This window comes from Salvia miltiorrhiza, chromosome 1 (assembly GCF_028751815.1).
Source record: "Salvia miltiorrhiza cultivar Shanhuang (shh) chromosome 1, IMPLAD_Smil_shh, whole genome shotgun sequence".
NCBI classification, from domain to species: Eukaryota; Viridiplantae; Streptophyta; class Magnoliopsida; order Lamiales; family Lamiaceae; genus Salvia; species Salvia miltiorrhiza.
The window spans coordinates 49328390-49573650 of record NC_080387.1 but is presented as its reverse complement, the minus strand read 5'-3'; the positions used below and the strand labels follow the sequence as shown (position 1 = coordinate 49573650).

The following is a 245261-nucleotide window of genomic DNA, read 5'->3' as shown; positions in this document are numbered from 1 at the left end:
TTTTATAAATAACATAAAAACCAAAGTCTAATTTGTTCTTTTTATTAATTATTTGAAGTTAAAGGGAATATGAACAAATCGAACTTTAATTTTTTATTATTTATAAAATTAATGATCCTAATAACAATTTATGAAGTATTAAAATAAAAATAAATATCTAAAACAAAAAAGATAATGCTAACAAGGGCTAAAGGTGAGTGGTACTCACGTAAGGTGCCCACATAAAGCATGTAGCATAACATTCATTTCTAAAAACATAGGGACACATTAAATGTATGATGTAGTAAAGGTAAATACTTTTAATTTACATTTTATTGGTGTTTTTCTCTTTTTGTAATTTTAACATCTTCTCCAACAAAATAAAGTAAATCCTTCGTGCTCGAATAATGCGACCAATGCCGTCAAAAATAGTAAATCAAGAAAATGAATAAATTTATTCGTTTTACCTTTAAATAATTGCATGAAAATCAAACAACTAAAAAATTTGCACTTAAAACAACAGCACCTAGAATAATCACAGAATTCTAAAATAGGACACTTATTAGATGACGAGTTTTAATACATAGTTGGGCTATTAGTATCTCCCAAATTAATGATTCATTCACAAAAAACAAAAAGAAAAAAAAAAACACCGAGAAAAGAGGCAGAGCAAAACCCCATATATTATGTTACAAGATTATATCCACTATAAACTCAAAGAGCATCTGATACAACAATCACATGTAGAAATACAAAAGAAAAAAGCATTCTCTTTGGAAAAACTTGACCTTGTCTGAAACCCACTTCACCTATTACATAAAAACAGCTGAAGCTAGGCTAGTTACATATGTCATTTCTATTAGTGCTACAGAGCTAAACGAATCGATCATCACGACGAATCATTGCTGTTTCCGGTGGCGCTCAGAACCATTTCTTCAGCCTCAAAGTTCCCATTCTGCCACAAGAGGCGGAGGACAAATGTGTCGTTAGATTAGCAAGAATCGATCAGGAGACTAGCTGAGGGTTCTTAAGGTTTTGAGAAATCGTACCTCCTCACTTCTGTTGCGCGGAGGGTTGGCTCCCAGTGGGGCTGCCTTTGATAGGTCCCTCAAAGTTCCCTGAAACGTCGAAAGTTTCGGTGAAGTGACCCAAAATTAGGGTGTTTTGATTCAGAACATGATTTTACTTTGTAACAACCTTGAGCAAGTCAGCAACAGCTAATACACCTACTACTAAAACATTTCAACTCTAAATCAAGATTATTCCATTTAAACTCATCGTTGAGAGGAGGATGCATCTGCAGTTCACTGTACTACATATAGTCGGTGCAAATAAGGAGCACGTTATTGGGGTTTGGTAGATTAGCAGCACGATGATAACAATTGCAAAGTAGAAGATATCTCCAAAACAATATCAGTGAGAAAGACGGGATATGGAGTTTTACAGGTAATATGGTAGACATGAGTATAATGTAATTTCTGGACCCCCTAACTTACCTTGTTTGCCCACATGAGTCCACAGGCATTGCAAAGGGTCCTTGGTCCTTCTGGGCCACGGCGCATCATCGGAGTAGACTTCTCACTGATACCACAGTGCCGGCAACTGACACATCAATGTAGAAAAAGGAGCTAGCTCAAGGTCAGATGTGAGATTGGATCCTTAGGTGATTAAAGTGCAATGTCTAGTTTAAAACATACTCATGCCACATCTGATAGATGCCCAAATTGGTGCTCGAATTCTTATTTCCGACACAGAAGATAATATTCTTAATAAAGAGAAAAAAAGAACCGGTCAACTTTTTAACAATTTGCAAAATGTTTCTCTTTCAAAGTCAACATTTTGCTCATTTAGACATCAATCTCCACAGATAAGTATCCCTTATTCTACCTGTTTTCATGTTTTGGTTTAGCAAGAGTAGTAGCTTCCATGAAATAGCAGCACGATAAAATTCATAGTCTCAAAAAATGGTAACCAAGTCCGCACAAAGTATCTATATGGAGAAAATCTGGAATATAGTTGAAAAATGACACCCCAATCTCTTGTTTATCATATTTATATATCATTAGACTTAGCAGAGAAAGTTTTATATAAGCTTTACAAGTCATCAAACATCCCTACACACATCAAATAGTGGAAAGTGGAAACAGAAGGCAAAATGTCAAGATACATGAAAATGGAGTCAATATTTCAAACCAACTGCACATCCTTAAAAACAAAATGTAAGAAGACAAGTTGATCAGGAAGGACGAGAGCAGGAACAAAAAAGATGATACAACATATTATCAGCACTATAGAAAGTGAAGCACAAATATGTCCAATTTAAACTCACGAAATATTTTGAGCATGTGATCCATCGCCATCAGCTCCCCAGCTTGGGTCCCAGTTTGCCACTGCTGATGGACTATCATCTTGATTCGGTTTCGAGGATGTGAATTGGCCTTTGTTCCGTTGCATCCTTTAATTAAGCAGAAATATTTAATAAAACAAATATATTGGAAAAGTTCCAAGTTCGAGCTAAAAACTTTATTGATATATACTACAAGGGAATTACCATACCTTAGAGCAACTTCTTTCCGAACTGTATATCGTATTTTCTTCTCAAAATTCCGCTCTTTCCGCTTTTCGCGGAATCTTATGAGTGAAGCCAGTCTCTGGGGAACATTGAACTTCTGTGGAGTACTGGATAAACCCTATCAACAAGAGAAGGAAGATACCAAGTGATAAGGGTCCCAAATTCCAATAAAATAGAAACAAGCAAAATAGTAAATGCCAATCGGATATATAACATACCCTGTTATTTGGAGAAGATATTGGAACACTAGGAAGGTTAGGAGGCATTTCACGTCCTCCCAGTAGAAGAAGTACGGCTTGAACCTGAAAGGATATCCAAAGAATTTAATACATGAGGTGAGGGTGATGTCACCTTAAAGTTATTACGTAATGCTAGAGATGCCTCTCATATGAAATAGATCAGAAAAAGACTCATTGTATGACATGAAGGCAAGTACATTAATTTTCATAGATAGTCTGCACTAAATATGTCTTATATACATGTAATGTAATGCACAAAAGTTTAGAAACACAGAATTTATAGGTGGATACCGACAACAGAACATTTGTCCGGTTTATAACCGCTAACATTAATAAATTTTTATCTTTTGCAAATTGCAAGTAATCGCCGTTCACTTAAAATGTGGTGCACAAATAGAGAAACAAATTGGATTATTATGTACTTGGAACCACACGCATCTACTGGCAGTGATATATTACACCACATAAATACAGCAGACAATAACAGAAATCTTTATCTTATGCATGAAATCACCTTTCACATGAAAGCAAGCTGCCACGCACAAATATATAAAGAAGCCAGATCATTTTATACATGGAAACGCACAAGCACCGGCAGATAAGCATCACACCAACATCAAGCATATGTTTCGTACTTTATTATTCAAAACTATTATATTTATAACACCAATAAGTTAAAGCCTAAAAAAATATAGCACCTTCTCAGGTGATACGGAGTCGAACACATAAACTTGACCCTGGAAGGAAAGACTGAGCTGATTACTATTCTCGCTGTCCCCCACGTGCGGAATCATTGTGCCATTATCAGGTTGGGTTCCCATATTGGCTCCAACTTCCCCATCCATGACTTCATTTACCCCTCCAGTTGTTACAATGTTGCTCTCTTCGCCATGCTCGTCTTGATCAATGGTGTTACCATTACTCATATGGTGATGATGCAGGCCATGATGATTTTGATCTTGCAAGTAATGCATCATCCCCGGTTCCTCTCCATGAATTCCGTCCATTCTCACTGAAATTTTAGAACATTAAGGAGCTTCACTTCCACAAGCTGAAACAATCAGTTCTTAAAATTTTACAGGGAAACAAAAAGAGAGAGATAAGCAGCTAACAAACAGGAATGCAGTTAATTTCTCAATCAAGATTCAACTTTATAACAAGAATTCGAGTAAAAACAGCTAACCTATCATAAAAAGTTCATGAACTGTAAAATTTATAGCTCGATTCGAGATAATGACAAGAAACGAAAAAGATTGATACTTGTCCAACTCCCTCGATGTAGTATACACCAACTTCAATGAAAAATAACAGCTAATAACAAGAAACGCAATTAATAAAATAATTGAATTTGGTAAGAGTGAGCATGGAGAAATCACGAGACCATTAATCGAGAGGTTATAGATAATTCAGTGAAAAGACATCGAAGGCTCGTCGGCCGGCAATCGAATCGAGGCGGAGGCGGTGGATGGCGACGGAGATCAGGAGTGCGGGAAAATGAACGGTGGAGATTGGAGGAAGATTTGGGGAAAGATGATGATTTGTGATCTGTGGAGAGATGAATGAAGCGGGCGTTTTTGTAATTCTAGGGTTTGTGAGGGCTTTGTGCTGTAACCAATTTATTTTGTTTACTGAAATTTGTGTATATAATTTTGGTGCGTTTGATAGATGATGATATTCGAAATGTTTATTTGTTCGTTTTATGACTAGTGACTAGAAATATTAATTAACATTCACAGATATTGTATTACTATTTTTGAATGAGCTTTTCAGGTGAATTTATAATTGTTATATTACATACTATGTCTATAGTATATAACTAGTTTGTTATATATAAATTTTGTTAATATTTTTAACTTTTAAGTTTAAATTTGATAAATTATACAATCTGTGAACTATGAAATTCGTTTATATACTCGTATTCGTCTCAAATCCAATTAAAAGTGATTTTACTATTTGTTCTTATTTCAAATTCATAATAGTAATATTCGCTAATTATTTAATTATATTTAAATTTATAAAATTCTAAATAATTAAATATAAGTTGTTACAATAATTAGTTATCCATCTCAATAAAAACTCAGAATATTTCAAAATAAACATTAATAATAGTAAATACAGTAAATATTAATTAATAGAAAAAAATTCACATAAACATGTATATAATCTTTTATTTAGATTTTACAATTATTGAAGTCTCCCGAAAAAAAAATGTGGATTTATGAACATCTATATGTATGTTAATAATAGATAGTATGGTGTACGTGTTTTGGCCGAGTAGTAATTGGTTAATGCTTAAGGCCAAAGATCTTGTATTCGAGTTCCATGTGGTGCGGCCTTTAAATTTCTTTATTTAATACGGTTAGTTTTTTAAAAAAAATGGTAAATATCATATTAAACCTTGAACTATTTCCGCTTTATCAAAAATATCATGGAAGTTTCAAAATGCTCTTTAAACCTTCAAAGTATCATGATTTTATCAAATATATTCCGCATCTATTTTCCGGTCACCAGAAACGTGACGCGGCTCACTGGATGACACAATGAAATTTAAATTCTATTTTGTTAATCAATGAATTTAACTATTACTTTACGAGCCAACAATTATTACTTTCAATTGAAAGTAATAATTTAATACCTGTGCAGTCTGAGCTACCAAGTATTCCCTGCACAATGCAACTGAATTTATTTAGAAATAAAAATAAATGTTTGTGCTCTAACACATGCTATGTCACTTCATATAAACTTTATAATATAAAAAAGGGTTAATAGCCGGAAAATACACGAACTATTTTGAGATTTGCATATTGCACATGACCTTCAAAATTAGCCCCATAATACATGACCTTTCAATTTAATCGCAATTTGCACCCGGCGAAAGTTCCGACCACTCTTATGTTTGACCGGCGATGACGTGGAAATTTTTTTAAACTACGTGGCATTACACTTGGCATTTTTTACACAGTGGAATGCCACGCTTTTAAAACGACGTCGTTAGGCGTTTTAATTAGAAGACATATCTGATTTCCCAATTAAAATGCCCTAACTGATAAATTAATTTCCCACAGACGAAGGAATATAGAACACCATCGAAGACGAGCTTCGATTCCGGTAGAACGCCTCAGACGAAAGGAGAGGGATTTAGCCGAAAGGAAAACACGACGTTTGGATAGCACATCTGAGAAACTAAAGTTGGAGACACGGGTGACAAGTAAGTTATTTCAATCGATGATTTTTGTTCGTCTGATTGCTTTTTTCTTTCAATAATATTTTTTTTTCAGTTGCAATTTCACCCTCTTTATACATCACGGTGGAAGCTTTAAGGAAGTACATGGCCTTAATGCCTATTCTGGGGGGGAAAAGGTAGTGTTTTCTGACCTAGATGAAGACAAGTTTGGGTTTTTTTATTTGAAAGATTAGTCGAGGGTTTAGGTTGCTCGGAATGGGGTAAGTTACTATATGTAGAACCTAAGTCATATGTCAAAAAGGTAATCAAAACTGATAAAGAGGTTATGGAGATGTTGAGCTTCCTAAGTAGTTCATACAGGTTTTTAAATGTTTTTGTGGAGGGTGGGATTAGGTCAAATGTTGGGGTAGATGATGGGGTTGGTTCGGGGGCAGATGATGGGTTAGAGTCTGGGGCATATGATGGTGATGGTTCTGGGGCAGTGTTTGGGGCAGATGATGTGGATTATCAGCCTTCTCTTAAAGAGATACTGGACAACGCTGATGTACCTACATATGATCTTAGTGGAACATATTGGGGGCTTCAAAGGTGGGATAGAACAGTAGACAATGGTGACTCTGAGACTGAATACAATCCTTCTAATGAGGAAGAAACTGATGTGGATGATGATCCACATGGGGAAGGTGTTGATGATGAAGAATATTTGGATGTTAGACAGAAAAAGAAGGAAAGTGGGGAGGGTTCTTGGGTTGGGGAGTTATTGGAGAAGTGTCAGCCTGAAAGGGAGGAAGAAAATTTATCAGAGTATGGGGAATCTGATGATAATGTTAATAGTAGTGAGAGTGAGGGTGAAGGGGAGATGGTTAGATCTAAGAAGAAAAAGAGTAGGTATGATCCAAAATCTGATGAGAAAGAGCTTGATATCAAGTTAGGGCTAAGATTTGCATATGGGCATGAGTGTAAGGAAGCATTAACAAGCTGGACAATAGCAAATGGGAGGTTTATTCGGTTTAGGAGAGTATCAAAAGACCAGTGTGATGCTATTTGTAAGCCTCCATGTACCTGGAGAGTTTATGCATTTGTTTGTCAAAAGGATAAGTCTTTCATGGTGAAGTCTTTAGGTGGGGAGTGTACATGTAAGAGGGCTACAAGGAACAAATTACTTAGCTCCAAATGGATAGCCAAAAGATATCTGCCTGTTTTCAGAGTGAAACCAGATTGGAACATAAGTGAATTGAGGAGGGATATAGCTAACAAGTTTGCTACTGATTGTAGTAGAGACATGCTCTATAAGGCAAGGAAAATTGCTTTAACAATGGTCAGGGGGTCAGTTGAGGATCACTATGCCTCTCTGAGGAGATACATAGCTGAGTTGAAGAGGGTAGATGCAGAGGGTACATATGAGGTTGTGGTTGGCAGTGAGTGTGTATTCAAGTGTCTTTATATAGGTCACAGTGCTTTGAGGAAGGGTTTTAAAGAGAGCTGTAGACCTTTGATTGGGTTGGATGGGTGCTTTTTAAAGACCTATCTAGGGGGTATACTTATGTGTGCTGTTGGGAAGGACGGGAACAATCAAATGTTCCCTATAGCATGGGGAGCAGTGAGTGTTGAGAATGAGGTTAACTGGGGTTGGCTTGTGAGGTTGCTTGTGCAAGATTTGGATATAGGAAGTGGAGAAAACTACACATTCATAAGTGATCAACAAAAAGTAAGTTTGTATTTCTTGTTAATTTCACATTGTGTTTCATTTATGTTAAGGTATTCTAATGAGTTATAATACTTCATAATAGGGACTTATGAATGTTGTCAGTACTTATGCTCCGAGGGCCGAGCACAGGAATTGTGCTCGGCACGTATACATGAACTGGAAGAAGGAAAACAAATGAGCAACACTGAAGAATTTATTTTGGAATGCTGTGAGATCAACTACGGTGCCGCAGTACAGCAAGGTCCTTGAAGAGATGAAGAGTGAAAGTATTGGAGCTTATCAAGATTTCATTGGGAGGGAGGTGGCTAAATTCTGTAAGCCTTTCTTATCATGCATTACTAAGTCTGATATGGTAGATAATAATATAAGTGAAACGTTCAACGGATGGATACTTAGTGCTAGAGGTAGACATTCGATACATATGATGGAAGAGATTAGGACATCACTGATGGTAAGACAAGTGAAGAAACTACATAATATGGCTGAGTATACTGATAGGATTTGCCCTATGATAAACAAAAAGCTTGAGACACTAAAGTATGAGGCTAGAAATATGAACCCCCTACCTGCACTTCATGATAAATTCGAAGTTGGTGATTCTGGGGAGAAGTATGTGGTGAACATACCTAAAAAGACATGTTCATGTAGGATGTGGGAGCTCACGGGTATACCATGTAAGCATGCTGTTTGTGCTATTAGGTATTTGAAAGAGTAACCATCAACCTATGTCTGTGATTACTACACAGTTGATAGGTATTTGCAGGCATATAAATATGCTTTGGAGCCTCTGAATGGGGAGATGTTGTGGCCACAGTGCGAGGATGACAAAATAAAGCCTCCACTTGTGAAAAAATATGCCCGGGAGACCCAAGAAGAATAGGGTTAGGGATCCTCTTGAAGTTGATCCAAAAAACCCTAACAGACTGAAAAGGAAAGGGCTTGTGATGACTTGTGGGAATTGTGGTGAAAAGGGCCATAATAATAGGAAGTGCAAGAAGGAAAAGGTTGAGAAGACTACAACTGAAAAGGGGAAAAGAGGAAGACCAAGGAATCCTACTGCTCCAATAGTTGACAAGGGGAAAAGGCTCATGCTTTCGAAGGCAGATAAGAAGCAACTTGCAGTGGAGAAGGCAATTGCAATGACTGGCTGTGGAGTTTATATCAATGAAGGCAATGGCAATCACTACTTTCGGGTAAGTGTGACATTACTGAACTACAATTTTTGTGTAATTATATTGTTTTACTATAACAAAAAAGCGGATGAATTCATTCATTAATGCAGGCATCACTTCAAATGGGTGTTACACCCTTAAATGATGGAGCAGTTGGAATGACAAGGGGCAGACCTCGGGGTGGTGCATGAGGCAGACCTCGGGGAAGTGCAAGGTGCAAGGCTCCTGGAGGTGAAAGTGGCCAAGGGTCGGGGAGTTCAGTGATAGAAGGGCAGGCAACACAAGAGAGTTGCAACAAATGAATTAAGCAAGAAGAATTTCAAGTTTTTGTTTTTTGAAAGTGATGTAAATGCATGTTAAATACTGTGATTAGCTTCTGGAATTTAAAGTTTTTGTCTTTTGGAAGTGATGTAGATTCAGGGATAAACAAGTTTATAATCCCCCATTTTGTCTTAGCTTTTGCCGAACATAACTGTGATTATTACTTCTGTATGCTTCCCAAGATCAATGAAGGTTATGGTTTTGGCAAATTTGTGCACTCTTTCATTTCAATGCAATTCTGAATACAGGAACAAAATGCCATACTTCATTGACATCCAAAGAGTAGTCTACAATTTCGATTAAAGGAACAAAGTGTCATACTTCATTGACATCCAAAGAGTAGTCTACAATTTCGAATACAGGAACAAAATGATGACCAAAATCAAAGCAAAAGTAAGAGCCCTAATTCTACTTTCCATTCTTTGCAACTTAACATCAACTGCGCCATCTTCGTTCTTCACCATGGAAGATTCAACTCCATCACCTTCAAGGCCTTCAAATCCACTGTAATTGTTCAATGCAGCATCCCTTTCGTTTCTCATTTTGTTAAAACAACGCTTGTAATAGGGTGTGAGTTCAGGATCGACCCAATCCCAAAAAGTACAATCATTGACAGCTCTCCATCGACATTCAACGTACCTTCTCTCCGGATTCTTCTCAATGTGAGACGTCTTCATAATCGCAGGAATTTTATGATAACATCTCCTTTCCACGCCATTAATCGACCTTTCCACTGACGATGAGCTTCGAGAATAACTCATGCTTCTCCGTATCAACTCGCCTCAGTTTTGGCTTCAACTCTCTTCACACCTTTCTTCTTCCTTTACTCGCTGCGATTTGGCCTTCAAGTCAACGCCATTCCTATCAAATTTCTGGGACAGCCGCAAAACTAAGAACCCTAATTAAAATGGGTGTCGACGAGGTGATTTCAAAATTTAAGTCGACGAAACAACGTCGTTTTTGGTGTTGTAATGTAATACCAAAATGACGTCGATTCATACACCGGAAAATCATCCACGTCAACAAAATCCGACGGCCACATCACCACCGATCAAAGTGTTAGTCAACGCGGGTGCAAATTGCGATTAAATTGAAAGGTCATGTATTCTGGGGCTAATTTTGAAGGTCATGTGCAATATGCAAATCTCAAAATAGTTCGTGTATTTTCCGGCTATTAACCCTATAAAAAATATATATTGTACTGAATAAAGGTAACTATTGTAGAACTATACTTTCAATGAATTTAACTATTACTTTACGAGACAACAATTATTACTTTCAGTTGAAAGTAATAATTAAATACCTGTGCAGTCTGAGCTACCAAGTATTCCCTGCACAATGCAACTGAATTTATTTAGAAACAAAACCAAACGTTTAAAAAACATATATAATGAAATTTAAATACATTTACCTAAAATAAATGTGGATTTCGTGTTTTTGTTCCAAACTCATTTGGTTGATGTGAGCTTGATTCACCAACAGTCTTACTTCTCTTCTTTTTATTTTTCTCCAAGTGTCATTTAATTAATCCTTTGCTTCCGCCCCTTTGTGACTAATTTGTTAGGACCTTTCACACTTATACTAGATTCAGAGCATGTGTCAACATCTTGAGCTTCATTCTGCTCTAACACTTCACTCTTCAATTCTTCGAGTGCAGCTATTCTTATAGATTCTAACCCATCTTCAACAAGTCTTTTTGCATTTTCATTTCCTTGAACTTGTAGAGCTAGATTGAAGCATTTTCTAACAAATTGATGACTCCAAGGTGTAACACCCTTACTTTGTTGCTCAAAAGTTTTATCTCACAGTGTTTGTTTTGCAAGCTTTGTCCACCTTCTTTTTATATAGCATTCTGGTATTTTGTCTATTGAATGGGTGAGTAATATCCTCAAACAATGACTACATAACAGCCCACACTCATCAAACATGTTGTAGGTGCAACTCACTAAAGGATTCATCCCGAAATAAAAACTTACCTTGTAAGTTTTCTCATCATCCTTCAGTACTTGATATAACTTGAAGTCATCTTCATCACTTAAAAGTGTAAAATTAATAGAAAGACATTTCATAAACTGTTTCTCAAAGTCTTTAAAAACTGCATGGGTATATATCTCTGAAGCGTGTTTCACAATTCCACCCATATGAAATGTTGACATTGGTTGAGCTACTATGCATTGGAATTCATCTTTAAATTCAGTCGATCTCCAACGATTGATTGTTTCTTTCCAAATTCCATAAGATTCAACCAAATTTGTTGTCTTTCTTGACTTGAAGCCTAATGCATGGTTAGTGCTTTCACTTATTTGGGACGAAAGAATTCCAGCAGAAAAGTATTTCTTGTTGAAGGCATTAGACCATTTCTCCCTTAACTCTTTTAATCCAAGAATTGTTTTCCAACTCAAACTTTTCAACCATTCATTTCCATTTTTCCTCAAATGCATATGCATCAGTGCAACATGTTATGCATGTTTGGAAGGCATCAACAAAAGTTTTATTACTTTTTAGTTTACCCAAATGAGCTTGAGCATTTTGATGAAGATGCCAAATACACAACCTATGTCTTATCTGAGGGAAAACCTTCTCAATTGCCTTAGTCATAGCTAAATCTTGATCTGTAAACAATGATGTAGGACTTCTACCCCCCATGCATTTCTTAAAGGTTTCAAATAACCATACAAATGTTTCAATCTTTTCATTTGATAAGAATGCACAGCCAAACATGACATTTCTCTTATGGTTATCTAATCCAACAAATGGTGCACAAATTAAGTTGTATTTGTTGGTTCTATAGGTAGTATCAAACACCAAAACATCTCCAAATATCATGTAGTCATCTCTCATCATCGAATCCCTCCAAAAGACATCACATAATCTCTCATCATTATCTAATCGCACTCTAAAGAAGAAGCCATCCTGTTCACTAGATTGATATTCTAAAATGTTCCAAAAGACATCACATAATCTCCCATCAATATACAAAATTACATATTCTAACAAGTAAAAATAACATTACTTTTATACTTTTATTTAGCTTAAGATATACATTTATTTGCATAAATGTATACTTATGTCAATATAAGTATATATTTCCTATCATTCAATATTTTGAAAACACTGAATAATAAACCTTAAACATTGAATACTAAACCCTAACCTTAGAATACTAAATCCTAATGAGAATATTTACTTTTATTTAACCTAATATATACATTTCTTTGCACAAATGTATATTTATGTCAATATAAGTATTTCATATAATTCAATATAAAGTATTATATTTTCTAAACTCTAAACCCTGAAAACTAAACCCTAAACCATGAACATTAAACCCTAAAATCATGAACACTAGACACTGAATACTAAATCGTGATACAAATATTATTAAAAAAGTGCAAAATACTAAGAAATTTGAAATTTAATTAAAGAAAATAACATTACTTTTCTTTACATCAATAACTACTTTTACTTACAAAATACTTATTTGAACAAATAACTAAATGTACAAATTCTCATAAATAAAAGTAACAATTATCGTGAACAAATGTAATAATACAGAAATATTACATTACATCATATCAATAGTTACTTTTTCTGACGACAATGATTACTTGAATAAAAGTAAGAATTATCGTGAACAAATGTAATTATCTAGAAACGTTGCATTTCATTGTAATAATAATTATACTTTTTATGACGACAATAAATACTTGGCCAAATAGTTAAAAATATAAGTACAATCGAGTGAAAATAATATTATTTTTCTTCACATCAATAATTACTTTTATTTACAAAGCTTATTACTTAAGCAAATAACTAAAAGTAAAAGTCCGTATAATAAAAACAAACACTGTTGTGAGTTTCTTCATAATAATAATTACTTTTTATTACAAAAATAGTAATTACTTTTCATTAGAACAATAAGCATAACAAATATAATATTTTTGAAATATTACATTTGTACATATCAATTATTACTTTTCATTATGATAATATTTACTTGACTAAACTATATATAAAATAATGTAAAAGAAAAATAGTAAAATAAAAAAAATACAATAGAAAAACAGTTTAAAAAAAAGAAAATATATAAAAAATGAAAAAAAAATAATAATAAGAAAAAGAAAACAGAAAAAATGAAAAAAAAAGTATAAAAAAAAACAAAAGCACAAAAATAAAATCCAAAAAGTGTAAAAAAAGGAAAGAAAAAAAAAACAAAAAACAAAAAATTTGAAAAAATAGGGGGCAAGGGTTTCAAACTTGAGACCTCAAAGGAAGTGGGGTATTATGAGAGTATTGCCACTGCACCACCGTGTCATTATGCTTATTTTCTCTTACAATATATATATCGACGTGTAGTTGGCGGGTGACCGTATACCATGCCGTCACCCGCACACAAGTTTTTGCGTAGAAGATAAGGTATGATGTCATGGTTCAAAGATGAAAATGAGATCCATTTTCAAAGAAACAGGAAAAAAAAAATATAAGCGGAGTATAATTCTTTTTTGTGGACCTTTTTATAGAACTAAAAAAAAATGAAAAAGTAAATATAACTTTCTTTGGCGAATAAGGGAAGTATATTATAGTAAAGAGTCAAATATTAAAATAACCATTTTGCTTAACTAAAAGTTAATTATTGCCACAAAAATAATACTCCCACCGTCCATGAAAGAACTTCCTAGGAGGGAGTGGCACCAGTTTTAAGAAAAAATATTGTTGAGTGTATTGAGAATGAATAAAAGGTAATTGAGTGTATTGAGGGTGATGAAAATGTGTTATAATTAATATTGAGAGTTGTGAAAATTGAAAAGTAAGAAGATTATAAGTGGTGGGGTATAGTCCAAAAATAAATAGGAAGTTCTTTTGTGGACGTACAAAAAATGAAAGATAGGAAGTTTTTTCATGGATGGAGGGAGTAATATATTAATTATAAACACTCTTATCAAAATACCCTTTTATTATTTCATTTTAAAATTATTAAAAATTAAAAAATTGAATTTTAAGTTATAACCCCAAAACAAATTCCCGTCGCTCCCCACCCAATCCTCCACCTCCGCCAACCAAATTCCCCCGCCTGCCTCTCTCGACTAAATCGAGTTCACGCTGTCTGTATCTCCATCGTCGTCGGCGCCCATCGCCTGTATCATCAATTTTTACGTATGTCTCTCTCTCTGGTACAATTAATCATGCTGATTTTTAGAAAAACAATGGAGAATCATGTAATCAGTCCGACGAAGAAGCTTCCGATGACGGTGAGAGAGTGAGACAAAAGACAGCACTCAAGCACATTGTGAAGAAAAATTGTATGGCCCGCACGAATGTAATACAGAGAAACAAATTTGGGGGAAATGGGATTTTAGGGGAAGGGGAAAGGGGTAGGCGCCGCGGTAGGTGGGGTTAGGTAGTTTAATTTCTTATTTTTTCCTTTTCATTCGAACTTTTAATTATGTTTTCTATTACTTCTATTTTTTTTATTTTTTATTAAGGGTAAAGTATGTAGTGATTAGAATTAATATATTTTTATTTGTATGGTTAATATTAACTTTTTGTTAATCAAAATGGTTATTTAGAGATATTAAATCCAATAGAGACCCAAAGTCCGTAAATCTAAATAACACAGAATGATAATCTTGTTGAATAAGCTTGAGCCAAATAATAGAATTATATTTATTCAATTCCTAATGCTTAGTTATTGCTCAACTAAACACGGATTAGCGCTAAGCAAAATCCATTAATAATATTCTTAAAAAAAAAATCCATTAATAATTAATAACATCATAAACCCCTTAAAATCCTCCAGCCTCCAAAATCCCGGGGTTTATCAACCATGCGACTCTCGACCATAACTAAATTCCGCCGCGCTCGGCCGCCGGCGGCGGCGCTCCGCCGCTTCTTGTGCTACTACTCTTCCTCTTACTCTTCGCATTCGCTGATTAATAGCTCAGACCACCACCACCGTGACGGTCGGCGTAATTACAGTCCTCGACGATCGTCGGTGCTATACTGGCACTCATCTCTCGATTGCAGTTCCTCTCCTCGACGATTCTCAGCTCAGTCCGGCGCCTTTGAACCGGGCGAGCGGTTTCTTCCGGTTCAAACGCTCATCTACTTACTCGATTCTTATCACGATGTTACTGGCTTGCCCTGGTAGGAACGATGAATTCATGTCGATTTGTGTTTCTTTGCGTGGATTGAAGCTCCGTTTTGTTTGAATTAGCTTGCAGTACTAGAAGTGTGGAAAAGATCAAGTCTCAAAAATTGAATTTATTTGAATGATTTTATTTGTGGAATTATCAATTGCTGTTTTAGATGTTTCCTAGCTCAAGCTTATGAACCTTGTGTGTGTGTGTGTGTTTCGTAGTATATAGATGGAACTTTTTTTTGGGCTTTGCTGTTTAGGTTGTGTTGATAAAGATACTTTTTCCAATATTATTGGTTATGATTTTTCATACAGTTCCTTTTACTAGCTCGATGCTTTTGTGTTTAATTGATACTGGTAATTTATCGCGTGGATAAAACAAAACCAGAGCATGAAAAAGCAATGCAGTTTGAGGCGCTGCTGGATACATGAATGAAAATTGAAGCCCTGGAATTGGAAAATGAGATATTTTTATGAATGCTTGAATGTATGTGTGTGTGTGTGTATTTTGTGATATTGTCATCTTCCCTCCACCAAATCCATTTAGGGAGTCCAATTTTATGGGTTAGTAGATTTTCTTACTACTGTACGAGTATACGACTTCTAGCTAGATTTTGTAAACCTAATCATATTTCTTTGTACGTATAGGATGCATGTAAGATTCGCATTGCTTGGTTTTCAATAACCATTCTTATGATTTTTCTCGAGTACCTGTTATTAATTGCATTTTCTAACCTGCAGAGGACTTTCTGCTTGATTGATTTCTGTTATTAGGGTTATAGTGACTGAAAACTGACCGAATCAAGTGGAACTTTGTAGGTGGGTAGTGATCTCAACATCTACCTTGGCAATGAGACTTGCATTGTTTCCTATAAGTGTGGTGCAACTTAAAAAAATGAGGAGGTTAGGAATGCTGCTACCTAGATGTGAGTTTTCATAGCCCATTGTCATTAATCTAAATTTAAGTCTGAGAAAAATTCATTTTCCCTTTTAATTCTTCCTTTAGAACTATAATGGATTTTTGTAGGTGAAACTATGTCTTCCTTATTTTGGCTTGGGATAGGTCAGCTCGAGCTTAGGATGCAAAAAATGAAAATAGAGGGATGATATCTCCGAGCAATTTATATTTAAGTTTCTTAGCTTCCAAAGTGGAAATAATTGCTTCCATATTTGATCTAGCAGTTTTGTTATAAACACCGGAAATGAAACTACCAAGTTATAATAAATAGGAGGTAATGCTTTATGCTTGTATTTTAACTTGTATCTTACGCAAGCAAATTATATTAGAAAGCAACTGTCTGTGTAGTTTTGCAGTTATCGTGTTTTTTCCTTTCCGCGGTCTGTGTGTGAGTTACATTAGTGTGATATGTGTATGCATCATAGAGTTATACTTGGATATGTTACTACACGGATTTCTGTAAACTGTAACATATTATTTTTGTTTTTTGTGTTCTCAATAGTACCTCGACCATTTCCACCGCCTCAGTCAAGACGAAGTTACAGGGACCAATTCGCCCTTTTCTTGAAGGAGAAGAAGGCAGCTAGGTGTCCTTCATTGTTTTGGTTCATCTCATCATTTACTTTCCAGGTTATGTTTCTTGTTTATTGGACGTATTCTTTGGGTCCTAGCCAAAGGATTCTTCGTCTTGCAGAATGGTATGATTGTGCAACCAGATGTTTATTACATTTCATGTGACTGCTGCCATCCAGAAGTACTTCTTTCAACTTATTAAGTATGCAAATATTATGTTCTTGAGTTCTTCTTATCTTCATGGCAAATTTGCTTGAGGAGCTACTTCTGCATTAGAGAAGCAAAATTAGAAAAACTTACAAGCTAGTCAATTATTAGGAAATATTTGAATGTAAAGTTATGTGGATATGATTTGCTTTCTATCTTTCTGGTATATTTCAGCTTTTGTTGTTTAATTGCCATCTTTTATGAATCGAATTATATATCATAATGAGATCCACCTGTAAATGCTTTTATTATATTTGATTTACCTGACCCAACTGAGCTAGGACTCTGTCTATAACGTTTATTCAGACTTTTATTCTACCAGAGATGGGACTTCATGCTTCGTTCTCTCGTTCATTTTAATTCTTGGCATGTTGGGAGTGATGAAGAAATAACTGAGCGTATTCATTTTATGTGCATGTCACTTTCTTTTCATTCATGCTATAATAACAGATGAATCAACAATTTTATGCAGTTGCCTTGCTTTTTCTTGTGGATTGCTACTATCAGGAGAATGTGCTCGGATCATCACCCTGGTTTTGATAGTGTAAGGCGCTTCATATTAAATTCATATGATTTTCAGATAAAATACAAGTGCATTTAAGTCATTTTGCTTCAAAGTGTTAAGCTGAATGCCTCTCATGTTGGTTTTGAAAACCATGCATATAGCATTGAACTATACTCTTGGCCGTATATAGGAAATCTAACAGACTCAAACCAAGTTCCCATTTTATTGTTTACCCTTTCCGTTGTTTTGATCTGTTGGTAAATTGACTAGGTGAACTTATTCTGAATGTTACAGGGAGGTATTTTATGGTTCCAGAACTTGACTGTATATCCACACGGTGTGTTGGGACTTATTCTCCCATTCTGCATTGCAGGCTTGCATTTCACTAATGTTCAGGTTGAGGGCACTACCCTTAGCACACACTTAGATCATGATACTTTATTTTTCTTTGGTATTCTAGAACTGATTTTGTAGATGTGTATCTTAAATGTTTTATATTCCAATGCTTATTCTTTTCACTTTTCAGTTGTCCTTTGCGAGGTCACCACTTCAGCATTTACCAGATTCCTTAGGATCCTTAGCAAAGGTAAGCTTGAAGAAGTTAATAGAGTGTTGGGTAAAAGGGTTCCAATAAACTGTTAAATTAATAGAGTAATGTTGATATATTTTGTGGAGTTCTTCGTGAACTAATTTAACTAGTCCTGAGAATGTGATCCATTGCAGGGATACAAGAGTTATTTGTTGATTTTGATTCTGCCTATATTGCTTACTACATTTAATGTTCCCCAGGTAAATTGGAAGTCTACACTTTTCCTGATTCTTGCATTTCAAATCTTATAATATGATATGTTCATTATGATATGTTGTGTCTTTTGCATTTCTTTGTTGTAGTGGTAGCATGTGGGTGATGATTTAAACGTATATTCTTAACTCTTATACTTCCCAAGAACTTGTTACTGCAGCCTAGTTAAATGGATTTATTAAATCAATTACATGAACTAAATTTGAGCAATTATGTATTGATACTGTAAATTGCTTTTAGTTGTATTGATACTGTAAATTGCTTTTTGTTATTTATTTGAATTTGAATGCTCTCTCTTTTCACATCTTGCAGGGCTGCTTAGTTTATTGGCTTTCAAATAGTACATTGACCTTGATACAGGTTGGTGCTGTTACTCTAAAGTTAGTACATGTATGCTTAAAATTCACTGATCCCATCTGAAAGAATCGGATGCTAGCTATTCGGTTTATGAAAATGTACAACTCCGCAAGGCTTGCAAAGAGCAACAATTTGTGCATGGTGTGAGCCATTCTCATGCTTCTTCTTCCCCTCTCCCTTAAAAAAAATGAGGATCAATAATGGTTCCCTGTTCCCCCGTGATGACTCGAATCCCCGACCAAATGGTTGGAGGGGAAGCATCTCACTAACTGAGTTGTGCTTTGTTGTCATACACTATCATGGGATGGACATGGATGCTAAATTTGTTATGGCTTTTAATTCATTGCTTTCGCATTTGTTCTTTTTCTTTTGCTCATTTGTTCGTTCCCTTGATTTTCAGCAATCATGCCTTCGCAATCCCACTTTACTCAATTATTTGGGGGCTCCTAAAGTGAGTGCTCCAGTAGAAGCACTGACTGTTAAAAAAAATGACAGTGCCGGAGTAGCAGATATCGTTTTAATGACTAAGGAAGGAGAAGTACATGCCCAAACCTTATCACCTGTCGAACTGGTCAATGTCAGTGATCTTGTAGCATGCTCTTTAAAATGCTTTTATACTCCATTGATGTTTCTTAATCCACCTCAGTACTTTTTCTACAGTACTCAATCAAAGTTTTATCTGCTGGCCGCAAAGATACTGCAATCATGTGTCTAAGGTAATGGAGCCGTCGGGCTTAAGAGTCTTGGGTTTCTCTTCTATATTTATGTTGCTTTTGTGTTGAAATATGAACTGCAGAATTGCCCTTGGAAAGGACCCTGGGTTTGTCAGAGCCATGCTTATTATGGGGCAGACACTGATACAGAACAAACAACTCGGTGAGGCTACTGAGTGCTTAGAAACTGCAGTTTCAAAGGTCCGATTCAGTTAAAATCTGCACGAAACCACTTCATTTTTCTCCTTCCTCATTTTCATGATAATCATATGTCAGACTTTTTACTATCACATAAACTGTACTTGACCGGAGGGATTTACTCTTCGATTCAGCTCCTTGTTGATGGCTATCCTACAGAAGCTGAAGATGTCGATCTATTGATTCTTTCGTCTCAATGGGCGGGTATTGCTAATGTGCAGCAGGTATATCTGAACTACCTAAACTTGTTAGTTTTAGTAACCAACCCACTCCTTTTGCACACTACGTATAACAAATCATCATAGCTTTAACACCTATACCATGCTTTGATCTTATTGAAGCCTCTCGATTCACTGAATGCATCAACACTGTTCCATTTCAACAAATCTTGTGCAGGGGAAGATGGAAAAGGGTCTTGTGCACCTAGAAAGAATAGCTCAACTCAAAGAACCCGAGGATTCAAAGAGCAAGGCCCACTACTACGACGGTTTACTCGTTCTTTCAAGGTACGGTGACAGATGCCCACAGCTCACATTTTCTCCAAGCATCCATTTGAGCATATGCTAGTTATCTCTTCAATTTTGATGCATCCTTGAAAAACTGAAGCTGTCGTCTCTGTAACTACATGCTCACTCGTCATGTTTTTCTAGTGCTCTAGCGAATGTAGACCGCGAAGACGAGGCGCTGAAGTACTTGCAGATGGCTGCTGCATATGACCCTTCTTACAGTGTGTACATTGAGCATTTGAAAAATGATTCGAAGAAGCTTAGCAGCGATCCATCTAACAGCGGCAAGTAGTATACATATATATACTATTTTCACTACTTGTTTTCTCTTTTGTATTTTGTTGCTCAATCTTAATTTTTCATGACATTTTTTTAAACGAGTAGCGATTAGAATAGATTGTATTCTCTCCTATTATGTTGTTTTGGGACTTCATTGTCTTCTGAAATGGCAGTATTCACTATAATATCTACTGTGTATTTATACATGTACACACTATGAATAAACAAAAAATAGATTAAAATGTGCGTGGGTTGGCCAAGTGATAAGGGCTTAATGCCTAAGAGCATTGGCAACGCCCTTACTCGAGTGCCTACTCGAGTAGGGCGTTGTAGGGGGCACCTACTCGAGGGATACTCGAGTCTTCGAGTATGCACGATGGGGGAGAGGGAAGGCGCGTTGCACGCGCCTTAATTTAATAATAAAAAAAATAAATAGAGAAATTCAAATTTTAAATAAAATTTTGACTGCTTTTCCTCGATCTCCGAGCTTTGACCGACCGTTTCCATTTATTTTTTTTCTTCTTCTTCTCCTCTTTAAAAAACCTCATCTCCTCCATTTTTCTTCACATTTCTTCTTCTCCAATTTTCTTCTCCTATATTTCTCTTCTAATTTTATTCCTTCATGAATCCACACAACCCTTTCTATAATCCTAATTGGTGCCCCGATCTCTCCGCCGATTATCACCCCGATATGGGAGGAATCAACTTGGAGGAGACCCCAGCCGAGGAGGAACCAGTCAGTGCAGAGCAGAGTGCCTCCAAACCAAAGAAGGGCGACCGGAGGAAGGAAATGGCCAACAAAATCAAGCACGACAAGGAAGTAAGGATCCGTCATACTTACCTTTCCGAGCATACGGATCTCATCGTCCAAGTATGGGCGGAGGAGACGAACGACGCCATCCGTGGGACGGATCAGAAGGGGGAGGCGTATTGGGGACAGATCCGCGCACGTGTCAACCCCATCATCGACGTCGACCTTAAGATCCGGCAACTTCAAGGCCGCTGGGCCCGAGTGAGGGCGGATGTGCATCTCTGGGAAGCTATTTGGGTGGAGACGCGCAACAATTGGCCTTCCGGTCATTCTGACGATATGCTTCGTGACAAGGCCCAAATCCTCTTCAAGGCTCGAAGCCCACAAAAGGCCGCATTCAATTTTTGGAACGCGTGGAAAGTTCTCCGGAACAATTTCAAGTTCAAGTCGATGTACCTCGTTGGAGACTTGCATGCCTCCAAGAGGACAAAGACTACAGAAGAGGGCGGCTTTACCACCTCGGCGTCGGGCGAGTAAATCACTTCTTCCCGGCCCATTGGCAACAAGGCGGCGAAGGCGGCGGCAAAGGGGAAAGGGAAGGCGTCAGCGTCGCAGATGAGCTCGGAGCCTCCACCCGAAATAGTGGAGAGGTTGGATAGGTCCGACCAACAGATGAGGGCATTCACCGCCCAGTACACGCGGAGGAACGATATCAAGAAGAGGGAGCTCGATATGCAGCTCCTGAACGCGGATACGACGCACATGACGGACGCACAAAGGGCATTGCACGCGTCCATGGTCGCCGACGTGCTCAGGCGTCGTGGTCTAGACTAGGATTTTAATTATGTAATTTTAATGATGGTTTTTTATGATGTTTTAGGTGTTTTTAATTTTTATATAATTTTTTATGATGTTTTAGGTGTTTTTAAATTTTATGTTTAATGGCGTATTTAACTATTAGAAAAATATGTTATTTAGATTTGAGCAATTAAATTTAAATGAAAAACATAAAAATCAAAACTAATGTTATCAAGTAGGCTATCAAGTAACCCCAATGCAGCACTACTTACTCAATAACACAACCTACTATCAAGTAAGCTCATTGCGGATGCTCTAAGGCCAAAGGTCTTGGGATCGAGTTTTCTGTGCCGCGACCTTTAAATTTTTTTATTTAATACTGTTAATTTATTTAAAAAAAATAGATTAAAATTACTCTCTCTGTCCATAAAAAAAGAGTCTCATTTGACAGTGGACACAAGTTTTAATAAAGTTGTTAAAATTATTATAAATAAAATAACAATACAATTTGTAGGGTAATGATAATACAAAAAAGTAAAATACATGTACATTATTAGTTAGAAAATAGAATAAAAGTATAATTTATAATTAAATATAGCAGATAAGGTATGATGTGATGGTTCAAAGAGGAAAATGAGATCCATTTTCGTAGAAATAGGAAAAAAAAAAAAAAAAAGGTAAGCAGAAGCATTCCCAGCAGATCACCTAAATGCATCACTAACTCTAAATTTAGGCTAAAACAATTGAATATGAGATAAAAAATGCATCCAGCAGATCTCCTAAATTAGATGGGGCTCACAAAAAAATTTACACCTACCTAAATTCAATCTTAAATTTACACCCACCCTAAATTTATTTTAAGCATATAATTAGTAGGGCTCACACATAATTATTATTTTTATGTAGAAAATAAGAGATCTGATATATGCATTTATAAAATCGAGATCCTAAAATTAAATAGGGAAGCTTTAGAGAGGAATATAGGAGCATAATTTTGGGATTTCTGCTGGGAGTGCTCTAATTCGTTTTCGTGGACCTTTTTATAGAGTTAAAAAAAATGAAAAAGTAAATATAACTTTTTTTGGCCAACGAATAAGGGAAGTATATTATAGTAAATCCAATAATGACACAAAGTCCGTAAATCCAAATAACACAGAATGATAATCTTGTTGAATAAGCTTGAGCCAAATAATAGAATTATGTTTTATTCAATTCCTAATGCTTAGTTATTGCTCAACTAAACACGGATTAGCGCTAAGCAAAATCCATTAATAATATTCTCAAAAAAAAAAATCCATTAATAATTAATAACATCATAAACCCCTTAAAATCCTCCAGCCTCCAAAATCCCGGGGTTTATCAACCATGCGACTCTCGACCATAACTAAATTCCGCCGCGCTCGGCCGGCGGCGGCGGAGCGCCGCCACTTCTTGTGCTACTACTCTTCCTCTTACTCTTCGCATTCGCTGATTAATAGCTCACACCACCACCACCGTGACGATCGGCGTAATTACAGTCCTCGACGATCGTCGGTGCTATACTGGCACTCATCTCTCGATTGCAGTTCCTCTCCTCGACGATTCTCAGCTCAGTCCGGCGCCTTTGAACCGGGCGAGCGGTTTCTTCCGGTTCAAACGCTCATCTACTTGCTCGATTCTTATCACGATGTTACTGGCTTGCCCTGGTAGGAACGATGAATTCATGTCGATTTGTGTTTCTTTGCGTGGATTGAAGCTCCGTTTTGTTTGAATTAGCTTGCAGTACTAGAAGTGTGGAAAAGATCAAGTCTCAAAAATTGAATTTATTTGAATGATTTTATTTGTGGAATTATCAATTGCTGTTTTAGATGTTTCCTAGCTCAAGCTTATGAACCTTGTGTGTGTGTGTTTCGTAGTATATAGATGGAACTTTTTTTGGGCTTTGCTGTTAAGGTTGTGTTGATAAAGATACTTTTTCCAATATTATTGGTTATGATTTTTCATACAGTTCCTTTTACTAGCTCGATGCTTTTGTGTTTAATTGATACTGGTAATTTAGTCGTTGGAAACTAACTGAGTAAGTTGAATTCTGTAGGTGGATCATAATCTGTTCATCTACTGTGGCTATGAGGCTTGCAATATTTCCTTTGATTGTGTTGCAACTTAAAAAATTGAGGATGATAGGAGAGCTGCTGCCTAAATGTGAGTAATCATTTGTATGGATGTGTATGAAAGTAGGATATATAGTGAAGGGAAATTATTTTTAGAATTGTGATTTTTCTTTTCTTTTGTATTCCTAATAGTACCTCCGCCTATTCCACCACCTCTGTCAGGACGAAGTTTCAGAGACCAATTTGCCCTTTTCTGGATGGAAAAGGAGGCAGCTCGGTGCCCTTCAGTGCTTTGGTTCTTCTCCTCGGTTGCTGTTCAGGTTATTTTCCTTGTATTATACTCACCAGTTTATTCAGCCCCTAGCCAAAAATTTCATCATCTTGCAAAATGATACGGCATGAGGTCAAATGTGTTCAGAATCATGTTTCACCTACTGATGACCATCATTTATGAATCCATCTTATTTTTCATTATGATTTCCAGTTGCAATTCTCCACGCGGCTTCTTTTATCCAATTGTATATTAGATGGAGTTTCATACTTCTTTCTCTTGTTCTTCTAATTAATATGCAGGTGCCTTGCTTTTTCTTGTGGCTCATGACTATTCGTAAAATGTCACTGGATCATCACCCTGGTTTCGATATGGTATGTTACTTCTAAACCAGACGCATATGTTGTGCTTTCTTTTTTCTGAGTAGCTCAGTTACTGGCAACATAAATTTCATCCTAAAATATTGCAGGGGGGGATATTATGGTCATTGAACTTGACTGAATATCCACATGGAGCATTGGGGCCTATTTTCCCTCTGTGCATTGCAGGCTTGCATTTCGCTAATGTTCAGGTTAGGGATAATACTTTAGTGCACTTAGATCTTCATCCTATGTCATTGTTTTCTGGTGTTGTGGAAGTGGAACTGATTATTAGATTCAAGTGTATCTATAGACAAGGTGCTTGTCCTTCATAGAGGTGATTTGTCAGCATTTTATGATGTGTGAACCATGAAACGGAACTTCTTTGTTGCTTCAATGATGCATGCTGCAATGACGATCAGGGCTGAGAGCTTATTTTCTCTATTTTCAGCTGTCTCTTCGAAATTCATCACTTCAACACGTTCCAGGCACCTTAAAATTATTAGCAAAGGTGAGCTTTAAATCCTTTGAAGTGGGAGCATTTGTGAGCTAATAACCGGAGATCTTATGGAAAGTCTTCCCAACACCATCCATTAATATTTATATCATATATAGAAAAAGAACGACTATAAAATAGAGGATGCAGGAGGTGTCGGAGATCGGGAGGGTGGCATTCCTAAAGGAGTGGATTCAAGAGGAGACCGGAAGGAGGAAGAAGGGGAATGGGGGTGGTGCTGCTGATGAGATTCCGGTGTGCGTAGCCGTCGGGGGCAAAGCGATTTCAGGGAAAAAAAAATATTGGGGATTTAGGGATCAGTAGATTATTTGTGATTTTAGGGGTTAATTAGATTATATTGAATCTATATCAGTGTTACGTGTAAAATTAAATTCACATCAGTGTCACGTCAATTTTACAGTCACCAGAGATGAAAATGGTGGGAAAATTGAACAAATGTAAAAGTTTGTGATAAAAATTGGAATTTTCTAAGTTCGTGGGCACATCGTATTTCGACCAAAGTTTGTGATTTACATGCATTTAACCCTTAGGGTGTGTTTGCTTTTTATCCCTCTAAATGGAGGGATAACAAAAATTTATGCCTTTAAATGTCTTCTTTCTTATCCCACATTTTACACAAAAGAGAAGTTCACCATTTTTTCTTCCTTGTTTTCACTTCAAGGAGGGATAATATTATCATATAATATTATCCCTCCTTAAAGTGAAAATAAGGAAGAAAAAATGGTGAACTTCGATTTGGGTGCGTTCTCTTTGGTTGTAAATTTATCATGGGAAAAGAAGGGATAAACAAAATTTCACCCTTTAAATCTTTCATTTCTTTTTCCACATTTCCTACTTAACCCTTACTCATTCCTCATTTACACTACAAATGATGGATAATATTATCCCTCCAAAAATGGTGTGATTATTATTCCTCCTTTGTAGTGTACATGAGGAATGAGTAATGGTCAAGTAGGAAATGAGGGAAAAGAAAGGAATGATTTAAAGGATGAAATTTTGTTTATCCTTCATTTTCTCATGATAAATTTACAACCAAAGAGAACGCACCCTTTGTGTAAAATGTGGGATAAGAAAGGAGACATTTAAAGGTATAAATTTTTATTATCCCTCATTTTCCCATCCATCAAAGTGAACGCACCCTTATAGAATAAGAATGGTTTATACCTGAACCCATCCTTATTTATATCTAGATATATATCTATATATATATATATATATATATATATATATATATTCTATGATGTTATATGTTTGTGAGGGTGTTAGAGTAGCACTGACGATCTGATTTTTCTCTTTGCTATATAGATATACAAGGTTTATTTGCAACTGCTGACACTGCCTATATTGATTGCTACTTTCTATGTTCCCCAGGTAATAGACTGCCAAATTTTTTGGATGTGACATTCTTGTATAATGTTGTGACATGTAGATATTTATATATACCTTAATTTGAATGCTAACTCCCGCTTATATCTTACAGGGATCCTTAATATATTGGTTTACCAATAGTACATTCAGTCTCATACAGGTTGGTACTATTGTTCTGAAAATTACGACATATATGCTGCATGATCTTTAAACTTCATATTTCCTGTGAGAAGAATTTAACTTTAATGATCGATGATTCGAAAAAGAACTTTTGCTTACTCATATTGGTGTTAGTGTGTAAAAAGTTTCCAGTTTAGACTATGATCGTCAATGTTTACTACCTTAGATATCTCCGAGGGCCGGTGTGGGCATATGGGGAAAAAATTAGCTGCTTTTATTGTTTGTGAAATGATAATCTTATTTTTATTTTTTTTAAATGATGATAATTTCAAGATCCTTGCATAAAACAAATGTTGTATTTGTTATGAAGCAGCACCATGTCGATTTCTTTGCTCCTCTTGTTTGCCTTTCAGCTATTATGTCTCCACAATCCTAATGTTCGCGAGTATTTGGGGCTTTCTGAAATGAATGCTTCAGCGGTATCTCCAACTGTCATTCAAAGAGAACACAGCTCTTTAGCAGCATATACAGTTATACGGACCAAAGAGGGAGAAATGTCTGCAGAAACCCTATCACCTGAAGACTTAGTTTCCGTAAGCGATGTTTTGGCATTCTCTTAAAGGTCTAATGTACATATTCGAATTTATTCCTATTAATTAATTTGAGCACGTGTAAACAGCTTTCGATCCAAGTCTTAAGTGGTGGCCAAAAAGATGGTGCAATTGCATTACTTAGGTAACAAAACCTTTGCTCATTTAGAAGATTGGCTTTTTCCTTTATTTTAATGTTCGATTTCTGGTATGTGAACTGTAGAGTTGCGCTCGACAAGGATCCTGGGCATGTAAGAGCTTGGCTTATTATGGGGCAAACGCTGTTACAAAAAGAACATTATGCTGAAGCTGCTGAGTGCCTAGACAAGGCTATTTCAATGGTTTGATTCAATCTTGTATTAAAGTTCATATCTTTTCTAAATTTAGAAAATCATCCAACAGATGTTATGATCTCAGTTGCTTGTGTCAATAACATGTCCATTCGATGTATTATCTGTTAAAAACTGAAATATTATGATGAACACCACTTTCTTTTTAGTAATCCTATAACGGTCCTGAAGGTTTGCACTATAACTTCGATTCAGCTACTTGTCGCCGGGAATCCTACAGGAGTTGAAGAAGTTGATCTTTTGATTCTTTCGTCTCAATGGGCGGGTACTGCAAACATGCTTCAGGTACTATCTAAACTCCCATGTTACTGTGGATCCGGAAAGATTTCGTATTTTCATGACATGGTATCCAAAAAGAATACATTAGTTATTATGCTATAAATCTTTGCCAGTGTGTGCCAATCATCACTGGCTAGGTTGTCGAACGCCTTATAAACTATGTTATCCCGTTTCAGGGAAAGACAGAAGAGGGTCTTGTGCACCTAGAAAGAATAGCTCAGATGAAAGAGCCCCAAGATTCAAAGAGCAAAGCCCACTACTACGACGGTTTAATCATCCTCTCAAGGTACGAACCCACCCCGTTCCAAGTCCTTTGCCATTTTAGCATATCTACTAGTTGTTCTTATGTTTTCTTTGATGGCACTCTAGCGCTTTAGTGAGTGTGAACCGCAGAGCTGAGGCGTTCAAGTACTTGCACAAGGCTGCTGCTTACAATCCTGCCTTCTATGGGTATATCGAACAATTGGAAGCCGAAGTAAGGGGGTTCGCCAGCGATCTATCTAACAGCAACAGATATCTATAATTCAGTTCACACCATCTCAGGTCCACCTCTCTTTCCTCCTCGTGTATATAAACTTAAAACAAGGCAATGGGACGGGCCTCCAAAAACGGAGTTCATCCTTTATGACAGACAGCAAGTGCTCTAGTTATACAAACTCCTTGTGCCTATCCTTCTCCACACAATCTGATCGTCCATTACCAAAGATTTAAGGTGTCATGTTGAAAGCCACATAAATCTCGTGGATCGAGACGAGCGGACACGCAGCAGTGGAGGAGCTTCTGTTGGAGTAAGGTGAGCATGTTTCATGTTTGAAAAATAAATGAATTGTGAATGGCTGAGAATTGAGGAATCTTTTGTGGTTGCATTGCCTGCAAATCCAATGCTTACACGACTCTGAGTTTCTTTATTCTGCCAGACCGTATAACGACTTTAAGCATTCTCTTTTTGTCTTTGATATATCTCTCTATCAATTCAGTTTTACGATTCATGTTTATATGTTTTTAATTTCACTGTTAGATAGTTCTACCTGAGACTCATCAAGATCTGAGTATTTGTGATTCCGAATATGCCTTTTTTATTTATATTAGTTCCGTCTCATGCAAGACTATTTCTTTTTTGGTATGTCCCTTAAATAATGTAATTTCTATTTTTGAACAATTTTACCCTTATGATTTACATTTATTTACAATTTTTTACTCTCAATGTAAGATTATTTCTCCACTATCAAATACGCTCAACAATCTTTAAAATATGTGTCGAAAGAGTCCTTACATAATTGTAGAGAACGAAGAGAGTATCATCTCAATCACCAATGTTAATAAATTGTACTATTATGATTTATCGAGTTCATGTAATTTTAATCGTGTTGTCTTTTTGTACTCGATGTTTATTTGAATTTTTCGACCAAATAAATGGATCAACAAGTCCTTGCATATAGATCAAAACATGGAATTTCATCTCTTTTGGGAGCAACAACAGGAAACAAGTAATCAAGAATTGTGACAGTGAAGGAAAATATATTTGAAGAATTAAGCAATGAGATCACTATAAAGAATCAGGCAGCTAGGTTTTCCCAAGTAGTATGTAATTGAGTGGTTAAAGAAAGGTTTAAATATAGAAATGTGGTTATATGTTGAGAATTTGTGGCTCCCAATTGTCTGCACAATTAAGTACTTCTACTGTAATAAGCTACAACCAGTAGTATCATACTACCATACCCCACTCATCATCATTATCATTCACCGTCACCCTATTATACAAAAATAAAAAAATGGAACGGCCCATATCTAAATTCAGATTTGATTTTGTATTTGTACTTTTTCGTATACGTGATAATTTTGGTGGTGTTGAGGTACATTTTGTATTTGGTTTGAGGTTTTGAAAACTAAAATTATGAATTATTTTTAAATTGTAATTTTAATGTGATTTTTAAAGTGTGGTGAATTAAATCATAATATTTTTAATTTTTGTAATTTCGTTTTTTTTTTTAAATTGATCATTGAAGTGTTGAGTTGGGGCTTGTGAGGCCTAAATAATACAGTTTCATACATTTTCAATTTTTTTTTCCAAATTATAAATGAACTGTATTCTACATTTACACTCTAATTTTCAATATTCAACAATTTTATTGCAAACGATGTTGTAATATTAATATTTTGTGGCGAATTAATCTACGTGAGCTTCAATTCAACGATCGGAAATAATTAAGGGGCGAAATTACATAAATTGAAAAGATGATGATTTAATTACCCACACTTTAAAAATCACGTTAAAATTATAATTTCAAAATAGTTCGTGATTTTACTTGCCAAAATCCTTTTGCTTGAAGAAAATAGATGTAAAACTGCAATAAGTCTTTAAGTCATGATCTCGATAAAATAAACTTCATACAAAAAATAATTAGTAAATAAGTTGATATAATATCCATAGATATATATAATTGATAATATTATACTCCCCTCATTTCATTACAAATGTCTCAATTTTCATAATGGGATGTCCTATATTACAAATGTCTCATTCTTTTTTCGACAATATATTCTTTCTCTATACTTAATATATAAATAATTTCCACCAATTCACTTTTATCTGATTTCTACATATTTTTTAATCTTCGTGCTAAAAAATAATTGGACATTTGTAACGAGACAGATGAAGTACTGATTATTTACTCGGATAGGTTGATTGTCGATTTTTTTTCTATATATAAAAGCCAAAACCGAACATGAACTTACACTCTCAATTAATTTTCCAAAATCGGAAAAACAAACCGAAGCAATCAATCTGGTTATCATATTTTTGCTACTTGAATTTTTTTTAGGGTGTGTTATCTTTGGTTGTAAAATTATCATGGAAATATGAGGGATAATCAAAATTTCACCATTTAAATTTTTTCTTTCTTTTCTCTCATTTCCTACTTGACCATTACTTATTCCTCATTTTCACTATAAAGGAGGGATAATATTATCCCTCCAAAAATGGTGTGATCCCTCATTTATAATGAAAATGAGGAACGATTAAGGGTGATATAGAAAATGAGGGAAAAGATTGAAAGGATTTAAAGAGTGAAATTTTATTCATTCCTTATTTTTCGATGATAAATTTACCATTAAAGAGAACGCCTCTAATTCTTATCTAATTCGAATTATTGAAAGCATACAAAATTCATATCGGCAGCATGTGGCTTAAAGGGAAATGGAAAAGCGTGAGAAATGATCGGATATTTTGGAGGAACCGTGGGGCTAAAAATAATTTATAAATCGGTGCAGTAAACTATTTTCAAATTATCTAATTATAACAATAATAACATAATTACGTCCGAAAATGAGAGGCAAGATTAGTCTAGAGACTCTTTAAACAATGCTATATAATAACTAATGATTAAATTTTTCTTTTTCTCCACAAGAATTATAGAGAGAGATGGTAGAGAATTTGATGGTATGGAGACAACACAACGCAACAGCAGTAATAGTAAGTCACAGAAATCCTGTGTCCAACAACCACAGAAAAGCTTCGTGGACTCCCTTAAGCCGCCAGCATTCACCACCCTCGCTTGCGCCACGTGGCTGATGGTGAGATTAATGAGGTGTGGTGATTCTAATGGTTGCGTGATGGCCCAATCGGAAGCCGGCACGTCTCCATTTTTACTGTAGGGAGTGGGGCAGAGTATAAATTTTTGGTGATTATTTCACGCAAGTAATCTCCTCCGATAAAAATGAATCTGATGCTGCCATGCATTTGCCAACCAATCATTTTCAACCCCTTTTTTCCTCTCTTTTTCTTTGAATTTTCAATTTTTGAATTTTTGAACTACCTCATCATTTACATTTACAAGATATAATAATAACCTAGGGAGTAATACGCAATTCGTCCACAAAAAATAATACTCCCTCGTTGAGTGGAGAAAAAGAATAACATAAATTTTAATAAAAATAATTAAATATATTGTAAGTGAAACAAACATCTCGATCACTTACAAAATAAAATTAATAATAATAATTAATTATATTGTAAGTGAAGGAAAAGATTCATCGAAATTATTTAAAAATAGAAATAAATTAATTTTTGTGAACATTTCAAATTAATAAAAATAAATTATTTATATTCCTACTGATCAATTGAAGCTTTTCTAACAAGATGACATAGGTAATGAGCTAACTTAGAAAAAATAATTTTATGCATGATTAGCTCATGTTTTAAAAATATATATTGTGATGTGAATACTTTTTTTTTCTTTGTTTCTTTTAATTTGAATGATGTGTTTATTCTAGGGCTAATTGCCTGTAAATTCCTAATGTTTACACGAAATTAGTTTTTGCTCCTATTTTTATTTTTCTACTTTTAAATACCTAACCTTTCGTTTTTGTCTCAAATTTATCCGGTGACTAGTTTTTTCTTACACCGGCGCTAGAAATATAGGGGTGAGCATCGATTCGGTTCGGTGCAAAACCGAACCAAAAACTCAAAACCGAAAATTGAACCGATGGTTAAAATTGGAACCAAACCGCACCAATTGGGGGTCCGAAACTGAACCAAAACCGAATCGATAAAACCATCGGTTTCGGTTCGGTGCCGAACCGAACGATGCATTTTTTTATTTTATTTTTTTCAAAAATACCAATTAAAAATTGTAAAATACACAAATTTCAAATGTCAAATCCCCACAACATGAACCTGATAAATAATTATATATTATAATTGTGAATTAGGGTTTTAGTTTTAGGTTAAAAAATTAGAAAAATAATTATATATTATAAAATAATTATATATAATAAAATATTAATATGTATCGGTTCGGTTTGCAACCGAACCAAAAAATAAAAACCGACACCGAATCGAAAATTTTTGATTTTTACTTTTCAAAATCGAACCGAAAACCGAACCAATAGAATTGGGACCGAACCGTACCAATCCAGTTCGGTTCGATTCGATTTTCAGTGTTGGTTCGGTTTCTGCTCACCCCTACGGAAATGCCACTGTGGCAGCTGGAATTGATGAGGTGGCAGCCATAATTGACACCTAAACATATTTTTTACATGTGGCAAAAAAATAAGAAATAAAAACAAAAAAAATTCCAAATCATCATCATCTTCCTCAAACCCTTATCCCCACTCCACCAACCCGCCGCCGCCTTCCCCTACAAGCACCACCGGCGCCGCCCCCTTCCCTCCCCCAACCCGCCACCGCCTCCCCCCTGCAACCACCACCACCGTTCGCAGAATTCCGCCATGGAAGAGATGGATTTCAAAGTAGAAGAAGCCACCATCAAATCAATCCAACATCCACTGTCGTGCCCAGATCGAACGCCTCAATCCCGTCCTCATTCGCCTCCACCAAGATCCTCAACAACCACCGCTGCGCCCCTCGATCTCCATCCTCCTTCGCTTCTATCAAGATCCTCAACAACCAACTGCAACCACCGAATTCGAACAGAACAACCAAATCGAACATAACAACCAAATCGAATTCCCCACCCCGGCGCCCGCCTCCCCTTCCCCACCTCTGGCAATAGTGTTCTTAGAACAAGTCGACGGCGCGGCGGTTGAGAGACGGAGACGACCTCGCCGAAGGTCGAACCAGGGTGGTTCACGGAGCCAAGCAAACACGCGGCGGCGTTGAACCTATTCACGAAATTTCAAACGAGGGAGAGAAGCTTCGTTCTGGGTTTTACTCGGAGGAGCTCGTCGATTGACTATTGTCGTGAGCTGACAACACTGCGCCGACAGTGGTGGAGGTGGCAGGGGGCGGCGCCGGGTGGGGGGAGGGGAAGTTAGGGTTTGGGATGGGGGAAGGGGGAAAAGACGATTGGGGAGGGGGAAGATTTCTTTTTTTTTTTTTCTTTTTTTCCACATGTTTTTTTATTTTAATTTTTTTTAGATATTTTTTCTGCATGTCACAAAAGTGCCACCATGTTAATTTTCGACTGCTACCTCATCAATTCCGGTTGCCATAGTGGCATTTTCGGCGCCGGCGTAAGAAAAAACCGGTCACCGGATAAATTTGAGACAAAAATAAAATGTTAGGTATTTAAAAGTAGAAAAATAAAAATAGGTGCAAAACCCAATTCCGTGTAAACGTTAGGGATTTACAGGCAATTAACCCTTTATTCTATAATTTTAGGGAGCAAAAGAAAGTTTTCCATCAAATAGGTGGAAAATTAAAAATGATACTTTTGAAAATTATAAATAAAATTAAGGATCTTTACTGAGTAATTGATGTAGACTATTTTAATTTTTAAGAAAAAATAATTTACATTTACTTATATTCTAACTATATTTGATATTTATTTTTTTATTCATTTGATACATCATTTAATTTTTTTTAATAAATTAATATGATTAAATAAAGAAATTTAAAGGTCGCGCCACAGGGGGCTCGAACCCAAGACCTTCGGTTTTAGACATTAACCCTTAATCACTTAGCCGATACACACACTACATCGTTTAATTTTGATGCAAAGCTATATTCATCGTGCATCGCACGGGCCAGTGTACTAGTTGTAAGTGAAGGAAGAGATTCATCGAAATTTTTTAAAAATAGAAAGAAATTAATTTTTGTGAACATTTCAAACTAATAAAAATAAATTGTTTTTTGTAAACAGAAGGAGCACGATAAATGATAATTAATGCGGCTTCCTGTATATGTGGCTAAACTTTTACGAGCATTGCGTACAATTTAATTTACGTCAACATTCTTTTATATATTTATTTTAGTTTCAATAATTTATAAATTACATTGCGAGATACAATAAGAAATTTTACTCCTATGTTTCTTGATCATAAGCAAAACTGCAATTAGGATATAAATTTCTTAATTGTGGCAACAAAATCCACATTTATATTTTTCAACAATTACAAAATATACCAACTCGTTATTTCGACTATTCGACAGTATTGATGTATTTTAATTGGATCGAAGGGGGCAAAATAATGTTATTGCTCCCACGTTTCAAGATCACTAGTATACTCGCCCGTGCGATGCACGGAAACATCAAAATCAAGTAACATTTTTTAATAAATAAATATTACTAATATTAATCATAATCTATAAGTAAAAGATCAAATAACCAATTATTCAAAAAACGTTTAATAAGTAGGTGTAAAGATTATATAATTTATTTTAGATTTGCTGCCTTTTCTGCATTTCTATTATGTGTTATATATTTTAAATTCATTTGTAATATTTGATGATGCTATTGAATGCAGATTTCAATAAAGTTTCACTCGAATTAAATGTGCATGTGAGCCAACAAATGCTATATCCAATATAATCTATAGATTGCAAACATATTTATGTTTATTTTTGTATATTGTTCATGATAAACTTCTTTTTTATGAATTGGATATACAATTACTACTTAAATAATTTGAACCTTTTCATACTTCAAGCTAAATTGTACAAATGTGAAGGGTGAAAAGGATATACTCCTTATTAATTTGAACCTTTTCATACTCCAAGCTAAATTGGAGCATATAGAATATTGTTAATTTATCAAAAGAAAAAAGATATAATACAGAATAATAGACAAATTAATTAAAATACTATTGGATTAATATAAAATGTGTAGGACTTATATATTATCATAGGTTGCTTTCGTCCAAGAATTCTTATAGCAAGATTTTGAAAATTTTGAAGTAAATATAATTAATCATTTGATCTTCTCCACTCTTGTTGAAATTTGGGCTGAGAATCTGAGTTGAGACGAAATCAAGCACTTGTAAGAAAATGAAACCTTACCATCCAAATTGCCATTTAATTTGGTAGCACACAACACTTGATATGCTTTCTCTGTAATTTCAACACTAAGCTTATAAATATCATCAGTTGACACACTTTTAATTTTATGTTCAACTCTTAAGCACGTCATCTAGGAAGGTGGTTGGCCAAAACCAAAATTTTTCATGTTTTATTATCCACAACATCTATCTCTAAATGACACAAATCTCATCAATGTTGTCTTAAATTAAAATGATCAAACCTTACCATCAAACGGGAGTTTCACTATAAATTTCTTTCCATCATAAACAAAAATTTGGTTTTTATTCCCAGTGCAAAGGACACAGAATCAACATCAGTAAATGCTTCTTCTGATGGGAACATATATACATATTAAGAAGTGAAAATTTTTAGATTACTTAAATACATGCAAATGATTAATCATTTACAACATATGAACTTCAGAGTTAAAGTTATAAGACCACCATATATTATATCATAAAGGAAGAACTCACAAAATAAATAACAATTTGGATAACCAAATAAACTTATGTAATTGAGTCCTAGAAAAGTATATATATACCCAATGAAAGTTTTCCACACACACACACAAACACATATAATGACAAATAAAAACTGAATTGAAGCAATTTAACTTTATATGAATGAAACCACATTGAGAAAAGTATATAGGTTTCATGAAAATATGGAAATTGAAATGCCAAAAGTTCAAGCATACCAATTAAGAAAAAACTAAGCATATCGCAGGAGTAACAAATCCTAATAGAAGTGAATATCCCCATTCAACAGTCAACACTAAGCACACTCTGTTTGTTCACCTGCGCTGTAAAACGTGTCCGCACAAGATCAAAGGATAGGTAGATGAAACGGCAGTTACTGCAACCAGACCACCACCTAAATCTGTACTGATATTTTCTCCTTGGCCTTCAACTCCTAAAGTAACTTGTAATAAAGTAACATCTATTAAACAAACAAACAAAAAGTGCAAAAGATTAGTCAATAACACACACGAAACACTTGATACGTGAATAATTTACTAAAAAACATAAGTTCTTTACAGAACAACTGTAACAACATTCTTGTAGCGTTCAAATGCATAAAAGCTTATGGAAGAATAGGAAAGATGGTGCGCGATCGTGACCAAATTTCATTTCCAAAACGCTCTCATGCCTTCTTCTCTAGCAATCATTGATGCTTCACGATATATACTGCCCTTCTCTAACCTAAACACATCGGAATGCATTCCCTGAATCTACAGAATTGATGCAAAATTTCAAGGTCATCTTCGGGTACTGCCCCTCAATCACCGCAGGGAGGATTTCTTCACTGTTTTGTGATGACGCAATCCATTGCGGCAGAAGATACTGAAAGCCTCAGAGTAGCGGAGATTTTGCTAAATACATCACATAAATGATCAAATTACACATAAATTGTTGTAACCGTGATTGTTGGGAGAACGTGTGAGAGAGTGGAAGAGTGTGAGAGAAAATTGCTAGAATAACCGTGTTTTTAAAAAATTGCCGGGAAAAAATAACTGTTCTAAACTGTGTTTTTATATAATATATAGATAAGCAAAATTGCAGCTAGGAATTAGGATATAAATTTCTTAATTGTGGCAATAAAAACCCACAATTTTCTTTTTCAGCCATAGCAAAATATACCATATAATTATTTTCTACAGTATTGGCGTACTCCCTCCGTCCACAAAGATTGTGTGTTTATTACTATTTTCGTCTGTCCATAAAGATTGTGTGTTTTCCTTTTTTGGAAACTTACTTTATACTTTAAATCTCATTCACATTCAATATTTACTCAATACCCACTCTTTACTTCAATTTGGTGAACCTCATACTACCATTTAATACTAAAATCACATCTACCAATTTTTTCATTAGAGCTCGTGTCCTACACTCCACCACACACTCTTTATACCACATACTCTTTATAGATTGAGGGAGGGAGTATTTTAATTTGATCGAAGGGGACAAAATAATGTTATTGCTCAGAAGCTGGCTTCTTAGGCTAAAGGTTTGAATACATTATATCTTTGGGATGAATCTTTGTCTAATGTGAAAAAAATTTCTCAAGTTCTTATATTTGTGTCCGTAAAAAAGTTACCCCTTGAATAAAAAAAATTGAGTATCATTTTCATAGTAAATGCAGAAACACTTGCACTTAAATTCACTAAAAACATTAGTATTATAATTCAAAATGAATAAGTTTCCTTTTGTAATATCTTAATCACCGTTTTTTAAGGAATAATATGTTAAAAATTCATTAATGAAGCAAAGTAGCAAACAACATAAAATATTTATACGATTTTGAGGTGCGAAAAGTTGGCGAGGCTTAAGGGTAGAATTGGAAGATGTGGAAAAGAAAAGGACAATAATGCTGCGTAGCCATATACGTTTAGAAGATACATTTGCGCCACGTGTCGCCCACTCCATCATCATAATAAACAAAAACCTCTAGATATTTTCTACACACTCTCACTATTCACACTTCACTACCCCAACTCTCCAATATTTCGTTTCTCATGCCCTATATTAGCTTCTAATTCCCTCTTGAGTCTTTTTTTTTTAACCGAAACAATATATTATATCAAATCACGATGAGCAACACCTGTGAGCCAGATTGAAAAATTCGACTTCCATATCTTTGAATCATCCGACAAAGCAGCGAAATTTGCTAAAACATGAGCGGCACGATTGTCCTCTCTACGAACATGAAAGAACTCAAAAAAACACTCTCTTTAATTCGACAAAAAGCCTCAAAGAGCCCATCATTCAACGAATCCATGCCACGGTGATGTTCCTGGAGAACATGAAACTCTAGGAGTGAATCCAAGAACACCTCAATCGGACCCAGATCGTTCTCCATGTAGAAACCAACTCCAAGCAACAAAGCATGAAGCTTTCCCATCAAAATAGTCTCAGTCCTCCCCACCCGACGTGCCATAGCTGCACAGATCGAACCATCAGAATCTCTGACCAGGAAATCGACCCCATCGCTCCACTATCTTCTTGGATTGAGACATCCACATCTAAACGAAGCAGACCCCTTCGCGGGGGGATCCAGCGCTAGTCACCCTCCTTCGGCAAGAGATGCATCTGGACCATCACCTTGCCTCTAGCTTTCTTGAAAGCCTTAAGAAACAGAATTTTACATAGAAAATAGAGGAAAAAAGAAAAAGAAAGCATGGGAATTGAGATTCAGATCTCTCATTTTATAAAAGAAGAAATATCACTGAGAATTTGACAATCTACTATGAATCTATAATTGAGTTTATTAAAAAATAATTTTGCATATTAATTTACAACAATTTTATCAATAAAATAATCCCTGAAAGAGTTTAGTGCCTCAAATTACCAACAAAGTAAAATTGTGTAAAGAAAAGAGTAATGTTGGAAGAAATGTTATCAACAGAATGTTAATAACATTATAACCAACATGCAGAGGAAAGTATAAACACACAGGAATACTTTTTTCACGGATTATAAATAACCCGTGAGTGCCTCAAGGCTAAATCCACTATGTTGAATCAACAATACAAAGTACAAATTTGGATCTTCTTGGAGATCTATCTTTACAGAATATCTGCCTAAAATAAACCAACCTATCTACTTTCAGTACTACAATGTTGATACAACACAGATGACAGAACCCAAACACAGCCGAATAACAAAAGTTAATCGGACAAAGCAAACAACATGCTACGCTCCAATGGCCTTGCACTTCAAATCTTGCCCTCGACGTCCCGTCGATACAAAGATAGACTTTACAGATTGACTGCCTAAGTCTACTTCGTCAAAGCAATCCTTGAAGAACCGGTGACACGTTTGCAGCAGGAAAATGACGAAATGGCTGTGAGCGAATGTTAGGTCGGTGAAAACTCACTCCCAAAACGTCAGGATGAATGAGGCTTCTTGCTGCTTTTATAGACCTTCATGTCGTGGTTAGTTTCCTCCACTTCCCACTTCCAGAAGCTTCCTATAACCGCCGCAATCCACCTCCGAAAACTGTCAGTCGACCAGTCTGGAATGTTGGTTGAGAGATCATGGGTCCTGAAAAATAGGAACTAACAGCCCACTACTTTGGACCATGATAAACCACCTTTCCACTTATTAAAAACGTGGTCAACAAGCATAAAACCTTTATTCCACAACCAAAGAATAAGAAAACGTGAAAGGAAGGTAAAGATTAAATATATACAAATACCAATGGAGAGTCAAAATATGGAGTCAAGGCAGACTCCGGAATGTTGGTTGAAAACCCAGAAATGTTGACACCATGAATGTTATCAACATTCCACCCAACATTGAAAACACGTATGTTATCAACATTGGTCCCAACATTGTCGGAGACAACATTGACTCTAACAATTCCAAATAAGGCATTACTTTTTTTTAAAATCCAAGATTATGTTATACCTTGCCAATTAAAGTGTACACAGTGGCTGAAGCCCCCTGCCATTTCTTGAGGTTTATATATATATAAATAAGAAATAGAAGAAAAATATACTCAACCATCCATATTAATTGCCTGACATTGTACATTTATTTGTTACGTTTATGTTATTTTTATCCTATTTTTTTTATTAAATTTTAATGTTGAATTTGAGTCAATTCTAAAGTTAAAAGTAACATTACTAATTATTAACAAAGAAAATTAGTTTATTTGTTTAGAAAATGATTTTTTTTAAATGCCTAAAAGTATGTTTTATATGCTTTCAATCTACGTAGAATTAATTGAATTGCAAACAATTATCTATTATATTAAGTGATTGTTAAAAAAATACATGAAAATGAAGTGTACGGAATGCTAAAAAAAAATTATTTCGGGGGCTTCCGTCTCGTGTTGTTAAAGTGTCCCACATTGGTTGGAGATAGTTGCATGAGCCACTTTATATGGTTAGACAACCATCTCCTTTATAAGACCTTTTAAGAGAGGAATGAGCCCAATATCAATTTCTAATACGTGTAAATGTCTTCAGACGTAAATCAACAAATTCAGTCCCCCTGACCTCAAATCCTGGATCCGCCCCTGCTCTGTGTCTTGTTTTTTGTAAGCTGTGGTTACGTTCGTCGCATCATATGGCCATTTTAAATTATCAATTAACTAATTACATGTGGTAATATATATCATCAAAGTTAATATCTTTTATTCATACCATTTTATTCACGTAAATTGTAGATAAATCCCATTGTAAAAGTATGTGGCCATAGTATTTTGTAAAATAAATTTAAATCTTTCCTATGGTTATATAATATGCCAATTAATGGATGATATTAATACCCATAACTTTATTCGGACTAAGTTCTCAAAAAAAAAAACTTTATTCGGACTAAATATAATAACAGTGGTGTGAAAGAAAAGAGAAGAAAAAGAAAAGGGCGTAAGTGCAAAAGAGAAAAAGAAAATGACTAGGAAGAGTTGTTGTTCGAGTGTAACGAGGTTTTTGTGGACAGGGATTGATGAAGAAAAAGAAATATTTAAAAGATTGTGTGTATTGTGTGTGTCATGTTTGTGTGTAAGATGTGTGTGTGGTGGACTTCCAAGAGAGAGAGAGAATAAAATAAGTACACATGTTTGTATGTGGTGGGATTTGCTTTCTTTCATTTTCTTCCGCGATTCAATTCCACAAAACTCAATTTTTCTTCCAACTAAATAATTCCACCCACACACTTAATGTGTGTGAAAATAAACACACATACGATACTATATATATGTGGTGTATTTATCGTATCCCATTTTTCTTAATGTGTTGATTACTCATTCTCCGCCTCTCTCTCTCTCTCTGCATTGCCATCTCTCTCTCTCTCTCTCTCTATATATATATATATATGAATCTCCCACTCTCTCACACACACAAACACTGAGCCTCAGATTCTTTCATCGCTGCCTTAATTCTCGTCTCTCTCTCCTATCCACTTTCACTCGTTAAGCCCTCATCTCAAAAAAAGAAAAAGAAAAAAAAAAGTAATTGAAATCAGTGATCTCGACGATGAAGGTGCGGCTGTGCGAGCTCTGCAATGCGAAGGCTGCCGTCTTCTGCCCCTCCGACGCCGCATTCCTCTGCTGGACATGCGACGCCAAGGTCCATGAGGCGAACTTCCTCGTCGCGCGCCACGTCCGCCTCGGCGTCTGCTCCAATTGCAGGAGCTTCACCGCCGATTTGGTCGCCGGCGTAGGCCCCCGCCCCTCCGCCAACTGCCGCTCCTGCCCGCCAGAGTCGGCAGAGGAGGACGACCTCGGCTCGATCTCGTCAACCAGCTCCTCCGCGTGCGCCTCCAGCACCACCACCTCGCCGCCGGAGAAGGTTTACTCCGGCGACTCGTCCTCCTCCTCGCGGCGGCGGACGTCGTCGAGGCCGCGGGTGGGTCGTCTCAAAGCGGCGGAGGGTGTTTTCGCCGATTGGTGCGGCAAGCTCGGGATGGAGACCGGCTCGGCTGCACGGACGGCTTGCAGAGCGTTGAATTCGTGCGGCGATCGGTGGACGGCCCTGCCGTTCCGCGTGTGCTTGGCGGCTGCGATGTGGCTCGGGCTGCGGCTCAGCCTTGAGAGGTCGGTGCTGACGTGGAGGGTTCTGAAACGGTTGGAGGAGATCTCCGGCGTGCCGGCGAAGATTATAGTAGCCGCCGTGTCGAAATTGGAGCGAGGTGTGAGAGGAGGTGAAGTGGACAACCGGCGCCGGCCTCAACTGGAAGAGGGATGGGCTGAGTGCTAGGTTCATGGCGCTCTCTTTCTGTATTTTCTTTTTTCTGGATGGAAATTAATGGTTTAAGAAAATATTTTTAATTTTATCTAAGCTTTCGTTTTATTTGCTTTTTCAAGTTTAATTCTTGAATTAGTTTTTTTTGTTTTAGTAGTATCTACAAGTTAGGATTAATTCCATCCATTGTGATGTGCAAGTAATTATGGAGTATTTGACAATTTGTCTTGAGATTAATTCATTCGACATAATGAAGCAATAGAACTAGAAGCACAAAATTGCAGAACATTTTTTGAATTATAATCGACACATATCAACATTTATGTGAATATTAATTAAAGAGGAAACGTTTTATTAACTGAAATGTATTCCATTGCTATAAATTGCACAACTTTAATGAACAAAATGTATTTGTACATGAATAACATGATCCACCTTATGATTGATGAAATTCTATTTGCTATGTGTAATTTATCCAAAAAAAATTCCATTTGCAATGTACATACTAGATTGGTTCGACTTAAAAAAGTCATTAGTAAGTTTCCAAACTATATACTAATATAAACGATAGTAATTAAAATACTTTGCAAATAATGCTTGTAACATTAATATATATGTGTGTGCATTACCTCCAAATTGAACATACTCCTATAATCCTTTTTAACCAACTATAGCATTCACAAATGCTTATAAGAATTACTTCAACAAAATATAGTAATTAATTGTGTTGGTAAAACGAGTGTGAAATTGGCCCTCCCACAATATCGTTGAATTATTATAGTCAAATATATTAATATGATTACTAATAGGGTTAATGGCGCCTAAATTACTTAACTATAGTCAAATTCTGATTTGGATACCAAACTTCAAAGTGTGTCATAGAAATTCCTACACTATCAATTTAATCTGATTTAGAGATTCCGGCCAATTTCCGACGAGGGTAATTTGGGAATTTTGCATACATGTCAAATTAATGTTGCATTAGCATCCATGTGTCGTCCAAGAATTACACGCAGCACACATGTGTCAAATTAATATCCCTTTTCTTCTTCAACATTACATACACATTCACACATACCACCCATTTTCTCTCCCTTCTCATCTGGCGGCAGTAGCGGACGCCGGACACCGGCCGCCAACTGCTGCCGAATCTCCCTCTGACCTTCCTTCTCTATCTCTCTCTCTGTATATCATCTCTTCCCTGCTCCAGATGAAACGATGACAGAGCCGCCGTTGAGCCCTAGATCCCCAACCCAATCAATCACCACAGCCTTGGGTCGCGTCATTCTGCCTCCGGTCACCTTTGTCTGCGCCACCTTGCTCCGACTCCATCTGTCTTGACCGTGAGTAGTCAGCGGCTGCGGGCACACATAGAGCGCCGGCAACCGCGGCCTCATCAGCCCGAGTCGAAGCTCCGATAGCCTTCCCCTCCCCTAATTATTTTCTCGACCCTCACACTCACCGAAGGTAACATAAAGAATTTCACAGATGTAAAGAGATTTTTGATTTGGGTGTTCTGTGTTTCTGAAATTTTTAATCAAATATATGCGATTGTTTTTGTTTTGAACTGTTCTTTCTTCCCTCATTCTTTGGCTTAAAGAAGAATTGGTCAGTGAGTCCTCGTTTGGGGAAATGGCTTCTGGACAGTTGGAGAGACGGCGGGGCGGAGTCGTCTGATAACGCCGTCGGGCGCTACTGCGCCACGGCGGCCAGCGAAGAGACGACGATAGCATCGCCAGATCTGGAGAAAGAGAAGAGCAGCACCAGCAGTGGCCGTTAGGCTGCTTTCCGACCGAAGGAGAAGAGAAGCTGTTTTTGTTCAAAACAACGACGTATCACAATTAACGAAACGACTGTGTTTCATTTAAGCGTCAGCGAGTCCACATCGGATTTTCGTCATCCACGTAATCACTTAAGTCCCCGGAAATTGGACGAAGTTGCTATCGCAGATTAAATTGAAAGTTTAGTACTATTTTCCTTTATAGACATTGAAGTATGGTATCCAAACCAGAATTTAAAAATAGTTGAGCAATTTAGGTGTCATTAACCCTTAATAATATTGTTTTGGATAAAATAACAAATAGGAGTATTAATTAATAAAATAAAGTGTGGGTAATTCGAACTTACTTGAGATCTTAACTTCAAATATTAATTATTTTATTATTACGTCAACACACACATGTAATTAAGATTCATATAATTAATGACTTGATATCATTTTTATTTTGACATGTAATTAAAATTTTTATAATGACTTAACATTATTTTTATTTATATAATTTGCATCATGATATATATATAATGTGTATATAAAAAATGAATTATAAATGCTACAACAAAAAAAATAGTATAGAATTTGCGTTGCGTGGTGAATGAAAATTGGTAGTATGAAATGTTGAGTGTTGGATAGTTATTTAAATTGGGACAAAATAGGAGCGTAGTAACTGCACAAGAATTGGCCACACAATGTAATTGTGGTTCAAAATGCCATGCTTTTTTTAAGTAGTTGAGAGGTCATCACTCACTTTAATATATTTATTCAAAAATGGAATCAAAATTTACTATTATTTTTTTGGCTTGTGGTTACAATATTCTTCCTTTTTTCAATCTCAAGTTATTCACGGCCAAAAATTATGCATACCATTCTCAATAGTTCAATTTAAAAGTCTAGTAATTTTTCTGTCCCACTTATTATATTATATGGTTAGATATTTATGGTTAGGACAACTTAATACTTAATAGTAATATATACGTTTCTATAGTCTATAACCTAACACGTGGAGCCAGGATATTAACAATGTGATTAGATTTTTTCCCACTTGTATGAGAGAGAGAAATTGTTTTTTGCAATTTACTTTTTATACATATACATTAATATCAAAATCAGATAACGTTGAAATGAATATCATGATGCTATAAGCATACTTTGGTTTGGTAAAATATAGTTAATCTATTCTATTGTGCTTAGACTAGATAGGTTTCTTTTTATTTGTGTTAACGTGCTTCCTCGTAAAGAGGTTTTCTTTATTTTCACGGTTTATGGAGTATAATTTTTTCTAAACTCTTTATATCAACATGTGAAAAATACATATATTTTCAGATAAAGTATAATATTAGACGATACATAAACACGATGAAAGAGGGACTCCAAAGTGATGGTTGTAGAAGGGCTTCACTTAATTATATGTCTACTTGAACCTAACAAAGAGAGCATATCACCTTTATAGCATGTGGTTAATAACTTGAAACAGCTATAAGTTTGCCACATTATACCATTTTTTATTATTAGCTAAAAATTGTGCCCCTACTTTAGGGAAGTTAGGTAAATGTTGGTGGCAATGATATAATTACTTGTACCAAACTAACTGCCTTAAGCCAATGAATTCCACACATGTTAAATGTGATCCACCAAATGTCATGTGCATGCTACTCCTCAAGAAAATATCTTGTATCCTATTTTGGAATTTTGGTATCATGGATGATAATATCTGAATGCTTTATTTCGTTCGATATAATATCTGAATGCTATATTGCAAATAGATATGAATATAGGGGCATATTGAACATTGCATTAAGTAGTTCTCATTTTATTGCACATTTTATGTATGCAACAAAATATGGATGAATCATGTGGTGAACAATTTACTTACACTTGGTGGAATACAACTCATTGTTCCTCTTTTGGAATCAAATTGGTTGGCTATAAAGTTGAGTATTGCTAAAAATTATTATGAATTAAGTATAATTATGATTTCATATGACAAAGGAATGATTGTTTGTAGATAAAACGAATACAAAATTGTGTTCGATTTTATGGAATAACATATGTTCATATTTCATATGCTTCATATTTATTAATCTAACTCCACGAAATATTAGCTATCCTTGCCCCTCATATCAATCTAACTCTTTTAATAAATGATCAAATAACCTGATGACCGATTCTCTAAAAATCGATTATATTTTTTTGTATGATATTGGCCTCTCGAAGAGCATGCGCTTTCGGGCCGGACCCCATCTATAAACTTTTTGTGACGAGTTGGCCCGGCCCAACATAATTTTTTATTTCGAGTTATGAAAACTTGGTCCAAGTCTGTATAAAATTTGGTTGAGATCATGATTGACAATTCTACTATTATCATTTGAAATAGAATTGACTAATTCTAAACAATCTTGCATACTACTGCAAGAAGTTAGGCCCTCAAATTAAATCTCAATTTTTTTAAAAAAAAAATATGCTGCAAACTATCTTAAACTATTGACAAAACCATCATTATGTTACATTAAATCTTTGTAGCTTCATGCATGACATAGCTTGTGCACTGGCTACTTGCCATATTCTTCTCTCCCACACCTCTCAAAAAGAAGTCTTTCAACTCAATCCCTTTAACACTTGGCTGCACAGCATCAATATCTCCCCAAATTGAACACAAATATTGACCACTTCTCACTGCACTAGTGTGATTCACTAGCCCTGTTTGATTGCACCATTTCCCGGGCACAAACTTGCCACGGCCGCGATTGAGAAGCTTCTCATCGATCTCTTGCATCCGAGGGTCGTCTTTTCTGAATGGCGTCGCGAAGATTGCTGCTGGTGAAGGATGGGTGTGTGACAAGTGTGCCTCAGTATGCCTTAAGTCATTGTTCACCAAGATGTTGTTTTGGAAGTGGGGAGTGTTGCATAGGACAGTTTGGAAGTAGGATTGAAGTGGGAAGACAACATTGTTGAAGTACATTAGTAACTTCCTAGGAAGGTTGTCCAATCCATTCACACAATGCTCCAAGAAGCCTCTTGTTAGCACCATCCAAGGTGAACCTGCACCAATCAAGAAATTGATTTTGGATGGTTTTTTGTAGATGTTTGAAGATGAATGAAACCAAACTAACCTCCAAATATCTCAAATGCATCTGGCTTTTCTCTAGTTTCTACAGCATAGAAAATGGAAGCCTTCTTTGTGAGGTATAGACTTGGATCCACAACAATCTGCCTAGCACTTTGCCTCCTACAAATATCATTTACTCAAGTGTGATCAAATAAGCAAAATCAAAGAGAGAGAGAGAGAGAGAGAGTTAACTTGTGCTTACTTTTGAAAGGAAGTAGCATTGTTGTATCCCATAAAAATGACATCTTTAGGCAGTGAACTAAAAGCATAGAGAATATCTGCAGCAAACATACACAATTAATTCATACTAAACCACTCAACACTTGAGATCATAAACAGGGAAGAAAAAAGATACCATCTTGAGGCAAGATTGGATAATCTGAGGTGCTCAACGGCACGAACCAATCCCAATCCTCGCGCAGCCTGAGGATCAAGGCCGCGGCATGGAGCACTGCAGCCAATCCTGATGCAGCCATTGGGTTCACAGCATAGCTCTTCCCAACAACATCAACATTCCCAAACTGTTCAAACACCATCTCAGAATGAGCCCAAATGGATAGCTCCAATCTCTCATGATGAGAAGCAGATGAATCAAGCTGCAGAAGGTAGTGGTTTCTTGGATGGTAGATGGCCTTCAAAAGCCTCATCATCCTCCGGTTTTCGCCCTTCGTTCCGAGGATCCAGTAGGCCAAGATTGGAGGTGCATTAGGCCCCTTTGAAGGTGCCCTCCTAGGCTGCAAATGTGTGTGACTAATTGTGGTGTATTTGGATGATAATCTCTTGGTTTGATCACAGAGATGTGACAGTGTCACTACTAGCACCATTAGAGCCACTACAGAGCTCAGAAAGCATGATTTATTGGAACAAGGGATCATTGGCAATAACTTCAACTTATTCATCTTCATCTTGGTAATTACCACTTATGAATTCATGATCATTTTCTTGAATTTTTTTGATTGAGAAAATGGGGAAATGCAAAATTTTGAAGAATCTAATCTGGTTGGGGAAGTTATGATTAGGCTTTTAGGTGTCTGGCTGGATGACAGGCCAACAAATTAATCATCAACATCATGGTTTGAAAAATCTTGAGATGGAAGCAAACAAAGGGAAAAATATAAAGAAATTAATCAAAGAAAAAGGTGGTGGTTGTGAAGAATAATCAAAGTCCATGCAGTTGAATAATGGATACTAGTCTATCATAGTAGACAGGTGGATCTATGTTATAGAGTGAACCTAAAATAATTGTTTTTCTGGTGTGATTAATCATGAAGTACAGCCCCTTTTTAATTAAGATTATTAAATGCATTTACTTCAAAGTGAAATTGTCATAAATTCAGGCGGATTTTTTTTTTATATTATTGTTTGGATTTCAGAAATTTCTTGCTATTATTTTAGAATTTGATTTTATTTGATTAGTTTTTTTTAGATACGATTGTTTTGTGTATTTACTTTTTATGCATGAAGAAGAGGACATTATCCATTTTACTGCATGAATATGCTATTTTAATAAATTCTTGTGAATCTGGTCAAAATTTCTCTCAATTGCTACAAAATTATTCGAAATTGGACTCAATTACTATACATAACCTATACCAACTTTTAACGAATTGGTTAGTTATAAATTCACCCAAGGAATTGGATTTTTTATTTTATTTTTTTTGTTAGACACCTAAAACCCATTTCTGAAATTATGAATTGGGCCAGTTTTAAATATATTATAGAAGCTTTTTAGGCCAAACTCCAAAATCAAATGCAAGAGATAACGTTACATAGTTTCATAAAAGTATATACATGATTTTCACTAAAAGATATAAATATGTTTTTTTTTTTGGATCAAACTAATACTACTAGTTTTGTTGGATTGAGATGCTTTTTTTTCATTTTGTGAAACCTATAGGCTATAGCGATATGTTTATTCGACTAAACTAGTATTATACCCGTGCTTCGCACGGTCCGATTATTCATACGTATTATAAAAATTTATAAATGTATTTAAGTGATACAAAAAAAATACAGAGTAATCAAATCAAATTGAAAATTTAATAAAATATATAATATAAACGAATAAATCTAATATATTATATTATGACAAAAAATTAAACACAAATATTAAGTGAAAATATTTGATTTCGTGTACGTACTGTACGCGGACATATATATATATATATATATATATATATATAGAGAGAGAGAGAGAGAGAGAGAGAGAGAGAGAGAGAGAAAATATTAAATGAGATTGGACAAATGTGGTGAGAATGATTGCATAATCCAATATATGTGTGACACCCAAATCCATTTTAAATTTAAATGAATACGCACGCGGAAAAATCATGACTATAAATAAATATTTAATGTGAAAATAAAGAAATAAATATCTTATTTAAAAATACTTTACTAAACATAATATTTTTAAGTGAAACTAAACTCAAAACATTTGATTCGCCATTCGACCTTCCACGCGCCTCCGGCCTTTAAAACCTGAAAATATTAAGTATGGGATGAGCATACAGAGTACACTCAGTGTGGGAACATGCAATTATTGTCCAAGATAATAACACAGTAAACACATACGGTCACTTCATATATATCCTCAATATTCGCACTGTGGCAATCCAAGGACTATTAAAGTCCCGGACCCTATTTACGGGCCCCTGGCGACATCCTCAAAATCTACCTCAAATCGCATTGTGGCAACCCAAGGACGGTGAAGTCCTGGACCCTATTTACGGGCCCATAGCGATATCCTCAAAATATACGTCATAACACATATGGTAAACACATATTATTAAAATGGACAAGAATTAACCACAGCATGTACTGAAATAAATCTCACACCTGAAATTTGAGCTTTGAAAATCAACTTGAGTAATTCAAATCAAAATCGACGTTTTAGTTGCCCGCACCTAATTACAATTAATAAAAGAATAGAAAAACTTAATTATTATAAATATACATACTCGTGCGTGTGTGCGTGTGTTAATATATCACTAAATTATAGTATAAGAACTAGCAAGGTAAGAAAATTACCTTAGTGTATTATCAAATATTTAGTTAGTGATGACGGAACTGTCACCCCAATTTTCGTCTATTTATACTAGTTTCAAATTTAAAATACAATGAATATAAAGTGTAGGCTTGATGAGTCATTATGTAGGCTTTGTAGGTTGGCTTAGTTATTTATTTAAGAAAACTCCACGTATACCTTATGCAATAATATAAATAGATGATATTATCTATAACTAAATACATATTTATTGTTTTCGTGTACTGATACATACAAATTTACACATTTATTAAATTATTTTATTGTTTTGTTTTTCTAGATAAATATATATATATATATGTGTGTGTAAGTTTCGTGTATATATATATATATATATTGTTTAACTTATAACTTAAAAATTCAACTTATATAATTTAAAATTTAAAATGCTATAAATCGTACAAATACATAAAATTATAATAATTTTCTGCAAATATTATAGCTTAAAATTATAATAATTTTCAAATAAATTATATAAAGAAAATAAATGGTTTTGGGCTGTGACAATATGTGTTGCATAAAATGCTTGTAACGATTGCATAACAAAATTCAATTAATTATATAAAATTTTCGCAACCTCCAGGATTCGAATCCGGATAGAAATTTTATGCAGTATTATTTTGCAACTTATGTAACACTATTACTGGCTTATAGTGTTGCCATGAGCTAATCAAAATTGGCGGTTCCGGCCTGAAACCGACCCGAGATCAATGGTTTCGGCCCGGACCGTTGACCACGGGTCGGTTCCGAAACCAGAACCGCTAATAGCCCCGGATCGGTTACGGTTTCAAAAGTTTCGACCCGCGGCCCGATGTTTCGGAATAATATGTAACCCGATAGGGCTAGCTCGAAACCTTGTGTATTGGCCCGATTGACATCCCTATTTATATTTATCTTTATGCATATTCTTTTTCAATTATATGCATACTATTATGCGATACAATCAAGTGGCTCTTGTCGCTGGTCACTTGACGAACCATACTTTCTCATATGGGTTACATAGTGATATCTATTTAAAAATAAATATTTAAACATCTTTAAATAATACTCCCTCCGTCCACGAAATGAGTACCCATATTTCCTTTTTCGTCCGTCCACGAAATGAGTACCCATTTCCCTTTTTGGCAAGTGTACCCCACACATCTTTTTAATTAATACACTCAAAAAGTGGGACCCTTAAACTATTTACACTACACTCCATACATTTCTTAAAACCCGTGCCGTCCACAAATGGGTACTCATTTCGTGGACGGAGGGAGTAGATATTTATTCTTATGAAGAATGTACTATAGCTTTTAAATTAGAAAAATAAACTAATTAATATACTAACACACACTAATATATTAATAATAGCTGATACAATTAATTAGTAATAACTAATACAAAAAAAAAATTGATGATACTTTTTTGAATGAATATTTTTTTTTATTGAAACTATTTGTAAAATGTTGGTGATTTTTAAAATATTTTTTTTCTTTATAGACACTAATTAAAGTATACTATCACAAATCAACTACTAAATAAATACTAATTAATAAATAATTATCATTAAATAAGTTTTAATTCATCACAATTCGAATTTATTAAGTTTCAAATAATTTCAATAAAAAAATATCAACCTTCAACAAATTATCATTTAAATTAATTCTTTTATAATCCCTTCATCCCATTAATAACGTCTAATTTCCTTTTCAGATTATAAATACAATAACAATAATGTGTGTGTGTGTCTGTCTATATAAAGTCTTGAAGCCAAAGTCTCTTTGCCCTAAAAAAAATTGTATTCTTAAGTCCATAAATGCAGATGTAATCTCAACAGTCAATTTACTGTTAAAATAGTTCATGTGAATAAGACAAAAAAAATCGCATTTTTACGGTTGTAGCCAACAAACGGCGGTGCAATTAAATTGTCAAATGAAGCAGAAAAGGAGTGTATGCAACTCTTTGCATGGAATGAAGGTGCCTGTGGGTTACTCATCTAATGTAGCTAGCTTGGTGTCCATAAAGGATTTGAAACTCATTGGACTCAAGTCTCATGATTACCACTATTTAATGCAACAATTGCTTCCAGTTGCCATCCGTGGTGTTTTACCAAAACATGTGAGGTATACAATAACTAGGCTTTGTTTATTCTTCAATGAGTTATGTCAGAAAGTTATTGATGTGTCAAAGTTGTGTGAGATTGAAAGAGATATTGTGACGACATTGTGCTTGCTTGAAAAGGAATTTCCTCCATCGTTTTTTGATATAATGGTTCATTTGGTGGTTCACCTTGTGTGGGAGGTTAGATTGTGTGGGCCAATTTGGTATAGATGGATGTATCCCTTTGAAAGATTTATGAAAATCCTCAAAGGATATGTGCGTAATCGTAATAGACCTGAAGGATGTATTGCGGAGTGCTATATTGCTGAAGAGGCAGTGGAATTTTGCGCATATTACTTATCCAATGTCCACACAATTGGAATCCCATCTGGTAATCTGCAAGTAAGCCAAACCAAGCCTTTATCAAGTGCTCAACACCAAATAATCAGTATTGAGGAGTGAGAGCAATCACATCGATATGTATTGAACAATGTTGTTGAGATTGATCCATACATAGAGTATGTCGTCAAACTTGATATTGTTTTTCTTTATTTTAAGACATAAGTCTTGACTACCTTCATGGTTTTATTTGCATAGGGAGCATAAGGCGTATCTGAAGAAAACGTGTCCTGCCAAAGTTAATTCTATAAAATCTTTGCAAGTTGAGCATAACAAAACCTTCATTAGTTGGTTTCGTGAACGTGTAAGTTCTATAGTTTATAAAATATTAACCACTACTTTTACAACTAAGCACTTATTAATTATAATTTCTTTTGAAGCTTGGAACTGTATCAGAACATTCCTCAAGTCGAATGAGTTCCACTTCTGAAATCTCAACGAAGTTAAAGTGGATGGCGCGTGGACCTAGCAAAGAAGTATTAAAATATCAAAGCTATTTAATTAATGGTGTTACTTATAATACAAAAAACGTGATAGTCTACGTGCTGTTCAAAATTCCGGAGTCAGCTTAGTTGCAAAGACGATGCAAGTTTCAAGTGCAAAGGACAAAAAACCAATTGTCACAGATATGGTGTTCTATGGGGTAATTCAAGAAATTTGGGAGCTAGACTACCAAGCCTTTCGAGTTGTAGTGTTCAAATGTGATTGGGTGAATAATAAAAATGGCATGAGAGTAGATGATCTTGGTTTTACCTTAGTGAACTTTAAAAGAATTGGGTTCAAACTCGATTCTTTTATTTTGGGACATCAAGCTAAACAAGTGTTCTACGTTGATGACCCTCATGATCCTCTATGGTCTGTGGTACTTTCATGTCCCCGTAAAGAGTATACTACTATCACCGATGATAGTGATTTTGAAGATATTTCTCTTTGTCATCAAGCTGTTACAAAGGGGTTTCCAAACATGAGTTTAAATGATGAACATGATGAAAATGAATTACCATATGTTCGTGAAGACTGTGATGGAATTTGGGTGAACAACCCGTAAAATTAATAAACTGGTAAATATAAAATAGTTGTGTTTTTGTGATGTTTAATTTTATCTTTTTCTGTTGATTATATTTTTATGTTGTTTGTAAATTAATTTGCATTGTTGCTTTATTAGGTTTTGTGGTAACTATGGTTACTAAAGAGAGTGATGACACCGGGGTGGATTCCAAAGACACAAAATCAAGCACGCAGAGGAAAGGTAATATTGATACCATTGGCAAAGCGAAAAGCCAAAGGGATCAAAAATTTAGTTGAATTTAACCATCGTGGACAACCATGTGGTTCTGTCGCAACAGAAATGCAAAGTTATATTGGTGTCCTTGCTCGACAAGAGGTGAAGGTATGTTATGAATCTTGGAAAATGGTGCCAACAGAAGTGAAAGACGTTATATGGGAACATGTGATGTGACTGTAAGTATGCACAAAATAATAGTCATTAATTGTTCGTTATTTTAATATGAGAATCAAATCATAACTTGTCCAAATTCCCCCTTTTTGTATATTAGATAGGATATGAGGTTGATAAGAATTGGAAGGCAGGGTGCTCGGAATCTGCAGGTGTAAAGTGGAGACAATGGAAATCAAATTTATACAAAAAATATATTGCTCCCTACAAAGGCGATCCTGCCAAGCTGAAGAATCCACCACCAGGTAGTGGTATTCTTCGTGAAGACTGGTCTCAATTTGTGATGAGTAGAATAACAGAAAAATTTGAGGTAATCCAGTTAACATATCATCCGTTAACATTATGCATTATACCAAACTAATTCTCATAATAAATATTTTTATGTCTTATTCAGTTTTTTAAATAATAATATAATTTATATTCTAAAAATGGAGTGAGGGGCAGACACAAAGAGTGAAGAAGAACATATATCCACATAGGCTTTCACGAAGAGGCTATGCAGGTTTGGCTGAAAAAATGGTATGTATTCCTACAAAATTTTACAAATACAAATTTTATTCTATTACTTGAAAAAAAAATATTACATTCATGAATGCCCCATGTGTTTGTCAAGTATTTTGTATTTGAAATCAAGAATCTGCTTTTCTGGCATGTATGTTTATTCTTGATATGTTTTGGTACTTCGTTATTGAAGAGTATCTACATGAGCACCACTCAGGTTTGGTTATCCTAGCTCTTTGCCCGTTCTCACAATGAAATTATATCTAGATTTCCTTACAATGTGTGATGGATATTTTGGACAAACTTAGGTTTTCCAGTTTTGGTTATTTACTCATGTTCATGTGATTAACTCCAGAAGCACGAATTATGCGGTGACGATGAAGTAGACAGGTGTATAATGTGGAAGAAAGTACGAGTGCCTAAGAACGGTGACATAGAAGATGAGAATTTAAATAATACCGTACAAAGAATAGTAAGTTCAACACATATACTTTTATCGTACTTGTTGCATTATAGAATTGACATTCTGATATGAACTTCACTCTGGCTAACTGATAGGATGATTTCTTACGAAAAAAAGAAGAAGGAGAATTCAAGGCACAAAGTCCGAATGAAGATTTGCTTACATGTGCACTAGAGTCTCGTGAACACGCTGGCCGCGTTAGAGCTATTGGCAGTTATGTAACTCCTACTATGTTTTTTAAGCATCCTAAGGAGAGGAGACAAAGGGAAAGAAGATGAATTAGTGGAGGCAAGAAAGCAGATAGTTGAACAAAATCAAAAGATCAATCTACTAGAGGATAGACTTGGAAAATTGGAAGCAGCAATGAAAAGGCAAACAGATGATGAAGACAAGGGAAGTTGCTCTGTTAAACAACCATGGCATTTAATGGATGAGGACTTGGAGGAAGAGAAGGAAAATGAGGAGGATGAGGACGAGGTGTTATTCGTTGACAAAGTCGATATTTTACAGGTATTGTTCTTCAATTTATACGATATTTAGTTGTAAAATTATTTAATTAAAACTTGACATCTTACAAGATTTGACTATCGTTTCTGCCAAGAATAAAAGAGTAGAAAGCCGGGTTGTTAAGGAAAGGATGGTGAAATGTTATGATTCTTTGCTTCCGTCATTGAAAGGATTGTATCTACATGCTGAGAAATCCATGAGCACAGGACAAGAAACAATTTTGATACCATTTGATAATGACACCTTTGGTAAGCCTTTTGAAGTTTTCGTAGTTTGTGAAGACATCATCCCATTTTGTGATTTGGAGCCAATCACAGGAAATTGCATAGTACTGTACATCTGGTAAGCACTTGCTTTCTCTATATTAATTTTAAAACTAACAAATCATTTCTAATGAGTTAATTTTTTTTCCACTTTTTTAGCCACTTATATAAGAGATTGAAGGACAATAGTGCTCTTCATCGATGTCGATTTGTTAATCCATTTGAAGTATCATATGTGCCCAATGCCCCACACGATGAACGGATACATGCTTTGGCAAATAGGCTTGAGAATGTGTCCTCTGATCAACTTGTCATAGTTCCATGCAATATCAGGTAAGTCTAGGTACTGTAACCTAGTAAATCAATTTTTTTTTCATGATATGTCTAATATTTTCTTTGTATGGAGTAGGAAACATTGGATTCTTACAGTTGTTGATCCTCACAAAGAAATAATATATAATTTGGACCCAATTAGTCATAAGCACATTGATGATAGTTGGAAAACTATTGTCAACACGTAAGATTTAAATATTTGTTGTTCCATATTTTTTATTGAATGGATAGCTGAGTTTTTTATTGGATGGATAACTGACTTTTAAATTTTTGTTTTTTGTTTAAAGGGCTATTTTTATATTCAATGCCAAATTGGGAAAAAGAGGTAAAAAACAACCTACTTGGGATATTATAAAGGTAATGAGAAATAAAATTATTGTATTTAATTATAATCTTTTACCTACTAATCCTTATCACTTTTATGTAGTCTCCAAGACTACCTGATTCCGTGCAATGTGGATTTTTCGTGATGCGTTACATGAAAGAAATTATTGAAGAGCTTATGAGGAATGGTCGCATTTGCCTACATCCACATGTAAGTAATTTGACTTAAATCTCCATTATACATATTTCATATTAAACAATAGTTTATCTTTTATATAGTTTGACAATCGGAGTTATACTAAAGAGGATATTGATGAAGTTCGTGTCGAGTGGGCGAATCTCATTCTTAGTTACATATAAAAAGTAGAGGTAATATTCTGCAACTTTGGTGTACTAATATGAATTTGTGTTATATATATATATATATATATATATATATATATATATATATATATAGGGATGGACTATAATAAAAACACATCTTTTTGTAAAAACTAAAAACGACTAAATTGTATGAATTCTATGTAGAACACCTATGAATTAGCTGTGTAATTGTATGAATTGCGAAATTCATACGTGTTCTACATAGAATTCATACATTTCGCAATTCATACAGTTACACAGCCAACTCATAAGTGTTCTACATAGAATTCAGCCGTTTTTAGTTTTTACAAAAAGATGTGTTTTTATTATAGCCCAACTCTCTCTATATATATATATATATATGTATACTATACTTTTATTTGGTCTATTGATTTTAATGAAAGAAATATACTTTTAAAGTAATATATGTTGTGCAATTAGTTGGAATTTTGTTTGAAGTGTAAGAAAAACTTTGTTGACATGATTGGTTTATTTGTTTTCATGACAGATGTTATTTAATTTTGTGCCAGGATATGCTGGAAGCGAAGCTAAAATATAAGAGACTTTTGCTGAATTTTCCACGAAGATTCTTGTTTTTGAAAAAAATATTGTACTTTCTTTATTTTGATATATTTAATCTCATGTCGTATATTAGCTTCATTTCAGTGTTCATTTATCAGATTATGATATATTGTGAAAGTATATATGACAATTTTAATTTTTTGGTGCATCAATATTTGTTTTTCATTTTTTGTTAATTTTTAATAAATAAAAATAATTTTAAATTACAAATTAAAAACAATAGATTTAACTACATGTTAAATTGAATAGTAGACTACATAATGACCACTGTAGTCTTTGCAACTAATTTACTACGGTGTTTTAGTGTGGTAATTGATCAATATAATCGTAGTATAAATACCGCAAAGACTATCAATCTAAATAGAATACCGTAGTCATAAATATCCATTGTTGTAGTCTATAAATACTATAGACTACCATTTCTAGTTGACAAACCGTAGTTTATTCATCCAATACACTACATTGCTGAACATAATTAACTACGGTTTCCACGTGTCGTATATGATTGCATATAGATTACATCTGATTCACGTAGTGTATGTGCGTCTAAAAGTGTGATCTCAAGTAACTATAGACTACGGTTTAATCAACGTAGTCTATATTGATGGGAATAGACTACACCATCTAGTACTACGATTGTTAAATCTCATAGACTACGACTAAAAAACGTAGTCTATGAGCTTTTTTGTAGTAGTGGAAGCAGGAGATGAGAGAAAGGGTTGTGGTGGTGGTGCTATTGTCGCCGTTGAATGGCGATGCCGTTGGCAAGAGGTTCCGGTAGAAAATTTGTAAAGTTATTGAAGAAATTTTATGAGGAAAAATGAAAGATTTTAAATACAATCTCGCCCATGAAGATTTGCAGAGATCTACTTCATGGATTGGAACAGTGAATACACTGTTCATAATTATTTATTTCACATTCATAATAAGACTAAATAATTGTTACCTTAATTGCAAATTGGCGAGAAAACGTGTGATTTAGTATGTTTTTAGGAGTTTTGGCTATTCTCTCTTGTAAGTATATAACAAAATATATTGTATAATAAGCAGATATATAATTAGAAACAAAAATGAGACAAAAATAACATAAACTTAACAAACTAATAAAACATGTCACTGTAAATTGTTAAACATTTAACGTACTAATATAATGATTATAAGCTTATCATGCTTCGCAGGGTTCGATTATTCATGCGTATTTGTAATACATGACAGGAGTATTATAGAATTGTACAAATGAATTTATAAGTGATACATAAAAAAAATACAAAGTAATCAAATCAAATTGAAAATTTACATTACATACTACAAAAAATAGGAACTGAAAAAACAAAACAGTTTCACAACATATGATTTATATTATTAAGACATTAAAACACAAATATTTCTTAAAAAAATAAAAAAAAAAAAGAATATTTCAAAAATATTTCAAGAAATATCAACATTACACTGAATAAATATTATAAAGGAAAAAAAATTCTCTAAAATTGATTGGAAAAATAGACAAATCAAACTTGATGTGTTAAATGGTAGTGTTTTGTTGTAAATATTAGCCATGAATGGATATAAAATATACTCAATCCGTCCCACGAATCTTGACACGTTTTCCTTTTTGGGTCGTCCCACGAATCTTGACACGCTTCCATTTTGGGTGATAATTATTACCTTCTTTCTCCTACTTTATCACTTTTATTACTCTCTCCCTCCTACTTTATCAATTTTATTACCTTATCTCTCCTACTTTATCACTTTTATATTTTATTAACTACACACTTAAAACACTAATATACAACTCCTTAATTCCGTGCCGAATCCAAAAGTGTCAAAATTCGTGGGACGGAAGGAGTAATTAATAGTGTTAGGTCCTGAGGGTCTCGAATAGGTGTATGGGGGGGGGGGAATACACCTATAGGCTATTTTTGGCTTAATCTACTGACCTCAATCAGAGGGATCTCAGTCAGAGATCAAAACGAAACTTTGCACGCAAACAAGGACTCCTGTTTTACTGAAATCAGTTTTGACCAACAGGGTTGACGACTGATACTGAAAGCTCTTCAGTAATGAGTTATCAGTTAAGTTGTTGGAACTTAACTGATGCAAGTAAGGGCTTCAGTCGTGTTTGCTAGGATAGAGATGATATCACTCTTCCTGACTATCAGAGGATAGTTCAGTTAGATCGATATCATACGCAGCGGAAATTAAACTTAGTTTCGTAACAGCCTCGGTGGAGCAAGTTGTTGGTTTAAGGTTTCTCTTTGTTGTTAGTCAGTGTTCAGTTTTATCAATTGAAATAGCACAAGTAAAAATGTAAAACTGAAAGCTGTAAACAACACATAGACTTTTACGGGGTTCGGAAAAACCCTTTCCTACATCCACGGTTGGTTGATCAGACCAACAATCCACTCCGCAAGTGCTTCACTGGTGCACTGCAAACCGTACCCGTGTGTTTGCCTGGTGCACACAACGTGAACTGAAGAAAACCCTTCTTCAGCACCCACACAACCTCGCGTAGGATTTCCCTGCTAAGCACACCTCGTGCTCAGACTTTTCACTCAGAGTTCAGAGTACCTTCCTGAACTCCGAACCACTCAAACACTCTTATGGGAGGGAGGTTTGAACGAGTGCCAACTATACTTACAAAGAACAAGTTCTTTGAAGCAAGTTTGACCTTTGGCTTCTGGGTAAACAGATATATGCCTAGGGTCTAAGAGAATGTATGTAATCAGCAGTGACTGATTTTGGCTTTGGAATTCTCTTCTTCGATTCAAGCTTTGGGGCGGTTAAGCTTTAGGCTGAGTAGCAATTTTGGCAGAGCTTCAGCTTATGTCGTTGAATCGGTGAAGGTTGAAGTGATCCTCGAGCGCTATTTGTAGGAGAATTCTTGAATAGATCCGTTGGCGTAAATCGTCCTCAAGATTTCTTCCGTTGGAGAGCAATTCGAATTTGGGTTGAGGCTTCAATCTTCGAGGTTCCTTGTCTGTGTGGAAACGGCTCTCTTTGATGGACAAGAGATGTGACGTCTCTGAAAAGTAACCACCAGATAGGAATGACCTCTACAGAGATAAGATATTCTGAGATCTCTGCATTTAATGCGGCTGTACTTGTGCGTACGTGGCTTCCTCTGAACGTTGGAAGATCAGTCCTAGGAAGAATGTTCAACTGATACTTGACTTTAGTATCAGTCCTTTGCGCGCATTAAATAATCAGTCTTCAACTGATTCTTCAACTGATACTTCAGTTGGTATCTGCAGTCTTCAGTCTTCAGTCTTCAGTCTTCAGTCTTCGACACCGCAAGCTAAACTATAAACGAACTCTAACACTTGAGTTCAAAACGATTCTAGTCTATTACAGTTAAGTCCTATGAATTTTGGTATCATCAAAACAAGGGTTAGGATATTCCACAAGGTTCCCAACAAATAGTTTTCAAAAAAAAAATTTGTAGACGACTGAAGTAGTATATTAAAGATAACTGCATAAAATATTCTAGAAAACTTACATATGAACAAATAGTGAGTAAAAATTGGGCTATGAATAGAATTACTCTTAAATAAATTAGGGAAATAAATTAAATACATTAAATACATCCCAATAAATTAGATATAACGATATTAAATATATACAACCCAATTAAATAAATACTACAACCCAATAAATTAAATACAGCCCATAGTGATAAAAAAAATTAAACACAACCCAATAAATTAAACAAAAAATAAAATAAATTATACACAGCTCATCTACACTTTTCAACAATAAAATACAGCTCAAATACTCATTCCTCTCATTTTAAGGTTTTAGAAAATGGATCAGCACCGCTACTCCTTTCCTCTTCTCCCATTCCAAACATTCACCCTCCTTCTTCCACATGTGCCGCTCAACATACACAAATCAGACGCTCACTCTCTCCCTCTCAATCACTCACACGACGCATACACAGCAATCGCTGCCGGCGAGAAGCCATGGTCGCTGATTCTCTCCCTCGTCTTCTCAGACTTCTCTCTCCCTCTGCCTCACCCTCTATTTCTTAACCCCCATCTCCCATCACCATCTAAGTTTGTCAATGTGAACAATTTAATTTTATATAAAAATAAAAATTAAAATCCAATTATAACAATAAATAAGATCATTAATGAACATACAATCTATGTATATTAATGGGTATTATCCAATAGATTTTTGGATGTTATTTTTGGAGGGAAATTCTTGCAATCCAAATTTTTGTGCGTGTATATATATATATATATATATATATATATATATATATATATATATATATATAAAGAGAAAGGTTCAATTGAAATTTCTAAATATTTATAGAATTGAGATTAGATCTAATCCATCTATTTTATGTAATCTAATGATTATCAATTTCGCTGAAATTTTATGGCGAACATGTATGTAATTTTAATGAACGCAACATAGTATATTATTTAATATGTTCACTTCAGGATTCGAATTCGTGTTCATCACAATTATTGATTTGTTCAACTTTTCTCAATTTCGCAAATTTACCAAGCTTACTAAGTCAATCATAAATTTAAAAAATCACAAACTCATGCAGAAAAATATGTATATATGTATAAATTTATAATAATACTGCTAGTGAGAAATATCACAATTAATTTGAGTAAACTAATATTTTATATAATTTGAAATATTACAAATAAACATAATAATTTTGTAATGGATAAAAAAGTAAACAATAGTTATAATTATATGCTTTAATGTACAAATAATGTTAAAATTAATTAAAATATCATAAAATCATATGATACATGCGCCCCCTCCCCCCCCACACACATATCTATATATAGGGATGAGATCAAGTGAGAATTACATCTTTTTGTGAGGACGAGGAACCAATCACAGCCCTTTATTTGGACATGAACAACGATTGTTCAACATTAAGTCATGAACATCGTTGTTCATGCGTCACATGAACAACGGTGTTTAGGGGTGAGCAAAACCGGACCAAAACCGACGGACCGGACCGAACCGATCGGTTTTTTCGGTCCGGGTTGGTTTTGGTCCATGTATTGGTCCGGTCCGGTCCTATTTTCTTGGACCGAAAATATTTCGGTTCGGTCCCGGTCCTGGGGAGGCCAAAACCGACAAAAACCGAACCGAACCGAATATATATATTTTAAATATATAATTAATATTTTTATTAATATTATTAATATTTATATTAATTTCTAATATTTTTATTAATATATTAATATTTTTATTAATTTCTAATATTTTTATTAATATTTTTATTAATTTATAATGTTTTTATTAATATTTTTATTAATATTATTAATATTTTTATTAATTTTTAATATTTAAAAAACGGTCGGTTCTGGACCGAACCGGACCGAGGACCGATGGCGGTTTCGGTCCGGTTTCGGTTCGGTCCTAAGGTTTCAGTTGGTCCGATTCGGTCCAATTTTTTTTGAAAATTCGATCCTCTGTTTCGTCGGTCCGGTCCGGTTCGGTCCGGTCCGGACCGACTGCTCACCCTTAATGGTGTTCATGACTTACTGTCATGAACATCGTTGTTCATGTGCTTATGTTCATGTATTTTATGTATTTGTTCATGGTTCTCCATATGAACATCGTTTTTCATGTATATTATGTATTTGTTCATTGGTTCGCACATGAACATCGTTGTTCATCAGTTCGCACATGATCCTCTCCCTATATAGGGATATATATATATATATATATATATATATATATAATGTTAATATCTCTAAACAATCATATTATTTAATAAAAGATTAATGTTGGCCACATAAATTAAATTATATTAAATATAAATTTTTTTACGTAAATATTCTTTACTTTTGATGAAAATATAAATAAATAAATAAAATTAAAAAGGTATAATTGAAAAGAATTTAAATAAGAAACCTAATAACAAAATAAAAGTTAACCCAAACCTAACCCACCACTCCACCAAAAAGAACCACACAAATTTATCTTCCCGACGTTTCCCCATCTCCCCAGGCCCCTGCCGTGCCCACAAATTTCCTTCACTTCCCATCCCACTTAGTCACAAGTCAATTTTACTAAAACATTGTTTTTGAATGATGTAAAACTACAAAAGAAACATTACTTAGCAAATTTTGTATAATTAACATATTTAAAAATTAAATATTCTATAACTAATACATACTTATATAAGAAATATAATATATATACAACTATATTACAAATTATAGATTTAGATCTTCATAAAAAAGGAACTCAAATAAACCGTCTAGAAGTTGAAATTGGTAAATATTTGTAAATAATTTAAGATGAATTATTCGAAATTGGTTATACACATCCAATAAAACATTCTAAATTATATTTAACATAGTATTACTCCAAAGTGAAATTGCAAACATATATATTTTAAATCCAGGAGTATATAATACATATTGATATTTATTACATGATATAATATTCTTTACTAAAGTGAAATTGCAAACATATATATTTTAAATCAAGTGTGTAGCTCCTTGTTTTTAAATCCAGTTGGATACATGTTCATAATTTAACTCCAAGTGTAAAATTTTAAACCAGGTAGAGTTCCCTATTATATTACAAAAATAGGTACACATTTTTTATAGTACTAATAAATTAAGGGTAATTTTAAACGCAACCCCCAATTTTCTCGCTATAACCCCTTATTTAAAAAAATAATAAAATTAATTATGATTATACTATTATACCTTTATAGCTTTTATTTTAAGGGTTAATAGCCAAAAAATACACGAACTTTCACCAAAATTGCAAATTGCACATGACCTTCAAAATTGGCCCCAGAATACATGACCTTTTAATTTAATCGCGATTTTCCCCCGACGAGATTTCCGATCAGAGCCAAGTTTGACCGGTGATTATGTGGACATTACGTGGCATAGTACGTGGCTAAGTTATACACGCTGGCAAAAAAAGAGTAGAAAACGTCGTCGTTTTTTCTAACACATGCTTTATCTCCTTTGATGCACCACTTTTACACTTACGGTTGAATTTGGAGGGAAGATAGAACGTCGAAGGGGTTTTAGGCAAATCCAAGAAAAATCGAAGCAATTTCTTCAACTATTCCGACAACGAACAAGCTACGAAGGCAAAGAGATACGTTTGAAGAGCACGTCTGAAATTGAAGGAAGATAGAAGGTGGATTTCAGAGTGTGATAACATGGGTGGAAGGTATGTTCGTAAAATCGCGAATTTCAAGTGTGATATTAGATAGTTCTTAATTGTTGTATTTCGCAATCGGTTAGGGTTTGGAAAATGATTTTTTTTCGCTTTTACATTGCAGTGATAACTTCTCACTATTCGTTCATCATGGTGGAGAGTTTCGTGAAGTTCAGGGCTTTGATGCTTATGGTGGGGGTAAAAAGGTAGGGTTTCATGACCTTGATGTAGATACGTTTGGTTTTTTTGATTTGAAGGATTTAGTGGAGAGTTTGGGTTATTCTGGATGGGCTAAGTTAGTCTATGTCGAACCTAAATCATATGTATTTAGGGTAATCAAAACCGATAAAGAGGTGATGGATATGTTGGGTTTCCTTACAGATGTTAATAGAGTTGTTAGCGTTTTTGTTGAGGGGGGTATTAGGAAGAGTGATGTTGGGGCAGTTGATGAGGGTGATGCTGGGGCAGTTGATCAGGGAGATGCTGGACTAGGGGAAGATGATAAGGGAGATGATGGGGAAGATGCTGAGGGAGATGCTGGGGAAGGGGAAGATGATCAGGGAGATGTTGGGGAAGGGGTAGATGCTGAAGAGGGGACATATGAGCCTTCTCTTAAGGACTTATTGTCAAACTTGCCTACTATAGATTTAAGTGGAGGGGATTGGGTGCTTGAAAGGTATGATGGAGGGTTAACAACTGACTCAGAGGAAGAGTATTTGCCCTCTAATGCTGAAGAAAGTGATGATGCAGATGATGATAACAGGGAGGGTTTAGATGATGATAACATGGAGGGTTTAGAGGATGAAGGCTATGTGGCTGTTAAGAAAAAGCAGAGGGAAACAGGTCCAGGTCCTAGCTCATGGGTAGGGGATTTGCTTAAGACATGTAATCCTGTTAATGAGGAAGAGAACAAGTCAGATTATGAGGAATCTGGTGATGAGATTATTTCCTCTGAGAGTGATGGTGAAGGGCAGCCTAAGCAAAAAAAAAGTAGGTATGACCCAAAGGCAGATGACAAAGACCTAGACCTTAAGCTAGGCCTTAGATTTGAAGATGGGAAGCAATGTAAGGCAGCCTTAACAAGTTGGGCAATAGCTAATGGTTGGTTCATTAGATTTAGAAGAGTGTCTAAAGACCAATGTGAGGCTATCTGCAAGCCACCATGTAAGTGGAGGGTGTATGCGTCTGTTGTGTCTAAGGATGCAGCATTCGTGATTAAGTCATACAAGGGGGAACATACCTGTAAGAGGGCTACAAAGAACAAGTTATTAAGTTCTAAATGGATAGCTAATAAGTACCTGCCAGTGTTCAGAGTAAAACCTAATTGGGATGTTAGTGAATTGAGGAGAGACATAGCTGATAGATTTGCAGTCGATGTTAGCAGGGATAGGTTATATAAAGCAAGGAAACATGCATTAAAGATTGTCAGGGGGTCGGTTGAAGAGCACTATGCATCTCTTAGGAGATACATAGCTGAACTGAAAAGAGTTGATGGAGAGGGCACATTTGATGTTGTTGTGGGCAGTGATGGGGTATTCAAGGGCCTGTACATATGTCATTCTGCATTGAGGAAAGGTTTTAAAGAGAGTTGTAGACCATTGATAGGCTTAGATGGATGTTTTTTAAAGACTTACTTGGGTGGGATTTTGATGTGTGCTGTTGGAAAGGATGGGAACAATCAAATGTTCCCAATAGCATGGGGAGTGGTCAGTGTTGAGAACGAGGTGAATTGGAGTTGGTTTGTCAAGCATCTGGTAGATGATCTCGAGATCGGCAGTGGTGAAAACTACACCTTCATCAGTGATCAACAGAAAGTAAGCAATCTTTCAACCTATTTTAACAACTTATGCATTCAACTTGTAATATACATTCACACTTGTATTTTTCAAATAACAGGGGCTGATGAATGCTGTGAGCAATTATGCTCCAAGGGCAGAGCATCGGAATTGTGCCCGCCACATCTACATGAATTGGAAGAAAGACAATAAAGGAGCAACTTTGAAGACAATCTTTTGGAAGGCTGTCAGAGCTACAACCGAACAACAATACAAGAAGGTTCTTGAGGAGATGAAGGCTGAGAGTGTTGGAGCTTACCAGAGCTTCATTGAGAGGGACACTTCGAAATTCTGTAAGGCCTTTCTATCTTGCAAACCTTGTTCGGACATGGTAGACAATAATATAAGTGAGACTTTCAATGGCTGGATACTTAGTGCTAGGGGAAAACACTTGATACACTGTATGGAAGAGATCAGGACAGCCCTTATGATGAGGCAAGTGAAAAAATTACATGATATGGCAGTGGTTTCTGATAGGCTTTGTCCTATGATCAACAAAAAACTTGAGAAAATGAAGTTTCAGTCTAGGAACATGAACACTATACCTGCACTTGGGGATAAGTTTGAGGTAGATGACGAGGGTGAGAAATATGTTGTCAATATTCCACAGAGGACATGTACATGCAGAGTCTGGGAGCTTACTGGTATACCTTGCACACATGGTCTTGCTGCCATCAAGTACTTGAATGATGATGCATCTAACTTTGTGCATGAGTATTACACAATTTCCAAGTATTTGCAGGCTTATAAATATGCATTGGAGCCACTGAATGGTCCATTGCATTGGCCACAGTGTGAGGGTAGTGTGATTAAGCCTCCAACAGTGAAGAACATGCCTGGGCGGCCTAAGAAGAATAGGATTAGGGATCCCCATGAGGTTGATCCCAAAAATCCTAATAGGCTGAAAAGAAAAGGGCTAGTAATGACTTGTGGTAACTGTGGTGAGCGTGGTCATAACACAAGGGGCTGTAAGAAGGAGAAGGTCGAGAAGCCAACAAAAGAAAAGGGAGCAAAGGGGAGGCCTAAGAAGAATGAGGCTACAACAAAGGACAAGGGGAAGATGCCTGTGATATCCAAGGCAGAGCAAAAGCAGATTGCCATGGAGAAGGCAATTGCAATGAGGGGTGCTGGACTCTACATCAGTGAGGGCAGTGGCAACCAATACTTTAGGGTATGTCATTACTCTTCAATTATTTTAGCATATGTGTATGATGATATGTTAACTCTTGCTGTCACTAATTCTTGCAGACACCTGATCAAAGGGGTGTCACCCATACCACCCACGGAGGAGAATCAGGTGGCAGAGGAAGAGGAAGACCAAGGGGTGGTGCAAGAGGAAGAGCTCGGGGTGGTGCAAGAGGAAGCGCTCGAGGTGGTGCAGCCGGCAGTGTTGCAAGCAATCTGCCGTCAGGAAGCACATTGTTGGAATGCTCAGCTACACAAGAGAGCATTAACAAGTGATTGAAGACTACAACAACTTTTGATTTGCTTTTGAATCTAGGCTTTTGAATGTCAGTGTTGGATAAACATAAAACTATTCCACCTTTCTGTACATTATAACCTTTTTTTGGCACTTTTGAATCTGAAATGATGAATGAATGGAGATGACACTTTTGGTTAAGTTTGTGTATCATTGTCAATCTTTATGTAAATTCATTGTCTTTGAATAGCTTCTGAATGGATGAATCAATGAAGAATGAAAGATAAACTACATTCAAGGGCATGCTTCTTCATTCATTAACAAAGGGAAAATTACATCTTAGAATACATAAACATAATTACCACAACAATCAAAGAAAAAGTGAGAATTCTAAGTCTACATTCCATTGCTTTGAACCTTGCTTCCACTGAACTTGGCAAATCTTTCTTTGCTTTGAACCTTGCTTCCACTGAACTTGGCATATCTTTCTTGTTTACCATGGACTCAAGGGCATCAACTCCATCACCTTCATACCCACTGTACTTTTCACACATCATACCCTCCAATTCGACGATTGCAGCATCTCTTTCATTTCTCAATTTGTTAAAACAGAGCTTGTAATATGGTGTTAGCTCCGGATCGACCCAATCCCAATAACGACAATCCTCGCCATCTCTCTGTCCACATTCAACGTACCTCCTCTCTGGATTCTTCTCAGTGTGAGAAGTTTTCATAATCGCAGGTACTTTATGAAAACATCTCCTTTCAACGCCTTTACTCGACCTCTCAATTGACGAAGAACTTCGCGAATGACTCATTATTCTTCGTCGATCTGCCTTCTTTCTTCTCGATCCGCGTTTATCCCTTCAATTCGACGCCATTTCGCAAATCGGGAGAGCTTCCATTTTAGGCGTAAGAACCCTAATTGTAGAGAGGAAGAGCTCGAACCCTAATTTCTTATATTAATTCGCATAATGTCACAATACGACGTCGTTCAGTGTGTTAAATTGTAAGTAATAAATGACGTCGTATTCTTACCATCGCCGGTCGACCACGTAGGCAAATTCCGGGAGCCACGTCAACAGTGGAGCATGTGTTGGTCAACGCGGGGGAAAATCGCGATTAAATTAAAAGGTCATGTATTCTGGGGCCAATTTTGAAGGTCATGTGCAATTTGCAATTTTGGTGAAAGTTCGTGTATTTTTTGGCTATTAACCCTTATTTTAAATAGGTAATAGATTATCAGTTAAAAAAATTAATTTTCGTAGAACACTGCGTATAACTTCAAACATTTTATAACCCCAACTCAAATATTTGTAAAACTTATAATCATAGCCTCAACTAAAAATTTAAGAACATGAATAATTTAAGAACATGAATAATAGAGTAGACAAAGACTCTTTCTCCCGCTGCAGGTCTGCCCCCTAGTCCCACCGGATCCACTCTTCATTCTCGCCATCTCCAACAATGGCTGATTTTTTCACAGATAGCGACGATGACAAGGCGGTGGAGGAGCTCTTATCCCAGGCGATGGACTCCACCGTTCTCGAGCAGGTCGCCGCCATCAACTGCGCCGGTTTCAACGACAACGGCCTCCATTCACATCTCTAAACCCTCTTTCAGAAGCTTAAATTCCGAGAGAGAATCAATTTTTTTTATTCAACAAAATAGATTAAAATATTTTTATAGTACAAATTTGTCCCTTTTCACGTTAGTTATCAATTGAATCCGCTTCTGTTTCATAGGCTAATGTAGGATATATAATCAACTAGTACGCCCTCCCGTGCGATGCACGGCGATTATCGAATTAAGAGACATAATTAAATGAATAAATATAAATATAAATGTTAAATAGAATTAAAATATAAAAAAATACAAGTATATTTTAAAAAGAGTAAAAATTTAACACTTTTACAAGTATAAAAGAATACAAGTATATTTTTAAAAGAGTAAAAGATAAAGAAGTGAGCATTTTTGCCTATTAACAATTTTAAAAATGAAATAAAATAATCGACATCAGTTACTCAATAAAAATTCGAATACGAAAACGTAAATCCTGGAGGAGGGGAGAAAACTCCTTTATATATTACTAATACGTCCACCCGTGCATCGCACGGGTCAAAGCATTTTTTATACGAAAATATTGCGATGATAATTTTTTTTTGATCAATCCATAAAATATTTATCACTTTTATTTATAATAATAGGGTGTATATTATTCCATCACAAATTCACTCACATTTTATTCGTGCCGTTCAGGATGTGGCAAAAATTTTATGAACGGAGAGAGTAATTATTTAAAATTTTAAATTATGTAGTGCCAAAAAATTATGACTTAAATTAATTAATAAGAAAAATATATATTTTATTATTCAAATATTACTTTATTTGAAGTAGTGTAAAATAATGAATATTGTCAACCCAATGAAAATAATATTAAATTTAATAAATATCATATTACCAAAAATAAATTATAAAGAAAAAAATAGAATTACTAAAGCAATAATACAATCTGACATTTATATATATATATAGGGGCGCGCTCCAGTGAGACCCCCTATTTTTCGTGTAACATGAGTACACTGAATAAGACATATAATACTAATGAACAAAACGTATATCTAATGAACAAGATGTATATACTGATGAAAAATAAAATTTAATAAATTCATAATGAATAAGACATATATACTGATGAACAGGGCCGTATATATTGATGAACAATGTAGTATATACTGATGAATAACAAAATTTAAAATATTCTGCTCCTTTCAGGATTCGAACCCTGCGAAAAAAAAATCATCCTCCAAATACAATATCAGCCATTGGATTGATAAAATAAACGCACCAGATCGTGCCCTAGATCTCATTAAAATTAGGGGGTCTCATTGGAGCGGCCCCTCTATATATATATATATATATATAAATGAATTATTGATACATATTACAATATTCAATTTATTTTTTTATGTAACTAACATTTAAATAATTATTGTACTATATCAATTAACATTAAGATTGTAAATGAGTCTGCATAAAAAAAAATGAATCAATAATTAATCGGATTTGATATTTAATGAGATATTGATGAAATATTTAAATGCGGATATATTCAAATTCTATATATATTGAAGTAAAGGCTACGATTTTTTCTAACACTCCATTATATTTAGTGGGGTTGTGGTTTGGGTTGCGCAGCTTTTAATGTATTTACCCTTGATATGTTGTTTTATTTGCTAAAATGCCACAAACTGTGTTTTCATATAATAGATAGATATAGATTTCTCATTAGAAGCTAAATCAGAAAAGAAGATGAAGTAAAATCTGATTTTGGAGATGATATATCTATATACGTGCAGAGAGAAATACAAGTATATTGTGAGATAACCGAGAGTGTCTGAAAGAGAGAGATAAAATTGTTGTGAGATAACCGTGCGTGAGAGAGAGGGAGAGAATCGTGTGAGAGCGAATCAAAAAATAGTGGGTACCGTGAGAGCTGACAATGAATTATCTTTAAACTGCCGTTAAATATTAAGAAGATTCTGTTAAAAAACTAACGGTAAATTGAATGCTGTTAAACTGGTTCTTTATAATATATAGATTAATAAATTATTACTCCAAGCATTGGTCGTGTGTAATTATTTCTCACATTTTAAAACCTTTAGTTTAATTACACATTGACCGTCATTAGTTATTAATGCAAATGCTGTATCAACAAATTTTGCTCAAAATTAAAATTCCAATCCAACATGGATATCAAAATTTTATTAAATTGCATTTTAATATGAATCGTTCTTTTTTTTTTTTGCGAATTTGGTCAGAGCACACACATTTAATATATATTTTTTTTTTACCATTTTCTTCTTTATTTTTGGTCCATCTTTTCAACTTTTTTTTACTTTCATTTTTCAAATCTTACCTTTCAAGTTTATTAAAGTTCAAATAATTCGAAAAAGGTTGACCTCAGATTGCTGATCACATCAATAGAATTCAGACGGTAATTCCAGATATATTGATATTTTTAATCATCATAGGTCTAATTGAATCTATTTATTTTTCTATTCATAAAATAAAATAAAAATCACAAAATGTAATCGCAGAAAACGGCTCCGTAAACGAACGGTGAAGATCGATTCACAGGTTCCTATCAACATGCAAAAACTTTGATTTTGGTTCAATCATGACATCGCCGATCACAGCCGTTGCTTCTGGCGACGTGGCATTGATTCGTGAGTTTCCTTCAAATTCAAAGATGATTTTGCTTAAATAGTAGATTTATAGAAACCTAAATTTATTAAGAAGTTCTTAGCAAATCCTAAATTCCTGGACCATAGATTCAATATTAAGCTATAAATCTATAGTAAACTACTATGAATTGTTTAAAATCTGATAAAAAAAGCAAAACAAATTTAGTTTAAAAAAGGTGTAAATAAAAAAGAATGAGAGCCACAACGCGGATATCCAAATCTCATAAGGAGAGAAACGACTCGAAAGACGAAAGGCGGCTCAGAATTTCTATAGCTTATGATAATGTTAAGTACTGTAAATCGAATTAAACAGCACTGGACCGTCAATAAGCACCAGAAATCATTCGTTTTAAAAAGAAATTAGTTGAAAAGGCCTCAGAATTGCAGAATTTCAGCACGGGAAACTCAGTCCCGAAAGATGGTGTTATTTGATAAGAGATTTCATCACAGGCAACTCCAAATCCAAAATCATTTTGACAAAACAAAAAACAATAAGAGAAATCGAGAATGAATGAATGTTTCTCTCATGGCCAATCCCAAGAGTTAATCGCAGCAACCCGCTACCCAAGGCGATAGGATATGAGAACGCTTACCTTCGGAAATCTCCGGCAACGCCGGAGATCTCAACAAAGGAACAGCTTAATCTGGCGACGATTCACTCCGGGTTATACGAACATCGATCAACGCTCGCCCCAATTTAATATAAATCGTCGCGAAATCACAGATAAAGGACCGAATTCGAAAACAATTCAAACCAAGTGTTTACTGTGTGTGCGATGATTAAATACATAGATACACATTCAAATACATAGACGATAGAGATTCGGCAGCTGAAACCCTAATACGATGACTGATGATAGCTACTGAGAGCTAAAGGCTATTTATAGATTCAAGTTATTCATTTGTAGCCATTGGATCTGATTCAGCGATTTATGGTATTTCTTTCTTAATAGAGCCTTAAAATTATTTGGGCTGGCCCAATAGATTAGAAGAGCCCCAAAATTCCTTTTCGATCTCAAAAAAAGAGCCCAAAATAATTGTCAAGTGTTTATAAAGATTGAGTGTTGTATCAAAATTCCTTTCTTAATTTTTACAGGATTTTCACTAAAAGATATAAATATGTTTTTTTTTTTTGGATCAAAGTAATACTACTAGTTTTGTTGGATTGAGATGCCTTTTTTTTCATTTGGTGAAACCTATAGGCTATAGCGATATGTTTATTCGACTAAATTTTGGGCTATAAATAGCCAGAAGGAAATTAAAAAAGAAAAGGAAAAATTGTTTTCTAAAACTGTTTCATAACAAAAGAATCCAATGTTTATATTTATTTGGAAACTATAAATAGAATATTTTTGGTAAGCCCGGCCCAGTTTACGCCCCTATAAAATTCCTTCGCTTAAACCTCGTCTCGAAAAGCTGAATAAAAGTAACTTTTTTTCTCGTTTTCTCTCTCTCTCTCTCGCTCGCCTAGCCATGGAAGCTCTGTCGAGTTCCGCTTTGCAAATTAAGAAGTTTTCTGATATGTCATCGGGAATTCAGACTGCTAAAACCAGCAACAAGCATTGTGCTTTTTTGAGAGTCTCTCCAAGCTCCAATAAAACGCAGTCGTTGCGACGTGTTTCTCGAGTTTCGGCGCTAGCGCGGGAAGTATCTGATGACGGTAGCGGCGGCGAGGACGACAGCCGCTTGGATAACGATAATGGCGTATTGCGTCTGGCATCCGAAGAAACTCTCTCTCTGTCTCAGGTAAGAAGAAAAAAGAAGATTCAAAGTTTGCACCTTTTCCCCTTCTATCTTCTGGTTTTCAGTCCATGAATCTTTTCTAGGGTTACGGTGAGCTGATTTTAGTGTTAGGAAAGCTGATTTTTGTAATATAAAAACAAAAATTGTTGCTTTTGTCTCGTAAACGCGATTGATACTTCCTCAGGGGCGTTTTAATTTGTCTCGACTTATTTAATCTTTTTTTGATTTCCTTTGAATTTATAGTCTTGATTTTGGTTGGGCTTTGTTCAGCTAAATAAATGTTGTTTCTTGATATTAAATACACTTACTTTCCTATAAGCTATAAAAGAATGAATGTTTTTTAAATATTCTTTTTTCTTGTCTAAGCACTATTTGCTGAATTTACAGTCAACAAGTTCGCGAGCTTTGGTTAAAATATGCTCTTGATCTATCTTCTGAGTTCATTTACATATAATAGAATGATGAATATAAAAAGCTTAGAGTTTTCTGTAATTGTTTTTGTCTGGAACATAGGGCATGAAATTGCATCTATTGCCTAAGATTGTAAATTCATATTTCTTTGAAAATGATTAATGTCATGGCTAACAATTTCATGCTGCTTTAACATGATATGTATTGGTCCCTAGAGTTTAGAAACTACAAGGAAAAAGAAAAACTTCTCTGTTTAATTCTTGATCAAATTTGAAGGTTTTGTCTTTGCATATTGTGCTCATGCTTGCTTTTGCTACCGTCGCATCATAAGTTAGACATCTCTTTCTTACGGTATAGTCCGTGAATGGATATTTCAAACGGCTTGTTCGGATTTGTTGTGATGGCCTCTCTCATATCCTGAAGGGTAATTCATCAGATCTCCAACAAAGTAGTGTACCGGATATAAATTTGACGACACCTCCTCTTATGGGCTCATATGGAACTACAAGTGGGGGAGGTACAAGAGCTGGGCTTTTCAGGACGCCTATATCTGGAGGAGTGCAAAGTGCCACCTCTGCTCATGGCTTACCAAGACCAGCCCTAGCGGTCCGAAATTTAATGGAACAGGTGAAACTTCTTTGCCCTCTAAAATTTTCAGTACATACTAGCTAAATAGCACAGCTTTTGACACGTCTCTGTACCATTTTGTTTGATTTAAATATGGGAAGGCTAGATTTGCTCACCTGTGTACTGTGATGTCACGCATGCACCACCGCCGAGAGGGTTATCCATTTGGCTCACTCGTAGATTTTGCTCCGGATCCTATGGGACGTAAGATTGTTATTCGCTCTTATCTTTGACGTAATGTGGAGTTGGAATTCTGTAGTTTCCTTTTTTCATGAGTGTCAATCTATCTAATGCTTTGGCGAAATATTAGCATTTGTTTTGAAGATAAAACGTTAGTTCATTCTTTGGCTTTGTGAGTGTTTCACTTTCATTACTAATCAGGATCGGTTAGTGTGTCTAGAGACGAATCCCTAATTAAATGTACTGTATTTGAAACAATTTGGTGAAGTACATGGTTGAGAATGTTATTAGCGACTTTCACTCATTCACAATTCTTTCATCACTTGCTAGATAAAGTAATTATTGTTCTGTGATTTGAATCACAATATTCATGTGCTTAACGTTGTGTGTCTGATAACGTGGACCTGATTTTACCAGCAAGAAACCTATCAATCCTCAGTGCTAATTATCACTAAGATTCTTCATTGCTTTGACACCATGTCTTATGATATAAAAAAAAAAAAAAAAAAAAATTAGTGGCACAATTTTGAAAACTGCAATGATATACTGCTCGTCTACTTGACAACTTTGACTTGCATGAATTTAGAGAAAGTCGGTATTGTGACTTGGGGTATGATGAGTAGCATTTTCACATTTTTCTTGCAGATCCAATATTTTCATTCTCACCGTTGGCTATACACACTAGGAACTTGCTAGCCGATCCAAAATGCACACTAGTTGTGCAGGTTAGCAGCCTTCAGAAAGTTTAATTTTTCATTATCACTTTTTGTTGCTGCATTTCTTTTACTCTGGTTATGAAGACATAAAAATTCATCAGACTCCTGGATGGAGTGGCTTGTCAAATGCACGGGTCACAATCTTTGGTGACGTATACCCTCTCCCAGAGGACCAGCAGGTGAATTCGTTCTCCAACTGAATCTGTAAATTTGTTTGAATTGTCAACCAGAACCATCTATGGAAAAGCCTGTTTTTTGTTATTGGTTAAAATATACCTCTAGTTTATAACTCTCCCGAATGCCATCTTTCTTCTGATCCTAACTCATATATTTATTAGGAAAAAAAAAACATGAATGGTGGTATCTTTCTCCTTTTGGTTTGTCAAACTCCACTTTTTGTTAAGAAAAAAAAAAATCTTAAAAAGGGATTTTTACTTGTTGGCTTGGCTTCCATGAGGCCAACATGTACAGCAAATACGATGATGGATATTAAATCATTATTGGATTGTCATTCAGAAATCAGAATATGAGATTCTGCATATTCCTGAAAATGACGGTATATCTTGTTTGATTACCAGGAATGGGCTCATAAACAATACATAGAGAAACACCTACAGGGACCTTCTCAGCAGTGGGGAAATTTCTACTATTTTCGGATGCAAAACATAAGGTTAGCTCTTACCAGTACATCTTTATGCGCTCGGACCTCCAAATCGAACTTCAAAACGACATTTCTGGTTCTCCTGGCAAAAGGAACTGGAGTGCTTGGAAACATACCATTCAGAACTTCTACGTTGATGAACAGTAGTTGATATATGCAAATAAGTTTCATATATAAAGATGTCCTATATAGGTTGATGACTCTTGGTAGCCCATAGTGCTTCAGGTTTTTTACCATCTACATCCAAAATCGAGTAAATTTTCTGTAGTGCAATTGTATGAAGAATAACTGTGAAGCTAATCGACTCTATTTTACATGGCAGTGATATATATTTCATTGGAGGCTTTGGAACTGTTGCTTGGGTCGACGTTAAAGAATACGAAGAACTTAGACCTGATAAAATTGCTGTCGATGGTGGTGAACAGAATCTAAAGGTATTCTTGCCAGCAATGTGCAACTTCACCGTTACCTCAATATACATATCTTTTGACATCTGTGTTCATCTTAGGAACTAAATGCAATCTTCTCAAAGCCCTTGAGAGAGCTTCTATCCAAAGAAACTGAGGTGGACGATGCGGCTTTCATATCGATAGACAGCAAGGGTGTCGATATTCGTGTCCGCCAAGGCGCCCAGGTGGGAAACCTTTCCTTTTTTCTTTTTTTGTTGAAAAGATAAATTTTTCAAGATTGCGTAATGGTGGACTTGAACACGTGCACACGAGAGACCTTTCTTGATCTGTCATAATGCTCCTATTATGTTTCTTGATCGACTTTACATTCAATTCCTTCTCTCGCAGTTCAACGTTCAAAGGATCTCGTTTGAAGACGGGCAGAGCGTCGAGACGCTAGAGGAGGCAAAGAAGGCACTTTGGAGACTCATGAATGGAGGCCAGATGCACAATCTGCAAAAATGATATCTGCAAAAATGATCGCTTTTATCGCGCAGTCTATGCGCACCTCGAAGAGCGACTGCGTGTGCATGGATAACCACAATAAGATTTTATTGCCTTTTTTTTTCTCTCTTTTCTATTTTTCATAACCTGACTGCTTGAGGTAAATCATGGTAGAATTAGTGGTTGAAGAAACATGAATCAAAGCAGCAGCAGCAGCAGCTAACTTATTTTGCATTTTGTTCTTCAACGAAGTGCCCACGTTGGGTGTATAGGATAAGATTCAGTCGAATAAACTAATATTTATCTCACTTGAGTTCGAATTTATAGTCTTGAATTGAAAGAATGCAACTTTTTGTTTGTACAGTGTCACAACCCCATCTGATCTATACATCATATTGACAAAGCTGCATATCCCAACTTGGAAATTCTCCATTGGCTGCTTTGATTTCATTTCGTGTCAATTTTGAAAGTCCCATTTATGCTAACAAATTAGGGTTGGAAACGAGTCGAGTCGCTCGACATGTTTAATTTTTAAAATTTTTGTATTTCTATCTTGTTGATAAACCTCGGTTCGTCACTCAACTAATCTTGAGCTAAGTTCGAGCTCAGCTCGTTGAAACCTCAAATAGCCAGCGAGTAGCCTGGTTCGTTTCTAGCGGTAGTGAAAGCACACCATTTTTGTTAATAGATAAAACAGGGAAGTTTACAAGTAATTCCAAAGTAGATAAAATCTTGAGACTATTCCAAATTAGTCACTTTCAAAAATTTTCAATCCACTACATGGCCTTTGCCAGTGGGGCTCTAACATTATGCCTATCTTCATTTAGATTGCCAAATTCCTTGAAAATATTTTATTTTATTTTCCCAAACAAACGTACGTTTCGCGGTAAAAAAATGGAGGGGATGGGCAGTGAAAAAGAGAGGCAGAGAAATCAACAAATGGAGAGGAAAAGACACAGATTTTGCCCCATGGCAGAGAGCAGCAGTAATGGATCATCTTCATCGCCTGTGACGAGAATTCCTCTAGACCATCTGTTTTCGATCCTGCTGCTTCTGCCGATTGAATCGATCCTTTCTTTCTCCATGACGTGTAGAAAGCTGAGATCTTTGGCGGATTCAGATTCGCTGTGGGAATCTGTGTGCAGGAGGGATTGGGGGAGTGCCCCGGTTGAAGCGCTTAAGCCTTCGAATGGTCTGCCATGGAAGAAGTTGTACCAGCAGGTTTATGAGTTGGACTCTGTGTTGTGCCATAGGCTGTTGGCTGAGGGAGGGGAGGGCGCCCCCACACCTAGGGCTTCCCATTCTCTCAATTTGGTTTCTGGTTGCTTGGTTCTCTTTGGTGGCGGCTGCACTGGAGGTCTCTCTCTCACTCTCTTGGAATTTGTTGATTTTTTTGTTAAACCCTAGAGGTAGAGATACAGTAGTGCTGCCTGCATTTACTGTACAACTTCAGTTGGTTTTAGGCTTGTTTTCTGCTTTAGTTTAGTAACTGTGTAAGAAGGTATATTTGAAGAACTATTGTTTAAAGAGACCTTTACTTTTGAGGATTAACTTAGATAGATGAAAATAGTATGGGCTAATCTATCGTTTATTAAGATGGATTCCAACTTTGGTATATTTCAAGGCTCTTGATAATTTGTATCATTTGAGCTAATTTTGTTTGATTCATATTCCACTGAAATTGTGGGATTTTAGGAATCCTGGTATTTGGATAAAAATAGTTAAATCATATATCTTACATTTCTGACAATCAAAACTACTTGCCTTTTAATTGTAAACGAAGCAAGAAATGCAGCTTGGGTATTGTCCTTTAATGATTCGAGTTGATGTTTAAGCCCAGATTTGTTGGAAAGAGCAGAACCGGAATTGCCCTTTTTGTTACCATTACAGAAGACAGCATCTGGTTGTGAATGTGGCAAGTCTTATGTTGTTTGTTTGTGGTATATATTTTCAGGCAGGCACCTAGATGACACATGGGCAGCATACACAGGCAATGATTTGAGAAGATCTTCACTAAAATGGCAGAAGATGAAGTCAGGCATACCAAGTGGGAGGTTTGGCCACTCCTGTGTGGTTGTTGATGACCTTCTCATCCTCTTCGGAGGGATCAACGACCAGGGCGTCCGTCAGACCGACACGTGGATCGGGCAGATGACGGTCGACTCAAGGCATGGCATCACGATGTCGTGGAGGCTGCTGGATGTGGGGTTGGTCTCCCCGCCGCCACGCGGAGCCCACGCGGCGTGCTGCATCGGCTTTCAGAGCATGCTCGTCCACGGCGGCATCGGCTTGTCCGGACGGAGGCTGGACGACGCGTGGATCCTCCGGCTCTCAGAGGATCTCTGCTGCGGGACATGGACGGAGATCGTTGCAGCTCCGGCTCAGCCGTGCCCGTCGTCAAGGTCGGGGCACACGCTAACGCATATAGGCGGGAGGCAGACCATCTTGTTCGGAGGGCGGGGCAACGGCTTCGAAGTGTTAAACGACGTGTGGCTGTTCGATGCGTCCGATGAACATCGGGAGAGATGGACGCAGCTTGTATTTGAGACGCGCAACGTGCCCCAGGGGCTCTCCCTGCCGCGCGTGGGGCACTCGGCCAGCCTCATCATCGGGCGCCGCCTGCTCATTTACGGAGGTGAGGATTCTTACAGACATAGGAAGGATGATTTCTGGGTTTTGGACATAAGCTCGATGCCTTGTGTGAGAATGCAGCGTCCAACCATTCTTAAGCAGAATAGAGTGTTTAGACGAATGTGGAAAAGGGTCGAGTCTAAAGGGGACAAACCTCAGAGTAGATCATTTCATGGGGCTTGTGTTGATGCTTCCGGCCGTTTCTTGTTCATCCACGGTGGGATGGTCGACGGCCTGATCCAGCCAGCCGACTCATCAGGACTAGGGTTCGACGGAGAGAGTTTTGTGGTGGATCTTCTGCTCCAGCCATAGATGCTCTATGAGATGATTGTGGAATGGTTCTTGTTCATAAATTAGGACATTTTGTTTGTGAATCCTAGGATTTCTTGTCTTCTGAGGTAGGAGCATGCAAGATTCAAGAACCCAATTAACTTGTACAAAGTTTTATGTCGAACGTTAGGGGCGGTTTTGCAACTTACCAGCTAAATGGAGATAGCATAGGAATAAAGATTCTGTATTTATCATTCTGTTAATGTACAAAGTCAATTCTACAAGAGCAGAAAAGAGGATATCTGTATATTAGATAATCAATATAAACATGAAAAAGAAAGAATTGGCAATTAAAATGGACAGACAATCTCTATCAATACACCACCAACAAAATTGCTCATAACAAGAGCTTTGTTCTCCACATCTCCCCAAGGACCTTCTTGGGTGCTGGATCGTCAGGGCCTCTGTCTCGTTGCCCCGATGTAAAATACAGCATCCCGTTCCAAAACCCGACTAGAGTGGTTTTGACACGGTAAGGGAGCTTTCCAATCACTGACCATTTCTGTTACAGTTCACACATTTAGATGAAACCAACTCAAGGTGTAAATAGAGTGATCTGGTAAATTTAGTACTGGTGCAACAATCTATCGCAGTTTATTAGCAGCAATATACCCAACAAGAGATCAAATAAGTAGTTCAGAGGCATGTTTGAGTATTTAGAAGTATACCTGGGTATCAAATTCAAATCTGAATACTTCTCCAACCAAAATCATCTTTTTGGTTACAGGATGCTTTTCCGTGGTACCTCCGACAATGATTAGAGAATTATTAACAATTGCCCAAGCAAACTCGATATGAGAATCTGGCTTTGGCATAGAAGGTAGCACTTTCCACTTCATATCATCATCTAGCATGTACACATCACCAAATACAACCTGCAAGAAAGTACCTAGTTCAGACAAACGGCTTAAGGAGAGTTTTGAGAGATACTTGTTACGCATTTTTAGGATTCTTAAAAAAAATATTAGATTTGCAAATCTTGGGAGCTCAATTTTAGTTTTTTCTTTTGGCAGGACAGCAAGAATAGGGCCTTATTCCCTGTTGGTAAATTCCTTTTAATAGTAGGATATAGTCTACCTTCAAAAAGTTTATCAACCCAAAATACTATGTTAACATCAGTGTACTGCTTACTTTCTCTAACAGGTCAAGAACTGGATTACCTCATTCCGACGAGAGCATTTAAAAATTGGAGATCCCGGTTTCGCCATGAAATCGCCCTCTTGGCCACCAAAAGTATACAGACAGTCATTGAACACAACACAAGCCCTACGTGGAACAAGAAGAAAAATCACACAAGCATGTTCAACAAGTAATACCTTCCAATCGAAAATCAATAGTATAATTTAGATCACAAATATGTTACTAGATAAATTGTTCACCCTGAAGGGTCCTCTCAGACTGGCTAGAAAATAATGTGTGAATGCAACTTTGGACAATATAGCAAAGGATGATTCCATACTAGTAAGTCACTAATTCATCCGTTCAGAGAGCATTTTCTTCAAATTCAAATTTCTCCAACAAATATTATTCCAACCTGGTTATGTCAAATTATGTAGAAAATTCAACAAAACTGCTTAAAGCACTTTTTGCTCGAAGTATGCATGTTTCATTGCAGTTTAAAAATTATTATGAGAATCTTTTCTCAAAACAAAATATTATGAGTAATGAGTCAGTTTGGATTTTAGGTGCAGCTCATGAAGTCAAGTTATCAAATTCTATAATCTGAGCCAAACTTGTGAAGTAACTAAAAGCTAATATAATAGATTATTCAAATAATTGATAAGAGTATTACTTCACTATAAGTTATTATACTGAGTCACAACAGGTTACTGTGAGAAAGTGTTAAACTAGAAGGAAAAGATGGAAACCTGTGAGGTCCACCACGAGGAATAGGAATTTCAGTTCGCCATTCCTTTTCTAAAACTTTGCCATCTTTGACAGCAATACTCCAATGCTCTACTCCAGGTGTACCACGGTCCTCTTTGCTGCCACCCATCACATGGAGTCGGCCTCTCCAAAGTTGGGTGGCAGGTGCATACCTAAACAAATCATGGCAATATGACTCATCAAGATATGCCTATAATCTAAGCAACGCCCTGTTTTCCCAGAAATAAGGCTATCCAAAGAGAATTGTCGATCATGGAAATGCGAACTGATGGAAGAATTTGTTATACACAAGAGAGTTAACAACCACATAAAGAGCCCATACCGTGGAACAGGTAAAGGTGGCATGTCCTGCCACTGCTTTGTCTCCGTATCCAGTACAAATGTGTGAGCAGTTGGCCCTCTACATTGAGGACCATATTGTCCGGTCACCACATAAATGTATCTTCCATCTGTAACCATCCCTAAATGTGAATGCGCCATTTCTTTTGGCATGTCAAATCTGCCCCCCCAAGTGTTATCAGTGAAATTGTATATGTCAACATGAGAATGCACCTTAAAGCAAACAGAAAAAGATCAGGTTTTGCTTGCATATATCTACAGGCATATACATAAGGACTGCAGTACAAAAGCATCAGGAATGGCTCTTCCAGATAGTAAGTTTCCATGTGCTATATTAAATCCAAAACCATAGCAGAGATAGCAGGATTTACGCAAGCAGCATAACATTCTATCATGTATTATTAATGCCTAGCGATGTTAGCCATCAATATTGTTATCTAGAAAACATGGAAAAACCAGATATATCATAAGAAGCAATTCCACAAACATTTTATTTCTTGGTATATACAATCCCATCTCAAAAGTTTAGAAATCCAAGTTTCAGAATTATATAATGGTCCAAATTCATTTGTGAGACTTCAATTAAAGTGGTCTAATAATGTGTCCTCACTCTCGCTTCCACTGACAATCTGCCCAAAGATAGTGAACAATGCTAGATATATCTAAAGTAAAGACAAAATGAAAATGAGTTTATTTAGAACAGGTTGAAATCCTCACATAATCAATGGTTCCATATCCAGCAAATACATAAAGAAGATTCTTGATCTGTATTGCCGCACCATCAAGACGAGGCACGGGTGCCGTTGCCATCTTCTCCCATTTCAACTCAGGAGCATCTAAATCAGCGAAAGTTGCTGATAAAACCCTCCCAGAGACAGCATCCTTCTTGTCTTGCTTATGCTTTTCCTGTACATGGAAATCAAGGATGTTCAATTTTCACACTTTAAAGCACGCTACTGCGAAATCATAACCATTTCGAAGCATTTGGCCAAATGCATTTGCACGGAAACAAATATACGATCTTCTACAAATTAAAAATAACATTAACGAAAATAAGAAATGTATTAGCGATTGAAACACTAATATCAAGCAAGATAACACTGATTCAAGCGGCCTATATCAGCAACGAGAGTTGAAAAACGAAAAAAAAAATGATTCGAGCAGGCATTAACCGCAAAGCGAGCTGAAAAACGAGGAGATTGAAAGAAGAGCAGTAGAAATTGGGGATTCAGCGACCTTAATCGGAGTGGAATTATTGGGGCGAACAGGTTGGGGAACGACGATATTGGCGGAATCTGGCACAATCCAATTGGAAGAAGGTGAAGAGGATGAAGCCCATAGCAGATCTACAATGAGAAAAAGGCCCAATAACCCCACCAATACGAAAACCAACTTGGTCGTTTTGTGCTTGCCCGCAGCTGCTGCTCTTGCCATCTTTCAGCATTCAAGCATTGCTCCTTCCCCTTTCTGATTTAGACTCAGTTAGTGTTGTGATGAATTCAGGAGAAGAGGAGAGAGAAAAATCAGTAATGGCGGTTGTGCAGCTGCTATGAATTATACAATTAAAAAACTATTAAAAAAAAAAAAGTCTTGACGGTGGTTCAGTCGTTCAGATACGGAGAAAATATGTTAATCCCATGTTTAAGGTAATGAAATTTCTATGATTCTACTCTTTGTAACTAAATTTTAATTGACGATGAAACACAATTTGTTGGTAAGATGCTTCCCCTCCAACTAATAGATTGGGAGTTCGAGTCACCTTAGGAGTTAGAGTGTGAGTGAGTTTTTTCCTTTTTTTGATTGTAACAATTTTTTTTTAAAAAAAAACTAAATTTTAATAATTATATATAGATATTAGATAAAATTAAAATAAAATAAAATATAGGGTAAATATCAATTTCTCTCCGACGTTGACAGTTTGACACCCCTATCGTCTTTAGCATCCTATACTCAGGGTCAGCGCTATTTACTATCTCAACGTGTCAAAATCAGATCAAATACACTGCCGCCGTTTAACAGTGCTTATCACCGTAAGATTTTTTATTTTTATTTTTACTTCTGGAGGGCCCCAGTCTGTCGTTGCTTGCATCACCGCCGCCAGCACCGACACGCACTACATCACATGAGCTCGCCCCGCCGGCAGGCATTACATCACCGTCGCTGGTACCCACAAGCTTTCTATTATCAATTTTCAATACAAAAATCAAAATGAATATTCAAAAAAGATGAGAGATGAGAGATAATTTTAATAAATTTTACATTTTAAATCTAATATTACATAAAATATATTAAATTAAAGGTATTGTCGTACTCTTTAATTTGATATGCATATTAAATATTTTATAGTTAGTTGAATTTCACAATTTTAGTAAGAAATAATAAAAAAAAATAAGTTGATAAAAAATGGAGGAAAAATAATTTATAAATAAACCTTCAAATTTATTATAATTACAAATTTACCACTCAATTTTAAAATTGATTTCAAATTAGAATTTACCTTTTTAATATATTATAAATATAGATTTGGAGGCCATCAAATTTTTTGCTTTTCTTTTAGACGAGTACTCTTTTTTCTCTTCAAGATTTTTTCCTTATGAGTTTTCCTTGAAGAGGTTTTAATGAAGTTCGGCCCTTAGTCTGTTTTTTTGTGCTTTCAAAAGTTCTTTTTAGGTTTTCTTTTTTCTCTTTTATACAAACTTTATTTAATAAAGTAATAAGATTTGGAGGCCATCAATAGAATATAAATTATATAATAGTACAATTTTTACTCAATTTTTCATGAGCAACATGATTTCAATATATTGGCATAAAAAATATACATTTACAATTGTGTGTTTTACTATGTGTTTATTTCAATCAAATTAAAGATGGCATGTGGTGTGATTTTGCATCAATTTTTAAATTGTTTCAAGTGTGGAATGGTCAATTATTGTAATGTGCTTAGTTTAGTGGATTTATTTCCCAGAATTATGGTTCAATTCAATATTCATAGTAGGTATTAATAGCCAAATCTTTACTCTTACTCCTTTATATCATTAAATTATGAAACCAATAATTCATAAACATAAATTACAATCACTATTTTACAAGTACCTTCCAAAATCCAACTCTAAAAAACTTCTTTGCAAAACAGGAATAAAATGTTGAAACAGTAAAAATAAAGGCATAAGCACAATCATATTTATATTTCTCCACTGTCACAGTCACCATTGATACACACAACTCCCTCAAAAACTATACAAAAAGAAGAAGAAAAAAGATATTGCAAAGTGTTTTGCTGCTATGCTATAAACTGCCAACCACTCTCTGTGACTGTATTGCAACACAACAAACCTGTATATAGGAATAAGAACAGCCTCTCCAAAACACACGCCATCGGGTCGATCACACCGGTATCACATCCACCTTCGATGAGTCCTCACACCTCAAGACAAGCCCATCGAAGCTTGTAGGGAAGACACACTTACTCCACTGGCATCCCGTGGTGAAGGGCTCCCCCGGAGGGACAATCATTAGCACGTTCTCGTTCCTCTGCACCACCCCCATCACACTCACCGTGCTTCCTTCCTTGATATACCTAATTCAAAATCAACAACCACCATTTCACGATTTTCATCACATTCAAGTGTTTGAGAGTGATGGAGATTTTGTGTACCCTTCTTTCAAACGTGTTAGGCGATCACTAACTGAGAGGTTCCTCTCTCCCAACCACTGGATTAGCTCTGGAGATGACTCTTTCTTGAGAGGGTCGATTTCTATAGCTATAGTTTCATCCACGTAAGGGGTGACTCGCGCCCCATACCCGGCTTTCACCAATGCCCTCAGCCCAGACTGGAAGTCGGAGATGTAGAAGTCGACAGCATGCTTCTGCATTGCAGCTATGAATAGTTTAGCTAATAAAGGCATAGGACACACGATTAGTGTGACTCTGTACAGTTTACCAAAACACAGGCCTATCTATCCAGCGCCTAAGAGTCAGCAACGTACCTCTGAAGATCTGAGGCCCCATGTGAAACGACGTTGAGTAGGATTTGCTGCCTTGGAATCCCATCCCCTGTACTCGTATAAAGTTGTGGAGGTGTACACGCATCTCGGAACCTTCTGGAAAGATGATTTCAAGGGAACGTTCCCACAGGTGACCACCTTTGCAATGAAATCAACCGTTGTTATGACATAAAGTAAGCAATGAATGATATTGAAACCAAAAGAGTAACAAACAAAACTAGCAAATTGACTGCATTTGCCTTGTGGCGTGAGGTTTCAAACGTGTCGTTTATCAGTAGAATGCGACAATAAACATATGCTAATGAATGAAAACATGTGTATATGAGCAAAAACATGCCAAATTAATAAAGTCACATACCCCAGAGACCTTCACGTATTGCCCGTTTTTAGCAGTTCTAAGTTCAGAATCTGGATAGCTCCCAATGTATCCGATGACAGCTTTTCTCCCCCAACAGGAATTCCACACGAAAAGGGCAACAACAATGCAGAACAACACAATAACTACAATGAGGAGATCAGCATTGTGGACTGCTCCAAGAATGAAACCCCCAGCAATGACTCCCATCACGAAAAGCAGAATAACTGCCCACAAGATGGGTCGAGGGATGTTCCTCTTGAAGGAGTATACGTCATCTTGGCCGAGGGTTGTAACAGCCTGGTTGTTGCCCACCGAGGAGCCATGTGCTTTGAGTGATCCAGTGGAGTCGAGAGGTCCAGAGACCTTCCTCGGGGCGCCAGATGAGTTTAGTGGGCCAGAGGTGATGGGTCCAGATGTAATGAGACCTGTCTTAGGAAGATTGGGGGGTAGAGGACCAGAGTGTTGGCGGTTTACTGGTGTGACTCCCCCGGATTGAGGGCCAGACGACTTTTTGATAGGTTCCCCGTGTTTATTCAGAGGCCCAGAATTTGATTTCTTGACTGATGAAGAACCTGCCACTCCAAACGATGACACGGGGCCTGAGGTAGAATAGCTGGACCTGGCTGCAGCGTTAGGGTTTATTGGTCCGGAATGTGAAGAAGATGCTGCAAACGATCCGGACCTCATAGAAGAATTGGTTATAGGTCCGGATTTTCTAGATTTGGAGCTGTCTACCGGAATGTCAAACATCTTGCCAAGTTCACCCGACTTCTTGATATCCCCACCAGTGTATGGCATGGCCACAGAGCTCATGGTTGGCATTTTTTCTTTTGGCTGCTCTGGACGACCTGATACGTAGAGGCCATTGCTAAGCTGATGAGACGGGAATCTAGACCCCATCGGGTTTCCTTAGGGAATAAGGTTGCAGCAGACGGAGTAGATGCTATGCAGCAATAGATGATTCAGACCTCTGAACGGAATAAATGAATGAACTCCATTAGAGAGAGGCACAGTAAGATATAGAAATAAATCATTCACATAACATTTGTAACAATCATTGAAGTAACGACAAACCAACGTGTAAATAAAGAATGCGTGGCAGATTGATTGTTCTCATTACAATGCCAAAAGAGCTATTTACTCTCACTTCAATAGCAAGAGTAGACAAAGAATCACATATTCTAGGTTTAACGAAAAATGACTGCAACAAACAAAAATAAACGATGTATAACAAGCTTTAACGAAATGCCATCAATGAAAGCAAACCACGTGTAGGTTAGCCGCAAAAAACTTCCTTCTCCCTTTCAACTTTTTGCAGACGCCACAAGTCATAAACACGTGTAAGGAAATTGAACGTGAAGAAAAGCTGCATGCAAGAAACATGATTTTCACAAATACATGAAACCATTTCTAGTTTTACATTTTTTGAAACACTAGGAAACCAAGTCTAGTTATACACTACACTCCCAACAATTTGACGTTGATCAGAATGCTGTTTCCTTTAGCATGGATGCCATGGAATATGAAACATTCTGGACGGCCAAAAAATGCAAGGAAACAAAATTCAAATGGCCAAACATGTATGAAAAAAAAATGCTCGATGTAGCTAACATATTGGACGAATTGCATCATCAAAAAAACCCAACAAGCTATTTTAGATTTAAAACTCTCAATTTGCACGTGTTTTCAAGAGGGAGATCGACAAAAACTCTTATACTGTGCTATGAAGGAGCATTTATGAATCCTTTTAGCATAATTTGAGAAGCAGATCTAAATACAAGAATCCATAGGAAGCTTACTAAAGAACTTAGCCATATCTTAAAACAATTTGGCCATGATTTTTCATAAATAAAAGCAAGAATCGTCCAAAAAATGGCAGTGAACCAATAAATATGGCCAACAGATTTTCGTCAGCTGCACATGTGATATTTTTACATGTACAGAAAAACAACCTAATTTTCATATGCCTCCATATTCAGTTGTGATGAATGTTCCATAAAGGACAAAACCTCAACCCAAATTGGCGGAAAACAAGGAGCAAAAAAAGCAGAGATTTTTAATTTTTTAATTCTAATAAAAATACATGAAATATTCATATACCTTACAAACCCCAAATCCTTGCAGAAAACCTAGTTACTTCTCTGCAAAAAACGAAACTGGTTATACACATTTTCTTTTACTAATCAAGAAAGAAATGTAAGAATAATGAATCCAACTCACAGAAAAACCAAGATTTCGTTTTTTTTCCTCTTTTTGCTGCAATAAAGAATTGACTGATTTTCCGGGACAAGCAACCCATTTTTTATGCTGTTTAAATCAACTCAACGCACAACAGTACGTGCACTACTATTCGAGCAAATAAACAAGAGATGGCCATTTTTTTCCACCCAAAAAACGATTATTAAAAGAAAACGATAACCATTTAAGTAAACGGTGTCAAGATTTTGATTTAGTTTGAGTTTGAAATCGGTGTATGAAATACTCTTTCTGGTAAAAAAAAAACCCCTCATAAAAAATTCTCCTTCCCAAATTATTCAAATGAAATACCTACAAAACAGTTATAAAATATGCAAACCCTGTCACAATCAATCCCTTTGACAAACACACAATGAAAAAACAAAACATTAACAAAAAAAAATCTTTCTTTTGAATTTCAGTACCTGAAGACTACAGCAGAAGGAGATTGGGGAACAGAACACGTAGTGGTTTTTGACAGACAAACACACACACAGAAAGATGGAATTTTGGAAAGAGGGTCGTTGTTACTTGGGATTGTGGTGCGATCCCATCACCAAACCATGAAAATTACGCAACTTTCTCTCTCTAAACTGCTTAAAAACTGAGTCTTGAGACTTGGGAGAGCCGCAACGAGTGGTGGGTTGCCCTGTAACATCCCAACACAGATTACAAAGAGAAATAACACGAAACAGCGAGAGAATAAAAAGGTTTCTACGCTCTCATATGATGGCATTGGTTATAGTGACAGCAACCATAAATTATAGTAGTGGCAATTAATTTTTAGAGAGAGAGAGAGAGAGAAGAGAAGGCGAGAGAGAAAACACACCTTCCACTGTCTCTCAGCAAACTCTGGTCTTGTCTCTCTTCAGTCCTTCACTGTGATTTTTTGTTTTTTATATATTTATTCAGTAAAGATTTACGACAAAGTCCCTAAACTTATCCTTAATTGTCTATTTGGTGGAATAATATCCGATTACACCATTATTCGAATGTATCGTAGAAAGACATATTTTCCTTATATCTACTACTAGTAACTGCTTTTCCACTAAAATTATATGAATAGTTATTCAAGTTTTCAATAGAATTTTTTTCTAGATGTAAAAAATGTGATCTTTTATTTTCATATATTCAAATAACAGCATGGCGAAAGCTCGAGATAACTTAGCTCAATACAACTAGAGAGATAAAAAAAAATGTTTATGATCGAATTACTTTACACAAAATAATATATAATTTATAATTAGTCAAAACAAGATTAATAAGTTAAACACATATTGGAGGTTTGCCTCTTAGATAGGTTTTGCAAGTCATCACTTAGAAAGGAAAATGCGTCCAAAACTATAGTGATTATGGATCTTTTCTCGATTTAAAAGAAAATATATCGTATACAACACTTATTAACAATTCAATTAACTTCAATAACATGTGGCGTACTACACAAGATTTGCAAGGAAAAATTAAAATGAAAAACTCAATAATGATATGATATTAACATTTTTCAAATGGCCAAAGAAATCAGCTAAAATGAGACTCTATATAAATGAGCTAAAATGCACGACTACATTCACAGTCACATATATTGAAAGTCATTACAATGGCAAGTGAGCGAATTCAATGAAATATTTGAAATAGCAAAATTGTTTTATATTCTTTGTCCATTTCATATCTTTCATTTATTTGCAAGTTAGGACTGGATGAATTAAAAAATCACACACTTAGCCACGGAATACGTGATTTGGTTGTTTTTTAGGTTTGCATTAATCAAGGAAATGGAAAAATATGTATTTTACATAATTATGAAATCTTTAGAATACTTTAGAGTATAGTACTATTTTTTCATGTTCAATTACTAACACAAACAAACTATAAATTATTCATTATTTTTATACAATTGATAATTCGTAATAAATTTCACCGACTTTATACTTGTAAAATTATGTTCACTTAGTACAGACAGCTATAAGAACACATGGTGTTATAGAATAAATTGTGTGTTAGATAATATCACACATGCAACAATGTGCTAATTTGTCACTCTAAAAATCATATAATCGAGATATAGACTGAACTTTTGCTTGATCTTGAGATGATTTGGTGGTGACTGGTGAGTTTAACAAAATGCTAAATAGAAGACAAATTTATGGCAATGATTCTGTTTTATTTCTTCGCTTTAAAGGTTTTGAAGTAACCACTCATACCACCTACCTTTGTATATTATTTTACTTTAATTTAATTCCTTTGCATTTAAGCCTTCGAGACTTATTTTTCACCTTTTCCCCCTTCGCAACTAATTTTACGTCGAATAATTTAGAGCTCACCCACAATACTGATTGTATTCAACAAAAGGATAAAAAAAATAGTCAATTGCATTTGCATTCTCCTCCCATATATTGAATTGAAGTATAAAATGAAATGAATGGATTCAATACTATTTATTATATTTACGGACATACAATTTAACAATTCTAACTATCAATTTTGTAATTATGTCATCACAATATAATTATAGGTGTTTCCCTTTTATTTCAAGTAGGGAAAAATGATGGATATGGTCTACAAACAGTATGAACATGCCACTCAGACATCCTAAAACATTGCATTTACATGGGCGTGTTTTTGGTCCAGTAATAGAATAGTTAATACATGAAACATATTCGAGTTCACCGTTGGTCTAGTAATAGAATAGTTAATACATGAAACCTAATCGAGTTCACCGTCGAGCGATCTATTTGTTCAACAATCAAAAAACAATATTACTTCTTTTTCGAAGCGAAGCACATATATTTCAAGACATGACATCTCTTTGAACCGTTGCTATGGACAGTTCAATGCAAGTTCAATAAGAAACAAACAATAGAAAAGACTGAGCTCAAAATCTCAAACTCAATAACATGACTTATTTGCACCAATTCGTTGTGCTCAAGTTGCCACAAAGGTTCAAGTATATAACTAGAAAAATACGAGCTAGAAAGTTCACACGGGAAATAAAGCAGCCCGCATATTTGGTTCAATCTGCAATCACAAGGAGAAGATAGAAAATAGGAGTGAGTTAAGAACTAATGTGAAATCACAAAGAGAGGAGAGAAAAAAGGAGTTAAGACAATCAGAGAGAGAGAGAGAGAGACCCATGTCAAAATAGCAACACAACTTAGATCAACTAATTGACTGAAAAATTAGTTAATCACTAGCTACCTGACTTGAATAAACTGTTACTTGATTACTAGCTATATTAGCGTGTATAAATATTCAATTGCTATGTAGGATGCTTGTGAAATCCAATTCACAGGCAATGAAATGAAAGTTGGAGTATCATGAATGGCATGATCCCATTTCTACTCTGATATCAAACCATGAAAATGTGTTATTGCAAAATGTATAAATCAGCTCCAATTTTCTGGATTTCTTATCCATCATTGCTTTCATCACCTAAGCTAGTATTTCAATTCAGCCTAAGTAGAACAAACATACAATCACATGACCATCAAGAGACTTCGTTGTGCTGTTCTTACTCCAACAAAGGTACAAACAAACAAAGCACTAAAGGGAATGAACGCAATGAAAGTTTAATGGAGTATAAATTTTTTTCATACTTCCTCACCAAAATGTATAAATCAGCTCAAAATTTTAGTAACATATCTATAATTGCTTTTATAATCTAATCTAATAATTTCAATTCCATCTATGAAGTAGAGCACATATACAATCACATTGCTTTTATCATCTAATCTGATATTTCAATTCTACCTGTAAACACATATGACCAATGCCGCGTGATCATTCAGTAACTCAGTAACATAGCAATGCAGCCCTAACGGTCAATTGATGATATCATATAGTACAATATTTGTTACTCTACACAGCTCCCACTTCGAAGTTCGAACCAACCAGGCTGATAAATAAGAAATTAAAGGATATCGCAAGCACAACAAATTACCTCACAAAATAATCCATAAACGAATAACAAACTGCAATACAATCGAAACGAATACGATAAAAGCGAATCGATTACACAAGGAGCTAGGGTTGAGGCGAATACCTAGATCAGTGGTGGCCGGCGTTTTTGTGCTCGAGGTGGCGGCGCTCCTCGGGGAGGGCGACGAGGTAGGACAATGCCATTCCACCGAAGCAGACGTGATACAATGGGTCAATGGAATTGGTCTCGATGTATTTGTCGTAATAATTGGACACCCAACGATTAGCGGCGTTCTTCACGTATTTCACGCTGAAATAGGGTTTGAGGTGCGCCGGCACATCTTTCACCTTCAAGCCCTTGATCTCGTTGTAGAATGCCCTCAACGCCATCTTCGTCGCCTCTTTGCGCTGCGCGATTGAGAGGGAGAGAGAGAGAGAGAGATGGGGATGGATCTGAAAATTGGGGAAGAGAAATTAGAAATAGTTTTGTGTATATATTCTATGCGAATTGGGCAATTTGGCCCAATAACGAGATGGCCCAAAATTAGAAATTGAGCTCTAAAATAATACTTCACAAATTTTGAATAAAAGTAAGTTTAAGTTTGATTTATCACAACAACAACAAAAAAATATTATTGTACTGTCTTCGCTCTAGTAGTTAGGGATGTCGATTGGACCAATTTATCGAATTTCGGGCTAGCTCTATCCAAGTGCGGACTAATCGGGTTGAGAATTTTTTTCAAGTTATAGATTTTCAACCTTAATCATAAATGTTTGAGTTTCGGGCTAGTCCATCGAGCTAATCGAGCTCAAAATTTTATTTTTTTAAAAAAATTAATACTCCCTCCGTCCACCAAAAATATGCCACAATTTCTTTTTTCGTCCGTCCACAAAAAATATGCCACATTCATTTTTAGTAGTAGGGTCCACACCATTCCACTCAAATTTAAAGTGGGACCCTTACTCCACTACCAACTTCACTCACATTTTATTAAAACCCGTGCCGAAAGTAAAGTGGCATATTTTTGGTGGACGGAGGGAGTATATTTTTTTGATAATATTATATTTATAATAAATACACACATAAATAAGTAACATTTCAACATAGAAATATCTGTATCAGCTAATCAACTCTGACATTTTAATTTAATCTTTCTATTCGAATATAAATAAAAGATATTTGGTTCCGAAATATTATCAAATACTAATAAAGTAAGGAAGATATTGCAGAGGTAACTATTAGAAGACGCCAGAGTTAGGCTCATGAAGCCCACGCCCAAAATTGAGCTCGTGAAAAGACACCAGAGTTCAGCTCGGGAAAAGGTATTAGAGACGAACCAGGGCAAAGAACGCTCTAGTTGAGCCAAAGTAGACAAAAGGTGGAATTGAGCCGAGCGAGACAAAAGTCAGAGTTGAACCATGGGAACCAAGGCTAGAGTCGAACCGTGGGAACCAAGGCCAGAGTTGAGTAGTGGGAAGCAAAAATCGAGTCGGGTCATGGGGAACGAAGGTAAAGTTGAGTCAAGAGGAGGTTTAGTGTGGATCTCCATCAACCCCTGAATCATACTTATTGGCACGAATAAGAAAGAAGCTTATGTATTACATTAATACAAAACGGTAATCAATATGTTATGTATACCTCATTTACCGTTATGTATACATAGTATATATAACGGTATATTACCGTTATGTATGAGCGCCCTCATACATAACACCACTATATACAACGCTTTTTTTGGTACATAGATAACGGAAATTTATCGTTATGTATGAGCGTTTTTTTTAGTAGTGAGTGTCTCAAGCCCGACAAAAGCTGCAGAATTAGTTACAGTGGGGATAAAAGGCACATTACGACGGGAAAGTTAGAAGGTACACACGGAGTACGTGAAAAGGAGATTTTACATCTATACCCCTTTGTAGCCTACCAATATAAATAGGAGAATCGTCGTCATTGTAAAGTTTTCATGTTTGTGAGGTAATGAATCAATCGATGAGTGGGTGGAATGTGGATTTGCTCAAGAGCATTGTTGATGAGGCTGATCTTAAGAATATTATGAGTATCCCTCTTCTTCCGAATTTTGGATCAGATAAGATGATTTGGCATTATTCTAATAATGATAGCTACCCTGTCAAGTCCGCCTATAAATTAGCAAGTTCGCTCACTTTGGATACCACCTACAAAGTTGAGGGTCAATGGGAATGTCTCTGGAAAGTTGATGTGCCTCCTAAAGTCAAGAATTTCTTATGGAGGGCTGCTAGAGATAATTTACCGTCCAAGCAACGCCTTCTCTCCCGGGGTGTCGCTGTTGGGGGGGGGATGTCCTATCTGTAAAAGAGGCTTTGAGAACCTCTGGCATTCGTTCTTCTACTGCCCATTCGCGGAGGATTGTTGGAGGCAGGGAGGACTACAGAGTTACGTTTCTGGAGTTACAGACAGTTGCGAGTCTTTCGAGCAGGCCCTCTTTTTGCTTTTGAGAGATTCTGACAATTAGCGGAAAGCTAAGGTGTGCATGCTTCTTTGGCAAATCTGGAGAGATAGGAATGCGATGGTGTGGCAGAATGAGTTCCCGGTCCCTACTCGCTCTATTTTACGTGCTGATGTGGCGCGGAATGATTGGAAAGCCATGCGGAAGCCAACGACGCAGAGGCAGCGGGTCGGGGCTTCTTGCGTGGGGTGGCATTCTATTCCGGAGGGGTCGTTTATCTGCAATGTTGACGCCGCATTCTTTGAGGAGGATCAGTCCATGGGTATTGGTGTCGCTATACGAAACCATGAGGGGCACTTTGTGATCGGCAAAACTATAAAGCTTAATGGCCGTAGGAGTGTTGTGGAGGGAGAGCTTCTCGGCATTAAGGAGGCGTTATCTTGGATTAAGGAGCTTGGGCTTGTTACAGGTTGGGTTGAAAATGATAGCTTACAGGCGTGTAATCTCATCACCTCTGGAGACAGGAACTTGCTTGAGATTGGTGCCATTGCTGCTGCTTGCCGTCTTGAGTTGAGGGTGTTGTCGAACTTTAGTATGCGTCATGTAAGGAGAGAACAAAATGCCATCGCTCATTGTTTAGCGAAGGCCGCGCGAGATATCACTACACATCATGTCTGGAAAGAACCCCCGTCCTTTGTGGTGGGTCATCTCCTTGTCCCATGTTCATGTGTTTGAATAATATATCTCCGTTTTTCCTCAACAAAAAAAAAATAAATAAATAAAGTTCTCTCAATATTTTCTATGTGTTTGATACGCAGGTTTAAACTCATTTTCCTCTAATTCGCTTACCGAGTTTTTTAGATATGTTGTGAGTAAAGTCATCAGACTTACATTATAACTATTATGCAAGTCTTAGAGATATAAAGATGTAACATTTTTATTAAATATGTATCATTTTTTAATTTTTATATTTAAATATTTTATGTTAAGTATTGAATTAAAAATACTGAGAAGTGAAATGATGAGTATAAGTTTATAATATTGAATCAAAAACATTTCATAAACTTTTGAAAAAATTATCTTATTATACCAATTTTCATACGTAAAGTAATGAAGTTGAAAATCAAAACGAGAAAATTTTCATATAATGAAGCGGAAGACATTATTTTTGGGTCAACCCTATAGGATTTTGGGTTAATTTCGGGTCGACTCTATTGAGTGTGGGGCTATTCGGGTTGCACCTTTTATCGAGTTGAAAATTTTCAGCCCTCACCTCTTGAATTGACAGGTTAATCTGGCCCACTCACGAGTTTCGAGTTGAATTGACATCCTTACTTGTAGGTCAAAATTATTGATCGATACTTATATAGTATAATTCAAAATCCATATCAATATCGTATTTATAATCTTATTAGTGTCTGATGATATTACTCTTTTGGTATTAATCTTTTGAAAAATCATTATACAATACGATTAGTGATTCTTTGCCTCCCTGAGGAATTTTTATTTCAAAATTCTGCAATTCTAAATCTTGTAGCTTAATAATATACTCCAGTTGTAGAAGATTAATACCTAGGAGCTGAGATCCTGAGTTCGAGTTCTCCGTCACACGATTTTTATTTTTTTTATTTATATATATAATTTATCAAAAAAAGAAAAAGAAATAGATCCTCAATTATTCAAGAATCAAAACCCCCATCTCACTCCAAAAATCATGAAAACTCGTCGCCACCACCTCAATTTGCTGCAACTCCCACCGCCACCGCCGCCTTCGACCATGACAGCCGCAATTCACCGCGCCGGCCACCACTGCGATTTGAACATACCACTCAAGCAGCTTAAAATATTGCATTTATATGAGCGTGTTTTTTGGTCTAGTAATAAAATAATTAATGCATGAAACCTATTCGAGTTCACAGTCAAGAGATCTTTAAGGATTATTTGTTCGACAATCAAAAAACATATTACTTCTTTTCCGAAGCGAAGCAGTACATGTATTTAAAGACATGACATCCCTTTGAACCGTTGCTATGGATAGTTCAATGTAAGTTCAACAAGAAACAAACAAAAGAAAAGAAAAGAGTGAGCTCAAATCCCAAACTCAACAACATGACTTATTTGCACCAATTCGTTCCAAAAAGGTTCAAGTATATAACTAGTAACTAGAGAAATACGAGCTAGCTAGTGAAATAAAGCCGCCCGGATACTTGCTTCAACCTGCAATCACAACAAGAAGAGAGGAAACAGGACTTAAGAACTAATTAATGTTAAATCACAAAGAGAGGAGAGAAAAAAGGAGTTAAGAACGAATGTTTGATCAGAGAGAGACAGACCCATGTCAAAATAGCAACACAACTTAAATCAACTAATTGACTGAAAAATTAGTCAATCACTAGCTACATGACTTGAATCAACTGTTACTCGATTGCTAGCTATATTAGCGTGTATAATTATCCAATTACTATGTAGGATACTTGTGAAATCCGATTCACATGCAATGAAATGAAAGTTGGAGTATCATGAATGGCATGATCCCATTTCTACTATGATAAACCATGAACAATGTGTTATGGGTATGGCAAAATGTATAAATCAGCTCCGATTTTCTGGATCTCTTATCCATCACCTAATTAAGCTGGTATTTCAATTCTGCCTATGTAGAACAAATATACAATCACATGACCAGCAAGAGACTTCCTTGAGCTGTTCTACTCCAACAAAGGGTACAAACCAACATAGCACTAACGGGAATGAAAGCAATGACAGTTTAATGAAGTATAAATGTTTTACATACTTCCTCTCCAAAATGTGTAAATCAGCTCAAAATTTTAGCAACATATCCATAATTGCTTTTATCATCTAATCTAATAATTTCAATTCTATCTACGAAGTAGAGCACATATACAATCACATTGCTTATATAATCTAATCTGATATTTCAATTCTACCTATAATATGACCAATGCTGCGTGATCATTCAGTAGCTTAATAGCATAGCAATGCAGCCCTAACGGTGATCAATTGAGAATATCATATATTTTTGTTACTCTACACAGCTCTCACCTCGAACCAACCAGGCTGATAAATAAGAAATTAAACGAAATCGCAAGCACAACAAATTACCTCACAAAATAATCCATAAACGAACAACAAACTGGAATACAATCAAAACGAATACGATAAAAGCGAATCGATTACAAAAGGAGCTAGGGTTGAGGCGAATTACCTGGTTTCCAAATGATGGAGGCTCAGAATCAAAAGCCATCTTCCATAGCTCGGCGTTTTTGCGCTCGTGTTCGCGGCGCAACTTGGGGAGGGCGATGAGATAGGATAATGCCGTTCCGCCGAAGCAGACATGATAAATCGGGTCACCGGAAATGGTCTCGATGTATTTGGCGCAATAATCGGCCGGCCATGCAAAGCTTACCGGCGTTCTTCACGCTTTTAACGTTGAGATAGGGTTTGAGGTGCGCCGGCAAATCTTTCACCTTCAAGCCCTTGATCTCGTTGTAGAATGCCTTCAACGCCATCTTCGTGACCTATTAGCGCTGCGCGATTGAGTGGGAGAGAGAGTTAGAGAGAGAAATGGGGATGCATGTGAAGATTGGGGAAGAAAAATTAGAAATATTTTTGTGTATATATATTCCCAATAACGAGATAGCCCAAGATTATAAATTGAGCTCTAAAATAACACTTCACAAATTTTGAATAAAAGTAAGTTTAAGTTTGATTTACAACAAAAAAATTCTATTGTACTGTCTTCACTCTCGTAGTTGTAGATCAAAATTATTAGTCGATACTTTTATATAATTCAAAATCTATATTAATATCGTTCCCCCTTCGTCCCACAAATTTTAACACGTATTTTTTTAGCCGTCCCACGAATCTTTATACATTTTCAAATAAGGTAATAATTAGTCCAAAAATATTACATTCCCTCCTACATTATCACTTTATTAAGGGGGTGTATTCGTTGTGAAATTTGATGGATTTCTATGGATTTTAAAAGTATGGGTGTATTCGTTCAAGACTTTTAAAAGTCTGCAGAAATCTGGGTGTATTCGTTCAAGACTTTTAAAAGTCCATATAAATCTAGGTGTATTCGTTCAAGACTTTTTAAAATCCATACAAATCTAGGTGTATTCGTTATTCCATTGACTTAAAATCCAGAATGACTTTCATGGATTTCATCCAAAAAATACACACGACGAATTCCGGCCAAGAACCACGAGAATTGAAATCCATGAAGTTTTAAGCGAGCGCTGAATTCCAGTGTCCGCGGCCAAGAAGCCAGCGAGCGCTGAGTTCCAGCGCCCGCTGGAACTCAGCAATCTTTGACAAGAGATACAGAATTCGTTCATCTACCCTCTAAAGTCCCTTCTCACCCTTTTTTTTCCAGAATTCTCGCCTCTCCCTCTCACTTTCTACTGACACTCATATTTCTCTCTCACACGGTTCGGCTCTTTCTCCCTCCATCTCTGACTCCGGCGAAGTCCAACGTCGCCGCCGCCGCTTGGGCCGACGAGCGCCGCTGGAGCTGCTGCTGCTTGCCCGGAGTAGAGATCGCCGCCGACTACCGCTGCTGCTTCGCTGGAGTCGCGGCCTGGAGCTGCCTGAGATCGACGGCCTGGAGTTGCTGCTGCTCGTCCGGTGGTCAGCGGCTCGCCGGAACCCATAAAAAGTCACAAACAAAAGAAATACATTTTGATATAAACAAGCACTTGCAGACTACAAAAAATCCGAAAAAAAAAATGAGAATGATAGGGTGAATGCAACATTCAGAATCAGAACCTGAGTGGTTTCGCGCAAATTAGCGCCGGAAATATTCATGATTTTGCAACTCAAAATTCAAATGAGAACACAGAGAATTCTTTGATGTTGATGGCGGCCGAAGCTCGACACATTCATAATCGACCATGACACTTTTGTTTATTGAGAAATGCACTAAGCCCCTCAAATTGTTGATGGCGGCCGACACATTCATAATAGATTTGACCTCTCTTAATTTTCTGTTTTGCTAATAATTATGGGTAAATCCCAGCGGTCGTTGGAATTGCTAATAATTATGTGTAAATCCCAGCGGTCGCTGGGTTTCCAGCGCTCGCTGGGTCTTTTCTAGCGGGCGCTGGTTCTCCGCGGGCCCTGGTTTCATGGAATTCAATTCCAAAATTATCCCGTAAAGTCTTCGAAAATCAGTGAAAATCGGGGTGAAATCCAACCACGAATTCTTTGAAAGTCGTCTGGAATCTATGTGAATTCCATGAAATTTAAATTCCATGGACTTTTTAAAGTCTGTGGAAATCCACAACGAATACACCCCCTAAATTTTCTCAACTACTTTTATCACTTTATTACCTTATCTCTTATATTTTATCACTTTTATACTTTATTACCTACACACTTAAAACACTAATCTACAACTCCTTAATTTTCGTATCGAAACCAAATGTGTTAAGATTCGTGAATCTACAATTCCTTAATTCTAGTGTTGAAAACAAACGTGTCAAGATTCGTGGGGTGGATGGAGTATTTATATATGATATTAGTCTTTTGGTATTACTCTTTTTGGTATATTTAAATCTTAATCTTTCGAAAAATAATCTTTAAGCCTATAATATGATTGGGCGCATTCTTATGAGGCTACGACCCCATTGAATCCAGTGTTGGGATCTCTCAGACTAGCGCACCAAAATTGGCCCAATAAAAAGAAAAAGTTTAGCCCAAAATAAACATATACTCCTACATATATATGGGCCGACTCGGGAGACAGCTTTCCAGCTCAGCCCTAGCTGAAATCCTTAAAATTGCAAACTAGCCCTCGTACTCAATAAATATCACAAACCAACCTCGTTGATTCTCTATATTTAACACCACTTCTCACTGTATTCTCACATCAGCTTTGAAATGTCTCCTCTCCGCTCTCAAACCCTAATCCGACTAACAACCTGCGCCTTGTCCTCTTCCGCCGCCTGGCCGAGAGTTCTCCGCCGCCTCTCCACTCTGCCTGATTCTAGCTTGCAGGTGGAGCTCGCTGCCGCGGAGGAATCGGAGGCCAAGGCGAAGGCAAACGCGGTGGAGAAAATTGAGGACGTTATCCACAGTTTCATTGTTAGGAGATCTCGGCCGGATTGGCTGACATTCGTCCCCGGGGGTTCCTACTGGGTTCCACCCCGCCGCACGTCGTACGGCGTCTCCGGAATTGTTGAGACGCTCTCTAATGCTCTCACCGAAGAGGAGTATTTGTCTCTCACCACCGTGCAGGGATGGCCTTCCTCCTCATTCTATATTCACAATGGTAAATATTGTTATTGACTTCCGTTCATGTCTTTTGTGCTGTTTTTATGAGCTAAAATGGGCAAATGATGTACTCTTCAGAGTGGAATGCTCGATTATGTTCGAGTATGATGACACTCCATCTGAATAGGAAGATCTGATGCTTCTGGAACTTGTTTGTTGTAGAATTCATGTTTTATTTTTTGCTTTGGCTCATTTTAGTTCTCAAGATTTTGAAAATTGATTGTTTGTTTTTATTTTTGAAACGTTTTTTTTGTCCACATATTTTCATATATTTAACAAACGAAGAAGCCTGTGATGTCAATATGTATCTAACCTGAATTTCAATATTAATGATGTTGATTTCATTTGACTAGGACGAACTGAGGCTTTTTTTTAAACCGAAAGTTTTATATTTCTAATCTTGTGTATAAGGATCGTTTATTTTTTCATTTCCATTGCTTTTCGTTAGGTCTTGGAATTTGAACAAAATAAGAAGCCTGTGATGTTAATTTGTATGTATCTAACCTGAGATTCAATAAATATTAATGATGTTGATTTCATTGACTAGGACGAACTGAGGCTTCTATTTTGGTTTCTTTTCTATGCAAGTGGTGGGTATTCCATGAATGATGAGAACAATATTTTTACAGTTATCCCTGTCTGATAAAATTCTAATGCTGATTTCTTGTAATCTGACATGTAATACCCCACCAAATTACTTGACATTTAAATATGGTTCAAATTTTTATAATTTCCTTTGTTATTCAAACTTGTTTGAGGATGATGAGACAAACATTTTTCACAGTTATCCCTGTCTGATAAATTTCTGCTGAAAAGTTTGTGATCTGACTTTAGTAACATTTTCAGGTTTTAAGCAATAATGTAAAATTCACACGTTTGTATATTCAATTGTTTCTTTGTTTATTCGACTGTTTTTCATTTGTTGATGATCGACGTTTGTATATTCATTTGTTTCTTAGTTTTAACTGAATGTTTTTTTTGGTTTTGATTGCAGATACATCTTCTTATCAAGTGGGCTTTATAGGTGGTGAGGAAGAGATGTCACCTACTACTGTAGTAATACATGAGGAAGAAGGCAAAGGCAAAGCTGATGTTGAGTAGAATTAGGAAGAGATGTCACCTACCACTGTAGATATGTAAATATAGTATTAGCTTCATCGAATATTACTATGTATAGAAAACTTGGTCGCCTAGCATAAAACTATTTGTAATATTTGTATGTAACACTTCTCTTTAATATCTCTTATACCAGGCATAATTCTTTGGCAACTTCATATTCTGTTTCATTTTTCTTTCATAATCTCTTGGAATGAAATAATAGTATTCTATAATGTCGTTGAACGTTAAATTAAGAGAAAATGAGAACTTTTTATTTACAAATATTTGCACAATAAGCTTGATCATATAATTAAAAACTTCCGGCATGTTCACTGTACATATTACAACTAAAAGAAACAAAAGAAAACTGAGTGGAGGAATCAAAGGAGATTAGAATCATCATATTATGGAAAAAGGTGTATGGTGAACTTTACCACCATATAATGTTTGAACAAAGGTATAATAACTTTATCAGTTATCAACGCACAACAAGTAACTCAAGGCTTTTATATCGGACTCTCTGCTCCGGGACTCCCCAGCTCTGGAGCAATTACTCTCTCACAACGGATTATGAAGAAGAACTCGATGAAACAGTTGAATACCATAAAAGCCGCGTTTTTTACTCTCGTAAAGGTAACATATGAAAGTTGCATAGGTTTATACTTCTTTCGAATCACTGACTATTGCATAACACAAGTAAATTTGTACTGACCTCAATAGAGGCCTAGCATTCTTAGCTCGGTCACATGGCTGGGATCAAGTTCCGACACATCCTTGTTAGCTTCGCGGTCTTCTACCACATACTCCTGATACAGGGGAAAAAACAAAGCAAACTGAAATCACTAATGCAAGATAGTAACATCTCAAGTTATAAGATCTGCAAAAGAACACAATCAAAACCTTTGTCAATTCCTGCTTGGCAAGAACGTGGTAGTGCCGTTCGTTGATCCTCTGACCGCATATTATTGCAATGAAGAAGCCATAGAGCAAACCCACCAGAACAATAGCCAGAACTGTAAAGCATTAAAGTTGGGTAACAAGTTTCTCAGAGCTTTGTTTCTTTTAAAAAGCAAAAGGAATGCAAATGCAAAAATGTATCATGTATCACACATACCAAATGCACATTCTGGTCACATACTATAAGTACTAACTGAATCAAAAACCATAATGGGAAGTGTAAAAGGCTCCAATAGTTTACATGGCAAAGAAAATCAAGAATGCAGCACGATGTAGGTGGCAAAAACTAGCACTGGACTTATTTAATTTCCTAGATGATATTAGTGTCTTGCATCCCGACTCCAGTTAAGCAGTTCTTGATATTTGTCTTAGGTTGCCTAACAGCACCATTTCCCATCTAATTCCAAGAAAGTACAATTTAAACAAGGCATTTTTATACTAAAAAATAAATAAATTGCACATGATAGCGTAGAAGAAAAGGATGCAGTTACCAGCCATAGTATAAAATCCATATGGATGTTCCTCATAACCAAACATCTCCCGTAGTTCTTCTCCATAAAATTTGTACACCAGCACACCTAGAAATGCAACAACCTAAGGAAAGTTTTAGTATAGAATTATTAGTAAGGCATACAATTGAATTATTAAAAGGTGACATCTTCAAGTGAATAGCAAAAGCACAGAGAGTAATCACTTGAAAGTTCTGAAATATAAAACTGAAGACTTTCTAAAATTAATGTCTTATAGTAAAAGTTTTGCAGGGAAGAAGCATGTTGTTACCAGCTGAACAATAACAAAAATGATCGCGTGGTCCCTTGCAACGAGAAATTGAAATTTTAACCTCAACCACCAACGATCAGGAGGGACATTCGCCCGCAATATGAACTTTGCCCTGCATTCTGTACAGTGAGCAAAAGCAAAGCCCTCCTGAATTGTGGAAGGCACAAAGATACTCAAGATTTTTTTTCTGGAGAAAGAACGAGGGGAAAAAAGTACTTGGTATCAACTCTGTATCAGCAAATAGAAATATACCTTTGTCGACCTCCAATTATCAAGACAAGATCTGTGGACATACTTTTGGGTTCCTTTGCAATGGCATGGAGCTATTAAATCTTCTCCTGCATAAATTGATGAAAGGATCAATAAAACAAGAAAAAGAAACACAATATTATGACAATAACAACTCATCTAAAGTTAAAGGAGTATTCAGAGGATCATTTGGGTCACAAAATGCAAACCAGTTTTCCCAAGAATAGGTATCCCAGGTTTTCAATATCAATACACTATGAGTGCAGATAACCAATAAAGACCTTCAGCATCAAGGCAGATGCGGCACTGCGGTTGGTCTGTGCAAACTAGAGAAATACTCTCATCAATTTCGGGAACTGATGGATGCTCAGAAGCTACAGAAGATTCCACACCCACAGTTATTTCAATTGAGGAAGAAGATTCTTCTAATCTTTCTGCTATACTAGGCTGTGATAAAATGGGCTCTGTTTCTGATGAATCCTCTGCCCGAATATCATGCTTTACTAATTGCATTGCTGGACCTTTGGCAGAAAATTAAATAAAAAAAATCATGATGAATACAGACGCTACTATTGAGCATATCAATGCAGAGCTTCCTCCTTCCTGCATGGTGTGATAACACAGAGGTAAAATCAGCTAAAAGAGTCCTAAAGCTTACAAGTACATCAGTTAAAGAAACTGCATATTTACAGCTCAAATAATATTCAACCCTGTCGTATGTACTATTACATTCCAATGCAATCCGTGCCACTATAAATGTTACTGCAATCTTCAATCTTATTCAAACATAGCATACACCAACCAACTTCAACTCATTCTCTGATACTTTCCATTAGAAACTTGTCATTCTATCCTCTTCAAAATATCATCCTTTAGGTTATTATTAAGTTACTTTGGCTGGAAATATGACATGAGATTACATGAAAATCTAACAAGAACTCCAAGGATTGGCTCAACATGATCAAAAAAATATGCATATGACCTATAAACACGCGTATAGGTCTTTGTTAAATAAATCAGAATATTGTCCCTGACTTCTTTCAATTGTAAATGTGTTGTTGATTCTGGTTGTAGCAGTTTGTACAGGCTGTGTATGAAGATATGATTAAACAATGACATACATCCCCACATAAAAATATCCCGTGGCATTCTCATACAATGAGAGCACATAATGCTTAAATGGGAGAGTGAGATGAAGGGAATTCCATTTCTTGTCGAACGAGCTATATCCAAAGAGCCAAACTAGCTTCTCCACAAGCCACATCACATTTCAACACTACAATTCCAATAGCTACAAGCAACCAAAAGGGCAGTCAACGACCTATTCAATTATGTCCCCTTTGTTTTCAGGATAAGATCAGGAGAGGTCATTACATTCAAGGCATTGACTTTACACAACACTTCGTAATACTACAAAACAGGAAACAGAGACCATGATCCCCTAATTTTGAAATTCTAAGCACCAGTAATACAGCACAAGAATCACGAAAAACTATCAGCATACAGAAATGTAGCACGTAATCTGGCAATCATAGCAAATGAACAAGTACAATGGTGAGCACGGCATAAAATTCATTGAGAATTCTCAATAATTGGGTACAGTCAAGATGAATGATGAATCAAAAAACTATAATGCGATATATACAACAAAATGATTGGTTCAGTGACCTGATTTTTAAGCAGTATGCAGAATCTCACACGAGCATCGGTCCGCAACAAAATCAGTCGAGTGATTTCAATAGGAAGATGGAAAAACAATAACACTAATTAGGGTTTTGGAATGTAGAGAAGAAGACGTAGCTGACGAAACGATAGCGTCGAGAAGGAGAGAGAGGTGTGTGTGTGTGTGTGATTGCGGAAAAAAAATTCGTCCGTCACCCGACAGACCTGACCAAGACGGCGGGGGAAATTACGATTTTGCCGACGTTGACATTAATTTGGAATATTATATCCATTATTATTTGCTATTTTTACAACTTTTTAAGTATTTGTAAACTTGATTCTTTATAACTCGAATTTTTTTAATAAAAAATATAGAAAAATGACTTTTTTTGGGTGGGTAAAAGAAATAACATAACACGAATAAAGCATAAAAGCAAGTTAAAAGAATTTTTTTTAATGAAAAGAACAGTTAAAATGTTTTGATAAACCATATACTTGATCCTCCAGAAAAACTCCAACTCCGTTATTAATTAGGGGAAATAACATGTACTAATACTTATAGAAGTTTAAATTCAACTTATTTTATTATTGTGTTGAAATTCAATTTAACGAGTTTGGATTTGTTCCCATATTATGCGCACATTGTGTCATAATTTGATCAAAATTTAATAATCTACAATCTATTATCTTTTAATATTAAATGTTAGTACTTTTGTACTAACTTACCAATTCAATCCAGATTGTAACTTAGATGGAACAAATTCTTCATTATATGTAAATGGTTTAATCATTTTATTTATTTTAATACTCCCTCAGTTTCGTAAAAGTGTATCACATAAGGGATTGAGTGGATTTTAAGGAAAAAAAATTGATAAATAAAGTGTTAAGTGAAAATGAGTGATTGTAGTTGAATTTAGAGTTACATAAAAATGAGTGATTGTGATTAAAAGAAGAATGTGGGACCATGTCCCAAAATGAAAGTGATACACTTTTACGGAATAGACGAAAATAGAAAATGTTATATACTCTCATGAGACCGACGGAATAGTAATTATCTGGCTTCTTATGAATTGTAATCCAATTATATATGGGACATGTTGTCAGTTGTAATAATTGAATAATGTTGTTTTAAGTAGGATTGCTAATATCCTCTAAAAAAAGAAAAAAAGTAGAAATGCTAATATAATTAATTTTAAATAAAATACCTCTCATAAGCTCGAACCTTTTTCTACTATAGAATATTTTATGTGAGATTATATTAGTTTGTTTGTTTGTTTTTTTAATTTTTTTTATTGATCAATAAGATTAAATATAAAAATTTAAAAGTGGCATCATGTACTCGAATCCAAAATTTTTGACCTCATATATTAATCACTTTATTATTTGGTCAACAATATTATAAAATATTAATCCATCTTTTTATTGGATTAGTTAATCTTATAAAATATTTAAATAGTAAAGTAATTATGAATAATAGTAGACGACAATTGCTAAATTATGATAATTTAATTTGATTTGATTTTAATATGAACTGGATGCTGTATTTTTGAACTGAATTTATTAACCTTTTTTTCCTTCGAAGAATTGACTCATTGACGCTGAGGATATATTAACCGGAATTCTCAACCCTCACCCGGCCGCCCACGGCGGAGCTCCGATCAAATATTAATGGCAGCTGCGGAAGCAGCAGTGGTGGCGGCTGGCCAAGACCAGCAACAACCGCCGCCGGCGAAGGCTGTGGAGCGGCTGAACTCGGCGCTTCAGCAGCAGCTCAACCTCGACTCTGTAAAGACTCGCGCTATCAGCCTCTTCAAAGCCATCTCTCGGATCCTCGAAGAATTAGATGCCATAGCGCGCGCGAATGCCACCCCCAAATGGTACGAATATGCCATTTCAATTCAACCAGTTTCCGTAGCTGTCGATCAAATTCTCGCGCAATTGATAATTTTAGGGTTTTTTGGTGCAGGCAAGATGTTTTGGGGCAGTTCTCGATGGTAAATCTGGAGCTGTACAATATTGTTGAAGATATCAAGAATGTGTCCAAGGCTTTTGTTGTGCATCCTAAGAATGTTAATGCTGAGAATGCTACTAGTATGTGTTGATTTATCTGCTACACTGCAAAAGTGGATTAACCTTTTGATTTCAGTTGTTTATTCTGGTTATTTTTCCTTGTGACCAAGCATTTGCTATAAGGTCGCTAAAAGTTTATAGGAAATGCTTGCTTATATGATTGCATCACTGTAAGACATAAAAAGGCTATGTGGGAGATTGAGAAAGGCAAAGCTGGTTTGTTTATCTCCACTATAAGATTTTTATGTTGATGAGTAAGAGAGGTGCAATGTGGGAATTCAATTTCGTGTATTAAGTTTGGCTGTTCCTTGGCTGCAGTTCTGCCTGTTATGCTGTCATCTAAGCTTTTGCCGGAAATGGAGATGGAAGACAACACTAAGAGAGAACAGCTGTTGCATGGTATGCAGGGCCTGCCAGTGGTGGCACAAATTGACAAGCTCAAGGTGTGTAGTCATTCTGCTGGAATATTTGTGCATCATTGGGCGTTCCTTTATAATGATGTATGTTTAATTGATCTCAGACTAGAATTGATATGATTGGAGCAGCCTGTGAAAGTGCTGAGAAGATCATAGCTGATGCGCGTAAAACCTACTTTGGCACTCGGCAGGGGACAAATCTTCTCCCAACTATTGACAAGGTGCAAGCTGCAAAAATACAAGAACAGGAAAATTTGCTTCGTAGTGCTGTCAATCATGGTGAAGGTGAAAATTCTTTACTCAGCAGCTCTTGGAAGTATAATACACCTTACGCTTTACAGCATACGTATCTTTTGGATTGGACTGCGTTTTTGACATTTTATGTGCAGGGTTAAGAGTACCTGGAGATCAAAGACAAGTGGCATCGTCACTTCCAATGCACTTGGTTGATGTACTTGCTACTAATGACAATCCACAGACTTTCCAAGATTCATCTGGTGTGTAATTTTGGTGTTCTCTTTGCTCCAGGATCAATATTTCCCTTCTTCTTGTCTTTTGGATTGTTAGTATAGGATTTTCATGCATCTGCTGACAATATTATGTTTGTACAATTTAGGGTTGTACCAGAAGAGTACACCTCCACTTATGTCAACAGCCACCAATAACAGTCAGGGCTCTTTGTTACAGGTCAACATTTCAATCATTTTACATAAGCTTTCTAACTAAGATTCTTTTTGGGTATTTCTATTAAGAATCCTGTGTCATCATTATATTTTGTGCAAAGACATTGTTAGTCTTCGGTGGCCTTACTCTTATGCATTAAGTTTAAACATTTCCACAAAATAAGTTAATAACTGCCCCATTTCCTCAACCACTCCCCGTCATGAATCAAATGGTTAACACTATTGCGCCTCTCAATCAAATGACTCTCTGCCGCCTTTAAGGAGTTGAACCGCTGCCTACTTTTCAAGCTGATTGTGTAATCTATTTAACTCTGTAATGCATGTCAAGTAGGGTAGACCTGATGTGGTGTTTGGATAATTATGAAGATGAGGAGTACACAGTTACCAGAATTATATTTGTATAACTTTTCCATGTAAAATTGCATCTGATTTTCTTATGGCGGATCCTTTTCTGTGCCTTGTTACATTCTGTTCGCAATAGGCTTCCGGTGCACAGCTTATTGGAAGACCAGCAGCTTCCCCTTCTGGTCCTACCACTTCCTTTGATAATAGTACAGCAGCATCTCCTATGCAATATGCCAATTCACCCAGATCTGGTGCAAATATTATGAACACTCCATCTCCTCAGCAACAACAGTCACAACAACAACAACTGCAGCAACAGAGGCAGAAAATGTTGCAGCAACAACTTCTGAGTCAACAGCAACTAAGACCATCGTCAATGCCTGTCCTTGGACAGGTGTGGACCTTTACTCATCTATAGAGATTGAAGGGTATCCAACTTTTATTCAACATTACAGGGATCTTGCAACATATAAATCTTGTTTCACACTGAAAGTTTTATTTTCCTTACAACTTGCACTCTGTTGTTGCAAACATCTTTTTTCTATTCGATGCAATATATATGTAGGACTTAAAAACCCAGCATATATTTCATAAGACCAAGTTATTATGGTTCAAGTTCTGTTTCTTTGTTCCATGCCTGTCCCCTTATTTACCTCCATGAAGCCAAAATAATTAATCAGTGGATGGATTATTGACTTTCGGTCTTGCATAATGTTTCTTGATGGATTATTAACTTGCCTAATATGTCTTTCATTCATCTATAGTGGGGTCTCTCAGGTCATGACGTATGTATACAGATTTCAAAATAAATAGGTTTTTGTGCATGTTCTGTTCTTTAATGCTAAGTTTCCTTTTCCGCATTAGCTAATACATGCCATCAAATATTTAATTTTTATCCTCTTTTAACGCTTGAAATTATTGTGATTCACGTTTGCAGAACCAACTAACGCAGCTGCATGACATGCCAAGCCAGTCGCAACAAAAGTTTCAGTCGGTAATCAAGCACTTAACTTGGGTGACAAACTTCCATATGATTGGTGGCAAAAATGATGGACTTAGCATGTGACTCTTGACATTATCACCATTTAGTAAAGTTATTCCATATTCTGGGGTCAGTGATAGAGCAGGAAGCTCACATAAGAGCATAAAATCCTTATAATTGTCATATGTAGTGATTTCGTCATTACCTGGCGAGCAACAATATTGTCTTGCATGCCTGCTTTCCTGAGAGAATAATCTTTCGTAACAAATATCCATATCTATGCTTCAATTGATTCATTGTCAGTATTTACATCTTAACTCCTTTCCGATTTGCTGCATAGCAGATGCATGGCCAGCATCATGTGCAGTTCTCGCAACCATTGGGAGCCCAGCAACTGCAGAGTAGACAGCTTACATCAGCTGCAATGCAGCATATGAGCCCAAACCAACTAAACCAAGGGAACCAGCTGAATCGTCAATTAAATCAGTTCTCTAGCCCAGCAAATAGTGCCCTCTTTAATGCGGCCCAGGCAACACCTACATCTCAAATGGTCAGACTCAGATATCTTCTGCCTTTTTGTTGTACCCTTCTACTTTTTTCCTTTTCCGAATGAGTTGCTTTCTGTACTAAATTTTTCTTGATTGTTGTGTTTAATACTTAAGACAATTGATTTCTTTTATTATTCTTTTGGTCTGAGCCCCAATTGAAAGCCTCCACCCAACTGCTGGGAGAAGCTTGGTTTATGTCTTTTTGCACGTGCCTCGTAGTGTTGCGCTTAATTTCTTTATGATCAAGAATTTTGCTATTCTTGTCTTACCCTTGTAAACCTTCATATATTTCAGATTCCTAACATGTCAGCTATGATGCCATCACAATCAATTCTTCCAAGAATGCAGGTTAGCTTCCTAAATTCTGCAAGACTTCAATTTGATGGTGATACAAAATCTTCCTATGCTAGAAGATCCCACCAAATTCAACATAAAGGCCACTGCAACAGCCATCATTTTTAACTGAAGAGCTTTCACTTGGTGTGAAATGCATATGCTTGCACTTGATTTGATAACATCAGTTTAGGATTTTGCATAATTTTTGATATGATGCTTTACAACCCATTGCTGATTAGCCTTTGCACTTTATGCTTTCAGTTTGCAATGTCTGGCGCCAATCGAACTCTGACTCCCCAAAATCTGAGCGATCAAAGTACCGGTTATACCTTCTAGTATATCATTGTGTTTCATATCATCAATACATGTCATATCATCAATACATGTCATACATACAGTACACTGATGATGTCATTTTATACATAGACTTTGTTTGAATATGGGATGAAGTATCATTTAGAATAGATCTCGCGCTGTCTCAAACAACAATCTGAGTTCCTTATCATCAACTGATACTGATCTTTCCAAGTTTGGACTACTTTCAGTGTTCAACATGGGGGCAGCCAACACAGGAGGTATGATGCCGATTCAGCAACAACAGCAACACAGTGCACAGGGAGCATTCGGCAACATGCAGCAAAGTGCTCAGAATATGCAACCGGGCATGGTGACCATGCAAAACACCCAACAGAATCATCCCAACTTTCAGCAGCAGAGACCTCAAAACCAACAGTGAAACATTTTATGACCCGCCTCGAGACGAGCCTGTAGAGATTATATTGCTAGGAAATGAGCTTGAGTGCATCTCTATTGCCCTCATACTGCAAAAATCTTTGCAGTGGCATTGTGCTGCTAGTTGAACTCAACAGTGAAACTTTTTTTTTTGAGAGGTATTCTTTTGCTTTCTTATATTTGAGGAATATAATAAAACATTCTGATAAGTTTTTTTTTTTTAATTATATAAGTAAATAAAGAAATTTAAAGACCGTGTGATCAGGGGCGGATCCAAAATTTGTCGATTGGGGGGGGGGGGGGAACTCGAATGTATTGAACGGGGGTTCGGGGGTGGTAGCCCCTAAGCCAAATTTTTCGGGCAGTATGTACAATTTATTTTTATGTGTAAGTAGAATTTTAATGGAGTTAGGATTAGAATTCGATCACCGACTATAATAAATAATTATTCTATTTGTCTTGATTCAATAACATATACTAATGCTACCCCTGCGAATTGTACCATTATAGTTGAAAGAATATAAAAAACTACATTTATATATTTTTTAAAAAAATAATTTATCTTCTATAAGAATAAATTAGCTTTTATTTTTATATTAAAAGATTTTTTATTTTTTCCCTGAAAGTTAGATTGGCTAAAATTGAACTATATAGATATTGGACTAAATATATTTAATATATATAGGACAAAATTTTGGGATTGCATTGGAATGGAGCTCGGTGCGGCCCCTATATAGATCCGCCACTGCATGTGATGGGATAACTCGAATTCAAGACCTCAAGATTTTTAGGCATTAACCTGTCAACACATTATAAGTTTTTTTCAGTCCATTATGTTAAGCCCACTTTTTTGGGTGAAGGGACATAGGCCCACTTGAAAACTTAAATGATTGGTATTCATTTATTGAAATAGTATATGTTTTGATTGGAGAGGAGTATGTGGGTCTGGACACTTTGGAAGCAACATGAAATGTATTTGCGTGTATGCATTATAAAATATACAGATACTTATAAAAGCCCAAATATTAATTTCACATGGTGTTTATGACTATTTAATTGAGTTAATGATTATAAAGAAAGTAAAATATTTATAAGTTTACTGAATTTTCAATCACATTGCACAATTTATTTTTAATAAATTGAACTATTCTAATATCAACTCTAATAAAATTTGTTCAAAATCTGATCGTTTACTAAATAAGTCTAGATGGAACACGTTCTACACGACCTTTCATTATTGTATACTCCTCGAGCGTTATCTTGATAAGTATATAAATAATATTTATTCTATACTATAGAATTGTTCACCGTCTATGGTTGAAACTACTGTAACTATCTATATACATATAGTGATTGTGTAATTATTGTTTACTGGGTAGGTATTTAGTTATTATTGAACATTGATTTAATTATATAGATTTTCTCATTTTCTTCTTAATTCTACAATATTTATGTTTTGAAATATATATTGCACACTTTCCATCCATGAAAAAAATAGTACTCCCTCCGTCCACCAAAAAAACTCCTACTCTACTTTTTGGACAATTATACCCTCCCTTGCTTTTAAAATTAGTATACCTTTACCTATTGGCCCCACTTTACTCTATTATTATTATTATTATTATTATTATTATTATTATTATTATTATTATTATTATTATTATTATTATTATTATTATTATTATTATTATTATTATTATCCTTATCCTTATTATTATTATTCTTATTATTATTATTGTTATTGTTATTATTATTCTTATTCTTATTATTCTTATTATTATTGTTATTGTTATTATTATTATTATTATTATTATTATTATTATTATTATTTATTATTTTATTATTATTATTATTATTATTTTTTATTGTTATTATTATTATTATTGTTATTATTGTTTTATTTTTATTATTATTATTTTATCCTTATTATATTATTATCCTTATTATTGTTGTTATTTGTTATTTATTATTCTTATTCTTTCTATTCTTCTTCTTCTTCTTTTCTTCTTCTTTTTTTTCTTATCCTTCTCTTCTTCATTCTTCGTTCTTTTTTTCTTCTTACTTATTATTATTATTGTCGTTGTTGTTGTTATTATTATTATTATTATTATTATTATTATTGTCATTATTATTATTATTATTACTTATTGTCATTATTCTTCTTATTATTATTATTATTGTATTATATTATTATTATTATTATTATTCTTATTATTATTATTATTATTATTATTATTATTATTATTATTATTATTATGGTTATTATTACTACCTCCGTCCACGAAATTGAGTACCCATATTTCCTTTTTGGTCCGTCCACCAAATGAGTACCCATTTCCTTTTTGGTAAGTGTACCCCACACATCCCACTCACAATAAAGTGGGTCCCTTAATTCCACTCACACACACTTAATCAATTTCTTAAAACCCGTGCCACCCCAAATGGGTACTCATTTCGTGGACGGAGGGAGTATTATTATCCTTATTATCCTTATTATTATTATTATTATTATTATTATTATTATTATTATTATTATTATTATTATTGTCGTTATTATTATTATTATTATTATTATTATTATTATTATTATTATTGTTGTTGTTATTATTATTATTATTGTTATTATTATTATTATTATTATTATTATTATTATTATTGTTGTCATTATTCTTATTATTATTGTTATTATTATTATTATTATTATTATTATTATTATTATTATTATTATTATTATTATTATTGTCATTATTATTATTATTATTATCAAATAGCTAGTGAAAGATTAGTAAAAGTAATCACAATACATTAACACTACTCTTTTAGTCTTTTACACCACCTTTACACCACCTTTTTCAGTTTTCTTAGTCTCCGTGCCGAACCCCAACTGGGAGTTTTTTTGGTGGACGGAGGAAGTATCAATTTTTGCCGTTTTGGAAAGGGCACAAAAATTAGTCACTTTCCACTTTTGAAAATTTTCTATCAAATGATAAATCATTTTCTCTATTTAAAATATAATTAATTAATTTTAAATATATTAGAGATACTCTCTCTATCCACAAAAAATATTGTTAAAAGGGACCATATAAGATTTAATAAAAATTATTAAGTTGAACACACTGCAAGATAATGTGATCGCATGATCGGCTTGTTTCGCTCACTATTTCTATTTAATGCGATTATTATAAGAGTATCCGCATCGCTTACACGATAGCGACCTACTCGTGTAAGGCTGCTATCGTGTAAGCCGATACAGCCCTCACTTATACGAGGGCTACACGTTCTATCGTGTAAAACACGCGCCTTTAAAAAAAAAAGGAAAATTCGAATTTTGAATTTGACTGCCTCGATTTGCACGATTTTTTGACTGTTTTCTTCTTCTTCTTCTTCTTCTTCTTCCTTCTTTTTTTCCTTCACCTTCTTCATCTTCCTCACTTCTTCCTTTCTTCCTCTCTCTACACCCTTGATGGATCCACACAACCCAAATTACTATGACCTAAATTGGTGCCCCGATCTATCCGACGACTATCATTCCGATTTGTCGGGATGTAACTTGGGGGATGCTCCTCCATCCGGCGAGGAGATGCCTTCGGCAACCCATAGTGCTGCCAAACCGAAGAAAGGCAGCCGGAGGAAGGAATTTTAACTATTAGTAAAATGTGTTATTTAAATTTGAGCAATTAAATTTAAGTGAAAAGCATAAAAATCAAAACTAAAAAAATCATGTAGGCTATCATGTAATCCCAATGCAGCCTCTTTACATCATATAGTCCCCCTCATGTAACCCAATGCGGATGCTCTAAGGAATTCTAAAATACGAATAATCCCAACTTATTAATATACTAGTATTTGTAGAATAGAGAATATGATAGTGGCGGCCACGCGTAATGTCACGTGACCCACCGAAATATCAAATTGCAAAAATTTCCATTGCACTGTCTCTGTTCCTTTTCCACAAAATTCATAATTTAAGAGTGTTTTGGCGTCTGCTTCTGATTTGCAGTCAAGAATTTCTCACTTCACTCTCAGCTTTCACCAAAGAAGAAGAAGAAAATGGGGGCAGAAGCGGATATGGTGCACGCGCCATTGGTCACTTACGCCTCTATGCTATCTCTCCTCTCTCTCTGTCCGCCTTTTGTTATTCTTCTGTGAGTTCTCGCTCTCTCTTTTCCCTTTTATGTGTTGTTTTTTTTTTCTTTTCTTTTATTTTCTTTCCGTTTTTTGCTCGATCGATCTGCTTTTCTTCTACGATTCTCGAATTCAGATTGAAGGTTGTAGTGGTGGCTGGATTGGAAACCGTTTTAGTGGCTAGATCGGTTCTCAATCGGGGGTCTTTTACAATCTGCTTATGGTTAATTTTGAGCTAGATTTATGTAATTGGCAACTTGACCTAACATGGCGTTGGTTATGTCAGCGTTGACTGACTTAATTAGATACAGTAATTCGTAGTAGTTTGTTTCTTTGGTGTTTTTTCCTCTGATTTGATGGATGCATATATATGATGTTCATGCAGATGGTATACTATGTGAGCGTTGACTGACTTAATTAGATGAAATAATTCATAGTAGTGTGTTTATTTGGTGTGTTTTTCGTCCTCTGTTTTGATGGATGCATTTATATGATGTTCATGCAGATGGTATACTATGGTGCATGCTGATGGGTCCGTGTTGCAAACGTGGGATTACTTAAGGCAGCATGGCCAACAGGGATTGATCGATATCTGGCCGAAACCCACTGCCACTGCGTGGAAAATCATTGCTTGTTATGGGGCATTTGAGGCTGCACTGCAGCTTCTGCTGCCCGGGAAAAGGGTCGAGGGCCCGATTTCACCTGCTGGGAATAGGCCCGTGTATAAGGTAGTGTGTATGTCTCTCTGACATTATGGTGAAAAAAGTATAGAGCTTTCTTCTTGTGTGTGTGTTGTGCGACACATTCTGGAGTGTTATCGATTACCAGACAACCTAGCTTTTGTGTCTTTCATTGTGCAAGATTGAAGGCTTCAGTCTCATGATCTTTTCTCATATGCTTATTGCAGGCTAATGGTGTTCTAGCATATGTGGTGACACTGGTTACGTATCTTGGGCTCTGGTGGTAAGGATCTTTGAAGAGTTTTCTCACAAATGACATGCTTTATTTCTAAGAATGTTTTTTTTTTTATTTTCTCTCTTTTTCTGAAGTATCATTATCGCTTATTTCTGCCTTCTTAGAGAAACAGAGCATCGTGCAGTTATTTGCTTAGTGCTTGTTGACATGAAGGTGTAGGTCTTGCTTGAAATGTCTCAAGCACTATTTCTTGATATAGATTCCATAAGTGGCTAAATGTAGTTAATGTTTTAAGCTATTTAAGAGCTAAGTTCAATGCTAGAGTCTATAATCCGCCGAAGCGGTTTATCTGTATGTTTCCTAACCTTCTTGTGCGGGGTATTTGATCATATCTTTGTACTTTTCTGCAGGTTTGGAATTTTCAACCCTACAATAGTTTATGACCATTTGGGAGAGATATTTTCTGCATTGATTTTTGGGAGCTTTGTCTTTTGTATTTTCTTGTACATCAAAGTAAGTGTTCATGGAAATATGAAGGTGCCTCTAATATTCTATTTGTTCTCAGTTGCATATGTTATTCTCTGACACTTTCTCTATTTTTCGCAAGGGTCACGTTGCGCCATCTTCAGCAGATTCTGGATCATGTGGAAACTTAATTATTGATTTCTATTGGGTGAGAATTTGGGCTTCTCTCCTCATTGTGCTTTTTGTTTCTGTCTACAGAAGAAATTCTCTGCCTTGCAGATGTGTAGCATAAAAAGAAATCAGTAACTTAATGAGGGATAGATGGGATCTTTTGTAATTAAAATGAGGAAATTAGTTGCTGAATACATTGAACACTTGAATAAAATTTAGAGATTTAATGCTCTATCTTTTTTCCAGGGAATGGAGCTTTATCCTCGCATTGGTGAGAACTTCGATATCAAAGTGTTTACAAACTGCAGATTTGGGATGATGTCTTGGGCTGTTCTTGCTGTTACCTATTGCGTAAAGCAGGTAATGCCGTCTGAACTCATTGTTCATGGAAACTCGGTTTTTACTTGTGATTATTTGAGTAGTCTTTAATTATCTGAAAATGCCACAATTTACTTTTGATGACCACTCTATGTTCTCCACCTGCAGTACGAAACATATGGCAAGCTATCTGATTCTATGCTGGTTAACACAATATTAATGTTGGTATATGTAACAAAATTCTTTTGGTGGGAAGCTGGATATTGGAACACAATGGATATAGCTCACGATAGAGGTCTGTTTTTTGCATTTCAACTATTTCGATTGTATCGCAAGTTTCCTCGTGATTGGTGATTGTTGTTTCCATAACTGAAAATTTCTCAATGCATTTTCAGCTGGCTTTTACATTTGTTGGGGATGCTTGGTGTGGGTCCCATCTATATATACATCTCCTGGCATGTACCTCGTTAATCACCCGGTGAATCTTGGAGCTCAGGTATCTGTACTACTACTGCCAATAACTTTTTCTTTTCATATTTTTTTGTGGGACTTTTTCTTTACCCTAAATCTATCCTTTGCCTCGTTTGATATTAGTTAAGTGCGGATGAATTTAGATATCAAAATGCTTTATAATTTTTCAGTTATTTAGCAATTAGTCCAATAGTGATCATGCAATATGCAAGATTTTGGCTTCTTTACCCTACTTCCCTACTACTTTTGCATAGGCGTTGAGAACTTTTATCAGTTTCCTTGTAGTAAAGTAAAACGCAATAAACCATAATTTACACATGCAATATATACATATAGAGGGAGGTTCAAATGAGAACCGAGATTTAAAATGAGAACGAAGAACCATCCTCAATTCTTGGATCATGAATATCAACGGTGAATACATCATTTTGATGGATGGATGGATGGATGGATGCACCATCTGGGTTCGAATCCAGTTAATTGCAATTTTCACTATAACCAATCCCTATATATATATATATATATATATATATATATAGATTCTTGAGATTCTAGTTTGTGATTGGTTGAATATTCATTCCAAGTTTTCAACAAATTAATGTTATCATCATTTGGCTGTGTGATTGTGATGGATGCACCATCTGGGTTCGAATCCAGTTAATTGCAATTTTCACTATAACCAATCCCTATATATATATGTATATAGATTCTTGAGATTCTAGTTTGTGATTGGTTGAATATTCATTCCAAGTTTCCAACAAATTAATGTTATCATCATTTGGCTGTGTGATTGTGAATGTTGGTAGACTTATGCCAAGGCCAGTATACTACGATTGAGTTATTTTACTTCAACCTCAACATCAGTTTCTTATCTCTAACATACCCTTTATTAACTTCGTTTTGCAGCTTGCGATCTTTATTCTTGTTGCAGGCATTCTCTGCATATACATAAACTATGATTGCGACAGGCAAAGGCAAGAATTTAGGAAGACGAATGGGAAAGCCCTGGTTTGGGGAAAAGCACCATCCAAGGTAGTATAATGATATGTGATCTCGCTGTTTTTATTTCGTATTGGTGAACGTGTTATTAAATTGTTAGTTTGCCTTCCTCAATTTTTCTGTAGATTGTTGCCTCATACACAACGACTACGGGTCAGACAAAGACCAGCCTTTTGCTGACATCAGGATGGTAAGTCATGCTCCAAATACATTACATGTGAAAATAGGTTCCAAATACATACATATCATTCTAAATTTAACTATGGTCCGTGTGTATTGCTTCATATCTTCTCTCAGCATTAGCTTCATGATACACAATCATCTGCTCAAATTCACTACACGATGATCTGGAACTGTCGTTCATCAAAACTTAGTTGGTATAGAAGCAATAAAATTATGCTTTCATGTTTTACACAGGTGGGGCTTAGCTCGTCACTTCCATTATGTGCCGGAAATCCTCGGAGCCTTCTTTTGGACCGTACCAGCTCTGTTCGACCATGTAAGCTTTTTACAGAGACATTTTTATGTTTTAAAGTTTAACAACTTCCTAACCTCCTTCTCATCTATCTTGCAGTTTCTCCCATACTTTTATGTGTTGTTCCTTACGATTCTTCTTTTTGATCGAGCTAAGAGGGATGACGACAGATGCAAATCAAAGTAAGCACGCATTATCTTCACATTCTCGTAGTAGCACAACTCCCACATTGCATTAGACTAAGTTAGTATTTCATAACAAATGACAAACTGCATTTGATCATGAACGTGTTGTGAGATTACAGATTATGTGTTGATTAAACGCAACATTTTGATCGGAAAATTTTACTGTTTGTCGCAGGTATGGCAAGTACTGGAAGCTGTATTGCGACAAGGTCCCTAGCAGGATTATACCAGGAATTTACTAATAATTTGTGGATTTCTCCGATATTTTGACATTGTTGAGGACTCGTTTGCAATTGACCTATCAAATAAATGCTGCTTCTAGTTTTTGTTGTAAATTGGTCACGGTTTCTCATTTAGTGAAAGAACTTTCTCTATTTGAAATCGATATTTTTCTGGGCAGCAAAGCATATCTTTGATCAAAGATGAATTGTATTAAATCCTCGTTAAAAGTATCAAACAAAAAGATAGAATCGGTTTTCAAAAAGCACTATTATTATCAAAGAGAAGTGTAAGAAAGTGAGCTATAGTTTATGCACTAGTGAAAACATTCACCCAGAATCTCACAACTAACTCAACTCAACCGTAGCTTATGCACAAGTTTGAACAACATAATCTGCAGAAAACAGAATCATTAAGCTAACAACCTCTAATATACTCAGAAAACAAGAATCAAGAGCATGAAATATGAGAAGTAAAATAAGTCTAACTATACAAGATTCAGCCTTTTTTCTTCCCAGTGCAGCAGCAATGGCAATGACAATGGTAGTATTACAGACAGAGGAAATAAGTAATAACTCAACCTAAGGAGATTCAGATACCAAACAATTATACTTGTACAAATACATAGCCTACTTGTTCTACTCACATTCTCAATTACTGCTATCACTGTTGTTGTTATTGTTGGGTTGGTCGTTGTTATTGCCGATGATCCCATGGCCATGGTGGTGGTTATTGCTGTTCCCGGCCCGCCTCTTGAGCTGCGAAAGCTCCACCTGCGTCTTCATGAAGCACTGCATTCTCTGCAACTCCAACTCCTTTGCAAACTTCATCCTCTGCTTCTCCATCTCCACCAACTGCTGCAGTTTCGCAGTCTCAGCTTGCTCGTACGCCTCCCCGAATTTCAAGATCGCCCGAGTGAGCTCCTTCATTGAGTTCCCACTCCCATCACTCTTCTTATTCATTAATCCAGACCTAATTGAGCCCACATTGTTCGCCATTCTTGCTTCTCTCGGCCTCTTGTAGCTCTCGGGAGGCAAGCCATCAGATGAATTGGATGAGTTCTCCGGTTCGGAGTCATCATCGGAGTCAACAGCAGGCCTTTTGCGGTTAGGCGGCAGCTGGAATTGGGCGGAATTGGACCGAATCCCGACGGGGATTCCCATGGGAACTCTTTGATAGGGGTTACTGGACTCCGGCGGCGGAGGAGTGGCGGAGCTCATCTTGGCGGTGGGGCCGATCAATTCATCGAGCTTGTCGTAGAATCGCCACTTGCTGGGGCCGGCGCCGGCGGCGATCTTGGCCTTCTCGACCTTGTACTTCTTCTTGACGGTGTCGATCCGGTTTTTGCACTGGATGTCGGTTTTAGGGGTTTTAGAGTAATCCTCGCGGCTGCTAACAATGTCGGCGACGTCTTTCCAGTGCTTCTGCTTGAGATTCCCGCGGCTGAGCTCCAGGTACCTCTCGCCCCACGCCTCGATTAGGACGGCGGTGGCGCCTTCGCTCCAGCAATCCTCTCGGCCGCCGCCGGAGCCGGGGGTTTTCTGGTTCTGGATGGGGAGAGCGAGGGTTAGGGAGTTGGAAGAGGGCGGTGGGGCGGCGGCGACGGTGACGGCGATCCGCCCGTTGGGTGCGGGGGAAGGCTGGGACTGGATTTCGTCGTCGTCTTCCATAGATGGGCGAGATCTGGGTGATTGAATCGGGATCTGTAGAGAGAGAGAAAGGGGAATTAGGGTTTAGTTTAGGTTGACCGGCAAAAATTGGGGGTATGTGAATGATGGGGAGGAGGATGGGACCCCCCAAAATGGCGCTACGACGTCGTATTCACAGAAGTCTATATTTATTCATTTTTCACGGGAAAACCGGTCGGCTACGGCCGGCGACGTCAACGCCGAAGCCTACGTTTATATATATTTTATTTTATTTTATATTTATTTCCCTTCAAAAAAATTCAACTTCCTAACTGGAAAAGGAGTTGTAATTATTAAATTCACGTGATCTGAAACATACTATAGGAATTGAATTTTACTTTACCCCAAAAGTCTAGTTAAAATCAATAAATTGTGTGTATAACTAGGGGGCCCAGCCGCGAAGGATATCATAAACGAGGTACTTGGATAAAAATCCCTCTTTTCAATCTGGGTGCAAATTATTGAGCTACTACAAACCTAGAATCACCTCCATTGATCTCAGATTCCCGAGTCTTGCTCCGGTATGCTCTTGCCGCTGCTATCTTGTTCAAAATTATAGTTTTTTTCATCATAACGTATATGCTTTTTATAATACTTGTTCTGGGATTTTGATATTTGGCGGAAATCGATACCTCCGATAATTCTTCGATTGAAAAGCTGTTATCTTGAATTTAATCTCCTCGAGGCCTAAAATTTAGGGTTCCTCTCCTATTTTTTTTTTCTGCAAATAAATCAACAATTAGCAACCCAGGAAAGGGAAAAAGATGCATCTTTAATCAGTGAAGTCATGGGTAATAATCCACCGACGTTTTACAAGCTGATTGATTTCAACCAGTTGGTTCCTTCTTCTGCCTTTGTTATTTTCGATTACCATCTGTGCCGTATTATTGAATCACGATTGATGGATTTTAGTGATTGTTGCTGACTTGCTGTATTTGAAGTTGAAACTTACTATTTTTTTTGGCAGGGGAGAGTGAGAGAGAGAGAATGTCTGGGTATGAGAATGTAATCGGAGGGAAGCTGAAGCTTAAGGGTAAGGCTCTGGATGTGAAGGCCGGTGGAGTGAAGAAGAAGAAGAAGCAAAAAAAGCAGCAGGAACAAATTTCTGAAGCTGTGGAAAGTGAGTTTTCTGCAAATTTATCTTTTACACCCAAGCAAGTACTTAATACCTTGTGCATTAAAGTTGTGTTGTTTCATTGTAATGATGGAGGGCTCGTGTCAGTCACCGGTATTTAATTACATGATTTATGATTGCATAGGTTCTAGTCCTTATGAATTAGTTGATTAGTTACAGAATTACTTATTTTAGGCTGCTGGCAACTAGGTTGAATGTGATGGACTTACACACACACTTGGTTATTTTTCACTTGTGTGTAATTGTTTCGAATTAGCCTTTATCTTATACTTACATGGTTCCTTACTCTGAAATAGGTGAGAATGCATTGGTGGAAACTGATTTGGACAAGCAAGAGAGTGGTGATGCTAACAAATCGACTGGAGATGAGAGATCAGCTAGTTGGGATGGCAATCTGACCCCAGCAGAGAGACGATACATGGAACAGAGGGAGAGAATCGACTACCATAAGCTGGCAAAGACATCTAATAAATCACACCGTGATCGTATTGAGGATTTCAACCAGTATCTTGCTAACATGAGTGAGCATTATGATATTCCTAAAGTTGGCCCGGGCTAACTTGAATTGCATCCAACGGCTTCTCCTTCGGCCCTGTGGCGCTGCCATAGATATCTACTAACGATCCATGTTGTGTTCATATGCTTTTTGGTTGCTTTAGACCAGTTTTACCAATTGAGTTTCTCTTTCAGTGAACTTGTTTAATGTGTAATCCTCTCATTCATGGATGTTGACATTTATGTAATGATGTTTCCATTGCAATTTTCACCTTCGGAGATTCAGGATTTACTCTAATCAGTTTGTTTGTTAAGTTTTGAGCTTTTTGACAGTTCTAAGTTCTTCCATCCAAGTACGTAATGATGCTTGGAGTGCCAAACTAAAGTATATACAGTATATATTTGTTGATGAAACCTTTTTTTTTTCTTTTTTTCTTCTGTCTTTGAAACAGGTTTTGCCTACATAAAGGAGTATCATTTATATTCATTATTCATTTTATTCTTAATGATTACAAAGAAAATTGAACAACTAAAGAACTTAGATTTGTAGTAAGGGTGAAATGAGAAGTTTGACATAATTTTTTGATAGAATTCGAAAATATGACCAAGCTTTCAGAAAATCGTGTTAATTGCTTGCTGGACTTCCAAGTTCCAATCATGTTCAAGAAGAGTAAAAAAAAATGTAGATGATTGAGTAGAATACTAGTAAAAAATTAAACAAATAGAATAGACACGCAATCGCTATAATAAATAATGGGGCATGTAAAATATCAGTGCTACAATTTATTCATACGACAAAACACGTGTGGAAATAAATATACTCGATTGATGCCCTCTTATTAGTGACCAAAAATCATGGGGCATCTACAAATATAAATAAAGAAAGCTACACAGACAATGTCCATCATCTCAAGTAAAAACTTCACCACTACCATGCCTCATTGCTTTCTTCACCACAACCAACTCAGCTCCAATACATAACAAATAACAGCATCATCTACAACGATGCACTAATCACCGAGTTTCGTCCTCAAGATTGCGGAAACCAGCAGTCAAATCGTCGTGGAGTTTCTGGAATTTCGCGATCAGGGCTTCCTCCCCTTCTGCTGGATCCTCGAACTTCTGGGAACTGCACCATTTTCAAACGACCACGGATGAATATCATACTCAAAATGAAAAGTAGCAAGCATGTTCTCGGATCCTTGGGTTCGATTTAACTTACACCAAACGGTAGAACAAATCTCCTAGACGGTGCTTGATAAGGGTGTAGGATATCTTCTGTCCGTCCATACCAGCACCTCGCTCCACCGCCTGCACATCAATTCACAGTTAAAAATCGAGATCTAATCAGTTAAACCACTTCTTGCTGCAACCATCAAGTCAGCCACCAATTTTTTAAGTAGACGAGACAATATAGGGGGAAATGTGCCTTTTACTTCACCTGATTAGCCAAATTGTAGAAATGAATGATGTTGCGCATCATCCAAACAGACTTATAGAATGGGCAGAACTTATCGTACCTGTAGCCACAAAAACAAGAATGTAACTCTTAAAATTAAAACAATCTGTATGAATACATTATTCAAAATAGTAGGCAAACACTCACGGTGTAAATGCATTCTGAGCAAGATAGTCCTCCCTCAAGAGTTTTGCAGTTTCCAAAATAATTTTATCTGTTTCAGCTAGAGCATCTTTTCCAACAAGCTACAAGAAGCCAAACATCTAAATTAAATTCCGAAAAGAAATTTTGCTGCACTCAGGACTCAGGAGTTTAAGGTATATATAACAATTTCTTCGAGTCGTATAATCCTTATTTTGCTTGTGGACTCAATCATATATGTGCATGGCAAGGATAGAAAAAATAAATGGCACCATGTACCTGCACAATTTCATTCAAATCATCCTCTCTCTGAAGCACTTCACGAGCTTTTGTCCTTATGTTAATAAAATCTGAATCAAATTTCTCATAGAAGGATTCCAGTGCCTGAGAAAATGATCAAATTTCAGCATGCCGACAAAGAGATCCATTTAATCAGAAGAAGAAAGTAAAAACACAAGAAAAGGTCTTTATTATATCCACAGGATGAAACATACCCCTGAATACTTTGAGTAAGAAATGAGCCAGTTGACAGAAGGAAAATGTTTTCTCTGAGCGAGTTTTTTGTCTAGACCCCAGAAAACCTGAAATGTGAAAAAACATAAACTCCACATTAGAGTTGGAGTTGTCTTGGTGGGCATTTGCTAGCAATTCATTATCTGAAAAAAACTTTACTTGAACAATACTGAGAGTTGCAGATGTGACAGGATCAGAGAAATCTCCTCCGGGGGGAGAAACGGCGCCCACAATAGTGACACTTCCAGTTCTTTCAGGTCCACCAAGACATTTAACTTTTCCAGCACGCTCATAGAAAGATGCCAAACGTGCCGCCAAATAAGCAGGATATCCACTGTCAGCAGGCATCTCAGCCTGCACACAGAATAATGCATGTCAACATAGTAATTAGTAAATAAGCAACCAATACAAAGGCCAGTAAAATAGTTGAAGGTATTAAAACAGACAACAAAATATAAATAAAGAATGAACATGAATGAAAATATATGGACCACTTATTTGAATGGCGAAGAAATTTTGGTATACATACCAATCGACCGGAAATTTCACGCAATGCCTCTGCCCAACGAGATGTTGAATCTGCCATCATACTGACATTGTAGCCCATATCTCTAAAGTATTCAGCAATAGTAATTCCTGAAACAAGCCGAGGTTACATATGATATAACATTGCATGTGCAGCAGACCTTGCATCAATTTCAATTGAAAAGCATGTTGAAGAGTATAGCTTCATTTATTTTCTTTTCCTGGCAAAATCACTCTAATTAATTCACTAATGTAAGGTTACTCTATTTATACACTAGCTTAAATCAATTTAACCAAATAAATCGACCCTTACTGTGATAATCAAAGGGTGCAACTTGCCGCTAAAAACACTATGTTTACTCATTAGGATATAGGAAATTGGATCATATCCATTACTGAAGTGTGAACCCAGTGATTATAATAGTTACCTGTATAAATTGAAGCCTCACGAGCAGCCACAGGCATGTTTGAGGTGTTAGCCACAAGTGTGGTACGTTTCATGACCGATTCCTCCCTACCATCAGGCAGGGTCATTGTCAATTGAGGGAAATCCATAAGCACCTGTAGATAATACATAGGTCAGACACTTTGATTACCCCAAGGATGATTAAACAAGCAACCAAATTCCATACCTCAGCCATTTCATTTCCTCTTTCTCCACATCCAACATAAACAACAGTATCAGAATTAGAGTACTGCATTTTGTAGCAAAAGAAAACCCGATTAGAAGTTTTATAACTTGATTAAAAATATTTGCAACAAAATTTATGAGAAGAAGTCAATGCTAGTTGATGAAGTTCACCTTGGAGAGTGCCTGACTGATGACAGTTTTTCCACAACCAAATGCACCAGGAATGGCACAAGTACCGCCAAGCACAGAGGGGAATAGAGCATCAAGAACACGCTGAATGGAAGCAGATAATCAGATGCAAGACTTCAGATAATCAGATTGACACACTGAAAACATATTTGTTGGACAGATATATCCTATTTATAAGTATTCACCTGTCCGGTCAAGAGAGGAGTATCAGCAGCAAGCTTTGAAGCCACAGGCCTAGGTGTACGCACAGGCCAGGTCTGCAATAAGTAGGCATATCAAATTGAGCTTCTTGCTCGTTCCATAGAAAATATTCATTAGTCAGACACATGCTAAACTATCCTCGATCTAAAGGCTGACCTGAAGCATGGTAAATTGTTTTTTCACTCCTTGGAACTCAAGCTCAAGAACAGTGTCCTGCAAACAGTCAGAAATCAAGTGTGCAATAGTTAGATATTTCCTCACGGATATATAGATGGTTGGGATGAAGCATGTGCTCCACCAGGATAGATTGAAACCTTCAATGAGTATTGACCAGCAGGGGCTACGTAGGTTATCTTCCCCATTGCGTCGGGAGGAAGAGCAACATGATGTTGCATTAAACTGTTCTCATGTACAGTCTGCAAAGAGAGTTAATGTAAAAAGTAAGAAGAGCTCGAAAATTCAACAGTAGCATTTTATCAAGCAACTATTAGATACTAGAGGCGGGATGACTGACAAACTCACCGCATATAAGTCACCTCCTGTCAAAAGATCTCCCTCTCCTGCCATTAAAAATTATAATAAAATCGGTTAGGAGCAATGCTTTGTGGTGCATTTCTACCTCTACAAAATACAAAGACATTTATGATAACTTGAGTGGTTATCAAACCTATTTTCTTTGGTTGAAATTCCCAAAGTATATCTTTGTCGAGTGCTGGGACTGATACACCACGAGGAATGTACACATCACCAGATTTTATTGCGATGGTTCTGAGAGGCCTCTGCATTTAATATTAACCCAAAGGCAAAGCAAGAACAACAATCAGAATACTCTCATACAACAGGCTAAAATCAGAATCCTACGCCTATACTGTTAAATTATGATAATTTGAAAGATGCAGAAGTTAACCAACCTGAATACCATCAAATATATTTCCCAAAATTCCAGGACCCAATTCAACTGACAGAGGCTGTAAAAATCGGTCAATGAGTAAAGGGTTCAGTTTTCAAGTTGATAATAAGATCAATACGTAATTTAAAATTTAAATGTATGATATTTGAGAACCTTGTGTGTTCGAAGAACTGGATCATTCACCATGAGTCCAGCTGTTTCCTCATACACTGCAATAAAAGCACAAAATGACTATGGTAACTAACATGTAAATTTTGATCAGAATGAGCACAAATAAGAAAGAAGATATCTTTCTCATGTCTGTGAAGTCAATCACACAGTAAAACACCAGGTTCATGAATCCAACAGGTATGTCATACATCAAACAGTATGGATACTTTAAGAACATCTACAGTGGACTTAATATTTATCAATAGAACTAACCCTGAATTGTGGCGGAATCTCCTTCCAACCGAATAATTTCTCCAATAAGATTGTCGTGTCCAACACGAACTAGCTCATACATAGCAGCTCCAGCCATTCCATCAGCAACAACCACTGGTCCAGATACCTATAAAACACGCATGAATGTAAGGGATAAAACATATGTAATTACAAAAGAATGATAATGCTATCAAACATCTCGGCAAAAATAAATCTCTGGCTGCAATAAAAGTTCCAGCTTTTCAGCTTAAATCAAAGTTGTATTCCAATATCTTTCACTCAATGGTGGATCGGATGCCAACGATTCATGTTTTTTTGCAATTAAGCTACACATATATCATATATGAATAGACTGGATCAATTACAAGCGAGCGAAAGTACAGATGGTGGAGCAATTTCCAAATCAGGCAAAACAAGCATCCGATCCAAACTACTAAATTACTGAAAGAAAAAGAGAGATACAATTTATTTTCAAAGATCAGATCCAAAGCAGAAGGAAACGGCTGCATCCTAATTGGAGCGGAAGCAGTGACAACGAATACATAGCAAATTAAGTAAGGAAATTGAAATTGAACGTCTAGCATAACCGTTAAAGCTCACCTTGCGAACGTATCCATACTCGCTCTCCTTCTCAGCATCCTCGAACGTTGTGAGCGGACCTCCGTAGACGGACGGCATATTTTGTGATCGAATCAAGGTCGGGATGATCGACGAGAAGAGGTCTTCAGATCAAATCTTGCACCGATTTTGGATTTTTGCGAGTGTGTGGAGAGAGAGAAAGAGAGGGAAGGAGGGAGAGGAGAACGTGAACGGATTGATGTGGGTAGTTGCTGCTGGAGCTAGTTACTCACTGATTTGGTTTCTCATAAGGGGATAGATCCTCTGCTTTCTCACTTTTTTTCGCCTTAAGAGAACAACCAATGTGATTGCGCCACGTAAAATAATAATAGTGGTCCAAACTCCATCTTAATAATACGGTATGACGCGCTAGATTGCATTAGCATAAATATGGAAAGGATTTATTAAATGGGCCAGGCCCAAGTAATTGATAATAGAATTATATACTCCCTCCGTCCCACTCCCGTGACACGTTTCCTTTCGGGACACGAAATTTAAAGAATTAGTTGATGATGAGCAGATGGCGGAGGTTCTGTGACCGCGACATGTGTATTCTCACAGAGTTGTATTCTTCAGCGGATCAACACTACAAGGTTGGAGAGCGGAGAAATGTTTATCAGGAATAATGTTCGTTAGACGGTTCCACGAGTGACAAAACTGTATCTCAAGGAAGGAGCTTGGAGCACCCACGGTTAACAGTGCTACTTATTGACACTCGTGCACTACGTCATCACTGGAAGAAGACGGCAAAAGTCTGACACCTATTGGCACTCTCCGCCGTCTATATACCTAGCTAGGGGCCGTTAGCCAGTACATGGGGAGCGCATGCCTTGTATGGGAAAATACTGAAATACCCCTGATTCAGCTCTCTATATATAGTCCCTTCATTTGTATTCACTGGTTACGCGATCTAATTAATACAATAGCTACTTCTTTTCGTATTGTGTTCTCTGTCTCGATTTTCAGCAAACAGGTGATTAAACCCATCATATAGCGTAGGATCTAGGTATACTTTTCTGAATTCATCACTAGTGTTTAGTGAAAAAATAAAATGAAAGAGAGAATAATGTATTTAAGAAAAATAAGGTGTAAATAGTAGCTTTAATTTATTTCAAAAAGAAAAATGACTCAACTTTGTTGGAACGGTTCGAAAAGAAATACGACTCAATTTCGTGGGGATGAATGCGTAATATATATATATATATATATATATATATATAGGGAGAGGTTCAAATAAGAACCACTAAATAAAATTAGAACAGATAACCATTTTAAGCCATTCGATTATCAAGATCTACGGTCGTGCATCATCTTGGTGGATGAATGCAGATCCTGAGTTCGAATCCTGAAGGGAGCAAAATTTTTATTATTTTCGGATGCATTAAATTTAATAGCAAATGCATTAATTTATATAGTAGATGCATTGATTTTAATGGTTCTTATGTTCTCACGATAAGTGTGGTTCTCACTATAACCGCACCCTATATATATATATATATATATATATATATATAAATTAATGTGAAGAGTGTCATAAAAAAATAAATTGATACATCATTAGTGTTTGGCTTACAATGTTATTACGTTATACACCTTAATCACATCTAAGAAACGATTATCATGTGAAATGAGAAATAGTTTTACTTAAATTAATCATTCTACTATAATAAATTGATTCAATATTAAATATGCTTATTAATAATCACAGTATAAAATACTAAGTTATGTTAAGACAATAACTTTATATCTTTAAACTAGTTCATATTTAACAAGTTCGATCACGAGCTAAAAAGTCTAATAGTGTCATCATCAAACTTTACTTATGACTCGTTTACGGCCTATCATCTCATTTAAAGCGTGTGTCACGTTTTAATAATTAAATTATTCGAACCATTTTATAGTACATCGTATGTATGAATGTTGAACCAATTGATCGAAAAAAAGAAGGGAATTCATTGGCTAAAATAAAATAAAAATGTAAAGTTAATAGTAGTGGATGTATTGCACATGAAATAAATCAGAAATGCGATACCGTACTAAAAAGGAATGGGCCATCTATATTTTTGTTACATAGCTAAAAGCTGACGAATAGTTTGAAATATTCTGAGCTGAATTATTGTATTTATAGGTTAGAGTCTTGATATGTTGTGATGAATAAAGGTAATCATCATCAAAAACGAATCCAATGATCTCCATTGGTTAATAAATATAAATAGGAGTGTCATTTCAACGACTTTATTTACGCATCCATGCGTTTAGTTTCGTATTCTAAGATATAGTTATATAACCCGTAAATTTAATCAACACTCCTACTTAGCATATAATCTTAGATGTATTAGTCCAATATAATTATCATTCTTTTAACTTTTCGATTTACAAAACATTTATTATTTCATTATAATTTGAGCAATGCGATACATTTGATACAGGAACAAAAACGCAAAAGACAAACGTTCTTTGCCAGAAGAAAATATGTAAATTTTATTTCTAAAAAAATTAAAGCATTCGTATTTAAAGGCCTACACAAACGTAAAACAATCATAGCATAATTAGGAAACAAATTCTTTAAATAAAAGATATAAAAGATAAAATTATAAATTGGGCCAGCGGATTTGATAACGAAGGAAATTGGACTCTAGAGTCTAGACCTTATATATTAGGATGAAGTGGCGAGCTGTCTAAATGGTTATCGGGTTTTGGGTATCCAATTAACCGAATCGAAATTCCCGGGTTTAGGTATCCAATAACCGAAAATTTCGGGTAATGGATCGGTTTCGGTTATTGTTTTTTTGAAAATTTCGGTTATCGGTTAACCCGAAAAACCGATCGGGTTAACCGAATAACCGAAAATTATTTTATTAATTATTTAATATATATATTATCAATATATCATATATAATATATTATATATTTGTAAATTAATATATAAATATATTTGTAAATTATTTAATATATATATATATTTGTAAATTATTATATATATATATATATATATTATATATAATATATTTGTAAATTATATTTGTAAATTTACATATATATTATATATTTGTAAATTTACATATATATTATATATTTACAAATATATTATATATATAATATATACTCCGTATTATATATTTACAAATAATTTACATATATATTATAGGAGTATTGGCCTATAAATACATCAACTTTCCCAATTTTCTAGAATTTAACATCATCTTTAGTTTTTGCCCCATAATACACCAACTTTACAATTCTTCTGGTTTCTCCCATGACCATCTTCTGAAAATTCTAAACTATCCCCAACATAATAAAAATTGCAGAATAACCCCAACAAATACAAAGCCAAGACAAAAATACCCTTATAATGAATTATAAAACAGTTTAACAATTAATCAGGCCCAACATGCTTCCGTAACACTTCAAAATAATTCTTAAATTAAACCAACATTATACCTTTGTCGACTGGTCTTCTTCAGGAGTCGGTCTTGTTGCGTTTTACGGCTCGTCTGCCCACCCGGCACGCACCAACCACACACTCGCAAGAGATGGTTGCAACCCTTCTCCTTCACTAAGTGCCGACTAAATAATATGTTGGAAAAATAAAGAAAGTATTTTTACTCAACCCGGAATAGTTGGACAAAAACTAAGCGTTTATAGAGGAATTATATAATAATTAATTTATTTCATAAAAACTCCCCAAGGGAGGAGACTAACTTGTTTAGCTACACATAGTAGCTAATACTTGTGTACATAAAAATAAAAATTAAAACTTAAAACTAGAAAACTTTGAAAACAAAAATAAAAATACAAAGAAAATTTTTCTAGAGAGAAGATGTGTGTTGTGTGAAATGGGGTGAATTTTCTGATGATCTTCTTCTCTCCAGCACTTGGGTTTATATAGAGGTTTGATCTCCTCTATAATTGCTTGGTTGTTGGCCTCGGATTCCATCCTCGTGGCCAGCTTGCTTGAATATGACATCCACCTTCTTTTGTCGGCCTTGATTGCCGACACTTGTTAGTGGCATCACATGGTACTGGACCCTTGCTTTATCGTCTTGTGATAATGCTGGTAGGGGCCGGCTGCTTTTCTCTTCCACTCACTTTTGTCCTGGAGCATTTAGTGAGTGGTCCTCCTGTTCTTCCACCCACTTTTGTCGTTTCTTTTGTGGGTGCGATCCTTGCTGTGAATCACATGATTCACTTAGCTTTGTCGGCCACCTTCCTTTTTTGGTGCCCGAGGTGTCCTTCCCTTTGGAGTCTGATGCTTATCATGTTCATCAGACCGGAACCTCCTTTTATCCGGCTTTGGAAAGAATCCTTTGCCGAATTCTGGCTCCTTCTGCGATGAGCATTGATCGCAGACTTTCTCGATCCAATGGCCCAGATGAGCCATATTGCAAAACTTGCGACGAGTCTCCTGGCTCCCCGCAATCTTGTTCTCCCACAACATTAGCCGTTTCTTCTCGAAAGATTGTTCGGCAAAAGGAGTTGTTGTTCCTGTCATGGTATTGACTGGGAACGTTCCCAGATCCGAGCTTTGGTAGAACTTAAATCTGGACTTCATTTTGTCCATCTCTGTGAGACAGACCCATAGACCCCATGCTCGTCTAGTGGAGATTTGATCCTCCGTGAATGTTGAGACGATTGCGGCCTGGAAGTCGGGAACTTTGATCCGGTTAAGGGCTCCCGTATCAGGTCTCCGAAGCTTGATGAAGTGAAAAGCTTCACGGATTCCTTTTCCGACTGGCTCTGGCGCTGCACTGAAACAGTACAATTCCAGAACATCTCCCCTTTTGAGGGACTCGTTGTTCTCCCATGTGTCGAACACCGTTTTCTGGATCCATTTTGGTAGACCCTTGATTTCGGTGAAGGCTGGGGCGGTGGTATAAACTGAGGCCAAAGCCCCAAACTCATACCATTCCTTGACATCGTTTGGATTGGCTCCTGGAGTCGTCCAAACCCTTGGATATTTTCCAGCAACATCAACCCGGCAATTTCTCGGATTAATGCCCTTCCTTGTGAGAAGTTTCTTCCACCTGTCCTGGTACATCTGCCAAGAAGGAGAAATTTCAAAAAAGTCAGTATCAACCTTAACTTGGCCTGTCATGGGCCTAAGATTGATCTCTCCCTCTTTTACCCCAGAGGTGGAGGATTGACATGTTGATTCAGGGTGTGACCCCTTAACAACATCTTTTCCTCGAGAGTCTGGCTGTGAAACCATTGTCTCAGGACTTGTGCTAGGGGTACTTGAATCCCCTGCTACAGGTAATCCGCCCTGTACGGAAAGCATTGCTTTAGCCCGATTTTCACGGACAGCGCGCAAGAGCGGCTTGTTGGTTGCTTCCTGAAGATTGAACATCTTCATGAAGCAGACATCGATTTGGCTAGATACTTTGGCTTCGTCAGCCGCTTGTATCTTTCCTGCCTGTTTGGTATGCAGCACACACTTGTGCCACTCCTGTTGTAGCAGCTCTAGACTTTCAAAGAGCTGCCCCTGTATTGCCTCGATGGCCTCCACTTCAGGGAGCTCCATCCCTTGTAAGGAAATCTGCAAGAACATTCTGATCAGATTTTAAAATGACAATATCATAATCATAATATTGGCATTCTGCTTGCCATCTAATTAATCTAGCCTTTTCAGGTTTAGATTCAATCTTTTTAGTTAAGAAAGCTTTAACGTTAGTGTTATCTACTTTCAAAACAAATTTTTTAGCAAGTAAGAATAGCGGCCATTTTTTGAACGCCTTCCTGACTGCAAAAAACTCTTTCTCGTTTATGTGCCATCGCACAGCCTCGTCGTTGGAGAAAAGACCGCTACAGTATCTGCAAGGTTCTTCTCCATAAGGGGTGATCTTTGTGAGCACTGCTGCCCACCATGAATCACTCGCATCGGTGTAGAGGACCAAGTCATCCTCGTCTTGTGGTATTGAAAGTTTCGGGAGATTTTTGCAAATTTCTTTCAACTTCTTCATACCCTCCCGATGCTCCTCTTTCCATATGAAAGGAACATCTTTTTTCAGTAGTGGACTGAAAATCTTTCTGTGTTCTGCAAGGTTTTTGATAAACATCCCTGCAAAATTGACAACTCCGAGAAAGCTTTGGAGCTGTTTTTTCTCTTTGAGATCCTCCGGAAATCCCTGGACTTTTTCCACAATATGATCTTGTAGAATTATTCCAGATTCATCGATCTCAATCCCCAGAAACTCCATCTTCTGGGTAGCTATGACTGCCTTCTTTTCAGACAGCACTAGTCCTTCTTGTTGACAAACATCCGCAAAGATCTCCAGATGCTTAACATGTTCATGAATGTTCTTTGATGCAATGAGAATGTCATCAATATAAACAAACATAAACGAAGAATAATCTTTGAAGAGATTATCCATCTTCCTTTGGAATATCTGAGGCGCGTTGGCTAGCCCCATTGGCATGACATTCCAAACATAATGTCCCTGAGGAGTTGAGAAGGCTGTGAACTTCTTACTCCCTTCCTCCATGCGAATCTGGTAAAACCCCGATTTGCAATCAAACTTCGAGAATACTCGTGCACTTCTGATGCAGTTGATAAGGTGTTCTCTGCTTGGGATGAAATATCCATCGAACTCAAGAATGTCATTAATCCCTTTATAATTAATGACCAATCTTGGCTTTCCTCGCTTGATCTCCCCATGATTTCTCACCAGAAATCCAGGACTGCTGTAGGGTGATCTTCCTTCTTCGATCAGCTTTAAATCAAGGTGTTCCTTGATTATACTCATCATATCTTGTTGATCTCGAGGGTTCATCAGGATAGGTCTGAACCTTACGAACTCATGCTCCTTTCCAGTTTTAACTTTCAAGGTGGCTCTGAGCTGGTTCTTGTCCCACCATGCCAAAGGATCCTCGTGGTAACACTTCTGGATTCTCCTTTTGACGTCGGCAATGGACACCTGTTCTTCTTCCTTGATATCTTTGTGTGATATCAGGGATACTTTGAGGATTTGAGTTTCTTCCTCAGAGAGATCTGGGAATCCCTCAGTTCTGCATTTGAGCAAAACTTCACCGAATCTCCTTTGATCCTTCATTTGGGGTCTCCGGAGTCTGCCATCATCACCACGCTTGCTGCGGAAGTTGATTGGCATCGAGCGATGAAAGGCTCCATTGAGTCTTTGCACAATGATCTTGTGATCACAATTGGTTGTGAACACTAGCCTCCTGGCTTCATTGTCTTGTATGTATCGCTTGAAGCTTTGCAGAAAATTATTTCCGAATAATATATCTGCTCCGGTATCATGGAAATAAATTGGTGGAGTCTTGACCTTGTACCAAGGTGTCTGTCCTGCTCCGCCGATCAATATTTCCGTTTGTTTTACTCCTTTTGATAGAAGTAAAATCTTTTTGGAGAAATCCCTTCCTGCAATTCGAGGTAGATCTTCTTCCACTTCTGCTGGAAAGACTCCTCGTTTTGCTGTACAGATTCCTGCTCCTGAATCCACATAAGCAGCAAAATATTCTGCTTTGTATTTCTCGTATAACATCCCTACAGAGATGTATATCGAGAATGGGCTGGTCATTGGATCATCACTCTTTGTCGTCCAATGGTGATCTCCATTCCTCCTGATTTCCATGACCATGGTTTATATTTGTCAAGGAAATCTCGTCCTAAGATCAGGACATCTGCTTCTTGTCCGGCTTCACCTTCGGTTTGGATTTCAAAACCTCCAACCTCAAGAGTTCCGATGTATCGATTATCTCCTGGATTCGCCAAATAATACAACGTACTACAAGGAAACTTGTTTTCCCTGCTTGTTGTATCAAATCTTGTGGAAACTTGTCTCCATCCTTCTGGACATTTGAGTTTGACTTTTATGTCCGGAACTGGTGTTTCCTGGATCGCCCTTCTCTCATAGGACTGAGAGAAACTCCTTGTTATAGGCCCTGAAGTTAGCCTATTTCCTTGAAATGATAGCCTTGGTGCCCCTAGTCTGAGACTCTGGGTATGGCTAAGCACCGGCTTGTCTCCAATATCGATGTCGATTTCTCTGATCTGAGGAATCTCCACTCGATTTGGATTGACTGCCTTGGCAACCTCCTTGAATATTTCTGGAATTTCTATAAATTCTTTTCCCAGAAATAACTCCGTGTGATGGGAATTTGATAAGGCATACGAGACTTGATAAGTCAGTGAGTATGGCCTATTTCCTCCCGTCATAAGCTCCTTCTTTTTGTAATCCTGATAGAGGGTCAGGGCTCGACTGAAGGATGAATCCTGTAGATTATAAGAGATCTGTGGATAGAACTCGGTTATAATCCTTTTGGCATAGAGATTTCCTGAGAATGCTCCAAGAACTGACGCTCTAGCATCTCTGATTCTTTTATCGCAAAGTGCGACGTCAATCGGTTGGTCTGTCCCTGGGGAGAGGGACGATTTGATTACCAACTGAATTGCTCCAATATGAATCCACTTCATCGTTCTTGCGACTTCTGGCTTCATTTTCTTAAGATCCTGCATAATATCTTCGGCAGGAATCAGCTGGATCTCCACCTGATTACTTGTAATCTCAATTGGAAGCGCCGTTTCTTGGTTTGTGACACCAAAATACACATGATGCTTCCTCTTGGCTGGAATCAAGCTATTTAAAACTCGATTTAATCTCCCATTAGAAAACCCTTGGTATGTTTGTACCTCTCCAGTTTCCCGGTTGAGTTTTCTTACGAGCTTCTTCACCACCTCTTCCTGTGGAATCAGGAAATGGCTGGTAAATCCATTCTGATCCTCCTTCTGGGTGTGGTGAACCTCTTGCTCTTCTTTAGTCTGACTCGTCTCCGGTTGATCCATCGGTCATCTCCGAATCCTCAGAACTAAAGATCTCTTCTTGCTCATATATACTCTCATCAGAGGATATATCTTCGAATTGATACACGGGTATCAATTCCTGATGGTAGATAGCATATTCGATATCCGGTGTGGATTCGAATCTTCTTATTTTCATTTTCTCGTTGTCTGGGCAATTGGTTGAAATATGCCCCTTTGCACCGCACGTCCAGCAGTTGCAATCCTTAAAACTTTCATTTGTTTTGGCTTGAGTACGCCTGAAAGTTTTCCTCGCCGGGGCTCTCTTTTGCGAAGAGAAACAGTTCCTTGATGGTCCGCTCCGCTGGCCTGATTTGTAGGAGCGCGCCTTCTGTCTGGTCCACATAGTTCTTGGCTTCCAAGAACTTCTTCTGGACTTCCTTTCATAGGGTTGGTACCTATGCTTCTTTCTGCTTCTCCTTTGATACAGCAACTCAGCACCAATCTCTGTTGGAAGATCAATGTTGTCGCACATCAATGGAGATTTCTTGTTGAGTCTTCTCAGTCTCTTGAGATTCCTCTGGTCCGCCGCCTTCTGGCACCATTCGGACAGCTTTTTGTGAACATAAGACATCCTCCTCGAAGCACTGTCAAGTGGATATCCTCCTGGTGAAACATACTCATTGATGAGCATTTCCCTCCATGGACTTGGAAGCTTTGGAAAGAAAAGGTCCATGGCCGTCTGATCTTCCACTTCCCCCATATGGACATATAGGGTGTACAGACGCAGAAATTCATTGAGAGCTTTTGGCTCTAGCACGATCAATCTTAGATTGTAAAGTGCCTGTTGATATTTCTTGCGCTTCTCCTCTGCGGATCCCTCGAAAAAACCCAATCCCAAGAAATGGATTTTAATTTGTTTAGTAATTTCCTTAATGATGTCATATAAGGACGTGCTACTAAACAATTCTTCCCTGGTCGAAACTTCAAGTTTTTCCCAGTATTGTTTTGCCATGCCTGCTAAGCTTGCTTCGAAGACTCTGGCAAATTCTTTTTTGTCGTAATCAATTGTGGCAATCACGACTTTTAATGATGAAGCCCATTCGTCGATGAGACCCTCCCATTCTTTGAAACTGGCTTCGTCAAGATTGAGGATCAATCCGTATGGATGGATTGGTTCTAGTGTGACCTTTCCTACAGGAGTATCCTGCATCTGAGGCCTCCGTCGCCTGGTTCGTTGGAACTGGCTTGCATCGTCTTGAGCTGACCCTTTTTTTGACGATTCTTCTCCTTGAGGCTCTGTTTTGGGAACCTCATCGCCTTGGTTCATCTTTAGATCCACCATATTGAGGTTAGCAAAAGATTCTGCTAACTCTTGTAGATCTTCCAATCCGATTCTGTCAAGGCTATTCATGATATTTGCCTTTCATGATTCGGATTATGTCCTTCGGCTGCAACTCTTTGGGTGTTGCATCAAATATGGATGGATTCGTCGGGTCCTTGGACCATTGATTCCGAATTTTTCCGGAACATGGTTTTCGCCTTTCGATCTCCTCCATTCTTTTCTGGATATCACGCAAGAGGGTTAATGTTTCCTCTTGTTTGAGTGATATTCTGCTCAACTCCATCGGTAGATCGTATAGCTTGACGCCATAATATTCCACCGTCTTTTGGACCTCCCGCAAGTTGACGTTGTCGGAAGAGCTTGGCTCGATCTTTTGGTAGTTTGGATAAACTACTCCTGCCTTGTCTTTTGGTTCCATCAATCGTGCGACTGATGGGCCTCGTCTCTGGTTCGTTCAATCGCCGTCCTGGTTGCGACGAGTCCCATGAGGTTCTCATGGTAGAATTGGATACTCGTGATAATATCACGAATTATCTCGACATCTTCTCCTCGTCGTAGGTTGGTAACGAGGGCTCGATTGTTCCAGTAAAGACCGTCTAGTAGACGGGTAGTCTCGCTCTCCAAATGTTGGAGAGAATTCCTGTATGGTACACATCTCGGACACTCGTCCGGATCCATAATTTTCAGTGGAGTCTCCTCCCACATAGGTTAATCATAAAAAAAATTAAAAATTACATAATTCCTCTATAAAAACCCCGCTCTGATACCATTTTGAGAAGCGCGGGATCTAACTGTTTTAGCTCTGTTTTAGCTTAAAAGTACGTGGCGTTGTCTCACAGTCCAGACCCAGTTTACCGAAGTAACCTATCGGGCACGAGGAAAGTTTCCAGCCGATATACCATTTAAGCCCAAACTTTAACATATTTTAGGTATAAATTGTCTTTTTGTCTAAAATCAAAGTTTTAGGGGTCAAAGTGCAATAAATTTTATAATGGGGTAATTTCTGAATATCCATACTTTGGGCATGGGAAATTCCAGAAACTTTTGAAAGTTTATGTATTATGGGGCAAAATCTAAAGGTGGTGTTATAAACTAGAATTTAGTCATAGTTTGTGTATTTAGGGGCAATATCTCCTATATTATAATATATTTACAAATATATTATATATTTGTAAATATATATATTATATTTGTAAATTTACATATATATTATATATTTGTAAATTATTTAATATATATATATAATATATTTGTAAATATATATTATATATTTGTAATTTCTTTTAGAGTAGATAGAGCAAAAATTATTTGAATTTTATTTTTTAAATGGGTATTTCGGATACCCAAATAACCCAATTGGTTAACCGAAGCGGGTATTGGGTAACCGAACTTCTAAAACGGTTCGGGAACGGTTATTGAAATTTGACAATTTCGGGTTCGGGTAACCGAAAATTCGGGTACGGGTAACCGAACCCGAACCGATCGACAGCCCTAGCGAGTACACTCTGCCTCCACTTCACTTAGTAAGATGTTTCGTGGATGAAGGGAGTATAAGAGATGATAATCGATTGATGTGTTGGACTAATGTATAAAACGGCAAATAGAGCAACTCATAGTTTGACACAATACGTCACGCATGAGAATTGATTGGTGTGTTGAACAATGTTATCTTTAATGTGATACCTTTTTTCCCACTATTAATATTTTCGACAATTTTCTCAAAAGCTTTTTATTAAAATTCGTGTCAAAAAATTGCATGCATAAATATAAAAGACGGAGGAAATAATGTGATATTTTCTTCTTCTAAAAAAAAAATTATACTCCCTCCGTCCACAAAAAATAATTCATTCTTACTATTTGGTACGTCCACAAAAATTAGTTCATTTGCATTGTTGGAACTTTCTATCACATGATGGGCCCCTTTCTCCGCTCACAATACAATTAATTATAATTATTAACACTATTTTTTATGTCGTCTCATTTTAAGACTATTTTTTTATGGAAGTAGTGAGTAATTATGGTTGTAAATGAATAGAGCTATTCACAAGCTAATTCGAGATTCGACACGATAAAAGCTCGTGCAGAGCTCGATTCGACAGTAAATGAGCCGAACTCGATCCTAATTTCGAGCTCGAGTCTGATAGCACTCGACTCATTAAGCTGGTAAATATGTTCGGATTTGATTGTTCAATAACATGTTTGCGAGCCTATTCGCAAACCTTCAATCGAGTTACTATACGAGCTTTAAAGGAGACGAGCTCGAACTCGAATAACATATTAATTAAGAAGTTTTTTTTTTAAAGCTTAATGAATTTGAGTTCGAACATTATTATATACGAATATCTAACAAGTTGAGTTCAAGCTCAATCTCGAATTCGACATTATTGAATATCTTAGGGATAATTGCGTGAAAATACACAAACTTTGCCAAAAATCCATATTTGACGCGAGGTTAGGATTTTACATTTTAATACACCAATTTTCGTTGTTGTCCAAATTTGACACGACTTAATTCTTAAAAATTCAAAAAACAACCCCTTTTTAAATAATTATACAAAGACCCACTTATGTTATTATTTGGGACATTTAAACCAAAACAAGATATTTCCTTATGATGTTTTCTTTTATAAGTGAGTCTTTGTATAATTATTTACAAAAAGGTGTTATTTTTTGAATTTTTAAGAATTAAGTCGTGTCAAATTTGGACAACAACGAAAGTTGGTGTATTAAAATGTAAAATCCTAACTTCGCGTCAAATATGAATTTTTGGCAAAATTTGTGTATTTAGGTGTAATTTTCCCAATATCTTACGAGTCGAGCTCAAATAATAAGATAAAACCTCACATCAAATTTGAGTCGAGTTCGAACATTTTAATATTTAAATGAATTGAGCTCGAATTTATTGGTGTTCGATTAAACTCGACTCATTTATACTCGTGAGCTCCTTGTGCCAGGTAAACCTATGGCAAAATAATTGGAAAAAAATAGGGACAAAAAGGAATAATGGAAGATGAGGTCGAATACGTTATCCTAATCTCAAGATGGGTCCGCTTTCAATCAAACTCCCAATATTCGCCGTTTCCTCCTCAAAGCCTCTCACTCCGCCGCCGCCGTCGCAGTCGCCGCATCTCAATGTCAGATTCAGCTTCGTTCCATCAATATCTTCGAGAATTTCGCATCGAGCCGCCGCCGTCGTCGGCAGTTTGCGCGCCTCAGCAACTCCGGCGCGCGATAGAGTGATCGATTTCGGGAAATACAAAGGGAGGATGCTGGGGAGCCTGCCGTCGGCGTATCTGAAATGGGTGTCGATGAATCTACGGGCGGGCGATACGGAGGAGTGGGCCAGGCTGGCGGACCGGGTGCTGGCCGACCCGGTCTACCGCGACCGCCTCGAGTGGGAGGCGGCGGAGAACATTCTCAGCGGCAACGCCGCCGCCGCAGCCGCCGCCTCCGGCGGAAGCGCGCTGCTCGAGATCAGCGAGAGGTTTGGGTGGGACAACGAGGATAAGAGCGGGTGGAGCAAGGTGGATTTCGGGCTGCTAGGGACGTCCAAGGGCGCCAGGATTCCCCGCGCGGCGGCGCGTGAGGGGAGTTTGAAGAAGGAGGGGGAGGAGCGGAGGAACGAGAGCGGTGGAGGGGGGAGGAGAGGAGAGAGGAGGGAGAGAGTGAGGCGGCTGAGGGAGAAGGCGACTAGTGCCGGGACAACGAGGGAAGACGTGGAGAGTTCTTCTCCGGCGAGTGGCGGAGGCGCGGCGGGGAGTCCGTTTCCGGGGCGGGAGTCTCTGTTGAGAAAGGCTCTTAATCGACAAAGATTCTAGTCAAGTTTTTCCTTTTCTTTTTTTTTTACTCCAATTTTTAATTAATAGTTGAAATAGTAATTTTCTATGCACCACATTTAAAATGGTACTATTATTAATGGTATTTATTTTCATGATTTATAAAAGGTGTGATTGAATATTCTTAAAAATAATTTTTTTTCAATGTGATTTTTAATATGATAAGAAGCAAATAAAATTAATTTAAATGATAAAAACAATTAAGGGCCTTGAATATCCAAAATTTTAATTTATCAAAGTAAATAAAAAATTAACCTTACTATTTTTATCTATCAAGATTAATTTTTCAAAGTAAACACTCCTTATGATATATTGCCTCTGTCCCATTAGCATTAGTAATGTCTCATTATTTTTGAAGACGAATATTAAGAAAAAGTGTAGTTAGTGTATATAGTGGATTAGTGAAAATTTTCGTCACATTAATAATGTCTCATTACTTTTGAGAATTAAAATTAAGAGAAAAGTGTAGTTAGTATATACAGTGGGTTAGTAGAAATATCTCATTACTTTTAGGCATGAAAATTTTTAAAAAATGTAATTAAGTGGGTTGGTGAAAGATATTTAAAGATTATTTTAATTGAATTTGTGTATAAAGTGAGTTAGAAGGAGAAGGTGCCTAAGGTGTTATAAACCACACCAATCAGTCCATACTTAACCGATGTGGAACGGATCATGACAAACCACCACGCTTCTGATCCACCGCCGTGGGCGGCATCCTATACCACCGCAGACGACCCGTAGGGGCCCATAACATCTCGGGTGGACCAGAGCATACGCAGGCGTGCCGCACGTAGGCGAGAACGCCCTGCGTGTGGGATCACAACATCAAACAATATAATACAATAACAATACACCACCACATAAAATGAGAAAACATCGCCACCAAGCGGGATTGAACCCAATACCTCTCACAAAGGAGAGTCTTTAGGTGATGCCTCAACTTTGCCACTAGAGCAAGGCCTCATCGACAACAGGGGAAGTATTTAAAACGATGTATCTTTTTAATGTATTCATTAATAAATTCGGATACAGTTTAGGTTTATTGATGAATCAAAAATCAACACCTAACTATAAAACGATAAACGATACATTAATAATTTACATGGTTCGATCATGAAGATCTACATCAACGGATGGACTTTTGGTTTTTTACTATATTTTTGGAGAGTATTTACATTTACCACTTGAGAATTGAGTAGAAAAACTAACTTTTCTAACTTGTGTGTAAAAAATGAAAGAGTCCTATTTATATGCTATTAAGTGAACTTGACTCATTTGACCTCTAAAGCCCATTAATCTAAATAATTGGGCCTAAGCCCTTATTACATGGGTCTTGAGTTTGGAGCTGAGTCGTTGAGCTGCCAAGATAATTTCAGATTGATAAGGTCAGCACTGTCAAGTCAACGTTGCACAAAATATTTGAAATAATAATAATAATTGTGTCAATAATAATAATATAAAAGAAAGATTTTAGCCATGTTAATTGCGCAGCGTTGATGCCGATTTTACTCCTCATCAGCTACCCTGATCAACAATAAATGTTCATTCAATTTCTTCACATGTTACTAGAGGGGGAGTAGGGTGTACACCCAAAAATCATATACTCACTTAAAGGAGAATAAAATCCTTGAATTGCCTAAGAGCAAATCCGGCTTCACCTCGTCCAAAGATAAGTCAAATTTCTGAAAAATGCCTAAGGGCAGAATTCATCTCTATCTCCCCTAAAGAGGAAAAGTTGAAAAGAAATTTAGGAAAGAATGCTCAATGGCAAGAATTCATCTCTACCTCCCCTAAAGAGGAAAAGTTGAAAAGAAATCCTGGAAAGAATGCTCAATGACAATAATTCATCTCTACCTCCCCTAAAGAGGAAAAGTTGAAAAGAAATCTTGGAAAGAATGCCAATGACAAAAATTCATCTCTACCTCCCCTAAAGAGGAAAAGTTGAAAAGAAATCTTGAAAAGAATGCCCAATAACAATAATTCATCTCTACCTTCCCTAAAGAGGAAAAGTTGAAAATAAATTTAGGAAAGAATGCCTAATGGCAAGAGTTGATTCTACCTCCCCTAAAAAGGAACAAAAATATGTTGAAAAAATGCCCAAATGGTAAGAGCTGATTTCACCTCTCCTAAAGAGTAGGAAAAAATGTTGAAAATGCCTAAGGGTAAGAGTTTGATTCACCTCATCTGAAGAGGAGTAAAAGTATGTTGAAAAATAGGCAATGACAAAGTTGGTTCCACCTCATCCAAGAATGAGTGAAATTCTTGGAAGAACCAATGGCAAGTATTGGCGCAAGAAATGAAAGTTGATCACATTTGACGATGTTCAAGAATCAAGGGGGAAATCAAATCTGCGACCACGATTCTAAAATCAAGGAAATTTTTTTATCTTTATTTATTTGCAGTGCTGAAAATTCTTAAGTGTTGATAATGTGCAGTACCAGAATATTTTATCTTTATTGTTTTACAAAATTGATATTTTTTTTAATCTTTGACGAGTTACAAGGTTGCATGGCTGAAGTATTTTGAATTTGCTATGTTGCCAAGTTAAAACATCTCGTCTTAAGCGAGTGGCGGAGCTAAAATATCATGGCTAACAATCAAAGGTCACAAAGCAACAAGAAATTCGTCAGAATCACTCATTTATTGTTGATCGGGGTGGAGTAGCTGATGAGGAGTAAGATCTGCATCAACACTGCGCAATTAACATGTCTAAAATCTTTCTTTTATATTTTTATTATTAACACAATTATTATTATTATTATTTCAAATATTTTGTGCAGCGTTGACTTGACAGGACCGACCTTATCAATCGGGAATTATCTTGGCAGCTCAACGACTCAGCTCCAAGCTCAAGACTCATGTAATAAGGGCTTATGCCCAATTATTTAGATTAATGGGCTTTAGAGGTCAAATGGGTCAAGTTCACTTAATAGCATATAAATAGGGCTCTTTCATGTTTTACACATAAGTTAGAAAAGTTAGTCTTTCTACTCAATTCTCAAGTGGTAAATGTAAATACTTTCTAAAAAATATAGTAAAACACTTAAAATTCCATCTGTGGATGTAGATCTTCATGATCGAACCACGTAAATTATTGTATCGTTTATCGTTTTATAGTTAGGTGTTGATTTTTGATTCATCATTTATGTTAATGTGTGAATAGTATTCATAAAGGGATTGGATTTTTTTTTTGGCACTTGAAGGGATTGGATTTAAATCCATAATTCTGATTAATATTGCGATGGCGCATCATCATACTTTTCTATATTTAGGGGCCGTTTGATTTGCAGTTTATGATTGATTATGATTAAAATTATCTTGAGAAATTAGTGTGGATTAGTGTGGATTTATATTATTTCATGGGTGTTTGATATCATGGCTACTTAATCCTATATTATGTTTGATATCCATAGGATTATGTTGGATTATATTATCTAATACCAAAACTATCATCATATAATTTTAAAAATATCACGTGTGTCCACCATTACTTGGGCATTTGCATCGATATGCGTGAGGAAGGGTAGCAGAATTTTTATCCAACTTCGCGGTATTAAAGTTATCCGAAGGGGGGGCCCGAATTATTAGTATAGGTTATTCCCACAAAATAGCATGTAGAAGTGGGATTAAGTAGGAGTTGACCACATTAATAGAACATGATATCAAACAGGAGTAGTCTTGGGTACACCCGGGTGTACCGTACAACTGAGTTACACATTCACTTAAATATTGACTCGCACCCTGATTTAAACCCATATTCTGATCCAACCCATATAAATAATATTATTTTAAGTACGGGTCAACCCGGTTGTACGGTACACCCAAGATTTTGTGTATCAAACATCACACATTCACACTAACCTGTATTAATTTAATTTATCCTACCTATAAACCCATATCAAACATGCCCTTAGGGATGTGGTACAGTCGACCCGGTTAGAAAACCAACTCAATCAATTAGAATTTGATCGAATTGATATACTAAATGAAAATTTAATTAATCGAATCAAATGATGGTTGAATAATTAATTGAACGAATCAATATAGATATACAATTAAAATTAACACACTATTTATGTATTTCAATAACAATAAAATAAGCGAGTTTTGATCGGTCTGGTTCCAATCGAATTCATTTGGTGAGGAATTAAATCAATAAAAATAATTAAATTCTAAAATTTTAAAATTAAATTGGTGATAGAACTCTTTCATAATCGGTTGCCGATTCGATTATGCACGCCTGGTTACTACTATAGAAAATTAAAACACTACCGCATTAGTTTACCTCATAGCTCAAGCTGGTATATTCACAACGAAGGGATATTGGGACATTTGACAGAATATTCTTATACAACTTTTGAAAAAAAATCCATTATTCTTAAACCAATAATAACACAATCATAATAAAACTTTAAATCCATGACTCAATGCAAATTCGAGTTTTCATGATTGTTCTTAAACCAATAAATATTCGTGCAATAGTCATTCGATTTATTTAAGTAAAACTTCTGCGCTTGAGTTGTAGTAATATTTTGCATTTAGTTGGAAAAATAATTATAGGATCATAATTGCAGCATATTGTACTAAGAGGACACCAAACAGTGCGACCTCTTGTGTGTGAACAGTGAGGTTTCGAGTTCAAATCCCACTGCTCCCAACTCCCCAACTCCCCCAAGTCAATTTGTTTTTTTTTTTTTTTTTTGCAGCATATTAAGTTATCAAAGTTGGTAGAAAACGCGCGTTACATATGTGTAATGTGTGGAAAAAGATAGCGATTTATACCATCCTCGCCTTTATGAAATGATTCTCCATCTATATATTCGTTTTTTTATTTTTACTTTTTGATTTTTATCTCATCACACTCAAAAAAAAGAAAAAGAAAAAAAGGGAAAATAAATGGAGCGTGGGGTTTCTCGAAGAGCTGGTATTGTCACTGCCTCACCAGTTACGGCAGGCATTCGCTCTCTCTCTCTCTCTCTCGCTGTGTGCAGTGCAGGTGATTTCTTCTCCTTCCCTTCTTTATCTCAATTATATTTTGAACAAACATTCATTTCAGTTCGTCGATTATTCTTTCTTTTTCTTTGTTATTTCAGCTTAATCTTTGGTTCATTTGAGTAGTTATGGTTTTCGATTGTGATTCTCCCCTCTTTTATTTGTTGGCGATTTTTTATTGGATTATGTACCCCTTGTTTCTATATCAACCATTATAGCTGTTATGAGCTCATTTATTTAGGAATTAGGAATAACTACGCCGCAATTTGTACTCCCCCTCTCTCTCGGAATCTCAGTATTGTTTCACAGGATCATATGAATTCATTTTTACTTACCATCTTTTTAAGTAATGGTGATAATGATCAAGCTTTATGCCCTTTGAGTTTCAACATTACTTATGCTCATTAAATTTATGGAAAATATTGCCGTAGGTCTGTGAACGGATTCGACGCAGTTTCTGTATGAAATACCCGGTTGTATTTGCCTCACATAAATTGGAACTAATTCGTGGTTCTTCTTGAATTGTCTATTTTATCCTTCTCTTTTCTCTCAGCAGGCTCAGCTAGCATTGCATGCTGTGGTGAATGGCAGAAGAGAGCAACAAAGCCTTGTCACTTTCAGTTGATTGTCCTATTGCACGGCTTCCCGATCATCTGTTGATTGAGATCTTTATTCGTGTGCCCATAGTGGAGTGGGGACAGCTCTCATGTGTTAATAAATACTGGGCTGATTTGTTTAGGCAGGATTGCTTGTGGCACGCTGCTCTCGTCAGGTGTTTCCCTTTGGCTGGTCAAGGTGAAAGGTGGCCCGGTCCTATTCCTCGTGGGATGAGCAAGAGGTTGGTCATTACTTGCACCAAATTGCTCATATTTATGGTGCTATCTGGCAGTGCCGATAAGGATTAACTGGAATTAAATATAGAAGTATCTAGTTTGAGAATTGGAGCATGCTAGGTCCTGTGATTATTCAAACCTTTAGAGTTGAGGCCTAGCCAGTCAATGCCTTGCATGCTTTAGCTTAAAGTTCTAATTTATGTGAATAGGAATGTGGTTGTTTTTGCACCTAGAACTCATTGGTTGAAATTTTGAATCATTCCCCTTCTAATATCTTTGCTATTGTTCAGGAGGTTTATTGCACTGTATATGAGTAAATGTATCTTTCCACTTGATGATGAGCTAAGTGAGATTGTTGGTCATTCGTACTTGTTTCTGAAAGAGCAACTCGAAATTTCAACTTTGCCTCCTTCACCGGGGATACTTCATGGAACTGTAATAGGTGCAATCTCATACCATTAAGATATCTCTTGTAATGATCCTTATGTTTCAGTATTCAGCTTATGGTTGCAGAATAGTTTTCATTTTACACTCAACTGGCAAAGTGAAATGCTATCGGGATTTTAGAGCATGATTTTATTCCTGCGTGTCAATGAGCCCTTTAATCAACTTGTTGAATGCAAAATATTATATAAGATCACTTGTGTTTACATTAGATCAAATCTAGTTAACTATGTGGTTTTTAGTATCTTTAGTTAAACGAACTTTTGGTTTTATCCCAAGATTCAGTATTGGGCAACAACTTAGCTAAACCAGTGCAGTTCTGTTGCATAACCTTCGGTCCTAAGACTAGATCAAAAGAATGACATGGCTTTGCAAAACATTATACCATCAGGAAGTTGTTGGACGACAGAGCGAGATTGGTATTAGTTTAAATAAATTTCCTCTTACGATTATAAGTCCTTTATCTTAAGTTTTGGACTGTGATTGAATGAATAATTTGCTAGATATGCACTAATATTTTATGGAGTTTGCTGCAACCTTTTCCACCATATTCATCCATGGTTGATTTAACCATGTTTGGAAAACTTGGTTCATAAATAGACGGTCTGGGGGGCAACCAGAGTAGAGATTGTTCTGCTTCTAGATAGTGTAACTAGGAATGTATCATGTGATGTCTGCAACATCTACAATCATGATTGTTCATTTCATTTTCTCTCCGTTGTGGTGCCATGAAGATGGAAATTGTTATAAGGTTGTGGATTGAATAATTGAATCATGGGCAGAATCGTGGTGCTGCTCCTTTCGGCATTAATCATATCTGACAAGAAATCAATCTGTATATTGCTTTGAAACTCAGCTGATGGTTGTTTACCTGGTAATCTCTTGATTATGGCAGATCAGTTTATTGCCTGTGGCAAATCAAGGGACAGAGCCCATGAGCTCGCTTCAGTGATTTGGTTGGCTGTCATTGACAACTTGGAGGACAATCATCAGACATTTCTTTTGCTTAAACGTCTTGCACTCGAGGGGGATGTAAGTAAAATTTCCAAGTATCATTGTCAATTTAACATTGCTATTAGTTAATTGAGTATAAGCATGTGAAAATAGAAGTCTGCTCCTGATTGGCCTATTACTCAAGCAATGGAAATAACTCACTGTGTCTCTTGACAACAAAATGAATAGAATACTTAAGATCCAGCCTTGGCATGGCATGGATTTATTGGGAAGTTTTTGATTCTCTAATTTTTGCACATATCTGGTATGTGTGTTGGCTGAAGCCAAAAGTCTAGTCGACTCGTTAGACAAGTGACTGACAAGGTTCCACCGACAATAGGATCCCCTCCTATTCTCATATTCAGCTGAATAGTTTTGTCTTGTGATCCCCTGTCTTGAGAATTTGCTTCTGCATAAATGCAAGAATTTGGATATTTTGCAGGTGTTTCTACCATATCCATACACAAGATCCTTAAAAGTCGAGTGGAAGATATTCGACAGACTTTTCACAGATTTTCGCGACTGCTTGGCTGATGCAGATTACTATGATTTATTGGCTTGTGCAAAACAGAAGTTTCAGCCAATACCAGCAACCTGGCTGGGATATTAACACCTCTATCTCTCTCATCTTCTATTTGTGGCAAGTCTAAGCCCTCACATCTCACATATGCCCAAGTAAACTGTACTTGGCCCATTTATGGTTTGATGATGATCTTGACAACTTGTATTATATCCATATGCTTGATGTGCGCTCAAATGTAAATATGCAAGATTGTATCTTTACACGATGGAATGTGAATGTATAGGATTCTTTCTAAATCTCAGTACTTGTCTTGCATGGGAAGATAAAAGTTGGATGGACTGCATATGCCCAATTCTTTGAATATAATACAATGTGAGAAATAGTAATCACGTGGTGGATTAGTGAGGATCAAGAAGATACTTATTACTATATGCTATGTTTAATGCCAAAATAGTAGAAACAGCTGTTGTATATTGGTAAGAGTGACTGAAAAGTGAAAAGAAGAGAGATAGGGAAAGAGAGTATATTTATTAACTATGTACTAAAACAAGAGAGGTGGTTTCTGCGACTGTGCATCGTCACATGTGATAGACCCAACTCCACACATGCAACAATTTACGTAGGCCACCTTTACTTTCATCATATTTTTTTTGTTAAACAAATAAAAAATAAACTTGCTCAATACACGAGATGACATCTGCATACCTACAAAAATTTGTTTGTTTGTATGGTCGTGTCGGTGTACACTCTTGATTTAATGACCAACTTTGCAAGTCTTATGTCGCACTAGGCTACCCAATATTTGGCTTTGAAATTCCATGAGTTTTTACACAAATTTATTCCTTTTAAAAAAGTTAGTACTACTTTATAACTTGTACTATTAGATATTATTCGTTGTAAATATAACTACAAAATTTACTTGGCTTACTTTTCCACGATGTGGATCACCTATAAGTAGCATAATCGCAAAAAGATTCAATTTTTGTGATAATAAAACAAGGGAGGAAATCTAAAATACCCACCTTTTGCAAACTACATTTCCCGTATACCCACTTTTTCAAAATGATTTACCCCATACCCATTATATTATTTTAATATTTCTTATACTGAAAAAAGTTGTGCCTAATGATTGGGCGTGTGATTTGCAGTATGGATTTCCGTGTACTGAGTTTGTCCACAGGTTATTATTTGCGCATAGCCTTAACTCTGCGCAATTAATATGCGCAGAGTTAATATTTGTGCGCATAGTTCACTTATACATAATTTTCGCATTATTTTTATTACTATGCGCATAGTATAATTATGCGCATAATAGTAATGTATGCTGAAATTCTACAAGTATGCGCATAGAACTAAAAAATGCGCATAGTATTATTATGCGCATACTTGTAGAATTATGTGCATAGTGTTGCAAATTAAATACAGTAATTATTTACAAATGAAAATGCGCATAGTGTAAATGCGCATACTGTTGCAAAAAATGCGCAAATTAAATAATTATTTACAAATGAAAATACGCATAGTGTAAATGCGCATAGTGTTGCAAATTAAATAATTATTTACAAATGCGCATAGTGTTGAAAAAACTCAAAAATGCAAATGAAATACAATTTGGCGCATAGTGTTTAAATAATACAGTTAATAATACAGTTAATAATTGGTTAAATTGGTTAAATTGGTGCATAGTGTTTTAATAATAGTGTTTAAATAATACAAATGAAACTAAAAAATGCGCATAGTGTTTAAATAATTGGTTAAGTTTAAATAATACAATTTAGTTAATAAAATTAGAGAACCACAAAGCCTAAAGTGCGCAAAGCCTAAAAAAATAAGCTAATAAATTTAGTTAATAAATTTAGTGCGCAAAGCCTAAAAAAAATTTACAGAACCAAAATTTAGTTAATACATGAACCACAAAATTCAGGAAACAAGCCTAAAAAAAATAGGCTAAATTTTAAAAAAATTAGTTAATAAAAACCGTAAAAACCAAACCTCTCTCGGTGGGTTCATCTTCTCCGGCGCCGAGCTAGATCTCTGGAGAAAATATGTGTACGCAAAGATGGCGAATTAGGAGAATTCACGCAGAGATGAACTTTGCGGAAGTTTTGTGGAGAGAAAGGTGGAACAAATTCAAAATAAAACATAAACAAGACAAAGCTAACTACCCACCACTTTTACAATTAAATTCGGTCAAAAGTAACTTCACTTTGTCAAGCATAGGAAATGGTGAAAGAATGTGCAAGTACCAAGAGAAATAATTAAATATTGAAATGGATATGGGGTGAATTGTTTGAAAAAAGTGGGTATAGTGTAAATATAGGTTGAGAGAGTTGTGTAGTATTGTATATTGAGTAATAAAACAAACCCTCTCTCATTCTTTGAAAAATAGATACACAACATTTGGATATAAAATAAAAACAAAATGACACCCACGCAAGAGTTGCTTTTGTTAGAACCGGGTACACGATCGAGATATTACAAAATAAATATTTTGAGATATTACAACTCAAAATAATTGAAAATATTACACAAGAAAATAATTTGAGAAATTACAACTCAAATAATTGTATACAACTGAAATATACTGTATAAATAAATTATACGTATAAACTAAGTCGAGTCGAGATGAATCTCTTCCCGCAAGAAGATTATCGCCCCGGTAGTGCTCTTCGGTTTGGCGTATCTTCCCCAAAGGTAAAACGACTTCGTCTCGGCGGATGTAGCACCACAATCCGGCGAGCTCCGGCGAACTGAATAAGGATCGAAAACTGAGCTAGAGGTGGAATGCAGAATGCAGACTATTTTGTGAGTTGTGAGTTGTGAGTTTTCAGAGTGAATTCTAAAGCTCACCACACACCCATATTTATAGGTGTTAAACCGAGTGTGAACGGATCGGCAGTCAACTCCGGCGGCTGCGGTAGGTGGCCGCAATCGTTGAACGCAGAAGTTGAAACAGTCAATTCCGGCGGCTGCGGTAGGTGGCCGCAATCGTTGAACGCAGAAGTTGAAACTGATTTTCCCTCTTCAACATCCAAACTTTGACATACAATATCTCACTCACCGGAAATCGGTTTTGAGACTTCAAGTATATCACGTTGATCTACTCGAGATGTAGATTAACATCCAATTATTATTTTAATTAAATAATAAATATTTAATTAAATAATAATTTTCAGATATGGCATAAAACCATATTTCCAACAATCCCCCACATGAGTGAGAAATCAGTATGCGAATGTATGCAGACATTTAGCTCAGTTCTCTTAAGAAACAACATTGCATTTGGAAAGGTAGCTTGTGGCTTTGAACCTGCCATAGTCAATATTATCGAGTATACCGGCGGCCTAGTGGATATGGTTCCTTGAACTAGTCCTCCTCGGTGTATACTGAGTCAACAATATTGACACAATATTGCTTCAATCCTTATTCGTTCTCACGTTTGTGTCCATTACAGGCCTTGGAACACCTCTTTGGATTCATAAGTGTTTCAATCGAAGCGGCCCCACTTCACACTTACATAGGTGACTCTTAACTCAAGTATCCTGCTATACTTGTCCTCTTCGAGGAGTTCTAGAGTCATTAAAAGTCAAAGACTTAACCTCACCACGTGCAGGTTTCCGAACACTCACTGTTCTACAAGGAATAGGCAATTCGAGTGTTCAACACACGGATTTTCATAACTTAGTTGTCCCATTGAACCAAGTTCTTGGGATCCTCCAGTCATCATGGTTGGGTTGCCACTATGATTATCCTTAATTTGTGGACTTCAAACCCATTCCCCCTAACAGTTTATACATTTGATCTCGATGGATACTTTTTGTCAAAGGATCCGCTATGTTATCAATTGATCTTATATAATCAATTGAGATAACTCCACTAGTGATCAAATGTCTCACGGTATTATGACGTCGACGAATATGTCTCGACTTACCGTTATACAAATGGTTTTGTGCTCGTCCGATAGCAGCTTGACTATCACAATGAATTATTACGGACGACACAGGTTTCGACCAACATGGAATATCCTCGAGGAAATTTTTAAGCCACTCGGCTTCTTCACCAGCTTTATCCAAAGCTATGAATTCTGATTCCATGGTCGATCTAGCTATACATGTTTGCTTCTTGGATTTCCAAGACACAGCACCACCCCCCACAGTGAATACATAACCGCTCATTGAAAACGAGTCTTTGGCATCAGATATCCAATTTGCATCACAGTACCCTTCAAGTACAGAGGGTTCCCTAGTATAATGAATCGCATAGTTTTGAGTATATTTCAAATATCTCAAAACCCTTTCAAGAGCTTTCCAATGTTCATTACTAGGGTTAGCTGTAAAGCTGCTCAACTTGTTGACCGAGCATGCTATATCGGGACGAGTGCAATTTGTTAGATACATCAGGCTCCCAATAATCTTCGCATATTCTAACGCGTCAACAGGTTCTCCCTTGTGTACACTCAAATGCACATTAGGTTCCCATGGTGTCTTAGCTATTGGCTTGTCAAAAGCGTTGAATTTCTTTAACACTTTCTCAACGTAGTGAGATTGTGTTATAGTAATACCATCAGGTCTTCTTAGAATTTTAATTCCAAGGATAACATCAGCTAAGCCCATATCTTTCATGCTAAAATTTTTACTTAGCATGCCTTTGGTTTCTTGAATCACTCGGGAATTACTTCCCATGATGAGCATGTCATCTACATAAAGACAAACAATAACATATCCGTTATTAGAATTCTTAATGTAGACACATTTATCGCACTCATTGATTCTGAATCCATTTGACAACATTACACTGTCAAATTTTAAATGCCATTGAAGCGGTGCTTGCTTCAACCCATATAAAGACCTTTGAAGTTTGCATACTTTGTGCTCTTGCCCAGGTACTACAAACCCTTCAGGTTGCTTCATATATATTTCATCTTCCAACTTGCCATACAAGAACGCAGTTTTCACATCCATTTGGTGAATCTCGAGATTGTGCAAGGCAGCAATAGCGAGAAGCATCCGAATAGATGTTAGTCTGGTCACAGGTGAATAGGTATCGAAGAAATCGTACCCTTCTTTCTGCCTGAAACCTTGAACGACAAGTCGGGCTTTGTACTTATCTATAGTACCATCAGATTTGTACTTCTTCTTTAGGATCCATTTGCATCCTAAAGCTTTACTTCCAGGTGGTAGATCCACTAACACCCAAGTATGATTCTGCATAATGGAATCAATCTCAATATCGATGGCTTCTTTCCAGAGAGCTGCATCTGAGCCAGACATAGCTTCTTTAATCGTCACCGGTTCGCCATCTAGCATCAAGACAACATAATCCGGTCCATAGACATTAGCTTTTCTAACTCGTTCCCCACGTCTCGGTTCTACATCCATAGGTTTAGACCTTGGTCTTTTCCTATTAGGTGGTACATGATTAGAACCCGTGGCATCATCTACTTGAGTAGAATTACTAGCTACTTCCATAGGTTTAGAACCTGTAGCATCACCATTAACTCCATCATTAGAGTTCGATGTACCTTTATCCTTGTTAGGATAGATATTTTCAAAGAATATAGCATTCCTTGATTCTATCGTTGTCCCAACATGTATATCAGGTATCTCCGATCTGTGCACTATAAAACGATAGGCACTGCTATTAAGTGCATGACCAATGAAGATACAATCCACCGTTTTAGGTCCTATTGTAACTTGCTTTGGTAAAGGCACTTCTACCTTGGCTAAACACCCCCACACTTTGAGGTATTTATACGAAGGTTTCTTTCCTTTCCATAGCTCATAGGGAGTTGCATCTTTCCCTTTGAGTGGAATCTTGTTCAAGATATAGTTGGCCGTCAAGACAGCTTCCCCCCACATGTTCTGGGGTAATCCTGAACTAATCAACAAGGCATTCATCATCTCCTTAAGAGTTCGATTCTTGCGTTCAGCAACGCCGTTAGATTGTGGTGAATAAGGAGCCGTCGTTTGATGGATTATACCACTTTCGTTGCATAATTCAGCAAACGGAGCTACATACTCTCCACCTCTATCACTTCGAACCATCTTAATTCGACATCCAAGTTGATTCTCGGCTTCATTTTTGAAGTTTATAAAAGCTTCAATAGCCTCATCTTTACTTTTCAATAAGTAAAGGTAACAATACTTTGTGCAATCGTCTATAAAGGTGATAAAGTACTTCTTGCCACCTCTAGTTTGCACGAACTTTAAATCACAAACATCGGTGTGAATAAGTTCCAAAGGTTGAGTGCTCCTTTTTACCGATTTAAACGGTAACTTAGCCATTTTGGCTTCAACACAAACTTCACATTTTTCTTGTGAGTTGTATTCATCAACTTTTAGTAAATTCATTTTTACTAATCTCTTTATAGCATTTAGATTAACATGTCCAAGTCTACAATGCCATAAATCAGAACACTCAATCAAGTAAGCAGAAGAGGTTGATGCATCTTTATTGATTTTAGCCTTGGCAGGCTTACAAGCTCTTACTCCAAGTTTGAAAAGTCCTTCGGAGGCATAGCCTTTCCCTAGGAACTTTCCCCACTTGCGTATTACAACATAGTCAGATTTGAAAAATAATTCAAAATCCTTATTCGTAAGCCTAAAGCCCGAAATTAAATTCTTTCGGACAGTTGGAACGTGTAATACGTCTTTTAATGTGATCTCCACGCTCGACGTGAGTTGAAGAATCACATCTCCCATGCCAAGGACTTGGGATGTCCGCTCGCTAGCCTCCATTATCGTTTTGTTTTCCACTTCCTTGTAGTTGTGGAACAACTCACGATTTATGCATATATGGACGGTAGCGCCGGTGTCCACGAACCAAGCGTTCGGGTTGTCCACATGATTCACCTCGGAGATCATGGCAGCAAAGTCATCGTGGTTCCAATCGTCGAAGTCCTTCTCGACGTTGTTCACGTTGCCATTTGCTTTCTTCCGCTTTGGCTTGCGGCAATCCTTAGCCATGTGACCTTTTTTGTCACAATTATAACATACACCATCAAACTTTGATGGTTGACTACCGCCTTGTTTCCCTTTACCCTTATTATTAGGGTTAGGGCGACCACGTTTATTGGAGGGACCGCCTTTCTCGGTGAGATTGGCCTTTGCCTCCATCGGAGCTTTTCCCTTTTGATCACGACTTCTCACGTGATCCTCCATTTGAAGCTTGGATATTAATATCGGCACGGACATCTCCGAGCGCTCATGCTTCAAAAGGTTTTGAAATTTCCTCCAACTAGGAGGTAATTTCTCTATGATGATTGCAACGAGCAATGCATCCGCCAAGGGCATCCCTTCGGCTTGAACCTCATGTGAAAGATTTTGGAATTCTTCCACTTGGTCCATCAATGGCCAGGAGTCGACCATTTTGTATTCCAACCATTTGGCGACAATATACTTGGTAGTATTTGCCTTGTCCACTTGATATTTCAAATCAAGGGCCTCCCACAATTGTTTCGCGGTTTCATGAACCTTGAAAACACGGTAGAGCCGTTCGTCCAGAGACATGAGAACGGTGTTACGGCACAAGTAGTCGCCGCGGCACCAGTTCAAATATCCGGCACGAATTTCTTGGCTCGTCTCCCCTTCACTCGGGGTTGGAGGTTTATCCTCCATCAAGAATCCGGCAAACCCCACGGTTGTGAGGTAGAATAGCATCTTTTCTTGCCAGTATTTGAAATTCTTGCCCGAGAACGTTGATGGTTTCTCGGCAAGACCAATAGTTCTTGAAGTTTGCAATGGGGCCATGGTTGACGATGAAGCCCCCATCGAGGAAAACATTGACGACGTGGTTGAAGCAATGGTTGCAGAGGTGGTGGAGCCGTCCATATTGACGTCGGTGTGAGCCATTTCTCGAACGTGTATCAACGGCAGAGAAATAATCTTCTTGCGATTGTTAGAACCGGGTACACGATCGAGATATTACAAAATAAATATTTTGAGATATTACAACTCAAAATAATTGAAAATATTACACAAGAAAATAATTTGAGAAATTACAACTCAAATAATTGTATACAACTGAAATATACTGTATAAATAAATTATACGTATAAACTAAGTCGAGTCGAGATGAATCTCTTCCCGCAAGAAGATTATCGCCCCGGTAGTGCTCTTCGGTTTGGCGTATCTTCCCCAAAGGTAAAACGACTTCGTCTCGGCGGATGTAGCACCACAATCCGGCGAGCTCCGGCGAACTGAATAAGGATCGAAAACTGAGCTAGAGGTGGAATGCAGAATGCAGACTATTTTGTGAGTTGTGAGTTGTGAGTTTTCAGAGTGAATTCTAAAGCTCACCACACACCCATATTTATAGGTGTTAAACCGAGTGTGAACGGATCGGCAGTCAACTCCGGCGGCTGCGGTAGGTGGCCGCAATCGTTGAACGCAGAAGTTGAAACAGTCAATTCCGGCGGCTGCGGTAGGTGGCCGCAATCGTTGAACGCAGAAGTTGAAACTGATTTTCCCTCTTCAACATCCAAACTTTGACATACAATATCTCACTCACCGGAAATCGGTTTTGAGACTTCAAGTATATCACGTTGATCTACTCGAGATGTAGATTAACATCCAATTATTATTTTAATTAAATAATAAATATTTAATTAAATAATAATTTTCAGATATGGCATAAAACCATATTTCCAACAGCTTTTGACCTTGATAATCTAATGTGTTGAAAGAAGAGAAGGGGAAAAAGGTTATTGGGCGCAGAGGAGAGGAGAAAGAAAGGGACAAGGGCATAAAATTAGAGAAAAAGAAGACAAAAATGGGAAACATGTAGCTTCGGGGAGCTGGGCTGTGTGCATTTTGTTTTGTTTACTGACAATATTCCCTGCTGATATAGATGGGATGGGGTGGGATGAGATGAGATCCCTTTCTAATTTACTACTCAAAATTGATAGCAATGTAGCATTAGCATATAGTCTACTGCTACTTCCAATGACAACATTAGTATTTGTCTAATGTCTGTAATAATTATCCTAGTGGGGAGTTGTGACGGTGTGATGTTGGAATCTGTGTGTATTACTATTAATCTCCTCTCATTTCATTTCTACCTATTTTTACATAATAAATACAGTAGACTGAGTGACTAGTACATATTTCCTTTCTGTTTTACTACATTGCTCATAAATCTTGACTTGTAATAATTGTACTAAAAATCCAAGCTTTGTCGATGGGGATTTTCATTTCATTAATTTATGGTGATGATGTTGGAAATCTTGCATTTATTATTGCATTCCCCAATCTCCGTTTTTAGCTCAAAAAATACAAGCTCCCTCCTCGTTTCTTAGTTGGTACACTCTCTACTCACCAATCTTCTCTTTCTCTCTCCCCCCACACTAGGGTTTCATTGGCTGTGGAATGGAGTCTTCAGCTGTTGCAGCGCACCAGTTCTGTAAGTGATCTTGAGCTTCTTCTTTCTCCCCCCCCAGTTTGCAAAGATTGGATTTTTATTGCTTTTCTTGTTTTCTCCTTTTACACCCCTTTCGTGTTTTGTCTTCTTTTTGGGTGATTTGGGTGGGTGGTTGGTGGGGATTTGCAGGATCAAGATGTTTGATGAGTTGATAATGAAATGTTGTTTGTATGTATCTAGCATTATTTTTCCAGCTAATAGATCATTTTTGTCAATTAGTTTCTTTCATTATTTATAATGATAAACAAGTCTCAAGTCCACAGATGTTTCTCCTTATGTGATGGTGACTTCTAGTCCTAAGCTCCTACCCTCGTTTAGAAAGATTGCATTTTTTTTAATTAAAAATGGCTCTTGGTAAAAATTTAAATTCTGGGTTAAAAAATTGGATCTGATGATTACTGCACGATTACGGATGCTTCTTTCACTGCTCTGTTTAACGTTTTACCGGAATGGAATTCATTCTTGGCTGTGATGTAAATTTTCTTGAAATGCAGGGTTGCTTTGTTTCTGGTATGGTTATTGAACTCTTTTTTACCAATGAAGTGATCTATCTGTGGAAAATAACAGGAAGGAGAAAGTAACTGAACGCCCCAAAACTGTTTACCCGCGATGGATTTCTTCAAAATGAAGAAGTTTAGGAATGCTCACAAGCCTAATCCCAAGAATGTCGTGCAAGATCAGCCAGTGCCTCATCCGGAGGAGCCCAAGGATGAGTGTGGAGATGCATTGGGTAAATCAGTCAGTGTTGATTCAAACAATCCTGAAGTGGAGGATGATGACGACGATTTCATCACAAATGAGGTGAAAAGGAGGCTGAAAGAGCTGAGGAGAAACAGCTTCATGGTGTTGATACCTGAGGAAACTTCTCCAGCAGACGAGGAGGAAGAAGAGGAAGAGGGGGAGACCAGCTCTAGTGAATGGAGGGATGTTGAAGCGGAAGGGCGGCAGTTCTGGTCTGGTTTCGATGCTGTGTATGACATATACTGTGAGCGCATGCTGTTTTTTGATCGCTCGAGCTCTCAGCACCTGCAGGAAGTTGGTGAGTGGTGATATGAGTCTAAAGGTGTTTCCTTTTATTTGCGATACTTTTCGTTGAAGATTTTGTGTGTTTTTTTGTCATTGCTTGTGTTAAGGATAATTAGTTATTTAGTTTACCCCTTGAGATTACACTAGTGGCAATAAGGAGGAAAAGCAACGGGCGAATTTTACGGGTAACTTTTGTAAATGTAATTAATTCTGAGGGGCGAGTTTGCACGTGCATTTCCACGGTCCAGTCTTTTGACCGATAATTGATGAGTTCACAACTTTCCTGAGTAGCGATTTGAGATCCTTTGCCAGCTTAACAAATCTAAGATTTTATAAGACATGATTATTTAATGTTGTTTGCTAGAAGCCTACAACCAAATATAAATGTATGCTTCTTTATGAGATTCTAAATGTACCTCTTGATGCATCAACAGGATTGAAATGGAAGTTTAATCTAAATATAGGGAAAATAGACAAGTTAAAATTACGTGGATTGGATTGTCGGGGCTGGACCAATGAAATATTTAAGTTTTTCCGACCATAGCTTCTGAATTGGGGAGTCTTGTAGAATATTGTATGTCCTAAACGCGTATACTTGTGACATTAGTATGCAAAACAAAAATGGTGAACATAATTTGTAGTTTGATGGAACAAGATGATTCCATCCCGGCTACTTTTAAGTGTGACTCAAGTAAGTATATTGCTCTGTTTCTCTCTTAGATTTGTTAAAGAAGATCAAAGTTGCTTCTTTTTTGTTAGGTTTGCTATATCAAATTCAATGAAATTCGGAGTGGGTTGATTAATTGTTTGTGATTGCGACTGAGAAGTTCTCAGAGCATTATCTCTGATTGAACTGACATGGTTATGTTTGCTGTAAAAATGTCATCTTGTAGTCCGTGTTTGTTGCATTGGTAATTCAATTTGCGCCTCCAATGGTGCGTTGTGCTTAAACGCAGTCCAAACTTGCACCTTGCGTCTCTGAACTTTCTATGCACTTTGAAGTTCAAAATCTCGCAGGTTCTCATGTTCCTTCAACTCCATCCCCAAAATCGGCTTCTAAAAAGCTTGCTTCTCCCCTCGCATGCCTTTCCTTGAGAAAATTCGAGCCACCCGAAGAGGAAACCGAGCACTTGCAGCAACCAGTTAACGACCCGTATCAGGATCTAGAAACTGCGTATGTAGCTCAAGTATGCTTGACTTGGGAGGCGCTTCACTGCCAATACACACAGCTGAGTCAGAAAATATCTTCCCAACCCGATAGCCCCACCTCTTACAACCAGAGCGCGCAGCAGTTTCAACAGTTCCAGGTCTTATTGCAGAGATTCATTGAAAACGAGCCGTTTGAACATGGGTCAAGGCCAGAAATCTTTGCTCGAACGAGAAAGTCCTTGCCCAAACTACTCCAGGTTCCAAAGATCCAAGGTATGAGCACTTTTGCTTCAAGATTTGTTATGAAAAACTAATTTTGAATTTCTAAAAAGTTATTTTCTGGTCTAATAGATATCATGTATAGGAATGTGATAATGTGCTCAGTTATGATATCAATCATATACTATAACATGAATCTTGTTCTTCAATATCAATTCATACTTTCTTAATTGCTTCTCCATTGTTTTAGCGTCTGACGAGAGATCCACAGATGAAGAGGCATCGGATCTTAAGGTTCACGCGACAGATGTCCTGAGAGTAATCGAGACCTCTATCTTGAGTTTTCGCCATTTTGTCAAGACGGACAAGAAAAAATCTGGTGGCGTGCGCAGTATATTTGGAAGCCAGAACCAGATGGCTACACCTGTTCAACAGGTTCAATCTTCTCTTGAGAAGGTAAAAACTAACTACTCCTCACTCATCCTCTCTCTCACCACGCTCGTTTACTACAAGCATCCACGTTCTGCTTACTAAGTTGTGATTCTTGAAAGTGCAGAAAGCAATGAAACTGAAGGAGCTGTGGAAGAGGAGCAAGAGCTATAAGAAGAAATCGTGGCCGAGTACAGCAGAAGATGTGGAGATGCTGCTAGGACTCATCGATGTCAAAGTGCTGTCGAGGGTGCTACGAATGATCAGAATTAGCAAAGAGCAGCTGTTTTGGTGTGAGGAGAAGATGAAGAAACTGGGTTTACCTGATGGCAAGCTGCAGAGAGATCCATCACCCATCCTTTTCCCTTGTTAGCTTCTTCCTAGATTATTACAACTCAGAGAAGAAATATGTTTTTGGCTTATTGCACTCATGTCTGCAAAAGATACTTGTTTTCTTCTACATATGAGAAGCATTTATCTTTTAATGGCTTCTGGTAAAAAGGCATTGCTTATTTTTTGGTGAGGTTGGATGATTAGTTGTCGTAGGTTTCAGTTTCAGGTGACATTAAAATAGAAAGAAAAGGAATATTTGGCTGAGATGATGGATTGCTTGTGGAAGTCAATGGTATTCAAATCCAAACACTAATCAATATAATAGTACTAGATAATAGTTTTTGTTCTAGATAGGTGGGTATTAGGTAAACACAACACGCAAATGTAATCAATCCATTACCCCCCTCAAATACAAATATTCTATTACAACTTACAATCAGTCCTATTTCTAACAGTCATTTCATCCAATTTACATATTCGAGTTAAGAAAATCAAGACAAAGCCTCTTTTTTTCGAAAAAATCTTACTTTTCTTATAACAAGATTAGTTTTTTTTGTTGTTGTTTTTGTTGGTTTTTTTTTTTTTTTAATTATTGCATCTAACGATAACTCGATAAGTACTTTAAAAATTGAATCTTTTGTCTCGTCATGTTTATTCCTTCATGGAATATTGAAAATTAAACAAATATAAAAGTAGTGCTAGCAACAATCTTTTATAGATGAAACAGACCCACAGCATACACATCTATATTGTGAGTTATGAGATTCTACAGTTGAATATTCAAGTTTGTTGATTTATGATAATGAAAGAATGTGTGAGAAAGGAAAAGGGGCGTCTGCGTAATTTCAAGAAATTGGAGAAGCAGCGGTAGTATGTGTATCTAGTTTCTTCTCTCTAGAGTCAAATAGTCTTATTACACCTCTTCTTCTACTATTTCTGGTTAACTAAATCTAAATTAATGCAAACCAGAAGAAAAAACAAAAACAATATAGAAAAGGAAAAAAGAAGAAGAAAAGAAAGTGTAGTCTGTAGACACGGTGGTGGGTTCAGGAAGCGACATATGTATTTTAAACTGCTCTTTTCTTTCTGGGTTTGGGTTTTCTCATTTTCTTTCTAAACATTGTCTCCTCCTTATTTTCTTCTTCTTCTTCTTCTTCTTCTTCATTTTCTGGGGTTTGAATTTTGGGTTTTTGTATTCTCCTGTTGATCGGAGTTGGGTCTCAAATTCAACAGGGTGAGTTGTTTCATCCTTGACCTCGCTTCATCATATCATCTCATATACATGCTTGAAAATTGAAAAGCCTTCTCCTTTGCTCTATGCTTATTTAGTATTGTTTTCCACCGAATTCTTGCATTTTGGCCATTTTTTTTTATGTTATCTTGTTTGGTTGTTGATCGAGAAGGGGGAAAAAAGGTATAGCTTCACACTGGTATGAGTTGTTTTGCTAGAATTCTTGCTCTGACCTTGCCTCAAGGTCTCAAGCTCTTGTTTTTCTACGATTAATTCTTTGTTGGTGCGTGTGTGTGTGTTTTTTTGTCATCCCTAGAATAGTGAAGATAATATCTTTAGAATCACAGCTCAATTATGCTTTGATCCTGATTACTGTGTTACTGAAGCAGTCGTTCACCGTGAAATAGGCGCTCGTGTGTCGGGTGAAGAATTAGAAAGATCTCCCTATATTTTCTTGATAGATAAATACGGTTAAGCAGCATGGAATTTTGTTATATCCTTTTATGTACAATTATGGTTATGGTTTTTGTCATATTTGATTTTTATTGAACGTTTTTTGAAATGATTGGACTGCGTAGGTTAGCTAGTCTTTGCTTTGTTGTGCTGATTTTTATGCTCCCTGTTGTTCTGGCTTAGTTCAATTTCATGTGTTTCTATGCTTATTACAATCCATAGACTTACTGTAACACTTTTGCTGCCTAATTAAAAGAAATGTGAAAACCAGCGTCACTTAACAAGAGGCGAGCATCATTAGTAAAGCTACTATGGCAACTGAAAACCCTATGAGAATTGTGGATAGCGGTGGAGCTGGAAAGTGGTCACCATCCAGGGGCACTGCTTCCTTTGCTTCAGCTAGTGCAGTGACTGATGAATTGGGATTGCTTCTTAGGGGACATACTATTGATAGAAATCGAAGTAGCGTTGCTCCCAACCGTAGTGGTAGTGCACCTCCAAGCATCGAGGGCTCTTTTGCAGCTTTTGGTGATCTTATAAATAAGCAGCTCGTCCCCAACTCCAATTTGACAGCTTTGAGTAGTGGTTTAGAGAATTCTCACTCTGAGGTTCTGCAGCAAGGTGATCCTTTGTATTCAACATATTTAAATAGTGACTTGAATGCAAGGGTCCATCCTCATACGATTACGAGGAGCAACATGCACCTTGCACGCCAGAGTGGGGTTTCGGGTGGAAATAACTGGAGACTATCATCTGGAGATGCTCATGGCAGTGGATCCGTGTACAATCCGGGAAGTTCTCTTTCCACTCACGAGGAAGAGCCTGAAGGTGATAGATCACCGGGGGGAGCTTCGGATGATGGAGCAGATATCTTGCTTGAGCAGAATGCGCTGTCGTCCATTGGCCGTCATAAAAGCTTGGTTGATCTTATACAGGTATTAAATGTATCTGATATCTGCTTTCAGTTGAATTCATGATCATCGATCATCGTCAGATGTATGACTCTGCTTCTAAAATGTCGTAAGGAGCTAAGAGGTTTCAAGCTTACTTTTCAGGTGCTGAGAAGCTTGTTCTTAAATTTATTCACAAGTATATTCATTTTTTCTTTTTTTCTTTTTTGAGGAATATATTCATTTTTTCTGGATTAATTTTACTGCTCCTAACAGGCAGTGTTTTATTGGTTCAACTTAAGCAGACAAATATCATCTTATTTTAACAGTAGCCTTTATGAAATTTAAAGCAACCTTAAAGTTAAATTTTCTTGAAGTTACTTCCAAATCTTTGCCATCATGCGCCTAGTATCTTCTCTCTGGATATTAGAATGTTTGTTGTGTGCCTTCTCTGAGACATATTGAGGGCTAGAGATAGAGGGAGAATGACAGGAGAGTGCTGTAAAAGTTGAATTTTCTTTTAAATTCCACAGATTAAACAATTTTCTAATTCTTTATAAAAATAACTCCATTATCTTGGTCTTGCTTTTTTTTTTTTTTAGTCAGATTTCCCTCGAACACCTTCACCCGTGTTTAGCCAGAATCTTACGTCAGGCCATGTTGAAGAAGCATTTAATCATGATATTCAGAACCTGACATTGGATTCCTTGTCCATAGAAGCTTCACAGCCACCTGAACCAAAGTCAGGTATGGGTTCTACTAGTAAGATTGATTTGCATCCTGGGTCGATATCGACAAAGGAACCTCCAGCAGCTTCAGTACCTATAAATTCTTCTATTGACACCTCAGGAGGGTCTACCGCCCAGCAGGAGGATGAACTAACTCGTAAGGATGCTTATTTTACTAGTGATTGTGTGAGTGGTGGCAATACGGAATCAGATGCTTTCAAAAGCGTTGATAGAGTGGAGAGTGATCAAGATAAACAGGGAGTAGAATTTGATGAGCAGCATGAATTACATGTGCGGGGTAATCATTCTCAACATGCTGCAGGTTACCATGTTCCTAGATCTCAAGTACAAGGAACTGGTCCACAATCATTTCACAATTACTCAGCTCCACAAGGCCGTGTCGAGGTTACCTCCATTGAGATGCAGCCACATCTTCATTCTCCCAGTGGCCACCCTCCTTTATATGCAACTACTGCAGCTTACATGGCTCCAGCAAATTCATTCTATACTAATTTCAATACTTCTGGTCTATATACTCCACAATACAGTGGATATCCTATGGGTTCCTCGTATCTACCCCCTTATTTGCCTGGATATCCACCTCATACAGGTTTTCCTTTTCATTTTAACGCCAATTCGGGACAAAGTTTTGTTGGCCAAAGTGCTGGGGTTCCAACTGGGGAGAACATCTCCAAAGGGTCTGTTGTGCAGAACTTGAACAGGTTCTATGGCCAACCTGGACTGACAATTCAGCCCCCGTTTCCGGATCCTCTTTCAATGCAATATTTCCAAGGGGTTGTGCAAGATCCATATGGTGCCTCTCTGCAGTATAACCAGTTGCCTTCACCTGGTACGATTAGCAAACCAGTTGATTCTTTTACTTTACTAAATGATCCAAATTCTGCTACTCATGCAGGTGACCAGAAATTCCAGTTACCCCCTAGTGGAAGTGTCGGCATTCCAAGTCCAAGGAAAATGGGGATACCAAGTAGTAGTTACCTCAGCAGTCCTACAAGTCTGGGATTCGTGCCTCAGTTTCGGTCGTCGCCTCTTGGTAGTCCAGTTTTGCCAGATTCCCCAGTTGGAGGCCCTGCTTCATTGGGAAAACGATATGACGTTGGATTTTCCCAAAACTCACCCAAAAATGTCGGTACTTATCCTAGATGGCAAGGACAAAGGGGAGCTGATGGTATCAATGACCATAGGAAGCATTCATTTCTCGAAGAACTGAAAGCTAGCAGTGCTCGAAGAATTGATCTCTCAGACATTGTAGGCCGTATTGTTGAATTCAGGTTTGATTTCTTTTTTCGCTATTGTTTATCTTTATAATGGAGCTCAACTATTATCCTCAATGGATAAAATCATTTAATATGCACTGTAACTTCAGCGTGGATCAGCATGGCAGCCGATTTATACAACAGAAGTTGGAAAATTGTAGTGTTGAAGAGAAGGAGTTGGTTTTCAAGGAAGTTCTTCCTCATGCTTCGAAATTGATGACCGATGTCTTTGGGAACTATGTTATTCAGAAGGTGGATTTCTCAGTTTCTCTGAATTGAACAATTTATGGCACATATGAGTTGTATATACTTTTACTTATCGACGACTCATGTTATGGTGTTTGCAGTTCTTTGAACATGGAACTTATGAGCAGAGGAAGGAACTTGCAAGTCAACTATCAAGGCAGATGCTGCCTTTAAGTTTGCAAATGTATGGTTGCCGCGTAATTCAAAAGGTCTGTGCAAGGTCTTATCTTTTTATACTAAATGGCTTGCTCTCTTCACATTTGGAAATATACATTCATGATCTTAAAAACTCTAGACATTCATTTCCTATAGTTCTTAGTGGTCTCCATAGTTTCCTACAAAAGTATGCTTAGATGTGATGACTAGTTAGTGATTTGGTTGCTATGCTGACTAATTATGCCTTGTTGGTATTTTACTTTAGCAAATGATATAAATGAGATGAATCTTATGAATGTAAACTTGCTTGGTTCATATTTTGTTTGTGTGTACACTCTAGGCACTAGAGGTTATTGAAGTTGATCAAAAGACGGAACTTGTGCTCGAACTTGATGGACACGTGATGAGATGTGTGCGTGATCAAAATGGAAACCATGTCATACAGAAATGTATCGAATGTGTGCCTCCAGAAAAAATCGATTTTATCATCTCGGCCTTCCGGGGCCAAGTAGCTTCACTATCAACTCATCCATATGGTTGCCGTGTCATTCAGGTACTACTATTTATATTTTCCCCTATAAGTGCAGCTTTTTTTCGACTTGATAATCTCTCTCTCTAGAGATTATCTCTAATGATTGATGCATATTTTAGTGTTTAGAGATGAGCCAATTCTTGTGCAAGAATAGATAATTGAATTTCCTCAGCTCTGCTTGCAGAGAGTTTTGGAGCATTGTTCGGATGACTTGCGCTGTCGACCAATAGTGGATGAGATAATGGAATCTGCATATGATCTTGCACACGATCAGTATGGTAACTATGTTACGCAGGTATATCTTCTGATCCGGACCAACTACATTATGATATCTCTTTCTTTAATGGATATGATAAGTGTTTACTTTTCCGGATTTTACCAATGAATGATTAGAAAGATGTTCATTGTGTATATCCCTTGATATTTAGTTGTGAGTTCCAATTGTAACAGCATGTGTTGGAGAGGGGAAAACCATTCGAGCGGAGTCAAATCATCAGCAAATTGGGTGGGAGAATCGTGCCGATGAGCCAGCACAAGTATGCATCAAACGTGGTGGAGAAATGCCTCGAGTATGGAGACTCTGCTGAGTGCGAACGCTTGATTGAGGAGATTCTTGCACAGCCTGATGATGGCGACAATTTGTTGGTAAGAGAGTCGATTTCAAGCATTCGCTTTTTAACTTTTGAGGTAAAAGAGCGTCGTTGAAGACCTCCTCTACTTTGCATTCAGACGATGATGAAGGATCAGTACGCGAATTACGTGGTGCAGAAGATTATTGATATTAGCAACGAGAATCAGCGAGCGAGACTGCTCGACTGTATCCAGCTTCATCTCGTTGCTTTGAAGAAATATACCTATGGGAAACACATAGTTGCTCGGTTTGAACAATTGACTGGTGAAGGTATATAATATATATACATTATCTCTCTCTCTCTCTCTCTCTGGTTTATTAGCTAGCTGATTTGTTATTGTTATGTGCAGACAATGGATCTTCTGAGCAGTAGACATTCTTTGACATGAGGGCATTATTCTATGTGGATCTTCCAAGTGTTGCTGAATGCTGATGATACTTAAAGTATATTTTTAGATATATTTGCTTGCAGTATATATTTGTGTTGTACAAACTGTAAGTTGATTGGATTGCATTAGTAATTCATAGTTATATATGATGTGGCTTCCCTTACCTAGAACCCCAATAAATGAGCTTTAATTTAACTGACCAAAATGAGCTTTACCTACATACAACCATAAACAAAATTTTGCACCATAATTCAAGCGTCGTTGTGGTGCTAGTTAGCATTAGTTTTGTCTCTCTATGGGTGCTCTCTCTACCCAGGAACTTTTTCAAGATTAAATGGCTATCAAACCAATACTTCCATCTTCTTCGCCTTTAACTGGCGAAAAGAAGGCGAAAAGAAGCCTCAGTTTTTCAAGAGGGACGCCTTTCAACGAGCAATATGTCTTTCCAAGCTTCGTAGAACATCCATGTGATACCAGAGGAAGGCATCACCTTCAAGCAGCTCGCCCCCCAGCCTCGATAGAGTCCTCTAACGCCCTCGTCCCTGATAACTTCCGAGAGTGCAGCCGCCATGTTTGGTGGGCATTTCCCGTGCAGAGTTCCCACCATTAGCCGCTTTCTCGCCACCTCCAACGGGTAGCTGATGGTGCTGGCTGTCAAGCCTGCAATGTTTAAACTAGCATCTCAGAGATGGTACACCTCTCTGCTCCTCCATTTCAAAATATATTCATAGTTAGCTAATATTGTGTTATGCATCCAATATGAACAAGCCTAAACATCCATGTTGATAGTTTATTAGCAACCAAAACTAAGATATATTTAAGGTAGCTGAATTACCAGAAAGTGCCCCAATTAAGAGCATCTCAGCACGAGACAAAGAATCTTTTTTCTTTGCTAAGCAATACGATTTCTTCATCGTCTCATACATGAAATAGTAACACGTGCTGTAAGGGAGCATGCCGATCAATGTGGGTGATAACCCGGAATATAGACCACCAATCCCACCTTCACTGTATATCTTGCGCACTGCAATACTTAGATTGGGATATATATCAGGACTCACTGTCAATCTGTCCTGTATAAGACCAAGGAAACAAACAGATAAAGAAAACTAATACTGTACAGATTAATGTTCACCCGAAGAGGTAGATTTTGCGCATACCTTTAAGACTTCAAGGGGATGACAGGCAAGGGTGCTCACAATTCCTGCAGCGGCACCAGCAACTGCGACGGGAGACAACCAGGACAGTAGGCAATTGAAATTGAAATTGAAATTCAGATGGCCTATTTGCAAACTTGGGCTTTCATTCTGCTTCCATTTCTCTTGTGCTGTAGTCATTGCTCGCTTCACATATTCAAATGTACCAAGCTCAATTGCCTGCGTGGGAACTATGCGCAGCATATTTATTGCATTCCCTGCCCAGAGCCCCTGCCAGCCCTGTTTTTCAACAACTTGAACAAAACTGCCATAAATGTTTTTGGATCCAACACCAACAACCATTCTTGTCCTGCATGTTTCAACTATTGCGTTAGACAAGAAAAAGAAATGCTGCATTCACATATGATCTGCAAAAGTAAACTTAAAGTTCCAGAATAGCCAAATCAATGTACAGTATTCAGGTTTTTACATGATTAACACTTCAAGGGTGATCCAATTCCTAGCAGTTGCAGTAAACTAACCCAAGAAACCATTTTCCAGAACTAACCCCAGTTCTCTCATATGAAGTCCTTAAACTGGACTTGCAGTGAAAAGTAGTACATCGACAACAGCATTAAACTAGGAAATCATTTCCTACGAACTGCAGAAATATACAGGAAACGAGACGACATTGTAGAAGCGACTTGCAAAACAGAATAGCAGAAACCAACCGGATAGTCTCAAGAGGGGCAAGAATAGCTTTGGTCATGGCTCCGGCAAAAGCCCCACTAAGGAACTCGCCCACTTCTCTGGTCTTCAATAAGTCCTGAGCCAAATAAAAATAGTTCAATCTTTTAACATGATCCAAAATCTTCCCATAATTTCTTCAAATATTATAATTCCAAGCATCATTCTTCAAAAAAAGAGCTTCAAATATTACAGTTTGTACATGAAAGTGACATACTTTGGCGGACGGAGTTAGTTCAAGAGTAACAACTGAATTAAAACAAGTTAGTAAAAGAAGTCCTCCAAAATCAATGTGGCATAAAATTCCAGAATATACCCCTTTCATGTAGGGAAAAGCAACTTAAACAATGAATACCAGAGGAAGCAAGTGGGACGGTGGAATCTTGGTGGATTATATTTATTAAGCAAAAGGGCACAAGGAACATTAAAAAATAAAAATAAAAAGAGGAAAAAAGAACCTCGAGTGCTCGTCCAATATCAGGAAGCATGAGGTGTGGAGGAGCGGGCTTGTTATGAAGCTGCAGCTGGAGTTGCTGAAGGTCCGCCTTGGGCGCCATCACCACTCCATAAATATCTTCCATCACGCAGTAGCTCTTCTTCTGCGAATCAGATTCAAGCGCCATTGTAATGTGGGCAGGGCTAATTTAACACAAGACTCTTACTTGCAATCATACGAAAGCGGCGCACGTGATTAAATGATAAAAACGAACATGAAAAAGGTGGGAAGCGGGAGTAGGAGATGACGATGAGAAATAAAAGGCAGAAAAGTAAAGAGAAAGAGACATACCTGGGTCTGGGCCGGAGTCTTTTGGATCATCTGCCCACCTCTCCCACCTCCCTAGCCTGAGATATTTATGCCGGTTAGGTGTTTGTTCTTTTGCCCCAACCAAAAAAACACTCTTTTTGTTTCAAAGTTGGGAGAGGTGAGGAAACAATAAAATGTAGGGTGAGAAAATTCATAAAGTAGTCATAATCTAATAGGAAAAGGGGCGCTCTCTAATCTAGGGTTTCTTTTCTTCCTGCCCCCTTGAAATACTCAAAATCCACTCACCTTGACCTCACCATAAAAGTTACACAGTTTGGGTTTCTTTTAATTTTTTATTATTGTAAAACCACTGATAAATATTTGAGTGATGTTTTAAAATAAAAATAGGACTGTAGGGCATGCAACCTTGAGCTTATTCCACCACTAAATTTGATATATCAATTTTCCACCAAATAAAATAAAATGATAATATCCATTACATTAAAGCAATGAGTCAATGACCATATGGTCCATAGCAGTGGATAGCTATTTAAATCTTATCAAACACAAGATAATGTTATGTTTAAAGGCTCAAAGCTATTAGATGGGCTCAACAAAGCCCATAATTTACAGCCCGTCATAACGGTGAGACAATGTTCCGTTGAAATCTATTAGATGGGCTTAACAAAGCCCACATAATTTACAGCCCGACCCATAATCGTGAGATAATGTATCGTTGAAATCTATTAAATGTGCTTAACAAAGCCCACACATTTTACAATTCACTATTTTAAATGATTCGAATTTTATATCGGTGTTCAAGATTTTAAATTCCACCTTTTAAAAATGATATATTTTTTAGCCCCTCTTTAAAAACAAATCTTTTATATATCAAAATGAATTAAAAGACTAAAATACTCTTTAGGGTCCCCACCACTTTAATTTCCGGGCAACATGACAGGTGCCCACGATTATGGACACGATAGGCACGATCGTGTCCACCATCGTGGGCACGATGGGCCACCATCATGTCCACGATTGTGCCCATTATGGACACGATGGTGGACACGATCGTGTTCACCATTGTGGCACGATGGGCACGATCGTGTCCATCATCATGGTCATGGGCACGATCGTGATCATGATCGTGGACACGATCGTGTTCACCATCGTGATCATGATCGTGGACACGTGTAATGTTGCGCGAAAATCAAAGTGGTGAGGACCATAAAGGGTATTTTAGTCATTTAATTCATTTTGGTAAACAAAAGAGTTGTTTTTAAAGAGGGACTAAAAAACATATCACTTTTAAAAGGTGATACTCCCTCCGTCCCATTAATAAAGACATAGGTCTTTTGGGCACGGAGATTAAGGAGAGGTAGATTAGTTGTTAAAGTGTTGTGGCCCACCACTATTAGTGTAGTTGATTAGTTTTAATTTAGTGTATTTATTTATTTCTATTTAATGTTTTAGTTGAGTTTTAAATTTTTTTCATTTCATTAATTTCGAAAATTTTAATTAATTTAAATGAATTAAATAAAAAATATTGTCCAACCACCACCTCCGACAACCACCACCGCCGCCTCCGACAACCACCACCGCCACCTCCGACACCACCGCCACCTCACAAATTCAACCCCCAATTCATACCCAAATTCAACCCCCAAATCAAACCCAGAAATTCAACCCCCAAATCCAACCACCACCTCCGACAACCACCACCGCCGCCTACGACAACCACCACCACCTCAGAAATTCAACCCCCAAATCAAACCCAAAATTGAACCTGCAAAATCGAACCCAAAAATCGAATCGCGGCAGACACAGAGTCTAGGGAGAGAGAGATGAGGGAGAACCGAGAGGGGAAGAGAGAGGAGTCGGACAGAGAGAGATGCGAGGGGAAGAAGGAAGGCGGTCGCGGCGCGGCCCCAGAGCCACCGTCGGCTGGAGAAGGAGAAGCAGGCGGCGGCGGAGAAGGAGAAGAGAGGGGGATGGGCGCCGCGCTGCAAACCCTAGTCCACCGGCGAGGAGGGAGAGAACGAAGGAGAGGAGGCAAACGATTCCGTCGGAGGAAGCGAAGCCACCGCTGCTGTGCAGTCGAAAGGAAAAGAGAGAGGGGTGGGTGACGGCTGTTCGGCCGGAGAAGAAGCACCAGGCGACGTCTTCGTCGGGCGAGAGAGAGAGAGAGAGAGAGAGAGAGAGAGAGAGAGGGTGAGATGGGGATGGATACCGCCGGCCTTCTTCGGGAGGTGTTGTGGTCAGGGCGGCGCCGGCGACGAGAGAGCCGAGAGAGAGAGAGGGGGTCGATTCTGGGAGAGAGAGGCCGAGTTATAAAATTAGTTTAGGGTTTTTTTGTCTTATTTATACTTTAATTAAGGTGCAATTAATTAGTGTATATTAAAGCCTAATTCTTTCCTTATTTGGAAGTGTGTCTTTATTATTGGGACACCCCAATAAGAAAAGTGTGTCTTCAATAATGGGACGGAGGGAGTATTTTTTTATAAGTTTCCTCTTTTCTACCTATTATAATTATATGAGCAATAATTCTAAGAAAAAAAAAATGAAAATAGACAGACACATCCTTATATTTGATAAAAAATACTCCCTCCGTCCACAAAAAATATGCCACAATTTTCTTTTTCGTCCGTCCACAAAAAATATGCCACATCCATTTTTAGTAGTAGGGTCCACACAATTCCACTCACATTTAAAGTGAGACCCTTACTCCACTACCAACTTCACTCACATTTTATTAAAACACGTGCCGAAAGCAAAGTGGCATATATTTGGTGGACGGAGGGAGTAATTATTTTTAAAAGTAAAAATACTCAATCACACGTATAATTTCTTTAATCACAAGAGAAGTTCACCAAGTACAAAAAAGAATGTTCTTAATTAGTGGTTTAGTTCAGTTTGTGGATTTACAGTCTTCCTACTTATGCAAAAGTGATGAGCAGACAAGAAATAGGAAAAGAAAAATACATTAGAAAAATTGTTTGTTTCTGGTTCCCCGCGCTGCGGATGATTTGATTGCCTTGTTCTATTTCGCGGGTAAAAAGAAACCCTAATTCTTCCAATTGGAAAAATGGCGAAGAAAGCCGAAGTCAGCAGGAAAGAGTTGTTGCAGCGATGGAGTGTCATCGAGGAAGAGGACGATGTCGATTCTGCTCATCCCGTCAAACGTCGTCGTCTCCGCCAGCTCAAAGAACAATGGTTGCCTTTCTTATTCTGCTCCCTCCCGCCATTTTTTCCCCTCTTGTTCTTCATATTTTGCTGTCAATCAGTGGAGTCGTGTAGGATACCATTCTGTCGCAATTTTTTATTTTTTTTGGTTTGGGGTTAATTTTGGAGAAACAATGTTCGCAATCAAGGGTGTTATTCAATATCTGTTGAATGTATCTTATATTGCATAGTTTCCTCTGCCATTCGAGTGTAAAGATACTAATAAACTAAACTCCATGTTAATAATGCTCCACAATCCAATCCAGGTTTTCAGACGCTTTCAACTTCTTGATACATTTGCCAAAAGACGATCATGTTTGGTGTGGTTATTGGGATCTGATGGGGCCTCTTCTCGAGACATTTTACAATTATCTCAAGGACGAATCCCGAGATTCTCCTCTCAAGCTCCTGTGGAAAAGAATTTCAGGAGAAATGAGAGGCTGCACGCTATGCATTCACCAGCACCATCAAGCGCAAGAGATGTATCAAAATGAATATGAGCAGAGCTGTATCGGTCCTCTACTTGATGTGCTGCATGTGCTTGATGAAGAGCGGATAACCATGCACCTCGAGGATCTTAATGATAGAATAGGAAGAGGGGTGTATGACGCGTCATGTGATTATGGAGAAGTTGTTAGTGTTATGTTTGAGGTATCTGACTACACCCAATCTTGGTTTTCCCTTTTCCTTACATGTCATTTTTCAGTCCATATACGGCGTGGAGTCATTGGACTTACTGTTTCTCTGTAAATTTTTGTGTTAAATTTATTTAGACTGGATAAATGATTGATTCAAATGTCCACACAACAGGATTAGACTTGAAAGGGCGGGTGGGGGGAATCAATTCCCTAATATTTATAGGAGAAGGACATTATATGAAAATAAGAAAAGTAATGTGTAGGAAGAAAATCACCAACTGTAATTCCTCATTCTTGATACACTATTTGTCTGATCGATGCCTCCTTCACCAGCAGTAGTGGAGCTTGAAACTCACTTTTATGTCCTTGTAATTAATTGTGTTCTTTTACATAAGGTTTTGATGTTCCCCATCTTGCTCGATGACCAAAACTTGGCTACGGAGTTTCAAAATTTTATTGAAGCAGTTGATAATTATCATGATTTGGCATTAGATGGGCACCAACAGTATCCGGTATGATTTAATTACGATCGCTTCGTCTTGTTCTCTTTTTTATTTTTTTCATATACTCCTTTTGTTCTATAGTACATCCTTTTTGCTTTTCTGCAGGAATCAAACTGAACCATCCTCTCTTCCTTTTCTTATTGTTTTGTCAGGGAGTTTATGCATTGCTTTTTTTCAAAAGTAGAAGGGTTCGATCTATAGGTCTTCGCTTGGCTGGGCACATGGGTAAATTGAGGTACCTTTTTTCATTGTATTCACAATTGACAATTTGCTATGTCTTGATTCTAGCAAATTTTGACCATTGGGTTCATATATTTATGTTTGGCTTTGTACCTCTAGGACTTATCAGCTTTTAGATTGCATTTCTATGAGTGCGAATGAGATGTTCCTTGGAGGTCGCAATATCTTAACTTGTTGTAGCAAATGATCTCTTTCTGAAGTTCCTAAACCTTATGAAAAATTATGTGATTTCTCTTTCTCTCATGTAGGAGATCGACAGACTTGGATCCATTGCAGCATTTACTCAAGAAATGCATCCACATACTGGAAATGGAAGGCGTGCAGACAGCTCTTGAGACTTCAAGGCCAAGGCTGCAACTGGACCAAATAACTGTATGGCTTGGAATGAAAGCATTGTAGGAAGCAGCTGGTTTAATTTGTGAATATGTGTAAACATGTATTTCTTTTGTAGTATTGATTTGGTCAATTCTGCATCTTGAAGGGTGGGGTTTCTAGAGCCTCAAGCATTTGAAGAAGGGATTTTAGATCGGTATCCCATTTTTCTTAGTATCGTGCTGAACCATATCAGTGATGATTCAATTGAGTTTTCTCATGCAGTTAACTGCCTGAGACTAATGTTTGAGAAGCTAGGTATATGACCCCTTTCGATGTTTTCTAAATTTATTTGCAAAAAGTATTAGCACCTACTAATTTGGTACTTTTGTTACACAGGTTGTAAACTGTGGTTGAGGGCTACACTGTCTCCGAGTGTTATGAGAAATACACTTCTTGGTCAATGTTTCCATACCAGAAATGAGAAAAGCCACAAAGAAATTTTTGATCTTTTCCAACCTTTCTTGCAGGCATGTTTGTGATTCTATATTTTTGCTTGAAGCTCTCTCTCTCTCTCTCTATACTTTCTTCTTCTTTCATTGTTTTGGACACGTTGGTGGTGTGCTATGATTTATTCCTTATAATGTTTTTATAATCCATCCAGTCTCTTGAAGCTCTGCAAGATGGAGAACATGAAAAGCAGAGAAGGCATTTTCTTTACTTTCTTCTGCATCAAGTGCCTGTGAGCAGTAATTTTAGCACACTGATGCGGAAAAAGGCTAATCAGGTTGATTTCCATCTTCTATTGCATCTGTGATATAGCATGCTATTTTTCGGTTCCTGTGATATCTGTCTCTCAACTTTTGCCTCTTCTCTTGTTTATGCAGATTTCTTTTCTCATTATTCTTCGAGGTTACAGGATGGATCCTCCTTGTCCACCTTCTGAATGTGCACACATGTGGTAGGCATCTTTTGGGAACATGTCTGTGTGTTTTTCTATAGATGCATGGACAAATAATGTAACTTTACTCATGATTTGGACACCCAAACATACATTTATGCAGTGACTTATCTTGGTATTAATTCGCTTCTCCTTGATGCAATTTTATAGGGGCCCTTCTCTTATGTCCTCCCTGAAGGACACATCGCTTCACAGTTCTCTTCGGCAACCTGCAATTGATCTAATTCAGACTATCATAGTGTCTGATGCTTCTGCATTGATCTCTGTAATATTGAATGGTCAGTTGCATCCCAGTGATAAATCCATCAGGCCTACTAATTCTGGTGATGCAGATGACGAAGAAGAGATTCTGTTTGGTCTCCATGTTAAAGAGAACGATACTAGTTGTTGGAAAGAGTTCACTTTGCAGCATAAAGTTGTCTCACAAGTAGATGGGAACTGGATGTGTGTACCCATGCTATGGTTTGACGTGTTAGTTGAAATTGATCCATTGGCACTTCCGTTATCCTTTTCCAAGGCTGTTATTTGGGCCTTATCTCGGTTTTCACTGATAGAGACTGAAAATAGCACAGAAATGTCTCTTTCTGTACAAAATTGGTTGGTCACATGTGCTTCAGAAATATCTTATCTTTTGGGGTGGAAGGTCCCATCAGGTTCTGATGATGGTGGGGATGGAACAGAGTCTAGAAACTCTATTAGAACTTCAACTATGTGCCGGCCTTTAGTTAGGACATTCAAGAGGTTAGTGGCTTGTGTCAGATGTTATCAGAGATCATGCTGTGCAACTTGTGCATATGTGGTTTTTCTTGCTCTATGTGATAAAGTTCTTAGGATGTGGATAAACAATGCAGGTTAACTACACATTATACCATTAGAATGGAGCAAGGAGAGCTTAGAAAACAGTGGATCTGGGAGCCCATGATGAGCAACAGTTTGATTCTCTTACTTCTGGATCCTAATGATGTAATCTAATACTTTTGCTTTATGAGTTAACAAAAATGATTGCCTTTAATATTCAATTGACTGAATTTTGCCTAAAGTTGGGAGCAAATTTATCTCATTGTTGTAGAATGCCAGACAAGTGGGTAGGCTGATTCTCGAACAAGTTTCAAATGTGCGCGGCCTTACTTGTGGTCTGCAATTTCTTTGCTCCACACCTTCCTCCTTGTTAGCCATCCTTCTGGGATTGAGACATTCTCTGGAATTGGTAATGATATATTTGCACATACATGTCTCTTTCTTTCCGTATTGGTATTAACTTTGCTTTCAAATGATCAAGTGCTCTTGAGTACTGACTTGTCATCAAATAGAGGTTGCTTGACTGGGATAACTTTTCTTTCCATATGTGCTTGCTGAAAGACTTCTTTATGAAGAGTAACAAGATCTGATTCACATAAAACCATAGGCTTCTACATTATTTCTGATTAGAGGTGGCAATTCATATAATCAAGTTTTATTTGTTTCTATACGCACAATGTGAAGATAGACATTAACACAACACAAGGAAGACTCCTGATGACATAAACACAAACATGAAATATTTCTTATTGACTTAATGCAACACCCGATGAAGACATGGTAAAAAAATTAAATGAAAAATAAAGCATAATTATTGAAACAATCGTTTAATACTGATAAGACTAAATACTTGAGCAAAATGATTATAAAAATTATAAAACTTTCAAATGTTTTGAAGAATTAATATATGACACAAGTTAGTAACATTTGCAGGTTAACTGCCATCTGTAAATTTTGGTTCTGTTTGGTGGGTTGCCATGAACACGGAATGATACAATTTTTTTGTTGTCCTTAACAGTTAATAATTTGACAGGAGAGTGACATAAATATAATAAGCTCGTATTCGTTTTTGGTCTTCTGCCTAAATCGTGTTATTCTGTCATATCAATATTTGCCTCACCTGTTTATGAATACTGGTCTTTGCTTTAATACGAGATTTATTTGAATGAGTTGCATCCAGTGGATGCTCTAGATGCACCTCCTGATGTTTAGGAACCAGTACAAATTCACATATAATGCTGTGCTGATGTAGTTTTACCAAATAATTTTCAGGTTCAGTTGGATTCTGTTCTGTCTAACTTTTCAACTTTACATCACCTGTTCTTCATCTTGTGCAAATTGCTCAAAGATGGAAATCCATCTTCTCGGACCCCATCTCAGAATTTGCCAGATGTTGCCGACATTTCACAATTTTCTTCTCAAGGTGGATTTCTAAAGCAACCTGTATTTGAATCTTCACACTCTGATGGTGACAGGCATTCATCAATTGTTAGCTCCACATGGTGGAAGAAGTTTAGCTGCTTATTGGCACAAGCAGCTTGGCCTTCAATACTGAAATGCTTAGATGGAGGCAAGGCATTCACCGATTACACAGTATCTCAGGTTCTCATAATACTAGCTATTATTGGAAGATACCTGTTTATTTTCTTTAGCTTTAAGCACTTTCCTTGTGTCGGTTTATCTTAGCAAGCATATTCATTGATTTTCTGAGCTTTTGTCATGTCTCTGAAGATATTGTCATTTTCCATGAGATGCATGTATCACCTATGAAATGTTATACTCCCTCCGTCCGCGATATCGTTTCCACATTGTGGACGGCGCGGATTTTAAAACAAGTGGTGAATAGTAGTGGATATTATAGTGAGTGGAGTTTGGGTCCCACTATTGTTGTGAGTGGAAGTTTGTGGACCCTACTTCTATAAATGGAAGTGGAAATGATATCGCGGACGGAGGGAGTACATGGTTTGAGTTAAGAAGAACCTTAAGTAGTCCATTATCATGAATCATGACTTTTACTTGAAATTTTCTGTTGACTTGTTTCCGGATCCTTGATTAACTGAACTTACTTGTGACCAGGTTTCTCTGTAAATTTCTGATGTGTTTACAATAGTACTTAAATACACCTGAGTTTCTTGTTTCAATTTACTTGTATCTCTATTCTTAAAAGTCTGTAAATTTCTGCTATAAGTAAAATAGTGCTTAAGTACTTCTCCATATCTTGTTTCAGTTGACTTGTATCCGTATTCTTGAAGTCATTCCTGTGGTTTTTGAAAGACACCCCAAGGATTCTGGCAAAATGTTGGAAACTTTTGATAGCATAAAGTGGCTTCATGACTTGGCTGATTGGGGGAAGTCATCACTTGTTGTAGTTGTTAGATATTGGAAACAAACATTATCTTATATGCTTGGCCAAATCAGAATATTGTGCAGTGATAATAAATCTGCTTCAGCAATTAGTGATATTGAGAAACTTATTTCATGTGGTGAGTTTTTCAGTTTGATGTTGATCTGCTTTTTGTTCACAATTTCATTAAAATCACTCTGTGCATGTAATACTATCTTTGTTTTGAGTGCAGAAAAAGTCTTAATTGATGAAGTGAGCAAGCAAGTAGCGCGTCTTTCTGTTTCATTAAAAGAACAGTGCTCTGCATTGAATAAAACGGCTGGTCGGTCAAAATTTTCACCATTGAAACAGTCATTATTAGTCGATGAAACTGAAGAGACTATCCTAGATTCCGAGCCATTGGTCAACTTGGAGAGAGACAATGTCATAATTCTTTCTGATGATGAGAAGGAATCAGATGTTTCTGCCCACGTGGGGGTTTCTACTAGTTGGTCGGCTAAAACTACATATCACGATGCTCATGCTGGTACAAGCGCAGCTGGAGGAGAGTCGGAAGCTGACTTGAAAGAGAAAGATGTTGGTGGTCTGGTAGTCTCCTCTGAGGCTGATTCTCGGATAGGTTTTTATTCTACCGATCTTATTCAGAAAATGAATTCAGATATTACTGGAGGCGTATATGCATCTCAATCCTCTGTTCCAGCAGAGCCATCAGAGAGTAAGGGACAGGAAATTAAAACAAGAGAGGGTGTAGTCAATTGTATCCTATCAAGGAACAATTCAAGTTTGACGAAATTACCAGATGGAGCTGTGAATTCCAAAGAAGGGTATTCATCCACATCTCTAATATCTTCAAGAAACAAGACCTTTAATGATTTAAATATCGCTTCCGCTAGCAAAAATCAGGAGACCGCAAATAAAGCTCTGAAAACTAGAGATGGAATCATAAAAGAGATAGTATGTGATGAAGATGATGATGCATGGAAATTCTCATTTTTCAAACCACCAAAGCATCAACAGCCCCTAAATATGAAGCCAATCATTTCCGGTCCTAAACGGCAAGTTATCCAGCTTTCCGTGCCTCTAAAGAGCAGACCTGGCTCTATGAGGTTGAGTGGTGGAATGAAAAGATTTCAGCCCCCTAGGCTTGAGGACTGGTATAAACCCATCTTGGAGCTGAATTTCTTTGTTGCTGTTGGCTTAGCTTCTGGAACTGAGAAAGACTCTCAAAGTGTAGGCAAACTAAAGCAAGTTCCTGTTTGTTTCCAATCACCTGATGGGTATTTTGAAATTTTCCGGCCCTTGGTACTGGAAGAATTCAAGGCGCAACTGCAGAGTTCCTACCAGGAGATGGCTTCTTCTGAGGAACTGTGCTGCGGAAGTTTATCTGTGCTGTCTGTTGAGAGAATTGACGATTTCCATGTTGTTCGCTTTGTACAAGATGAAGATAATTCCCCTGGATCTAGAAGCCTGATGGAGAACGATCTCATTGTACTTACTAGACAACCTCTGCAGAACTCTACCAGTGATGTACACACTGTTGGAAAGGTATTCCGTACTTGAAATAGATGTGGATAACCTTTGCTATTCAGATTACTTCTACAGCCTTAATGGTTGCCTAATATATGTGAGAGATAACAGAATAATATCAAGTGCTTTCTTGTTATAAAGCAATCATGTGTTTTTATTTACATTAACTACTATCCAAACAGTCCTGCCATTTTTTATTGTTAAGAGCCTTCTGTGATATAGTAGTCTTGGTAATAACTATTTTTATGCTTTTCTATGGGTAGGATAACTGTGAACTAGACAATGTTGCTTGAAATTTAATTGTCCCAGTACTCTCTGTATCTTGCTTATGCTGTGTTTGTTCTTAGGTTGAGAGACGTGAGAAAGACAACAAAAGGAGGTCAAATATCTTAGCTATTAGACTGTATCTTCAAGCATCTCCTCGTCTCGATCGAGCTAGAAAGCTTCTTACTGAGAGAAGCAAGTGGTATGTTAGTCGTATCATGTCCATTACCCCTCAACTTCGAGAGTTCCAAGCATTGTCATCAATAAGGGATATTCCTCTACTTCCAATCATCTTGAACCCGGTCAATTGTCGTTCTAGTCAATATGAATCAGAAACTCAAAGTATGAGTAAACTCCCCCAACCTCTGCAGCAGATTCTTAAGTCGTCATTTAATGACAGTCAGCTGCAGGCTATCAGTCTTGCAACTGGACCATTTGACTTGAAAAAGGACTTTGATTTGACTCTTATACAGGGACCTCCAGGTGTGTGGTTATTCATTGTTTCCTATCCTATTTATTTTATTTATGTGCTTTCTTCTTTCTATAAAATTATGGGTTACCCCCTTCGTTTATATTCTTTCTGCTTGCATTTCTGCACCAGGAACTGGAAAGACCCGAACAATTCTGGCCATCGTCAGCAGTCTGCTTGCTCTCTCTCAAACGAATGATTCCAAAAGATTAAGAGATGGTGGATCAGCCTGTAGTAATAGCTCTAGCACTAGTCAACGGATCAGTCAGTGTGCTGCAATTGCGAGAGCCTGGCAGGATGCAGCATTGGCTAGACAAATAAATGATGATGTGGAAAAGAATAACAGATCCACAGGAAGCAGCAGTAGAGGCCGGATTCTCATTTGTGCTCAATCCAATGCTGCTGTTGATGAGCTAGTTGCAAGGATATACAATGAAGGTCTCTATGGTTGTGATGGACACAGGTACAAGCCATATCTTGTGAGGGTTGGTAATGCAAAGACAGTCCATCCAAATTCTCTTCCTTTCTTCATCGATACACTGGTTGAAAATCGTTTAGGCGAAGAAAAGACGAATGCACATGATGAAAAGAGTGGGACTTTTGCAGATTCTTTGACCATACTGCGTACTAACTTAGAAAAATTAGTGGAACAGATCAGATACTATGAAGCCAAGCGGGCTAGCTTGCAGGAGGAAAATTCCGAAGTTAAAAATTTCATGGAAGGAGATCTTGAAGATGGAAAGATATTTTCTGATGCCGAATTAAAAGGAAAGCTAAGGCAGTTATACGAAAAGAAGAAAGCCATGTATACAGATCTTGCCAGCTCCCAGGCGAGAGAGAGGAAAGCCAACGAAGAAATGAGAGCCCTAAGACATAAATTTCGGAATGCTATCTTGAAGGAGGCTGAAATTGTGGTGACTACACTAAGTGGCTGCGGGGGAGATCTATATGGGGTGTGCTCTGAATCTACCTCAAGCCATAAATTTATCAATGCATCTGAAACCACTCTGTTTGATGCTGTTGTGATTGATGAAGCTGCTCAAGTACTTCCTTTTCCCTTTCGTGTTTTGTCTTATCTCTGTAATTTCTTTATCTTCATTTATCCCAGCATATGTCTTTCCGTTTCTGAGATTCAATTGTGTCTTTTTTTCTTTTGCTTTCGTGAAGGCCCTGGAGCCTGCCACTTTGATTCCACTTCAGCTCCTAAAATCGAAGGGAACCAAATGCATCATGGTAAGTATTTGATTTGAGCATTATATAATTTGTCTTTTCAATAAAACTAAGCATCATTGAAATATATTTCCCTTCTTTTGGATAGGTTGGTGATCCAAAGCAGCTTCCTGCCACAGTTTTATCAAATGTTGCTAGCAAATACATGTTCCAGTGCAGCATGTTTGAAAGACTGCAGCGGGCAGGTCATCCTGTAATCATGCTCACCCAACAGGTAGTCCTACTATCTGAAGTATATTGTTAATGGGAATTCTCTCCCTGATTTCACGCTGCTGAAGCTCAGCTACTTTAGCAGTCTATTATTGTATTTTAGTCTCTTCTGCTGACAAGTTAGTGTTCATATTGTAGCTGTGACTCAGCATGGCAAATAGTGACTACTCTTACATTATCTCTGTGGTTAATAGTCTAAGGGTCATCTTGAAATGATGTTGAAAATATTTCCACATTTCCACGTGTTTTTATTTGCAAGAATGAAATGGATCTTTTATTACTGTAAAGGCCCTTAATGCCACCACTTTTTTTGTGCTTGTTGAAGACAGAAATAATAAATGTAGCATATATGGTAAAGGGTGTATATTGGGTAGTACTTTGCAAAAAATATTTTAGAAGCTGTTTGTTTAGGATTATCTTCCCTGTGTTTTATTTCTATTTTTTTCCCTATTACTGCTAGTTTTATGCTAACAGTGATGGTATTTATAAATTACCAGTATAGGATGCATCCAGAGATTTGTCGGTTTCCTTCTTTGCATTTCTATGAGGGGAAATTGCAGAATGGAGATCAGATGTCTGGCAGAGCTGCATCATTCCATGAGACTCGGTGCCTTGGACCATATGTATTTTTTGACATCATTGATGGCATGGAGCTCCGTGGTAAGAACTCTGCGTCACTCTCCCTGTACAATGAGTCTGAGGCTGATGCTGCTGTTGAAGTGTTGCGATATCTTAGAAAAAGGTATTTAATCTTTTGGCTCTTGAATTCTCATTTGTCAATGTCTGGTATGATTAAGAAATTGTTATTTTGACAGTTATCCGTCAGAATTTTGGGGTGGAAGAATTGGCATCATAACACCTTACAAGCGTCAATTGTCACTTTTGCGTTCACGGTTCACCAGCGCCTTTGGATCTTCTATTGCCTCTGATATGGAATTTAATACAGTTGATGGTTTTCAAGGTCGAGAAGTTGATATCCTGCTACTTTCTACTGTTAGAGCATCTGGATCCTGCGATGAAACACCTAGATCTAGTAATATTGGATTTGTTGCTGATGTTAGACGGATGAATGTAGCTTTGACTAGGGCTAAACTCTCTCTTTGGGTTTTTGGTAATGCAAGAACATTGCGGTCAAACCAGACCTGGGCAGCTCTTTTAGAAGATGCAAAACAAAGGAATTTGATTGTATCTGCCAGAAAGCCGTACAGTTCGATACCCAAGTTCTGTTCAGAAGTCAGATCAAAGGCAGGGGATTCCTTGACTAGTCAGTTTGATGAAGATGGGCGGCTCAAAGCTACAAGGGGACGTGTTAATACGCAGAAAACTATAAAACATACTTCTGAAAGGAAGAGAAAATGCATTGATACTACACAGGAGAGAGGTTGTAATGGTGAAGAAGTTTCCTGTTCAGGGAGGGATGCTGCAGTAGATGTCAAAAGAAGGAACAGAGATGGAAGGCAAACAAAGTTTTTAGAGGCCAAGGAGGCGGCCTCAGTTAAAGGTCCAAATAATGACGACAAAGTATTGAAAGGTGCAATGTCGGAATTGCAAGAAAATCAAGAGAAGACTGATATAAGCCCCAGGTTCAGGGATAATAACAAGCAAATTAAGGTGGCAAGAGCTGATTATGGAAAGGGGAGCAATAATAACAATGTTAGGACACATTCAACTAATACTGGAAAGGAGATGAGTAGAAGTCAAAAACATATGAGAGCTCTTGCTGATGAAGCGCATTCAAAAACTATCAAGCACGATAAGCTACCAGAGGTGAAAATTGGTACATCATCTTCTGAGAGAACAGTCAAGGAGAAGGGTGAACCGCAAGCTTCTAATCATGCTGAAATACGCAATGATACAATAAAGAAAAGGAAACAACAGCGTGAAGCTGTTGAGGCCCTCCTGTCTTCATCTCTTATATCTTCAAAGAAGTCAGAATCAGTGCTGAAATCGTCTGTGAAGAGGAATCTTTCAACAAGTACCATTAAACCTCATAAACGAAGAAATGATTAGGTATCGGTTTCTCCAAGTTCCCTTTATGAAGTTAACTGTTTCTAATAAAATAGGTTCTAATTGTGGTTAACTCCATGTCCTCGTTGCACTTTCCATAATCAATGAGTCTTTCTACAAACAGGCATTTTCTAACAAAGTACCCCAAGATACATGATTATTCTGAGAAGGGTTAGTATTGCTTTAGACCGAGTCAAAAAATTGTATAAGTTTTTCAACTAAAGAATGCTTCCATAGAGTTATTGTTGCCAATAATTGATTTCTTTTCCTGCAGTGATCAGATTCATGAATGAGAGTTTGGTTTAATCTGCAAGGAGTTTGAAAGGGAGCTCTGAAGAAGAAGATGCTATGTGTCAAATGGTATTTACCATGTAAGTATATCGACCAGGAAGGTAAATACAAAATTCTTGACTTGAGTGTATAGTCTACTTTTTTGTTTGGACAGTGAAGCTATTGAATGGTAAACCATAAAAAAGCCACCAATTTTGTGACCTTGTAGATTAAAAGTAGGTGTTGTCTGTTCTGTTCTGTGGCACAGAAAAACATTTTTTGGCTCTGACAATGAGATTGATGCATAATGGGCAGATATTAGTGTTTCAACTGTCATGATAGTATGTTGCAATGATGGAAATGTATTATTGAGAGGCCGCGGCTGTGGGCCCCAGGGAAGATCTTATTTTGGTGAGAATGAATGATATGCACAGAGCTGCAGTTTCTCAACTTATCACTAAAACAGAAACAAATACAAGCCAAAATGTGACATTATTTGCTGCTGCTGCTTTCCATCCCAACCATAATCAATCCATGTGGTGTATGGTGCCATAATGTATTTGTTGTATTCTATGCAACTGTTGCACAGCAGGGGCTCAAATTCATCCTCTCTCCCTCTCTCTAAATGAGTAAATGTGTTTGATTTCTACGAGGGAGGGTGCTGACACAATGAATGACACCGTCCATCTCCGGTTCATGCATTTTGCTCATGGACAAAAATAAATAATGTTTATTTTTTTAAAGTTGGTGTATGTTATGTGCGTCTCTCTCCCCCTCTTGTTTTCTTCACTGGTAGCTCTCGCATTGCATTAGTCTTGTTTCTCTTTGCTTCTTCACGAATAAAAACTAGTGTTGCATTTATTTTTAGTATTCAACTACAACTATTTACCTTGGGAAAAGGATCTTGGACTAATAATACGAATTCAGTGAGTAGGTTCTAATGAGTAATGATTCTTTTTTAATTAATACGTACGCATAGTTTGGGTAATTAAATGATTAACTCAAAAGCCCCCAGTTTAGTGGGAACGGATGCCTACACTAACGTGGCTGTTTCGTTGACTTTCACAGTCGGTTGAAACAGTTGGAATCCCATAATTTTATTCTTGGGTTTGGTACTTTATTTAACACGAAAACACCTAATAAAGAATTGCTTGCAATAGACCTAACGTTAGTGCATTATGAGAAGTTGGTGAGCTTGTAACTAAAGACTATGACTTCCAATGCTACTAATTTTTTTGGTTGAGTTCATTATAGAATTAGATTTTCTTGATATGTTTCCTCAAAAGAAAAAGATTTTCTTGATATGTTTCTATCTCTCGTGTGTGGTTTATGCTAATCTTGATATGTTTCTATCTCTCGTGTGTGGTTTATGCTAATCTTGATATGTTTCTATCTCTCGTGTGTGGTTTATGCTAATCTTGATATGTTTCTATCTCTCGTGTGTGGTTTATGCTAATCTTGATATGTTTTTGTGCACTATTAAAACATGAATATGACTAGGCTCTCGTAATAAGAAAAAAGAAATGGAGACTAAATTAACATACACATGCAAGCCTCGCCAGTTTGGTTTTGATTGATTGGCATGAGCAGCACAAGGCCTACTTGCTCTCTCTCTCACATGGCAATTGCATTGTGTGCCATCTTCCACGATCTGCTAAACACTTGAATGAGATAAAAAAGTACATTGGGGAATAATATTTAAATAATGGCGTGAATGAATTAATGGGCATTAAATCAAGTGCAAATACCCAAAAACAAGCTGGGATTATAATAATGGGCGTCACGTTCTCATAAGGCGTTTCCCAATGGGGGTATTGTACGTCTTTTTCGTATTCAAACCATTTACTAATATTATCGTAGATCTGTACGTCACATTAGTATTCAATCATTATATACTTTATTAGTTTACAACAACAAACAATAATTGGATCGGCGCTGCCAGACTTTTTCGAACAACTAAAATCTTGAAACCACTTAATTAATTACTTAGCATCAATTAATGAGATCTACACATTCAAACAAAAACTGTACGCATTATAACTAATTAGTTTCGGATTTTGAGGCACAGCCCACCGTATATCGTATTATTGACCATCATTAATGATCCCCATCGATATTGTACGTTGTACTTAACAGAAAAGAAAAAAATGATTAACTTACTTGGTGTTTAAGTATTGCTAATTAAGATAATAATCCAAGTTGAAGCTAGTTTAATTATGGTACGTTTGACTCGTAAAAGTAAGGAATCTCTCTCCCTCTCTTTGCATTCGTATCTATATATATATTGCCTCAATATTCATCCATTTGCTAAGTCTCCATCTTATAAATTCCTACCTCTCTCTCTCACACACACTCAACATTCATCATATCTAGAGAGAGAGAGAGAGAGAGATGGATTCATCATCAAGAAAATCAAACAAGATCAGAGACATAGTTAGGCTACAACAAATCCTGAAGAAGTGGAAGAAGGCTGCCAACAGCAACAAAAGCAATGCTGCTTCAAGCACAAGCAAGAGCAGCAGCAGCAACAAGAGCATCAAGTTCTTGAAGAAGACGCTGTCCTTCTCGGAGAGCTCGTCGTCGTCGTTGGCAAACGGCGCCGTTCCGAAAGGGTTCGTGGCGGTGTGCGTGGGGACGGAGCTGAAGAGGTTCGTGATCCCGACGGAGTATCTGAGCCACCAAATGTTTGGGATTCTACTGAGAGAAGCTGAGGAAGAGTTCGGATTCCAGCAGGAAGGGGTGCTGAGGTTTCCATGCGAAGTGGAGCTGTTCGAGAAGGTGTTGAAGATGATGGAGGAGAAGAGGTCGATGTCATCGCCGGCGTTGGATCAACTCGATTATCACGACGTCATCATCAACTGCTCCGATAACTACTCTCCAGAAACTGAGCTTCATCACCACCCGCAGATGTGCAGATAACCCTATTTTAATTCATTTGCTTAATCGTCTAGTCGAATGTAATGTAATATTTGGGAGAGGGATATATATGGATTATCCATCGTTTTGATTTAGCAGCACCTACAAATTAATAGAATATATTTGGAAAGCATGTGCCTTTGCATTTGCATACGCATGCCATGTTGTGTTTTTCCATGATTTCATTGCAAAAGCCAATCACTTTCTCTTCTTCATTAATTACTTTAGATTTATGGATATATATTGCATGCAGCTTTTACGATCGAGATTAGAGAATTTTAACGTGGCTAATGTAAATATAAGCAAGCTATAAGCTAATGGTGTGTTTGGCTGAGCTTATAAACTCTTTAAAGCAGTTTACGAGCTCATTCGAAGTGTTAGGCAAAATAAACTTCTAAATAGTTTATAAGCTCTAATAAGTTCGTCTACTTTCAATTTATTTTTTCATAATCTTATATGTAAAAAGTATTTTATAGTTAGATATTATTCAACTATACTTTATTATTTTTATCATATACTCTCTCAAATTCATCTCTCTACGATTTTCTCTCAATAAAAAAGATATTCCCTCTCTTAACTAAGAATTCTCTCTACCTTATAATTGATCAATTATCCAGATATTTTGATAGCTTATAAGCTTTTAAGAAACTACATCTTATAATCCCTTGAAACATCTTATAAGCTCAAATAGCTTATAAGCTCTTTAAAATAAGTTTAAATTGGATAAACGAATGGATTGGTTTCACGTGACATAGATTTTTATTTTTTAGAATTATTTTCTTAAAAAGAAAATAAATAATGATTCATCATTTCTTTTCGTGGTGACTCGAACCTAGATCTCTCGGTAGATGACCATGAATTTAAATGGCAAAGCATTACTAATTCCTCAAAATGTTGCTAGCTTCTTGTTTATTATTATTATTATTATTATTATTATTATTATTATTATTATTATTATTATTATTATTATTATTATTACTTCCCTTTAACATTATTAGCACTAATAATGCTAATACACACACTCTACAATGTTATAATTAGGTGATCTGATGGGTAACTAAAGGTGTAATGTGACAAACTTCTCAGAAATTGAGAGGGAAGAAAATAGCTAGGGGAAGAAGTTTTTATTTAGAATATTTATTTAGAAGTGAAAAGAGGTATATATTCCGGAATTTGTGGTGCTCTCACATTAGTAACTGACAACGAACCCCATCCACGCCTCCAATTTCGTTGTATTATATATATTTCTACATACAATACAATACAATACAAATGTGTTTTCTGTGTGTGTGTGTGTGTGTGTTTTGTTGACTTACTCGTACGTAAATAAGTAGATGATAAGTAATGTGCTGAACACACATTATTATCATTATCATAATCATGAAATTTGATTTCATAAACCCATATATCTCTCTGCCATTTCTTTTTGGGACACCAAACTGAAGAGTTAGTAAAAGTAGCAATGGTGATGATATAAAGAATTCTTCAACTCTTTCTTGCTTTTGATTTCATCAGCTAGCTAGCGTGAATATTTGTCTACGAGGGCCTTGGCTTTATCTGGTGCAAAGAAACGTGCCTGTATAAACATTCTCTCAGCATCACCTATACTTCCACTCTCTTTCATCATAATGCCCTGCACTTGATCAATGCATGCTTCATCATCTACCCTTTTACTCAAACCTATTATGCTCATAATCTTGCTACTCACCTTGGCTAAGTAGCCCCTGAAATCATCAGGGTGGCTGGATATAAGTTGATCATAAACAGCTACTGCGTCGCTTATGTGGCCCCAATCCACGTAGGCTTTACCAAGAAGCAACTCCACCTCAAAACACACACAGCACAGGATGATGATGAGGATGCTGCTTGTAATCATCAATTTAATTCATTAACATCACAACTCAACTCACTTGAATGGGATCCACATTTCCACCACTAGGTTTTTCTTTATTCAACCTGTCACGAGCTGCCAGGAGCGTTTTAACAGCCTACAAGATGCAAATATATGTGTTCAGTGTTTGTTCATTTCGATAACTTTGATTCTTTCTGTAGTTACCTCATCGGGTTTTTTGGCAGACAGCAACGAATTCGTAAGACCTCGAAGGATTTCAAAGTCAACACTCGTAGATGCCTGCACATAATTGACAGATGATATTCAGTTCATGATGAATAAGAGCCATGAGCTGAGTAAGACTATGTTCTCCTAAGCTTACACAAAAAGTTCAGCTCAAGCTCGTAGAAGACATTTGGGGAGCTTATAATGAGCAATATCCTAATCTTGAAATGATCTCTGGAATTTTTTAGACTGAATAAGATGATGGAGCTTATAAGAGTTTGCAAACAATATTTTGTAATTAATATGACAAAGCAAAAGGAGGTTCTTTAGATATTAAAAATGAGTTTATTTTACTAAAGATACTCATAAAATCCCATTAGATTTTCAAGCATTCTAGGGCCTCCAATAACCTCTGAGATCCCTTGTAACACATTTTCTGGTACATTCTAAGTTGCATTAGCCATTACAATTGTCATATGAAATGTCACATTTGGTTGGCTAAAAATGGCAAAAGAGAGGATATGATTCTCTTTTTAGCCCACGTTTGGTTGGGTGTTTTTAGAGGTTGGAAAGGGATTCAATTAATTGAATCCATTACTTGTTGTTTGGTTTGGGTAATGACTTAACCATTACCCTTACTTGAGGGTAACCCAATCACCCAATTTGTTACCCCTCAAAATAGAGGGGAAACAAAAGAAAGAGAATCCCTTACTAATGATTCATTTCCATTGTTAAACCAAACACTCAATAAAAGTAATGGTTATTGTTACCATTCCACACTTTTATTTGATTCCATTCCCTTTCCATTCCTCTACTTGAACCAAACGAGCACTTAATACCAAGTGAATTGATCATATTACAAAATCATTCACCAGAGTATATCATAGACTAACCCTTTCAGCACTCCTATAAGCAAGAACACTTCCTTCATAATCTTTTAGCTCATATTTGACTTCACCGAGCAAACGGAAAGCATCAGGATCCTTTTGTTTCTTCTGCAGATAGGAGGCCGGTTTAGAGCAGAAGCAAAAATCCTGGCTCGACATGGTATGCAGTTCAGAATTATAATGTAATACGAGGAATAAATAACTAACCTCTGTCAATTTTTCAAGCAATGTTGCAGCTCGTTTATATTCCCGCATTTCTGCTAAGGTCACTGCAGCTCCCTAACAAAAATAAAAAATTGAAAGAGTTGGCTTTTTGCTGAATCACCTCATGGAGTTGTATCTTTCTTCTGGTGAACACCAAATCTCATAATGTTCAAATAGCTGCCAACAAATATGAAAATCATTTGCTTTCTACAGCTGGAAATGACAGATTTGTTCTTGATTCACAGTTTTCCTAAGGTGGGTGTTATTTTACATAGTTTTTGTGAAGCGTAAATATGGATTTCAGATAAGCCTCCCTACAAAGATGTGGGCAGCGAGCATATACAATGCACCTTCATGGCATATAGTATAAAGACTGCTATGTGCATGCGCTCTAGCTTGGTCTAAGTTGCTATCAATAAGGGTAGTCACAACATGTCAATCAATATATCATTGTAGGGCTTGAGCTGTACAAATGCTTTTCCTCTTTATTTCCTGTTATTATCATTACCAAGCACCCACATTTAATCAGAGGGCTAACCATTTATGGAGATTGGAGAATTTACTGGATTTATTAGATTTAACATTGTTAAGAAATAACACACTGACACCAGATGTTTATTGGTATCATATGATAGATTCAGCCAGTTTAGTAGATTTCATACACAGCCACAGAGCATCATGAGAATATCTGTATGTTATATCTTCATATTAATACATCAGAACTCACTTCAAGAGCAGTCGAATCTTCAGGTGAAGTGGCAAGTGTTTCTTCGAATTCCTTCAGCCTCTTCTGTAAAAGTACGAAAAATTTATGGCAGAAATTATGCAAAGGATGACATTACAGGCAGAATATAACACTAAACGACCATTGTGAGAGGATGACAGCATAATCCATGGACAATTTAAAACGAGTTTCAGATTCAGTAAATGCCAAAGTGGGAACTTATATATAATGTCTCGACAGCTGTTAGATTTTATGCCAGGAATTAAAATAAATAAGTAGTAAGCATTAAACAAAGTATGAGCCAAAAACGGATATGAATGATGCTTAGAGTGAAGGTTATCATTCTCACCTCAAGGAATGCTCTCTCTTCTTCAGGAATTTTATTAACTGTGGCAGCCTCTTCGGTAGGGCTAACACTATCATTCGAAAGACCATGTAAGTGTTGTTCATAGCAGACAGCAAAAAAAAGAAGAAGAAAAAAGACCTTGCCCCCAAACAACTCAGAACATCACCCCACCCCCCATCTCCCCTTAGCCCACCAACCAAAGAAAAAAAAGACAAAGTATGTTGCCAATAGTAGGATGTTGGTTTTGTAACTGTAAAATCACATATGTGCAAGGACTTATCGGTAAATAGAGATGTTCGGATGGTGACGTTGCAAAGTATCAGAATTAATTAAGCTACAGAAGATGGTTAGCTCATTTGATCAGCTGCTTCAGATTTGGTTATGCATCTTATCTTGAGCATTCTATCCTATGGTCAAGATTGGTCCTACCATGGTATATAATGTGTTAGTTCACTCATTATCAAGTAGATCTCCACACCGAATCACAAGATTATAGATAGAAACATAAGTAGAGGAATAGCTGTGGCAGCTTGTTCATTTTCTTGAAGAGTTCAAATTTCCTTTTTTACGGCTATTCAGTCACATTCTTGATTGGAAAGAACATAGGAACATGTATATGATTTGACATTACTGAAAAAACATATACCTTCCAGAAGGAAGAAAGTCTCCAAGGGCAAACACCAAGCCAAATGTAACAACTGCAACTCCAACTCCAATCTACCGTATCCGTTCTAAAATATGGAATCAGCAATCACAGGACAACCAGGAACATTCAGGAAAGACGTCTGATCGGGTAAAAGTGATATTACCTTAGTTCCCAGTCCAATTGTGCTACTATTGTTCTCAGTTGGAGCATCGTAATCAATTGCCCCTATTACTTTCGTCTCTTCTGCTTTTTTCTGCTCAATGGCGGACCTTCACAGTTGGAGGAAGTTTTGACTCAACATAACTACAAATAAAGTTCAGAATGAAAGAAAAATAAAGATAGACAAAGGGTGCAAGGGCAAGGTACTGAGAAAAACAGAGGTATGTATAGTATTCCTAAAGCTGATAAGAAAACATCTTTTTTTAATTCAGAAGAAAGCTTACTTTTTAATAGCCTGGAGACGCTGCTCGAAGTCAAGATCATCAGAAGAAGTGTAGTTGGTTTTAGGAGAGCTCAAACCAGGGGCCTCTGCAAAGATATTAGACAATCAAGAACGCAAAGATAATGCTGCTATGTAATGTAGGCGTGGAGTTATTACGGTTGGGTGAGGTGGAAGATTTCTGCTTAGGGGAAGACTTCATTTTTCTGCAACAAAGTAGATTGCAACCATGATCATGAATGATTTTAAAAAGGAAGGAAATGGGCAATGAGAGGTTAGTTACTTGGTGTCGGGATTTTTTGATTTGGGGCCAAATCCCCGACTAGAATCGGAGCATTGGATGGAAACACCAAACCTCGACCTGGTGAGAGATGAATTGAATCCGACAGAGGGGAGATAAGGATGGCAGCGGGGCATAGCAGCCGCCGCCGCCGCAGCCGCAGCCATAGCCATTTTTGTTGCGGAGACGAGTTATCGAAGTGGCGCAGGCACAGGCAGGGACTTATTTTGAATTTTCTTTTTTTTTTCGAAGAAAATTGGTATAATAATAATAATAATAATAATAGTAATTTTTATTTTCAACCTTATCCAATCCATCCCACGCTGAAGTCTGAAAGCCTAAAACCCTTTTACTGGGGGATAGGGTTTAACGTATACCTAATTGAATCAGCCATGGAGAAGCAGCAAATGCAGCCGCCGGGGGAAGGCGGTGAGAATAATGCGAGGGCGAGGAAGAAGAAGGTGAAGAAAATGCCGAGCCCTCAGGAGCTGGTGACGCACTACGAGAAGCAGGGGATGGCGACTCAGGAGGCTTCGCTTAAAGTGATTGGGGATTTGCAGGGAGCCCTCTTCAGAATGATTACGGCCAATTCGAAACGCGGCGGCGACGATTCCAATCCCAATTCGAATTCTTCCCCGCAAGTGATTTCGGCGAAGCTGGATGCCGTCCACTCCCGCCTCGTCCAGCTCGAAACGAAGCTCGATTCGAAGCCCAGTTACCCACAGGCCCTGGCTCTGGGCGTCGCCTCCGCCTCCCTTTGGAGTGGGGCCCTTGAGCTCTGGAACACCGTTCGTCGAGCCACCTCCCCCTAGCTAGCTTGCTTTTGGAAAGGTATCTAAATTTCCTGTCTTGTGATTCCAGTTATGGCAGTCACTCTCTGTGTTTCAGTACTCAACTTAGTTTATGGATATGTCTGAATCAGTGGAAACCATTTTGTTTTTCTTCTTACCAATCCAACTTTGTTTGCATAGATTAGACCAACGTGTGCAGTTTAACAAGAAATGATTGATATTTGTGATGGTAGAATGTGACCAAATTCTGCAGACTTTGAATGTGAGTAACTCACTGGATGTTTGGAATCCGAGAATGAATAAGATATTTGAATTAGCTTTCCAATGCCTCTCTCCGTTGATGATTTGGAATTGTATTGAAGAAGTTATGACTGAAACATTGAAGGATGGTCGGATTCAGCTAATTTGTACTACATGAAAGCTTACATACATATTCAAAAAGTTGTTAGCTTTGCTACACACAGACAGTTACATGATTGAGATAGAGTCAGTCCCAAGTGCCTTGGAACAGAGGGCGGAGCAAAGCCATGTCGTCGTCTGTAAATGTCCGAACAAGATCAGGGCATTGCTCGTGCTCTGTCTTGAGCTCCAACCCCAACTCCTCTTCAACATCATCAGAGGCTGATATGAGCAAGAACTCGCAGCCCTCGTGGTTGAGGAAATCAGGAGGATCAGCAGGGTGATATCGGCGGTGGCCAAAGAGCCCCTGTAAAGGGGCCGGAAAAGCCGCCTTCTTCTTGTTTTGGAGGGAGTGGAGGTCGGGGTTCTTGATCTGGATGAGAAAGGAGGCTTGGCGTGCTATGTTGAACGCTTCCTGGGGCTCGCCCTCCACGCCTTCCGGCGGGTATTCCAGCTTGTAAACCAGATGGGTGTGGCGCCCACGACGCCCACCGTGGTTGAGGATCCTGTACACGCCTTCTCCGGCGGCCCGGCTGTCGGACAGGTGGCGGTGCCCTCTTGTCGCCGTCTCGTATTCACGTCCCTTGAGAGCCTCCTTAATGCGTTGGAGGTCGGTGGTGGCGAGCTCGACCAAGCCCCAATATGGGGTGCTCTTCTTTGAAGGATCCGGCAGCGCCTTGCGCCCCATCACCATGAACCGGAGCACGCCATCGCCACCGTCGCCGCCTCCTTGAGGGCGGAGAACGAGGTAGAAGCGTTGGACATCTTCGGGGCCGTGCGCCTCTTCTTTTTCAACTTTGGGCCTGTAGAAGAAGAAGATATCTCCTTTTTCCTGCACATCATCACAACATCCAATTATTACTGTTCTTACATGTATAGAGATTATATATATGCTCGATCGGACCAGAATTTCAACTGCGGTCTTGGCCTCCTCCTCGCCTTCTCCCATATCTGCGATACTGATTGCTTCTTCTTCCTCTTAAACTATGAAGGGAACTAACTAGACTTCAACTGAGGACTATCTATCTATATATATACACATCCCACATAGCAAAAGGAGAAGATAGACACGCCATTAAAACAAGTGCCCATTAGAGGACACGTGCGTTTCACTTTCACCGGTCCACATGGATTCACCTTAAACATCCATGTTATCAATCATTTTTTTTTATTTTTTTTACTAGTACCAACAACAAATTAAACAAAAACAAAGAGAGATGATCAGTAGTAGATGTTGTTTATATTTATATATGCATGAGCATGGGCGACAATTAACACTGCTCTTAATTGTGATGTGCAAGTGCACACAATTAAATTGTCTATATTCACTTCCCTCATGGCTGCTAACTAGTGAGAGAAGGAGAGAGATAGTAAGTGTACATACATACGTAATTAATTAATTCTACGTACTGACCAAATACGGGAAATTAAAAAGAAAAAGAAAAAAGGCAAATGTTGATGAGCAGTAAAACTCGATCGATCCATCGATTTTTATACAAATTGAATGAACAGCTTATTCGATTAAAATGGATATATGATTGTGAGTTGCGAGTATATATATATATGTCAATGTGTATATGAATAAGTGATGAAGTAAAGAGGGAGCAGCTAGTCGTCATGCTGAATGTGGTCAATCTGTCGAACAGCCGCCTCCAAATCCCACCTCTTATCCGCATCCTCTTTGCAGCACGATATCCCTATCTGCAACATCTTCTGCATTTGGTTCCTGCTGCCCTGGGCGCCAGCCTCCATGTCTTTGTCGAACACCGTAGCGTATTCCTCCCCGGCAATGCCGTTGATCCAGGCTGCTAGGTCGGTGGTGCTGCCGTGGGCGAGGTACCTGCCGCTCAGGATCTCCAGAATCAGCGTGCCCAAGCACCACACGTCGGTTTTCTTCGATATGCGGCCGTGCTGCGCGTACTCCGGCGACTTGTAGGCGAGGAGGACGTTGTGGACGTGGGCGCCGTTCACCACCGGGTGGAGCGCGTAGTCCATTAGGACTGGGTTGTATTCGTTGTCCAACAACACGTTCGAGGATTTCAGATGGCCGTGGGGGACTGTTAGGGTTGGCACCTCGTTTTGGAGATACAGCAGCCCTTTGCCCACCCCCTTTATGATCTTCAGCCGGGTTCCCCACTTGAGCACCCCCGAGTGTTTTCCTGCATGCATGCAACCATTAACTTAATGGGAGAGAGAGAGAGAGATAAAGAGAGTGAGAGATGATGAACCATGCAAAAGGGCGGCCAAGCTTCCATTAGCGACGAAGTCGAAAACCAAAAGCTTCTCCTCCTTGCGGAACAAATAGGCGACGAGGGGGAGGAGGTTGGGGTGGCTGAGCCTCCCGAGCCGCCTCATGTGCTCGTGGAAGTCCTCCCGAGCAATGCCGTTCATCTGCTTGAACCTCTTCACCACCAGCGCCTCCCCATCCACCAGCACCGCCTTGTACGACGCTCCGAAGTTGCCGCTTCCCAGCACCTCCGCCGACGCCCTCATCAGGTCCTGCAGGTCGAACTTGTGCCTCCTTTCGTCCACGAACGACAGCTTCCCTGGCTGGTGCTGATCCGACTTCTTCCCCGCCGCCGCCGCCGCTAGGATTCCTGTCGCCGCCGTGTCTGCTTCCGCTGCCGCTGCCGCCGCTGTTGCTGTTGCTGCTGCCGCCGGTGGGGCCTTCTCCAGGTCGACGACGTTGGCCGGGATGGGCTTCCCGAGCTGCGGAGTCTCGTTGCCGCGTTTGCGACATCTGGCGAGGAGGAAGAGGACGAGGAGGAGGAGGAGAATGACCCCCAGCACGATCAATGCTATTGAGAGCGCGGAGGGAGATGATTTCTGCGGCGGCGGCGACGATGAGGAGGTGGGGTACAATTTGGGATCGCAGGCGTTGGAGAGAGGGGCCCCACAGAGAGCTTTATTGGCGGCGAAGGAGGCGGGATCCATCTTGCTGAGGGCGACGGGGATGGGGCCCTCCAACTGGTTGTGGGAGAGGTCGAGCTCCTTGAGATTCTCGGAGCTGATTCTGGGAATGGTGCCGGTGAAGTGGTTGTTCTGGAGCTTGAGCTCGATGAGCTTGGGCGACTCGAGGGAGGTGGGGAGGGGCCCGGTGAAGTTGTTGTTGGCCAGGTGAACCTTCTTGAGCGAGTACATGCCCTTGAAGGCGTCGGCGGCGATCTCGCCGGAGAATTGGTTGTCGGATAAATAGAGGGCCTTGATGGCGCCGACCTTCTTCCAGTCGGGCATGGGGCCGTGGAAGGTGTTGCCCATGAAGCTGACGGCGCGCATGAAGCGGAGCGGGGAGAGGGCGTCGACGTCGATGACGCCGTTGAGGTTCATCCTCTCGAGCTGCAGGCCCCAGACGTAGCCGTTGTAGCAGAGGACGCCGAGCCAGTTCCCGCGCTCGCCGCTGCAGGGAGGGATGGCCGGATCCCAGTTGGACAAGGGGGCGGCGGCGTTGAGCAGCGAGGACTTGAATTTGAGGAGAGCCTGCGCCTCCATGTCGGAATCACCAGGGAACTGGGCCCAGCAGGAAGTAACCAGAAAATGGAGGAGGATAACAACAAAAGAAAATAATCTAGGAATGGAATGATGGTGGTGGCGGCGGCTTCGGCATGGGCGCACAGCGGCTTGCGCGCCCGTCGGCATTGTTAATCCCTCAAGATGAAGTAATTAAGGGTGGATCCTCGCCTATGATTAGCAATGCCACTAAATTGAGTATGGTTTTTCCTATTGAGATCGCTTTTGTTGTTTCTTAGGTTGTGTTCATTTTGGATTGGGGAGCTTGAGATTCGGGCAAGGAACAACGCATGGGAGGCTAGTGGGTGACGACGATTTGTTTCGATCGAGAATAATAGAGTGAGAAATCAACCGATGCTATACCGCCTTTTTAGGACTGCACACCCACCACCCTTCCTTTATATATACCGACACCTAAACTAATCTACCTAACTTAACTCATCTCCTTCTGACTCTTTCTCAACCATTTATATAACTATATATACGTTCTTTTAAAAAAAAAATAACTTCATCTTTGGATTAATTTCACTCATGCAACGTTATTGCTATGTATTTTCGGAACCATATATGTTACGACGACTTAATATATGTTATGTTGTTAGTATACTTGCTTAGCAATGACACGCCTTTTTTTTTACTTGGGGGAGTTGGAGAGGAGGAGCAATGACACGTCTTTTTATGTCGATCATATCTATATTACAATTGGATATATTCCAAACTCATAATAAAACACTAATATTGTTGGATATCAATATTGACGAATTAGACATTGTAATCCATGTTGAACACGGCGAAGGAAACAAAACATATTTGTATAGTTTGTGTAATCTTGATTTAATTAGAAAAACCATTGCATCTATTTTTGATCAACTTGTACGTATAATAGATGATGTTCACTATAAGATATATTATGAATATTTACATGATGCATCATTTCCTAGCCTCTCTTATTGGGAAGTTTAATTCCTTGTTTCTCAAAAGAAGCACCTCGCTTTGTAAGCTTGGTTAGCAAATACGCCATGGCAACCTTGGAACCCAAGCTCGAGTGACCTCTCGAGAGGCAGATGGCGCCGCCAAGGAGAACTAAACCATTAGCAATCAGTTTACTCGAAGGCATTCTTCTCAGTTTCGTCTTGTTGGACCTGTGCTGATTGCCGCTTACAACTGCTTTTTCTTCATCTACTGTGCTGATACTGTTGTCCGTGACTTCGAATTCAGCTGGGACCTATGTCGAGAAACAGCAATGAAGGAGGCAAAAGGGATCGAAATGGAAAGAAAGAAAGAGAACAAGAAACAACCACATTATAATGCCTTCAACTTATCTACTCACACTCACTAGCTATAGTAATAGAATTACAACTCAACAGATAGTATTGTATTGTATGAACTCTACATATGATACATCAGTCAATTAAGGGAAAGCAAGTTTTTACCTTTTGAATAGACAATCTGGCACCACCAACTGAACCGAGTTCATGCTGATTTTTAACAGAGTACTTGCGAAGTGCATCATCCATCTTGCAAACATAACTCCATATCCCCTTTGCAAAGGCGAGTTTTGCCATTTCTACATTCAATCTAGCGTCTTCTTGGTGCACCATTCTAATCTCACAGGCATTTCTACCTGGAACTGTGGACATACATGCATGTTGTAAGGGAAAAAGAACTACCCCAAAACATTACTGACTAATTTGATGTTATATCACAAGTATACTTCAACAGAAATTCAAATGAGGTTAGTTCCATTTAGTAGCCTATAGGTCAGCATAAGCCATTTTTAGTAGCACATAATATTTTATGACTAAAATAAGATGTACTCCCTCTGTCCCCCAATTCCATGCCCTTTCTATTTCTACTAAAATTACTCCACACAACCACGTAAAAGGTGGGACTCTTACTCCACTTTAATCACTTTAACACTCTTACAAAGGTGAGACCCTTATTCCACTTACAACACACTCAACCATTTTATTAAAACCCGCGTCATTCTCAAAGGGGCATGAAATTGGGGGAAAGAGGGATTATTATAAAGTGAGCACTGCCCATAACAAAGGTATTCAAGCATATATAGAAACTATAGCCATTTATCTAAGATGCTAGAACTAGAGCTATTTCCAGCACTATCATCTTTCCATTTTTTTATTGGGCATTTCCAACAATGAAATCTACAATACTTTTTTTTTTTTTTTTTTTTTGATCGGAAAAAAGGAATTAGATTGAAAAAGGGGCCAAAGGTACCAGCAGTACCCAAATCTACAATACTAGATATAGAAGAGTAAGACTGGAACTCAGAAGATGCCATATAAACAACGCAAGGAGCCAAATTATTGAAGAAGGCTTAATGGTTTGTTAGAGTAAATGAATGCAAACATTTTTAATTTTCATACTCAAATATTAACGGATGAGTTAATATAACAGTGTGTCTGTACTTACCTTTCCTGATTCTCCAGCCAGATCTGAAAACTGCAACTCTTACAAATTTTCTATCTTTGGGGGCCAGAGGATGCTCACATTCCTTATTGTGGTCATGAACCAAATAGGGCAGAAGATCAGAGACAAATTTGAACCAAAAAGGTGGAAACTAACTCAAACATACAAATACCAAGTGCACCGAGCTATACAATTGGTCAAGAAATCAAAGTAAAAAAAGATTCAAGAAGATTTGAACAAAACAATTGAATATCATTTTTCTACAAAACCTATCCCTGTAAACTCACATAAGCCATTAGGATGACAGCTTCTACAGAGAGGCGCACATCCACATATATACACGGTTAAATTAACAAAGATTTCAGCATCAGTGGAAAGGCAATATATGTACTATTCAAACAACAACATCATCACCTTTCGAAAGGCCACAGGTAGCAGTTTGTATGCATTATTCTCACTTTACTTATTATACCCCCTCCCCACTTTATTTACCTTGCACAGGTATCATGTTATATCCCCTTGGGTATGCCTAAGTACCATGTACTCTCTACGTCCCTCAAACATCTTCGTTTCTTTCTATTTTGGTTTGTCCCCAAAACATTCCTAACCTATTTTTGGAAACAATCCACTAACTATTACCCTTACAATCTTCACTTTTTGTGAGACTCATTCTCCACTCACCAAATACACAATTAACTTTTGTTAAAGTTTATGTTATTGTTTATTTATTTCTCAAAAAAAAAAAAAGCCACAGGTAGCATATAAGATTTGTGAACTAAATGCAATGGAACAGCCTTCGAAACAAACTCCTTAAACATGTACATCACGGATAGGAGAAATGAGAAAAGAAAAGAGAAATGCACCTTACTAAAGCAGTAGAAAGAGCCATCGGTTCCCCGCCATAGTTTCCAAGCGAGCACATACTCTCTGGGAGTCAACAAGGAGGAAAATTTCTTGATAGTGCGACCAAATTCAGTGGCAGAGGCTTGATCGAGCTGCAACTGTTGATGCTTAACCACGGTCTTGTCCCACTGCATCCTATAATCAGAGTCCATGTAGAAATCAAGCACCACATCCACAGAGCAATCCTCAAATGTGGTCACACTCAGATACTTCAAGGGTCCAACTCCATCCTGCAACCCCAAATTAAATTGACGACGCTACACAATTATGCTACTATAAGAAAGGGCGAATATAAATAAATAAACCTTGGGTTTACAGCACTTGGCCCTGTAGGAAATAGAATTACAGCTTTTGTCGATGACGTTTTCCCAGATGTTACTACCAAGGCACTTGCTCTCATCGAGCTCGTCCATGAGATTCTTCAAATCTGCATCAGAGATGACTGGCGGAGTGCTGAGATGAAAACAACAAACAAATATGTGAATTTTGCATATTCGGGGAGAAAGGGATTGACAGCCGGGATAGAGCAGTTACCGGAGGGGTGCGGCGGCGGGAAAAGATGAAGTAATTGGTGGTCGGGCATGGCGACGACGACGGCGACGGATTGAGAGGAAACGGCAGACGGAGATGAAGAGTAAGACACAGAGGGTCCATGTCCAACCATAGGGACCGTAGCCATCCATTCTCACACTGAATTTGAATTCTTCTTCCCACATCGAATTCATGTTTATCAAAATTCCAATCGCAATCACCCAATCAACCCGTGTCTGCCATTTGTAGCTGTGGACGCTATCTCTGAGATCAAATTAAATAACAACAAAAATACAATCGCCCTTTTGTCTCTTTGCTAGGCGATTATTTGTGGATGGCGCATGGTGATGATACTGATGGAGATGGCCCTTTCCCTCAGCCCCTCTAGTCCACTGCGGATCTCGTTGAGGAGCAATTCCTACCTATTATAATTTGTAGATAACAATAATATAATATTTGTGTGCTCCTTGATTTTCACAAAGACTGGACTTTGCTTCTTGCAACTTCCACCCTACCTTGCTTTTTAAATTTCTTTTTCCATTTATCTTCTTTCTATTCCCTCTTCCATCCTACTACCACTAGTACCTCCATCCCAAAAATTATGCATAGCTCATTTTTGGACGTAATGATCCACCATTATTTTATCATTTACGACGCACTTACCAAATATTTATTACAAATTATGTTGAACAAAATAAGTATATTTTTATGGGGGGTTTAAAAAAGATGCTCTCTTCATTCATTGAAAATATGGTGTGATTTGGAGGACACAAACTTTAATAAATAATTGAAAAATGTGTATAAAGTAGAAAAAAAAATATTAAAATTAATTTGTTAGATAATTAATAAATAATTTGTAGATGAATTTTTTTATAAATATTAAATTTGAATGGAGTTCAAAAATATAAAAGTTAAGATGTCTTCAAAAATAAGTGTTGTCGTCTTCAATGATAAAACGGTTTGTCCTGAAGGCTTCTATGAGGTCTATGAAGTGTGATGAATCAGAGAGTTTTCGTATGACTGGAGTATAGTTTTGCAAGTACTCAATGCAAATGTTAGCTGTCACAACCTACTCATAGAGGAAATTGTTTGAACTAAGGCTCTTGAGAGTTCATCATTGCTAGCTTTAGTGGAGAAGAATTGTTGTAGAGAAACAACTTGTACAAAAACTTGCATTTGATGATTTCTGTTGGGAAATTTGTTGTTGCCTAGGGTGAAACACAAAACATAACAATAGAGATTAGTTGTTCTTCGTTGTAGACCCTACCCTCTCTATGCTTGTAATATGTAAAGAGTTAAAGAGACTGATTGTGATGTGCAAAAAGCCATGGAAAATGTTACACCTGCTTACCACTACCTCATACAAATTCGACTCACATACAAACAAGGGAAGGTTATTATGCATAACTACATATTGCTTCATCATGCAGTTGTAAAATACAAGCATTGTAACTGCTAATATCACTATTTATATTATACACACAAACACAAACTACAATCCAGTTAACAACTAACTCCTTATACATTCTCTCATAATTTGAAACTGCCTGAATAAATACAGTATATGAAAATCTCTATGAATGGATGTAACAATACTCTTTCCCCCGAAGCTGTTGTACTCATCAAAACAATATTGGCAGGAAAGGGTAACTATAAGCTCACATCAAGGTGATTATGCTTCGAAGATGATAAATTATTGATCAATTCAAGACCCCTTGTTTCAAATGGTAAAAGGCAAACGCATATACCGGATACAAAAATAATGATCTCAAATAGAAAAACCGCTATACTCTGTTTACATCCATGAATCAGACCGACTGCAACCAGAGGACATACCATCCCACCAATTCTACCCACAGAACTTGCCACTCCAACCCCAGTAGTCCTCACTGATGTTGGATATAACTGCAGTTTAAGGAAAATCAATTGAAAAAGTGAATATCCACACGGGAAGAACCCAACACGCATATTTACAAAGAGAAAAGGCGTTGGCTCACCTCAGGCGCATATATATACACAATTGTGAAGGTTCCTGTAATGCAAACTCGAGCCCCAAAGAGAAGACCTGTTGTTAAGCTCTGAGGCTGTTCAACTACCAAAGGAATCAGAAAAATGAAGCAGAAGAAGAACATTGCTGCCATGGAGCTCTTACGACCAAGTTTGTCAACTGTTGCGGCTGATAAGAGGAGTCCAGGAAACTCTTGAAGCAAATAATATGAATGAAAGTTAGCATTCTTCCAGGAAATAATGCATTCATCATCAATATCAGAGATAACAACTCATAATGTCCTAAGGAAACTAAACACCAAACAATTTATTACCTGCAAAACTGGTAATAAAAACATCCCTGTAATTAACTTCCTGGTGATTACCAGATTGTAACTCTTTATGTTCGCATCTGTTATGATTGTTATTCAACTCTGTTGTCAGCAGAACGAGCCCATAATAAGCGAATGCATTCCCGAAAAAAACCATCCATAAAAGTACAGTTGATCTAACCAGTTCCGGTGAAAGAAGCATAATCAGCAATGAGAAGCCACTCTTCTGAGAACCTACATGCTCAGGATTGAGGTCATTTTTGCTTGTTGGTATCAATTTTGTGTCTTCTGAAGACTTTTCTTCTAGCTCAATGTGGCTGTCAGTAACAAGGACACCTGAAGGAAGTTTTCTCCCATTTACTCTCGCGATTTTCTCTAAAACAGCCAGTGCATCACTTTTTCTTCCCATCATGCACAGATATCTGGGTGACTCAGGCGTCACTCTATATAATAAAAGCAACAGTGAGGAAGGAAGAGCCGACAGTGCAAGCAGCCACCTCCAACCCAATCTTGGCATGACAAACTATAAACATATAGACATAGTCGGATTAATATAAACAACCCTTTATAATTAGAGGAAGGACATTAGAGTGGCCTCTGTAGACAATGAACAATTCAGAACAGATCCATTGGTATAGGACTACAAAAACAAAGATTGGTATTCTCATAACTTCAAATTCCTAATTTATGACTCAAAATAGAATATTTAGGAAATTTTCAGAAGAATACATACTGTAAAGAAAACTACCAGCAAATTCCAAGAATTTAACATGAAATGTGATGAAAAGTAACGAGCCATTGAGGCATACCCAGGCTATAGAAGCTTCAAGAACTGTCCCAAGCGTCCAGAAGGATGAAAATACTACCATCCAAGTGCCTCTCTGTGGAGCAGGAATAAACTCCAGAAACCAGGACGAAAGAACAGGACCGCCTCCCAAGCCAATACCAACTAAACCACGGAAAATGATCAGCACAGTGAGATTTGGGGAAAATGCACTTAGAAAACCAGCTCCAGATGTAATAATTGCTGTGATGAGAAACCCTTTCCTACATGAACAAATGGATAGACAAAAATCTTATTAAAAGAAGCAAAACAAAATAAGTCCATAACTAAAAAAGAAGCACCAAACTGCATGTTCTAGGACAAGCTGGCCCATATTCAAATGCAGGATCATGTTTAAGGACCATGTAATGCAAGGCTTAGCATTGCCTCTTTGGGATTTCGTTATTATTTTGTGTTTTTCAGTTTAAGCTATTTTTCAATGTTACGTTATTTTGTGAGCTGCTGGCTCTTGCATGGCTCTTGCCCCAGGGAGAATTAAGCAATTCTTGCCCGATGATAGGAGGGGCATTAGCCATTAAGAAAGGTGTTTGTGCTTGGACAGGAGAGAGTTTTCCTGACTTATTCTACCAATACATTCATGTTTCTTCATTCATAAACTATATGGTTTAAATTTTTGAAATTTAAGGCATATTTTAACGTTATATTTATTTTGGAAACTTTGATTTTGTTCTTCAATAAAACTAAAAATATCAATTTAAAAAAATAATCAAAACAAGTTATAAAATTAATTACTAATAATAATAAATAATTATTGTCTAATCTATATTTCAAACACGGGAAATGACACAATATCCAACCTTAAATATTGAAAGAAAAACAACATATGTCTCTTGAGAACAAAATCCCAGACCACCAAAATTCTAATTAAACTAAATAACTGCAAAGGAAATACTAACAGGTAACAAATAAACTGCTGCGGTTCCACCCAAACTAATCTCATAAATCCAATGTCCCCACCCAAACTGATCTCAGCAATCCACAACATACTTGATTTGAGCATTGGACAATGAGTCATCCATTCTTGATTTGTTATTGGCATATTTCTGGGCTGGGAGCATTTCTATGAAGGATTTCTTACTGGTTTTGTGACAAAATTTGGCTATTGGAAATAAATTTCTGAACTCTCTTCTGCTCTATTTGATTGCGGGCTCTTAAGCTATATCACAGTTATGGGCCAAACATACTGCAAATAGAGGCATATATATGTCCTCTGCAAGTGCAAGGTATTTCTTTTTCTTTTTCATTTCACTCACTAGAAGTAAATTATGTGATGCGATGTTATATGTTTATTGGAATTCAGATCGCCTGCATTTAGAACCAGTCTTCTATTTTTCTCTTCTTTTCTTTTTTTGGGTGTGTGTGTGTGGGGGGGGGGGGGGGGGATCATATGCTGCGTAGTTTACAGAATAGACCACTTCACAAATAGAAAACAATAATGATAACAACAACTAAGCCTTTACCTTACTGTGTATGTTTAGGTTTAGCAAGGTGGATCATGTATTGAAATATAAATATTTCACCAGAATGTTCATAAAATTGGTATTGTTATGAATTATGAGCAGAAAAGGACAGAATTTGAGTGTCGATAGCTATTACCTCCTTCCATAGAGATCTGAAACAACGCCCCAGGAGTAGGCGCCAACCAGCATGCCGGCAAAGACAATGCTAGTTATCAAGCTCTCTTGTTGAGAAGAAAGATCCCAAAGAGATTGAACAGCTGGTCCAACAAAAGAGAGCAGCATCATTTCCATGGCTTCAGAAACCCAGCCCATGCCAGCGTAGATGAGAACGAAGACTTGGAAATTTCCAAAACCCAATGCAGAAAGGGCATCGTCAACAGTGTAGGTTTTCCTATCATCCTCCATCTACATACAAGAAAAACCTAAAATGTACATGAGATTGTCCCACCAGCTAAAGTACTAATTTCATCATACATAGCAAATCAATATCCCTTCCTCATCCTGCAATAATTTTCATTGTTAAGAACTCATGGGCTACTTTTCCCCTGTTTCTTTAAAACTTACCTGGTTTAAAATTGATAAGGTTTGACGATGAATTTGAACAAAAAAAAGAGAAATTAAGGGGCGATACATACCTCATAGCAAGAAATGGCGGATGGGCAAAGCGGAAGAGCTATTGGTAATAGATGAAATCCGGAAAAGATCGTTGTTCATCCGTCAACTACGGCTGGCCGCCGACTTTTATTTTGTATATTTTCTACTGGATCACGAATCACGAATCCTCGGCCCTCGTATTTTCTTTGTGAGTTAACGACAACGTGTATCATTTCATTTTCAACCAAAATTTATGTCAAACGCTTTTACTATTCGAAAGTTTGTTAAAAAGAGAAACTAGTTTAGTTGGCGCGAGTATAATAATATGAAAAATAGGGTTTTTTTTTGGAATAATTGCGTGAAAATACACAAATTTTGCCAAAAATCCATATTTGACGCGAAGTTAGAATTTTATATTTTGATACACCAACTTTCGTTGTTGTCCGAATTTGACACGACTTAAATCTTAAAAATTCAAAAAACAACCCATTTTTGTAAATAATTATACAAATACCCACTTATGTTATTATTTGGGACATTTAAACCAAAACAAGATATTTTTTTATGATGTTTTCTTTTAATCTTTGATCCGCGCCTAAAATGGTTTAAAAGAAAACATCATAAGGAAATATCTTGTTTTGGTTTAAATGTCCCAAATTATAACATAAGTGGGTCTTTGTATAATTATTTACAAAAAATGGTTGTTTTTTGAATTTTTAAGAATTAAGTCGTGTCAAATTTGGACAACAACGAAAGTTGGTGTATTAAAATGTAAAATTCTAACTTCGCGTCAAATATGAATTTTTGGCAAAGTTTGTGTATTTAGGTGCAATTTTCCCTTTTTTTAAAAAGAATATATGAAAATAGGGTTTTAAAATGAATAAGTATTTTTTTATTTTTATTTTTTGAGAGAGATTTTACTCTCTTATTTATTTTTAATATTAAATAAAATGTCTACATGATTGTTAATTACTTGTAAATTCAAAATGTTTTCATGAATTCAGAAATTGTACTTGATTTTTTTTTTCCTTTGTGAAACATATTTTTTCAATTTTTTTTTTTCTAATTCTGATATTATCATCAGTTTTTCTCAAATTTAATATGACGTAATCATCGAAAAATGGCCCTTGCATACACCAAATGGCAAATACTCAAGATAGCCAAGTGAAATGATTAATTACCTACAAATTCAAAACGTTTACAAAAATCTGAGGATTGCACCCGAGCTTTTTTTCCTTTAAATACATAAATTCTCATTTTGTTTTTTTTAGCTAACCATTGCTTGTTTAAGCCTAATTAACCGAGTCATTCCTAAATTATTCGGGCCCTACATCCGCACATATCCAAGTTGAATTGTTTTGCTTAAACAATTAGTTAATTCTTGGAACGTCCATCACAATTTTGCTTAAACAATAGCTATTCGCAACTAAACCTAATTAACCGAGTCATTCAATAATTATTTGGGGTCCTAAATCCGCACGTAGCCGAGCTATGGGGTCGTGACAATTACTCATATAAAAATCATGTTTAAACAAATTCAATTGGTTAACATCATTTTACATTTACACCAACACACTTATCCCCTCCCATTGCAGCCTAAGAAATTCCTCAACCCGACTTCACCTATAAAATATTTTCAGGTAATTTAAATCTTAAGGGCTATTAAAATCTGAACAAGTTTTGAACTTAAATCTGTGTCACGAAGAAGAGAAAATAAACTCCTTCAAAATGAGAGAGTGACCAAAAAACCTGCCAACCAGCTTCATACAAACATCGGTTTCGAATGCAAAAAATTTACCTTCCTTATTCCTACTTTCATATTGCAGAAATCAAATCTAAACTCAGCCTAATCCTCGTCGGCTGGCTCAGGTAGATGATGCTCATCCTCCCCGTCTCCAGGTCCGTAATGTATCCATGGTAGGATCGACTCGAATAGTACAGCAAGTGGACTTCTGTTAGCAACATCACGAAGCGCATGGTTTTCAGGAATCTGTTGAGGGAGCTCGATCCCACCCCTTTGATCGACTATAAAGTCCTGCAAGTTTTCAGGTGGCATTGTTGGCACGGAATCAGAGAATTCCGAAACCAACAAATGAGAATACCTAGCAAAGCAAAGGGGAAGAAAATACTATTAATGAGTAGAAGTTACAGCAAAATGAATGAAAGAAATTAGTCTGGTTCGATGCTTACTCATTCTTCTCCAATGAAAAAGCCTCTTTCCTCACGCAAGCCCAATCATTGACATCACTTTCTTTCTTTTCCAGCATCTCAATCAATGATATTGCCGAGTCATATAAAAGTTTCTGCAGATCAGGGAGTCTCCATATTATGTAACTCTTCTCAATATATATGGCGATCAAGTGATCCAGAGATGGGCTTCCAGTTTCTTCAGATCTAAAGAAACTATGCTTCACTACGCTGGTCCACTTCCGATCATTTAGAGGTACCTTCACCACCAATTTCTTCAACACTGATGGATGGAGCATCAAAGCCTGCTTCATCAGTTCAAATGAAGTAGCTTTTCCAACATCGGTTTCCCCACCATCCAAAACTTCCTTGCGCTCAAGGTAAAACCGGCAAATCGCAAGGGAATAAGAAAAATTAGGAAATAGCCACAGGGAATTGTCAGATTTATATTCTTCTGCAAACTGTTCCAACCAATCATGCTCCTCTGCTCTCAAAGCATAGTAGTCAATGCAGAACATAGCACCCACCGGATCATTCGGATCTAGAGAAAGCAAGAGCTTACATATTTCAAGGGCTGATCTGTGGCAACCACGCCTGTCCATGTTTTTCATATGAGTAAAAAGTGCTGAGAAGAGTGGCTTGTTCGTATCATGAACGTACTTTAATTGGCAGTTTTTTGATGGAGTGAATAGTGGATGCCATGCACATTCCATAGCATACAGAGACTTTGCAGTAGCATCAGCTGACATCTGGTGTTCACCCGTGAATTTGAAATAGTCCGCTAATGCTGTTAGTGAGTCTATATGATAAGGATGATTCAACAGAATGCTTGCTATACCATTAAGATCATGATTCTCCTTGGCAGATTCAAAAGCTCTCTGAGCTTGGGCATATGATGGTGAATGTGTGTATCTGAAATACATATAACAGTGCAAACTGAATAACTAAGCACAATCCATAAGAACCAAAGCCTGTCATGAATTGTAGCATGCACATGAAACCAGCACTTGCAAATATAAGTCGATCACATACATTTCTTTTTTAGGTACCTCCCACTCCAAAAAAACACGAGCACTCTCTTAATCATCCTACACCTTCATATCCCTTTCCCCCTTCTTCAAAGTGGTAGGAATGTAGTACTGATTTCGCAAATTGGCATGATAACATGATATTAAAATAAATAGAAAACACAAGAAGTCAAAACCAACTGATTAAGTCCAGTCCTCCATACCAAATCTTTCTTTTTTCTTTTTTAAAAATTAAACTTTACACATAATGCTAAATGGTGCTTATTTATCAAATGAGAGCTTTACTGTATTTTATTTTTTCCTGGAAAATATTAATCTTTAGATACATCTTGTATCAGTCATCTGTATGCATTCAAATAAGTATACAAATTGATTCACAATGAATTCAGCCACATCTCTAGAAGTATAAAGTTATCATATCCTCCATAGCTTCAGAGAAAAAGAAATTGTTGACACTAAAAGCATGGAGATTAACTTACCGGAAATAGTGAACACCCTCAAGAGTTTTGAGCAGTTCCATTGATAGAGACCCATCCCAGCGTGGCCAATGTTGAGATGGAGATATTATGATAGTCTTTTTGAGATTATGATTCCCTCGTCGAACACCACGCATCAGCCTAGGATTTGCGGGTGATGGATTTCTTTCTTGCGACTTCACCACTCTAGAGCCAAATATCCTTCGCAGTTCATTTTCTGCACTGAGAAATTTAGGATCAACTTCTAGTACAGAAGTCTTGGACAGTTTCCGCGGCAACTTGGCATCACCATCTCCATTTAGCAACTTCTTCTTAGCAGGAGAAGAAGTCTCTTGATGACCGGAAGAGCTAGCTATCAAACTTAAGTTGTCTAACTTGAGATCAGAAGATCCAGAATCATTAACTAGAGATGAATATTCCCTGTTTGAGTTCTTCTTCTTCTTTTTCTTTTTCTTTGATTTGACATTTCGAGTAAGAACTGTGTTAAAGGCAGTCCTTTCTGATGAGGGATGGTCGCCAGCAATATCACAATCCGAAGTCTCATCAGCATCTTTACCTTTTTCCTGCTGCCAACAACCAACCCCAACATGATAGCAAGTTTCAAATGAACAACCATACTTTCATCAAACTGCTTTGTAAGTCGCAATACATATACGCACAAACAAAAGGGGGAAGTAGTTCTAGTTATTAGTTCAAACATTAGTTCTCAAGATAAGCACGCAATTTTTGCTACAAGACAAGATAACGAGGCTCTTTTCCAATATCAGTAACTATGTGCTGCTTTATCCTATCTATATTATTACGAATAAGAGGCGAAAAAGGAAATTTTTGCATATTTGATAAGCATCATCGGTTAGTGTGGAGAGGGAGCAGACCTGGTCGTCATGGGCCTCATGGCTGTTGGTTCCAATATCATCATCGTCATCTTCAAGAAGGCTAAACAGATTTCGAGCAGGGGCAGAAGATTCGGGCGAATCCGAATCATCATCGCTGTCGAGCTCCTGAAGTGGCGCTGATTGTTCATGAAGCACCTTTTTCATCAACCTAGATGACATTTTGCTCCGCCTGCAAATCCTATAAACAATTTCTTTTGACTAATCCCGATCAATCAACAGAGCTGAGGAGGTGGAATCCCTGAATCCCGAAACTTTTTACATCTAAAACAGTCTTCCGCCAATTGGAAGAGCTAAGCTAGCAGTGGCGGACGCTGACTACGTCGGTTTGGAGAAGGCGATGTTTTGGGGAAGTGTTTAGAGGAGGTGAGCTGAGCTGAGATAATGGGCTGAGCTGCCACATCATGGCCCAATTAGCTTTGGGTCGAGTTAGGCTCAGCCCATTATTGCCTAAATACTGACATTACAAAAGCTTTCTGTATAGGTGTTTGCGGTTGGTTTGGTACTGTTTGATATTAAAATTAAATAAAATCATGATTTACGATCGAAATTGGATGGATTACGAACTAATAATATTTTTTTGTAGGGGGTTATGTACTAATAATATTAAATGCAAAAGTAGGTAAATATCTTGTTGAAATTATTGGTCCACACGAAGGCTCATTTCTGACAGTCCATTACCCTCTTTCAGCCCACCCAATGACAATTCACCTCTTGAGTTAAATTACAACCATGCATTCTAGAAAGATGAAATTGGAACCCTAGCTGCCTTTTTTGTTCCTTGTTTTCTTTTCCATGTGTTCCCATGTGAAAGAGAGAAGTTCAGCTTGTATCTTCACCTCACTTCTTGTTTTCTTTATGTCTTGGTCGAAGTGTGAACAAGGTTAGTGTTTGTGTGTCTTCTTCGTCCAATCTGTGCTATCTTTGCTCGGCTTAGTTGGAGTGAGGCTAAGGCTGAACTTAGCAGTGGAGTTGCTGGAACGTGGTGTTGTTGAAGGAGGACTACACTTGGATTCGAGAGAGACCGAGATCTGAGCTGAGTGACAATTGCTACTGCGTCGTCACCAGGCAGCTACTGATGCATCGTCTTCGGAAGCTGTTGTTGTTCCTTCTCCGGGCAACCATCTTGTTGGCCCCTTTCCTTTTATCTCTTTTTGTTTTACTCCTTTTGACAGTTGCACACACTAACTCATTTCTTTTGGTGTTTTTTCTTTGTTCAGGAATTAAAGAGCACGTCTAACTTGAACGATTAGAGAGCTAATGTGCGTGTTGTCTACAATAAGAGTTTCGTGTGTAGCTAGGCTTCAGGAACTAATTAAAATCAAGCTCCTGTGCGTGAGAATGGTGAATCGACGACGACACCACAACACATCTTGAGAATGAATAAAAAGAATATATAAGAAAAATTAAAGAATAAAAATCATGATAAGTTGTACCACTTTCTTTTGTTATCAAAAAGTTTATTAAATTTCTTATTTGATTAAAATTCAATCAATTAGGAATATCAAATTTTAAAATTAAATCATTTTTTAATGATAGAATTTATGTCAAAAGTAAATGAGGGTTCATAGAACGAGCGCAATTTAAGATTGATGTTTATCTCAATAAAACAAAGATTGATGTTCACAAAATAAAATGCCATTTATTACTGATCCACGCTCCACTAGTACACTATAAATTTATCCTAAAGTGTAAGAATACCTTCATTTGGTTTTATTGGATTGGGATTTTGTAGGATTTTAAAAAGTCCATGAATTTTAAAGGACTTTCGAAATCCATACTCCGCGTGGAGTCGCGTGAAGCTTGGATTTCGTCCTTTGTATTGTTTTGACAAATCCATCAGAATCCATGGATTGTTAAAATCTATGAAATGTTGAATACCCCGCCTGATTTTAAAAGACTTTAAAAAGTCTGGTTTGAATACCTCTAAATTTTAAAAGACTTTAAAAAATCCGAATTGAATACCTCTAAATTTTAAAGAACTTTTAAAAATATGAATTGAATACACCCAAACTTTCAAAATCATTTAAAATCCTAAAGAATCTCGATCCAATACACCATAAATAAATAAGGTAAGATACTCGAAAATACTTTCTAAATTTCTATGTGACCAAGTCGCGTTAATTTAAAATCAAACCAAACAAGATCTCGTTTGCAAAAATAGAAAAAGAATACCAACAGAACGCGTGGCTTGCACGATAAAAATGGCGCGTGCGACTATACCACACTCTCAACGGCCCAAACGACGCGCCCCAATTAAATTCGACGCTGGATCCTAAGCATCTCGGAATCAAAATTCAAAAACCTTGCAGCCTGCCCCTCACAAAAGTGCAATATATCATTTTCCACCCCAAAAACCCTAGAGTCTTCTCATCAAAAACCTTAGTCAAAAATGCTACTCCTATCCCCTCTCTTTTTTTTATTTATTTTTCCATATTTGCCAAATTTCCTCTCTATCAACACTCTCGTTTGGACGCACTTGCCCGAATTCAACCCTACCCTCTCTCTCTCTCAACCCTTCTACTTCTAGTTTCTCTCTCTTAGACTTCTGATTTTTCTGCTTTTTCTTTTTTCGTTTTTCGACATTCTTTCACTTTCAAAGCAAGAAATTTTAGGAGTTAATGGAGGTGGCAAAGCTGAGCTCTGATGTGAAGCAGCTCGCTCTGTGCTCATTTGTTGAGGCTGCTGTGGTTAATACTCTTTGGGCTGCTCAAAATTCCCTCACTTGCCTTCTCATGCTGGTTATTAGCTTTCCTTCAAGTTGATTTCGTTTGGTTTTAGCCTTTCTATTTGATTTTTGTGTCAAAGGTTGCAAATTTCTTCGAGGCCTTTCTAGATTTTGCTGTGGTTTTGACTTTTTATTAACTGGTTTTCTGCGTATAGTGTTGTTTATTTGTGGCTGGGTGGTTTCTTTACCCCATTACATTCTGAATTTGGTGGTTTTTTGGTTTACAGGTAGTAATTGAACATTATAACTGAAGGATTTGTACATTTTTTGTGTTCGTTTAATCCTGTGGTGTGTTAATGTTACAAAATACGTTGTAGTTACAAAATGTTGGTTTTGAAATACTGCTGCATTGGAGCTATGGAAACTTTGGATTTGATGTTGTTGAATCTTCATTGGATTCCATGTTAATGATTGGCCATGTCAACAAACTTTGGTTGTTTTAAGTAGCTTAATAGCGTAGAGTCCTAAGTTTTGGTTGCACAAACCTATATGTTTCTAACATAGGGTTTCATTCTCTCCTACTAGTTAGTATGTAGGTTATCAGTTATCTTAATTTTCTTTTTCTATGAATATGAATTTTTAAGACGGGAAAGCTAACTTAAAGATTTTGAGTGAACTCGTGAATACCCTGTCACAAGTGGCAGGATTAAGAATTGTTTTCTTTTGTTTGAAGTCCTTGTAAACAAGAATTCCATTTCTCTTGCTGTATTGGATTTTATTGTGAAATCTTGTTGTTTTGTCTAATCATCGCTGTCCTCACATATGTTGCTGGTTTCATTTATTTGTCCCGTAGAAAGTGTAGTATACCCATATTTCACTGCAGTGCATGAGCATTATTAATAGGAACCTTGTCGTGCTTGTCCTTTCCTTTTCTGTCCTAATCTTTCTCATTGACACTTTGGTGACCAATTGCTTATCAACATTTGCCACTAAGTATAGATGTCACTTCCAATCTGTGGAATCTTGAATTTCTATAGAATTGTTTTATTAACTATTCATGGCATTAATTAACTATCCAAATCTGTAAAAACAGTATTGTTTTCCTCTAAAGATACTGGCACAAGCCATTGTATTGTTCGGTTACTGGTTAATATATTGCTTAGAACTTTTCTGCCTTCCATCATATACTTTAACCTGTAGGCCCGAGTTGATATAAAATGTGTGGATGAAAAACATTTATCTGTCTTTCAATCTTTTAGAGTGTTGTTTTAAAAGCCTCTAATTATAATGGTCTCAACAGACTGGCTCGCTGCTGAAAGACGAACTACCAGACTGGATTGGAAGGTAATCTCGAATCCTCCCCATCATAAATCTGCATTCAAACACGGCAATCTTAAATGAAGCTAACAATTTTTTAGCAGGTTTCCGGTGGAGGAGCTTCATAGAGTTGAAAAGCCTGGACTCGGAAACAAAGATGGAAGCGATACAGAGGATGATGATGAAGATGAAGATGATGACAATGCTGAGCCTGATGATGATGCTGGTGACGAGGACTTTTCAGGCGGGGAAGAAGGCGAGGATGATGATGAAGGGGATCCTGAGGAGGACGCCGAGGCTAATGGTGACGGAGGGAGTGACGACGAAGACGACGATGATGATGATGGAGACGACGAGGATGAGGACGGGGACGATGATGAGGACGAGGAGGAAGATGAGGATGAGGAGGATCAACCACCTGCTAAGAAGAGGAAGTGATGAAGTAGAGTCAGACCTTAGAGGTTTGTGTTGGTTGGGAGTGTGTAGAAGAATGAGGTTAATCTAGTGTGTCTGTGTTTTTACAGAGTAGGAAATTTGACCTTGGTTTATGAGAATGAATTTTCATCATTAGACTTAGATGGAAATGTAACTTGCTCCCATTTGTGGAGGTGAGAATTCTGGATTTTATGGTAGCTGTATGATTTTTAATGTGAGATCTGTGTTTCATTCGACAAGGAATTCTACCATTGGTAAAGGTGAAGTGATTAATAATGAATATGACAAAGGCTCTGAAAATGACACCTTATCGTTGATCTTGTTTCACTCAGATAATTTGTTAGCTTAAAAGAGGTTTATTTAAGCTCCGATTGGTATGACTTGAATATTTTGCTAATTGGAACTTTGCTATGATCAAATGAGAACTCATTACAGCTTCTTTTGACTTGGTTCAACTTACTAAATTAACTTTATTTGGACTTCATAATACATAAATCTTTATAATTGTACGATAAAAAGACATACAAACAAAGAACCTTACCAAAAAGAAATATGTTCCAAGGCACAACATATTCTTAAATCAATACTAAAACGAAAATCGTTCAAGCCCAAGACTTATTTGTCTCTATCAAATAGTTTATGATTCCTTATTTCCTTTCAGCATTTATATTCCATCAAAATACTATTCATCACCATTAAGCTAAAAAAAATGAGCTTTATCAATTTCCTCAATTGCTCACAAGAGCCTTGATAGACATTTTTAGTCCTGTTCTAAAGATAATTTAATGGTTCAGCAACATGATAGCTAATTATGCAACTAAATGATAAATAGACCATTTTCATTTGAAAATTTGATCCCATAAAGTCAAGAATGATGATTTATTAACCCTCCAGAATGGGAAGAAATGAAGGTTTTGGACATTTCAACAAGACAATGGCAAAAGGAGAAACAACAAACTATAGAGTTGTCGACGATATTGGCCAACAAGAGAGCCAAAGCAGCTTTGCCGTAAGGAAATGTTTTTGCTCCCTCTATGTTTCATGCCCAGCCACAAGACCTGAAGCAACAAAACAGAGCCTTCTCATCTCGTGATCAAGCAAACATAAACACATGAAAAGAGAAGGAGTATATCAACATAGATCATACAGCCAATTATAGATATCAGATAGAATTAACAAAAATAGCTACAAAACTACCATCCAAGGGAACAAAATTCATAAAAACTCAAGTAAATCAATAATAGCAAGTCAGAAATAAGGACTCTGTCATACTTTGAAATAAACTTCCCGTGTTACTTAACTTTAAGACTAGGTAAGTGATTTAGTCTTGCTGGAAGATGGAAGAATGCTGGACAAGTGAACCAATGCTTACTTAATGCCTCAGGAAAGTTGAAGCCAACATTCTCAAATACGACAGTGGCGACACATTAATTTGGTTCCACAAGATCTTAACATTTGCAAAACCATTTATAATAGTATCATATACAAATAGAACCAAATATACATCAATCGACCGTTGATTAATAAATCACATGCTCCAGTACATCTTTATAAAATATACTCACAAAACACTTCCCAAAACACCCAAAAAGAGTTCAAACTTCATACGGTAGCCTTTTTTTTCGACATATAAGAAAATTTTGAACAAAAATAAGCGATTACTAGCATATCAAAAGACAATCAAATGTGTATAGATATTAGTTTCAAAATCAACTGCAACACGATTCGAGAGCCGTAGGACACAGTATGCTACTATACAAGCTCATCAAAATCAAGATGCATATTGTATCAACAGAAGTTCATATTGTATCAACAGAAGTTCAGAAATGAAGCCAAAGCGACCAACTCTTCAACAATATGTATAAGAACAAACATATCACTTTGGAAGATGACATTAAAATCGACCGATCAAAATCATATCAATTCAAATACATAAAAATTTGCCCAGAATAGAATCGATATAATGGTATTTGGGAACTGCAATTCACTTACTAAGAAGGCAACTTTCCAGCGCGAAATATAGCAAACTTGGACATTTGAGAATCAGAGTATTCAATTCCATTTTCCTTCAAGAAGTCGGTGATCATTCCCTTAACTTTGTCAGGCTCTACGCTCTCACACTCAATCTCGTACATATCCCCAAATTCGTAGTTAACTTCATCAATCTCCAGCTCCACCCCTTTCCACTCATACACATTCCTCACATTCTTGAATCCCCCCAAACTCACATAACTCTCGATCCCAAATTCCTCCTTCACCCTCCGCAAAACCCTAGAATCGGCATCGTTGAGCTTCTGGGGGTCCGCAGAGCACGCCTTCCCGATCGAGTAGTCCAGCTCTTCCTCGTCCTCCTCGACGCGGCTGACGCCGTTAGCTAGTACGGCGTTGGCCTTGAGGGTGACGAAACATTTGGGGAGGACGGGCTCCTCGTGGAAGCGAAGGCGGAGGACGGCTCTCCGGGAGCTCAGCTCGCCGGCCGTGCCGTCGTAGAAGGTGTTGTGCTGGTGGTGAGTGGTGGTGTGGAATGGGGAGAGCGAGGCGAGGAGCTTCTGGTGGGCGGCTTTGTTGGGCAATCGGAGCTTCACTTCGACCTCCATTAGTAATCTCGAAATCGAAGCCGTGATTGATGAAGATTGGGATTTTGTTGGTTTAGACTTTAGAGGCCGATGCGGTGGGATTTGGAGGTGGGTTCGATGGCGGAGCGATCGAAGTGGTGAAGAAGGGAGGAGGCAGCGGTGGCGGAGGAGGATGAAGCGGCGGCGGCGGCGGCGCGTTTGCGGGCTTCCTCGAGTTCTTCTTTGTCTTCGACCTTGACTTCGATTTTTGTAGGTTTTCGCCTCAGCATCTCTCGCTTTCTTTCTCTCCAAAGCCCAATACACCAGATTGTATTTCAAAATGGAAATTAAGAGTATTTGAATACACCGATATTACAATGAGAGAACTAACCCCACTAGTATAAACTTTAATGCAATCTGTTTCAAATTTTAAATAATTGCTGCATTTCAAATTAAAGCCGATTTTTGTGTGCATTTTTGCTTAAGAATAATTGAGATTTAAATTCAACCTAAACCAATCCAATTTATGAGAAACGGTCGTGTTTCATTTCAATTAAAGCCTCTTAATTTTGGTACGTTACTCTAAAGTATGAAGCATTTTAAAGCTTATTTAACTGACATCCGAATGCAAAATACTACTATTAAAACAAAAAAATGGGTGATGGTAGAATAAAAGCATTAGTATTGGTGACGGCATGTTTTAGTTTGATTTCAATGACAATTGCAGTTGACATTGAAGTAAGTTTGCCACAGATCCCATGCGTAAGCAGCATGACAAGTGTTGCAGAGTGCATCAAAGAATTGATATCATCAGTTACGAGCGTTGAGATGCAACCAATCAGCGCATCATGCTGCGAGGCAGTGTTGCAAGTTGAAGATATGTGTTGGGCAACACTTTTTCCTACCAACCCATTGATTCCAGTTGTGATTAAAAGCATTTGCCTCTGGGTTCAAGCTCATCCACCCTCATAGTATGTCACATGCAATAACCTATCAACAAATATTCCTTATCTTTTGTTTCTTAGTAATGAGAAAAACAAATCTATAAAGTATATAGATAATGTACTAAAAAATAACAACTGATTCTGACTGTAGAAAAATCAAAGTAGGAGGAGGCACATTGGAAGACACCCATGGCTGCCTGCCTTTGTCCAACTAAATTCATCCTTGAAGAAATTAGAGCAAGAATTCATATTTTCTGCTAATGAGATCAAGGTTATGGAAAAACTATCCATCCCAATCACACTGCAACTACAAATGATGCATTACTGTCAAAAAGGGGTATACAAACCTCATATCACTGATTCTGGAGGATTCTTCGATGCTGGCTGGTTCAAGCGGCATTTAGCTCAAACATTCGGATCGCTGAACCATTGAATTTGTTCACCTGTCATATGTTGTTATCCCAGTTGTAGAAATCTTTCTGCCTAAGAGAACAAACCTGAGAAAGGAATGCAACAGCCATCCTAAAAAATTGTAGCCTTTCACCAAACTGACACAGTTTTCCTACTTATTTCAAGAAATAATATTAAATACCTGAACACAGAATCTTTTCAACACATACTGAGATATTCAGCTGTTCAGCTACCAAGAGACTTCGAGATGCTGGACCGATATATCCCATATATTATATAGGACCTAAAATGGTAAATCCTGACGAATGAAGAGATAGCAAAATAGGGAAGACGATGAATGAAGAAAAAATTCCAACAATTATGCTCTAACTGGTAAAATTCAAGAACTCATATGAGCTATTGCTCCATTGTATCATCAGCAGGGTCTGAAGCATTACAATAAAGAAAATATGAGGTATCTGGAATAAGATTATAATAAATCTCAGACCAACACAAGAATTGTTTCTAAAGCTGGAGAATTTTCATTTCACATGCTCAATATACATACTTTCGTAATTGTTTTAAGCACATCATTGCAAAAAAGTATATGATTTTTGTTATTACAACTAGAGTCCATTGACCGAAATTACCATATGGCTACCAAGATTCATTGATATACACAATCAAAAAGGCAGGGAACTTTCGCAGCTAGTTACAACATTAGGCTACGTTTTTATATGATTAGAGTTTAGTTGAATTTTTAGACACTGGTGAGCAGGCGGTAACTTGATTTAGCATTAATCTTCTTCTTTATTCCCCCAAATTGAAAACCTGGAATGAGTTGGGCTGTCTTCCAGGAGGATTGCTCCTGATTTTCAGCTGATTGGAATAATCTAAAAATGCTAAGACGTGCTGCAGTAAGCTAGAGAGGATCAAAGTCATGTTAACGAGCATTTATTGCAGATCCAATGCTGCAATGGAGAATAAGGAGTTCCCAATCATCATTGCAATCATTTCTGATGGTGTTCCTCCATTCCAGGAGAGCCAATGTTCATCAGAAAAACCAAGCGGAGGCTAAGATCGTTACATAAATGATAGTATATGGGATGAATAGGCTGTATGCACATGACAATTCCATTAAGCTTCATTATCTGTCTAACATAAGGTCATGTGGTTTCAGACCAATAGATCACTGTGTTCGACACATGCCCGGCTCAAAGAAGCCTTGCCAAAACCAACTTAATAGTGACACAGATAAAAGCTTGTTTCCTTGTAAACGAGGCTTTTCCAAGTTATTTACTGTTTCCAAACTAATTATCCTTGTAGGCTTCTCCATGTTAATTATCAAGTCCAGAGTATGTACTGTACAAGTGTGCTAACAAAAATAACAAAAAAAAAAAAAAAGAAGAAGAAGAAGAAGAATTTCTATACACAAGAAATGAAGTGTCCCCTCCTAATACTTATCGGCTATTGCATATGCAAATATTACATGCTTCTTGCATATACTAAGGATTTCCAAAGGTTTGTCACCAACGCCTTCTCATTATTAGAGGATTCCTGTTTTTCTTTAGTATCAGTTAATATTTACACACCACAAAAAATGATACTTGCCATCCTCAACAGGAAGCATTCATATATATATAAGTGGTAATGGATTCTTCACTTCACCTAGAATGCTAAAGGATACCAGTAATAAATAGTAATAGAAACATGCTTCATCAATCCAAGATAGATGCCCCTGCCAGCCTTTCAGCATCAAACTCACTCATCCATGGAAACATCGTTCTTTTCTGCTCCCTCGGGTATCCAAGAGAGACAAATTGGAGTTTCATGCAGGAAATATTATACTCCCTCCATCCCATAAGAGCATGGTTACTTTCATTTTTCGTCTGTCTCACAAGAGTATGCACAACCCACATGACCCCACCACTAACCCCTTACTTTTTATCCTTACTTTACAACACAAGTGGACCCTTTTTTCCGCTCACAACACACTCAACTAGCATTTATTAAAACCTGTGCCGAACAAACTAAGCATACTCTTATGGGACGGAGGGAGTATTGAATTTAAGCTATATTTATATTGAACAAACTACATCAATCTAGATAGGTGTCCCTACCAGCCTTCTAGCATCGAGCATTCAAGCTCACTCATCCACAAAAGCATAGTTCTTTTCCATTCCATTGGTATCCAAGAGAGACAATTTGCAGGTCCATGCAGAAAAATATTGTACCAAATTTAAAATTATATTCAAACTGAACAGATATTGAGCTTGTTGATCTAAATAACAAGAGCATTTAAATTGTAGCTCCACCTTTATAGGCATACACATCTTTTAGGAACTTCAAGTTTTTAACATTTTCTTACTTAACAAAAAGATACAACTCAATCTTCCATGTCCATTATTCAATGAACGGGATGAAACTGACAACTTACCTACTATCCACTCATCAAACACTTCATCATTGGAAGTCAATCTTAGCTTATGAATACTTTTAGTTGAAGAAACGGCCTTGAGAAATAGGAATACCTAAAGTAAAAGAAAACACCCAAGTTCTTCTTGTTGGCCAGTCTCCTATTGAGGTGCACCAGGTGGCAGCATCGGACTCTCCCTCTTGGGTAGCTTCCCCAGCACCGGCCTCACGTCCCCCTCCTCTGACTTCCCAAACAACTGCTTCCTCAAAACCTCGTGCAATAGTCCAAACAACTCCTTCTTCAATGCCTCAAATGCCAAATCCAGCCTCTCCAACTGCTCCATCGCATTCTCATTGTACATGAAAAGCCCATAATACAGATCAAAACTATCACCGGCCGTGTTCTCCACCAAATCCAGCAAAGTTTCATATCCTTTTGTGTTGATCGGCGTGCTCTCCAACTGCAGCTTCTCCAGAATCCTCCCCGTCGTGTGTGTGATGAACTGCGTCCCTGCGGCGTACCTATCATGCTCCTCGCAGCTCATCTCCACCATCCTACACCCTTCATTCCTGAAAATATCCAAGAAATTCTCAACCCTAGCCAGCCGCGAATCTTCAGCCCCAATCCTCACCTTATCAAACACAAATGGCAAATTCTGCCAACTGTGCTTCCCACTCTCCGGTCCAAACATCGGATGCGTGCAGAGAATATCGAAATGAGGTGGCAGAACTTGGAGGAATATATTCTTCGGAAATTCTTTGACTGACAAAACGTCAACAAACAGAGTATTCCGCCTTAGGCGCTGGAGGGGCAAGGATCTGAGCACGGATTCCGTCGAAATAATGGAGGTGCAGATCAACATGACGTCAGGGTGCTGCTCGCAGAGATCGTGAGGATCGGGGACGAAACCGGCGCCGATTGATTCGGCAATCAAGCGGTAATTAGACCTTGAGTGCGCGTAAACTGTGTGCCCCTGGCGGATTAACGCCTTGGCGAGGAATTGGCCGAAGTTTCCGAACCCAATAATGGCGATTTTGAGTCTGGTGGACTGATTCAAGCGCTTGACCAGGCGCGCCTCCAAGTCGTAGGGCTGCGCGGCGTCGATTGCACGGATGCGAAGGCTCTGGCGGCGGGAATGCCGGTGGTGGTGCTGAAGCGGCAAGAAGAATGATAGGTGGTGGACATTGCTGTGGAGGAGCCGCGAGGCTCCGGCGGCTGCAGATTGCGCGGCGGGAGTTGACTGGACTGATGTGGACGAAATCATGGGTGGTAATTTGTGGCAAAGTTGAAGCAGGAATGCGGTGCGAATGAAATGCGGTGCGCGCGGGCGGAGAAAGGGAGAGGCGGTGCTAGGCTTGGATTGGTTTCGTCACTTCCATTAGCGTTCAATTTAGACTTACGGATGAATGATAATGGCATCATCATTCTCACGTCTGAATTATGCGTAGTTGAATTCAACGCAAATTTTAATAAAAAATTACTCCATTTGTTTAACCAAAGCTGTGCGTATTCCTTTTGAGCGGTTCCAACGAAAATAGTGCATTTCTTTTTATAATAATTTTACACATAAATAATATGACCTCACACACCTTTACACACTTTTACACTACAATCTTATTCTCCTTAAATCTCGTACTGAAAAGAAGTGCATTGTTTTATTTGAGACTACACACTTTCACACTACAATCTTATTCTCATTAAATCTCACATTTACACACTTTTACACTATAATCTTATTCTCCTTAAATCTCGTACTGAAAAGAAGTGCATTGTTTTATTTGAGACTACACACTTTTACACTACAATCTTATTCTCCTTAAATCTCCTGCTGAAAAGAAGTGTACTGTTTTCTTTGAGACTGAGAGAGTATTTGCAGTATTTATAGTGAAAAAACGATTTAACATTAAATAGATTATGGATAAATAGTATAAATTATAAGAATAAAATTATAAAAATTATATATTAATAATATTTAAAAATAGAGCATGCATAAATTTAAGGAACATATTAAAAAGAAAAAATATGTATAAATATGGAGAAATAGGGGAGAAAAATTATTGTCAAACAACGTTCGTTAGTTAATCATAAGAACATCTAATGTACAAGAGCTCATAGGGGCTCAATAGAGGTGGGCCGTGGGCATCTCCTTGGAGTTTATGCTTCATAACCAACATGTACATCATATATAATTATACTATAACATGTATATATGTATATTATATATATATATATATAGGGGTGGGCTACCGTGAGTAAACTAAGAAATAAGAGCAATTTTTAATATATGAATTTTATGTAGAACACGTATGAATTCGCTGTATAAAGGTATGAATTGTGAAAAATAAATTTTTGCTACATTTGGAATTCAAACTCAGGACCATAAATCCATCCAACAGGAGTACGAATCAACCGTAAATCTTGATGATCTAAGGGGTGAAAATTATTCTTATTTTATTTCTTAAGAATTGCACTTATTTTAGCTCTTCCCTGCACACACACACACACACACACACATATATATATATATAGGGAGATGATCATGTGAGAACTTCAATTTTTTGTGAGAACTAAGAACTAATTATAGCCCTTGATTATTGTCATCTAACGGTTGATATCTACATTAGTAATTAGGCTTTATTTTCGTGGGAAAGGTTGATTCCGTCATTTTCTTATTTTTTGTAATCGTTTTCCTCCTAATATCATGCAAACATATCTCTTGTTTATGGAATGTTGGATTTTGACCATATCATGCATTCCCCACTATCTCACATCCGAAGATTTGGTATTGTGGTTGCTTCGATTTTGTCATTATTCACTCAATCTTGTTTGAGTTTTTTGTTTATTGAATTCCATATCCATTATTCACAAGCCTTCATATTTTCGATTTCAAATATTATCCACTCAAGGTTCTTGTTCATGTAATTGTATTAGTTGTTCATTTTTAAAATGTTTTTATATTTTATTTTATAAATTAACAATTCAATCATTTCATGTGTTTGAATTTAGTAGTATAATTTTATTATTTAAACAATTGAAGATAATATGTATTTTATGTAATTGAATCCATATCTATATGTTTGCACTTCACGGACAATTAAGATTTTCGTTTTGTAGGATTTGACTATGAACCATATTAACCCGTGAACAATAACATGAATGAACAAAAAAGAATATAGACATGAACAAAAGTACTTAACCCGTTGAACAAAAAAGTTAATAACACACATTTATTTTTTTCTCATAAAAACCAAATTCTTAATGAAGACCAAATGAATAACCTTATGAACAATAATGTCATATACTTTGAAATTAAACACAAATTGTTAAACAAAATAATAACATAAATGAAGAAAAGGCACATAGGCATGAACAAATCTTATTAACCAGTGAACAAAAAATTATAACGCGTAGATTATTCTTTCCCATAAAAAATCAAATGCTTAATGAAGAAATTAACAGCCCACATGTGATAGATGAACACAAATATAATATCATGAATACCAATTTTTACAATAAACATAATAAAATATAAAATATTAAATGAATAAGCTTATGAACAGTAATTTCATAAAGATAGAATATACAATCCCATTTCATGTAATCATTGAACATTGTTAATAAATCTTATAATACTCTCAATTTACTGACTTGAAGATTTTAAGTTCAAACTCATAGTACGAACATAAGATTAACAATCACAACAAATAAGAATCTCAAATATGACAATGTTATATTGTTCACAAAGTTCAATGTTCATGAATAAAACAATAGCAAAACTTAGGATCCATGCACAGTTTGCGATAATTCACATTTGCGGACTACGCGACTTCTTCTTTGACACAATTGTAGTCACAATATAGAATCAATGCACAAGGTTGTAATCTCATAGCTCTCTTCCACATGAATCCAGAGACGGTCCTAATATTTAGTCGAATGTTTCAATGATCTGTAAGTCAAATAAGACTGTTATTAAACAACGTACATAATAGTGAACGAGAATCAACACTTAATGAATGAATTCATAAGGTTATTAGAACATCAATACATTATTATTGAATAATACATCTCACGAACAACAATGTTAAGGCATATGAACAGACAAATGACATGTATATAAAGCATATGAACAATAACTGAATAATCAATGAACAATTTCAAACATCAACCAAATCACACCATGTTCATCCAATAATATAAGTATGTTCATTGATTTCATCATTGTAGAATTATTCACTTCATATATTCATGTGTCAGAATCTATATCATTTGTGTCATGAATGAACATATACCATGAACAATATCCCATGAACATTTTCACTACTGACGTGAATTAACATACACCGTAAATAATATCTAACATCACACTTTGAACAAAAACAACACTGTCGTGAATAATAACCATATTCAAGTGAACATTTCACTAATTGAATGAATGAGCATATACCGTGCATAATTTTCAATATCTAATGAACATATTCCAAAGTGAATAACGTCTCACACACATGAATAATTAACATCTACCTAACATGCGTTCATTTCTATGAACAATACATTTAAATTCGTGAACAAAGTGGAAAAAATTATGGAAAGAACCAACAAATACATTATCAAAAATCCAAAAGAAAATCAAATATGTTCATAAATTCTCGACGTTTCGCCAGAAAGCGCTGGAAAACCAAGGGTTGTCATATGCTTCACAGTTTTTAGGGAGATGATCAACACATACATTATCTAAAATCCAACAAAAAATCAAATATGTTCATACATTCTCGACGCTTCGCCGGAAAGCGCTGGAAAACTAAGGGTTTGTTCAACATTATCGGAAACTCCGCCGGCTGTTCATTTCGTGAAATTAAAAAAAATCGGAACACAAGCCGACGAGATTTAAAAAACGATACAAACCTTTTTCCGAGGTCGACGATGTTCAACGATCTGCTCTCTATTATCCTTCTCCTTGCGTTAGATGAAGAAGTCCGGCGGTGACAATGAATAGTCGAAACTTCACTCTCTAATGGTAGATAATGAAAAGACTTGAATATGACTATAGGTGATAGGCTAGAAATGGCAGCGATAATTGTGGGATTGTACCCAATCTTTCAATTCACACGGTTTTTAACTTCTAGTTAAATACCCAAATTACCCATATTCATATGATTCGGCTGATTTCTAATTAAAATGGTAATTATAATATTAGCGCCTAACTACTAATCTAAACCGTAGGATTAATAATAATCTAGGGACTATAATGGTTCTTAGTTCTCACAAAATCATAAATTCTCACAGGATCATATCCCTATATATATATATATATATATATATATATATATATATATATATATATATATATAAGTTTCCAACAAATCTAAAATAGTGAAACGATAATCCATGAAATAACAAGTAACAACTCACTACCACAAATCTTTACTTAATTATAGAATAAATGATGGGCCAATTTGGTTAGGGTTAGAAATTTCTATCCCGAAATTTTTTTAACTCAATTAACCCACGAAATGTTTTCAACTCGATTATTTCGAAATGTCTAAATTCTCATGTGATCCTAGTTTAATGAAGCAATGCATGAATAAAATATGTATTCCAATATGTAATTCAAAAAAATATATGTATAATGAAGCAATGCATGAATAAAATATGTATTCCAATATGTAATTCAAAAAAATATATGTATTCCAATAAATTGCACGCATCGCGCATGAGGGATATAAGGAGAGGTGGTCGCCTTTGTTCTTTGATGTAGGAACGGAAATGAGTGGTGGCGGCGTTGCAGCTCATTTATGGGGATTTAGTTGATTTTATATATTTTAAAGCTATTTTAGTAAGAATACATCTATTTATTCATATAAAAAACATGGGTACATTTTGTGCATCGTCATATTTGGGGGTATAATTTGTATAAAAGGAGTACTTTTTAAAAAAACTAGCCACTCCATCCCTTCACATTCGCATATGTATTAATTTGACCAATACACAAATGTATAAACATAAAATATTGTTAAGTGCATTTATATATTAGTTTAGTTTCGAAATAACATACACGAACTAAAAAAAATTGCATTTTATTATTTTGAGTAGTTGATGTGTGGTCCTCCATAACACAACTACATCATCATTGAGCAGGTCCACATATTAATAGTCAGTAAAGACTAAGGACCTACATTAGATATATACAATATATACACACAAACAAATAATTAATGCCATTCCACCCTTATAAATAGGAAAGACCATGATACGATTCCCAACTCAGAGAAGAATATTACTGCTCCCAACATTTACTTAGTAAGAAAGAACTGCTTAGAGTAATGGATACACAGCAAAAAAAAAAAAAAAAAATAGAAGAAAGAGGAAAGCTGAGTTGCAAAAAGTAAAATCCATAGGCAATTGTGAGAGGTCATTTAGTAATAAGTGAAAGAATATAGAGGTGATATGACAAGATTAATGGGAAAAATCTCCTAACAGAAGAGAACAGATCCCCCCAGCAGAGAATAAATATTATATATCATAGTTTCGACATAAGATTACAAAATGGGGAGGACTTCTTGATGTCTCTGCTTAGTTTAGAAAAGCTTGAAGAGCAAGCCACCGTGGGCAGCAAAGAAGGGGGCAAATACCAGTGACTCTACAGCCATCAGCTTGATCAAGATGTTCAGCGATGGTCCCGATGTATCCTTGAGCGGATCCCCGACGGTGTCTCCAATCACAGCTGCCTTGTGTGCGTCTGATCCTTTGGGACCAAGTGAACGTGCATGGTCAGACACACCGGCCTGCCATCATCATCAGCCAATCATTAGAATTTACAATATCAAGTTTTGGTCCAACTCACAAAAATCTATCTGCACCGAGTGAAAGAAATCGTCAGAATTATTACCTCGATGTATTTCTTGGCGTTGTCCCAAGCACCACCTGTGTTGGATGCGGAGATAGCTATCTGCATTGCGTAGATGGGAGACAATTTAGTGTTGCATTACCTCCCAAGAAGAGGAAGATGGTCACATGATAATTATTTGGGTAATGTACATCAGATGCTACCTGACCTAGCTAATAGGACCATTTTTAAAAATGTCCCGACCTTTACAAAATACTAGTATCCGACCTATTTTGCTTATTACACATCTAATATCGGATAAAATTCTCGGTACATGTTAGATTTGTAACATGTCAAATATGGAAAATTGTCATAAAGGTCAGGTTAGAATATGATATTTTCCCTATTAAATATCATCAAGTTTGAGCAGTAACAGACAATTAATCTTTTCCCACAACTAGCAATTCGAGTAAATTAGTGAACAAGTTTTAAGGTAGAACTCTGTCAAACTCAAAGACCGATTGCAAAGCCATTATGCTATTTTCGTATCCATGTTAAATAATGCAAGCATCCTAGAACATTGATATAAAATAGTGTCAGAAAGTTTAGTGGGATTACTTGGACACCAGAGACGAGAGATCCAGCAAGGACCCCAGAGAGAGTTTCGACACCAAATAGAGTGCCAACAATAAGAGGTGTAAGCATGACGAGAGCACCAGGAGGGATCATCTCCTTGATAGATGCATCAGTGGAAATCTTGACACAAGTTGCATAGTCAGGCTTAGCAGTTCCTTCCATGATACCGGGAATGGTGTTAAATTGTCGGCGCACTTCTTCAACCATCTTCAGAGCTGCACTACCCACGCTCTTCATCGTCATGGCCGAGAACCAGTAAGGAAGCATAGCACCAACAAGCAAACCAATGAATACTTTAGGAGTTAGGACATCTACAGTTGATATTGCTGCGCGGCTTACAAATGCACCAAAGAGGGCAAGGGACACAAGAGCAGCAGACCCAATGGCAAATCCCTGAAAACATGAGCAAGAATGCACTGTTACATACAAAAGCATTATAGTTAACTCCGCTTGTTGATAACAAATTAACACCCAACTTGAATAAAGGCTTACCTGAAATTGTTAAAAAAAATTATTAACCTCAAAAGACACCACAGCAGTTTAAGAACTTTTGGGGAGGAGAAAGAAAAAGGAAAAGATTAACTACAAAAAGGGTCCTAAACCGTGTTTAATGTTGCAAACAAAACCCAGTGGCACATAAGTTGCATATCTGTCACAGGCTCTTTGAAGAAGAAATTGAAACAAAGAAAATAATAATTGCAAATGCAGAAACCTGCAAAACTGCAATATATGTGAAATCTGCATGTAGGAGTGGGTAAAACCTGTCATTTCACTAGAAATAGAGTGGAATATAATCACCTTTCCAATAGCGGCTGTGGTGTTTCCTGCAGCGTCAAGGGCATCAGTCCTCTCTCGGACTTTGTGGCTCATTCCTGCCATCTCAGCGATACCCCCAGCGTTGTCACTGATCGGTCCATAAGCATCAATAGCCAGACCAGTAGCTATAGTACTCAGCATTCCAAGAGCAGCAACTGCAATGCCATACATTGCGGCAAAGCTAAAACTGACAAAAATGCTAACTGCTATGGCAAATATTGGAATTATAACTGATTTGTATCCCAATGCAAGGCCAAAGATGACATTGGTAGCTGCTCCTGTACGGCATGAATCAGCAACATCCTGTACTGGGCTGAAAATAACGAGAAACAAGAAGTCATAATCATTTTTGTTCAAAAATTTTCCATAATTAGATCATTCTTTCTGTAAAGATACCTGTAAGCATTGCTTGTGTAGTACTCCGTGACAAAACCAATGATAAGGCCAGCCCATAAACCAACACAAACGCATAGGAATAATTGCCTGCAACCATATGAATTCCATGCTGCTTCAAAAATTTGAGGAAATACGTGCAAGACAATGATATATATATATATATATATATATATATACATTTTTTTTTAATAGAAAAATCTCGCAAAGAAAGAGTGAAACAGATGTGACAATCTTAATTTTTTTCTTCTACGAAAAGTGACTTAACAAAAATTTAGTGTCTACATTAAAGTTAAACTAATAACATTCAGATAACTATTGAAAACAACAAAAAGCAAGTGAAAAACAGATATTTAACTTACCAGCTCTGAACTTCTTTCTGTGTTCCAAAATCAAATATTGTGAAAGAGTAAGGAAGGGCAATCCAGCTAACCAAGGCTACTCCAAGAGTCATTAATGCTGTAGAGATTATAAGTTGCTTTTTCAGTGCTGGCTCAATTTCTTTGACAGCCTTGACCTCAAAGAAATCAGTTGCAAATAATGTGGTAAGCAAACAAACAAGGATTCCGATGGAGCTGATTAGCAGAGGATATAGCATGGCAGTAAACTCATGGTTAATCCCAAAAGATGAGATTGAAGCAACAACAAGTGCCGCACAGGAAGATTCTGCATATGAGCCGAATAGATCAGACCCCATACCAGCAATATCCCCAACATTGTCACCAACGTTATCTGCAATAACCTGCATTTGCATATTTTGAAAATATAAGTAACAAATGATACAAAATAATTTAGCAAATTTCATTTTGATATCATCTTACTGCAGGGTTTCTAGGGTCATCTTCTGGAATGTTCCTTTCCACCTTGCCCACAAGATCTGCCCCTACATCAGCAGCTTTGGTGTAAATTCCACCAGCAACTCTGCCAAACAAAGCCATTGAAGAACCACCAAGTCCATAACCAGTTATAGACTCAAACAGACCTTCCCAGTCATCACCAAAGTACAGCTTGAAGAGGTTAATTGCAATATACAAAACCAGCAGACCACTTGCGGCAAGAAGGAAACCCATCACTGCACCTGATCTAAATGCAACAATGAAAGCTTTTCCCACACCTTTCCTAGCCTCTAAAGTAGTTCTTGCATTGGCATAGGTGGCAATTTTCATTCCCAGAAACCCCGAAATTAAAGAAGTTATCGCGCCTAGAAGGAATGCTACAGTGCTAAAGATAGCCGAGGCAAGTGCAGGCTTGCATAACTTGGTGACATCAAACGTACAAGCTTTAGCCTCTGTACTGAATCCTTCCACAGAGCCGAGGAAGAGGAAAATCAAGATAGCAAAAGCAATCATGAACACACCTACATACTGATACTCGGTGAATAGAAACGATGTTGCACCTGTAATATAGCATTCATGTATCAGAATGAGCCCAGCTTAAGTGAGGACACAAATCTTCAAGAAGAATGCTGAACAATTAAATATTTGGACTCCAATAACATAATCAGCATCAATCTTCTCCCAGCTCAACTTTTAAGGATTCAGGAACAACAAAAAATGGAAGCTAATTAGATCGAGAGAGTTTACCAATATGCATTAGCTACCCAATTTATTGCCCCCATAGAACACATTGAAGGTATTCAGAACCATATCCTCAGACTTTACCAAACCTAGGAAATTTCTATATCAGTTTATGCATCAAAGAAATTATTTAGTACTCTTTTGATTTTATAAATAGACTGCATCTTGATACTTTAATTAGAGCAATTACTAGAAGCAGTACTCATGCATATAATATACTGAGCATGCCTTTGGGTTCTCCTTCTAAAACTAATAAGTTGTTGAATTTTGTTTGGTAAAGCTTTCTTGAAGATGCAATAAGTAATTTTTAGAGCATATGAAATGTCAGATCCTTTTCAAATAAGTTGTTGAATTGTTTGGACAATATAAGTTCAATCATTTCAGTAGTGGAATCAAATTTTTATATCAACTTTTAGTGTAAACGAAAAAAGAGGAATCAAATTAAATAGCAGATAATTAAAAATAAAACAACAATCAACATATATTTTTTTACTACAACAAAATACTTTAAAAGAAAATGCTTAGTAAAACCTTAAAGGCTATCTCAAATAAATTCATAACTACACAAAAGTGAAGTTTCAGTAATTTCAGAAACCTTTTATCAGTAACTTTGCTACTTGAGTATGATGGAGAACTTATACTAGTAGTAATTTTGATGGAGGGACAATGAAAATATATATATATATATATATATATATATATATATATCTATATAGATATATATATATATATATATAATTGACCTTAATGAAAAGGAAATTAGCTGTTCAAGAGGGAAACAAAAACTTAAGTCAATTAAATTTACAGAATTATGATCGTAAAATTTTGTGGACCGAGGAATAATATGGAGACAATTTAATTTGATTTTTTGTAGAAATAAATTTCAAAAACTTGTTTTAAAGTCTTACATATATCAAATTAATTTGGATTAGAACAGTGCATGTTAGCGCCATGCATTTTTATCGCAATTCCATATTTGACCCACCATCAAGATACCGGAACACAAAGCTTGATCACTAGCAATTTCACTATTGCATTCATGTCTCCACTCATATACATACTCACTATATAGAGAGAGAGGCCACACAATGATTAAGGACAATGTGGATGAAACTACACAAAAAACATAATGCCACTTTTTTCAGAATGACACCAACTAGAAGCAACAAAAAAGTTACAAAAAATATGTATAGTCCCATGTGATGTATCTAAGTAAACTAATACTATCTTATAATACACCCAACACCAACCAGAATAAGAAGGAAGGAAAATAATTCAGCAGTATTTATTATTTATTGTAGCCCATTAGATGAGTAAATAACCAGCAAAGTATGTAATTGAAGTGTGTAATTCAACTACGACGAGTCCAAAATTAGGCGGACCAACTACTAAAGTCTGAAGTCTCCGGTACACGTGTCCATAAAGAAATCAGTTTAATAAACAGGCACAATTGAAAATTGGTATGGGAAGAAAAGAGATCTTTATGAGATCCCACATCACACGCCAACTCCAATTTTTTAATCAAACATTATGAACACCGACCGGAAGGGAAAATCAGGGCAGATTTTTTAATCGCAAACAGAATACTAAGATACAGTAGAACTAACGCAATCTCGCGCAAAATATTTCCATCCTGAAGAAGAGAAATGAAATCAGAAGAAGAAATAAGCGATAAGACACCGAGACATTAATATAAATCTTCAATCTTTTATTCGTTTTCATTCATTCTTTTTCTCTCGAAAATTAAAAACTTTCGAGTTTTAGATATTTGAGATATTTGCGGCTGTGAAGTAGATAGATTCCAAACAGGAAAGATCTGAGCTCCAATTCAACAAAACTCAAGCCAAAATCACAAATTCCCAATTCTAAAGCTCCAAGAAGCACAGTAGTAGCAGAAGCACACAGCAGCACGCACAATATTTATTTAACAAAATACACACACACAGAGACGCGTACAGAAACGAGTAGAAATTAAGAAATGGTGCTAAGCTGAAAACAGATTAAATTGACCTTCGGAGATGGCGGCTTGGATATCGGCGCACTTCTGAACGACGTCGTGCTCAGACACGCCGTCCTCCTCCTCGATGAGCGGCTCGGCGAAGCCATTCTTGGAGTCGGAGTGCGATTTGTCGGTGGAGACCTTGACCTTAGAAACAAGCACCCATTGAACGAGGGCAAAGGCTATGCCGACCAAAGCGCACACAGGTATGAGAATCTCAGTGGCGAGATCTGGGAGCAGCGTGGACATCTCTGCGAGCTAAAGCAGGAAAATCTGGTTGAGAAGGAGAGTGTGGAGAGAGGAGGAAGAGAAGAGAGAGTGAATTTATGAGTGAGGGGGGATAGATAGAGTGTGTGTTGTGTGTGAGATTTGGAGGGATTTTGGCTGGCAGTTTGGCACATTAGAATTTACATTTGTTGGTTGAATATGAATTATATATTCTTAAATCGAAAAATAATATTGGAAAAGGATATTTTATTGAGGCAGCATTGTATTATAACCAAAATCACATAGTAAAAAAGAATATTTATATGAATAGAATTATGGAAATAATAGCTATTATGACCAAAATATTATTGTATCGTGTAAAAATACAAAATACAATATTACACATTTCTTCAATTTACGTGATTTTTTGCGAAAAATGTATAACAGCATTTTACACAGTTACATACTTTTTATATTATTGCATATTCTTACGAAAATAGTGTGCAATAGATAAAATATGCGGTATTACGGTTTTTGCGACTTACGCAATTTTGTAAAATAGCGTATAATATTGTATTTTACATTATTATACACTATTTTCACAAAAATGTGTAACAATCGCGAAATCTGAGGGGTTCAATTATTTTTTAAAATTATTAAGGGTATATTGGTATATTTATATAAAATAATGCTAACATTTTCAATTTTTTTATCTTTGTTAATAAAAAAATCTATATAAAATAAGTTAGAATAGTCCATTGTCTCTATTTTATTTTAGTACTATTATTAAATACTATATATATATATATATATATATATATATTATGCTTTAAATTTTTAAAATACTAGCAGCACTTTAGATTGAGACGAATGGTACGAATATACTGTTTCGCACCATTTGGGACAAACACTTGGCGCGACCAAGAATGAGACGAATGGTACGAATATGTTATTTCGCATTATTTGTTCCAATCTCGATTATACCAAATATTTGGCACGAATGGTACCAATATTCTATTTCGTAACATTTGTGACAAGGTCCGTCAGGTCAAGTGTTGGAACGAATAATACGAAGTATGAAATGACCTATTCATGCCAACACCAGCGTGAAAGATCTTGGTACGAATGGTGCAAAATAACATATTCAAACCATTCATACCAAACACTTGGTGGGAAAGACATTAGGATGAATGGTTTAAATATGTCATTTTGTATCATTCTTCCCACAAAAATGACGAAATATAGATTAGGACGAATAGTACGAATATATTGTTTCGCACCATTTGGGACAAACACTTGGCGCGACCAAGAATGGTACGAATATGTTATTTCATATCATTCGTTCCAATCTTGGTTACGCCAAGTATTTGGCACGAATGGTATCAATATTTTATTTCGTAACATTCGTGACAAGGTCCGTCGAGCCAAGTGTTGGAACGAATAGTACGAAGTGCGAAATGACCTACTCATGTCAACACTAGCATGAAAGACATTTATACAAATTGTGCGAAATAACATATTCGAATTATTCATAACACTTGGTGTGAAAGACATTAGAGCGAATGGTTCAAATATGTCATTTTGTATCATTCTTCCTACAAAAATGGCGCAATATTGCAGTTTGTTCTAGCAAATCCAACTATAATTAATGAACAAAATTTGAATCAACATTCTATTCATTTTCCAAACAATACAATTGCAAACCATATAAGCAACTTAACGCAAAATCTTACTGCTAAACACAACATCTAACTAATTTCCTGAACCATATCTTCATTTTTTTCATCATTTCCTTCACTTTATTGCACTGGAGGAAGACGTTGTGTAATGAATTGGGGAAGACTGGAGATTGGTTTCTTCCGACTGTGAACTCTTCACAGTTGGAATGAAATTATTTTTCATTCCACTCATTCATCACATATGCAAGTTACATTTCGGGAACCATTAGCACAATTCGTACCAGTCCTTGTCCCGACAGATCTTGGTACAAACGACATGGATTAGGCTAATGGGTGTGTTGGCCCCTTCCATTTATTCGTTTGATACGACAAATCTTGACACGGATGATATGATTTTGTACCATTTCATTCCAAATTTTTTTAGATCTTGATTTACATCCATGACTTTCATGGGTTGAAACTCCTTGAACTATTGGAACTCATAAAACTCATATTTCATCGCATTTTGAAAGTAGACGATGTTGAGGACGACAATGAAAAAAATCATAGAGAAAGAGGCTTGTTGAATAGAGAGTAACGAGATAGAGATACATATTTGGAGATAGATAATTTAGAGTGGTATAAGCACGATGGTGAAATCAGAGTTTCAGAGAGAGAAAGAGAGTGCGAAAAAAATGAAAAGAAAGAAAGACAGTGTTTTTTGTACGTAGCAGATAAAAAGGGCGAGAGTAATTTCATCCGAAATATTTTATTTTAATTATAATTTATTAAAATAATATTAAAAAGTAAAGACAGTGTTTTTTGTACGCAGCAGATAAAAAGGACGAGAGTAATTTCATCCAAAATATTTTATTTTAATTATAATTTATTAAAATAATATTAAAAAGTAACTATTAATTTCCGCTATTTTACTAACATAATTATTCTAAATGTCGCCTCTTATAATAATGCTAGTCCAAAACAAAAAATTATACTCCTTTCGTCCCACTAAAAGTGACTTGTATTCCATTTTGGGTCGTCCTATTATATAAGTGATCTGTTTCCATAAATAAAAAAAAATTAACTCTAAAAAAAGTGTGAACTCTATCACTTTTAACAAATTTAGACACTTTTTTTAGTTGTCGTTTCGAAAAGTTTTGAATTACTTACAATGAGACAAACAAAGTACAAGATTACGGGTGTTATTTGTCGATGAATGTGCCACATTTTTGGAGAAATAGATAGTGCTACTGCTACTTATCTAGGGCACAATTGGATGGCCAACTTTTTGTTTAGATAAATAGTACTCCCTCTGTCCACAATTTAAAGCCCCACTTTGGTGTGGGCACGGAGACTAAGAAAGCTGAAAAATGTGATGTTGATGAAATATAAGGGTAGTTGACTAAAGTGATAAAAACAGCTGACTAAAGTGATAAATGTGTTGTGAGTGGGTCCAATTGTGATAAAGTGTAGTAAATATAGAATATAAAAATGAGAATGGTGTTTTAAGGTGAGTCTATTAGTGGCAAAGGATAGTAAATCTAGAAAAAGAAGAAGAGTAAAAAGTACAAAAGGCAGAATAGAAATTTAATATATGGACAAAAATTTAAGAGCAAGTAAGGCTTTAAATTGTGGACGGAGGGAGTAAATAATATCATTGGTGTAAGTATTTAAAATATTAATTACTTTTTGAAAAGGCCATTTATTTTGCGACTGGCAAACAACAATCATATAATTAAAGTAATTATTATATTTTAAAATAAATATTAAATTTATATCTTAAATTATTTAAATTTTAATTTAATTTATCTAATAAGTTTATTTTATATCTTTATTATTTAAATTATTTTATTAAAATATTTATCACGTTATTTTATACAAAATAATGTAAATAAAAAAGTCATAAGACTCATGGAGGAGAAGGCGGTGGAATTATGACTCTAACTAATTTGAATAAGAAGCCTAAAAATGAGGAATCTGATAGTGATCCTGATTTTGATCCTCAACAAAAACTACATTCGCCGAAAAAAGAGATAAAAAATTAACCTTTTGCGATTAAATATAGATAACATTCTCATTAACATCTTCCTTTATAGCTTGCTTCTTATGCAAGCCGACGTTGTGTGATGGCGGAGCCTCGGAGATGTTGTTGCAGCTCGCCGACGGAGGGAAGTCGGTGCGGTCGATATATTAGGTTTTTTTTATTTACAATATTTTATATAGAAAATAATGTGACAAATATTTGTAACAAGTTAATTTGAATAGCGAAGATTATGTGGTATTTTAAATGTTGTGTGGAGTAAATTTATTGAAAAAGTTTAATTTAATTAAAACTTTGAATGATATAAAATACTCATAAGACTAATATTTATTTCGAAACAAAATAAAGACTAATCCCCAATTTGATACAAATAGTACTCTCTTTAATTTGTCTCATTTATATTGACATATTTTTTTTTAGTTCGTCTCATTTATAATGATATGTAGGGGTGTGCATTCGGTTATATGGTTCGGTTTTTGCCAAAACCAAACCTAACTATATTTTAGTTCGATTTTAAAAAAAATCGAACCGAATTAACCAAATAAACCGAACCGAATTAACCGAAATTTTTATAATTAAAACCGAACCGAAAAACCGAATTAATCCAAAAAAAAAAAAAACGAAAATTTCGGGGGGAAAAAACCAAAAATTTCAAAAAAAAAAACTATAAAATGAAAAAAATATTTGAAGTGAGATATTATAAAAGTATAATTAAAATATTATATATATATATATATACACTATAAATATAATTCAGTTTTTCGATTTTGTTCGTTTTTAAAAGAACCGAACCGAACCGAAAAATTGAAATTTTATGAAATAAGAAATCGAACCGAAAAACCGAAAAAATCGAACCATATTTTAAAATTTCGATTTGGATGGGTTCGGTTATTCGGTCTCGGATTTTTTGCTCACCCCTAAATTGATATGTGATTTCTACATTATCTACACACATTAAATAAGTAGTCCCTACCCACTTTACACTCTTAATACTATATTTTTAATCTTCGTGTCCAAACCAAATGTATCAAAATAAGTCTTTACACATTGTTCTTAATTTTCGTGTGTTCAAAGTAAATATGTCAAGATAAGTGGGACGGAGAGAGTATATCATAATATAGTACTTCTTCCATCTCCTCCGTCCTCCAAAAGTATGTCACTTTGGTTGGGCATGAGATTTAATAAAATGAATGTAATTTTTACGTAGTGGTAAGATTGATTAAAAAAAAAGAGATTGCCTAGATGAGATTCAAGTAATTTGTCGCAAGCACCCATCATCATTAGATCTTAGGGGAAATATATATAAGGTAAAATAGACTAGATTCCACAATTGTTGTGTGATTGTGTTCCAGTTTTTTTTTGATCGGTAAAATTAAAATTTTATTAAGATAAAAAGCAAGGCACCAGGGATGCCAATCAAAACAAGAAGGAAAGATTGAAACCCTTTGTGTGATTGTGTTCCAGTAAATCTTACTTCATGCAATAGCTCGTTAAAATAAATAATAAATAAAAAATAAATAAAGGCAAAGTTACATTATACTGTATTGGCCTTATGCGATGTGCTCCCCATACCACAATCTATAATACAATATAGTTTGAATTCATACTATTTCAAACATTTTTTAATGACATATTCATTTAATAATTAACTCGCTTATATTATTCCACCTGCTAAAACCTAGCTAGAAAGGAACCTATTAGAATAAAGATGAATCATTTTTATTCTTGCTTGCCTAAAATGCGTGGAGTCCTCTTTGTGAAATTATCATTCTTATATTACTTCCCTAAAATGAGTATCTATGAATAATAATGTAATCTCTACATTCTAAAAGCAAAACAGGAAACAACAATAATAGCATTGCCTCCTCTTTTCTGTTTACTAGTTAATGTCGATGCCAGATTTCACGTCTTAACCCATCAATAATAATCATAATTTAATTTTGAGTAATAATATACTTCAATCATGAATATAAAACATAGATGAAACAATAACGCTAGTTATAGAACTTACATGTAGATGAAGCCGTATACAATATTTTGCATTGAGTTTGAGCTTATATTTCAATGTAACTCTCAAACTTTTTTAGTGGCTTTTTAAGTCGATATATAGTCTTGTTTAATTGTCTAGTAGTATGCTCAAATTTCAATGGTGGTACTAATTGAATTAAGAAGGTGGTCACGATAACAACTAAGATTTTGATTTTAACAGATTCAATTTGTAGTATTAATCGTAGAATACCATGATTGATAAGACAGTTTTCAAAAGAGCAATAATTATTTTCAAGAAAAATAACTATAGTTTATCAATAATATCTACAAGTAATCCTAATCCGGACATGTGTCCACATGAGGTGATAATCAATGTTTCTTAATTATTGGAAATAGACGAATATATGCTAAAAAGTGTCAAATCCCTTTTCCTTAATCATATGAGCTCTAAAGAATTTAAAGCGCAGCTATTTTACATTTTAATCAAAATTCATCGGCCGATAATTGCCATACAAATCAACAAAAGACATTTTTACTTTATATGATTCGGCATTTGGATTTTCTACTCTTTTAACTACCTCCCGCCCTTCGACCTTCTTTTTTGCTAATCTTACTGTTATTATTTTCATATACTTTTTTTAGATGAATTATTTATATATACTTTATAGGGGTTCGGTTAATATAAAAACTCTCATTGAGGTAGGAATTAAGAACCAATATCATCCATTTATTTATTAACAGCCGTGATTCTTCTAGTTAAGTTGCAAAATCTTTTTTTTTGTGCACAAATTGATGTTTGGTGTTGCACGGATAGTGTAAAGAATGAAGAAAATTTTTAAATTTCCTTTCGAATAATTGTACGAATGATTGTTGCATGATATGATATTCGTAGTTACACAAAAAAAAAGTTACGAAATCTTTGTTATCTTTATTTTCTGTTGTTGCACAATTTAATGTTTGTTGTTACGCGAATATTATAAAAAAATTGAGAAATTTTTATTTTGTTTAACAATTGTATGAATAATTGTTGCATAGCATGATATTCGTAGTTGTACAAAAGAAAGTTGTGAAATCTTTGT

General features: G+C 36.9%; 38 protein-coding genes, 1 long non-coding RNA gene and 6 other non-coding genes across 93 annotated transcripts; 24 read left to right on the top strand and 21 right to left on the bottom strand.

Annotated features, from left to right (window-relative positions):
* Positions 1 to 663: 663 nt before the first annotated feature.
* Positions 664 to 4497, bottom strand: LOC130989769 (GATA transcription factor 28). The gene is made up of 8 exons (XM_057913870.1): positions 4172 to 4497; positions 3489 to 3802; positions 2770 to 2853; positions 2536 to 2669; positions 2309 to 2434; positions 1476 to 1581; positions 1029 to 1097; positions 664 to 934 (listed from the first exon to the last, which is right to left on the bottom strand). The coding sequence occupies exons 2-8, from the start codon at positions 3795 to 3797 to the stop codon at positions 869 to 871; spliced, it is 894 nt and encodes a 297-aa protein (XP_057769853.1). The 5' UTR covers positions 3798 to 3802; positions 4172 to 4497; the 3' UTR covers positions 664 to 868.
* A 10367-nt stretch (positions 4498 to 14864) lies between these two features.
* On the top strand, positions 14865 to 20594 carry LOC130989754 (ALBINO3-like protein 2, chloroplastic). Of its 2 annotated transcripts, XM_057913851.1 has the most exons (14): positions 14865 to 15319; positions 16131 to 16237; positions 16772 to 16899; positions 17522 to 17593; positions 17849 to 17950; positions 18081 to 18140; positions 18278 to 18343; positions 18669 to 18716; positions 19114 to 19290; positions 19374 to 19429; positions 19510 to 19627; positions 19759 to 19848; positions 20021 to 20130; positions 20275 to 20594. In XM_057913851.1, exons 1-14 carry the CDS (start codon positions 15000 to 15002, stop codon positions 20420 to 20422), a joined length of 1602 nt encoding a protein of 533 aa, XP_057769834.1. In that variant the 5' UTR covers positions 14865 to 14999; the 3' UTR covers positions 20423 to 20594. The 2 variants fall into 2 exon arrangements, with proteins under 2 accessions (XP_057769834.1, XP_057769843.1); XM_057913860.1 differs by lacking the exon at positions 18278 to 18343 and having other exon boundaries at positions 14921 to 15319.
* Positions 20595 to 23274: 2680 nt separating this feature from the next.
* LOC130989738 (ALBINO3-like protein 2, chloroplastic) lies at positions 23275 to 29006 on the top strand. 3 transcript variants are annotated; one of them, XM_057913824.1, is made up of 14 exons: positions 23276 to 23643; positions 24033 to 24139; positions 24241 to 24368; positions 24622 to 24693; positions 24789 to 24890; positions 25130 to 25189; positions 26501 to 26566; positions 26676 to 26723; positions 27097 to 27276; positions 27363 to 27418; positions 27497 to 27614; positions 27795 to 27908; positions 28079 to 28188; positions 28272 to 29006. In XM_057913824.1, the coding sequence occupies exons 1-14, from the start codon at positions 23324 to 23326 to the stop codon at positions 28423 to 28425; spliced, it is 1635 nt and encodes a 544-aa protein (XP_057769807.1). In that variant the 5' UTR covers positions 23276 to 23323; the 3' UTR covers positions 28426 to 29006. The 3 variants fall into 3 exon arrangements, with proteins under 3 accessions (XP_057769823.1, XP_057769807.1, XP_057769815.1); XM_057913832.1 differs by having other exon boundaries at positions 23278 to 23643; positions 27819 to 27908; XM_057913840.1 differs by lacking the exon at positions 25130 to 25189 and having other exon boundaries at positions 23275 to 23643.
* Positions 29007 to 41237: 12231 nt separating this feature from the next.
* Positions 41238 to 42460, top strand: LOC130989730 (B-box zinc finger protein 32-like). Its single transcript, XM_057913812.1, has one exon. It carries the CDS (start codon positions 41645 to 41647, stop codon positions 42365 to 42367), a length of 723 nt encoding a protein of 240 aa, XP_057769795.1. The 5' UTR covers positions 41238 to 41644; the 3' UTR covers positions 42368 to 42460.
* A 4000-nt stretch (positions 42461 to 46460) lies between these two features.
* Positions 46461 to 50298, bottom strand: LOC130989718 (beta-glucuronosyltransferase GlcAT14C-like). 2 transcript variants are annotated; one of them, XM_057913793.1, is made up of 6 exons: positions 50263 to 50298; positions 50071 to 50138; positions 47591 to 49713; positions 47438 to 47513; positions 47240 to 47355; positions 46461 to 47168 (listed from the first exon to the last, which is right to left on the bottom strand). In XM_057913793.1, the coding sequence occupies exons 3-6, from the start codon at positions 48138 to 48140 to the stop codon at positions 46636 to 46638; spliced, it is 1275 nt and encodes a 424-aa protein (XP_057769776.1). In that variant the 5' UTR covers positions 48141 to 49713; positions 50071 to 50138; positions 50263 to 50298; the 3' UTR covers positions 46461 to 46635. The 2 variants fall into 2 exon arrangements, with proteins under 2 accessions (XP_057769776.1, XP_057769782.1); XM_057913799.1 differs by lacking the exon at positions 50071 to 50138 and having other exon boundaries at positions 50263 to 50297.
* A 3044-nt stretch (positions 50299 to 53342) lies between these two features.
* LOC131009330 (uncharacterized) lies at positions 53343 to 57699 on the top strand. Its single transcript, XM_057936634.1, has 13 exons — positions 53343 to 53778; positions 53925 to 54008; positions 54106 to 54149; positions 54316 to 54525; positions 55072 to 55106; positions 55422 to 55690; positions 55758 to 56028; positions 56109 to 56282; positions 56359 to 56466; positions 56570 to 56639; positions 56710 to 56817; positions 56886 to 56975; positions 57500 to 57699. Exons 1-12 carry the CDS (start codon positions 53343 to 53345, stop codon positions 56964 to 56966), a joined length of 1890 nt encoding a protein of 629 aa, XP_057792617.1. The 3' UTR covers positions 56967 to 56975; positions 57500 to 57699.
* Positions 57700 to 66508: 8809 nt separating this feature from the next.
* LOC130989713 (uncharacterized) lies at positions 66509 to 68154 on the top strand. The gene is made up of 2 exons (XM_057913784.1): positions 66509 to 67727; positions 67805 to 68154. The coding sequence occupies exons 1-2, from the start codon at positions 66624 to 66626 to the stop codon at positions 68015 to 68017; spliced, it is 1317 nt and encodes a 438-aa protein (XP_057769767.1). The 5' UTR covers positions 66509 to 66623; the 3' UTR covers positions 68018 to 68154.
* A 3811-nt stretch (positions 68155 to 71965) lies between these two features.
* Positions 71966 to 73188, bottom strand: LOC130989707 (uncharacterized). Its single transcript, XR_009090723.1, has 2 exons — positions 72817 to 73188; positions 71966 to 72214 (listed from the first exon to the last, which is right to left on the bottom strand). It is a non-coding gene; the product is annotated as an uncharacterized LOC130989707 (long non-coding RNA).
* Positions 72063 to 72205, bottom strand: LOC131007427 (small nucleolar RNA snoR2/U65). Its single transcript, XR_009096128.1, has one exon. It is a non-coding gene; the product is annotated as a small nucleolar RNA snoR2/U65 (small nucleolar RNA).
* On the bottom strand, positions 72594 to 72677 carry LOC131007472 (small nucleolar RNA SNORD96 family). Its single transcript, XR_009096171.1, has one exon. It is a non-coding gene; the product is annotated as a small nucleolar RNA SNORD96 family (small nucleolar RNA).
* A 364-nt stretch (positions 73189 to 73552) lies between the features above and the next one.
* LOC130989697 (uncharacterized) lies at positions 73553 to 77762 on the top strand. The gene is made up of 9 exons (XM_057913769.1): positions 73553 to 73969; positions 74801 to 75004; positions 75106 to 75208; positions 75830 to 75909; positions 76002 to 76079; positions 76479 to 76570; positions 76884 to 76995; positions 77070 to 77195; positions 77359 to 77762. The coding sequence occupies exons 1-9, from the start codon at positions 73697 to 73699 to the stop codon at positions 77473 to 77475; spliced, it is 1185 nt and encodes a 394-aa protein (XP_057769752.1). The 5' UTR covers positions 73553 to 73696; the 3' UTR covers positions 77476 to 77762.
* A 142-nt stretch (positions 77763 to 77904) lies between these two features.
* Positions 77905 to 80639, top strand: LOC130989687 (F-box/kelch-repeat protein At1g51550). The gene is made up of 2 exons (XM_057913751.1): positions 77905 to 78811; positions 79409 to 80639. Exons 1-2 carry the CDS (start codon positions 78235 to 78237, stop codon positions 80395 to 80397), a joined length of 1566 nt encoding a protein of 521 aa, XP_057769734.1. The 5' UTR covers positions 77905 to 78234; the 3' UTR covers positions 80398 to 80639.
* On the bottom strand, positions 80586 to 84303 carry LOC130989694 (kelch repeat-containing protein At3g27220). Its single transcript, XM_057913762.1, has 7 exons — positions 83878 to 84303; positions 83359 to 83547; positions 82625 to 82854; positions 82284 to 82454; positions 81576 to 81681; positions 81084 to 81290; positions 80586 to 80917 (listed from the first exon to the last, which is right to left on the bottom strand). The coding sequence occupies exons 1-7, from the start codon at positions 84073 to 84075 to the stop codon at positions 80753 to 80755; spliced, it is 1266 nt and encodes a 421-aa protein (XP_057769745.1). The 5' UTR covers positions 84076 to 84303; the 3' UTR covers positions 80586 to 80752.
* A 1496-nt stretch (positions 84304 to 85799) lies between these two features.
* Positions 85800 to 90178, bottom strand: LOC130989647 (uncharacterized membrane protein At1g16860-like). 8 transcript variants are annotated; one of them, XM_057913730.1, is made up of 8 exons: positions 90069 to 90178; positions 89225 to 89888; positions 89105 to 89145; positions 88271 to 88370; positions 87005 to 87974; positions 86629 to 86784; positions 86297 to 86508; positions 85800 to 86218 (listed from the first exon to the last, which is right to left on the bottom strand). In XM_057913730.1, the coding sequence occupies exons 5-8, from the start codon at positions 87902 to 87904 to the stop codon at positions 86026 to 86028; spliced, it is 1461 nt and encodes a 486-aa protein (XP_057769713.1). In that variant the 5' UTR covers positions 87905 to 87974; positions 88271 to 88370; positions 89105 to 89145; positions 89225 to 89888; positions 90069 to 90178; the 3' UTR covers positions 85800 to 86025. The 8 variants fall into 8 exon arrangements, with proteins under 8 accessions (XP_057769713.1, XP_057769696.1, XP_057769670.1 ...); XM_057913713.1 differs by having other exon boundaries at positions 89665 to 89888; XM_057913687.1 differs by lacking the exon at positions 88271 to 88370.
* A 1792-nt stretch (positions 90179 to 91970) lies between these two features.
* LOC130989634 (uncharacterized) lies at positions 91971 to 93636 on the bottom strand. Of its 2 annotated transcripts, none has more exons than XM_057913666.1 (2): positions 93279 to 93636; positions 91971 to 92254 (listed from the first exon to the last, which is right to left on the bottom strand). In XM_057913666.1, exon 1 carries the CDS (start codon positions 93542 to 93544, stop codon positions 93284 to 93286), a length of 261 nt encoding a protein of 86 aa, XP_057769649.1. In that variant the 5' UTR covers positions 93545 to 93636; the 3' UTR covers positions 91971 to 92254; positions 93279 to 93283. The 2 variants fall into 2 exon arrangements, with proteins under 2 accessions (XP_057769649.1, XP_057769657.1); XM_057913674.1 differs by lacking the exon at positions 91971 to 92254 and adding an exon at positions 92799 to 93131.
* Positions 93637 to 95132: 1496 nt separating this feature from the next.
* Positions 95133 to 96404, top strand: LOC131009319 (uncharacterized). Its single transcript, XM_057936621.1, has 3 exons — positions 95133 to 95459; positions 95647 to 96279; positions 96399 to 96404. Exons 1-3 carry the CDS (start codon positions 95133 to 95135, stop codon positions 96402 to 96404), a joined length of 966 nt encoding a protein of 321 aa, XP_057792604.1.
* A 1116-nt stretch (positions 96405 to 97520) lies between these two features.
* LOC130989602 (uncharacterized) lies at positions 97521 to 106894 on the bottom strand. 6 transcript variants are annotated; one of them, XR_009090703.1, is made up of 9 exons: positions 106630 to 106881; positions 105243 to 105564; positions 104965 to 105050; positions 104713 to 104859; positions 104424 to 104526; positions 103876 to 103988; positions 103688 to 103781; positions 98807 to 99128; positions 97521 to 97797 (listed from the first exon to the last, which is right to left on the bottom strand). XR_009090703.1 is itself a non-coding variant. In XM_057913632.1 (8 exons), the coding sequence occupies exons 2-7, from the start codon at positions 105472 to 105474 to the stop codon at positions 103689 to 103691; spliced, it is 774 nt and encodes a 257-aa protein (XP_057769615.1). In that variant the 5' UTR covers positions 105475 to 105564; positions 106630 to 106881; the 3' UTR covers positions 103348 to 103602; position 103688. The 6 variants fall into 6 exon arrangements, 5 of the variants coding, with proteins under 5 accessions (XP_057769615.1, XP_057769605.1, XP_057769597.1 ...); XM_057913632.1 differs by lacking the exons at positions 97521 to 97797; positions 98807 to 99128 and adding an exon at positions 103348 to 103602; XM_057913622.1 differs by lacking the exons at positions 97521 to 97797; positions 98807 to 99128 and having other exon boundaries at positions 103348 to 103781; positions 106630 to 106894.
* Positions 101401 to 103163, top strand: LOC130989625 (uncharacterized). Its single transcript, XM_057913654.1, has 2 exons — positions 101401 to 101875; positions 102872 to 103163. Exons 1-2 carry the CDS (start codon positions 101485 to 101487, stop codon positions 102976 to 102978), a joined length of 498 nt encoding a protein of 165 aa, XP_057769637.1. The 5' UTR covers positions 101401 to 101484; the 3' UTR covers positions 102979 to 103163.
* LOC131007419 (small nucleolar RNA snoR64a) lies at positions 101945 to 102017 on the top strand. The gene has a single exon (XR_009096120.1). It is a non-coding gene; the product is annotated as a small nucleolar RNA snoR64a (small nucleolar RNA).
* On the top strand, positions 102165 to 102243 carry LOC131007421 (small nucleolar RNA snoR20a). The gene has a single exon (XR_009096122.1). It is a non-coding gene; the product is annotated as a small nucleolar RNA snoR20a (small nucleolar RNA).
* LOC131007400 (small nucleolar RNA R38) lies at positions 102475 to 102559 on the top strand. The gene has a single exon (XR_009096102.1). It is a non-coding gene; the product is annotated as a small nucleolar RNA R38 (small nucleolar RNA).
* LOC131007401 (small nucleolar RNA R38) lies at positions 102629 to 102712 on the top strand. Its single transcript, XR_009096103.1, has one exon. It is a non-coding gene; the product is annotated as a small nucleolar RNA R38 (small nucleolar RNA).
* A 1220-nt stretch (positions 106895 to 108114) lies between the features above and the next one.
* LOC130989594 (mediator of RNA polymerase II transcription subunit 8) lies at positions 108115 to 112944 on the top strand. 2 transcript variants are annotated; one of them, XM_057913578.1, is made up of 12 exons: positions 108115 to 108500; positions 108590 to 108714; positions 109012 to 109136; positions 109214 to 109394; positions 109499 to 109606; positions 109726 to 109796; positions 110274 to 110531; positions 111075 to 111131; positions 111463 to 111669; positions 111962 to 112015; positions 112265 to 112319; positions 112549 to 112944. In XM_057913578.1, exons 1-12 carry the CDS (start codon positions 108292 to 108294, stop codon positions 112737 to 112739), a joined length of 1641 nt encoding a protein of 546 aa, XP_057769561.1. In that variant the 5' UTR covers positions 108115 to 108291; the 3' UTR covers positions 112740 to 112944. The 2 variants fall into 2 exon arrangements, with proteins under 2 accessions (XP_057769561.1, XP_057769571.1); XM_057913588.1 differs by lacking the exons at positions 108115 to 108500; positions 108590 to 108714 and adding an exon at positions 108753 to 108909.
* Positions 112945 to 116550: 3606 nt separating this feature from the next.
* On the top strand, positions 116551 to 121240 carry LOC130989568 (7-dehydrocholesterol reductase). Of its 2 annotated transcripts, XM_057913542.1 has the most exons (13): positions 116551 to 116880; positions 117366 to 117588; positions 117768 to 117823; positions 118186 to 118288; positions 118383 to 118448; positions 118658 to 118771; positions 118898 to 119024; positions 119125 to 119225; positions 120107 to 120232; positions 120325 to 120389; positions 120617 to 120698; positions 120774 to 120856; positions 121035 to 121240. In XM_057913542.1, the coding sequence occupies exons 1-13, from the start codon at positions 116786 to 116788 to the stop codon at positions 121099 to 121101; spliced, it is 1308 nt and encodes a 435-aa protein (XP_057769525.1). In that variant the 5' UTR covers positions 116551 to 116785; the 3' UTR covers positions 121102 to 121240. The 2 variants fall into 2 exon arrangements, with proteins under 2 accessions (XP_057769525.1, XP_057769529.1); XM_057913546.1 differs by lacking the exon at positions 118383 to 118448 and having other exon boundaries at positions 116634 to 116880; positions 118186 to 118312; positions 118631 to 118771.
* Positions 121241 to 121492: 252 nt separating this feature from the next.
* LOC130989576 (trihelix transcription factor ENAP1-like) lies at positions 121493 to 122748 on the bottom strand. The gene has a single exon (XM_057913560.1). The coding sequence runs from the start codon at positions 122746 to 122748 to the stop codon at positions 121729 to 121731; it is 1020 nt and encodes a 339-aa protein (XP_057769543.1). The 3' UTR covers positions 121493 to 121728.
* A 401-nt stretch (positions 122749 to 123149) lies between these two features.
* LOC130989586 (uncharacterized) lies at positions 123150 to 124694 on the top strand. Its single transcript, XM_057913568.1, has 3 exons — positions 123150 to 123287; positions 123734 to 123886; positions 124198 to 124694. Exons 2-3 carry the CDS (start codon positions 123754 to 123756, stop codon positions 124458 to 124460), a joined length of 396 nt encoding a protein of 131 aa, XP_057769551.1. The 5' UTR covers positions 123150 to 123287; positions 123734 to 123753; the 3' UTR covers positions 124461 to 124694.
* A 429-nt stretch (positions 124695 to 125123) lies between these two features.
* Positions 125124 to 130325, bottom strand: LOC130989559 (V-type proton ATPase catalytic subunit A-like). Its single transcript, XM_057913532.1, has 20 exons — positions 129989 to 130325; positions 129389 to 129515; positions 129119 to 129174; positions 128967 to 129023; positions 128723 to 128834; positions 128578 to 128615; positions 128370 to 128471; positions 128212 to 128268; positions 128040 to 128111; positions 127837 to 127938; positions 127667 to 127729; positions 127463 to 127595; positions 127039 to 127145; positions 126669 to 126863; positions 126491 to 126577; positions 126276 to 126380; positions 126003 to 126100; positions 125838 to 125916; positions 125619 to 125707; positions 125124 to 125525 (listed from the first exon to the last, which is right to left on the bottom strand). The coding sequence occupies exons 1-20, from the start codon at positions 130064 to 130066 to the stop codon at positions 125411 to 125413; spliced, it is 1872 nt and encodes a 623-aa protein (XP_057769515.1). The 5' UTR covers positions 130067 to 130325; the 3' UTR covers positions 125124 to 125410.
* A 12634-nt stretch (positions 130326 to 142959) lies between these two features.
* On the top strand, positions 142960 to 144076 carry LOC130989548 (uncharacterized). Its single transcript, XM_057913525.1, has one exon. The coding sequence runs from the start codon at positions 143151 to 143153 to the stop codon at positions 143925 to 143927; it is 777 nt and encodes a 258-aa protein (XP_057769508.1). The 5' UTR covers positions 142960 to 143150; the 3' UTR covers positions 143928 to 144076.
* A 4669-nt stretch (positions 144077 to 148745) lies between these two features.
* LOC130989533 (uncharacterized) lies at positions 148746 to 152026 on the top strand. 2 transcript variants are annotated; one of them, XM_057913509.1, is made up of 5 exons: positions 148746 to 148941; positions 149491 to 149775; positions 150061 to 150212; positions 151110 to 151246; positions 151650 to 152026. In XM_057913509.1, exons 2-5 carry the CDS (start codon positions 149522 to 149524, stop codon positions 151815 to 151817), a joined length of 711 nt encoding a protein of 236 aa, XP_057769492.1. In that variant the 5' UTR covers positions 148746 to 148941; positions 149491 to 149521; the 3' UTR covers positions 151818 to 152026. The 2 variants fall into 2 exon arrangements, with proteins under 2 accessions (XP_057769492.1, XP_057769500.1); XM_057913517.1 differs by having other exon boundaries at positions 148787 to 148941; positions 149494 to 149775.
* Positions 152027 to 160380: 8354 nt separating this feature from the next.
* LOC130989474 (uncharacterized) lies at positions 160381 to 164455 on the top strand. 6 transcript variants are annotated; one of them, XM_057913476.1, is made up of 6 exons: positions 160381 to 160749; positions 161078 to 161129; positions 161715 to 162186; positions 163176 to 163595; positions 163792 to 163997; positions 164098 to 164455. In XM_057913476.1, the coding sequence occupies exons 3-6, from the start codon at positions 161757 to 161759 to the stop codon at positions 164341 to 164343; spliced, it is 1302 nt and encodes a 433-aa protein (XP_057769459.1). In that variant the 5' UTR covers positions 160381 to 160749; positions 161078 to 161129; positions 161715 to 161756; the 3' UTR covers positions 164344 to 164455. The 6 variants fall into 6 exon arrangements, with proteins under 6 accessions (XP_057769459.1, XP_057769460.1, XP_057769457.1 ...); XM_057913477.1 differs by having other exon boundaries at positions 160389 to 160749; positions 163191 to 163595; XM_057913474.1 differs by having other exon boundaries at positions 160418 to 160749; positions 161642 to 162186.
* Positions 164456 to 164875: 420 nt separating this feature from the next.
* On the top strand, positions 164876 to 170999 carry LOC130989383 (pumilio homolog 5). Of its 15 annotated transcripts, none has more exons than XM_057913400.1 (12): positions 164876 to 165537; positions 166259 to 166922; positions 167480 to 167624; positions 167727 to 168455; positions 168522 to 168897; positions 168993 to 169134; positions 169230 to 169337; positions 169625 to 169837; positions 169989 to 170111; positions 170267 to 170461; positions 170546 to 170717; positions 170798 to 170999. In XM_057913400.1, exons 2-12 carry the CDS (start codon positions 166299 to 166301, stop codon positions 170818 to 170820), a joined length of 2850 nt encoding a protein of 949 aa, XP_057769383.1. In that variant the 5' UTR covers positions 164876 to 165537; positions 166259 to 166298; the 3' UTR covers positions 170821 to 170999. The 15 variants fall into 15 exon arrangements, with proteins under 15 accessions (XP_057769383.1, XP_057769352.1, XP_057769439.1 ...); XM_057913456.1 differs by having other exon boundaries at positions 164988 to 165537; positions 166244 to 166922; positions 167727 to 168419; positions 170001 to 170111; XM_057913410.1 differs by having other exon boundaries at positions 165029 to 165537; positions 166244 to 166922; positions 170001 to 170111.
* A 2-nt stretch (positions 171000 to 171001) lies between these two features.
* LOC130989454 (probable mitochondrial adenine nucleotide transporter BTL1) lies at positions 171002 to 173914 on the bottom strand. Of its 2 annotated transcripts, none has more exons than XM_057913472.1 (6): positions 173507 to 173914; positions 173178 to 173318; positions 172704 to 172798; positions 171997 to 172342; positions 171672 to 171909; positions 171002 to 171496 (listed from the first exon to the last, which is right to left on the bottom strand). In XM_057913472.1, the coding sequence occupies exons 1-6, from the start codon at positions 173534 to 173536 to the stop codon at positions 171246 to 171248; spliced, it is 1101 nt and encodes a 366-aa protein (XP_057769455.1). In that variant the 5' UTR covers positions 173537 to 173914; the 3' UTR covers positions 171002 to 171245. The 2 variants fall into 2 exon arrangements, with proteins under 2 accessions (XP_057769455.1, XP_057769456.1); XM_057913473.1 differs by having other exon boundaries at positions 171002 to 171537; positions 173507 to 173828.
* Positions 173915 to 176371: 2457 nt separating this feature from the next.
* LOC130989354 (uncharacterized) lies at positions 176372 to 189202 on the top strand. Of its 6 annotated transcripts, none has more exons than XR_009090597.1 (24): positions 176372 to 176677; positions 176953 to 177337; positions 177720 to 177836; positions 177980 to 178062; positions 178316 to 178462; positions 178549 to 178697; positions 178779 to 178909; positions 179044 to 179166; positions 179267 to 179340; positions 179491 to 180081; positions 180192 to 180303; positions 180410 to 180547; positions 181411 to 181740; positions 182366 to 182621; positions 182715 to 184027; positions 184357 to 184756; positions 184875 to 185785; positions 185910 to 185975; positions 186061 to 186186; positions 186680 to 186924; positions 186998 to 188192; positions 188314 to 188360; positions 188464 to 188560; positions 188775 to 189202. XR_009090597.1 is itself a non-coding variant. In XM_057913321.1 (23 exons), the coding sequence occupies exons 1-21, from the start codon at positions 176550 to 176552 to the stop codon at positions 188190 to 188192; spliced, it is 7020 nt and encodes a 2339-aa protein (XP_057769304.1). In that variant the 5' UTR covers positions 176372 to 176549; the 3' UTR covers positions 188314 to 188360; positions 188464 to 188795. The 6 variants fall into 6 exon arrangements, 2 of the variants coding, with proteins under 2 accessions (XP_057769304.1, XP_057769296.1); XR_009090596.1 differs by having other exon boundaries at positions 188464 to 188581; XR_009090590.1 differs by lacking the exon at positions 188314 to 188360.
* A 1425-nt stretch (positions 189203 to 190627) lies between these two features.
* On the top strand, positions 190628 to 191470 carry LOC130989374 (auxin-responsive protein SAUR71-like). The gene has a single exon (XM_057913338.1). The coding sequence runs from the start codon at positions 190851 to 190853 to the stop codon at positions 191376 to 191378; it is 528 nt and encodes a 175-aa protein (XP_057769321.1). The 5' UTR covers positions 190628 to 190850; the 3' UTR covers positions 191379 to 191470.
* Positions 191471 to 192710: 1240 nt separating this feature from the next.
* LOC130989332 (uncharacterized) lies at positions 192711 to 197201 on the bottom strand. Its single transcript, XM_057913296.1, has 13 exons — positions 196961 to 197201; positions 196837 to 196883; positions 196682 to 196766; positions 196402 to 196507; positions 196239 to 196309; positions 195596 to 195662; positions 195250 to 195312; positions 194526 to 194597; positions 194325 to 194426; positions 193432 to 193506; positions 193286 to 193363; positions 193084 to 193200; positions 192711 to 193008 (listed from the first exon to the last, which is right to left on the bottom strand). The coding sequence occupies exons 1-13, from the start codon at positions 197128 to 197130 to the stop codon at positions 192895 to 192897; spliced, it is 1167 nt and encodes a 388-aa protein (XP_057769279.1). The 5' UTR covers positions 197131 to 197201; the 3' UTR covers positions 192711 to 192894.
* Positions 197202 to 197325: 124 nt separating this feature from the next.
* LOC130989343 (uncharacterized) lies at positions 197326 to 199462 on the bottom strand. Its single transcript, XM_057913304.1, has 2 exons — positions 199052 to 199462; positions 197326 to 198979 (listed from the first exon to the last, which is right to left on the bottom strand). Exons 1-2 carry the CDS (start codon positions 199094 to 199096, stop codon positions 198236 to 198238), a joined length of 789 nt encoding a protein of 262 aa, XP_057769287.1. The 5' UTR covers positions 199097 to 199462; the 3' UTR covers positions 197326 to 198235.
* On the top strand, positions 197350 to 197769 carry LOC131009309 (uncharacterized). The gene has a single exon (XM_057936610.1). It carries the CDS (start codon positions 197350 to 197352, stop codon positions 197767 to 197769), a length of 420 nt encoding a protein of 139 aa, XP_057792593.1.
* A 144-nt stretch (positions 199463 to 199606) lies between the features above and the next one.
* LOC130989295 (pollen receptor-like kinase 4) lies at positions 199607 to 202041 on the bottom strand. Its single transcript, XM_057913260.1, has 2 exons — positions 200376 to 202041; positions 199607 to 200306 (listed from the first exon to the last, which is right to left on the bottom strand). Exons 1-2 carry the CDS (start codon positions 201781 to 201783, stop codon positions 199756 to 199758), a joined length of 1959 nt encoding a protein of 652 aa, XP_057769243.1. The 5' UTR covers positions 201784 to 202041; the 3' UTR covers positions 199607 to 199755.
* A 409-nt stretch (positions 202042 to 202450) lies between these two features.
* Positions 202451 to 206866, bottom strand: LOC130989323 (uncharacterized). Its single transcript, XM_057913286.1, has 6 exons — positions 205522 to 206866; positions 205293 to 205440; positions 204948 to 205217; positions 204088 to 204169; positions 203088 to 203284; positions 202451 to 202879 (listed from the first exon to the last, which is right to left on the bottom strand). Exons 1-6 carry the CDS (start codon positions 205710 to 205712, stop codon positions 202592 to 202594), a joined length of 1176 nt encoding a protein of 391 aa, XP_057769269.1. The 5' UTR covers positions 205713 to 206866; the 3' UTR covers positions 202451 to 202591.
* Positions 206867 to 206964: 98 nt separating this feature from the next.
* Positions 206965 to 210987, bottom strand: LOC130989307 (organic cation/carnitine transporter 7). 2 transcript variants are annotated; one of them, XM_057913270.1, is made up of 6 exons: positions 210776 to 210987; positions 210277 to 210545; positions 208646 to 208883; positions 207840 to 208359; positions 207516 to 207718; positions 206965 to 207423 (listed from the first exon to the last, which is right to left on the bottom strand). In XM_057913270.1, exons 2-6 carry the CDS (start codon positions 210543 to 210545, stop codon positions 207169 to 207171), a joined length of 1485 nt encoding a protein of 494 aa, XP_057769253.1. In that variant the 5' UTR covers positions 210776 to 210987; the 3' UTR covers positions 206965 to 207168. The 2 variants fall into 2 exon arrangements, with proteins under 2 accessions (XP_057769253.1, XP_057769260.1); XM_057913277.1 differs by having other exon boundaries at positions 210277 to 210562; positions 210776 to 210965.
* A 1388-nt stretch (positions 210988 to 212375) lies between these two features.
* Positions 212376 to 215739, bottom strand: LOC130989283 (uncharacterized). 2 transcript variants are annotated; one of them, XM_057913240.1, is made up of 4 exons: positions 215301 to 215739; positions 214429 to 214991; positions 212925 to 213833; positions 212376 to 212836 (listed from the first exon to the last, which is right to left on the bottom strand). In XM_057913240.1, exons 1-4 carry the CDS (start codon positions 215478 to 215480, stop codon positions 212581 to 212583), a joined length of 1908 nt encoding a protein of 635 aa, XP_057769223.1. In that variant the 5' UTR covers positions 215481 to 215739; the 3' UTR covers positions 212376 to 212580. The 2 variants fall into 2 exon arrangements, with proteins under 2 accessions (XP_057769223.1, XP_057769232.1); XM_057913249.1 differs by having other exon boundaries at positions 214429 to 214988.
* A 1865-nt stretch (positions 215740 to 217604) lies between these two features.
* On the top strand, positions 217605 to 219977 carry LOC130989273 (phosphopantothenoylcysteine decarboxylase subunit VHS3-like). Its single transcript, XM_057913231.1, has 3 exons — positions 217605 to 218059; positions 219287 to 219330; positions 219408 to 219977. The coding sequence occupies exons 1-3, from the start codon at positions 217940 to 217942 to the stop codon at positions 219739 to 219741; spliced, it is 498 nt and encodes a 165-aa protein (XP_057769214.1). The 5' UTR covers positions 217605 to 217939; the 3' UTR covers positions 219742 to 219977.
* A 621-nt stretch (positions 219978 to 220598) lies between these two features.
* On the bottom strand, positions 220599 to 222968 carry LOC130989264 (triphosphate tunnel metalloenzyme 3). Its single transcript, XM_057913223.1, has 2 exons — positions 221731 to 222968; positions 220599 to 220796 (listed from the first exon to the last, which is right to left on the bottom strand). Coding segments are annotated over exons 1-2 (606 nt in total). The 5' UTR covers positions 222336 to 222968; the 3' UTR covers positions 220599 to 220795.
* Positions 222958 to 227582, bottom strand: LOC130989248 (arogenate dehydrogenase 2, chloroplastic-like). Of its 2 annotated transcripts, XM_057913207.1 has the most exons (4): positions 226159 to 227582; positions 223830 to 223931; positions 223585 to 223734; positions 222958 to 223283 (listed from the first exon to the last, which is right to left on the bottom strand). In XM_057913207.1, exon 1 carries the CDS (start codon positions 227305 to 227307, stop codon positions 226204 to 226206), a length of 1104 nt encoding a protein of 367 aa, XP_057769190.1. In that variant the 5' UTR covers positions 227308 to 227582; the 3' UTR covers positions 222958 to 223283; positions 223585 to 223734; positions 223830 to 223931; positions 226159 to 226203. The 2 variants fall into 2 exon arrangements, with proteins under 2 accessions (XP_057769190.1, XP_057769198.1); XM_057913215.1 differs by lacking the exon at positions 222958 to 223283 and having other exon boundaries at positions 223322 to 223734; positions 223830 to 223946.
* A 4830-nt stretch (positions 227583 to 232412) lies between these two features.
* LOC130989239 (pyrophosphate-energized vacuolar membrane proton pump-like) lies at positions 232413 to 238783 on the bottom strand. The gene is made up of 8 exons (XM_057913194.1): positions 238299 to 238783; positions 235533 to 236107; positions 235074 to 235453; positions 234715 to 234801; positions 234301 to 234631; positions 233485 to 233895; positions 232930 to 232989; positions 232413 to 232825 (listed from the first exon to the last, which is right to left on the bottom strand). Exons 1-8 carry the CDS (start codon positions 238534 to 238536, stop codon positions 232619 to 232621), a joined length of 2289 nt encoding a protein of 762 aa, XP_057769177.1. The 5' UTR covers positions 238537 to 238783; the 3' UTR covers positions 232413 to 232618.
* Between the last annotated feature and the right edge of the window lie 6478 nt (positions 238784 to 245261).

Excerpts from the sequence above, each read along its gene's own strand:
- LOC130989576 (XM_057913560.1), bottom strand. The coding sequence starts at position 122,748 with ATGGAAGACGACGACGAAATCCAGTCCCAGCCTTCCCCCGCACCCAAC.
- LOC130989647 (XM_057913730.1), bottom strand. The coding sequence starts at position 87,904 with ATGGGGTCTAGATTCCCGTCTCATCAGCTTAGCAATGGCCTCTACGTA. Across the intron at positions 86,785-87,004 it reads AATACGTGAAGGTCTCTGGG|GTGGTCACCTGTGGGAACGT; the intron begins GTATGTGACTTT and ends TTCATTGCAAAG. Across the intron at positions 86,509-86,628 it reads GGGGCCTCAGATCTTCAGAG|AAGCATGCTGTCGACTTCTA; the intron begins GTACGTTGCTGA and ends GCTGCAATGCAG.
- LOC130989323 (XM_057913286.1), bottom strand. The coding sequence starts at position 205,712 with ATGAATTCGATGTGGGAAGAAGAATTCAAATTCAGTGTGAGAATGGAT. Across the intron at positions 204,170-204,947 it reads CTTTCTACTGCTTTAGTAAG|GAATGTGAGCATCCTCTGGC; the intron begins GTGCATTTCTCT and ends GACCACAATAAG. Across the intron at positions 203,285-204,087 it reads TGGCTGGAGAATCAGGAAAG|TTCCAGGTAGAAATGCCTGT; the intron begins GTAAGTACAGAC and ends GTATGTCCACAG.
- LOC130989602 (XM_057913603.1), bottom strand. The coding sequence starts at position 105,474 with ATGCAATTAGTAAAGCATGATATTCGGGCAGAGGATTCATCAGAAACA. Across the intron at positions 104,860-104,964 it reads ATAATTGGAGGTCGACAAAG|GAGGGCTTTGCTTTTGCTCA; the intron begins GTATATTTCTAT and ends TCCACAATTCAG. Across the intron at positions 104,527-104,712 it reads TTTTTGTTATTGTTCAGCTG|GTTGTTGCATTTCTAGGTGT; the intron begins GTAACAACATGC and ends AACTTTCCTTAG.
- LOC131009309 (XM_057936610.1), top strand. The coding sequence starts at position 197,350 with ATGGAGAAGCAGCAAATGCAGCCGCCGGGGGAAGGCGGTGAGAATAAT.
- LOC130989354 (XM_057913313.1), top strand. The coding sequence starts at position 176,550 with ATGGCGAAGAAAGCCGAAGTCAGCAGGAAAGAGTTGTTGCAGCGATGG. Across the intron at positions 178,463-178,548 it reads TGGCTTGGAATGAAAGCATT|GGTGGGGTTTCTAGAGCCTC; the intron begins GTAGGAAGCAGC and ends TGCATCTTGAAG. Across the intron at positions 182,622-182,714 it reads TGAGAAACTTATTTCATGTG|AAAAAGTCTTAATTGATGAA; the intron begins GTGAGTTTTTCA and ends TTTTGAGTGCAG.
- LOC130989694 (XM_057913762.1), bottom strand. The coding sequence starts at position 84,075 with ATGGCAAGAGCAGCAGCTGCGGGCAAGCACAAAACGACCAAGTTGGTT. Across the intron at positions 82,455-82,624 it reads CCACCTTTACCTGTTCCACG|GTATGCACCTGCCACCCAAC; the intron begins GTATGGGCTCTT and ends TGATTTGTTTAG. Across the intron at positions 80,918-81,083 it reads GATTTGAATTTGATACCCAG|AAATGGTCAGTGATTGGAAA; the intron begins GTATACTTCTAA and ends GAACTGTAACAG.
- LOC130989769 (XM_057913870.1), bottom strand. The coding sequence starts at position 3,797 with ATGGACGGAATTCATGGAGAGGAACCGGGGATGATGCATTACTTGCAA. Across the intron at positions 2,435-2,535 it reads CGGAAAGAAGTTGCTCTAAG|GATGCAACGGAACAAAGGCC; the intron begins GTATGGTAATTC and ends GCTTAATTAAAG. Across the intron at positions 1,582-2,308 it reads TCACATGCTCAAAATATTTC|TTGCCGGCACTGTGGTATCA; the intron begins GTGAGTTTAAAT and ends TTGATGTGTCAG.
- LOC130989533 (XM_057913509.1), top strand. The coding sequence starts at position 149,522 with ATGGCAGAAGAGAGCAACAAAGCCTTGTCACTTTCAGTTGATTGTCCT. Across the intron at positions 149,776-150,060 it reads CCTCGTGGGATGAGCAAGAG|GAGGTTTATTGCACTGTATA; the intron begins GTTGGTCATTAC and ends GCTATTGTTCAG. Across the intron at positions 150,213-151,109 it reads ACTTCATGGAACTGTAATAG|ATCAGTTTATTGCCTGTGGC; the intron begins GTGCAATCTCAT and ends TGATTATGGCAG.
- LOC130989625 (XM_057913654.1), top strand. The coding sequence starts at position 101,485 with ATGTCTCCTCTCCGCTCTCAAACCCTAATCCGACTAACAACCTGCGCC. Across the intron at positions 101,876-102,871 it reads CTCATTCTATATTCACAATG|ATACATCTTCTTATCAAGTG; the intron begins GTAAATATTGTT and ends TTTTGATTGCAG.
- LOC130989295 (XM_057913260.1), bottom strand. The coding sequence starts at position 201,783 with ATGCCGACGGGCGCGCAAGCCGCTGTGCGCCCATGCCGAAGCCGCCGC. Across the intron at positions 200,307-200,375 it reads CTTGGCCGCCCTTTTGCATG|GAAAACACTCGGGGGTGCTC; the intron begins GTTCATCATCTC and ends GCATGCATGCAG.
- LOC130989697 (XM_057913769.1), top strand. The coding sequence starts at position 73,697 with ATGGAAGCTCTGTCGAGTTCCGCTTTGCAAATTAAGAAGTTTTCTGAT. Across the intron at positions 75,005-75,105 it reads TCCGAAATTTAATGGAACAG|GCTAGATTTGCTCACCTGTG; the intron begins GTGAAACTTCTT and ends AAATATGGGAAG. Across the intron at positions 75,910-76,001 it reads AATGCACACTAGTTGTGCAG|ACTCCTGGATGGAGTGGCTT; the intron begins GTTAGCAGCCTT and ends AAAATTCATCAG.
- LOC130989718 (XM_057913793.1), bottom strand. The coding sequence starts at position 48,140 with ATGAAGATGAATAAGTTGAAGTTATTGCCAATGATCCCTTGTTCCAAT. Across the intron at positions 47,514-47,590 it reads TCCAATCTTGCCTCAAGATG|ATATTCTCTATGCTTTTAGT; the intron begins GTATCTTTTTTC and ends TGTTTGCTGCAG. Across the intron at positions 47,169-47,239 it reads TGCATTTGAGATATTTGGAG|GTTCACCTTGGATGGTGCTA; the intron begins GTTAGTTTGGTT and ends TGATTGGTGCAG.
- LOC130989454 (XM_057913472.1), bottom strand. The coding sequence starts at position 173,536 with ATGATCCAAAAGACTCCGGCCCAGACCCAG. Across the intron at positions 172,343-172,703 it reads GCCCCTCTTGAGACTATCCG|GACAAGAATGGTTGTTGGTG; the intron begins GTTGGTTTCTGC and ends TGAAACATGCAG. Across the intron at positions 171,497-171,671 it reads CTTAATTGGGGCACTTTCTG|GCTTGACAGCCAGCACCATC; the intron begins GTAATTCAGCTA and ends TAAACATTGCAG.
- LOC130989754 (XM_057913851.1), top strand. The coding sequence starts at position 15,000 with ATGCGACTCTCGACCATAACTAAATTCCGCCGCGCTCGGCCGCCGGCG. Across the intron at positions 19,291-19,373 it reads CACCTGTCGAACTGGTCAAT|TACTCAATCAAAGTTTTATC; the intron begins GTCAGTGATCTT and ends CTTTTTCTACAG. Across the intron at positions 19,430-19,509 it reads ACTGCAATCATGTGTCTAAG|AATTGCCCTTGGAAAGGACC; the intron begins GTAATGGAGCCG and ends TATGAACTGCAG.
- LOC130989568 (XM_057913542.1), top strand. The coding sequence starts at position 116,786 with ATGGGGGCAGAAGCGGATATGGTGCACGCGCCATTGGTCACTTACGCC. Across the intron at positions 119,226-120,106 it reads CGGTGAATCTTGGAGCTCAG|CTTGCGATCTTTATTCTTGT; the intron begins GTATCTGTACTA and ends TTCGTTTTGCAG. Across the intron at positions 120,390-120,616 it reads CTTTTGCTGACATCAGGATG|GTGGGGCTTAGCTCGTCACT; the intron begins GTAAGTCATGCT and ends TGTTTTACACAG.
- LOC130989332 (XM_057913296.1), bottom strand. The coding sequence starts at position 197,130 with ATGGCTATGGCTGCGGCTGCGGCGGCGGCGGCTGCTATGCCCCGCTGC. Across the intron at positions 195,663-196,238 it reads GACTTTCTTCCTTCTGGAAG|TGTTAGCCCTACCGAAGAGG; the intron begins GTATATGTTTTT and ends TTCGAATGATAG. Across the intron at positions 193,364-193,431 it reads CTGCCAAAAAACCCGATGAG|GCTGTTAAAACGCTCCTGGC; the intron begins GTAACTACAGAA and ends TGCATCTTGTAG.
- LOC130989586 (XM_057913568.1), top strand. The coding sequence starts at position 123,754 with ATGTCTGGGTATGAGAATGTAATCGGAGGGAAGCTGAAGCTTAAGGGT. Across the intron at positions 123,887-124,197 it reads AATTTCTGAAGCTGTGGAAA|GTGAGAATGCATTGGTGGAA; the intron begins GTGAGTTTTCTG and ends ACTCTGAAATAG.
- LOC130989474 (XM_057913476.1), top strand. The coding sequence starts at position 161,757 with ATGGATTTCTTCAAAATGAAGAAGTTTAGGAATGCTCACAAGCCTAAT. Across the intron at positions 162,187-163,175 it reads TCAGCACCTGCAGGAAGTTG|TTCAAAATCTCGCAGGTTCT; the intron begins GTGAGTGGTGAT and ends TGCACTTTGAAG. Across the intron at positions 163,998-164,097 it reads TTCAATCTTCTCTTGAGAAG|AAAGCAATGAAACTGAAGGA; the intron begins GTAAAAACTAAC and ends TTGAAAGTGCAG.
- LOC130989383 (XM_057913369.1), top strand. The coding sequence starts at position 166,299 with ATGGCAACTGAAAACCCTATGAGAATTGTGGATAGCGGTGGAGCTGGA. Across the intron at positions 166,923-167,479 it reads GCTTGGTTGATCTTATACAG|TCAGATTTCCCTCGAACACC; the intron begins GTATTAAATGTA and ends TTTTTTTTTTAG. Across the intron at positions 170,462-170,545 it reads ATGATGGCGACAATTTGTTG|ACGATGATGAAGGATCAGTA; the intron begins GTAAGAGAGTCG and ends CTTTGCATTCAG.
- LOC130989559 (XM_057913532.1), bottom strand. The coding sequence starts at position 130,066 with ATGCCGTCCGTCTACGGAGGTCCGCTCACAACGTTCGAGGATGCTGAG. Across the intron at positions 126,381-126,490 it reads CTTACTCAAAGTATTCAGGG|GCACTGGAATCCTTCTATGA; the intron begins GTATGTTTCATC and ends TCATTTTCTCAG. Across the intron at positions 126,101-126,275 it reads ATTTGAATGAAATTGTGCAG|CTTGTTGGAAAAGATGCTCT; the intron begins GTACATGGTGCC and ends GGCTTCTTGTAG.
- LOC130989730 (XM_057913812.1), top strand. The coding sequence starts at position 41,645 with ATGAAGGTGCGGCTGTGCGAGCTCTGCAATGCGAAGGCTGCCGTCTTC.
- LOC130989548 (XM_057913525.1), top strand. The coding sequence starts at position 143,151 with ATGGGTCCGCTTTCAATCAAACTCCCAATATTCGCCGTTTCCTCCTCA.
- LOC130989283 (XM_057913240.1), bottom strand. The coding sequence starts at position 215,480 with ATGTCATCTAGGTTGATGAAAAAGGTGCTTCATGAACAATCAGCGCCA. Across the intron at positions 213,834-214,428 it reads GAGGGTGTTCACTATTTCCG|ATACACACATTCACCATCAT; the intron begins GTAAGTTAATCT and ends TATGTATTTCAG. Across the intron at positions 212,837-212,924 it reads TTTTCATTGGAGAAGAATGA|GTATTCTCATTTGTTGGTTT; the intron begins GTAAGCATCGAA and ends TTGCTTTGCTAG.
- LOC130989738 (XM_057913824.1), top strand. The coding sequence starts at position 23,324 with ATGCGACTCTCGACCATAACTAAATTCCGCCGCGCTCGGCCGGCGGCG. Across the intron at positions 24,891-25,129 it reads TGCATTTCGCTAATGTTCAG|CTGTCTCTTCGAAATTCATC; the intron begins GTTAGGGATAAT and ends CTCTATTTTCAG. Across the intron at positions 27,909-28,078 it reads GTACTGCAAACATGCTTCAG|GGAAAGACAGAAGAGGGTCT; the intron begins GTACTATCTAAA and ends ATCCCGTTTCAG.
- LOC130989687 (XM_057913751.1), top strand. The coding sequence starts at position 78,235 with ATGGCCTTTGCCAGTGGGGCTCTAACATTATGCCTATCTTCATTTAGA. Across the intron at positions 78,812-79,408 it reads TGGTGGCGGCTGCACTGGAG|GCAGGCACCTAGATGACACA; the intron begins GTCTCTCTCTCA and ends ATATATTTTCAG.
- LOC130989239 (XM_057913194.1), bottom strand. The coding sequence starts at position 238,536 with ATGTCCACGCTGCTCCCAGATCTCGCCACTGAGATTCTCATACCTGTG. Across the intron at positions 234,802-235,073 it reads CAGAAAGAAGTTCAGAGCTG|GCAATTATTCCTATGCGTTT; the intron begins GTAAGTTAAATA and ends ATATGGTTGCAG. Across the intron at positions 234,632-234,714 it reads TACACAAGCAATGCTTACAG|CCCAGTACAGGATGTTGCTG; the intron begins GTATCTTTACAG and ends CGTTATTTTCAG.
- LOC130989273 (XM_057913231.1), top strand. The coding sequence starts at position 217,940 with ATGGAGGTGGCAAAGCTGAGCTCTGATGTGAAGCAGCTCGCTCTGTGC. Across the intron at positions 218,060-219,286 it reads TCACTTGCCTTCTCATGCTG|ACTGGCTCGCTGCTGAAAGA; the intron begins GTTATTAGCTTT and ends TGGTCTCAACAG. Across the intron at positions 219,331-219,407 it reads CTACCAGACTGGATTGGAAG|GTTTCCGGTGGAGGAGCTTC; the intron begins GTAATCTCGAAT and ends ATTTTTTAGCAG.
- LOC131009319 (XM_057936621.1), top strand. The coding sequence starts at position 95,133 with ATGAATCAATCGATGAGTGGGTGGAATGTGGATTTGCTCAAGAGCATT. Across the intron at positions 95,460-95,646 it reads TTCTCTCCCGGGGTGTCGCT|CGGAAAGCTAAGGTGTGCAT; the intron begins GTTGGGGGGGGG and ends TCTGACAATTAG.
- LOC130989374 (XM_057913338.1), top strand. The coding sequence starts at position 190,851 with ATGGATTCATCATCAAGAAAATCAAACAAGATCAGAGACATAGTTAGG.
- LOC130989713 (XM_057913784.1), top strand. The coding sequence starts at position 66,624 with ATGAATGCTGTGAGCAATTATGCTCCAAGGGCAGAGCATCGGAATTGT. Across the intron at positions 67,728-67,804 it reads GTGGCAACCAATACTTTAGG|ACACCTGATCAAAGGGGTGT; the intron begins GTATGTCATTAC and ends TAATTCTTGCAG.
- LOC130989264 (XM_057913223.1), bottom strand. The coding sequence starts at position 222,335 with ATGGAGGTCGAAGTGAAGCTCCGATTGCCCAACAAAGCCGCCCACCAG.
- LOC130989634 (XM_057913666.1), bottom strand. The coding sequence starts at position 93,544 with ATGGCGTTGAGGGCATTCTACAACGAGATCAAGGGCTTGAAGGTGAAA.
- LOC130989594 (XM_057913578.1), top strand. The coding sequence starts at position 108,292 with ATGGCAGCTGCGGAAGCAGCAGTGGTGGCGGCTGGCCAAGACCAGCAA. Across the intron at positions 109,395-109,498 it reads TGCTGTCAATCATGGTGAAG|GGTTAAGAGTACCTGGAGAT; the intron begins GTGAAAATTCTT and ends TTTTATGTGCAG. Across the intron at positions 109,607-109,725 it reads GACTTTCCAAGATTCATCTG|GGTTGTACCAGAAGAGTACA; the intron begins GTGTGTAATTTT and ends TGTACAATTTAG.
- LOC130989343 (XM_057913304.1), bottom strand. The coding sequence starts at position 199,096 with ATGGGAGAAGGCGAGGAGGAGGCCAAGACCGCAGTTGAAATTCTG. Across the intron at positions 198,980-199,051 it reads AGACCGCAGTTGAAATTCTG|GAAAAAGGAGATATCTTCTT; the intron begins GTCCGATCGAGC and ends GATGATGTGCAG.
- LOC130989248 (XM_057913207.1), bottom strand. The coding sequence starts at position 227,307 with ATGATTTCGTCCACATCAGTCCAGTCAACTCCCGCCGCGCAATCTGCA.
- LOC130989307 (XM_057913270.1), bottom strand. The coding sequence starts at position 210,545 with ATGGAGGATGATAGGAAAACCTACACTGTTGACGATGCCCTTTCTGCA. Across the intron at positions 208,360-208,645 it reads TTGAAGCTTCTATAGCCTGG|TTTGTCATGCCAAGATTGGG; the intron begins GTATGCCTCAAT and ends ATATGTTTATAG. Across the intron at positions 207,719-207,839 it reads TTTTATTACCAGTTTTGCAG|AGTTTCCTGGACTCCTCTTA; the intron begins GTAATAAATTGT and ends ATTTGCTTCAAG.
- LOC131009330 (XM_057936634.1), top strand. The coding sequence starts at position 53,343 with ATGCAAGTTTCAAGTGCAAAGGACAAAAAACCAATTGTCACAGATATG. Across the intron at positions 54,009-54,105 it reads ATCAAGCACGCAGAGGAAAG|AAATGCAAAGTTATATTGGT; the intron begins GTAATATTGATA and ends CTGTCGCAACAG. Across the intron at positions 56,283-56,358 it reads ATAGTTCCATGCAATATCAG|GAAACATTGGATTCTTACAG; the intron begins GTAAGTCTAGGT and ends TGTATGGAGTAG.